The following is a 254,444-nucleotide window of genomic DNA, read 5'->3' on the forward strand; positions in this document are numbered from 1 at the left end:
CCCAGCAGAGATGGTGACATAGTGATATACACACGGGAAGGAGTCGGCCTGGGAGTCCTCAACATTGGCACTGGGTCCCATGAAGTCTCATGGCATTACGTCAAACATGGGCAAGAAAACCTCCTGATGATTATCACTTACCGCCCTCCCTCAGCTGATGAATCAGTACTTATGCTGGGTGGCAAGGGTGCAGAATGTACTTTGGGTGGGGAACTTCAACGTCCATCACTAAGAGCGGCTCAGAAGCACTGCAAATGACCAAGTTTGCTGACTCCTAAAGGACAGAGCTGCTAGACTGGGTCTGCAGCGGGTGGTGAGGGAACCAACAAGAGGGAAAAACATACTTGACCTCATCCTCACCAACCTGCCTGCTGCAGATGCATCTGTCCATGACAGTATGGGTAGGAGTGACCACTGTGCAGTCCTTGTGGTGATGAAGTCCTGTCTTCACATTGAGAATACCCTCCATCGTGTTGTGTGGCACTACCGCTGTGCTAAATTGGACAGATTTCGAACAGATCTAGCAACTCAAGACTGGGCATCCATGAGGTGCTGTGGGCCATCAGCAACAGCAGAATTGTACTTGAACAGAATCTGTAACCTCATAGCCTAGCATATCCCCCACTCTACCATTACCATCAAGTCAGCGGATCAACCCTGGTTCAAAGAAGAGTGCAGGAGGGCATGTCAGGAGCAGCACCAAACACACATAAAAATGAGGTGTCAACCTGGTGAAGTTATAACACAGGACCGCTTGCGTGCCAAACAGCATAAGCAGGAAGTGATAGACAGGGATAAATAATCCCACAACCAACAGATCAGATCTAAGCTCTGCAGCCCTGCCACATCCAATCATGAATAGTTGTGAACAATTAAACAATTCACTGGAGGAAGAGGCTCCACAAATAACCCCATCGTCAATGATGGAGGAGTCCAGCACAACAGTGCACAAGATAAGGCTGAAGCATTTGCTACAATCTTCAGCCAGAAGTGCCGAGTGGACGATCCACCTCAGCCTCCTTCGGAGGTCCCCAGCATCACAGATTCCAGTCTTCAGCCATATCGATTCACTCCACATGATACCAAGAAACGGCTGAAGGCACTGGTGTGGAAGGCTTTGGGCCCTGACGACATTCAGGCAATAGTACTGAACACTTTTGCCCCAGAACTTGCCGCACCCCTAGCCAAGCTGTTCCAGAATAGCTACAACACTGGCATCTACCCAGGAATGTGGACAATTGCCTTATTGTCCTGTACACAAAAGCAGGACAAATCCAACCCAGCCAATTACTGCCCTATCAGTCTACTCTCGATCATCAGCAATGGAAAGGGTCATCAGCAGAGCTATCAAGCAGCACTTGCTTCGCAATTACCTGCTCACTGACGCCCAGTTTGGTTTCCGCCAGGGCCACTCACCTGACCTCATTACAGCCTTGTTTCAAAAATGGACAAAAGAACTTAACTCCTGAGGGGAGGTGAGAGAGACTGCACTTGACATCAAGGCAGCATTTGACCGAATGTGGTATAAAGGAGCCCCAGCAAAACTGGACTCAATGGGAATCAGGGGAAAACTCAATATGCCCTCTCTGTATTTTATATAAGTGCATGTTCAGGGTGGAGGCAGCAAGCTGCACTCGCTCTAATTTATACAAGAGGATGTAAAGGAATGAGGGGGGGGAGGTCAATCTGCCCTCGCTGTATTTTATACAAGTGTATGTTCAATGTGGGGAGGGGTCAACCTGCCCTCGTATCTTATACAACTGGATGTTCAGGGTGGGGGGGTCAATCTGCCCTCGTATTTTATACAAGTGAATGTTCAATGTGGGGGGAGGGGTCAATCTGCTCTCGCTGTATTTTATACAAGTGGATGTTCACAAAAATCCACTCACTTCTTTTTGAATATACTGAGAGAATGAGCTTTTGCAGCTCTCGGGTTAGAGAATTCCAAAGATTCACAATCTTCTGAGAGATAAGTTTCTCCTAAATGGCTGCCATCTTATTCTGAGTTTGTGACCCCATGTCCAAGATTCCCCAACAAGGGAAAAGATTTTCTCAGCATTGACCCTGTCAAATCCCTTAAGAATTTTATATGTTTCAATTAGATCTTCTCTCATTCTTCTAAACTCCAGGGAATTTAGGCCGAATCTAATCAATCTCCCCTCATAGGACAATCCTTCATCCCAGGAACCAGTTCAGTTAATCTTTGTTGCCCTCCCTCGAGTGCAAGTCTTGTCTTTCCTTCGGTATAAGAAGGCCAAAGCTGCAGACAGTACTCCAGGTTGTCCCTGTATAATTGCAACAAGACATCTTCACTCTTATACTCCAATTCCTTCGTAACAAAAGTGAACATACCATTTTCCTTCCTAATTGCTTGCTGTACTTGCATGCTAACTTTCTTTGATTCTTGCACAAGAACACCCAGGTCCCTGTGAATGCAAACAATTCCCAGTCTCTTACAATTCCAAAAATATTCCGCTTTTTTATTTTTCCAACCAAAGTGGATCACACTTTGCCTCGTTGTATTCCATCTGCCATGTTCTTGCCTAGTCACCCAACTTTTCTGTATCCCTTTGCAGCCTCATTGCATCCTCCTGATCACTTACTTCCTTGCCTAATTTTATATTGTCATTAAACTTGGGTATGTCATACTCTCACTCTGCGAATAGAGGGACCTGATAGCATGCAGAAACGGCACTGGCATCTCATATTCCCGCTGCACCTCCCACAAAGTATCCAGAGGAATGAGGCCGTATGCCTTCTCCAATTATTTGGAACAGAGCAGACCAGATTAGCAAATTCCCACAAACCCTCAAATATCCATGAGAGGGCAGAGAGCTGGTCCACTCTTCCACAGCCAGGGAGAATCCACATTGTTCCTCCTGAATCTGAGGTTTGACAAACAGACCAAGTCTCCTCTCCAGCGCTCTGGCACAGGCTTTCCCGGGGTGGCTGAGGAGTGTGATCCCCTGATAGTTGGAACACACCTTCTGGTCCCCTTAAAGATGGGGACCACCACCCCAGATTGTCAATTCAGCAGTACTGTCCCTGCCTTCCACCAACATTTTCCTTTTTTTTTCATAATTCATGGAAATGTCCTCATCACATCACATTTTAATTACAGGAACTATCTTTTCCCTTTGTAAATCCATTTTTGGATGAGACTCACATAACCATTGACAAATGTGCATTTTTAAAATATATACATGACTGAATTTCCAATATAATTGTACATTTAAACCTCAGTCACATAGTAAGATGTATTCTGAAGCAATACTAATACTTTGGGGTTTCCAACATCGACATTTATTCAAATGTGTCTCATCAACCTATTTGAATTAAGATCATACAACAGTGTTCTGAATGAGCATTTTGAAAATGTTCACAATTACAGAGTATGTCTGGATGGAGTTCATTTTGATCAAATATATTTAATATTTCATGGAGATGACTTTGTCACAGACATATTAATTATAGGAAGCATTTTTCCCTCTGAAATCTAGTTGAAGAAAATATTTCAAATATGTGCTCAAATCTGTGTCACACAATAACCTCATTAATAATCATCGTGCTCCCAGCAAACAGCAAAGGAACAAACCGTGCACCATGAAAGCCGTCTTTTTTTTTTACCCACTTTGTACAATTAAAGAGAGAGCCTCATTAGCAGAACTCCTTTTAAAAATCTCAGGTCATTGTGATTCATGCCTAAGGGCTTTGGTTTTGCTTTGTCTGTTTTGGTTCTTGATGGTGAGCTCCTTAACACGACTTGGAATGCAGGTTATAAACAAAAAGCATTACGAATGTTCACAAGAATGATTCCCGGGATGAAGAACTGCAGCTATGAGAATAGATTGGAGAGATTGGGACTGTTTTCCTTTGAGGTTGAAAGGAGACTTGATGGAGGTATTCAAGATCCTGAGGGGTATGGACAGTGTCAATAGTGAGAAACTGTTCCCACTCAAGAGAAGATCAAGAACTAGAGAGCACAGATTCAAAATAATGGGCAGAAGGAGTAAACGTGATGTGAGAAAAACCGTTTTCACCCAGAGGGTGGCTGGAGTCTGGAACAAACCTGGAGGCAGGTTCAATCGAGGATTTCAAATGGGAATTGGATTGCTACCTGTAAAGAGAGAATGTGCAAGGATATGGACAAGGTGGAATGTTCTTTTAGAGAGCCAGTGCAGGCTCGATAGGCTGAATGGCCTCCTTCTGCACTGTAAAGAGAATGTGATACTGTGAATATCTACAGGATGCCATTCATGCCTACCTTTTGTAGTTGAGTGTAACTCACTTGTAAATTCATCAGGAATCATCAGATCAACCCATTCAAGGGCAGATGTTGTATCCCTGTAGACCTTTATAATGAATGTTTTCTATTTCACCATTGCTCCCAACTTTTTGGTGGGCAGTTTAGCTGCAGCTTTTAGATGCTGCTACATTACAGTGAGATTTTGGGCACGAGCTTCAAGAAGTGGTTAACTTTAACAGTGTCATGGTACATCATAGAGCGACTGAGATTGAGGGGCGACTTGATAGAAGTTTACAAAATTATGAGTGGTATGGACAGAGTAGATAGTCAGAAGCTTTTTCCCAGGTTGGAAGAGTCAATTACTAGGGGACATAGATTTAAGGTGAGAGGAGAAAACTTTAGAGATGTGCGGGGCAAGTTTTTTATATAGAGGGTAGTGAGTGTCTGGAATTCGCTGCCGGAGGAGGCGGTGGAAGCAGGTACGATAGTGGTGTTTAAGAGGCAGCTTGACAAATACATGAATAGGATGGGAATAGAGGGATACGGACCTGGAAGTGCAAAATGTTTTAGTTTGACAGGCAATATGATTGGCGCAGGCTTGGAGGGCCCGAAGGGCCTGTTCCTGTGCTATACTTTTCTTTGTTCTTTGTTCTTATCACCAAACAGGCTGTTTGATGATGTCCTTGCTGCTTCTGTATTTCAATGCCACAATTTAATTTAACAAAGCAGTTTGAGGCTACAGCTGTTCAGCCATTAAACTTGTTTAGCTGCTGCCCTGCCTAGCTCCTGTCTAGCTAGTTTGTTAAGTAGACAACTTATCTGAAATGTTAGTGTGTATTTGAATTAAATGTTTGTTGGACCTCAAAGTGCTGGCTGCATAAGACAGGTGGATGTTCAGTGTTACGTTGATTTATGTTCTCTGTTACCACCTCAAAAAACTCCTGCAAGTTGGTTAAATGTGATTTTCCCTTGAAGAATCCATGCTGGCATTGCTTAATTATCTTGCATTTGTCTAAGTGATTATTGATTTTATCCCATACTATAGTTTCTAGAAGTTTCCTTAACACTCAGGTCAAACTGAGTGGCTTGTAATTGCCAGCTTTATCCTTGTAACCCTTTTTAAACAAGGGTGTGACACTTGCAAATCTCCAGTTCTCTGGTACCTCTCCTGTGTCTAAGGAAGACTGGAAGATTATCACTAGTGCCTTTGCAATTTCCACTCTCACTTCCCTCAGTACCCATGGATGCATCTCACCCAGCCCTGGTACTTTATCAATTTTAAGTAAAGAAAGCCTTTAAAATTAAAACAAAATACCACGGATGCTGGAAATCTGAAATAACAAAAAATTTGCATCATTTTCTGTTTTTATTTCTAAATAGCCATTTTTATCGGCCCTACCATTTCCTTTACCAGCCTTTTATTATTTACATGCTTGGAGAGGACCTTGGGATTCTTTTTTATGTTAGCTGCCAGCCTCTTTTCATGCTCTCTCCTTGCTTTTCTTATTTGTTTCTTCACTTCCCCTCTGGACCTTCTATATTTAGCCTGATTCTCCATTGTGTTTTCGATCTGATATCTGTCATACGCAGACTTCTACCTTTCCATCTTTAGCTCTATCCCTCTCATCATCCAGGGTGCTCTGGATTTATTTGTCTTATCTTTCTCCTTCAAGGGAATACACCTTGACACTGCCTATGATACATTTTCTTTGAAGGTGGCTCATTGTTCAGCCACCGTCCTTTCTGCCAACATTTGATTCAAACTCATTCGACTTAGATGCATTTTCATCCCATCGAAGTTGGCTTTCCCCCAGTTAATTTTCTCTGCTCTGGATTTTTCCCTATTCTTTTCCATGATTAACCTAAACCTTATGATACAATGGTCACTGTCCCCGAGAGGCTCTCCCACTGATATTTGATCCACTTGGGCCAACTCATTCAAAGAACAAAGAACAAAGAACAAAGAAAAGTACAGCACAGGAACAGGCCCTTCAGCCCTCCAAGCCTGCGCTGATCATATTGCCCGTCAACTAAAACATTTTGCACTTCCGGGGTCCGGATCCCTCTATTCCCATCCTATTCATGAATTTGTCAAGCTGCCTCTTAAACACCACTATCGTACCTGCTTCCACCACCTCCTCTGGCAGCGAATTTCAGACACTCACTACCCTCTGCATAAAAAACTTGCCCTGTGCATCTCCTCTAATAGTTTTCTCCTCTCACCTTAAATCTATGTTCCCCGAGTAATTGATTCTTCCACCCTGGGAAAAATCTTCTGAGTATCTACTCTGTCCATGCCACTCATAATTTTGTAAACTTCTATCAAGTTGCCCCTCAATCTCTGTCACTCTAGTGAGAACAATCCAAGTTTCTCCAACTTCTCCTCATAGCTAATAACCTCTAGACCAGGCAGCATCCTGGTAAACCTCCTCTGTACCCTCTCCAATGCCTCCATATCCTTCTGGTTAAGTGGCGACCAGAACTGCACGCAATATTCCAAGTGTGGCCTAACCAAGGTTCTATACAGCTGTGGCATGAGCTTTTATACTCAATACCCCTGCCAATGAAGGCAAGTATGCCATATGCCTTCCTGACTACCTTATCCACCTGCGTTGCCACTTTCAGTGACCTGTGGACCTGTACACCCAGATCCCTCTGCCCGCCAATGCACTTAAGGGTTTTGCCATTTGCTGTATAATTCCTGCCTGTATTAGACCTTCCAAAATGCATTATCTCGCATTTGTCAGGATTAAACTCCATCTGCCATTTCTCCGCCCAAGTATCCAACCGATCTATATCCCGTTGTATCCTTTGACATTCCTTTTCACTATCTGCAACTCCTCCAACCTTAGTGTCATCTGCCACCTTACTAATTAGCCCAGTTACATTTTCCTCCAAATCATTTATGTATACTACAACATTCCCCAGAACCAGGTCCAAAAGTGCATGTCCTCTCGTTGGGCTGGAAACATACTGCTGCAGAAAATTATCTTGAACACATTTCAGGAACTTTCACCCCTCTTGTCCCTTTGCACTATTCCTATCCCAGTCTATATTTGGATAATTGAAGTTCCCCATTATGATTACATTATGTTATCAATGGGCAATCAGCCCATTGAGTCTGCTGGGTGTAAAAGTTATTGACCTGATCCCGCTTTTCAGTTCTTGGCCCATCATCTTTAGGTTATGACAGTTAACTGCATATTCAGGTACTTGTTAAAGGCAATGAGCATTTCTACCACCCTTTAAGGCAGTGAGTTCTAGACCCCAACCACCCTCTGGATAAAAGCATTTCTGCTCAACTTCCCTCTGACCCTTGTACCAATTGCTTTAAATCTCTGCCTCCTGGATATTGACATCTTGGCTAAGGGAAATATACCATTCAACTCGGCCCCCTCGTGATTTTAGACACCCAACTTAAATCTCTCTTAGCCCCCTCTGTTCCAAAGAAAACTATTGATCACTGTTTTATATACGTATATATTATGTATACATACGCACAAATATAATAGCTACAAGGAAAGAATGGAGAGGCTCGGTTTGTTTTCTATACTAGGCAGTCATTACTTTGCTGTGACAGGGAAACCGCAAAGAAAATGGATGCCAATTGTGGTCAGAAAGCACTGTTACAGAAGGAAGAGAATCTTCACTGCCAATGCCATAAAACCTCCCTTAGTACCAATTGGTGGCAGCTAACCTACATTGCCACAAAGCAACATCAGGTTTATGGCATTGTCATAGATCGTGATTCTTCGTACATCCTCAAAGCTAAGAGTGGCCTTACTTTGAAAACCCAAAGTTTTGTGTTTTCCTATTTTTCTCCTCTTCAAGTTTTTGTGGTCCGACTTATCATTTTCCTGTCCCCCCCCCAATAATGTCCAGTTTATTATTTGTGTCTACTTTTTCCGCTTTATACTGTCCTCCACTGGTAGATGTATTTTATCCATGAGTGCTTTCATTAAGGAAGACATGTGTATTCCAGTTGCTAGTCCTTAATGCATTTCTTCCACTGTCAATGATATAAAGGTTGAATTGGAATTTTCAGCTTTTGGATATCCCGTCTTTTCAAAGAATAGTTCAGGCAGAAATATGCCTTCCATATTCGAAAAGAGTTGCACAAGGGAAAGGATTACTTTTTCTAAGAGTCCATTTTAGAGTTGGGTCTGTGCTGGGTTCCCTATTATTCATCATTTATATAAACGACAGAGATGACTATGTGGCGGGTGGGGGGGGGGGGGGGGGGGTGGGGGGGGGGGGGGGGTGGGGGGGGGGGGTAGGATTAGTAAGTTTGCAGATGACACAAAGGTGGTTAACAGTGAGGTTAAGTGTCTTGGGCTACAGGAAGATATAGATGGGATGGTCAAATGGGCAGATAAGTGGCAGATAGAATTTAACACTGAAAAGTGTGAGGTGATACACTTTGGAAGGAGTCATTTGACAAGGAAGTATTCATTGAACGGCATGGCACTAGGAAATTCTGAGGAATAAAGGGACCTTGGCATGTGTGTCCATAGATCTCTGAAGGCAGAGGGGCATGTTAGTGGGTGGTGAAAAAGGCATTTGGGACACTTGCCTTTAATCAATCGAAGAACAGGTTACAAAAGTAGGAAGGTCATATTGGAATTGTATAGAACCTTAGTGAGGCCACAGCTGAAATACTGTGTGCAGTTCTGGTTGCCACATTGTAGGGAGGATGTGATTGCACTGGAGGGGTTGCAGAGGAGATTCACCAGGATGTTAGAAGCAAAATACTGTGGCTGCTGGAAATCTGAAACAAGAAGAAAAATAGCTGGAAAAACTCAGCAGGTCTGACAGCATCTGTGGAGAGGAATACAGATAACGTTTCAAGTCTGTATGACTCTGATGAAGAATATACGGACTCAAAATGTTAACTGTATTCCTCTCCACAGATGCTGTCAGGCTTGCTGAGTTTTTCCCAGCTATTTTTGTTTTTGTTTCACCAGGATGTTGCCTGGGATGAAACATTTAAGTTATGAAGAGAGGTTGGATAGACTTGGATTGTTTTCATTAGAACAGAGAAGACTGAGGTCTGACCTGATCGAGGTGTACAAGATTATGAGGGGCATGGACAGGGAGCAGCTGTACCCCTTAGTTGAAGGGTCAGTCACAAGGGGACACAAGTTCAAGGTGAGGGGCAGGAGGTTTAGGGGAAATGTGAGGAAAAACCTTTTTACCCAGAGGGTAGTGACGGGTCTGGAATGCACTGTCTGGGAGGTTGGTGGAGGCAGGTTGCCTCACATCCTTTAAAAAGTACCGGTGATATATTTCCAAGTCAGTGTGGTTTGTGGCTTGTAGGGGAACTATCAGATGGTGATGTTCCTGTGTGTCTGCTGCTCTTGTCCTCCTCTGTGGCAGAGGTCATGGGTTTGGGAGGTGCTGTCGAAGGAGCCTTGCTGAGTTCCTGCTGTGCATCTTGTAGATGGTACACACTGCTGCAATGTGGTGGAGGGAGTGAAAGTTTGTGGATGGGGTGCCAATCAAGCGGGCTGTTTTGTCCTGGATGGAGTTGTGCTTCTTGAGTTGTTGGAGCTGCACTCATCCAGGCAAGCGGAGAGTGCTCCATCACAGTCCTGACTTGTGCCCTGTAGGTGGTGGATAGGCTTTTGGCGATTCAGGAGGTGAGTTACTCTCCGCAGAACCCCAGCCTCTGACCTGCTGTGGGTGAGCTGCCTCTTGCCCAAGTTGCACAGAGAATGTTAGCATGCTGCTTGACCCTGGAGGAATTCATAAGGATGGGAGAGGCCCTATAGTCCATTAAAGTCCATCCCTTCAGTATCCTGACTCTCCCATTGTTACTCAATCCTTTAGCAATTTAACTCACCCGTTATGTTGTCCAGTTTAGTTTGGACTGTCCCTATCCCTGTCCCATTACCCTGCCGCCTCATTTAACATTCTTGGGGAAGAAACCTTTCTTCATCTGTTTCTCTCTGAGTTCAAGTTCTGTACCATGGTTGTAATTTCATGGTTTAATTTGATATGTGATTCTGGATTGAGCTTGTTCAATATTTTTGACCCTGAGAGTTCTGTTTCTTCCTCCCTGCCTTCCTACACTGGAGAGCTGAAACATCTCCAACATACCCCCTTCACAGCTGGAATCTGTCTTGTTGCTTTTCTCCGCACCCTCCTCATAGTGTGTATAGGGATTTGATGAGATCGTTACCACAATCTTGGACGTGATCCTGTGTCGATCAGGTTCAGCAATCCTAATACACTGTTTTTTTGGCAATATAGCCCAGCATTGCTTTTGCTCTTAGTTCAGTTGTCATGCAGCCTTGACTATAACTAATTTCTGCAGCAACCCTTGTGTGGAATGAGACCTTTCTAAATTGCTTGTGTTGAGGAGCAATGCTGAAGTGGATCAATTATCACCCTCATTCCTTTTTGAAATTTCCCTCTGTAAATTTAATTCCAATTTTGTATATACGTGTTTATATTTCAAGAAGTGTGCAACACATTGTTTTTCGGTGTTGAATTTTGTCTACCTAATCCTGTCAAATGTTGCTCTCTTTTATCTTTATTACTTTCTGCTCACCACCATTAGCAAATGGAAGACCATTGCTTGCATGATATACTTGCCTGTCACTGAAAGGGAGACCAATGCTGAGCCTCTTCCTCTTTAATTCTGAGGCTCATTCTTGATTCCAGCTGCTGTTTTGACAGATTAGCTATCAACACCGATGGAGTCAGATCCATTTGACATCCTACTCTGCTTCTGCTCCTTTTTCTTGTGTTCAACCCCATTCTGCTAGATGTGACAGTGACTGTGGTAAATTATTCCCCATCATCCTTCTCATCCTGTCTGTAGCCTTTGCAGACAATTGATCATATCCCATTCCTCCGGTATCCAGCTGGGTGGGACTACCATCGCCTGCTTTCATTCCTATTTATCCAGTTGTCTTAATAAAATCTTCTGCAGTCAGTTCTCTTCCTGCTCCCACACAGTTACCTTTGGAGTCTCCTAAGGATCTATCCTTGGTTCCTCTCTATTTCTCACCTGCTGCTGCCTTTTCACAACATCATCAGAAACAGACCATCAAATTCCACATGTACACTGATGACCCCCCAGGTCCACCTCACCATCACCTTTGTCAACCCATCCACCGTCTCCAGAATTGTCAGACCACTTATCCAGTACTGGCTGAGCAGAAACTTTCTTCAGTCAAACAGTTCAATGCCATTGTCTTTGCTTCCTACCCCCTCCCAGCATCCCCACAACTCCTGCTGCTACAAACTCCATTCACTAAGCTCCAGTTCTACCCCCTCACACCATCACCAGCCCCCCCAACCCCCACCCCACTGCCCCCCTTGCACAGCACTCGATTTTTTTTCATTATCTTTCCTATGTCTTGTGGTGTCAAGCCCCTAATTTCTGTGATTCCATCCATAATTCATGATGCCTTTGTATCTCTTTCTCCTCCTTTAGATGCTTCTTAAGTCCTACAGCTTGAATCAAGTTTTTGGTCATCTGCCCTAACATCTTAAGTGGCTCTGTGTCATATTGTGTTGGGTTTTGCTCCTGTGAAGTGCCTTCGAACATCTTGCTACGTTTAGGATGCAATAGAAGCTGTTGCCATCACAAGTCTAGTCTCTTTACACATGTAGTTGTGTTGGGACTGCCAAAATCTCCATCATTCAGAAAGCGTTTGCTGTTAATACAGCACCTCATCATGGCCAATTTTTGACTTTTCAGTTGCAGTCAAGTCAATGCACCATCGGAAAGACCATATTGATCAGTCAGCACTCCTGCAATATTGCACTCAAATATCTGCCTGGGTTAGCTAGAGAGACTTGAAAACATCACCTCCTGCTGAAGCAGTAAGTCCATGGATAGCTGAGTCGAACTAGCACTGCAAGTACTTTTCTCTTTCCCAGTTACTAACATCAGTATCTTAGTTGAAATTTCCTCCATAATTCAGACATAGCCTTTGTCCTTTTTTTAAAAAAGGGACACAAAGATTTAACCCTAACTTTTTTTTTATTCATCCATGGGACGTGGGCATCATTGACAAGGCCAGCACTTGTGGGCCATCCCTAATTGCCCTTGAACTGAGTGGCTTATTGGCCATTTCAGAAGGCAGTTAAGAGTTGTGAGTTTGGAGTCACGTGTAGGCCAGACGGGGTAAGGGTGGCAGATTTCCGTCCCTAAAGGACTTCTATGAACCAGTTGGGTTTTAATAACAATTGATGATGGTTTCATGGTCATTATCATTGAGATTAGCTTTATATTTTGGAATTTATTGATTGAATTTAAAGTCCACCAGCCGCAATGGTGACATTTGAACCCATGTACCCATGGCATTAGTCAGGGCCTCTGGATTACTAGTCAAGTGACATTACCATAACGCCAACATTACCCCAGGGCAGGTGGATCACTTTTGACCTGCCCTGGCTTTGACTGAAATAATCACATAAAATAAGGAGACCAGCAAGATTTCATGAAAGAATGAAAGGACCTGTGATGTGTGTAATGAAAGTAATGCTGATGTTGGGTTGTTTGTCTCTTTTATGCCTTTGTGACTTGGCTATTCCAACGATAGCCTCAATGGTCCGTTCTCCGTCTGAAGGTATGGTCGCTAAATTTGCTGATGACGCAAAGACAGGTAGGAAAGTAAGTTGTGAAAAAGACATAAGAAGGCTACAAAGGGTCATAAATAGGTTAAATGAGTGGGCAAAGATCTGGCAAATGGAGTATAATGTGGGGAAATGTGAAATTGTCCATTTTGGCAAGGAGAATAAAAAAGCATATTATCTGAAGGGTGAGAGACTACAGAGCTCTGAGATTCAGAGGGATCTGGGTGTCCTAGTGCATGAATCGCAAAAGGTTAGTATGCAGGTACAGCAAGTAATTAGGAAAGCTAAATGTTATCATTTATTGCTAGGGGAATTGAATATAAAAGTACGGATGTTATGCTTCAGTTGTATAGGGCACTGGAATATTGTGTACAGTACTTGTCTCCTTATTTAAGGAAGGATGTAATGCATGAGAAGCAGTTCAGAGAAGGTTTATTAGATGAATACCAGGAATGGGTGGGTTGTTTTATGAGGAAAGGTTGGACAGGCTAGGCTTGTATCCACTGGAATTTGGAAGAGTAAGAGGTGACTATTGAAACTTTAAGATCTTGAAGGGTCTTGACAGGGTGGATGTGGACAGGATGTTTCCTCTTGTGAGAGAATCTAGAACTAGGGGTCGCTGTTTAAAAATAAGAGTTAACCACTTAAAGCAGATGAGGAGTATTTTTTTCTCTTGGACGATTATGAACCTTTGGAATGACTTCCTCAAAAGGCAGTGGAAGCAACGTCTTTGAAAATTTTTAAAGCAGAGGGTGATAGATTCTTGATTAACAAGGGGTGAAAGGTTATCAGGGAGGAGGGTGGTTCTTATCAGATCAGCCTTAATCATGTTGAATGACAGAGCAGGCTCGAGGGGCGAAGTGGCCTTCTCCTAATTTGTATGTTTGTACGTAATTAAAATTCATTGAATTAAAAAACCTTGAAATGCCAAAGTAACAGTGACCAGGAAACTATCATTGATTTTCATAAAAACTCATCTGGTTTCCTAATGGCCTTTAGGGGAGGAAATCTGCCATCCTTACCTGGCCTGGCCTACATGTGACTCCAGACCCAAAGCAACTGCCCTCTGAAGTGGCTCAGCAAGCCACTCAGCTCAAGAGAAATTAGGGATTGGCAACAAATGCTGGCCTTTCCATCGATGCCCACATCCCATAAAAGAATAAAGAAAGAAGCCATATGTCGGACTAAGGAGATGGAGGATGTGTACTAACTCAATCAGTCTGTGTCAGAAATATGCAGTCACATTCTAATAGCGCTATTGAGTTAAGATTGTCTCTTCAAGATTCTATCTGAGGCATCCTGTCTTGAAAAAAATGTCTTGATAAGATTATTGTATCAGTTAGAAACCTTATTGATGAGTTTTAATTGTAGAACATCAGTAAATTGCAAGAAATTAGGTCAGTCACGAAGATACGATGAGTTGAAACTTTTCAAGCTTGTAAATTGTAGAATGTAATTGTCTGAAAGAAGATTAGGATTTTTCATGGTTATGAAGTTCGGGAAAGAGTAGGAGACAAGTGTCTTGATTTCATTAAAGTATCTGGAAGGAGCAAAGATGAAGACCATGTATGAAGCTCAGGATCAGTTCACAGGGTTGCTAGTGAGAGTAGTGTTGGCAGACACAGAAAGGGCTTGATGAAGACAGATTCATTTTTTTCTTTTTGCATGGGAATCACCGGCAAGGCCAGCATTTGTTGCCCATTCCTAATTGCCCTTGAATTGAGTGACTTGCTAAGCCATTTCAGAGGGCAGTTAAGACACAGCCACATTGCTGTGAGTCTAGAGTCACATGTAGGTCAGATCAGGAGATCTATCCTAATGTCCCCAAAGGACATTAAGTGAACCAGTTGGGTTCTTACAATAATCATTTCATGGTCACTATTACTGAAGCTAGTTTTATATTCCAGGTTTTATTAACTGAATTTAAATTCCAGTAGTTGTTATGGGATTTGAACCCATGTCTCCAGGGCATTAGTCTGGGCCTTTAGCTTAATAGTTCAGTGACATTACCAGTACACCATAGTCTCCCCATAGAATGTGAGTAGATTGGAGTGGAAATTCTTTAAATTCAATGTATTGCATGAGGCTAAACAATGGACTGTTTATTTTTTCTGCAAGTTGGTAGAGTTCTCGCCTCTCTGAGTCACAATGTTATGGGTTCAAGTCTCACCCTCGGGCTTCGGCAAAAACATCAAAACTGATATTGCAGTGCAATACTGAGGGAGTGCTGCACTGTGGGAGTTGCTGTCCTTCAGATGAGACATTAAACTGAGGCTCCTCTATCTATGTGGGTGGATGTATAAAAATCCCATGGCACCATTTCGAAGAAAAGTGGAGGAATTATCTCCGGTATCCTGGCCAATATTTATCCCTTAATCAACATCACAAAATCATTTAATCTGGTCATTATCGTATTGCTGTTCGTGGAGTCTGCTGTACACAAATTGGCTGCCATATTTCTTACATCACAACAATGACTACACTTCAAAAAATACTTCATTGGCTGTAAGGCACTTTGAGATGTTGTGAAAAATGTGATATAAATGCAAGCCTTTGTTTTCTTTTCTTCTGTCTCTTTTCTTCCTTTATTTCCTTCGTTTTGCTTTTCTTTATTTCTTTTTTCTCTCTTTTCCTCTCTCCTTCCCCTCATACCTCCAAGCATGCTGATCTGGGATGGACATTCAAGTAAACAGAAAATACAAAGGGAAGGGGATTGTTGGGTACCAATCCGTTGAGATATGTTCCCCCTCTTTGATGCAATGTGCGGTGAAGGATTGTCAAATGAAATACAGGTGCAAAGCAGTTGCAGTATTGGTAGGTTTGGGAATTGAGTTTGATTCATTCGGGGGATGTGAGCATCACTGGCAAGGCCAACATTTGTTGTTCACCCGACTACCTGTGAAACAGACACCTCGTGCCTGTAGGCCATTAGGTAATTGTGCAGTAGGTTGTTTTTAAGTGGTATCAACCAGATTAGTTCACACTTTGGGCATCCCCTGGTTCTTTTATCCAGTTAGTGGTGACGTACTTTAAATTTTAAGAGTTACTTAAAAGTGCCTTTGCGCAACCAAGATCTTTTGTTATCATTTGGGCTCAGTGGGCCAATCTTGGGGCCGAGATTAGTTGAGAATCCTGTAGGAAGGTTGTTTTGTTACAAGACTCTGGCTCTCTGGGATGGAAACAAAATCTGACACCGTTTACCCTCCTCCTATTTGTGCACCTTTATGATGTTGATGATGTGATTGCCATTGGTGGTGTCCACAGTTTGGTCCAAAGTGCAGAACATGCTATCTTCTCAATCAAAAACTCGCCATGCAGCTGGTGGGCACCTTTTCCAGCAAATATAAAGAAAGAAATGAGAGAAAATTTAAGAGAAAGGTGTTAGATTTAGAATGAATCGTCTGTGTGCTTTTTAATTCCAGATGTGCTGCGTTTTCAAAAGACAGTTGTTTATGCACAAAATAAAGTTTCACATTATGTTGAGATACAAAACAAAACCTGTTGTGTTAAAGTTGCTGTTGTTGTTTCTCAGGTCCTTGATGAGAAAAGATTTAACACATCATGGTTTATAACTAGCTGCTAATCTTTTACATCAGTGAGATACTTATGGTAGCAGTCAGTTCAAGGGTATTCCATATGAAATGCTTTTATAAGCCTCTGGTGTATGTGACTATTCGAGCTTTATAAGCTGTTCTCTTTTGAAGCATCATCATTTGGGCATCCATACATTCACAACAAGCTCCACAAATGATACTTCAATATGACATCTTCTGTTAGCATTTTCCAGTGTGGTTTTGTATTACCTTTTCAATTGCCGTCCTGTCCTTCTGCCTACATGCTATCTCTCCCCAGGCCAATTACACTTATTTTAATCAGGTTATGACAAGTTATTTTGAAGTAATTTTCTCCTCCTCACTTTCCTCTGTCCCCTACACCTTTCATCACTGACAGAACAGGTGGTTCAACAGCTCTTGCCTCCCCTTTGATTTTTCACCTACCTTTAAGGGAAATCTCCTGTTGTCGATGTAACTGGACAACCTGGTATCAAGAGCATCAAGTACACAGCGTGAAGCTACCAGTACATGTTGCGGTGCACTGGGACTTCAGCTTGTCAAAGTGCTAGGATATCAGTATGTTCTTGAGGCACCACTAGGAAATGTGGGAGATTGCAGCCTGGCTGTACAAACCCCACATTTTATTTTATTTGTGGAGTGGAAGAACATTCATTTTGTACCCTTGCTTGCAGAAGAGGATCATGCTGACCAGCTCCTCTCCAACAGCATAGTTAGAATTAGCAACTGGACACATGGAGAAGGTGCTGAGATTGCTCCACAGCCAAGCTCACCCCTGACCATGACTTTACACAACATGTAACCGCAAAGAAAGGCCAGTGAGAATTTAAAACTGAGTGGAGTGGATGAATGAGTACATAGTCAGTAGGTTATACAGGCCGATCATAAATAATAATAATAAGTCTGGATGTCTATATTGTTTTGTAACTGATTTCATTTTGAAATCAGCACTTGGAGTCAGAAAGGACCAATAGCTGTGATCATCAGTGCTGGAGTAGGAGATGTTTAATATTGTGTAATGGAGAAAAGGATTCCGCACAAGTTTAAATCAATCACACCCCTTAGTTCGATTCAGGTTGTTTCTCTCTAGTTAATGACAAATGTTTGTGACTTATAGTTATCTATTTGTCTCAGCAAATTTTTAAATCAGAATATCTAAAAGGCCTTCAAAGTCGATGTGAATCTAAGATGGATGTGACCCTTTTGAGATAGATGTGGCATTATTGAGCTTGATGTTTTGTTATATGTTGTATTTTTTTGAATGGCTTATAATAGGGCTGTAATAAAGGTTTGCTTTGGAGATTTTGGAGAACAGAATCAAAATGTTGTGCTTCTTTGTGACAAGCGTGAGATTGATTTAGGCAGAATTGTGCTTTAGTCAATAATGAAGGGTCAGAGATATTTAAATAGATGTTCAAGTACAGGTGTTTTTTGTGAAAATTCAATGCAGAAATAGAGTCTTTATTGCATCTACGCTACACAGTCATCAGGCTAATCTCGAATGTGCAAAGTAATACTTTTTGCCCAAGACCTTCCACAGGCAAAGGACCAGAGCCAATTTATGCTGGACAAAAACTCAATGACAATGACTGGCACATACGGTGAGTGGTTCTTTCCTATAATACTAACAACAGGGGTGAGGGTGGCCTTGGCAACCAGGCCTTGCATTGCCTGTTTTCATCTGAAGCACGATGATAAGGCAGTGAGACCACCATAAAATGCAGTTTGGCTGAAATGAATTAACAGTAGCTGGAAGCAAGTAAAATAACCTTCTGTTAAATTTCCAGGGACTGAAGCTTGATATAAATAGAGCTCTTTTGCAGATTGGATATATTAGAAATTCAGCAATATTTTAAAATGTGGTCAATGAGAGTAATTTTATCTTGGGGGAATTGGTGTGCTGCCACATTAAGGTAAAAATGGCTTTCTAACTTCTGGTGTAAATGCCAATCTGAATCCCTTGAACAGAAATGCCCAGCTGCAGGAAACCTTTCTCAAGGCTTTCTTGTGTCTGGAATTCATCTCTTTTGTCTGGGTTTGAAGCAAAGCTGTAATGTAATCTGGAACTGAGTGGTCCTGAGAAAACCCAAAGCAAGCATATGTTACCACTGTGTACACATGAACACCTGAGCATGGAACAGGAATAGGCGAGTAGGCCACTCGGTCCTTCAAGCCTGCTCCGCCATTTAATAAGATCATGGCTGACCTGATTGTAACCGCCCACCTACCCCGATAACCTTTCACCCCTTGTTGATCAATAATCTATCTAGCTCTGCCTTAAAAATATCCAGAGACCCTGCCTTTAGAGGAAGAATTCCAAAGACTCAGAGAAAATTTCCCTTCACTTCTTGTCTTCAATAAGTGACCAATTATTTTTAAACAGTGACCCCTAGTTCTAGATTCCCCCACAAGAGGAAACATCCTCTCTACATTCACCTGTCGAGACCCCTCAGGATCTTAAAGGTTTCAATCAATTCACCTCTTACTCTTCTAAACTCCACTGGATGTAAGCCTAACCTGTCCAACCTTTCTGTCCATTCCTGGTATTAGCCTAGTAAGTCTTCTCTGAATTGCTTCTAATGCATTTACATCTTTCTTTAAATAAGGAGACCAGTACTGTACACGATACTCCGGATGTGGTCTCACCAATACCTTGTACAACTGAAGCATAACTTCCCTACTTTTGTAATCATTTCCCCTCACAATAAATGTTAAAGAGTCATACAGACTCGAAACGTTAACTGTATTCCTCTCCGCAGATGCTGTCAGACCTGCTGAGTTTTTCCAGGTATTCTTATTTTTGTTTTTGTTTTGGAAACGATAACATTTTATTAGTTTTCCTAATTTCTTGCTGTACCAGTATACTAACCTTTTGTGACACCCAGGTCCCTCAGCACCTCAGAGCTCTGCAAATTCTCACCATTTAGGTAATAAGCTTCCTTTTTATTCTTCCTGCCAAAATGGACTATTTCACATTTGCTCACATTGTACTCCATTATCCAGATCTTTACCCACCCACTTAACCTATCTATGTCATTTTGTAGCCTCCTTATGCCTTCACAACTTCCTTTCCTACCTATCTTTGGGTCATCAGCAAATTTAGTAACCATTTCTTCTGTCCCCTAGTCCAAGTCATTGACATGAATTGTAAAAAGTTGAGGCCCCAGCACTGATCCCTGTGGCATACCACTCGTCACATCCTGCCAACTAGAAAAAGATCCATTTTTGCCTACCCTCTGTTTCTCCATTTCAGATTTCCAGCATCCGCAGTATTTTGCTTTTATCTCTGTTTCCTGTTAGCTAGCCAATCTTCTTTCCATGCCAACATGTTCCCCCTTACACCATGAGCTTTTATTTTCCACAATAACCTTTGATCTGGCACTTTATCAAACGCCTTCTGGAAATCTAAGTACAGTACATCCATGTGACTCCTTCAGAGAGCTCCAGTAAATGAATTAAACATGATTTCCCTTTTACAAAACAATATTGACTCTGCCTGATTGTATTGGATTTTTCTAAGTGCTCTGCTGTGACATCTTTAACAATAGCTTCTAACATTTTCCCTATAACAGATGTTACTCACTGGCCTATAGATTCCTGCTTTCTGCCTCTCTCCCTTTTTGAATAAAGGAGTTATATTTGCTATTTTCCAGTCTAATGCAACCTTTCCCAAGTCTAGGAAATTTTGGAAAGTTAAAGCCAATGCATCTACTGTTTCACTAGCCACTTCTTTCAAGACCTGGGGATTTATCAGCCTGCAGCTTCAACAACTTGCTAGTACCACTTCTCTGGTGATTGCAATTTTCTTGAGTCCCTCCCTCCCTTCCATTTCCTGATTTATAGCTACTTCTGGGATGTTATTTTTATCCTCCATAGCGAAAACCGACAAGTGCCACTTGATAGCACCATTGACCCTCCAACACCTTGCTGATTGAGAGTAGGGGTGGTAATTGGCTGGATTGGAGTCATCCTGATTTTTGTGGATAGGACATAGCTGGGATGTTTCCCATATTCAGGTCAATGCCTGTGCTGTAGCTGGAACAACTTGGCTGGAGGTGCAGGCTGTTCTGGAGCACAAGCCTTCAGCACCACGACTGGGATGTTATCAGGAGACATAGCCTTTGCAATATCCACTGTGCTCAGCTGTTTCTTATCACATGGTGTGAATTTAATTGGCTAAAAACTGGCATCTGTGATGCTGGGAACTTGAGGAGGAGGCCAAGATAAATCATCCACTCGACACTTCTGGCCACAAATGCTTCAGCCTTGTGTTTTGCACTGATGTGCTGGGTTCCCCCATCATTGCAAGTGAGGATGTTTGTGGTGCCTCGTCCTCCTGTTAATTGTTTAATTGCCCATCAACATTCCCAACTGGATGTAGCAGGACTGCAGAGCTTTGATTTGATTGGTTGCTTATTGGATGACTGACTCTGCCTTTGCCACGCTTCTTCTGCTGTTTGGCATCTTTATAGGTTGTAGCTTTACCAGGTTGGTACCTCATTTTTAGGTATGCCCGAGGTTGCTCCTGACAGTGCAGAGGGAGCTTTACTCTGTTTCTCATCCCATGCTGTACCTGTCCTGGGAGTGTTTGATGGGGGCAGTGTAGAGGGAACTTTACTCTACATTTAACCCCATGCTGTACCTGTCCTGGGAGTGTTTGATCAGGACAGTGTAGAAAAAAAGGCTGAGAGAAGACTTGATGAAGGTATTCAAGATCCTGAGGTGTATGGACAGGGTCGATAGATTTTCCGTTCCCATTAAAGAGAACATCAAGAGCTAGAGGGCACGGATTCCGAATAATTGGAAAATGAGTAAAAGATGATGTGAGGAAAATGTTTTTCACCCAGAGGGTGTTTGGAGCCTGGAAGGAACTTCATGAAAGGGTAGTGCAGGCAGGGTCAATCAAGGTATTCAAAATGAAATTGAGGCTGGAGGATGTTACAGACAGATGGAGGGTTGTAGGGGCAGGAGGAGATTACAGATATAGTGAGAGTGGTAGGGGCTGGATGGAATTACAGAGATAGGAAGGGCTATAGAGACTGATGGAGATTACAGAGATAGGGAGTGTTGTGGAGCCGGAGGTGGATAGAGAGGGAGGGAGGGTTTTAGGGACAGGAGGAGGTTACAGCGATAGTGAGGGGTGTAGGTGCTGGAGGCATTTACATAGATAAGGGAGGGCTGTAGGGGCTGGAGGAGGTTATTGTGATAGGGAGTGTTGTAGGGGCTGGAGAAGGTTACAGAGATAGGGTTGTCGGCGCTGATGTAGGTTACAGAGATAAGGAGGGTTGTAGGGGCTCGAGGTGGTTACACAGAAAGGGAGAGCTGTAGGGCCTGAAAAGGGTTACAGACCTAGGGAGCTTTGTAGGGGCTGGAGTATTTTACAGAGATAGGGAGGATTGTAGGGCCTGGAGGAGGAAATGGAGAAGGGGAGGGTTGTAGGGGCTGGAGCAGGTTATGGAGATAAGGAAGGTTGTAGGGGCTTGAGGTGGTTACACAGAAAGGGAGAGCTGGAGGGCCTGAAAAGGGTTACAGACTTATGGAGCTTTGTAGGGGCTGGAGTGTTTTACAGAGATAGGGAGGGTTGTAGGGGCAGGCAGAGGTTTCTGAGATGGGGAAGGTTATTGGGGATGGAGGATGTTACAAAGATAGGGAGTGTTGTCAGGGCTGGATGAGGTTATACAGATAGCGATTGTTGTGGGGCTGGAGGAGGATAGAGAGAGAGGGAGGGTTGTAGGGGCTAGAGGAGGTTATGAAGATAGCGAGTGTTGTAGGAACTGGAAGAGGTTACAGAGAAAGGGCGCATCGTAGGGACTGAAGTAGGTTACAAAGATAGGGAGGGCTGTAAGGGCTGGTGGAAATTAGAGAGACAGAGGACAGAGAGGGTTTCAGGGGCTGGAGGAGGTTATGGAGGTAGGGAGGGTTATAGTGGCTAGAGGAGGGTACAGGCATAGGGACATTTGTTGGGACTGGAGGAAGTTACAGAGATAGGGAAGTTTTAGGAGCTGGAGGAGATTACAGATATAGGGAGAATGGTAGGTGCTGGAGGCGGCTATGGACATAGGAAGGGGCTGGAGAAGCTTACAGATTAGGATCGTCATAGGGACTGAAGGATGTTGCAGAGTTAGGGAGGGCTGTAGGGGCTGCAGTAAGTTAAAGAGATAGGGACTATTGTAAGAGCTGGAGGAGGTTACAGAGATGGGGGGGTTGTAGCAGTTCGAGGAGGATACAGAGATAGAGAGGGTTGTAGGGGCTGGAGGAGTTTATGGAGATAGGGAACATAGTAGTGGCTGGAGAAGGTTATGGAGATAAGGAGGTTTGTAGCAATTGGAGGAGGTTCCAGACTTAGGGAGTTTTGTGGGGCTGGGAGGCGTAACAGAGATAGGGAGGGTTGAAAGGGCTAGAAGAGGTTATTGAAAAAGGGAGGATTGTAGGGACCGAAGGAGGTTACAGAGATAGGAAGTGGTGTAGGGGCTGGAGGCTTTTACATAGATATGGAGGGTTGTAAGGGCTGGAAGTTGATCGAGAGGTAAGGAGTAATGCAGGGACTGGAGGAGGTTATGGAGATAGGGATCTTTGAAGCAGCTGGGGGAGATTAATTAGATATGAGGGTTGTAGGAGCTGGAAAAGGTTACAGAGTTAGGGCATGTTGTAGAGTCTGGAGGAGCTTACGGACATTGGATGCTTTGTAGAGACTGGATAATTTTACAGAGATAGGGAATGTTGTAGGGACTTGAGAAGGTTACCGAGATGAGGAAGGTTGTTAAGGCTGGTGGAGTTTATGGAGGTGGGGAGGTTTGTTGGGGCTGGAGGAGGTTACAGAGTTAGGGAGCATTGTAGGGGCTAGAGGAGTTTGCAGAGATAGGGAGTGTTGTAGGGGCTGTATGAGGTTACAGAGATGGCGAGGGTTAACATTAGGATTAAGGTTAGGGTTACAGCTGGTGGTAGAGTTAGATATAGGATGAGAGCTAAATCTGCATTCATGTTAGAGTTAGGGATAGGGTTAGGGTGAGAGTAAGTTTGAGGGTAAGGATTATGGTAAGGGTTAGGGTTCGTGATTTGGCTATGGTTAGAGTTCATGTTAGGGATAGAATTATGGTTATGTTTACTGTTAGAGTTAGGGTTAGAGATAGGGTTAGGGTTAAGGATCGGATTAGGGTTAAGGATCAGGTTAGGGTTGGAACTAGTGTTATGTTGAGGGTTAAGGTTAGGGTTAGCGTTAGAGCTATGTTTAGGGTTAGCGTTAGTCCTGCATTTGTGGCAGCATTAGGCCTAAGGCTAGGACTTGGGCTAAGGTTAGGACCGGGCTACATCTGGAGCTGAGGCTAGGATTTTGTGTCTGGAACTGCACTTTTACTGAGCTCTCAGAGGGAGTTTTTTTGTTTGTATTTTTGGGTTTGCTGTCAGGGTTAGGGTTATGGTTACAATTCGGGCTAAGATTAGGGTTAGGGTTAATGTTAGGGCTATGGTTAAGCTAAGGGTTATGGTTTGGGCTAGGACTAGGGTTAGTGTTAGGGTTAGGGCTAAGACTAGGGTTAGGGCTAGTGTTAGGGTTAGTTTTAGGGTTAGGGTTAACTTTAGGGTTAGGGTTAGGGCTAAGACTAGGGTTAGGGTTATTGTTAGGGTTAGGGCTAAGGTTATGGTTAGGGTTAGGGCTAAGACTAGGGTTAGGGTTATTGTTAGGGTAAGAGCTAAGGTTAGGGTTAGGGCTAAGAGTAAGGTCAGGGTTAGGGTTATGTTTAGGGTTAGGATTAAGCTTATGGCTACACTTCAGGCTAGGACTAGTGTTAGGGTTAGGGCTAAGACTAGGGTCAGTGTTTAGAGTTAAGGTTAGGATTTGTGATAGAGGTTAATGCTTAGGGTTCAGGGTTTAAGGGTTACAGGTTTGGATTTGATTTATCACAGAATCACAGTGCAGAAGAAGCCCTTCGGCCCATCGAGTCGGCACCGACACGTAAGAAACACCTGACCTACCTACCTAATTCCATTTACCAGCACTTGGCCCATAGCGTTGAATGTTATGATGTGCCAAGTGCTCATCCAGGTACTTCTTAAAGGATTTCAGGCAACCAGCCTCCACCACCCTCCCAGGCAGTGCATTCCAGTCCGTCTCCACCCTCTGGGTAAAAAAGTTTTTTCTCATATCCCCCCTAAACCTCCTGCCCCTCACCTTGAACTTATGCCCCCTTGTGACTGACCCTTCAACTAAGGGGAACAGCTGCTCCCTATTTACCCTGTCCATGCCCCTCATAATCTTGTACACCTTGACCAGGTCACCCCTCAGTCTTCTCTGCTCCAACGAAAACAACCCAAGTCTATCCAACCTCTCTTCATAACTTTAAATGTTTCATCCCAGGCAACATCCTCCTCTGCACCCCCTCTAGTGCAATCACATCCTTCCTATAATGTGGCGACCAGAACTGCACACAGTACTCCAGCTGTGGCCTCACCAAGGTTCTGTATAACTCCAACATGACCTCCCTACTTTTGTAATCTATGCCTCGACACGTCAAGGTCCCTTTGTTCCTCAGAACTTCCTAGTGCCATGCCGTTCATTGAATACTTCCTTGTCAAATTATTCCTTCCAAAGTGTATCACCTCGCACTTTTCAGGATTAAATTCCATCTGCCACTTATCTGCCCATTTGACCATCCCGTCTATATCTTCCTGTAGCCCAAGGCACTCAACCTCACTGTTAATCACCCGGCCAATCTTTGTGTCATCCGCAAAATTACTAATCCTACCCCCCCCCACCCCCACAGTCATCTATGTTGTTTATATAAATGACAAATAATAGGGGACTGATGTGGTACGCCACTGGACCCTGGCTTCCAGTCACTAAAGCATCCTTCTGTCATCACCCTCTGCCTCCTACAACTAAGCCAATTTTGAATCCACCTTATCAAATTACCCTGTATCCCATGTGCCTTTGCCTTCTTTATAAGTCTCCCATGTGGGACCTTGTCAAAGGCTTTGTTGAAATCCATATAAACCACATCAAGTACACTACCTTATCTACACACCTGGTCACCTCCTCAAAATATTCAATCAAATTTGTTAGGCTTTAGATTTAGAATTAGTGTTAGGGTTTAGGGTTAGAGTTGCTTTTTGAGTTTTGGATTAGGGTTCCGATTATGGTTATGGTTATGGTTAAGGTTTAAGGTTAGCATTAGGGTAGGGTTGGGTTTGGGCTGGGGGTTAGGGCCACGACAAGGATTAGGGTCAGGGCTAGGTTAGAGTTATGGTTAGGATTGTAGGCAGACTTGTCCTACAGGCGTGGCTTATGCATTGTGGGCATGACTTAAGCCTTGTGGATGGGCCTTAAGGCTTATAGTCTTTCATGGGACATGGGCAACTTTGGCTAGGCCAGCATTTATTGCCCATCCCCAATTGCCCATGTGAAGGTGATCCTTATTGAATTGCTGCAGTCCATGTGGTCTCAGTACATCCACAGTGCTGTTAACGAAGGACATTTTTTATCTTCATTTATGGGATATGGATGTCGCTGGCTAGGCCAGCATTTATTGCCTATCCCTAATTGTCCTTGAAGAGGTGCTGGTGAGCTGCCTTCTTGAACTGCTGCAGTCCATGTGCTATAGGTACACCCACAGTGTTGTTAGGGAGGGAGTTCCAGGATTTTGACCCAGTGACAGTGAAGGAACTGTGATGCATTTCCAAGTCAGGATGGTGAGTGACTTGGTGGGGAACCTCCCATCTATCTGCTGCCCTTGTCTTTCTAGATGTTGGCGGTTGTGGTTTTGGAAGGTGCTACCTAAGGGGCCTTGGTGAATTCCTGTAGTGTATCTTGTGGATGGTGCACACTGCTGCCACTGTGCATCAGTGGTGGTGAGAATAAATGTTTGTTGAAGAGGTATCAATCAAGTGGGCTGCTTTGTCCTGAATGATGTCAAGCTTCTTGAGTGTTGTTGAGTGTTGAGTGCAACTTGCACTAATCCAGGCAAGTGGAGAGTATTCCAAAACACTCCTGACTTGTGACTTGCAGATGATGCATTATCTCATCTCTTGAGTTCAGCTCTTTTGTCCATATTTGGACTGGAGCACTTGAGTCTTGTGGGCGGGTCTTGGGCGAAACTCAGCTCTTGTGAATGAGTCTTAAATCTTGCAGGTATGGCTAAAGATTTATTGACGTGGCTTATGGTTTGTGGGTGGGCTTATGTTTGGGTTATGCTCAGAGTTTGTGTTTGGTCTAGGACTTGGCCTAGAGGTGGAGGTAGGGTTAGGGTTAGTATTGGGTCAACTATAGATTTAGGATTATGGTTAATGTTCAGGTTACAGTAGGGTTAGGGCTAGAGTTGGGGTTAGGGTTAGCACTAAGACCAGGGCTAGGGCTATGATTAGGGTTAGTGCTGCACTGAAGTTAGGGTTGGGTTAGGGCTAAGGTTAGGGTTAGGGCTAAAGTTAGGGTTACATTTAGGGTTATGATTAGGGTTAGGATTAGTGTCTGTGTAGGGTTTAGGGTTAGGATTCGTGTCAGTGTAAGGGTTAGGGTTATTAAAAGTAGTGAAAAAAATGTGCGCTCCTGCCAAAAATAATGTGCCTCTCGTGCTGCTAGGCTGTGATATTAAGATTGGGATTAGTTTTAGGGTTAAGGTTAGGTGTTAGGATTTAGCGGTAGTGTTAGGGAGTGATTTAAGGACTTTTGTTGTGATTTTAATTTTTTAAAATTCATTCACAGGATGTGGGCTTTGCTGGCTGGGCCAGCATTTATTGCCCATCCCTAGTTGCCTTTGAGAAGATGGTGGTGAGCTGCCTTCTTGAACCACTGCAGTCCATGTGGCGTAGATACATCCGCAGTGCTGTTAGGAAGGGAGTTCCAGGATTTTGACCCAGCGACAGTGAAGGAACGGCGATGTGTTTCCAAGTCAGGATGGTGAGTATCTTGGAGAGGAAACTCCAGGTAGCGGTGTTCCCATCAGTCTGCTGCCCTTGTCCTTCTAGGTGATAGTGGTTGTCTAAGGAGCCTTGGTGAATTCCTGTAATGCATTTTGTAGATGGTACACACTGCTGTTACTGAGCGTCTGTAGTGGAGGGAATGAATGTTTGTGCCAATCAAGCAGGCTGCTTTGTCCTGGGCGGTGTCCAGCTTCTTCAGTGTTGTGGGAGCTCCACTCATCCAGGCAAGTGGGGAGTATTCCATCACACTCCTGACTTGTGCCTTGTAGGTGGTGGACAGCCTTTGGGGAATCAGGAGGTGAGTTACTCGCCGCACGATTCCTGACCTCTGACCTGCTCTTGTAGCAACAGTATTTATATGGCTAGTCCAGTTCTGTTTCTGGTCAATGGTAACCCCCAGGATGTTGATAGTGGGGGATTCAGTGAGGGTAATGCCATTGAACATCGAGGAGCAATGGTTGGATTCTCTCTTGTTGGAGATGGTCATTGCCTGACACTTGTTACTTGCCACTTGTCAGCCCAAGCCTGGATATTGTCCAAGTCTTGCTTGCATGTGGACTTGGACTGCTTCAGTATTTGAGGAGTTGTGAATGATGCTGACATTTTGCAATCATCAGCGAACATCCCCAATTCTGACCTTATGATGGGAGGAAGGTCATTGATGAAGCAGCTGAAGATGTTTGGGCCAAGGACATTATCCTGTGGAACTCCTGCAGTGATGTCCTGGAGCTGAGATGACTGACTTCCAACAACCATAGCCATCTTCCTTTGCGGTAGGTATGACTCAAACGAGCAGAGAGTTTTCCCTCTGATTCCCATTGACTCCAGTTTTGCTAGGGCTCCTTGATGCCACACTTGGTCAAATGTGGCCTTGATGTCAAGGGCAGTCACTGTCACCTCATCTCAGGCGTTCAGCTCTTTGTCCATGTTTGAACCAAGGCTGTAATGAGGTCAGGAGCTGAGTGGCCCTGGCAGAACCCAAACTGGGCATCAGTGAGCAGGTTATTGCCAAGCAAGTGCCACTTGAAAGCACTGTTGATGACCCCTTCCATTACTTTATTGATGATGAAGAGTAGACAGATGGGGGGTACTTAGCCGGGTTGGACCTGTCCCGCTTTTTGTGTACAGGACATACCTAGGCAATTTTCCACATTGTCGGGTAGATGGCAGTGTTGTAGCTGGACTGGAACAGCTTGGCTAGGGACACAGCAAGTTCTGGATATGCTACTGTTATTAACATTTATTTGAGTCATTTGTGAAATGTTTTGATTTTCTGACAAAATATCCATAGCATTTTTTGTGATATACCATTATTTTTATGAAGGTTGAATAATTTTTGAGTCATTTGTGAAAAGACTTGATTTTTGGTGAAAGGTACTGATTTCAGTGAGTTGAGCATTTTTGTGATGTACTACTGTTCTTATGAAAGTTCAATAATTTTTGAGTCATTTGTGAAAGATTTTGATTTTCTGGCAGCAATACTTATTTCAGTGAGTTAAGGATTTTTTGTGATATATCACTGCTTTTATGAATATTTGTTTGAATCATATAGAAAACGTTCGATTTTCTAGATAAAAATGTCCTTATTTCCACGAGTTACGCATGTTTTGTGATGTACTATTATTTTTAAGGAGGTCCAATAATTTTTGAGTTATTTGTAAAATGTATTTTTTTTTGGGAAAGAACAGTGCCTATTTCAGTTAGTTAAACATTTATTTATGTACTACTGTTTTTAAGGAGGTCAATATTTTTGTGCCATTTCTGAAAAGTTTTGATTTCCTTCCAAAAAGTGCTAATTTCATTGTACAAAAAGAACAAGTAAATATCTGAACACCTGCCAGACCACTCCCTTTGGATTATTCAAATACACATAATGGCACTAGCAGTCAGGAGAGAAAATCCAGCAACTAACCTGTAAGTAGTTCACAATCCCTTTAAATAGCAATGGTTGGGAGTGGGGTGGCATTATCCTCAATGTCGTTCAACATCATGTTCACCTGAAAAAGCTAAGAGGGGGTGTAGGATGGAGCTACGAGGAGAGATTGGATAGGTTGGGGTTATTTTCCATAGAACAAAGAAGGCTGAGAGGTGACTTGATTGAGGTGTACAAAATTATGAGGGGAATAGATAGAGTGGACAGGGTAAAATTGTTTCCCTTGGTGCAGAACTCTAGAACCAGGGGACATAGATTCAAGATAAGTGGCAGAAGGTATAGGGGGGACATGAGGAAGAAGTTTTTTATGCAGAGGGTAGTGGGAATCTGGAATTCGCTGCCCAAGTTGGTGGTAGAGGCAGAAACTTTAAACCCTTTTAAAAAGTCACTGGATCTGCACCTAAAGTGCTGTAAGCTGCAGGGCTATGGGCCGGGTGCAGGAAGATGGGATTAAAAGGGCACCTGGGTGTCCTTGGGCTAGCATGGACAAGATGGGCCGAATGGCCTCCTTCTGTGCTGTAACTTTTCTATGGTTCTAAGGTTCTATGGAGTGTGGTGTTCCAAAATAGCAGTGCTGTCATAAAATCAGTATTGCACACTGTCAGAACCCACTGTTCTAGTCATAAGGGTTGCCCAGGTGCATATGCCTTTACCAAGATGGCACCCAGCACAGTTTCCAGTGGAAATGTGTGCCCACACCTTAGAAGACATTTTCAAGCATTAGAAGGCAGCATAGTGCCTAAAATATGGGTGCCATAGAGCTCACTTTCTCCCCAGTCTGTTCAGCACAATCTTGTAGTTTGAATCCATTATATTTTCAGTCTCTCCTACCCTTTGTTAATTCCATTCCCTCAATATATACACGTGTCTAAATATCAAACTAACAACTTGCCATACTTGATCTTTGTTCTTTCACACCAAGATAAAAGATGTACTTAAGCAATCAAATTCAGAAGAATGGTTCTCTCTGTAATCATTCCCTCTTTCAGTTGTTGGACTTACCTGTTTCTATTCGATGCTATCATTGGAATTGCTATGAAGTCTTTAGCTTTTATTTCACTGCTAACTGCAGTGACATGTCTGCCAATCCAACTGAAAGAGAAACGTCAGAAAATGAATAAACTGCTGTTGATTTCTTTTGATGGATTTCGTTGGGATTATGATCAGGATGTAGAGACACACATTTGGACTATTTAACAATAAAGGGAGTGAAGGCAAAATACATTAACCCACCATTTGTAACGATGACATCGCCTTCCCATTTCACAACAGGTGAGGCATCAAAGCAAAGTAAATCTTTTACATGAAAACATAATGATTAGATTGAACTGTGCCACTTGCTTACTACTGAATTTAGTGTTATATATATGAATATTGTCGTAAGATGTTTTGAAAAATAATATTTTTTCAGGATGATAATAGAAGTAACAGAAGGCAATTGAAAAGGTTGGTTCAAAAGGCAAAGATTAGCAGCCAACAGTAATTGAATCCTAAAACATGTTATAAATTTCTTGCAGACAATAAAAAACCCCCCTGAAAACAGTGTATGAAACATGCTCTCCACACTCTCGGCAGCGCATTTTAGATCCTACCACAAACTGCATGAAAGAGATTTCCTCGTGTCGACATTGCTTCTTTTTCCAATTACCTTAAATCTGTGCCCCCTTATTCTTGATCTTTCCACCAACATCTATCAAATCTCCTCTCAACCTTCTCTTCTCCAAGGAAAACAAATTAAATTCTCCAATCTATCTATGTAACTGAAGTTCCTCATCCCTGGGACCATTCTTGTGAATATTTTCTGCACTTTCTTTCATGCCTTCACATCTTTTTCTTGTGTGTCGCCCAGCACGGGACACAATCTTGTACTTGAGGCTGAACCAGTGCTTTATACAAGGTTAACATAACTTCCTTGATTTTATACTCTATGCCCATATTAATAAAGCTAAGAATGCTGCACGCCTTATTAATCACTCTCTCAACCTGCCCTGCCACCTTTGATGATTTATGCACATATACACCCAGGTCTCTCTGCTCCTGCACCCCCTTTAGAATTGTACCCTTTTATATATTGTCTCTCTGTGCTCTTCTGACAAAATGAATCATTTCACACTTCTCTGCATTAAATTTCATTGGCCAATTCTCCGCTCATTCCACTAAATTGTCTACGTCCTTCTGAAGTTCTATACTATGCTCTCCACAGTTCATAATGCTTCCAAGTTTCATATCATTCACAAATTTTGAAATTTTCCATGGCTTTGGCCAGGATTTTGGAATTGCAGGGTTTCCCGGCCCACCATTGGAATAGTCAGTGGAGAGTGCTTCGCTGCCAGTTCTAGCTGTCCCTCACTTGGGAAGAAGTCTCACCTCAGTGAGCTGCCAGTCAATCTGATTGGCCAGCAGCTTCTCTAGTACCAGGAGTGCCAGAGTACCAGTGGCTAGAGCAGCCCTCAGAGTCTAAGTCCTGGAGTCCAGGACCAGGTAAGTGTGGGGATCTCAAGGTAGAGAGGGAAAGTGAGACCCAGGGCAGTGGGCAGATGCAGTGGGTGCAGATGGGGGTGTTGGTGGAAAGGTCAGGGGGAATGGAGCACCTATGGGAGCAGACCTTTTTGGGGTGTCCCCAATATTGGTGGCCATTGATGTAGGTGACCCTCCTCCCTGGCCGAGGCCTGAACAGAGTCAATTTCTATGTTTCCCCTATGCTGTTGAACTCCTCCCTCCAGCCTAAAAATTGAGACTGGGCATGAAACGGTTCTTAAGATGGCATTAATTGGCCACCTAAGGGCCTGAATTGAGGTAAGAGGAGGTGGGCTGGGCTATGTCTCAACTGGCCCACCGTAAAATGGTTAAGAGGTCAGGGCAGGCCTGTGGGAAGGCCATCCAAGGAATTTCACAAACCCACTGCAACCTGCAAAATTGCTGGTGAGGGAATGTAAAATTTTGTCCTTTGAGTTCATCATCCAGGGAACTTTTGATTTGTTTACCTGCTTTTCCACTTCATGGAAATATAGCTTGTCTATGTCCAAACTATCTCTTCTCTACAGGCAACCCATAGTTCAGATACTGTTTTGCCTGCCAACTTTTGATCTGGGTTAGATCCACTCTCACTCCATTGAATTTGGCTTCCCCCCAGTCAATTATTCTTTCTCTGGATTGCTCCTTGTCCTCTTCTATAGCTAATCTAAACCTTATGATATAATGATTGCTCCCCATAAAGTTCCACTGCTGGGTACTTGATCAATTTGTTCCACCTCATTACCAAGAATGAGGGGCAAGGTTTTCCATATGGCACAGGAATAATTGAAGGGGGAATGCATCCCCGCCAATACTGGCTGCCCCACAGCCATGCAATGCTCCGAACAGGAGTTGGCTGATCTGATTTGCAGTAGTCCAATCAGCACCAGGATCGAGCTGTGGCTGGTACTGGGACTACAGGCAGTCCCCGAAGAAGAGGGGTGAATGGAGGCTGGACTGAAGATAAGTCCAGGATATTGGTGGGATCTACCTGGCAGGCCCTAGTAAGGTGCTGAAGGGGTTGGGAGACCAAGAGGATACATGGAAGGGCATAACCTTGTGGCAGTGCCTCAAATGGACACAGGGGATCCCCAAGATTGGTCCCTCCCTTGATTGAAACCAGCCTACAGTCTAATAGCTGCCAGGCTACCCACCTGACATGTGAATAAAATACCAACAGGGCTGGGTTGAGGTACTTGAATGGCCATTAATTGGCTACTCTAGGGTCTCAAGAGCAAGCGGTTTGTCCAATGCCTCCACCGTGCAATCTCCCCCCTCCCCCCAACCCTGTAAAATGGGAGACAGATCAGGGTAGGTGGGTAGACGGCAGGCAAGCCACATGCTGCATTTTACGAGCCACCATCTTAATTGGGCTCAAGTAGCCCCTCCTTTCTTGTTGGACTGGAAACATACTGCTAAAGAAATTTTTTCTGAAATCACCCTAGGAACTATTGTACCTCTCTGCCATTTACACTATTACTATACCAGTTTATATTCAGATAATTAAAATCTACCATTATAGCTACTCTATAATTCTTGCACCTCTATGTAAGTTCCTTGCAAATTTGTTCCTTCACCCCTCTGGGGTATTCTCTCTTTCCAGAACAGCAATGCTTCATCAATACTGCCACCCCTCACCCTTTTCTTCCTTTCCTATATTTCCTGAACACCTTGTATCCAGGAATATTTAACATCCATTATGAACACTCCTGCATTTCCTTTAGCCAGGTCTGCGTTATAACCACAACATCATAGGAAACTGCACCTGTAACTCGCCAATCTGATGTACCACAAGCTGTGCATGCACAGTAACCCTAATTTGGACTTTATTCCTGTTTGGATTGAAGTGCAATCATGTACTAAAAGGGCCATAATTTTTGGCTTGTCGAGCAAGCGCCTGACCTGAACAAACAAAAAATGATGTGCTTCACGTTGGGTGAGCGTCCAATGCTATCGCGCATCCTCGCGATATTTCGGTCAGCGGGCATGTGGGGGTATTAGCAGCGCACCCGCCAACAATTAAAAGGCCTATTGAGGCCATTAAAATAATAATTAAGTTCAATTTTTCGCTTTTTCCTCCAACCTTATGGTTGATGGGCAGGCGAAAAGGCCAAACAGCCTTTGGATTTTTTAGGAAATCTCATCCACAGGCGGGATGAGGTTTCCAACAGCAAATAAAAATGTTTAAATTTCATTCATAACATGTCATGTGAGTGGGGACATGTTTTTTAACATTTTAAAATTCTTTAGTTTAAATCTTAAGCTCCCTGAGGCAGATCTGTGCCTCAGGGAGGTTTTCCGGTGTGTACTTGCATGCATGCACAAGTTCCCCACTCCCCCTCCCCCTACTCCCCTCCGCACCGCCATCCACCCCCCACCCCCACCACAGGCATGGACAGGCCTTAACTGGCCCACCAACGTGCAATCATGGTGGTGGCCCAACTGCAGGTGGTGATCAGCTTTCCGACCACTCCCGCTTGCCCCCGGTGAGCCCACCATAAAGGGGCAAAATCCTGGCCAAGAGCTTACCTGCCTTGACGTAGTCATGTGACCTCTGCCATGAGGCACTGACTGGGAGCAGCCATGTTGCATTCAGAACTAATAAAGACAGAGTACAAGAAGCACTGTGCTCATTGAGCTTGGTAACATGGTATCAGTAGAGTTGAAATTGAGTTGAAACCTACCTACTAAAATAGGAACAAAGAAACATTCAGAGTTGCTGAAAGCTGCTACAAAAAACACTGAAGAGGAAAAGCAAACAAAATAACCAGGCTGTAGTTGAATCATTGGATGAGTCACAATGGCTATGAATTTTCCTCTCCCAGCTCTTGTCAAAATGAAAGGTGATATGTAGTAGAACTGGCAGTTTTACCACTAGCAACAGCAAAACTATGATACTGTGAAATTTAATTCACAAGCTGGAGCAAATACGAGTAGCAACACTTTTAACATGACTGGGGAGAGACTGATACAAACTGTATTCCATCCTAAATCTCTCCGAAAAATGGGAAAAAACAGACCGCAGAATTATTGAAAGCCTTGAAGGCATGCTTTGAATCCGAAGTGATTGTAATTCAGTTCCAGGGAGCAGAGTCGGAGGGCGGAGTTCCAGAGCGTTAAGTATAAAAACCTTACCTCGGGGATTCGCGGCCTAGATCCAGGGAGCAGAGTTGGAGGGTGGAGTTCCAGAGCGGTGAGTATAAAAACCTTACCTCAGGGATTCAAGGCCTAGTTCCAGGGAGCAGAGTCGGAGGGCAGACATCGTGTCCTAAAAAAAATTAAAAGTGGCGTCATGGTAAATGTGACCTGATTGGCTGGTAGGGAATCTACACTGAATTTGAAACTAAAACATTATTAAACTAATTAAACCAAATAAATTAACCACTTAATTAATAAGTAGAGGGTATCTAGACCAGAAGCAGGGGATTACTGTTCTTAGAATTTAGCATTTATAGTAGAAATCTAGCCCTAGGGAATGTATAGTTAATAAGGTGTCAATAAGCAGTTCTTAGATTTAAATTAATTTATTAAATAGTTCTAGAAATGGCAGTTGCTGGGTTGAAGTGCTTCACCTGTGGGATGTGGGATGATGCTTCAAGTGTCCCGGACAACTACATCTGCAGGAAGTGTACCCAACTGCAGTTCCTCACAGACCGCATGGATCGGTTGGAGCAGCAGTTGGATGCACTTAGGAGCAGCAGTTGGATGCACTTAGGAGCATTCAGGAGGCGGAGTTTTGCAGACATGGTCACACCCAAGGTACAGACAGAGAGATAGGCGACCGCTAGAAGGGGCAGGCAGTCAGTGCAGAAATCCCCTGTGGCTGTCCCCGTCTCTAACAGGTATACCGTTTTGGATACTGCTGGGGGGAATGGCCCATCAGGGGAAAACAACAGCAGTAGCCAGAGCAGTGGCACGACAGCTGTCTCTGTTGTTCAGCGGTGCGGTTGGCGGGGGGGACATGGTGGTGAAAGCACAGAAGAGCAATTGTCATAGGGGAATCTATAGTTAGGGGCAAAGATAGGCGCTTCTGTGGTTGTGAAAGAGACACCAGGATGGTATGTTGCCTCCCTGGTGCCAGGGTCCAGGATGTCTCTGATCAGGTATGGGACATTCTGAAGGGGAAGGGAGAACAACTAGAGGTCATGGTACACATTGGTACTAATGACATAGGCAGGAAGAGTGATGAGGTCCTGCAGCGGGAGTTCAGGGAATTAGGCAGGAAGTTAAAAAACAGGACCTCTAAGATTGTAAGCTCAGGATTACGCCCTGTGCCAGTGAGGCTAGAAATAGGAAGATGGTGCAGCCAAACATGTGGCTGAACAGATGGTGTAGAGGGAGGGTTTCCGATATCTGGATCATTGGGGTCTCTTCTGGGGCAGGTGGGACCTGTCCAAGAAGGACGGGTTGCATCTAAACTGGAGGGGCACCAATATCCTGGCTGCGAGGTTTGCTAGTGTCACTCAGGAGGGTTTAAACTAGTATGGCAGGAGGGTGGGAACCAGAGCAATAGGTCAGCAGGTGAAATAAATGACTGGGAACCAGTGAATATGGCCAGTAGGACTAAGAGGAAGAGCAGGCAGGGAGAAATTACTGAACACAGTGGGACTGGGGGTCTGAAATGCATTTGTTTCAATGTGAGAAGTATAACAGGCAAGGCAGATGAGCTTAGAGCTTGGATTAGTACTTGGGACTATGATGGTATTGCTATTACAGAGACTTGGTTGAAGGATGGACACGATTGGCAGATAAACATTCCAGGATTTAGATGTTTCAGGCAGGATAGAGAGGGATGTAGAAGAGGTGGGGGAGTTGCACTGCTGGTTAAGGAGAATATCACAGCAGCGTGATAGGAGGACATCTCAGAGGGCTCATGCAGCGAGGCAATATGGGTAGAGCTCCGGAATTGGAAGGGTGCAGTCACAATGTTGGGGGTTTCCTATAGGCCTCCCAACTGCCAGCAGGAGATTGCGGAACAGTTATGTAGGCAGATTTTGGAAAGATGTAAAAGCAATAGGGTTGTTGTGGAGGGTGATTTTAACTTTCCCTATATTGACTGGGAATCAATTAGTGCTAGGGGTTTGGATGGTGCAAGATTTGTAAGGTGCATCCAGGAGGGCTTCCTGAGACAATATGTAGATAGTCCAACTAGGGAAGGGGCAATACTGGACCTGGTATTAGGGAATGAACCCGGCCAGGTGGTCGAAGTTTCAGTAGGGGAGCATTTCGGGAAAAGTGACCATAATTCAGTAAGTTTCAAGGTATTGGTGGATAAAGATAATAGGAGTCCTCAGGTTAAGGTGCTTAATTGGGAGAAGGCTAATTATAACAATATTAGGCAGGAACTGAGGAATCTAGACTGGAGATGGATGTTTGAGGGTAAATCAACAACTGACAAATGGGGGGCTTTCAACATCAGTTGATAAGAATTCAGGACTGGCATGTTCCTGCTAGGATGAAGGATAAGTATGGCAAGTTTCAGGAACCTTGGATAACAAAGGATATTGTGAGATTATCAAAAAGAAAAGGGAAGCATTCATAAGGGCTAGAAGGCTAGGAACAGATGAAGCCCATGGAGAATATAAAGCAAGTAAGAGGAAACTTAAGCAAGAAGTCAGGAGCATTAAAAGGGCTCATGAAAAGTCATTGGCAACCAGGATTAAGGAAAATCCCAAGGCCTTTTATACATATGTAAAAAGCAAGAGGGTAACCAAGGAAAGGGTAGGCCCACTCAGGGACAGAGGTGGGAATCTGTGTGTGGAGTCAGAAGAAATAGGAGAGATACTAAATCAGTACTTCTCATTAGTATTCACCAAAGAGAAGGACTTAGCAGTCAATTTGTCTAGGAAAGAGTGTGTAGATAGCCTGGATCATGTTGAGATCAAAAAAGCGGAGGTGTTAGGCATCTGGAAGAATATTAAGGAGGATAGGTCCCCAGAGCCAGATGGGATCTACCCCAGAGTACTGAGGGAGGCAAGGGAGGAGATTGCTGGGGCCTTGACAGAAATCTTTGTATCCTCACTGGCTACGGGTGAGGTCCCAGAGGACTGGAGAATGGCCAATGTTGTTCCATTGTTTAAGAAGGGTAGCAGGGATAATCCAGGAAATGACAGGCTAGTGAGCCTTACGTCAGTGGTAGGGAAATTATTGGAGAAGATTCTTCATGACAGGATTTACTACCATTTGGAAGCAAATGGGCATATTAGTGAGAGGCAGCATGGTTTTGTGAAGGAGAGGTCATGTCTCACTAACTTGATTGAGTTTTCAAGGAAGTGACAAAGATGATCGATGATGGAAGGGCAGTGGATATTATATACATGGATTTCGGTAAGGCCTTTGACAAGGTCCCTCATGGCAGACTGCTACAGAAGGTAAAGTCGCACAGGATCAGAGGTGAGCTGGCAAGATGGGTACAGAATTGGCTTGGTCATAGAAGACAGAGGGTAGCAGTGAAAGGGTGCTTTTCTGAATGGAGAGCTGTGACTACTGGTGTTCCACAGGGATCAGTGCTTGGACCTTTGCTGTTTGTGGTATATGTAAATACCACAAAAAAGTTGGAGGAAAATGTAATTGGGCTAATTAGTAAGTTTGCAGATGACACTAAGGTTGGAGGAGTTGCAGATAATGAAGAGGATTGTCAAAGGATACAATGAGATATAGATCGGTTGGAGACTTGGGCGGAGAAATGGCAGATGGAGTTTTATCCAGACAAATGCAAGGTAATGCATTTTGGAAGGTCTAATACAGGTAGGAATTATACAATAAATGGCAGAACCCTTATGTGCATCGACGGGCATAAAGATCTGGATGTACAGGTCCACAGGTCACTGAAAGTGGCAACGCAGGTGGATAAGATAGTCAGGAAGGCAGACGGCATGCTTGCCTTCATCGGCAGAGGTGTTAAGTATAAAAGCTGGGAAGTCATGCTGCAGCTGTATAAGAACTTTGGTTAGGCCACACTTGGAATATTGCGTGCAATTCTGGTCGCCACATTACCAGAAGGATATGGAGGCATTGGAGAGGGCACAGAGGAGGTTTACCAGGATGCTGCCTGGTCTGGAGGTTATTAGCTATGAGGAGAGGTTGGAGAAACTCGGATTGTTCTCACTAGAGCAACGGAGATTGAGCGGCGACTTGATAGAAGTTTACAAAATTGAGTGGCATGGACAGAGTAGATAGTCAGAAGCTTTTACCCAGGATGGAAGAGTCAATTACTAGGGGATGTAGATTTAAGGTGAGAGGAGAAAACTTTAGAGGAGATATGCGGGGCAAGTTTTTTATGCAAAGGGTAGTGAGTGTCTGGAATTCGCTTCCAGAGGAGGTGGTGGAAGCAGGTACGATAGTGGTGTTTAAGAGGCAGCTTGACAAATACATGAATAGCCTGGGAATAGAGGGATATGGACCCCAGAAGTGCAAAGTGTTTTAGTTTGACAGGCAGTATGATTGGTGCAGGATTGGAGAGCTGAAGGGCCTGTTCCTGTGCTGTTGTTTTCTTTGTTCTAAACCCTTGACTGCTCTCTCCATCCTCTGACTACCCCCCACACCCTGACTACATCTCAACCCCCCACAATATTCTCCCCAACACCCTGACTACACACCCAGACCCCGAACTGCCTCCCCACCCCATGACTACCACCAACCCCGTCAACCCCTCCTAAACCCTCTGTCTGCCCTCTCCATCATTGACTACACCCCCACCTACCCCCACCCCTGACTACTTTCTCTATTCCCTGATTACCACCTACTCCCCTGACTACCCTCCCTACCCCTGGCTACAACACCACTTACCCATACTAACCTCCCAGCCCCAGACAACCCTTCCCATTCCCGACTACCACCCACACCCCAACTACCCTCCCAATCCCCAGCTATACTCCCCACTCCTACTCACCAACTATTCCCCCAGCACCCCAACTGTCATCTCCATTTCCCCCCAACTACCCCACACCACAACTACACTGACCCACTGTCACTGGGTGAAAATCCTGGGGCTTCCTCCCTAACAGCACTGTGGGTGTACCTACACCACATGGTCTGCAGCGGTTCAAGAAGGCAGCTCACCACCACCTTTTAAGGGCAATTAAGGCTGGGCAATAAATGTTCACCTAGGCAGCAACGCCCACATCCTGTGAAGGAATTCAAAAATACCCCCACCCCCCACCGACTAATCCCACCCTCTAACTACCCCCATGACTACCCTCCCCATCCCACCCCAACTACCCCCAACCCCCCGAACTATCGTCACCAACCCACATTGGCCACACTCCCTAACCACCCGACACACCCTGATCCTCCCTACCCCCATCCTACCCCCCAATCCCTGACTACCTTCCCCACCATGCGCTCTGGCCACATGACCAACCCTCACTGAGCACTCCCCTGACTACCTGATTCCCCCCAACCACCCAATCCCCCACCTCTGACCACTCGACACCGCACCAATGCCTTGTACCCCCTCCCCCGCACCACCCACATTCCAATTCTACTCACTTACCTTCCCCACTTATTTCTCTCTGGCTCTCAAAGTGACCAGATCTTTAAACCTACCTGCATTACAAGCAGATAGTGCTGTAAAATAAGGGCATGTCTTCCTTATCTTTAATTCTCCTGCACTTGAATGAAGGTGCTGTTCTGCACCTTTTTCATCCAGCCCGAGTCAGAAGGCGGGTGAGAACGGTATGGCTGCATTTCAGGGTAAGTAACTAGGAGCAGAGCGGCAATCCAATTTGATTGCTACTCCACAGAAGTTGCATCCGTAGCTCTTTACATGCCATTTCTGTAACTCCCCTTTTACAACTGCAGATTCTACCCAACTCCTACTCTTACATCTCCAAGGCACAGTCCTGGGCGATTTAATCTCCCTCAGTATTCTCAGCCCTTAGGGAAGGTGGCTCAGAGAGATGCAGACTTTCTTCTGCATGTGGTAGGACATCACCCTCTGCAGAATAGGACTGCAATTTAGCAGCATTGCTGTCAGCATTTCTGGGAAGCTGAGTGTAGGTTGCAGGCTGACTGAATTTAAAGGACAACAAAGACCTTTCAATGAAAGACTGATCCAAGAGAGGAGACTGAAGCGAATTGACCTTTGGACCCTCTGGGACTAGGAGAGAAGAACTCAGGACACTCAGAGGAATGTCCTTCTCCCTCAAAGCACACAGGGAAAGAGCTACAGAAGAGGAATAATCTTCAACTCCAGGGAAGACTGTGACAGCTGTGTCATCCACTGTTGTATCTCAAAGGCTGAAAAGGCATTGACGATCTGAGATTTCAATGAACTTACACGATGAAGGCAAAAATGACCAACTTCCTGTAAGAGTGCCAGGAAAAAAAGGAGAGGTGATTTCCCCATGATATTTCAGGAGGACTGTCTATGTTCTGTAGGCTGTGGTAAGAGAGACACACTTCTCTCTGTGTGAGGCTGCTCTACTCTGGGCAAAAGGAAGAATTGACGAGACTATGGAGACAAGATAGCTTCATCCTCTGTAATAAAAGAAGTTTCTTGTAGACAATTAACTCGGGGACAAGATTTCTGTACAGGATTCTACAGCTTCAGAAGTGCTAAAGATTCTGCTGCAGCTTCTGTGCTGACCTCCAGCTCTGGAGGGAAGAAGACTTTCAGCTGGGACTGAAGTATGGGTGTCAGTTGATTTTCACCCTGGAAGGTATGAGCTCTTCAGCAGTGTGATCCTCTGTGGATTCTGACCTGGACTCAGGCAAGGCATTCTGTGTGGAAGACTCTTCATGGGCAACAGAAGTTAGACTCAGCAATACATTGGTGGATTCAGTGGAACTAAGATCTGAATGCTGCTTAGCCACTAAATATCCAGCTGATTCTTCTGAAAAAAACAACAGACTTCATAAGGTGGATCCATTAACTGGAAAGGTGAATTAGGATCTCAACTTCCATGAGATTGCTCAGTGTTGCAAGAGTTTCTTCCTCATTACTCTCTAGGAGGAGCCAATCCAGTCTTCATGGGATGGTCACTGGTTGCTGCAGTGCCATACTGGAAGCATTCTGCACCCCGTGCTGGACGGTCTTGTCCATGCTAGGTTTTCACGCCATAACATTCATCTCAAAATAGCTGCCGAATGGAATTTTCCATCTTTTCACCTAGTTTGGTGGGCTTTCTAATGGGTGGGCTAATGCCATGGGTCTACCCAGTCAATGGAATCACATGAAGCCTTGGAGCCGTGACCAATCATAGCCTGATTAAATGTTCAAAGCTAGGCTTGCCTCGCATACTGGACTGCTTGATGCAAAGTAAAATCATCTTTGGTCTGCAGGAAGTTTTAGAGTTTCTCATCCCTGACACCACAACTGTGCAACCACAGATTAGCTTATCCTTCAGCTTCCCATATCTGCAAGAACTAGCTAGGCAATATAGGCTGGTTAGGAATAATTCAATTGATTCGCCAGGTTGTTGCGACTGCTGGTTACATTGTGCTCGTTTGATTGCTAAGTTTTGCTTCAGGCTATAATAGGTGTCAAAGGTTTTAATAATGGAACCAAAATCTGCGGTGGACTCCTACACACCATGCCTTCAGAGAATGTCATCTGCTACTGGGCCCACTGCATAAAGAAAGGAAGTAACTTGAAGCTTTTGCTCTTTATCATGAAGGCCTGATGCTGCTCAATACTGGAGACATGGCATTTCCATAACTCCCATTGCCGGCCTCTCTGCCGGCCCTTAAGGCAGTCAAATCAGTGGGAAAAGGGCAGGGACTGCTCACCAGGTATGGTCATCATTACCTCTTTCCAGTGTGCTTCCTCCTTCCGCCAATTTTTACAAACTGCTATCAAGGTGTTCTTCACTCTGTTGTTCCTTCGATGACACCAATATGTCTTTTACATCAATGTCTCCACTGCTGCCACCACATTCTGAGATTGGGTCCTTCTACCTTGGACTCTAGACGTGGGACTTGGTTCTTAGACAGACTATAGACAAACTCTGGTATTAGTACTACATCTAAACAGGTTACAGGGTAGGCACATTGCTCCTACGTATGATTCCATCCTCCCTCTCTTGAGAGTGTAATACATGACTGACTTGATGTCAGTGCTACATCATCATCTACTTCATTTATATACGTCATGACCTCATTACAGCCTTGGTTCAAACATGGACAAAAAAGCTGAACTCCCAAGGTGAGAGTGACTGCCCTTGACATCAAGGCAGCATTTGACCGAGTGTGGCATCAAGGAGCCCTAGCAAAACTGGAGTCAATGGGTATCGGGGGAAAACTCTCTGCTGGTTGGAGTCATACCTAGCAAAGGAAGATGGCTGTGGTTCTTAGAGGTCAGTTATCTTAGTTCCAGGACACCACGCAGGAGTTCCTCAGGGTAGCGTCCTAGGCCCAACCATCTTCAGCTGCTTAATCAATGACCATCCTTCCATCATAAGATCGGGAGTGGGGATGTTCGTGGATGATTGCACAATGTTTAGCACAATTCATGACTCCTCAGATACTGAAGCAGTCCAAATGCAGCAAGACCTGGACAATATCCAGGCTTGGGCTGACAAGTGGCAAGTAACATTCACGCCACACAAGTGTCAGGCAATGACCATCCCTAACAAGAGAGAATTCAACCATCACCCCTTTATGTTCAATGGCATTAATATCACTGAATCCCCGACTACAAACATCCTGGGGGTTACCATTGACCAGAAGCTGAACTGGACTAGCCATATGGGTTACACTGGGCTACAAGCGCAGGTCAGAGGCTTGGAATTCCTGACTCCCCAAAGCCTGTCCACCATCTATAAGGCACAAGTCAAGAGTGTGATGGAATACTCTCCACTTTCCTGGATGAGTGCAATTCCAACAACTCTCAAGAAGCTTGACACCATCCAGGACAAAGCAGCCTGTTTGATTGGCACCACATCCAGCAAACATTCACTCCCTCCACCACTGACACACAGTGGCAGCAGTGTGTACCATCTACAAGGTGCACTGCAGGAATTCACCAAGGCTCCTTCGACAGCACCTTCCAAACCCATGACCACTATCATTTAGAAGGACAAGGGCAGCAGATAGATGGGAACACCACCACCTGGAAGTTGTCCTCCAAGTCATTCGCCGCCCTGACTTGGAAATATATCGCCATTCCTTCACTGTCACTGGGTCAAAATCTTGGAACTCCCTTCCTAACAGCACTGTGGGTGTACCTACACCACACGGACTGCAGGTTCAAGAAGGCAACTCACCACCACCTTCTCAAGGGCAGCTAGGGATGGGCAATGGGCAATAAATGCTGACCCAGCCCACATCCCATGAATGAATAAAAATATACATTAGCGTATTCCATCTGTTAAACTTTTTTAATAAATCCATTACCACTATTCCACCCTCACTTACCTTACTCCAGGGATATAGTGATGAAGGCCCAAGTGTATGATCAGCAGCAACCATCACTCCTCATGGCAGTACTGGTAATAGAGAGTTACCGGCCTCTGACTTTTTTTTATTCCTATCATGGGACTTGGGCATCACTGGTTCGGCCAGCATTTATTGTCCAACCCTAATTGTCCTAGTTCACAGGGCACTTAAGAGTCAACCACATTGCTGTGAGTCTGGAGTCACGTGTAGGCCAGACCAGGTAAGGACAGCAGATTTCCTTACCTAAAAGGCATTAGTGAACCAGATGGGTCTTTACAACAGTCGACAATGGTCATCGTTAGGCTCATCATTGAATTTAAATTCCACCATCTGTAGTGGTGAGATTCAAACCCAGGTCCGCAGAGCATTACCCTGGGTCTATGGATTATCAGTCCAGTGGCAATTCCACTCCAACACTGCCTCCCTGGCTGCTCTCGTGGGTGGGATTTTCTGGGGGAAATGCAGCAATTAAATGTCCCCCCATGGGGCCGGGAGCCCTGGTGGAAGGGTTGTTGTTGCAAATTAGGGACTTAATTACCCAGGGCTTCCAGAGATCAGATTGCTATGGGTGAGGGGTGGGGGTGGGGGGATTCCACCTATCTTGGTGGTGACACTGGACTCCCCGCTGCCCTCATTAAATTCTGCCCCATGTGTTTAGAAATACCTCCTACTTTTACTCCTTAAGAGTCTGGCTCTGATTTTTTGATGACTTCTATAGTTTCCCTCCCTCTACCCTATCTGTTCCCCTTAAGCTCTTGAACATTTTAATCAAAACACCCTTAACCTTCTAAATTCTGGAAAATATGACCTTAGTTTGTGTAATCTATCCTCATAATTTAATGTTTGGAGCATTTTGGGGAGGTGGTGGGTAGTGGTATTGTTACTGGGCTGGTAATCCAAATGCTCTGGGGAACCTGGGTTCAAATCCCACCATGGCAGATGGTAGAATTTGAACTCAATAAAGGTTTAACGATGACTGTGAAACAATTGCTGATTGTCATAAAAAAACATCTAGTTCGCTAATGCCCTTAAGGGAAGGGAATCTGCTGTCCTTTACCTGGTCTGTGACTCCAGACCCACAGCAATGTGGCTGACTCTTAAATGTCCTCTGAACAAGGGCTAATATGGATAGGTAATAAATATTGGACAAATAAAAATTCCCCTAGTGTCTGGGTCTTTCCCCAGATGTCCTAGTCTATATTCTTCTTGCCATGTGGTCTAAACCAGAGCTTTATCGTGCTGAAGCAAAATATCTTGTATTCTAGACCTTTAGGCATAAAGGCCAGCATTCCATTAACTCTGTTGATGATTTTCTGCATATGTTTGTGCCATTTTAATGATCTATGTGCTTGGATCCCTAAGTCACTTTGGGGAACAGATAGGGTAGAGGGAGGGAAACTATTCCCACTAATGGGTAATATAGAAGTCATCAAAAAATCAGAGCCAGACTCTTAAGGAGTAAAAGTAGGAGGTATTTCTACACACACGGGGCAGAATTTAATGAGGGCAGCGGGGAGTCCAATGTCACCACCAAGATAGATAAATTTGGACCACCACTGTTTCTAGCTTTTCACTACATAGAAAGTATCCTGCTGTAATCTTTGTAGGTCCAAAGGGGATAACCACACACTTATTTATATTGAAAATCATTTGCCACAGTTTTGCCTATTCACTTAATCTATTAATTTTTTTGTAGTTTTATGCTTCCATCTACATTGTTTACAATGCTGTCTATCTTGGAAAATGTGTGGTTTTCTCTTCCATCATCTAAGTCATTCATAAATAGGGGGAATGATTGCAGTCACAACACAGATTGTTACAGGACACCACTAGTCACATCCTGCCAATAAGTACCTGCCCATTATCCCTACTCTCTGTCTCCAGCTGGTCAGCCAGTTTCCTAACCAGGTTTAGTGTCCCAGTGTCTGTGTTTTTCTCCAAGTGTCCAGGCTTTTCCCCAGGTTTCCCGGTGTCAACATTTTTCCCTAAGTGTGCCAGTGCCCTGGTGTTTCTCCATCTATCTTGGACAGTCTGTTTTTTTTCTCCAAGGGCGGGATTTTGAGGTAACAGGGCGGGCCCAGGAGCTGCTGGGAAATGGTCCACTGCCTGCAATTGGTCCCCGACCACAATTTTGCACTGGCGGGCCAATTAAACCCACCCAGCATGAAATGTGGCTCCACATTGGTTGGGAAGGGCCAAGTGGGGGCTGGTGCCTGTTGGCCGCCAGGTCGCCATCGGTTTAAAAACGGCCCAGCCAGCCCTGGAAAGGCTGCGATGGAAGAAGGTCTGTTCTACGTTAGCAAGAAGTGGAGTCGAGTGCGGCTGGACACACCAGGCGGGAGGGCAGGTCAGATGGGCACCCCCCCACCCCCCACCACCCCCTGGCTTTTTGGATGAGTGCCTCACTGTCCTCCTGGAGGTACACCCATGTCTCCAGGATTGCGAGCAGGAGGCCACCGCACCTCACCAAGAGGGTATGGGAAGAGGTGGCAGCCTGGGTGAGCAGCTGTGATGTGGTGCAGAGCACATGGGTGTAGTGCAGGAAGTGCTTCAATGACCTGTGGCACTCAGGAAGGGTCAATGACCTGTGGCACTTAGGAAGGGTGAGTACCGTGTTGGCATGTGTCAGTGTCCAGGAGTGTTAAGGTATGACTGTCCCCCCGTGGACCTCAAGGACACTAGAGTCTGAGTGCTAACTATCAATGATGCCAGAGCTGGCCAAGGGGGTGAGCCCTGGCTCCTTGGGCTGAGTGCCTTGTGGCTCGAGGATGTGCCCTGCGAGGTGTTCCTCAGCTGCAATGGCGCCGCAGGTAGAGAATGGATTAGTCAATGCTTCTCTGTCCTTTCAGGAGAAGACAAGCCATAACCAGGCAGAGAGGGCACGTACGGGCAGAGAACAGCCCAAACTGCTGCTGCACTCCCGGCTCGAGCAAAATGACCTTGAGCAACCGGGCCCGGAGAGGTGGGTGCCAGACAAGGATAAGAGCACAGCACACAGAAGTGAGAGTTTCGGACTGTGCAACCATTCTAGTGTAGTCTCTTCATCGATGGGAGCCTCGAACCTGCAGTCCCCAATGCTCATTGAAAGACGATGGCACCATGATGCAGATCTCCATTGTCTCCATTGAAGGGAAGGGTAAAACTCCAAGGAGTGTGACTAATGGGAAACAAAGCAGCAGGTTAGCGTGGGGATTCAACTTCACGGAAAATTATGAAAAAACTGAAAAGAAAGGACAGCCCAAGAGAGGCTATTAAAATCTCCAGAACACAAAATAAGACAGAGTGTTTGGAAAGGGCTAGGAATCCAACTTCAAGCACATCAGATAAAGGGATAACAATGAGAAAGGGGATGGGATATACAGGACTGAAGGTGTTGTATCTGAATGCACGCAGTATACGAAATAAGGTAAATGAGGTTGTGGCGCAGATTGAAATTGGCAGATATGCTGTGGTGGGCATCACGGAGACATAGCTGCAAGGGGATCAGGACTGGGAGCTAAATATCCAAGGGTATACATCCTATCGAAAAGATAGGCAGGTTGGCAGAGGGGGTGGGGTTGCTTTGTTAGTAAGAAATGAAATTAAATCGATAGCAAGAAATGACGTAGGGTCAGATGATGTAGAATCTGTGTGGGTAGAGTTGAGGAATCGCAAAGGTAAAAAAAAAACAAAATGGGAGTTATGTACAGGTCTTCGAACAGTAGTCAGGATGTGGGGCACAAGATATACCAGGAGATAGAAAAGACCTGTAAGAAAGGCAAGGTTACAGTGATCATGGAGGATTTCAATATGCAGGTAGACTGGGAAAATCAGGTCGGTAGTGGATCCCAAGAAAAGGAATTTGTGGAATGTCTATGAGATGGCTTTTTGGAGCACTAGGGCACAGGCAATTCTAGATTTAGTGATGTGTAATGAGGCAGATTTGATAAGGGAGCTTAAGGTGAAGGAACCCTTAGGAGGAAGTGACCATAATATGATAGAATTTACCCTGCAATTTGAGATGAAAAGGCTGGAATCAGATGTAACAGTATTACAGTTGAATAAAGGCGACTACAGAGGCATGAGGGAGGAGCTGGCCAGAACTGACTGGGAGATGAGCCTAGCAGGAAAAACAGTGGAACAGCAATGGCAGGAGTTCCTGGGAGTAATTTGGGAGACACAGCAAAAATTCATCCCTAGGAAGAAGAAGCATACTAAAGGGAGTACAAGGCAACCATGGCTGACAAGGGAAATCAGGGACAGCATAAAAGCTAAAGAGAAAGCATACAATGCGGCGAAGAGCAGTGGGAAACCGGGGGATTGGGAAGCCTACAAAGACCAACAGAGGACAACTAAAAAAGAAATAAGCAAGGAGAAGATTAAATATGAGAGTAAACTAGCCAGTAATATAAAAGAAGAATGCAAGAGTTTTTTTTAGATATATAAAGGGTAAGAGAGAGGCAAAAGTGGATATTGGGCCACTGGAAAACGATGCTGGAGAAGTAGTAGTGGGGAACAAAGAAATGGTGGAGGAACTGAATAGGTGCTTTGCGTCAGTCTTCATGGTGGAAGACACGAGTAACATCCCCAAAGTTCAAGAGAATCGGGGGGCAGAAGTGAGTATGGTGGCCATTACCAAGGAGGAGGTGCTAGGAAAACTGAAAGGTCTGAAGGTGGATAAATCACCTAGACCAAATGGATTACACCCCAGAGTTCTGAAGGAGATAGCGTTAGTGGTGATCTTTCACTGGAGTCAGGGAGGGTGCCAGAGGACTGGAAAATCACTAATGTAACCCCCCTGCTTAAGAAGGGAGTGAGGCAAAAGATGGGAAATTACAGGCCGATTAGCCTGACCTCGGTCGTTGGTAAAATTTTAGAGTCCATTATTAAGGATGAGATTTCAGAATACTTGGAAGTGCATGGTAAAATAGGGCAAAGTCAGCATGGTTTCATCGAGTGGAGGTCATGCCTGAAAAATCTGTTAGAATTCTTTGAGGATGTAACGAGTAGGTGAGACAAAGGAGAGCCGGTGGATGTTAACTACTTGGACTTCCAGAAGGCCTTTGACAAGGTGCCGCACAGGAGGCTGCTCAGTAAGATAAGAGCCCATGGTAGGCAAGGTACCAGCATGGATAGAAGATTGGCTGTCTGGCAGGAGGCAGAGACTGGGGATAAGGGAGTCCTTCTCAGAATGGCAGTCGGTGACTAGCGGAGTTCCGCAGGGGTCAGTGTTGGGACCACAACTTTTCACTTTATACATTAATGATCTAGATGAAGGAACTGAGGGCTAAGTTTGCAGATGATACAAAGATAGGTGGAGGGACAGGTAGTATTGAGGAGGCAGGGAGGCTGCAGAAAGATTTGGACAGGTTAGGAGAATGGGCAAAGAAGTGGCAGATGGGATACAACGTGGGGAAGTGTGAGATCATGCACTTTGGTAGGAAGAATAGAGGCATAGACTATTTTCTAAATGGAGAGAGAATTCAGAAATTTGGAATGCAAAGGGACTTAGGAGTCATAGTCCAGAATTCTCTTAAGGTTAACTTGCAGGTTGAGTTGGTAGTAAGTAAGGCAAATGCAATGTTGGCATTTATTTCAAGAGGACTAGAATATAAAAGCAGGGATGTGCTGCTGAGGCTTTATAAGGCTCTGGTCAGACCACATTTAGAATATTGTGAGCAATTTTGGGCCCCATATCTCAGAAAGGATATGCTGGCGCTGGAGAGGGTCCAGAGGAGGTTCACGAGAATGATCCAAGGAATGAAAGGCTTAACATATGAAGAATGTTTGAGGATTCTGGGTCTATACTCAATGGAGTTTAGAAGGATGAGGGGGGTTCTGATTGAAACTTACAGAATACTGAAAGGCCTGGATAGAGTGGTCGTGGGGAAGATGTTTCCATTAGTAGGAGAGACTAGAACCTGAGGGCACAGCCTCAGAGTAAAGGGAAGACCTTTTAGAACAGAGATGAGGAGAAACTTCTTTAGCCAGAGAGTGGTGAATCTATGGAATTCATTGCCACAGAAGGCTGTGGAGGCCAGGTCATTGAGTGCACTTAAGACCGAGATAGATCGGTTCTTGATTGGTAAGGGGATCAAAGGTTACAGCGAGAAGGCGGGAGAATGGGGTTGAGAAACTTATCAGCCATGATTGAATGGCGGAGCAGATTTGATGGGCCGAATGACCTAATTTCTGCTCCTATGTCTTATGGTCTTATGGTCTCACCAGGGTGCCTGGCATGCACAGTGACAGTGTGGTGACTTTAACTAATGACATGCCCTTAGATTCGCCAGCACGCACTCGCTCTGTGGACCCCGAAGGGCCACCCCTGACACGGGAGGAACACTGGGCTTCGGTTGCACCTGCGTCACACCCACTCTCTGAGCCAGGCACCAGCGCAGATACCAGCACCTCGGTGGGCATTATATCAGCAGCTAGTATCTCGATGCACATTGGTGAGGGGAATTCACACTTGCTTGAGGTGCAGGTGGAGGCAGAGAGTGCCCGGGGCGCCGGCAGTCGGAGGACTGCTGGAGACCAGGATGATGCTCAGTCGAAGGCTGATGATGGGTCCCTGGAGTCGTCCATTAGGCGGCAGATGCTGAATGTCCAGCAGGATGTGCGGGAGGATCTGGTGGAGATCCATGAGGGTTTCTGTGCTATGGTCTCTGTTGTGGAGAAAAACAAAGGCACCCGGCTGCCCCGCTGGCGCCTTGATGGCCACATGTGTGCAGTCAATGGCACCCTGGATGCGGGGGAATCCAGCAATCACTGCAAAGCCTCTGGCTGGCTTCATCTGTCCGGTAAAGAATAAAGTTCAGTACCCGCCTGAACAGAGTTTCTGTCACCAGTTTGATGCAACTGTGGACAGCTGATTGGGAGACTCCACACAGATCCTCCACTGAGCCCTGGAAAGAGCTGGAGGCATAGAAGTTGAGGGCCACTGTGGCCTTCAGAGCCCCTGGCATGGGGTGTCCACCCACACAGTCAGAGCTGATCTCAGGCTTAATCATCTGAGGCAAATGGAGGTCACTGTCTCCCTTGAGAGGCGGAGTCTCCTTTGGCATTGCATCTCAGACATATTGAGCTACATCGCCGCCTGTAAACCCTTGCAGCAGGATAGTGGCAGCTTCTGCAGCCCCTTCTGCCTTGGACTACCTGCTGGCCCTGCATCCCTTGTGCCTGCACCTTTAGTCCCACAGGTCACTCCCCTGGAAGATGCATTGGGACATCTGGCCTCCTGTCCTTTTTGCCCCTTTCTTACACCACAATCCCCATTATCAGGGTAAGGGAAGGCTGTCTGGTATCTGGAAGGGTCCACACGGGCTGAATCCTCCAGGGGCCTGGCAGATACCAAAGACTCCTGAAATGAAGCCTGGAAATACTAAGGATGAAGCCCTGAACAGAGATGAAGCTGCCAAGTACCAATAAGCAACCAGCAGCAAACTATCTCCAAAACTCCTCACTACTGACATTGGCAATGCTGCTGACCCTTTTTATCCCGCCCATAGATGAGGTTTTTGAAATTGTCGGCTGGCCGCCTGCCCGTTTTGCTCATGTGACGAGTGCAAAATTGCACAGGCAACAAAAAATTAGTGTCAACTGACTTTTTAATGGCCTTAAGTGACTCGTGCTTGTTGACCAAAATATTGCTCAAGTGCACAATGACGTCAAGACACTCACCCGACATCATCGCGCGCTATTTTGCACCCAATCAGGTTGGACACGCACCAGCCAATGGGATTTAAAATTCTGCCCGAGTGTCCCAGTGTCCCGTTTTTTCCCTAGGTTTCTCGTACAGCCTGGGAATTTCCCCAAGTTTTCCAGTGTCTGGGTTTTTCCCCGTGTCCCAATATCCAGGCTTTTCCCTAAGAAAAGGATTTTTCAGTTGGTGTGCGATGGCGCATGATGACATCAGGCGTATGTCCCAGTGTCATCACGCTGTCTCGCAATGTTTCATTCGGCGGGCGCGTACCGAAGTTGGCTGTGTGCCCGTTGAAAACTGATAGGCCTATTAGGGGCATTAATGAATTAATTAGTGTCATTGTTAACACTGCCCGTTCAACCTTAAGGTTGGCAGGCAGAAGAAAAGGCCAAATGGCCTTTATGGTTTTTAGGAAACCTCATCCATGGGCAGGATGAGGCTTCCTAAAGCTATTACTACTTAAATAAAAATTTTACATGAAAAATAAAAGCATGTCCCACCTCAAGTGATACAGTCACATGAGGGGACATGTCTCATTAAATTTTTAATTTCTGTAAATATGTTTTTACAAACCACTTCAATCTCCCTGAGGCAGCTCTGCGCCTCAGGGAGATTGAAGTGCCCTTTCATGTGCATGTGCCCACCTGAGTAAAATGCCGGTGCGGAGCAAATCGCGGGCGGAGGTTGGGTCCAGGACCACCTCTGCCTGCTACCACCGAGCATGCCCAACACGGGAAAAATTCAGGTCTAAGTGTCCCGCACAGTCTGGGATTTTCCCCAAGTTTCCCAGTGTCCAGATTTTTCCCCATGTCCTGGTGTCCAGACTTTTCCCTAAGTGTCCTGTGCAGTCTGGGATTTTCCCCAAGTTTTCCGCTTTCTGGATTTTCCCTAAATGTCCTGGTGTCCCATTTTTTTCTCTACCTGTCATGCACAGTTTTCCCCCAAGTATCTCGGTGCCTGGGTTTTTTCCTCAGTGTGCCGGTGTCCAGATTTTTGTCACGGTGTCCGGGTTTTTCCCCTGGTGTCTGGGTTTTTCCCCAAGTGTCCTGGTGTTTGGGTTTTTCCTAAGAGCAGGATTTTTCGCTCTACATGCAGGAGCGCTCCTGACAAGCTTGGGCGCTCAATGACATCAGGCAAGTGTCCCGATGTCATTGTGCTCTCACACCATATTTTGGTCGGTGGGCACATACGAGCGTTGGCAGCCACCCACCAACAATGAAGAGGCCTATTAAGGCCATTAAAGAAGCAATTGATGGTGATTTTTTTGTTGCCCGTCCAACGTTATGGTTGGAGGGCGATGAATCGGCCAGATGACCTTTGCATTCTTGAGGAAACCTCATCCAAGGGTGGGATAAGGCTACGGTGATTAATTTAAAAAAGTGTCTGGGCAGAATTCTTATCATCAATATCTTTAGGTGAGTGAATCTTATGGGTGGAGACTTTCCTCAGAATTTCATAATGTTTATTTTTGGATTTAAAATTCTTCAGCTCCCTGTCTTCAGCACTGACTGGCTGTTAATTAGCCTGTCAGAGTGAAATCGCAGTCGGGCTGATCGCAGGTGGCACCCGTTTCCCAGCCCGCCCAACGACCCGAAAATCCTGCCCTCTGTGTCCGGGTTTTTCCTCAAGTATCCCGCACAATTCGGGTTTTTACCTACATCTCCTGGGGTCCGAGTTTTCCCCAAGTGTCCCAGTGTCCTGTCTTTCAGCTGCACTATGGCTCCTCCTCTTGTGTTCCACCTAAGAATCGGTGGATGATGACACAAGATTGACAAGTGTCCACCAACCAGAAATCACACTTGGAGAGGTAGCGCCCCGCCACCCCCCCCTCACCCCACCCACCCCCAATCTTTTCATCTTTCCGTTGTAGAAGCACTGACCCAAAAATAAAACCAGTTTCAATCAAAGAGCAACCGGGACAGAAAATTAAAATTTAGTCTGGAGATGAGGTAACTTGAGAGGGTAAAATTCATTCCTTAATTGTAAATAATCTGGAAATAACTTCATTTTTTCAACTGTTATTTGACTAGAGCTGATTTCCTTCTAAATTGTGGCCCTAGTCTTAACCGTTAATCATAGGCCTCATAATTCGAATATAATTCTAATTTGTATAAAACACCAATATTACTCAGCAACATTGCTTAGAATCTGAACTTTCAACCCCTTCTTGACATGACACTATTTAATAAATGAAAAGTTGCGAGCAGTCAGGAGTGTAATGCTGCACTGTCACTCATCTGCTCTCTCCCAAAACACAATTCGCTCTTGGGCCATTCGCACCTGTCCCTTCAAACTTTGTGCTATTTCTGTAAAATAAGTTGGTGAATGAGCTGCCTGCCTATACTGTTTAACATTCGAGCTCTGCTCTCCAGGGTGCTCCTAGTGCTCTTGTAGTGTAGGGATTAACACATCCATCGCAAAGTTATCTGTTTGAAAGACAGCAAAAATATTGTCAAAACCCTTTGATTTCATGTTTGGAAAAATTAAGTAAAGCACATGTGTCAACAAATGTGAGCAAATATAATATATCGCAGTCTCGCTATATTTGCTTTTTCGCCTGTACACTGAAGATGTACACAGTGTCCTTCACTTGCTCCCATTTCCAGCCCTAATAATGCTGAAAGTCATTCTCAAAGCTGCACATTCCAGCAGATTTCTGCTGAATTTGTGAAAGACTATGAAAGGATCCTGAAGTACTACCTCGGTTAATAACAGCAAATGTAAGAAAGCAAAATACTGCAGATACTGGAGACCTGAAATAAAAACAGAAAGTGCTGCAAAACCTCAAGCGGGTCTGATAGCATCTGTGGAGAAAGAAACAGAGTTAATGTTTTGAGTTCATTATGACTTCATGTTGAAGTTCTGAAGAAGAGTCATGTTGGACTCAAAACGTTAACTCTACTTCTCTCTCCACAGATGCTGCCAGACCTAACAAGCAGCAGCATATTGCTTCATACTCTCCAGCCATGATTACAGCTTTAAAAAGTTGGTTATTGCCCATCCCTGGGGTGCAAGATACTATAACTCAGGCAAAACCTACCAATTCACCGAGCACAGGCTCAGGAAGACACGGGCAGATTGTACCCCCATCACTGAATCTCCGAACAGCATTTACAGAAAATCCAAGTTCATGAGTCACAAATAAAAGTGACACCAACATTCTAAATCTTTTCACAGCAAAATTCCTTCATTCTATTTAAATGTTGACTATTATGAATCTGAAAATGAGCACCATGGGATTTGTCAGGGAGCAAACATTTGAAGGAGGCCTTAGAGAACTCTGACTGGGAAAATTTCAATTGTCACCAAAGTGTTCCAGCAGTTATTCACAGTCTGTACAAAGGATATCTTCCAGGCTGAGCCTTTCACAGCCCAATGTTGCCAAGCACTGGAAGGACAATTGACTCATTCTGGAAAGTATCATCTATGTAGATTGCAAATAACTGCTGGAACACTATATCTTCTACAGTAGAATGATTTGGAGGCCAACAGATGTTGATTTGCCCAGGCTCCAGTCAACTACGTAATCTCAGCTGGCAGCAATGGAATTAGTTGTGGAGAGAGATGGTGTTTTGTAACTGCTATCTTAAGTTTTCGCTGTCTTAATAGGGTAGCCAACTCTGGCTGGACATATTCATGACATGTCATCACATGACTTCGTACCTTCACCTGCCCTTCCCCCAGACTTCTGTCATTGGTTACCCAACATGTGTATCACCAAGCCTTTTCAATGTGACCTAGCTTTGAAAACCTGGTCACATGTTTTGGGAGTGGCAATTCCCATCAGCCCTGGTGCATGGCAGTCACATGGAGGAACTGTTTGAAAAAAAAGTTAGTAAAATCTTTTCCAGCACTCGCCAGCCCAGAGAGACACCAGAATCAATGAGAGGGAGGGGGAGTTGACTCTCCGAATACAAACAGCGGGCAACTCCCAATGGACCGCAGGGTTTTAGTCTGCCGGGTCCTGCCCTGTGCTCCTGCGCTGATGGATGAAACTGTGGAGGATGCCTCCCTCGCACCCCACCCCACCCCCATCTCCTTCTGCCACACACTGGGTCCTGGGAATATATGAAACACAGTCAATCCTGCAGTGTGCTGGGCAGCTGTCTGAAATACAGCCAGACTTTGCTGCCCATGCAGAGTCGGGGGGAGTGCGGGTTTGGGTAATGTTTGGAGGCCGCCGGCTGCACCTGATTTCAGAAAAGAGGAGAGTTTGATCTCCAAACTTTAACTGTTTCCTTATTTCAGCGGATTTATTTTAGCACTTTAGATCTTTAATCTCACCCAATATCCATGGAAACAGGGAGGTTGCTGTATACCAAAAACACATTACACTTTTAAGGCAGAGTGAGATTTGGGTCCCCATCTCTTTAACATTCAAAATGCATAGTTGTTTATTTGTCATCTTGTTGATGTGGTTGTTCATGGCAGCTAAAATCACTGTTCTTATTATGGTGCTGATTCATTTTTTGAATCTGATTGGAGATTTTCCAACTTGTGCCTACTTTGCTCCATCACAGACTTTTTTGATTTCTCCCCTCTCTGCTTTTAAGCATGGTTAGTATAAGTCTCTTGGCCTGCTAAAAGAAGTTAGAATTTGAAAATATGTCTCCTGCAAAAATATCAAGTGAATGTGCCAGTGTCCATATAATAAGGTTTAATTTGCAACAATTAAACTTGCAATTCCTATACTTTTCTGCATACATCCTTGCAGCTCTGAACTGATTAAAGGTAAATTTGAAATTTTAGGATTAGCTAGTGTAAAAAAATGGAAAAATTTTTCACCCAGAATGTGGTTGGAGTCTGGAACAAAGGGCAGAATCTTCGGGTCGGCGAGTGGGGGCAGGCCCCACTCACCGACATGTAAAATGACATGTGGTGATGTCAGGCATGCGTCCCAACATCACCGCGTGTCATTTAGATATTCAGTTCAGTGGGCGCACACCGGAGTCGGCTGCGCGCCCACCGAACTGTCAAAGGCCTATTAAGGCCATTTAAATATCAATTAAAATACTGAACTGAGCTGTCTGTCCAACCTTAACGTTGGCGGCAGGCGAAGAGCTGAGGCGGCCTTCGCATTTTTCATGAAATCTCATCCACAAGCGGGATGAGGTTTCATGAGGGTTTTCAAAGTTTAATAACATTTTTTAATAAAACTCATTGACATGTCCCAGCTCATGTGACACTGTCACATGAGGGGACGTGTCTTAAAAAATTTTTTTGTCTTTATTAAAATTTTTAAAAATCAAACAGATCTCCCTGAGGCAGCTCTGTGCCTTGGGGAGATTTCTATGATCCTTTGCGCGCACGAGCAAAAGCCCTGAGTCAGCCTACTCCCCCCGCTCACACAGGGAGCGAATGGTGCTTCCGAGTGCGCGTCATGCTGGGCCCGCCAATGTAAAATGGTGGCGCCAAACTGATCACAGGCGGCGATCAGCTAAACGCACGCCCACACCCCCCCTCCCGCTCAACCCCTCCGACGGGGGAGAAAATTCTCCCTAAACTTCCTGAAGGGGTGGTGGAGGCAAATTCTTTTGAGGTATTCGAAAGGCAACTGGATTGCTGTCTGAAAAGAGAGAGTGTGCAGGGTTACAGGGATAAGGCAGGGGAGTGGGACTAGGTGGAATGCTCTTCCAGGGAGCCAGTGCAGATTCAATGGGCCTAATGGCCTCCGCTGTAAAGATACTGTGGTCATTATACTGAAGTTTGTTTTCTGTTAAACTTTTGTACTAAGAAACTAAAGTCATATTATAGTGTATAATAGGGGTGCTGTAAATAATTATGATATTTTTCATCCTTTTATAAATTTTTTATCCTTTATCCCCAACTCCAGCACCCCTCCCCCCAACAGGGCCATCTGTCCCTTGTATTTATGCTGTGCTTTCAGAGTGATGACCCTTGTTCTGCTATTAAAACATTTGGAATATCTCTGGGAAGTTCCCACGTAAGGGTTTGCACTGCAATTGCCAAGATGTGCACACGTCCTCTGGACAATGGCGCTGTGCTGGGAACCATCCGAAAATGCGACTTAAATCGCAAACTTTGGATGGTTCCGCCAGGGTTATACCAATAGTCACCCGGGAAAAGTTAGAAGAATTAAAACCTCTTCTAACTTCTGAGTGACTATGGTAAAGACCCAGGCCGACCCCATGGGACTCCCCCACGCCCCCGCACTCACCACTCCACACTCCCGCCCCCTCACCCAAGGGACTCATCCCATCACCCCTCGACAAACCTACCTCCTCCACCCACACCTCACCCACCCCGGCCTTGGAACCCCTCCCCCACTGTCCCCATGCCGACCTCAATCCCCACCCCCAACCTTGCACCACCCCGACCTCCGAACGCCCCTAACCTCCCCCCGACCTCAGACCCCCACCGACCTTGGCCCGCCCTTCTCTGATCTCTGGACCCCCCACGACCTCCCCCACCCCATCTCTGAACGCCCTCATCCTCCCCCAGTCCACGGACATGCCGACTTCCGGATGCACCCCCTCACCCCTTTCCCCTGACCTTGGACCCCGCAGACCTCGGGCCCTCCTCTGATCACCCCCTGACTGCAGGGCCCCCCTGACATTCCCCACCCGCCCTCAACATCCCCCACCTTCAAACGCACACCTCCCGCAGTTCTTGGACACCCCAAACCTGTGAACCCCACCCCCTCCCTCCACAGACCCAGACTTTCCCCAGGCTCGGACTTGGACCCCCCAACCTCTGGCCCCCCATGACCTCCCCCATCTCTGAATGCCCCCATCCTCCCCCAGTCCTCGGACATGCCAACTTCCGGACCCACCCCCTTAACCCCCAACCTCACACCTCCGGGCACCCCCCCAGACCCCTCCCATCCCAGACCTCTCCGCCCCAGACCCCTCTGCCCCACTTGACCTCAGACAGCCCCTCACAGAGCTCTGACCCCCTGACCTCCAGAGACTTCCAACCCCCAGATCCTATCCACTTACCTTAGACACTTACCTTTCCCTGGTTTGTCAATTTCCCTGGCTCTTTAAACTTATCTGCCTCAAGGCAGCAAGTGCTGTAAAAAAGGGGGCGTGGCTTCCTTGAATACGCTGCATCTAGATTTCTCTGGGGCCTGCGAGGATTCTTTCGATGCAGGTCCCAAGCAGCTCCAGCGAACAGAAGTATCAACGCAATTTTCAGGACCAGGTAAGTAAGCTTTTATTTCTTCTCATTTCTGCGAGCCAGCACTTTCCAATGCTCGTCAGAGGTTACTGCTCTCCACAGACGCTGCCAGACCTGCTGAGTTTTTCCAGCATTTTCTGATTTTATTTCAGATTTCCAGAATCCACAGTATTTAACTTTTACTATTATGCCATTATGTTTAAAAATGATGTAAATCATTTTATGAATAATTTTCAATGTGTCCCAGTTTTGACTTTTGAAAATCCAGTCACCCTACTGTAACGAACTCCAATACTTAGCTTTAGTTTAAACTGAAGTTGCAGTTCAGGATCTACGGTTCCTGTCAGGCTTCGGGACTTCTACACATGCGCCAGCTGGGAAAAGGTTGCGCATGAGCAGTTTGCCCATTTTCACATCTTTAGGCCAGGAACCAGCTTTGTGCTCAATCGCAGAAGGAAAGGATGTTAAACAATGCAAAACTGGAGTCAGGTGACTTGAACAGGAGCACCATTCAAGAGAAAGTGTCCCAGGAAGCAGGACTCAAGGAGGGGGACAGGGAGAAGGTCCCAAATCAGAGAGTGGGTCAGAAAAACATCCCAGATGAAAGTGGCAGGTGAGGGACAAGGGCAGAGATCAGAAACAGATCCTTTTCAGTAAAGTTGAGAGAAATGAGCAGAGAAAAAGGCCCCAGGTTAAAGAAAGAGCTGCGAAGAGCAGACTTCAATTGAAGTGGGCTTGAGAGAAGCCCTGAAGATCCAAGAAGGCAGCCGAAGGTTGGTGACTCCATGCTGCAGGCCTCATGCGCAAAGGTAACCCTTTTGGAGCAGTGGTGTTCTGCATAACATGGTCAAAGACCTGAAAGTGTGCTTGGAAGGTGAAGCTTGAGTGTACTCGAAGATCCTGGGGAAAGGAGTCTCAGAACGTGAGATTGAAACCCTGGAGGTAGATCCTTGTTGAAGCCATTTGAGTGGGAGTGATGTTTGGAGGGAATTCCAAGGTGTGTTCCTCAAACATGGATATTGGTAACCCTCATGAGAAAGGCAGAGTTTCAGTAAGACTGGTTGGCTCACGGTGTGATAAGCTTCTGGGTGGGTTGTTGAGAAATCCATAGACTCTGCTTTGGTCGCATCTGTCATTTACTTTGGAGTGTGGTGTGTCTGATCACAATTCGCCAGTTGGTTCACATGTACTGCATACTTACCCTGAATATTAGAGTATAAGATAAATATGGTAAATCATTTTGCCTTTCCTAACTTGTATGTGTTTATAAAGATATAGCTGGGGTTAGGAATAGTGAATATTTGAATCATTTTCTTGTGTTTGTATTGAGGTCTTTCCAATCTTTTGTCTGATATAATATAGTTCATTTCTCTTGCTTAATAAATATTTTATTCTTTGTGTTAAAAGTTCAACTGCAGACTCTTGTGAATTTGTTCTGTTACTTACTTCCATGGTTTCTTAAAAATAAAATATAAGTTAGGATCTATCAAGCCAGGTTTCACTCTGGGATCTGACTTGCCCAGTAGTAACATCAGCCGGGATCGTAACACTATATTTATAACTCTTCTGCTACTCTGCTGCCAGACTGTCAGCTCTGTGCTTCCTTACCTCCAGGTTCTACAATTCTTCCCTGGCCTCTATGAAATGCGGAGAACATAGTGACTGACTGTTTCTGATTCCCTGGCACTGCTTTTACCTGTTGGTCTCTCACTCAGTTTCCCCTCAGACCTGTGTTCTTTCTCAACACAATTCTATAAAATATAAGGACAGGGAGAAGGGCAGGATAAATTGTACAAATTTGAACAAGACTCAGTTTACAAATATGAACAATATACACAGTATTTGAACAGTTCATGGTCTGCTTATAAGGTATTTAGCTGGTTGAACTTGTATCTGGTTGGTGTTTGTTATTCTTTGTTCAGCAGTTCGAAGCTACATTCTTCCTTTTTCATAGGACGATGGATTCAAGATCATGGAGTTGTCCACAACATGTATTTCAATACTACGACCCTACTTAAACTACCACACAAACTCACATTATGCAAATCAGAATGGTGGGATAATGGAGTACTTCCTCTCTGGATTACAGCTCAAAACCAGGTCTGTTTAGAATCTGAAGGCACACTAATGTAGGTTTTCTTGTGTGCTTTATTTTGTTGGTGCCTCATGGTTGACCTTAATTGGAAAGTTTAGACACCTACTGTCAAGTTTTCACAAAATCACAGAACTGTTGCTGCACAGAAGGAGACCATTTGACCCATTATGTCTACGACAGCTCTCTGAAGGAGCAATTTACTTAATCCCATCTCCTCCCACCCCCAGTAATCCTGCACATATTTTTTCCTTTTCAGATAATAATCTAATGCCCTCTTGAATACCTCTATTGAATCTTCCTCTACCATCCTTTCAGGCAGTGCTTTCCAGATTCCACACTCGCTGCTGAACAAATTTCTCCTCATGTCTCCATTGCTTCTTTTGCCAATTACCTGAAATCTGTACCTTCACATTCCTGATCCTTCCACCAGTGGGAACATTTTTTCCCTATCAATTCTGTCCAGGCCCCTCATGACTTTGAATACCTCCAACAAATCTCCTCTCAGCCTTCTCTTCTCCAACAAAACAGTCCCAGCTTCTCCAGTCTATCAATATAACTGAAATTCCTCATCCCTGGAACTATTCTCATGAGGCTGGGGAGAGGGAGGTACAAGGAAATTCAGATTGTGGCATTGGGGTGGATCCCCAATGCTATCCTGCCCTCAAGTGGGAGTTTCCAGTCTTGGGCTACCACAGCAACCCACAGCCAATTAGGCCAAATAAGACCTCACATTTTCCAAATATGTCAGCATTTTCCTAGAATTGGACTGTCCCTCTTGCTGAGTCAGAGCCCAACAACTACTTGGAGGGGGCCTCCTGGCATCAGATCGAGAATCCATCAGAGCTATCTCTCAATGCCACAGTGAAGGAGATACAAAGGTGAAAGGGCCACAGCTGCAGCCACAATCAATCCGGTGATGGGTTCCCTCTCCACACCGATGGCCTGCAGATATTGGTCCTTTATTTAAAATTCTCTACAGGCACCCAAGAGCACCTCCATTTTGAGGCACTGCTGTTTCTGCCTCATCATTGCAGCTGCCAGCCATACGGTGATGTGAGCCTTCTGATTGGGCCTCTTGTGTCACTGTTGTTCCATCCTTAATTGGGCAGCAAATGTGGTGGTGGCATCTTAATTGGCTGCTTCCCATAAGGTCACCGAGGGTGGGGGACACAAGCAGGGTCAGGACTCAAAAATGATCCTGACTTTGGGATCTCGATGTCTATGGGAAAAATCAGCTTATTAACTCTGAGTATTGCTGAAAAAAAGAGACTTGCTTCCATCTTGCATTCATCAGGACAGTTCACAAGAATACCAATGGTAAAGGGAACAACAATTTACACCGCCTGAGAAGATGCACTATAAATTATTGTTCCCTTTAATGTTGGTAATTTCTTGTGATCTATCCTCATGAGTGCAAGTGAAAAGCTTCAATAGCAAGTCTCTTTTTTTCAGCAATATTCAAGTTCTGTACGACCAAATGACTACTTATTAACTCTGTTTCCCTTTCCACAGATGCACACTTTTTCGAACATTTTTATTTTTATTTCAGATTTCCAGTATCTACTGTATTTTGCAGTTCTAAGAGGTATCAGGCCTCATTTTCTCTAATATCCTTAATTAATTCACATATTTTCTCAGTATGCTGGAGGTACAACTGGTTTCCCAAACTTCTACAGATTCCACTGAAACGCTTTCATAGGTTTGGGGTCATTACCCCACAGGAGAATAATAAATAGCATTAGCTACTGACCATCTCCAACAAGACAGAATCTATCCATCGACTCTTGACATTCAATGGTATTACCATCGCTGAATCCCCCACTATCATTGACCAGAAACTGAACTGGACTAGCCATATAAATACTGTGGCTACAAGAGCAGGTCAGAGGCTAGGAATCCTGTGACAAGTAACTCAACTCCTAATTCCCCAAAGCCTGTCCACCATCTACTAGGCATAAGTCAGGAATGTATTGGAATACTCTTGCCTGGATGAGTGCAGCTCCAACAACACTCAAAAAAGCTTGACACCATCCAAGACAAAGCAGCCCGCTTGATTAACACCCCATCCACAAACATTAACTCCCTCCACCACCGATGCACAGTACCAGCAGTGTGTACCATCTGCAAGGTGCACTGCAGGAATTCACCAAGGCTCCTTAGACAGCACCTTCCAATCCCACGACCACTACCATCTAGAAGGTCAAGGGTACCCAAGAGATGGGAACACCACTACCTGGAAGTTCCCCTCCAAGCCACTCACTATCCTGATTTGGAAATATATCGCCATTCCTTCATTGTTTCTGGGTCAAAATCCTGGAACTCCCTCCCTAACAGCACAGTGGGTGTACCTACACCACATGGACTGCAGGGGTTCAAGAAGAGGCAGCTCATCCCCACCTTCTCAAGGACAATTAGGGATGGACAATAAATGCTGGTCTAGACAGTGAAGCCCACATCCCTTGAATGAATAAAAAAAATGGAATTAGTTACTGTTTATGCTCAGTCTAAATTATGTTTTGCAAGAGTCATAAATCGAGTTCTATCAACAGGTTTTGCACCAATTTAGTTTTGTTGTACCAGCCCTCTACTCAAACAGTGCTTGCAAAATTTGGGATCTGTTTCATTTCAATATTGTTTAATCCTTTTTAATTTTATGGCATATTTAGCTGTGCACCACATCATTTAGTAATTTGAACCATTAGAAGTGTGATTCCCAAGTTTTTTTGAATGTTAAGGATATTTTTATGAATAGGAATTCTTCTCACAGGGAAAAAAAGTTGCATCATTCCACTATCCAGGTGGAAATGTGACATACGGCGGACAAGCAGTGTACAGATCTCTAGGGGAATCATTTACTCACCCAAATGCTAATGAGACAGAATGGAGGATAAACATCAATATTGTAATGGAATGGTTTGAAAAGGAAGACTTTGATTTTTTAACTCTTTACTATGGAGAGCCTGATAATGTTGGGCATAAAATGGGACCAGAAACACAGCAGAGACGTGATATCATTCGACAGATTGATCGAACCATTGGTTACCTAATAAACAGTATTGAGAAGCACAACCTGAAGGATAAGCTAAATGTTATAATAACTTCAGACCATGGAATGACGACAGTAAAGAAAGCCCCTAAAGTGAATGAAATCAGGCTGTCAAAATTTATCAATTTTAAAAATATTAAGTTTCAGTTATTAGACTATGGAGGCTTTGGGATGCTTTTACCAAAGGAAGGAAAGACAGAAGAAGTCTACCAGGCACTGAAGAATGCCCATCCTCATTTAAAAGTCTGTAAAAAGGAAGAATTTCCTGAAAGATTTCATTATAGTAAAAATGATCGTATTTTGCCAATCCTTGTTTATGGAGACAAAGGATATAATGTAAATGGGGTAAGTAACAAACACATTTGTTTTTATTTTAACTCGAAAAGGGTTATGGAAAGTGTAATTCAATCAAAACTTGTGAATCTTTATTCTCTATATAAATTAAATGGTGAATGATCTGAAAGTTGGATCCTTTAGAATATGTTTATTTCTTTCATTGTCCTTCTACAAAATAATTCCAAACCCAAATGATTTCTACATATACTAATTCCATCTTCAATTTTTGCCATTTTTCTCAGTCCATTAATAGCCACGTTTTCGGGTAACAAATGTAACAGCAAAATAGCAAAGCAATGCCTATTTCTTCTTAATTTTGCACACCATTCACTGCCCCCAGCCCCACCCTTGCTATCAGCTATTTTCTTCCGCAGCTGTGACATGCCTTTCCATACAGCATTCACAGATTTAGGGAATAGATTTAGATTTATTACAGAAATCCTGCTCCACAGCAACTCGAAATAGAAGCATCCTGCAGTCTTCAGATTTGGTTTATCTTCCTCTGGAAGACCAGCCTGAGATTGGGAACTTCTGTGCAGAGAAGTGGAGTTCCTAATTTATTTCTCACAAATAGAGTCATAAAGGCATAGAGTTATTGCGGAAAAGAAAAAGGCCACTTGTCCCATCTGTCACAACTCACTGGGGATAGCACGCTGTAATGTGATGTCCCACTGCTCCCAAGCCAGGACAAATGTGAGAAAGTTGAATCGGACCACCAAATTGCCCCAATATTACCTAACTGTGTAATTTAATTGAATTTAGATTAACAGAATACGAGCAGCAGGTTTGTAAACTTAACAAGTAAATAACTGTTTATTAAACAAATTGTTTTTAATCAATGACAAAAGAAAGAAATATGAACTGCTAACTCTTAACTCATTTTACCACTTTTTAATCCTTACACAAACACAGACACACAACACACACACACACACACATATGACACACAGAACAAGGATTTTAAGGGCGAGGTAAAATTAGTTCGATAGCACCAATCCGGAGTACAGGAGTTGATTTTGCTTGAAATTTACCAAGTTCTTTTCAGACTTGTATTGCTAACATGTGGTGATCTTCCAGCACTTCCAGTTTACTAGTTGAAAACCTGATTTTAATGTCTCTACCAGTGATTTCTCCTCTTTTCTCTTGACAGGGGTTTCTCAAAAAAAATAGGATACGGAGATGCGAGGAATAGCCAGCTAACTACTATGGCAGAATTATTGGAGTTTTACCAAAAATAAACACAGGAGAGAGAGGTTTTTTAGGTCTTTCCTGTTGGCGGGTCTAGATCCTTCTCTTGGTTATTGCTATCACAAAAACCCTGGTCACCTGCCAATCAAATGCCATTGCTTGGCAGTTCTCTCTTAAACCATGTCCTTTCCGGCACCATCATCCAACCTGGCACACACTGTTCCAAGAAGTAGCAACATTGTAGATTTTCTCTTCCTGCTATAGGCAACATTTTTTTTAAATTTCAGCCAGTGTAGTTTTTTAAAGCCACAGTCCAAGAAAAATTTTAAAAACTGTTCTTTACACATTGAGTCCTGTTTCTCTGTAGAGCAATCCAGTCAGTCCCATTCCCATGCTCTATTCCCCATAGCCCTGCAAGTTTATGTCCCTCAAGTGCCCAGCTGATTTCTTTTGAAAATGTTGATTGCCTCTGCTTCCACCAGACTGGGCAGATGGTAGCATAGTGATAATGTCATTAGACTACTAATCCGAAGACCAGGCTAATGGTCTAAGAACATGGGTTCAAATCCCACCATGGCAGCGAGTGAAGTTTAAATTCAGTTATTAAATCTGGAATATAAATCTAGTCTCACAAGTGGTGACCATGGCAGTTATTGTTGAGTGTTGTAAAAACCCATCTGGTTCACTAATGTCCTTTAGGAAAGGAGCACCACCCCCTGGAAGTTACCCTCCAAGTCACTCACTATCCTGACTTGGAAATACATCACCGTTCTTTCACTGTCGCTGGGTCAGAATCCTGGAGCTCTCTCCCTAACAACACTGGGGTGTACCTACACTACATGGACTGCAGCGCTTCAAGAAAGCAGCTCACCACCATCTTCTCAAGGGCAATAAATGCTGGCCCGGTCTGTGATGCCCACATCTCATGAATGAATAAAAAAAATTCTGCCATCCTTACTTGGTCTGGCTTGAAACGTCAACTCTTTTCTTCTCCGCCGATGCTGCCTCTTCTCCACCGATGCTGCCAGACCTGCTGAGTTTTTCCAGGTAATTCTGTTTTTGTCCAGATTGACAGCAATGTGTTTGACTTTTAACTTCTCCTGAAATGTCCTGGCAAACCACTCAGTTTAAGGGTAATTAGGGATAGATAAGAAATGGTGGCCTTACAAATGATGTCCACATCCTATGAAAGAATGAAAAAAAGACTACCTTAACAAAATGTTCATTTCTTATTGAAAAAGTTGTTGCAGTTTCACTTCTATTTTTCCTTATGTCAAAATTTTCCACCACACAGATGTAACTTCCAGATTTTTACATCTAACTGTACATATGCATTCGTTTGAAGTTGCTATCTAATTTACGCATTAATGGGGTGAATTGCCATTAGTCTCATGGCTATTTTTATAGAAAATTCTGCGGCAAAAAGACAAGTTTGGGGAAGAGATTAAACATTTTGTTCATTTGTAACACACAAACAGCTATTTTTTGGGCAAAAGATACCTTCATTATCTGAGTACCAAGAGAGCCAGTGAGATATTCATCAATCAACCATTTATCATTTCAGAGAATCATAATTTACATCAATAAAGGAGATCATGGATTTGACAATGAAGAAATGGACATGAAGATGATTTTCCGAGCTTTTGGCCCTGATTTTAAGAGTTCTTACCTGTCAGAGCCTTTTGGCAGTATTCATACATATCCTTTGATGTGCAAGTTATTAGGAGTCAAGCCTGAACCTAACGATGGATCGTTGCTGTTTACTGAAGGGATGTTGATAGATTCATCTGAAAATGAATTGGATAAGCCAGGTATTTGAGTAATTCTTTCTGAATACATCTATAAGTTTCTTTGACACTTACATGCAACATGTAACATTAAGAGGAAGATACATTACTTACTTTGAATTATGTGCTGGCTAATACATTTTAAATGCATTTTCATGTCATTGAGAACAATTATGGAAATTAGTAACATTAGCCATGTTATACATTGTAAATGTTCATTCTAAACATTCATTGCAATTAGTTACTTCTCTTTCATGGCTGGAATAAACAATCAATTCATCAGAGATAAAAGCAAAAAACTGCGGATGCTGGAAATCCAAAACAAAAACAGAATTACCTGGAAAAACTCAGCAGGTCTGGCAGCATCGGCGGAGAAGAAGACTTGATGTTTCGAATCCTCATGACCCTTCCACAGAACAGCTCTGTGGAAGGGTCATGAGGACTTGAAACGTCAACTCTTTTCTTCTCCGCCGATGCTGCCAGACCTGCTGAGTTTTCCCAGGTAACTCTGTTTTTGTAATCAATTCATCAGCATGGATGTGAGCATTCTGCCTGACAGCCTTATAGAATGTATATCACTGCAAGAGATTCTCAACGTAGGGTACTAGGCCCAATCATCTTTAGCTGCTTCATCAATGATCTTCCCTCCAACATAAGATTAGATGTCGGGGTGTTGACTGATGACTGCACAGTGTTCAGTTCAATTCACACCTCCTCAGATGCTGAAGTTTTCTGTCCCTGAATGTGGAAGACCTGGACAACATAAGTGGTGAGTTGCATTTGCACAAATGCAAGGCAATGACCATCTCCAACTAAAGCGAATCAACCAATAACCCTGATGTTCCATCACTGAATATCCTAACATCAACACCCTGGGGATTACCAAAAACTTAACCGGACATACAATAAATTGAGAGGGAAGTCATGATGAAAATAAGACTGGCAAAAAGAGAATGGGAGAATTTAGTGGCAGTAAACGGAAAGGGAACACAAAAGTCTTCTACTGGCATGTAAATGGGTAGGAAGAGGCAAGTTTGGACCTATTAGGAAGAAACGTGATATATGCTTAGAAGCAGGGGATGAATGAATACTTAATAAATACTTTGTATCGGTGTTTACTAAGGAAGAGGGTCCTGACAAAATAGCTGTTGAAGCAGAGATGATAGAGATAATGGATGGAGTGAAGATTGATAGGCAGGATGTACTAGAAAGACTGATTGTGCTTAGAGTGAATAAGTCACCTGGTCTAGTAGGCTTGCATTCCAGGTGGCTAAAGGAAGTGGGGTGGAGATAGTGGAAAGGACTGACATAATCTTCAATGTTCTCAAGATATGACGGAGGTGCCAGGGAATTGGAAATCGGAGAGGTTTGAGTTAATTAAGGAGAGTCAGCACAGATTTGCAAAAAAATAGGAACGCATGTTTGACTAATCTATTTGAAGTTCTGATGAAGTAACAGAGAAGGTCAATGAAGGGAATGTAGTGGATATTGCCTATATGAATTTTAAGAAAACATTTGACAAAGTACCACATAAAAGGTTGGTTAACAAAATTGAGGGCCATGGAATAGGACCTTGGACAAAAAGGTTTTGCCATTCAAAAAGGAAATAGTGAGAGTTCAGGGCTAACATGTTTCTGTAGAGGTGAAGAGTGGGACCAACAAGCCGAGGGAACTCTGGATGACAAGGGATATAGAGGATTTGATGAGGAAATAAAACCTGAGACTTATGGCAGATACAGAGGGCTGAAGGCAGCGGAAGCCCTAGAGGAGTATAGAAAGTGTAGGGGAGTACTTAAAAAAGTAATTCAGAGAGTGAAGAGAAGGCATGAGGAAACACTGGCGGGCAAGATAAAGGAAAATCCCAAGGCATTTTATAAATATATTAAGGACAAGAGGATAATCAGGGAAAGAGTAGGGCCTATTAGGGACCAAAGTGGCAATCTGTGTGTGGAACTGGAGGACGTAGGTGAGGTGTTAAATGATTACTTTTCATCTGCGTTCACAATGGAGAAGGACGATGTAGGTCAGGGAGGAGGGGCTGTGATATACTTGAACAAATTAGCTTTGAAAAGGAGGAGGTATTAGTGGTTTTAGTGGGCTTAAAAGTGGATAAATCCCAGGCCCAGGTGAGATGTATCCCAGGCTGCTCTGTGAGGCAAGGAAGGAGATTGCAGGGGCTCTGACACCAATTTTCAAATCCTCTCTGGCCACAGGAGAGGTGCCAGAGGATGGAGGACAGCAAATTTGGTACTATTATTCAAGAAGGGTAGTAGAGATAAACCAGGTGATTGCAGGCCAGTGAATCTAACATCAGTGGTAGGAAAACTATTGGAAGAAATTGTGAGGGACAGGAGTAATCTGCACTTGGAGAGGCAGGGATTAACCAGGGATAGTCAGCATGGCTTTGTCAAGGGGAGATCATGTGTAACAAATTTGATTGAATTTTTCGAAGCGGTGACTTGTTGTGTAGATGAGGGTAGTGCAGTTGATGTAGTCTACATGGACTTCAGTAAGACTTTTGACAAGGTCCCACAGGGCAATTTGGCAAATTGGATCCAAAATTGGCTTAGTGGCAGGAGGCAGAGGGTGATGAGTGAAGATTGTTTTTGCGATTGGAAGCCTGTAACAAGTGGTATATTACAGGGATCGGTGCTGGGACACTTGCTGTTTGTAGTGTACATTAATGATTTAGTGAGGAGGAAAGCCTTAGATTACAGGGTGATATAGATGGGCTGGTAAGATAGTCAGAGCAGTGGCAAATGGAATTTAATCCTGAGAAGTGTCAGGTGGTGCATTTTGGGAGGATTAACATGGCAAGGGAATAGCCGATGGTCTGTTAGGTCCCTAGGAAGTACAGAAGATCAGAGGAACTTTGGTGTACTTGTCCATAGATCCCTGAAGGCAGCAGCACAGGTAGATAAGGTGGTTAAGAAGGCATATGGGATATTTGCCTTTATTAGCCGAAGCATAGGACATTCTTAGGAGGTTATGTTGGATAAAAGCAAAATACTGCGAAGATTGGAAATCTGAAACAAAAACAAAAATAGCTCAAAAAACTCAGCAGGTCTGACAGTATCTGCTGAGAGGAATACAGTTAATGTTTCGAGTCCGTATGACTCTTCATCAGAACTAATGGAAGATTATGTTGGAGCTGTATAAAACACTAGGGTGCAGAGGAGATTCACCATATGTTGCCTGGGCTGGAGCGTTTCAGCAATGAAGAGACTGGATGGACTAGGGTTGTTTTCCTTAGGGCAGAGAAGGCCGAGGGGGGATCTGATAGAGGTATACAAAATTATGAAGGGCATAGATTGGGTAGATAGGAAGAAACTTTTCCCTTTAGTGAAGGTGTCAATAACCAGGGGGCATAGATTTAAGGTAAGGGGCAAAAGGTTTAGAGGGGATTTGAGGAAAAGGTTTTTCACCCAGCAGGTGGTTGGAATCTGGAACTCACTGCCTGAGGCAGGAACGCTCACAACATTTAAAAAGTATTTAGATGAACACTTGAAATGCCACAGCATACAGGGCTATGGGCCAAGTGCTGGAAAATGGGATTAGAACAGATAGGTGCTTGATGGCTGGCATGGACATGATGGGCCAAAGGGCCTGTTTCTGTGCTGTATAACTTTATGACTCTGACTAAAAAAATAGGTTTAAGAACAGAAAATAGTGAGTCATGGTAACTGGTTGTTTATCAAACTGGAGGATGATGAACAGTTGTGGTTCCCAAACATGAGTGCTTGGACCACTGCTTTTTTGATGCATATAAGTATATATTGAAATACAGAGTAAGATTTCAAAATTTGCCAATGGTAACAAACTTGGAGGTGTGGAAAACAGTGAGGATGGGACCAATTAACTGCAACAGCACAAGAACACAAGACATTGATAGGCTAGCAGAATGGGCAGACAAATGGCAGATGGAATTTCATACAAAGAACTGTGAAGTGATACATTTTGGCAGAAGGTTTAGGGAGAGGCAATATAGAATTGATGGCACAAGCTAAAGAGTGTGAATGAACAGAGGAGTTTATGTGCATAAATCATTGAAGGTGACAGGACACATGGAGAGATTAGTTGGCAAAGCATTTGGGAACTTGGGCTTCATAATAAAAGTATTGAGTGCAAAAGCAGGAAAGTTATGATGAACGTTGATAACGCTCTGGTTAGGCCACAGCTGGAGTATTGCATCCAATTCTGTTCACCACACTTTTAAGAAGGATGTAAAGGTTCATGGGATGGTGCAGAGAAGGTTTACTGGTCTGGTTCGAGGGCTGAGAGATTTTATCTGCAAGGTTAGGTTGGAGAAGCTGAGGCTGTTCTCTTTGGAACAAAGATTATAGGTTTAGCTAAGGTAGCTAGAGAAAGGTTGTTCTCATTAGCTGATTGTACAAGGACTAGAGGACACAGATTTGTGGTTTTGGGTATGAGGTGGGAGATAGTGATGTAGAGGTAATGTCACAGGCCTAATAATCTAGAGGCCTAGAAAAGTTCTGTGGGGATATTAGTTCAAATCTCATCATTGCAGCTGGTGCATTTTAAATTCAAATTAGTAATTTTTTAAAAAATGGGAATTGAAAGCTAGTCTCAGTAATGGTGACCATGATTGTCATAGAAACCCATCTGGTTCACTAATGTCCTTTAGGGAAGGAAATCTGCCGTCCTTAACTGATCTGGCCTATATGTGAGTCCAGACCCACAGCAATGTGGTTGACTTTTAAATGCCCTCTGAAATGGCCTAGCAAGCCACTCAGTTCAAGGGCAGTTAGGGATGGGCAACAAAGCGGGTGTAAAATAGCATGTGATGACCTCAGGGGCACACTCGCGTGATATTTGGGTTGGTAGGCATGCGCGGGTGCTGGAGCCATGCCCACCATTAATTAACAGGCCATTTAAGGCCCTTAACGGTCCATTGACAGTGATTTTCCATCGCCCGTGCGATTTTGCGCTTGTCGCATGGTCGAAATGGGCAGGTGGCCAGCCAACATTTTCAAAAGCCTCATCCACAGGCAGGATAAGAAAGGTCAGCAGCATTGCCAGTATGAATAGTGAGGAATTTTGGAGACAGCTGCTGGTTGCTTATTGGTACTTGGTAGCCTCATCTCTGTTCGGGGCTTCATTTCAGGACCTTTGGTGTTTGCCAGGCCCCCGGAGAATTCAGACCATGTGGACCCTTCCAGGTATCAGACAGTCTTCCTTTACCCTGATAATGGGGATTGTGGTCTCCGCTGGTGGCACCTCCTCTGAGGAGGAAGGGAGGGGCAGAAGGGAAAGGAGGCCAGGTGTCCCAGTGCAGCTTCCAGGGGAGGGACCTGTGGGAGGAGAAGCGCAGACATAAGGGACACAGGGTCAGCAGGAAATCCAAAGTAGAAGGGGCCGCAGAATACGTCACTATCCCGCTACCAGAGTTTATAGGCGGCGACGCAGCTACCTCAATATGTCTGAGGTGCAATGCCGAAGGAGGCTCTGTCTCTCAAGGTAGACAGTGACTTCCTTTTGTCAGATGATTGGGCCTGAGATCAGCTCTGACTGTGTGGGTGGACACCCCATGCCGTGGCTCTGAAGGTCACAGGGGCCCTCAGCTTCAATGCCTCCGGCTCTTTCCAGGGGTCAGTGGGGGATCTGTGTGGAGTCTCCCAATTAGCTGTCCACAGTTGCATCAAGCTGATGACATAAGCTCTGTTCAGGTAGATGTTAACCTTTAATCTTTATAAGGCCAGCCAGGCTGAGTGATCCAGAGGCTTTGCAGCGATTGCTGGGTCCCCCGGCATCTCAGATGCAATCGACTACACACATGTGGCCATTAAGGTGCCAGCGGCTCAGCCGGGTGCCTTCATCAACAGGAATGTGCAGATAGTGTGTGATCACAGAATGCAGATTCTGTAAGTATGTGCAAGGTACCCAGGCAGCTCCCACGACGCCTACATCCTGAGACACCCTCAGGTGCCAAGTCTCTTCAGTGCTCCAGCCTGACTGGATAGATGGCTGCTGGGTGGTATCCAATGAAGAGGTGGCTCATGACGCCTCTCCACCACCCAAGAACAGAGGCAGAGAAATGTTACAAAACGAGCCATGCCTCCACAAGGGTGGTGGTAGAGAGGACCATAGGTCTTCTCAAGATTCGTTTCCAATGCCTGGACCATTCAGGAGATGCACTACAATACTCCCCAGAGCGAATGTCACTGATAGTGGTTGCATGCTGCGCTCTCCACAATCTGGCACTGGCAAGGGGGGACCCACTGGAGGAATAGGATCTTGACGCAGCGGCACAGGCCATAGAGGATGAGTCCAGTCATGAGTCAGAAAATGAGCACGGTGAGGAGAGTCTGAGGGCGTGGAGTCAGATCTCGGTAACCTCCAGGGAGGCAGGGCCACCAGGGACGCTTTGATTCACCGCTCCTTCAGCTAGGCTGCCAAAGGTCAGCTTCAAAAGCATGCCAGTGCTGTCATCTCCATCCTAGATGTTTGGAAGGAGCCTTTCATTTGAACACAAAGAACATTCAGTACCTCTGCAATGAAGTTCAGAGCCACCTACGTCCAGCATAACATACTGGTGTTCCCTGCACAAATGAAGTAAAAATGTGAAGCATGCTCAGGCCATGATGACAAAAGCACAACTTATCTCATTCTGACAATTCAATAATATTTACATAAACGTATCTGGCCTTCAACTCCAGACCAGTACACATAAATGAACATAAAATCACCTGTGACCTGTCCCACTTGTGCTCATGGTGCCTTTAACTTAGATTTATGGGTGCTACAGCTTGGTGCTTCCCCTCACTGGCACTGGCATTGGAGACAGCCTGCTGACTCTGCTGCCTTGTTGGCTTTGATGACCTTGGTGGTCATCCTCTGGCCTGTGGAGCCTGTGCTGGCCCCGCCTAGAAGGGAGCAGCCAGTGCCATGCCTCAGATCCCTCCAGTTGCCACAGCCTCATCGGATGCCATAATCACTGGCAGAAGGGCAGAGGAGCTGCTGCCATCATGCAGTGCACCCTGAGAGGAGCCCACAGAGATGACAGGCAGCTTGTGCACCAAGGTGAGGTCACTCTAGACCTCCCTGATCACCACTGATGGACGGGCATACTGGGTGCCTCACCCATCTCCCACAAAGACACTGACCACCTGAGGTCATTGCCGGTGTGAGGGCTTGCAGGTCTGAGTGCAATCCCAGGAACCCCTTATTCTGTCCCTGGAGCTGCCTCTCCAGGAGAGTTGCCACTCACTCAATGAAGGAGGCTGTGCGCTCGGCCATGAGGGTCAAAGCAGTGCTCCTACTCCGCATGGACTCCTCCATAACGGAGGCCACAGTATGCATACCCTCATGGATCTCTGCCAGATCCTCCCGCACATCTCGCTGGACATCCAGCATCTGCTGCCTACTGGACAACTCCAGAGGCTCATCATCAGCCTTCAACTGAGCATTGTCCTGGTCTCCAGCACTCCTCCAGCTGCCGACACCCTGGGCAGTCTGTGCCTCTGCCTGCACCTTAATGTGCACTGCAATACTAGCCACCGATCTAATGCCCAACAAGGTGCTAGTATCTGCATGGTGCCTGCTTCAGAGAGTGGGTGTGATGCAAGTGCAACTGAAGCCCAGTGGTCCTCCCGTGTCAGGGGTGGCCCTTTGGGGTCCGCAGAGCAAACGCCTGCTGGTGACCCTAAAAAGGAGAACAAGGACATGTCATTAGTTAAAGTCACCACACTGTCACTGTGCATGCCAGGCACCTTGGTGAGACCTATGGAGAGCTGCAACATGGTGCCATCGTCGTTCAATGATCAATGGGGACTCCAGGTTTGAGGCTTACATCAATGAAGAAACTACAGTAGAATGGTTGCACAATCTGAAAGTCTCACCTCTGTGCACTGCACTCTTATCTGGCACTCCCGCCTCTCCACACCTGGTTGCATGGGAAGGTGCCAGCTTTCAAGCTCCAGGGCTTCTTGGTTGAACCTGATGATCAGCAGGAGGTTGGGTGGGCCTCTGCCTGTATGTGCCCTCTCTGCTTGGTCATGGCTTGTCTTCTCCTGAAGCAACAGAGGAGCATTGATTAGTCCACGCTCTACCTGCAGCGCCATTGCAGCCTGGCCAATGCCAGCTGAGCAACACCTCACAGGGCCCACCTGAGTCATGGCCCTCGAACCGCAAGGCACTCAGTCCATGCAGCCAGCTTCACCCTCTTGGTCAGCTCTGGCAACATTAACAGTTGGCATTCAGACTACAACACCCCTGAGGTCCACGGGGATGGCCACACCTTAACACTCCTGCACACTGACCCACGACAACACGGTACTCACCCTTCCTGAGTGCAGCAGATCATTGAAGTGCTTCTGCCACTGTACCCAGGTGCGCCACAACACGACTGCTCACCAGTGGTGTCATCTCCTCCCATGCCTTTATTGTGAGATGTGGTGGCCTCCTCCTCCCATCTCTGGGGACAAGGGTGTCCATCCTGGCAGCCACCTCCTCCGATGAGGTGCAAAAGCAGGGGGCGAGTGCCTGCCCAACCTGCCCTCCTGCCTGCTGTGTCCAGACACACTCGACTCTATAATTACAGTTTGGGAATACAGAGGAGACATCCTTCCACGGCAGCCTTCCAGGGGTTGCCTGGGCTATTTTTAAACCAACCGCCAGGCACCATTGGACCCGGCTTGGCCCTTCCCGACCAGTGTGGAGCCGCGTTTCAGGCTGAGCGGGCCTTAATTGGTCCGCCAGTGTGAAACTGCAGTCGGGGGCCAATCACAGGCGGCGGACCGTTTCCTGGCCACTCCCAGGCCTGCCCACCGACCTCAAAATTCTGCCCCGTGTGTGTGGTACATCATTAGCTTGGCATGATGACACGCTATCGAATAGATGGTGTTTTGAGGTCTGAATACCGGTTTTGGGTTTGCCATGTACAGGTACAGTGACCTCACCGAAGTTGTGCAATGTGTTGATGATGTGCTGCAATGTTCTAAGGGGCCAGAGCTTCTTGAGGGACACACATGACTTGGAATGAAGAAAGGTTTGGAGAACCCAGGGGATTGCTCAGTATTTACCCTCCTTAGTGGAGTTTGTGAGGGGCTGGAGAGTTGAGGTTTGATTGTGGGGAGCTGCAGGCCCGATTTTCACCCTGACCCCAATTCGCCTCCAATGAAAATCCAGCCAGCTAGCACTGCTGGGCAGGAGGTGGGGGTGTGATGTCGTGAAATTTCCTGACTCCTGTTTCATGATACAAACAGAAAAATTGGTCCCATCAAATATTTCAATTTGCCATAAACAAACGAGTAAAGATCTGCTATCTGCTTATATGTGAAAGTGTGTGTGTAAGACAGTGGTAGCCTTTCAATGGCAGTTGTACATTTCAGCTAAAGTAATTGAAATTTGACATTACCGGTGAACACATCAAAGGAATCCAAAGCAGCAAGTTAAATTTACACTATTTCCTTTTATGTCTTGTAGAGGAGCCCAGAAGATCAGATCGTTTTTCTTCAGTCATAGGTTTGAGTGCTGTCCTCGCATTCCTGGTCTTAGTAGCTACCGTACTTGTGACTTACTATGCTATTCAAAGAAATAAAAGGTAGGAAACTTTAAAATAATTGTCTGTGATATAGTTCCCTCCTCAATACTGAAAATAAATATAATCATCCGGTCTCTAAATCGTCAGAGACCAGACGTATGACCCAAGATGAGCAGCGGGATCCTACAGTAGTCTATACGTGCTGATCTAAGTGGAATTGCCTGGGAAGTCTGAACTTCTGACCAGCAATTCCCCTGTTCCCCAGGACTCTCCACAAAAGTCTCCAACTCTGAGCTAGAGTTGGAGGCTTCAGTCAGTTTTGTGGGGCTTACCCAGGAAATGTCAGACAGAAATACCCTAGTCTAACTCTTGGGTAAATCCAGAACTGACCGTACCAATCACTCACACTGACCCCCCAACTAGCCTCCTCAACCACCCCCCTCCCCGAATAACTCCCAGCCCGATCTGACTACCCCTCCTGAAGATACAAAACCCCAACCACCCAATTACCCCCCAACTAGATCTGACTACCACCTGACTATCCCCCTGACTTGACCTGACTACCTCTCCCAACCTGATTACCCCCGACGCACCTACCCATTTATCTCACCCACCTACCCATCCAACCTATTCACTCATTGATCCACTCACCCATTCACTAACATTCCTCTATTTTCCCATTTGCTAACATTCACACTGGACATTTAGGCTTACCATAAGGCAGCTAGTGCCATAAAAATGAGACATAAAAAAGACAGGAAGAACAGAAAAGCAGAGTATTACTTAAATGGAGAACGGCTGCATAATTCTGAGCTGCAGAAGGATCTAGGGGTTCCAGTACACCTAGTCACAAAAAGTTAGTATGCAGGTACAGCAAATAATTAAGAAGGCTAATAGGTTGCTATCCTTCATTATGAAATGAATTGAACAAGAAATTAAGGATCTTATGCTTCAATTATACAGGGCATTGGTGAGATCACACCTCGAATGCTGTGTGCAGTTTGGTCTCCTTATTTAAGGAAGGATGTAAATGCATTGGAGGCAGTTCAAAAGATGTTTACCAGATTGATACCTGGAATGAGTGGGTTGTCTTATGAGGAAAGGTTAGACAGATTGGACTTGTTTCCACTGGAGTTTAGAAGAGTGAGAGATGATTTGACTGAAGTATACAAGATCCTGAAAGGCCTTCACAAGGTGGACATGGAAAGGATGTTTCCTCTTGTGGCTGTGTCCAGAACTAGGGGGCACTGTTTTAAAATATGGGTCACCCTTTTAAGACAGAGATTAGGAGAATTTCTTTCTCTGAGGGTTGAGAGACCTTGGAATTCTCTGTCTCAAGAGGTGGTGGAAGTGGGGTAATTGAATATTTTTAAGGCAGAGGTAGATTGATTCCCTAGCCTAACAAGAATTTACAGTTATTGGGATTAGGTGGGAATATGGAAATCGAAACACAAGATGATCAGCCATGATCTTATTGAATGGCAGACCAGGCTCGAGGGGCTGAAAGGTCTACTCATGTTCCTATTTCTTTTGTTCTTATATTCTAATTTATACTTTCAGGCTCCAAATTAGCAATTGTCAATTGTAGACACAAAATACACCCATAAAATCACAGATATGAGCAAAAAATTGAGAAATCAGACAAATCAACAGCAAACTGACTTGCTAACAGAGCGAAGAATTTAAAATGGGAATATAGCCAGATGGGAAATGTAATGGTATTTTTTAGCAAACTTAACATTAGACTTTGAACTTAATAATCTGTATGACCTTTGGTAGTTAACTATCGGTCAACTACCAATGTGGTTCAGAGTTGTTTAGATACTGTACATTCAATTTTTAAAAAACTGCTTCAAAAGTAGATCAAGCAAGAAATTCATTGAAACTCAGTAGCTGCTAAAAGCAGTCAATGCAGAATTATGGAAAAAACTCAACTTTCCCTTCTCCAAGCTACATGGAGCTGATCTGTGCAACAATTCTTGCAAATGCATCACAAAGTTATTTTTTACTGTATCAAAACTAGTGTGATGTAAGTTTATTCTTGCTTTATTAATGTTTAGTTACATAATATCTAACTTGTTAGATTACCAGATCTGAACAAGGAAATCCTAGCAGGCATATCAATAGAAAAGAAACTTCAGCAACATCGTTTTGAAATCCTTCTGAGAAGATTATCTCAGCCAATTTATCAGCTATAAAAATGTTTAATGAATGTTTGAAATCAACCCATTAAAGCAATCTTGAAATGCCAACAGGGGAATTTTTCTCTCTTTGTTCATATGGAGAGGTATCCACCCCCAGCATGAAAGGTGCTAAAATGTTTGCTTTAAAAAAAGATAATTCCTTTAAATATTTCTTTGTACCAATTGAAGAGATCAAACTGCATGCTAAGGTACAATCCTCATTCTGTTATTATCCTAATGCTGGATCGACAGTCAATGATGTTCAGATATTGAGAATATCTGTTGTTGCTAGTTACAGGACATAGTATTGATTCTTTTGATCACATTGGTTAGGACATAAGCCTCAAAGATTGCCTACTTGAAATGATGGAAAAATAGAAATGAAAGGGTGAAATTCAACTGTGGGGTGTGAAATTGGTAGTTACAGACTTTTTTCCTTATTCTTTTATGGGATATGGGGATTGCTGGCAAGGCCAGCATTTGTTGCCCATCCCCTAATTGCCCTTGAACTGAGTGGCTTACTAGGCCATTTCAGAGGGCAGTTAAAAATCAACAACATTGCTGTGTGCCTGGACTCACAGGTAGGCCAGACCAAGGGCAGCAGTTAGATGGGAACACCACCAGCTGGACATTCTCCACCAAGTCACTGGCAGCAGTGTGTACCATCTACAAGATGCACTGTGGGAACTCACCAAGGTTCCTTAGACAGCACCTTCCAAACACATGACCACTGCCACCTAGAAGGACAAGGGCAGCAGACACATGGGAACACCACCAACTGGAAGTTTCACTCACCATCCTGACTTGGAAATATATCACCGTTCCTTCACTGTCGTTGAGTCAAAATCCTGGAACTTCCTCCCTAACAGCACTGTGGGTGTACCTACACCACATGGACTGCAGTGGTTCAAGAAGACAGCTCACCACCACCTTCTCGAGGGCAGTTAGGGATGGGCAATAAATGCTGGCCCGTGCAGTGAAGCCCACATCCCATGAATGAATAAAAAAAAGGTAAGGACAGCAGATCTCCTTCCCTAAAGGACATTAGTGAACCAGAATGATTGTTGTAAAAACCAGTGATAGTTGTCATGGTCACCCTTACTAAGATTAGCTTTATATTCCAGGTTTTTTAATTAATTAAATTCAAATTCCACCAACTGCCGTGGTGGTCTCGCCAGAGCATTAGTTTGGGCATCTGTATTACTAGTGCAGTAACTGGAACAGAAAGGGATGTCAGACAGTAAGTTTGGCTGATTCACTGCTGTAAATTTTGTAACTGCCTTAAATTAAATTTCACCCCCGAAGTGTCTAATCTCCAAGTTTTTTTAGATTGAAATTGGGCAATACAATGGCACTAATAAAGACATTCATATGGAATTCCATTGTGTGGTATGTTAATGTGGGGGCGGGAGTGGGCTGGGTAGTGTGGGTGGGGAGTTTTGTGTGGAATGGATGAGGTGCACTCATTTGCATCTCAAAACTGAGATCTGGGTCCTAAGGTTCTGTGCACATCATGAGATCCCAATTTGGCTATTATAGTGGCTTCCTGCCTGAAACAGGCAACACTCCAAATGTTTGTCACAGGCATTTAGACAAGACAGCAGTGGTTGGAATATCAACTGGATGACAAGTGACCCGATCTGATCAACAAGCCAGCTGAGGCCCCATTTCTGGAAGGTACTGGGCTTTTTAAATTGGCCCTATGAACTCAGGAACAAATGGAGCTCCCCAAGTCTGTTCTGCCATTGTTTGGGGAGAGAATTCCAGATTTCCATTATTCTTTGAATGAAGAAATACTTCCTGATATCCCTGCTGAATGGCCCAGCTCTAATTTTAATGTTACATTTCCTTGTTTGGGACTCCACTATCAAGAGGAAATAGTATTGTTTACTATCATCTTCATCTAAAGTATGACTTGTGGAGAATGTCCCCTTTATGCTTTTGTCCATTTTCATTCTTCCTGTGTAAGAGCCACCAAAGGTGCTTTGTTTAGTAGCAGTAGGAATCTGGCCATCCCAGGAAGTGATGGACAGTGCTTGGGTTGTGTGTCACTTCTGGATTGAGCACCGTTTGTTGTGGCTGTTGAGGCTGATTCGTGAGTGGCAATCCCTTCCGCAGCTGACCCAGATGAATAGCATTGGCCCAAGGTTGACTGATGTTTTTGCCTTCCTTCTTTTCTGCCATCTGGTTGCTTCTTTTGTCCACTGGCTTTTCCACACCCTTCCTGACTGCTTGTCTCCAAGCATGATGTATTTTGTTTCATCAGAAGAAACTGACCTGATGCACAATTAAATTCACTCCATTCCTCCAGATTCTTTACCTGGTCTGGTGTATTGTTTGGTAACTTGGCCATATCCATGGTTTAACTTCCAGGTAAAAATTAAAGTAATGGTTGGGCATTAATTATACCAACAACCTATTGGAAAATGTATGTGTCTTTTTCTCAAATAACCTCTTTCAAGCGTGACATTAAACTGATAACCCTAGCTGCCATCTCAGCTGAATGTAAAAGATTCTCTGGCATTATTCAGAGAAAAGCATGGGAGTTAGTCTGGTGTCCCAGCCAAAATTTATCTTTTGACCAACATGATCATGAAAACAAATTGTTTGGTTATTTAGTCAATTGCTGCATGCAAATTGGCAGCCACATTACAACAGCTACTATACTCCACAAATATAGAATGGGCTTAAGGAATTTTGGAACATCCTGAGGTCATGAAAGATACCATATAAATGCAAGTTCTAGCTTTCTTTACATATTCAACTACTGACAAAAATACTTCATTTAAGGAAATACAAATTGTGTAAACTTGAGCTGTCTGCAGCTTAATAAAACAGAAAATGTGGCTGTATAATGAGTTCCAAATATAGGGACTTAGAAAGTGCCAGGTGAACAAAGAACAAGGTCCAACAGGATTTATCATCTTAGTGATTGCATGATGCAACAGTCGTGGAATTGTTAACTAATCATGTTAATCACTGAATCTCCATCAGTTAGTGTATAACAGACCCAAACATGAGGTGATTAAAAAAAACCCCAGTGGTGGGATAGTCAACCGAGCCACCACCTTAAACATTCACACATTCACTTCCTTGAGCATCGACACATAGTGACAGCACTGTGGACCATCTACAAGATGCACTGCAGCAACTCACCAAGGCTCCTTAGACAGCACATTCCAAGTCCATGCTCTCTATCACCAAGAAGGACAAGGACAGCACCACGTGCAAGTTCCCCTCCAAGCCACACACCATCCTGACTTGGAACTATATCACCGTTCCTTCACCGTCGCTGAGTTAAAATCCTATAATTCCCTTCCTAACAGCACTTTGGGTTCCTACAACAAATGGGGCAGAATCTTCTGGTTGGTGAGTGGGGGCAGGCCTGACATGCCGATGCATAAAATGACATACGATGAGGTCGGGTGTGCATCCTGACACCATCGTGATATTTCATTCGGTGGGCACAGGCCGGAGTTGGCTGCATGCCCGCCAAAATGTTAAGGGCCTATTACGAATATTAAGGGATTAATTAAAGTACATAACTACACTACCTGTCCAACCGTAAGGCGAAAAGCTCAAGCAGCCTTCATGTTTTTTCAGGAAACCTCATCCACGGGCGGGATGGGGTTTCCTGGAGCTTTTATAAAATAAATAAATAAATTTTCCCACCTTTATAAACATGTCCCAACTCATCTGACACTGTCACATGAGGGGACATGTTTGAATACATTTTTACATCATTTATTAAACTGTTTCATTATCCATTCAATCTCCCCAAGGCAGCTCCATGCCTCAGGGAGTTTGCTGCACTATTTCGTGCAGGCCCCAGCTCTCCCTCCTCCCCCTGACTGCAGATGTAGCGCTGAGTGCTACCGGCCGCGCATTACGCTAGGCAGGCCTTAATTGGAAAAATGCAGGCCATGGACAGCAACAGTTCAGGAAGGTGGCTCATCAACGGCCGTTAGGGATGGGCAACAAATGCTGGTTCAGCCACCATGCTTATATCCTGCGAAAGATGCAACAGAAATCACTTGCTAAGGCATTTTCAATAACACATCCCAAACCTATGACCTCTATCACCTAGGACAAGGGCAGTAGATGGATGGGAACACCACCCCTGTATACCCCCCAAGCCACACACCATCCTGACTTGGAAATATATCGCCATTCCTTCAGTGTCGCTGAGTCAAAATCCTGGAACTCCCTTCCTAACACCACTGTGGGTGTACCTAAACCACACAGACCGCAGCGGTTCAAGAAGCCAGCTCACTCCAACTTTCTTCAAAGGCAATTATGAATGGTCAATAAATGCTAGCCTTGATATAAAAGGAAATATGACAACATACTTGGACAGTTGGTTAATAGACAGGGGGGAAAAAGCAGTGAAAGTTGACAATGCTTTGATTGGAGAAGGATTGGAACTGGTGCACCCCTGGGGGTCATTTCGGTAACCACTTTTGTTCTTGATATATATATATGATTTAATCTTTGGGGTAGGGAATGCAATCTTAAAGTTTGCTCATAACACAAATGTAAGCAATTTTGCAAAGTTTGGTGGTATGTGAAGATAGGTGCAGATGCAGTTTAATGTGAATAAGCATAAAGTAATAATTTTTTGAATGAAAATAGAATTGGAGTATACACCTAACTGACAGATGCTGCGGTTTAAAAGCTAGAAATTCGGATTCTATTCCTGCACTAGAATGGGAAGGCCTGAAGAGCCGATATTGGGCGTTGGGCCTTACTTCCATGAAGCAGGAGAACAGAAGAGAGTAAGAGGCAGTTCAAAGGGTTGTTAAATATTAGCTTTGTGAGAAATGGACAGTGGTGTGGGTGGCGAAAACTAAGAGCCAAAGCAATATTGGTTGGGGAGTAACCAGGAGGATAACCACAGACTTGGGAAGGGTGTTTGGGAAACAGAACATGCTCTGAACAAGACCTGGGAGGGAGGCAACACAGCCATCCAGACTCTCACTCTTAGCTATGGTGAACAGTATCTATCCCCCTGACTATACTGTCCTCTACTACCACAACATCCCTATTTATTCCTTCTGTTTGAATGGCTTCCTTTACCATGGTCAGTTCACTCACCCATCCTGGAACCCCTGCTCTCATCCATACAAACTGCAAGAGCCATAAACCTGTTGGACAATTGCAAGGGCTGGGGTTCTTCCACTTTTACCCTCTGGGACTCCATACCTGCCTCATTCACAGTCACACCTTCCCGTCCCTGACCACTGACCAAATCAGAAGATCCTATCCTAAGGGTGTGACTGTCACCTGGTGCAAAATGTCTGGGTAAGTTCCCCTTCCCTGATGCATCGCAGTGTCTGCAGCTCAGCCGCCAAAATTCCTCAAGCTGCAGATACATACTGCAGATGTGGCTGCCTTGGATCACACCGGCATCTAGGAACACCCACATAATGCAGCCACAACACATCACCTGCCCTGACATCTTCACTGCATGTTAATTAACTACTTAATTATTTACATTCTTAATTAAATCTTTTAATTAATGTGTCTAGTCATGTATGTGCTTATATTCTTATTATTTCAATAAATACTCTAATCAAAATTCCTTAGTTTAGATAGAATAGGAAATACTCACCAGCCAAACACCTACTTGCTATCCTGTGGTTCAAACCGAAATTTTTGATTCTGAAAGCAGTAAAATGAAATTTGATGGGCAGTAAAAAGAAATTAACCTCAGGACTAGGGAGATTGGGCAGGGAAATGGGACTGACTGGATTGCTCCGCGGAAAACTGGCATGGACTTGATGGGCCGGGTGGCCTCCTTCTGTGCCACAAATGACTTGATAACTCCAAATGCATTGTGAAAGTGACAGTTCTTTGGAATGGTGTACACACATGACAGAGTCAATCTGAGTCCTGTAAATGTCTCACTTATCTCTGAACTGAAAGTTCCAAGAGATAGGAAAGAGCTGAGAAGTTTCCTTGACTTGACCCAGTCTGAGTTCTTTCATTCCTCACACATCTGAACACACAGAAAACCTACCAGAGCTAATGAGAGAAGATCTTGAGAACTAGTGGTCAAACAAGAGGAGTTTCAACAAACTCAAAGAAGTAGAATGCAAGGAGACAAGTCTGACATACTACAGCAGAGAGAAACCTGTCACTCTGCAAGTAGGTGCTTCTACAAAAATACTGGTAGCAGTCATGGTATAAGAGGGAAAACCAATAGCATTCACTTTCAAATCGCTAACCTCAGCTGAAAGTGGATCTGCCAACACAGAAAGAGAATATTTGGCAGCCGTGCATGGATATGAGAAATTCCATTCATATTTCAATGGGAGAAAATTCATAGTGGAGAGTGATCATCATCCACTAGAGTAGGTGTACAAGAAAATTCTGTGTAGAGCTTCAGCAACAGAATTACTCTTGACTGGGAAAATAGGTAAAAAAGTAAGCAGTGGCAGGCACATAGGGAGATAAACCTTAACAAAGGTAAATTCCATTGAGAAAAATTTTTCAGTCGGTGTGTGGGGGCGGGCCCGACATGCCGGCGTGTAAAATGACGCACGATGACGTCGGGCGTGCTTCACGATGTCATCGCACTGTCTCGTGATATTTCATTCAGCGGGTGTGTGCCAGAGTCGGCTGAAAACTGATAGGCCAATTGAGGCCATTAATGAATTAATTAGTGTCATTGTTGATGCTGTCCGCCCAACCTTAAGGTTGGTGGGCAGGCGAAAAGGCCAAGCGGCCTTTACGTTTTTAAAGAATCTTCATCTATGAGCGGGATGGGGTTTCCTGAAGCTTTTATGAATCAAATAAAAATGTTTTGTAAAATATAAAAATATGTCCCATCTCATGTGACACAATCACATGAGACACAATCACATGAGAGGACATGTTTAATTAATTTTTTTTTTCCCATTTATTTAATTATTTCAATAGTGATTCAATCTCCCCGAGGCAGCTCCGTACCTCAGGGAGATTGAAGCGCTCTTTCATGCACATGTGTGAAAGAGCGCTGCTTCCAACTCTCCCTCCTCCCTCTGCCCGCACAAGTAGCGCTGAACACTAAGGTTCATGTTTTACGCTGGGCAGGCCTTAATTGGCCTGCCTGCATAAAATGGAGGTGCGGCGTCAATTGCGGGCGGCGGTTGGCTCCGCGATCTCCCCTGCCTGCTCCCACTGAGCCCGCCCGCCAACTGAAAAATTCAGGCCTTGATGAGAAGGATGCACCATACATGGCTACCTGAGGAAGTTAAGGATGGATCAAATTGAAAGAAAAGATATACAATGCTGCAAAGATTAGTGATAGCCCAGAAGATTAGGAAATTTTAGAAACCAGCAAAGGGTGATTAAAAAAAAATAAAGAGGAAGAAATTAGAATATGAGAGGAAATTAGCAAGAAATATATAAACAGATAGTAAGAGCTTCTACAAGCATATGAAGAGGAAATGAATAGCTAAAGTTCGTCCCTTAGAGGATAAGACTGGGGAATTAATAATGGGAGGAAATGACAGAGACTTTGAACAAGTTATTTTATATCTGTCGTCACAGCAGAAGGCACAAAAACATCTCAAGAATAGTAGAACATTAAGGGGGAAAGGAGTGAACTTAAAATAATCATGAGTGCTAGAGAAAAAGTACTGGGAAAACTAACAGGACTAAGGGATGACCAGTGCCCTAGACCTGACTACTTGTACCTTAGGGCCTTAAAACAAGTGGCTGCAGAGATAGTGGATACATTGGTTGTAACCTTCCAAAATTCCATAAGTTTTGGAAAGATCACTGCAGCTTGGAAAATCGGAAATGTAACACTACTATTCAAAAAAGGAAAGTGGCAGAAAGCAGGAAACTATAGGCTAGTTAGCCTAGCATCTATCATTGGAAAATGCTGGACTCCATTATAAAGGAAGTAGTAGCTTTATGTGTTGGACAAATTTACTAGAGTCCTTTGAGAATGTGACAAGTAGGTGCATAAAGGCAAACCAGTAGATGTAATGTATTTGGATTTTCAAAAGACGTTCAAAAGATACCACATAAAAAATTACTGCATGGGATAAGAGCTAATGGTGTTGGGGCAATATATTAGAATGGATAGAGAATTGGCTAAATAACAGGAAACAGTCGGGATAAATGGGTCATTTTCAGGTTGGCAAATAATAACTAGCGGAGTGCCACAGGGATCAATACTGGGGCCTGAACTATTTTATTTAATTACTTATATGAAGGAACAGAGTGTATTGCAGCCACTGATGATACCAGTCAAGGTAGTAAAACAATTTGTGAGGAGGATACATAGGCCTGAATTTTTGCGCAACAAGAATTTAAGAAATAGGAACAGGAGCAGACCATACAACCCATCAGATCATATCATTCAATACGATCATGGCTGATCTTGGGCTTCAACTTCATTTTCCTGCCCGCTCCCCATATCCCTTTTTGCCTGAGACCCCAAAAATCTGCCTATCCCAGCCTTAAACGTATTCAACAATGGAGCATCCAAAACCCTGTGGTGTAGAGAATTCCAAAGATTCACAACCCTCTAAGTGAAGAAATTTCTCATCTCAGGCTTAAATGATTTGCCCCTTATCCTGACACTGTGTCCTTGTTAGTTACCCTGAACAACAGAAACCACCTTTCAGCATCTACCCTATCAATCCCTTCAGAATTTTGTAGGTTTCAATGAGATCGCCTCTCATTCTTCTAAACTCCAAAGAATATAAACTCAAATTACTCAGTCTCTCATCATTGGACAGCCTCCTCATCCCAGGAACTAATTTAGTGAACCTTCGCTGTGCCACCTCCAATGCAAGTCCTTTCTTAAATGTGGAGATCAAAACTGCACACACTACTTCAGAAGTGGTCTCACCAAAACCCTGTACAACTCCTTTAACAAGACTCCTTTCTAATCCCCTTCCAACAAAGCCCAATGTGCCATTTGTCTTCCCAATTGCTTGCTGCACCTGTATGCTAACTTTCTGCATTCCTTGAATGATTGCACCCAAGTCTCTCTGAGTATCAATACTTATACATTTCTCACCTTTTAAAACATATTCTACTTATTCATTCTTACAACCAAAGTTAATAACTTCGCAATTCCACACATTATACTCCATCTGCCATCTCGTTGCCCGTTCACCTAACTTGTCTATGTCTCTTTGCAATCTGTGTCCTCCTTACCTTTCCATTTAGTTTAGTATCATCAGCAAACTTAGATACATTACTCTCCATCTCTTCAACCAAATCATTAATAGATTGTAAATAGCTGAAGCCCCAGCACTGATCCTTGCAGTACTGCCTGCCAACTTGAAAAAGACACATTTATGCTCACTCTCTGTTTTCTATCTGTTAACTAATCCTCTATCTATGCTAATATATTACCCTCTACTCCATGAACCCTTATTCTGCCTATCAACCTTTTGTGCTGCATCTTATCAAATGCCTTTTGCAAATCCAGGTCTGTTATATCTGCCGGTCTCCAATTATCTACCCTACTAGTTAAACCTCAAGAAACTCTAACAAACTTGTCAAGCACAATTTACCTTTAGTAAAACCATGTTGACTTGTTCTAATCATACTACACATTTCTAAGTGCATTGTTTAGACTTCCTTAATAATATATTCCGGTATTTTTCCAACAACTGGTGTTAGGCTAACTGGTTTGTGGATCTCTCTCCCTCCTTTCTTGAAAAGTGGTGTAACATTTGCCAACTTCCAATCTAGTGAGACCATTCCTGAATCTAAGGAATTTTGGAAAATCATAGCTAGCACATCCAGTATCTCTGCAGCTCTATCTTTTAGGACCTTAGAGTGTAGGCCTTCAGGTCCTGGGTATTTGTCAGATTTTAGTCCTTAAATTTCTCCAATGCTTTATCTCTGTTGACATTAATTTCCCTAATGTTTTCACTCTTTTTTGCCCCTAAGTTGTCATCTATTTTTGATATGGAGCTTCTGTCTTCTACTGTGAAGAAAGACACAAAATACGTGTTCAATGCCTCTGCCATTTCCTCATTCCCCATGATATTTTCTCCTGTCTCTGCTTCTAAGGAACCAACATTTACTTTAGCTACTCTCTTGCTTATTTTTTACTTATAAAAGTTCTTACAATCTGTTTTTATATTTCTGCCTAGTTCACTCTCATATTCCCTTTTTGGGAGTCCCTTCACTGGTTTCTAAAACACTTTCAATCCTCAGGCTTGCCACTGTTTTTTGCAACATTCTAAACCTCTTCATTTAATCTAATATTTAATCCTTAGCTTCCTGAGCGAGTCCTTCTTGCTGAGTTTTTGTTCTTCAATGGGATGTATTTTTGTTTAATATTCTAAGTTGTTCCTTTAAGTGTTTCCCACTATTCAATTACCTCCATAACTTTAATCTATTTACCTAATTAACCTTAGCCAGTTCCCCGGTCATACCTATGTAATTGGCTTTGCCTAAGTTTTAAATTTTTTGTTTTGTGATTGGAATATATCACTTTCAAACTTAACATTGTATTATGGTTACTATTTCCCAGTGGAAATTTTCCTGATGTTATTAATTAACCCTGCTTCATTTCACAATACTAGATCTAAGATAGTTTTATCCCTAGTTAGTTCCATTACGTACTGCTCCAAGAAACTGTCACAAAAACATTCTACAAACTCATCTTCTAGACCATTCTTGCCAATTTGGTTGCCTCAGTCTATATGAAGATTAAAGCCCCTACAATTATTATATTTGCCTATACAGGCTCCAATAATTTGTTGTTTAATGCTCTGCCCAACGGTATAACTACTGTTAGGGGCCCTATAAATTACTCCCACCAGCGTTTTATGACTCTTGCTATTCCTAATCTCCACCCATACTGATTCTGCTTTGTAATTTTCAGAGGCAGTGAATTTGGTCCATTGCCCTGCAGGTTATGGCACTTGAAATGCATATCCAGACACCTTGTAAATGAGTTGAGGGTTCTGCTTCTACTATCCTTTCAGATATTGAGTTCCAGACCCCTACAACCCTCTGGGTGAAAAAAAATGTGTTCCTCATCTCACCTCATCCTTCTCCCAATCGCTTTAAAATCTATGGCCCCTCGCCACTGATCCCTATGTTAAAGTAAACAGCCCCTTCCCACCACTCTATCCAGGCCCTTTACAATTTTGTACATCTCAATCAAATCTCCCCTCAGCCTCCTCTGTTCCAAGGAGAACAACCCCAGCCTATCCAATCTTTCCTCATAAATGCAATTTTCCAGTCCTGGAAACATCCTTGTAAATCTCGTCTGGACCCTCTCTGGTGCGATTACATCCTTTCTGTAATGAGGTGACCAGAATACAGAACTCAGGCTCTGGCCTAACACATTTTATACAGTCCCAGCATAACCTCCTTGCTCTTCTATTCCTTGTCGCGGCTAATAAATGAACGGATTCCATATGCCTTCTTAACCACCTTATCGAACTATCCTGCTACCTTCAGGGATCTGTGGACATTCTGTGCAAGGTCTCTCACTTCCTCTACTCCTCTCAGTATCTTCCCATTTATTGTGTACTCCCTTGCCTTTTTGGCCTCCCCAGATGCATCACTTCACACTTCTCTAGGTTGAATTCCATTTGCCACTCTTTTGCCCACTTGACCATTGCTATCTTCCTGCAATCCTCCTCACTATTAACCACAAGGCCATTTTTTGTGCCATCTGCTAACTTCTTGATCCTTCTACATTTACGTCTAAATCATTAATATATACCACAAAAAGCAGGGGACCTGCAGAACCTCACTGGAAACATACTTCCAGACGCAAAAATTACTCTTTACTTCCTGCCATTGAGCCAATTTTGTATCCAGCTACATTCCATTGGATCCCATGGATTTTTTTTTTTAACCTGTCTGCCATGTGGGACCTTGTCAAAAGCCTTGCTAAAATCCATGTAGATATCAACTTCACTACCTTCATCAATCCTCCTTGTTGCTTCCTCAAAAAATTCAATCAAATTAGTCAGGCATGACCTTCCCTTAACAAACCCATGCTGCCCCAAGGCAGTGCTGCAAGGAGGTCAAGGTTGAGCATTCCTGGTCTGAGACCATCATACTCACTGTCAATTAAAACTTATCAGTGGTACTCAGATCTATGACTTACAGGGGAGTTAGGAAGGTCTATTGTGCAAAGAAAACAAGTGTTAAACATTCAGCCTTATGTTCTAAATTAATGTAATTTTAAGAGAAGCAGCCACTTTTCTTTCACAATGTGTAACCATCTTTCGTTCTGTAAGTGTGGAGTTAAGTTCTATAACCAGTATTCTGGCTATGTAGTTTTCTTGACTTTTATTTCTTATGAACATGTGATATATTATTGCTGTATCTTGTATGTGAATCTTGTTACCTTGTTAACACACCAATCATCTTTATCCTGTCGAAGGGTCATGAGGACTTGAAACGTCAACTCTTTTCTTCTCCGCCGATGCTGCCAGACCTGCTGAGTTTTTCCAGGTAATTCTGTTTTTGTTTTGGATTTCCAGCATCCGCAGTTTTTTTTGTTTTTAATCATCTTTATGCACTAATTTTATATGTATTTTATATAGACTTTATGTAATTTATGTAACTTTGTAATTTCTATAAGGCTGTGCACCACTTTGTACTCTTTTGCTATTTTTAATTAACCTGAACCAAGCACAGGCAGACACTACAAAAACATAGAATAGCAAAGCTGTTCTCTCAACCAAAACATATTGGTAGGCATCTGCCCTAATGAGAATTCTACAGGATACCTATAAAACAATTAGATATTAGGAACGATGAGTCCAAATGTTAACCATTAGAGGCAGACATCACACGCTCTCTTATCTCAAATAGGCAGACACTGAAACAACCTCAAGGCCCCTGTTATCTCGGTTAAAAAGTCATAAAATTGAATGAAATAGCAGAAAAAGCTATAATGAGATGGACAGTCCCACCAGTAATTTAAACCTTAGAGGACCAGTCAGGAGTAAACAGAAAATGACATCAATAGATGACCATCATCCTCAAGAAACTGAACACGCAGAGAGAGAGACCATGTGTTGCCTCGCACCCTTGGTTGAATCGGGAAGCAAGAACTGCATTGAGCCAGTAAAGTCGCTACCTAGCTTTGTAAAGTATTACTTTTGTTGCTTAATAAATGTTTCCTGAGTTTCATCACTAGATTGTCTCCTTTAGGTTGAAATGTTAAAGTCTTAAAAGAACAAATTCATATTGAGCAAGTGCAGACTTAGAGATTTGGAGGTTAAATACCCCCCAACAAAACTGACAGAAAGCAAATGGTCTTCATTGCAAGTGGGGTGCAGTATAAAAGTTAGGAAGTCTTGCCACAACTCTACAGGGCATTGGTTCAAACACACCTAGAGTATAGCGCACCTCATTTAAGGCAGGCTACACTGGCATGGGAGGCAACTCAGAGGAGGTTAACTAGGTTGATTCCTGGGATTAAGAAATTATGAGAAAAGGTTGAGCCTATACTCAATAGGGTTTAGAAGAATGAGAGGTGTTGAAACTTATAAGATTCTGAGGGGGCTTGACTGGGAGATGCTGAGATGTTTCCCCTCATGGGAGAATCTAGAACTAGGGGGCACATTTTCAAAATAAGGGGCCTCCCAATTAAGTTGGAAATGAGGAGGAATTATTTTGCCTGAGGGTCATTAATCTTTGGAATTCTCTTCCCCAGAGAACAGGAGAGGCTGGGTCATTGAATAGATTCAAGGTTGAGTTAGACAGATTTCTGACCTACAAAGGAGTCAAATGTAATGGGAAGCAAGCAGGGAGGTGGAGTTGAGGCCATAAAAAAGATCAGCCTTAACTGTATTGAATGGCGGATCAGGCTTGAGGAGATAAATGGCAGCTCGTACTTAGGACACTGCAGATGGAGCTCAAGGCATCCAAGGTTCAATCCAGCAGGCTGATTCAGGTAATTAGTTCAGACAGTGGATAGCTATTAGTTTATGTGCAGAATGGGCATGTAACTGGCAAAGTTATTTCAGCGTTGATAAATGTGAGGTGGTGCATTGTGATAGAAACAGTCAAGAGGCCACACACTCATTAGAAAATAAGCCTAAACCGGGTATAGGAAAAAGTGATCTAGGGTGCAAATATTCAAATCTCAAATTTTAACAAAATAGGTTAATCAGGCTATTAATAAAACAGGCAAAGCAAGTGCGGGTATCTCGGGGTTCATTTTTAGACAGATAAAATTAAGAAGCAGAAAAGTGGATAACTTATCTGTTTTTTTAATAGCTTGATTAAACTATGTTGTTAAAATTTGAGTTTTGAATATTTTGTACCCTAGATCACTTTCTCCTATACCTAGTTTTAGGCTTAGTTTCTAATGAGTGTGTGGTCTCTTGACTGTACCTATCACAATGCACCACCTCACACTTATCAATGCTGAAATAACTTTGCCAATTACATGTCCATTCTGCACATTTATTAATAGCTATCCGGTGTCTGATTACCTGAATCAGCCTGCTAGATTGAGCCTTGGATGTCCTGAGCTCCATCTCCAACGTCCTAAGTACGAGCTGCACCCATTAATATACTTCCAATATTATACCTGATAGTCAGCATTATTTGTCTTCCTTCCAGTTTTTAGCATAAACTAGAAATCAACAAACTAGCAATAGTAACTGGAACCTCTATTATTTTGTGATGTACAATGACACATTTCTTGGTACCTAGCAGCATTCAATTACTTCTCTTCCATAATTCCCTATTTATCCCCAAATAGCTTCCATTCTGTTAAGTATATACCAGTATTTCTTATAGTTCAAAATCATCCATATAAAGCCCATGCGTTGTAATCTAACCTATTCTACTATTCCCTCTTGCTTAAACCTATATTGCAACAACAATTTGTATTTATATAGTGCCTTTAATGGAATGACACATCCCAAGTTGTTTCACAGGTGCATTATAAAACAAAGTATGAGATCGAGCCACATGAGATATTAGAGATGACCAAAAGCTTGGTCAAAGAAATAGGTTTAAAGGAGTGTCTTAAAGGAGGAAAGTGAGGTAGAGTGGCAAAAACATGTAAGAAGGGAATTCCAGAGCTTGGGGCTGGATAACTGAAGGCATGAATACCAATTGTGCTGCAATTAAAATTGGGAATGCACAAGAGGCCGAACTCTAGGAGTGCGGGTATCTCGGAGGTTTGTGGGACTAGAGGAGGTTACAGAGATAGGGAGGGGTGAGGCCATGGAGGGATTTGGAAACAAGGATGAGGATTTTAACATCAATACATTGGCTCCTGGTCAAGCAGTGTAGGTCAGCGAGCACAAGGGTGACAGGGGAATGGGACTTGGTGTAAGTTAAGACATGGGCAGCAGAGTTTTGGATGATATCAAGTTCACAGATAGTAGAATGTGGGAGACCAAACAGGAGTGCAGTGGAACAACCGAGTCTAGAGGTGACAAAGACACGGATGAGGATTTTCGCAGCAGACGGGCTGAGACAGGTGCAAATTTGGGCAATGTTAAGAGGTGGAAATAGGGGATTTTAGTGATGGCACGAATATGAGTCCAGGAGTTCATCTTGGGATCAAATGTCACACCAAGTTTGCAAAGACTGGCCTAATCTCAGACTGTTGTCAGGTAGAGGGATAGAGTCAGTAGTTAGGGAACAGTGTTTGTGGTAGGAATCAAAAACAATGGCTTCAATCTTCCCAATATTTAATTGCAGCAATATCTACTCTTGCTGTACTGGATGTCAGGTAAGCAATCTGATAATTTAGCAGCAGCGGGGTTGTCGAGAGTGGTAGTGGTGATATAGAGCTGGCTGTTGTCAGTGTATATGTGGAAACTCTTCTTCATAAGCAGTCTCTCAGGATCGAGGATGACTTGCTTCTATCTAGTTCAATGGGTTCTGATTCAACTGATAAGTTCAATGTGCGATCTGCAGACTGTACCACAGGTAGGGCAGGTGGTCCTTGGAGTGCAGGCAGATGGGTTGTTTGAAAACTAACTTCTTTGGGTGATGTTGCCAAGGGGCAGCGTGTGAATGAGAGATAGGAGGCCAATTATCGATCCTTCAAAGTATCGTTAATAATACCAATAATAGTTAATTACAGATAACAAAGCCATGTTCTTACTCTTGATCTCATTAAGGATCATCTTAGTTAATTCTGAGGAATATATATAATGAAAATTGATTGTTACCTATGTGACCTCCATCAAGACTAACCATCCCTACTTGTCCCGGTCAATTGGTGACTGGAGGGCCCTAATTTGTACACCAGTGCAGTAAACCTCTCCTCCCAGTTGTCTGGTCCCTGGTTGTGGAGCCCCCCCCCCCCCCCCCCCCCCCCCCCCCCCCCCCCCCCCCCCCCCCCCCCCACCTCACAAACCACCCGGGGGAAAGGAAGACCAAGGGATTGATTAAGAAGGGGAAAATAGAGTACGAGAGTAAGCTTGCAGGGAACATAAAAACTGACTGTAAAAGTTTCTATAGGTATTTGAAGAGAAAAAGATTGGTGAAGACAAATATAGGTCCCTTACAGTCAGAAACAGGGGAATTTATAATGGAGAACAAAGAAATGGCTGACCAGCTAAATACATACTTTGGTTCTGTCTTCACAAAGGAGGACACTAATAACATACCAGAAATGTTGGGGAACACAGGGTTTAATGGGAGGAAGGAACTGAAAGAAATCAGTATTAGTAGGGAAATGGTGTTGGGGAAATTGATGGGATTGAAGGCCGATAAATCCCCGGGGCCTGATAATCTACATCCCAGAGCACTTAAGGAAGTGGCCCTAGAAATAGTGGATGCATTGGTGGTCATCTTCCGAGATTCTATAGACTCTGGAACAGTTTCTACAGATTGGAGGGTAGCTAATGTAACCCCACTATTTAAAAAGGGAGGCAGAGAGAAAACAGGGAATTATAGACCAGTCAGCCTGACGTCGGTAGTGGGGAAAATTCTAGAGTCCATTATAAAAGATTTAATAGCTCAGCATGTGGAAAACAGTGGCACAATAGGACAGAGTCAGCATGGATTTATGAAAGGGAAATCGTGCTTGACGAATCTACTGGAATTTTTTGAGGATGTAACTAGTAGAGTTGATGAGGGGGAGCCAGTGGATGTGGTTTATTTGGAATTTTAGAAGGCTTTCGACATAATCCCACATAAGAGATTAGCGTGTAAAATTAAAGCACATGGGATTGGGGGAAGTGTATTGAGATGGATAGAAAACTGATTGGCAGACAGGAAACAAAGCGTCGGAATAAATGGGTCTTTTTCCGAATGGCAGGCAGTGACTAGTGGGGTACTGCAGGGACCCCAGTTATTCACAATATATATTAATGATTTAGATGAGGAAATTAAATGTAATATCTCCAAATTTGCAGATGACACAAAGCTGGGTGGAAGGGTGAGCTGTGAGGAGGATGCAGAGATACTTCAGTGTGATTTGTACAAGCTGAGTGAGTGGGCAAATGCATGGCAGATGCAGTATAATGTGGATAAATGTGAGGTTATCCATTTTGGTAGCAAAAACAGGAAGGCAGATTATTACTTGAATGGCTATAAATTGAGAGAGGGCAATGTGCAACGAGACCTGGGTGTCCTTGTACACCAGTCACTGAAGGTAAGCATGCAGGTGCAGCAGGCGGTAAAGAAGGCAAATGGAATGTTGGCCTTTATAGCCAGAGGATTCAAGTCCAGGAACATGGAAGTCTTGCTGCAATTGTACAGGATCTTGGTGAGACCACACCTGGAACAGTGTGTGCAGTTTTGGTCTCCTTATCTGAGGAAGAATGTACTTGCTATAGAGGGAGTGCAGCGAAGGTTTACCCGATTGATTCCTGGAGTAGTGGGACTGACATATGAGGAGAGATTAAGTCAATTAGGATTATATTCGCTGGAGTTCAGAAGATTGAGAGGGAGATCTCATAGAAAGCTATAAAATTCTAACAGGACTAGACAGGGTAGATGCAGGAAGGGTGTTCCCGATGGTGGGGGAGTCCAGAACCAGGGGTCACAGCCTGAGGATATGGGGTAGACCATTTAGGACTGAGATGAGGAAAAATTTCTTCACCAGAGAGTGGTGAGCCTGTGGAATTCGTTACCACAGAAAGTAGTTGAGACCAAAACATTGTATGTTTTCAAGGAGTTAGATATAGTTCTTGGGGCGAAAGGGATCAAAGGATATGAGGAGAAAGTGGGAGCAGGCTATTGAGTTAGATGATCAGCCATGATCATAATGAATGGCGGAGCAGGCTCGAAGGGCCAAATGGCCTCCTCCTGCCCCTAGTTTCTATGTCTGCCCCCTCCGCCCAAACCCCAGTGGGTCGCTCGCCCATCCCTAGTGACACCCCTCCCCGAATCCTTTGATTTCCCCAACGATTTGGTCACTTTCCCTGAGTTGGTTACCATAGTGATCTCCCTGTCTGATGCGGATCTCAGCAGCTGTTCCTATTGCCCCTGGACGGACAGTGAGCGATCGGAGAAAATTCTCATTCACAAACTCCACCCCTGAGAAACCAGGGCTACTGGAAGTGACGCTCGCCCTGGGGTGACCCGGAAGTGAAGCCGCCTACATATATTATATATATACACACACACACACACACACACACACACCCCCTCCCCCACCAATCCTCGAGGTGAGCCGGAAGTGGGGGTCAGGATGAGCGGCGACTGTGGGGCAGCCGGAGCGGTACTCCGACGGCGGGACCGGGATCTTCTGCTCAGTTTCCAGCACTCATTCTTCACCATGAGGCGGATGGACAGCCTGCCCCTGGCGGTGAGGGAATTCCGGATCAGCTCACCAGCAGCGGGGAGCGGGTTTGCGGAGTTGGGTTGTTTGCGAGGAGCGGGTTTGCGGAGTTGGGGTGTTTGCGAGGAGCGGGTTTGCGGAGTTGGGGTGTTTGCGAGGAGCGGGTTTGCGGAGTTGGGGTGTTTGCGAGGAGCGGGTTTGCGGAGTTGGGGTGTTTGCGAGGAGAGGGTTTGCGGAGTTGGGGTGTTTGTGGAGTTGGGGTGTGTGCGAGGAGCAGTTTTGCGGAGTTGGGGCGCCACACTTTGACTGCCACTCCTGAATTTGTTTCCTTCAAATGGACAAACCTGTGTTCAGATAAACCGTTAAAGAACTTCAAAAATTTTAATTTCTAATTTTATTTGTATTTTTTAGGAGTTGGAAGAAAGATTGAAGAACAGCAAAGATTCCACTTTATTGCAACAAATTTTGCAGCAGGTACATTGTACACTGCTGTTCCATTCAAACCTGTAGCTGTGGTGTACTTGGATTTCCAAAAGGCATTTGATGCTGCATCAAAGTTTATGACACAAATTAGGAGATTTAGATGTAGAAACATAGAAACTAGGAGCAGGAGTAGGCCATTCGGCCCTTTGATCCTGCTCTGCCATTCATTATGATCATGGCTGATCATCCAACTTAAAAGCCTGCTCCTGCTTTCTCCGCAAGCCCTTAGATCCCTTTTGTCCCAAGAGCTATATCTAACTCCTTGAAAACATACAATGTTTTGGCCTCAATAACATTAATAAACATTAATTCCTCAGTTATGTAGGGGATAACGATATCATGAATAGAGCATTGGTTAACTAACAGGAAGCAAAGAGTAGGGATATATAGCTCATTTTTAGGTTTGCAGGATGTGATGAGTGGGGATCGGTGCTGGGGCCTTAACTGTATACAATTTTTATCAATGACTTGAATGAGGAGACTGAGTGTACGGTTGCTAAATTTGCTAATGAGACAAAGATAGGTCGGAAAGTAAATTTTGAGGAAGGCTTAAAATGTCTACCAAAGACTTAGGTTAAGTGAGTGGGCAAAAACTTGGTAGCATTGGCAGATGGAGTATAATGTGGAAAAATGTGAACTCATCTACTTTGGTAGGAAGAATAGAAAAGCAGCATATTATTTAAATAGAGAAAGATTGCAAAATCCTGTGGTACGGAAGGATCTGGGTGTCCTGGTACGTGAATCACAAAAAGTTAGTATGCAGGTACAGCAAATGATTAGGAAAGCTAATTGCTTCTCCTGCTTCTAAAGGTTGGATAGGCTGGACATTATCCATTGGAGTTTAGAAGAATGAGAGGTGATCTTATTGAAATGAAAATGAGGATTTTTTTCTCACAGGGTTTTTGGCCTCTGGAATTCTCTTTCGCAGAGAGCAGTGGAGGTTGGGTTGCTGAATATTTTTCAAGCTGAATTAGATGGATTCTTGATTGATTCAAGATTTCACCTGTGGGCTTATTCAGCTCTCTTAATCTACTCGTCCTCACTTTTAGAATAAATATCCATTGTAGTGCAAACCTGATACAAATAGAATCAATGGAGCCTCCAGCTCCAAATGTAGAGAAATCTAAAAGCGAAATAAGATAGTTTTTCCCGCAGAATGACACTTGGGAGTGAAAAGTAAGCTCCACACAGAACTGCCATAAACATTTTTTAATAAAAATAGAAAGCACTGGAAATATTCAGCAAATCAGGCAGCATCTGTGGAGAGAAACAAATATATTGTCTCAGGTCGATGCCTTCCTGGATGTAACCTGGATCTAGGAACAGGAGGAGGCCATTTAGCCACTCAAGACTGCTCCACCATTCAATCACATCAGTGATCAGCAAACTAACTCCAAAACTTTTTTAAACCCCTTTTAAAAATTTTATTTTTTATTTACTTATTCATTGTTTTATCCATTTTTAAAATCCCTTTTTCTAACGTTTTTCCCCAGCCACTGTCCCTCCCCCCACCCCTTCTGTCACTTGCTCCATGTTGTTCTTTCAAGAGTGCTGACTCTTGTTCCGTTATTCACACATTCTGCTTTCTTATCTTTATGCCACTATCAGCATCATCTTCAGCCCTTAACTCCACCATTAACACTCCCTTTGTCTTGTGTCTATAACATCTTTGTCAATCTCTCCTTTGTCCTCACCTATCGCTGACCTCCTATCCTGCTTTACTTGCTCCACCCACCTTAAACAATATAAATTCCATCACTTTCTACTTTTCTTTAGCTCCAAAGAAGAGTCATACAGACTTGAAACATTAACTCTGTTCTCTTGCCACAAATGTTGACAGACCTGCTGAGTTTTTCCAGCATTTTCTGTTTTTATTCCATATCTTTGTTCATCTTGTCCTATATCCCTTAGTTTTTTGTTAACCAAAGGTATTATTTAAATTCACCTTTGATGTTAACAATTGACCTAGCATCAATTACAGAATAGAGTCTTCATCTAAGTCATTAGTATAGATTATTAATAGTTGAGGCCCCAGCACTGATTCTTGTGGCACTCCGCTAGTCACAGTCTGTCAAATTGAAAATGCCCCATTTATCCCAACTCTCTGCATCCTGTCCATTAACCAATCCTCTATACATGCTAATATATCACCTCAAGTCCATGAGCCCTTACCTTTCATGTGGCACCTTATGACCTTTTGGAAATCCAGGAATGTTACAGCTGGTGGGTTCCCCATTCTATTGGTTACACCTTCAAAAAACACTAAGAAATTTGTCAAACACAATTTCTGTTTTGTAAAACCATACTATGATTTTCGAAGTGCATTGTTGAGACTTTCTTAATAGATTCCACCATTTTCCCGATGGCTGATGTCAGACTAACTGGCTATAGTTCCCTGTTTCCTCCCTCCTTTCTTAAATAGCGGTGCTACTTCTAGTCTGCTGGGACTGTTCTAGAATCTAGAGAATTTTGGGAAATCACAACCAGTGCATCTGTTATCTCTGCAGCTATCTCTTTTAGAATCCTAGGATGTAGACCATCAGGTCCAGGGGATTTGTCAGATTTTGGTCCCTTAAGTTTCTCCAGTATTTTTTCTCTTATTTTCTATTCCCATTCATGTTTTAATGATTTACCCACCTCGACTCCCAAGACTCCTTGGGCCACCATTATTTTTAGCTTTTCACCATTTAGAAAGTACCCTGTTCAATCCTTTTTTAGGAGAATTGGCGACAGAGACAGGGCTTTGAATCTGGGATCCCCAATCAAGAAACTGCACAGATGCATGCAACTGATACATGAAGATTGTTGGACACTTGAGTTGGTGTCTTTGGGCAGCAGCCTCTGTGACTGAGCAGTCCTCTTCAGGATACCCTTTGCTCACCCAATATGAGGAGGGGGCTAGCAAAAGTGCCCTAAAAATAGCTGTCCCACTTCCTCCTCCTGGAGAAGCACACCCTGTGGAATCTCCAGCTTTGTGGTCAAAGAAAGAAAACTTTGCAATGTGGAATGTTGCAACATTCATGGATAATCTTGAGTGACTGTTCAGAAAGAACTGCAATCGTATCACGTGAACTATCAAGATATCTCCGCCCTCTGAGACCCCCTTCCTGGGGAGGGGCAGCTGAAGAACAAGCAGAGGGGTACACTTGGGAAAAGACTGACAGCGACCCTTGTGTCCGTGGAGTTGGTTTTGACATCAGGAATAGGATCTTGGATGCACTGCCAGAGCTCCCCAATTGTTTAAATGGAAGACTCATGATACTTCACCTACAGTTCAGCTTTAACCAATATGCCACCATCATCAGCACTTATGTTCTGACCCTTGACTCCAATGAAAATGTTAACGAGTATTTCTACTCTGACCTTGATGAAATCCTCACTGCCAACTCAAAAGAAGAAAAGATCATCCTTCTGGGGGATTTGATGGCAGGATTGGCCATGACTCCGATGTCAGGAGTGGAACCATTGGGAAAGACACGGTGGGAAAAGCAAATGGTGTTGTATGGCTGACAGTGTGCTCAGCATGACCTCATTATTATAAACGCCCTCTTTATCCAGAAGGACAAGTATGAAGCCCACATGGGCTTCTCCTGGGTTATGTCATTGTTGGGGTGTCTGTATCACTCAATCCATGCAGGGCCTGATGTCTTTTGGACAGATTATAGACTTGTTTGATCGGTGATGAACATCTACCTAGTACCAAGACATCACAAGGCCCAAATAATCAAGAGGAAAAAGATCAATGTCTCAGCACTAAAGCAGCCCAACCTAAGAGAGGAATTCAAAGTGCAACTCACAACCAATCTGGAAAATCTGCACGCTTTTTAAAATTCATTTATGGGATATGGGTGTCGCTGGCTAGGTTGTTGCCCATCCCTAATTGCCCTTGAGATATTGGTGGTGAGCTGCTATCTTGAACCGCTGCAGTCCATGTGGTGTAGGTACACCCACAGTGCTGTTAGGGAGGGAGTTCCAGGATTTTGACCCAATGGTAGTGAAGGAACAGCGATATATTTCCAAGTCAGGATGGTGAGTGGCTTAGAGGGGAGCTTCCAGGTGGTGGTGGTGTTCCCATGTCTCTGCTGCCCTTGTCCTTCTGGATGGTAGTGGTCATGAGTTTGGAAGGTGCTGTCTAAGAATCCTTGTTGAGTTCCTGCATTGCATCTTGTACATGGTACACACTACTGCTACTGTGCAACGGTGCTGGAGGGAGTGAATGTTTGTGGGTGGGGTGCCAATCAGGTGTGCTGCTTTGTCCTGGATGATGTCAAGCTTTTTGAATTGTTGGAGCTGCACTCACCTAGAGTATTTCATCACACACCTGACTTGTGCTTTTAAATGGTGGACAGGCTTTCGGGAGTCAGGAAATGAGTTACTCACCACAGAATTCCCAGCCTCTGACCTGCTTTTGTAACTGCAGTATTTAGGTGGCTAGTCCAGTTCAGTTTCTGGTCAATGGTAATGATGTCGATAATGGGGGAATTCTGAAATGGTAATGCCATTGAACGTCAAGGGGCGATACTTAGATTCTCTCTTGTTGGAGATGGTCATTGCCTATCACTTGTTACGAATGTTACTTGCCACTTTTCAGCCCAAGTCTGGATATTGTCCAGGTCTTGCTGCATTTGGACGTGGACTGCTTCAGTATCTGGGGAGTCGTGAATGGTCCAACTCAATTCCAGTACAGTGGGAACAAATAAGGTCAGCTGTACTAGACTCCTGTGTCCAGACCATTGGATTCCAGCATCGTGGTCACCAACACTGGTTCGACAACAATTAAGCTCAAATATATGACCACATGGACAAAAATGAGCAGCCTTTATTGCCTGACAGAACAATCTAAGGTCACAACTCATGAAAGCAGCATTCCAACAGCCCAAGGTTGATGCCCAGAAACAAATCTGAAAGATAAAGGACGTGTGGGAAGTGAAAGCCCAAAAGATCCAATGATATGCTGATCATCATGATGGCAAAGCTTTTTTGAAGCCACCAGGGCCACTGACAGACCAAGATCAAATGGATAAAATCCTCTTCATTTAAAAGATGATCTCTCTCTTCAGGATGATGATGCCATACGTTAATGCTGGAAATAAGATTTTCAACAACTCCTCAACTGTGAATCCACAGTACCAGGCTATCCCCAGTACCCTGTGGTAGAATCCATCGATGGGGAAGCTGTAACAAGAAATTAAAGGGATGAAAAGCAACACAGCCTGCAGCCCCGAATGCATTCCAGCCGAGATCTTCAAAGCTTTTCGTCACATCAAGACTCCGAGTACTGATCCTATAGATTTTGGAGGAAAAGGAACTCTGCCCAATTTCAGGGATGCGACAATTGTAACTAACTTCAAGAAGAGGGAGAAATCATGCTGTGGAAACTCTAGGCATTTCCTTCTAGTTTATATCAGGGAAAATGCTGACATGTATTCTCCTGAGTCGCCGCCTACTTGTAGGTTACTCGCCGCAGAATTCCCAGCCTCTGACCTGCTCTTGCGGCCACAATATTTATATGGCTGGTCCAGTTCAGTTTCTCCTTAATGGTATCAAATGCCTTCAGCCTTTTGTATCATGCGAGGTGAATCGAATTGGCTGAAGACTGACGTCTATGACTGGCATCTCCTCAGGAAGAGGCCAATAGGAGAGATTGATCATCCGCTTGGCACTTCTGGCTGAATATGGTTGCAAATGCTTCAGCCTCGTCTTTTGTACTGATGTGGTGGGCTCCCCCAACATTGAGAATGGCGATAAAAGCAAAATACTGTGGATGCTGGAAATCTAGAACAAAAGAATACCTGGAAAAACTCAGGTCTGACAACATCTGAGGGAATGGATGTTTGTGCAGCCTCCTCTTCCAGTTAGTTGCTTAATTGTTCACTACCGTTCACAACTGGATGTGACAGGACTGCAGAGCTTAGATCCGATCTGTTGGTTGTGGGATCGCTTAACTCTAAGCAGGATAGATAAATATAGTAGATGTAATATATTTGGATTTCCAAAAGGCGTTCAATAAGGTACCACACGTAAGGCTACTTAAGATAAGAGCCCATGGTGTTGGGGGTAGTATATTAGCATTAATAGAGGATGGGTTAACTATTAGAAGACAGAGTTGGGATAAGGGAGGCGTTTTCAAGATGGCAATTTATAACTAGTGGAGTGCCTCAATTATTTACAATATATATTAATGACCTTGATGAGGGAAGTGAATGTATTATCGCCAGATTTGCGGATGATACAAAAGTAGGTGGGAAGACAAGTGGTGAGGGTGACACGAGTCTACAGAGGGATATAATCAGGTTAAGTGAGTGAGCAAAAAATTGGCAGATGGAATATAATGTGGGAAAACGTGAGGTTATGCACTTGGCAGGAAGAAGAGGAGATGAATGTTATTTAAATGGAGAAAGACTGCAGAAGGCTGTAGCACAGGGATTTGGAGTCCTTGTGCATGAATCCCATAAAGCTAATTTACAAGTTCAACAGGTATTAGGGAAGGCAAATGGAATGTTGGTCTTTATTTCAAAGGGAATGGAATATAAGAATAGGGAAGTCTTGCCAAAACTATACAAGGCACTAGTTAGACCACACCTAGAATACTGCAAACACTTTTAGCACTCATATCTAAGGAAAGACATACTGACATTGGAGGCAGTCCAGAGAAGGTTCACTAGTTTGATTCCAGGAAAGGAGGGATTTTCTTATGAGGAGAGGTTGAGTAGTTTGGGTTTTCATTGGAACTTAGAATGAGAGGCAACCTTATTGAAACCTATAAGATTCTTAGGGGCCTTGAGAGGTAGATGCTGAGAGGTTGTTTCCCCTTATGGGAGAGTCTAGAACCAGAGGGCATAATCTCAGAGTAAGGGGACGCCCATTTAAAAGAGAGATGAGGAATTTCTTCTCTGAGGCAAGTTAATCTGTGCAATTCTAGGGCAGAGGTGGACAGATTTTTAATCAGTAAGGGAATTGAGGGTTATGGGGGAAAAGGCAGAAAAGTGGAGTTGAGGATTATCCGATCAGCCATGATCTTTCATTGAATGGTGGAGCAGACTCGTTGGTCCGAGTGGCCTATTTCTGCTCCTACTTCTTATGGTCTCTGTCTATCACTTGATGCTTATGCTGTTTGGCCCGCAAGTAGTCCTGTGTTGAAGCTTCACCAGGTTGACACCTCATTTTTTTAGGTATGCCTGGTGCTGCTCCTGGCATGCCCTCCTGCACTCAGGGTTGATGCCCTCCCAGGGTTGATCCCTGGGCTTGATAATGGTAGCGTGAGGGATATGCTGGGCCAAGAGGTTACAGATTGTGGTTAAATGCAATTCTGCTGCTGCTGATGGCATTCAGGCGGCATTGTGGGCCCAGTTCTGAGCCTCTAGATATTTTCTAAATCTATCCCATTTGTGACGGTGGTAATACCACATAACACGATGGTGGGACTTTGTCTGCATGAAGACTGTGTGCAGTGGCCACTTCTGCCTGTACTGTCATGACAGATCCACCAGTAACAGGTAGATTGTTTAGGATGAGATCAAGTAGGTTTTCGCTCAACACCTACCACAGGCCCAGCCTTCCTCATAGTGAAGGTGCCCCACTGTAGCAGCGATCATAATATTGAATTTTACAATCAGTTAGATAGAGAGAAGGGTGGGTCTAAGACTAGTATTTTAAACTGAAATAACAATTATGAGGGCATGACAGCAGAGCTAAAGTGAACTCAGATATTAGGTTGAGGGATAGATCAATAGAGATGCAGTGGCGAATATTTAAGGGGATATTTTAGAATACACAGAATTCCAACAAAAGAGAAAAAAAATCCAAGAGAGCCCACCATCCGTGGTTAATTTAAAAAGTTAAAGGTAGTATCAAACTTAAAGAAAAATTATATAATTGCACAAAGGTGCGTGGCAGGTCAGAAAATTGGGCAGAATATAAAAAAACAGTAAAGAATGACTAAAAAATTAATAAGGAGGGGAAAATTAGTATGAGAGAAAGGTAGCTAGAAATATCAAGACTGATAGTAAGATTTTCTATAGATATTTAAAAAAGAAAACGGTTAACAAAGTGAGCATTGGTCCTATAGTAAGTGAATCTGGGGAATTAATGGAAAATAAGGAGATGGCACATAAATTGAACAGGTATTTTGCATCAGTCTTCACTATAGAAGATAGAAGGAACATCCCAGAAATAGCTGTAAGTTAGGGAATGGAAAGGACAGCGGAACTCAATAAAATTACAATCACTGGGGAAGTGGTACTGAGAAAATTGTTGGAGCTGAGAGCTCACAAGTCCTCAGGTCCTGATGGACTTCAACCGAGGGTCATAAAAGAGGTGGCTATTGGGATAGTTGATGCATTAGTTTTAATTTTCCAAACTTCCCTAGATTTGGGGAAGGTTCCATTCGATTGAAAAATAGCAATTGAAAAGGGAGTGGGACAGAAAGCAAGGAAACTACAGGCAAGTTAGCTTAACATCTGTTATAGGGAAAATGTTAGAAACTATTATTAAAGATGTTATAGCAGAAAAATTCAAGGTGAACCAGTGGATGTACTGTACTTAGATTTTCAGAAGACATTTGATAAGGTGCCACGTCAAAGGTTATTGCAGAAAATAAAAACTCCTGGTGTGGCGAATAATATATTGGCGTGGATAGATTGGCCAGCTAACACAGAAGAGAGTAGGCATAAATGGGTAATTTTCTTGTCGGCAAGATGTAACAAGTGGTGTGTCACAGGGACCAGTGCTGGGTTTATATGTATGACTTGGATGAAGGGACTGAAGGTACGATTGCTAAATTTGGTGATGACACAAAGGTAGTTGGGAAAGTAAGTTGTGACGAAGACATGAGGCTACAAAGGGACTTAGGTTAAGGGAATGGGCAAAGATCTGGCAAATGGAGTATAACGTTGGAAAATGTGAAATTGTCCATTGTGGCAGGAAGAATAAAAAGGAAGCATCTTATCCAAATGGTGAGAGATTGCAGAGCTCTGAGATGTAGAGGGATCTGGGTGTCCTAGTGCATGAATCACAAAAGGTTATAGCAAGTAATTGTAAAAGCTAATAGAATGTTGTAGTTTATTATGAGGGGAGTTCAATACAAAATTAGGGAGATTGTGCCTCAGTTATGCAGAGCATTGTTTTTAATTTATTGATGGGATGTGGGTGTTGCTGGCTAGGCCAACATTTATTGCCCATCCCTAATTGCCCTTGAGAAGGTGGTGGTGAGCTGCCTTCTTGAACTGCTGCAATCTGTGGTGTACACCTATAGTGTTGTTATTAGGGAGGGAGTTCTAGGATTTTGACCCAGCGACAGTGAAGGAATGGCGATATATTTCCAAGTCAGGTTAGTAAGTGGATAGGAGGGGAACTTGCAGGTGGTGGTGTTCCCATGTGTCTGCTCCTCTTCTCCATCTAGATGGTAGTGGTCATGGGTTTGGAAGGTGTTGCCTAAGGAGCCTTGGTGAGTTCCTATAGTGCATCTTGTGGATGGTGTACACTGCTGCCGCTGTGTGTCAGCGGTGGAGGGAGTAAGTGTGGATGGGGTGCTAATCAAGTGGGCTGCCTTGTCCTGAATGGTGTCAAGCTTCTTGAGTGTTGTTGGAGCTGCTTTCATCTAGGCAAGGGGAGAGCATTCCATCACACTCCTGACTTGTGTCTTGTAGATGGTGGACAGGCTTTGGGGAGACAGGAGGTGAGTTACTCGCTGCAGGTTTCTTAGCTTCAGTATTTATATGGCTAATCCAGTTTAATTTCTGGTCAATGGTAACCTCCCCCTCGGATCTGGATATGTTGGTGAGACCACATCTGGATTACTGTGTACAGTATTGGCCTCCTTATTTAAGGAAGGATGTAAATCCATTGGAAGCATTTCAGAGAAGGTTTACTGGACTAATACCTGGAATGGGTGAGTTTCTCATGAGGAATGATTGGACAGGGTTGGCTCATATCCACTGAAGTTTAGAAGAGTAAGAGGCGACTTGATTGAAACATATATGATCCTGAGAGTTCTTGACAGGGTGGATGTGGAGTGAATGTTTCTCTTGTGGGAGAGTCTAGAACTCTAGAAGGGCCACTGCTTAAAAATAAGGGATCGCCCATTTAAGACAGGGTTGAGGAGAAATTTTTTCTGAGGGCTGTGAGTCTTTGGAACCCTCTTCCTCAAAAGGTGGTGGAAGCAGAGTGAATATTTTTAAGGCAGAGCAAAATAGATTATTGATAAACAAAGGGATGAACGGTTATCAAGGGTAAGTGGGAATGTGGAGTGAGGTTGCAATCAGATCAGTTATGATCTTATTGAATGGCGGAGCAGGCTCAAGGGGCCGAGGGGCCTACTCCTGCTCCTAATATATATAAACACTGGCTTAGCCAGCGACACCCACACCTGTGAAAGAAAAAAAAGACGGACATTTGCCTGACAAGTCCCTAGATGTTAATAAGGACATGGCAGGTTCAAACAGGCTGCTTGTTCTCTTGCCATTTCCAATGCCTAGGTCGTTGTTGGGTTGTCTTTCTGGTTTCATTCCTTTTTGATTTTGTTCTGGTTTAGTCCAACTAAGTAGCTTGTTAGGCTATTTCAGAGGGCCTTTGATGTGGATCTGGAGTCACATCTAGGTCAGACCAGGTAAGGACAGCTGATAAAGACATCACCATAATGGGCTTTTATCAATTGATATTTTCATGATTACCATTACTGATACTAGCTTTTAATTGCATGCTTATTAATTGAATTCAAATTCCACCAGCTGCCATGGTGATGTCCTCAGGGCATTAGCCTGGGGCTCTGAATTACTTGCCCAGTGACATTACCACTGTGCCCCACCAAACTTCTGGCCATGGTCTTTGTTGCTAGACAAATCCAAGAAAAATATCAAGAACAATGCCAGGAACCCTTAATTGCATTCATTGACCTGACCAAAGCATTTGACTCCATAAATTATGAGGCTCTGTGGATTGTACCCCAAATATTTGGATGTCCAAGAAACTTCTTCAGAATCCTGCAATTGTTTCATGAACATATGGCTGCAACCGTCTTGAGTGGGAGATCTTGTCAAGACTCACTGGGGATAGTGCACTGTAGTATCAAGCCTCACTGCTCCCCGAGCCATGACAATTGTAAGAAGTTTAATCAGACCACCAAATTACCCCAATTGTACCTAACTGTTTAATTTAGGGTAAAAGAATATGAGCACCATGTTTGTAAACTTAACAAGTAAATAATTGTTTATTGAACAAATTGTAACCAGTAGCAAAAGAAAGAAATATGAACTGCTAACTTTTAATTCTATAGCTTAAACTCTACCCTTTCTAAAACCCTTATACACAAACATGCACACACACACACGAACATGAATTTTAAGGGTGAGATAAAAGAGTTCAATAGCACCAATCCAGAGTTCAGGATTAAATGGGTTGACTTTGATTGCTTTCTTCCAAGTTCCTTGCATAGTGTTGTGGCTGACACGAGGTGGTCTCCCAGCACTTGCAGTCTGTGGTTCTCTGGTTGAAACTTGCTTTTAATGTCTCTACTGGTGATTTTTCCCCTTTTCCTCCTGACAGGGGTTTCTCAAAAGAAAGTAGGATACAGCAGGTGAGGAATAGCTAGCTACAGTAGCAGGATTACTGGAGTCCTACAAAACACAGGAAAGAAAGGTTTCCTCTTCAGCCTAGGAGCTGATCTACTGTACTATCCTCACAGAACCTGGCCACTTGGACAGGAACCAATCAAAACACTGTCACTAGGCAGTTCCCCCCTTAAACCAGGTCTCCTTTCTAGCACCATTCTGTCCAACCTGGCACACACTTCCAGGAGATGGCAACATTGTAGATTTTCTTCTCCCTGCTGCAGTGAGCATCTCTTTTAAACTTCAGCCATGGTAGTTTTTAAAGCTACAGTCCAATCTTAAAGTTACAGTACCAAGATAAAATAAAATTATGTTCTTTATGATCTGAAATTGACATCTTCAAAATCTGAACTGGGGTCAGACAAGGCTGTTTGATAGCCCCCATACTATTTACAATCCACTCACGATGGCTATCCAACTGCCCCCTGGTGTGAGTATTAAGTATCATCTAGATAGAAAACTCTTTAACCTCAGTCACCTGTGTGCCAAAACCAAGTTGATCATTGTAGAAATACATGATCTACAGTTTGCGAATGACTGCAGTGCTGTTGTCCATCCTGCACCAGATTTGCAAGCCACTCTCAAACTCTCCAATTCCATATACAAGGGACTCAGCCTGTCCTTGAAAGTTGCAAAACAAAACTGCATCAACCCACACCTGGTCAGTCAAATATTCCACCTCACATGTTGAAGGAGAGACTCTGGAATATGTTGAACATTTCCCATACCTTGGCATCCACCTCTCAAAAGGTCACCGTTAACGAGGAGATCCAACACCGGATCAGCTGTGCCAGCTCAGCCTTCTACAAACTACGGCAGCGGGTGTTTGACAACAAAGGTCTCCACAAGTCAACAAAATCCTAGTGTGCAGAGCTGTTGTACGCTTCTGTACTGCAGTGAGACCCGGGCTGCATATCAGCAACACATAAGAGCGCTAGAGAAATTCCACCATCAATACCTCTGCTGCATCCTCCAGATTCAATGGGAGGACGATCGAGAAAACGCCAATGTTCTTCTTGAAGCCAGCTCCACAAGTTTTCAGGCAAAACTTCCCAAAATCAACTTCGATGGTCTGGACACTGTGTCCAGACAGCTGAAAACAGTGTGCCCGTCAGGTCCTGTTTCCTCAACTCTCAATGGCCATTGTTCCTTGGGAGGACGAAGAAAACGCTACAGAGATACTGAAGCTCTCCTTTAAGTCTGGCAACATTGACAATGGCTAGGGCGAGCTTGCTACTAATCATTGAGAATGTCAACAACTTGTCCAACAAGCTGCATCATGCTTTGAGTCAGAGTCTCAAGGTAGAGAAACAGCAGAGAAGGAAAGAAAAGGAAGCAAATGCTGAACTCTGGATTTCACGACCTCGAAGGACATCTTGTCTCACGTCTCCAAAGATCTCCAGATGGAGAATTGACCTGTTGCACCACCTTTGGCAGCAACTCATTAGACGTCATCCTTGAATTGAGGGACACCTCTGCCGATCTCTAATTTTATGCTTCCACTGCCTTTTCTTTGTCAATGCCAATCTTTGTGTCATCAGCAAATTTAGATATGTGGCTTTCCCATTATCTAAGTTGTTAATGAATACAGTGAATAGTTGAGGCCCCAACATAGTTCCTGGTGGGGCCCCACTAGTTGCATCCTGCAAATTGGAGTACATGTGCATTGTCCCTACTTCTGCCACTCAACCAATTTTCTAACTAGGTCGATAATTTGCCTTCAATTCTGTGACCTTCAACTTTAGCTAACAGTCTCTTATGAGGGACTTTTTGGACTTCCAGAAGACATATGGTACATAAATCCATGCTGGATCTCTCTGATCAGCTGAGAAATGTCAAGATGTTCAGTCACCCTATCCATAAATTGTAGACTTGAGTATTTTCCTGACAACAGATGTTTGGTTAACTGGTCTATAATTCCCTGGTTTCTCTCACCCCCTCTTTCTGAAACAACAGAATGACTTGCGCAATTTTCCAATTTAAGGGAACAGCCCCTGAATCAAGAGAACTTTGGAAAATTGTAGTTAGGATATCTGCAATGTTCTCACTGAGATGGAGACCACCTGTTTCTGGGGTTTGCCACACTTTAGGGCTTAGGGCTATTATTTCTTCATCATTGTTATTTTGTTAGTTTCCTTGGGATATCCAGCATGTTGACCCCTTCCTCTACTGTAAATACTGAAGAAAAGTAATTATTTGCCATGTGCACTATTTCCTTACTTTTATTAACAATATCACGTCAGTTTTCAATTATTCCTGACCTTTCTCCTTCATCATCTGATTGTAGCATTTTTGTGTTGATTTTTAAATCCCTTGCAAGGTTCTTTTCATACTCCTTTTTTTAGCTCTTATCTGTTTGGTTGCCCTTTACTGCGCTTTGTGTCTCTTCCCTATGCCAGGATCTTTGCATCTACCAGTTTTTTAGTTTTGTGTTGCTCATTAGCTATCTATGACTGTTTTTAACAGGTAGAATTCTTGCCTGTTACAGGTATAAACTGGTTGTCTGTCACAATTTCATTTTCAATACCTCCTATTGATGACCTGTTTTACCTGTTAACAGAATTACCTGGTTACTGTGGGACAGTCTCTCGCATTCTATTGAATTCAGACTTACATAATCTTACATACTGTTTAAAAGAAAGAAATGCAAAACAGCTATGTTGAATCAATTATATTATGATCACTGGTCCATAAAAATACATTTTTATAATATTCAGTTGTTAATTAAATCTGGATAATTATTATTTACTAAATTTAACATGGTTTCCTCCCTTGTTGGATCTGGACCATATTGTTGTAGAAGACCTTCCTGAAAGCACTCAAATTCACTGCCTTTTTAACATTTAGCAAGCCGTTTTATCCTAACTTGAATTAAAACTCCCCTGAAAACCATTCTGCCTTTGCTATGTTTGTTAGTCTCTGCACCAATTTGCGACATCACAGCAAGACCATGGGGCCTTTACACAGCTCCCACTTACAATACTTTTCTGTTTCAAATTCAACTTATAAGTTCTTCACTGCCCGTTGCCAGTGTCCCATGAAATAGAACCCCTCTTGTCCACATCACTCCTTCAGCCATGTGTTCACCCCCTTAATCTGCTTACTCTGTTGCAAATTTGCACACGGCTCAAGTAATAATCCTGTGATTATAACCTTGGGATCCTATCCTTTAATTTAGCTCCTAGTTCCTGGTACTCTTCCCTATATTCTTTTCCTCAACATGGATTATAATGATTGGATCCTCTCCTTCACTCTACAATATAATTTCAAGCTGGTTCAAAATGTTTCTCACTCTGGCAGCAGGCAGGCAACATACCACGTGGGTCTCCTGGTCCTGCTTACAAAGGGTTTCATTCCCTTCATTATCGAGTACTCTACAAATAAATTATGCTTCCCCTCCTCCTCATCCTCCCCACTTCTTTGGGCAGCCTCTTGTTCTAAGCTGCCATGGTCCTCATTCTTATCCTCACAGGTAACAAGTGCATTGTACCTGATGAATAGGATCAGTTTCTGTAAATCCTTTTCTCCCCTCCATTCCCTAGGCTCCCCAAAGTCTGGAGCCATCTGTCCAAATGCTATTCTTGCTCTCGTATTTGCAGGAGTGTTTCTAACCCACGCTCCAGCTCAATAACTGAACTGGAGAGATTCAAGGTGGTGATACTTGCCACAGATATGTTTGCTCAGGATAATTTTGCTCATAAATTCCCAAGTACAGCAGAGCAGACATAAACCTGCTTTGCCATAGCTCAGTCTGCATTATTTTTATTTTTATCTACTTTTAGTTTTATATTTTACTTTTTCTGCACAGTAATTCATGCAACACCTTGTATTTTTGCAGTACCTTTAACATTGTAAAGCAGACAGGCAAAATTGTTATTTGACACCAAACCACAAAAGAAATATTAAGATCAGATGATCAAAAACTTGGGTAGGTTTTAGGAATGTCTTATAGGAGGAAAGTGAGGTAGAGGGGCTGAATTTTAGAGAGAGATTTGAGTTTAGGGTGTAGCAGCTGAAGGCACAGCCACTAATGGTGTAGTGATTAAAACCTGGGTTATTCAAAAGGGCAAAATTAAATGTGCAGATAACTCGGGTTGTGAAGCTGGAGGAAATTACAGAGAAAATGAGGGGTGAGGCCATGGAGGAATTTGTAAACATGGATGAGAATTTTCAATTCATGGCATTGCTAGACCGGGAGCCAGTGTAGGTTGGTGAGCACAGGAGTGATAGGGAAACCGGACTTGATGTGAGCTAGGTCACTAAGCACTAAAGCATAGACCCAATAGGCAATGGCTTCCTTCTGTGCCATAATGAGCCTGACTGCACTGAACTCTGATTTCAAACTTTAATGCAGTTAGTGCACACTCCGTTGCCAACCATGCTGTCCGACCACTCTGGTGCATAGTATTCCAAAGAATCTCAAACTCTGAGTGAAGAAATTTCCCCTCACCTCAGCCCTATATGACAGAACCCTTGTTCTGAGACTTCTACCCTGTCAAGCCCTTGAAACATTTTATAAGTTTTAGTTAGATCACCCCTCTCATTCTTCTAAACTCAGGAAAGATCATTTTTCTTTAAGGTGAGGTTAGAGTGACTGCCCTTGACATCAAGGCAGCATTTGACCAAGTGTGGCATCATTGAGTCCTAGCAAAACGAGTCAATGGGAATCAGGATTGGAGTCATAACTAGCACAAAAGAAGCTGGTTGTGGTTGTTGGAAGTCAACCACCTCAGTTCCAGGACATCACTGCAGGAGTTCCTCAGGGTAGTGTCCGAGGCTCAACTATTTTCAGCTGCTTTGTCAATGACCTCCCTTCCATCATAAGGTCAGAAGTGGGGAAGTTCGCTGATGACTGCAGAATGTTCAACACCATTCAAGACTCCTCAGATACTGAAGCAGTCTATGTTTCAATGCAGCAAGACCTGGACAATATCCGGGCTTGGGCTGACAAGTGGCAAGTAAGATGCGTGCTGCACATTTGCCAAGCATAGACCATTTCCAACAAGAGAGAATCCAACCATCACCCCTTGATGTTCAATGGCACCAACACTGAATTCCCCCACAATCAACATCCTGGGGATTACCATTGACCAGGAAATGAACAGGACTAGCCATATAAAATACCATGGCTACAAGAGCAGGCCAGAGGCTAGGAATCCTGCGGTGAGTAACTCACCTCCTGACTTCCCCAAAGCCTGCCCACCATCTACAAGGCACAAGTCAGGAACACCACCACCTGGAAGTTCCTTCCAAGCCGCTCACCATCCTGACTTGGAAATATATCGCTGTTCCTTCACTGGAGCTGGGTCAAAATCCTGGAATCCCCTTCCTAACAGCACTGTGGGTGTACCTACACCACATGGACTGCAGTGGTTCAGGAAGGCAGTTCACCACCTGGTGAGGGCAATTAGGGATGGGCAATAATTGCTGGCCTAGCCAGTGACACCCACATTCCATGAATGAATTAAAAAAAGAGACCAACAGTATAAGGTGTGACCTCACTGAAACCCGGTACAATTGACAGCAAGACCTTCTTACTATTACCTTTCCTCACTACCCTTGGATGCATCTCATCTGGTCCTGGTACCTTATCTATTTTAAGTAAAGATAGCCTTTCTAATACCTTTTTCTCAATTGTAAATTCTTCTAGTGTACCAGTTACCTCCTCTCTTACCTTGGTTTGGGTAGCATCTTCTTCCTTTGTAAAGACAGATGCAAAGTGCTCATCTAATACCTCCGCTATTTCTCTTGCCTCCACGTGCAAGTCCCCTTTTTTTGACCGTAATTGACCATACCCTTTCTTTTACCACCCTTTTAATTTTTATATGCTTATAGATGACCTTGGGATTCCTTTTTATGTTCGCTGCCAGCCTCTTTTCATGCCCTATCTATCCATGCTTTTCTTATTAGTTTTTTCACTCCCCCTCTGATCCTTCTGTATTCTGCCTGATTCTCCATTGTATTCTCTACCTAATATCTGTCAGAACATGCATTTCTTCCTCTTCATCTTCACCTTCATTTCTCTCGTCATCCAAGGTGCTCTGGATTTATTTATCTTTCCACTTCAAGAGAATTTACCTTAACAGTGCCTACAATGCTTTTTATTTGAAAGTCCATTGTTCAGCCACTGTCTTTTCTGCCAACATTTGATTCCAACTCGCTTGACTCATGCATTTTCATCCCATGAAAGTTGGCTTTCCCCCAGTTAATTTTCCCTGCTCTGGATTGTCCCTTGTCCTTTTCTCTGACCAACCTAAATCTTATGATACAATGGTCACCGTCCTCTAAATGCTGTCCCACTGATATTTGATCCACTTGAGTAACTTATTCCCCAGAACCAGGTCTAACAGGGCCTGCCCTCTCATTGAACTAGAAACATACTGCTGCAGAAAATTATCTTGAACACATTCCAGGAACTCACGCTCCTCTTGTCTCTTTGCACTATTCCTATCCCAGTCTATATTTGAATAATTGAAGTCCCCCAGTATAGTTATTTATAATTCTTGTGCCTCTGTAATTTCTTTGTAAATTCATTTCTCTATATCTCTGCAACTAGTTGGTGGTCTATATACTAAACTGATCAATGTTGTTGCACCTTTTTCATCCCTTACCTCTAGCCAGAGCAATTCTGTCATTGACCCCTCTGGAACATCCTCTCTCTGCAGTACTGTAATGCCATCTTTAATCAATACTGCTACTCCAACCCCACCCACCCTTTTGTTCCTTTCCTGTCTCTCCGAAACACCTTGCACCAATGAATATTTAACGTCCAGTCCTGTCCTTCTTTGAGCCAGGTCTCTGTTATCGCAATATCATAATTCCATTTGTCAACCTGTGCCTGGAGTTCACCGACCTTATTAACCACACTCCATGCATCCACGTATATGCACATTAACCCTGATTTAGGCTTTTTTACTTTCCCCTTTACTCTGACCCCACCTGATGACTTACTATTACCTATTTTAATTCTGTCAAACTCTCCAAGTGTTTTATTTACCCTGATACTGTTCTCTGATATATCCTCCTTATCAGTTAGAACTTCTCTACATCCCAGTACCAGTTTTTCTCTCCACTCTGAATTTCCCCTCAGGTTCACATCCCCCTGCCAATTTAGTTTAAATTCTCCCCAACAGCACCAGCAAACCTCATCATGAGGACATTAGTACCAGTCCTGTTAAGGCATAACCCATCCTCCTTGTACAGGTCCCACCTGTCCCAGAACTGGCTCCAATGCCTCAGAAATCTAAAGTCCTCTTTCCTATTCCATTTCTCCAGCCACGTGTTGAGCTGCTCAATCTTTCTATTCCTATGCTCACTAGCACATGGCTCTGGGGGTAATCCTGAGATTACTGCTCTTGAGGTCCTGCTTTTTAATTCCCTTCCTAACTCCCTGAAATCTGCTTTCAGGACCTCATCCCTTTTCCAACTTATGTCATTGGTCCCAATGTGGACCACGACCTCTGGTTGTTCACCCTCCCCCTGCATCATGGGCTCTCTCTTCGAGCTCCTGTTGCTTTATGGGCTGGCTGTCTCCAAACTCCTGCTGCTTTATGGGCTCTCTCTCTCTGAACTCCTGCTGCTTTATGGGCTTCCCTTGTAGCAAAGTGAGAGCCAGCTACTGGAGGCTCAGGAAAGGTGGAAAATGAAAGAGTCATCTTCCCTCTTTACCAAACTCCCTCAGTCACCAAACAAGCTAACATAGCTTACTTGAAGGTTAGTACTATGTCAGATCTTGATTCTTAATCTATAGTTCAAACCTGAAAAGGACTTACTAGAACTTACCATGTGAACGTAATTGGCTACTCATTCAGTCTCTGTCTCACCCAGCGTAGTTGCCTGTCTCCTTGCGCAGCCCTTACTCAAGATCACAGGAGGCATGGTCTAAGTGCATGCTGTTCCTCTACTTGTACATGGCAGACTGCATGAGGCAACTCTGGATCTCTGTACTGGGGTGCAAGCCGGAATAGCCCTGGTTCAGGAGTACGAAAGTCAGCATAGTCTTGCAACTCCTTGTTATGGTATCGTACTCCATGAATTTCCTGGGGTTAACACATAGTAGCAGTTGGACCAAACGGAGCATCTTGAGGGAGTAGAATGAATTTCGGACCCTGTCTCCAGTACCTCCTCTGTCTCCTTTGTCATGAAGGGGAAACCTGCCTGTTAACTAGAACATGGCCGCAGTCATCTCTCATGGTTATTACTGCTGATTATAAATTTCTAATTTCAAAGACTTAAGTGTTTTCTCTAAATTTTTTAAAGAGATTACAATTTCTTGCAACATTTGCAAAGTTTACATTGGACTCTGATTTCCAATGGTTTGTTTTGTGGTTGTTTATTGATGGTGAATACTTAAAATTATTGAAGAGTTGCAATATGACCCTTGTAATTTATATATTTCTAGGTCTATTGATGAAAAATCCATTACATTTTTAAGTATAACATTTATATTTATTTGTGACAATTTGTGTTTGAACTTATGAAACATGTAACTTTTACATCTGAGCGCTGTGCTTTGCTCTGTGATGAATGCCTCCTTGACTTCATTCTGTGAGATGTGAAAGGATGTCATCGGTCACAGAAGTAGGGTATCCACTCTTTCACTAGGCCTCTCATTCTGAGCATGCTTGTGATAACTATGTGCAGAGACCGCCAGCATGCTGAGAAAGTTGAAAACTTTTCTGTTCATGTAGCTTTGCAGGTTGTGACGGGTGGCTCTCAGTTCAGCTTGAGTTCTGTGAATCATTCCCAGTATTCTTTGAAAGCTCAGCACGCTCTGCCTTTGCCTCACTGTAGGCATTCCAACTCTACTGTACCTCCAAGTCACCTGGAACAAGGCATCAATCACTTGCTGAATGCAGGTCCTCAGTGTTACTCGACTAACCTGGCACAGATCTGCTATGGCTGTCTGAAAGGAACCAGAATTGTAGAAGTAGGGCCATGGTCAATTAAAGCTGTACACAGGCTTTAAATCATCTTCAAGCAAGGCAAATAACGGTCTCTTTTGTAAATTGCACAGTCAGATTTTCTGACATCTGAAAGGCCAAAGGCTCTCTGGTAGTGGTAGGATGATGTCTACACCTATGGGGCTTAGCTTTTCAGGCCTCCTGTCCCTGGTTTTCTTCCTTCTGTTCCTCCATAATATAAAGAAGGGTAGGCCAGAAAAGTGCCAGTTGTTATTTCCAAATAAAGTGTTAAGTGGCTTTCTACAGTAATAATGATTGTAATGCCTTCAGTTCTTCCAAGATCAGTTGATCTGGTAAGAATGTCAAAGACAGGCTGTCATGGGTTGTTGTATTTCCCTCAAAATTTCATAGTCTGTTTGGCCTGTAAATGATTTGCACCCCAGCCATGTTGTCTCCTGATGAAAATATGGAGAAATTCAAGATTTATGTACCCAACACTTGGGTACATTGTTGGCCCCAGATTGCCAAATGGAGGAACAGAATATTTAAACTGGTCACATGATTCTTGAATTACATATTTTCTCAGAAAAATTATGGTATAATTAGTTTGTAAGAGCAATAACTTATCTGCATTTCTTAATTATTCTGTTAGACAGTTCTTCATCCTCTTTGCAATAAATATCCTCCTTCAGTGAAGTACAGAAGACTTTTTCTAGCTGAGCTGATTAAAAAGGTACATTTTTCCTATTTCACTCCTTTTGATGTTTGAATAATTGCTTGTGCAGGGTAATAATAATTGAATTAAAAAATAATCAAATTTCAAAGGGAGGACATGTGTTTTTAATTTTTTAAAAATTTGTTCATGAGATGCAGGTGTTGCTGGCTAGGTCAGCCTTTATTGTCCATACCTAATTACCCTTAACAAGGCGGCGATGAGCCACCGCCTTGTGGTTATGGTACTGGGATTGTAACCCCAAGATCAAGAGTTCAAATCTCACAATGGCAAACTATGAAACAATGTAACTTCATCTGAAACAGATGGAAACAGGTTTACTCAAAAGAGTATCAAGAGTTCAAATCTCACAATGGCAAACTATGAAACAATGTAACTTCATCTGAAACAGATGGAAACGGGTTTGTACTCGAAAGAGCTACATTTTGGGCTTGGCCTAAATAGCCAAGTGGTTATGGTACTGGGTTTGTAACCCCAAGATCAAGAGTTCAAATCTCACAATGGCAAACTATGAAACAATGTAACTTCATCTGAAACAGATGGAAACAGGTTTACTCAAAAGAGTATCAAGAGTTCAAATCTCACAATGGCAAAACTATCAAGAGTTCAAATCTCACAATGGCAAACTATGAAACAATGTAACTTCATCTGAAACAGATGGAAACAGGTTTACTCAAAAGAGTATCAAGAGTTCAAATCTTACAGTGGTAAACTATGAAACATGTAACTTCATCTGAAACAGATGGAAACGGGTTTGTACTCGAAAGAGTTACAAAAGTTTGAACCACAACAGTCTATGTGGTATGGGTGTCAGTGGAGTTCCCAAGCCTGGTTGTGAAAGAAGACACTGAGATTAGGGTGCTTTGGTGAAGACTGTTTATTGCTTGTCACAGGACTTACTTCTCCACTCTTAACAGCGGACACCCAGTGCTGGCTGACTCTTTATATACACATCTGAGTTAAATTAATTAATCACTACCCAACATCTGTTCACCTTGTTACCTTAAACTACTGGGTATATAAGATCCATCAACAGGACCTACTAGATACTAATAACAGGTAAACCCTCAGTACTATTGGGGAGAGTTCTAAGATTTTGACACAGTAACAGTGAAGGGACAATAATATATTTCCAAGGTAGAATGGTGTATGACTTGCAGGGTCTGCTGCCCTTGTTCTTCTAGGTGGTAAAGAATGCAGTTTTAGATGGTGCTGTTGAAGGAGGCTTGGCGCATTGATATGGTGCATCTAGTGGGTGATACATACTGGTGCCACTGAGCACCGTTGGTGGAGAGAGTGCAAATCAAGCAGCCTGCTTTGTTCTGGGTGGTATCAAGCCTCTGGAATGTTGTTGGAGCTAGACTCATCCAGGCAAGTGGGAAGTATTCCATCACGCTCCTGACTTTTTTACTCTTTCATGGGATGTTGGGGTCACTGGCAAGGCCAGCATTTGGTACCCATCCTTAATTGCCCTTGAGCTGAATGAATTGCTAGACCATTTCAGAGGACAGTTAAGAGTCAATCACATTGCTGTCGATCTGGAGTCACATGTAGGCCACACCAGATAAGGATGGCAAATTGCCTTTCCTAAATCAGGTGGGTTTTTACAACAGTCGATGATAGTTTCATGGTCACCATTTCTGAGACTAGCTTTCAATTCCAGATTTTATTAATTGAATTTAATTCCACCAGCTGTCATTCCACTCGTGCCTTGTAGATGGTGGACAGGCTTTGGGAGTCAGGAGTTGAGTTACTTGCCTCGGAATTCACAGCTTTTTATCAGCTCTGTAGCCGTAGTATTTATGTGGCTGGTCCAGTTCAGTTTCTGGCCAATGTTAACCCCCAGGATGTTGACAGTGGGAGATTTGGCAATGGTAATACCATTGAATCTCAAGGAGAAATATTTTTGGAGATGGTCATTGTGTGGCATGAGTGTTACTTGCTACTTATCTGCCCAAGCCTAGATATTGTCCAGATCTTGCTAACTGCAGAAATAGACTGCTTCAGTATTTGAGGAATGGTACTGAGAAACCATGCAATCATCATTGAACATCCCCACTTCAGATCTTATGATGGAAGGATGGTCATTGAGGAAGTGCCTGAAAGAGGAATGTCAGGGGCAGCCACAAGATATCTTTTTATGATGAAAGCAAAAAACTGCAGATGTTGGAAATCCAAAACAAAAATAAAAATACCTGGAAAAACTCAGCAGGTCTGGCAGCATCTGTGGAGAGGAACACAGTTAACATTTCGAGTCCATATGACTTTTCAACAGAACTAAGTAAAAATAGAAAAGAGGTGAAATATAAGCTGGTTTAAGAGGGGGGCTGGGTGGGACAGGTAGAGCTGGATAGAGGGCCAGTGATAGGTGGAGATAGCCAAAAGATGTCATAGACAAAAGGACAAAGAGGTGTTGAAGGTAGTGATATTATCTAAGGAATGTGCTAATTAAGGGTAGAAAGCAGGATAAGCAAAGTACAGATAGCCCTAGTGGAGCTGGGGTGGGGTGAAGGGTTCGAAATAGGCTAAAAGGTAGAGATAAAACAATGGATGGAAATACATTTAAAAATAATGGAAATAGGTGGGAATAGAAAAATCTATATAAATTATTGGAAAAAAGGGGGGGGATTGGAAAGGGGTTGGGAATGGAGGAGAGAGTTCATGATCTGAAATTGTTGAATTCAATATGCAGTCTGGAAGGCTGTAAAGTACCTAGTCAGAAGAAGAGATGCTGTTCCTCCAGTTTGCTTTGAGCTTTACTGGAACAATGCAGCAGGCCAAGGACGGACATGTGGGCATGAGAGCAGGGTGGAGTGTTGAAATGGCAAGCAACAGGGAGGTCTGGATCATGCTTGCGGACAGACCGAAGGTGTTCTGTAAAGCGGTCACCCAGTCTGCGTTTGGTCTCTCCAATGTGGAGGAAACCGCATTAGGAGCAACGAATGCAGTAGACTAAATTGTGGGAAGTGCAAGTGAAATGCTGCTTCATTTGAAAGGAGTGTTTGGGCCCTTGAACAGTGAGGAGAGGGGAAGGAAAGGGGCAGGTGTTGCACCTTCTGTGGTTGCATGGGAAGGTGCCGTGGGAGGGGGTTGAGGTGTAGGGGGTGATGGAGGAGTGGACCAGGGTGTCCTGGAGGGAACGATCCCTGTGGAATGCTGCCGGGGGGGGTGAAGGGAAGATGTGTTTGGTGGTGGCATCATGCTGGAGTTGGCGGAAATGGCGGAGGATGATCCTTTGAATGCAGAGGCTGGTGGGCTGATAGGTGAGGACAAGGGGGACCCTAACATTGTTCTGGCAGGGAGAAGAAGGTGTGAGGGTGGATGTGCAGGAGATGGGCTGGTCACGGTTGAGGGCCCTGTCAACCACTGTGGGTGGAAAACCCCAGTTAAGGAAGAATGAAGACATGTCAGAGGAACTGTTTTTGAAAGTGGCATCATCAGAACAGATGCGATGGAGGCGAAAGAACTGAGAGAATGGGATGGAGTCCTTACAGGAAGCGGGGTGTGAGGAGCTGTAGTTGAGGTAGCTATGGGAGTCGGTAGGTTTGTAATGAATATTGGAAATTGAGACAGAGAGGTCAAGGAAGGGAAGGGAAGTGTCAGAGATGGACCATGTGAAAATGATGGAGGGGTGGAAATTGGAAGCAAAATTAATAAATTTTTCCAGGTCCTGACGAGAGCATGGAGCAGCACCGAAGCAATCATTGATGTACCAGAGAAAGAGTTGTGGGAGGGGGTCGGAGTAGGACTGGAACAAGGAATGTTCCACATACCCCATAAAGAGACAGGCATAAATGGGGCCCATGCAGGTACCCATAGCCACACCTTTTATTTGGAGGAAGTGAGAGGAGTTTAAGGAGAAATTGTTCAGTCTGAGAACAGGTTCAGCCAGACGGAGGAGAATAGTGGTGGATGGGGATTGTCCGGGCCTCCGTTCGAGGAAGACGCGGAGAGCCATCAGACCATCCAGGTGGGGGATGGAGATGTAGAGTGATTGGACGTCCATGATGAAGAGGAAGCGGTTGGGGCCAGGAAACTGGAAATTGTTGATGTGATGTAGGGTGTCAGAGGAATCACCAATGTAGGTGGGAAGGGACTGGACAAGGGGAGAGAGAATGGAGTCAAGATAGCAAGAAATGAGTTCCGTGGGGCAGGAACAGGCTGACACGATCGGTCTACCGGGACAGTTCTGTTTGTAGATTTTGGGTAGGAGGCAGAAGTGGGCCATCCGAGGTTGGGAGACTATGAGGTTGGAAGCTGTGGAAGGAAGATCTCCAGAGGAGATGAAGTCAGTAACAGTCCTAGAAACAATGGCTTGTTGGTCATGGTCCAGGGGGAGGTAGGAGGAAGTGTTTGCGAGTTGACACTCAGCCTCTGCGAGGTAGAGGTCAGTGCGCCAGACAACAACAGCATCACCCTTGTCAGCAGGTTTGATGACAATGTCAGGGTTGGACCTGAGAGAACGGAGTGCAGCAAGTTCAGAGAGAGACAGGTTAGAATGGGTGAGAGGAGCAAAGAAATTGAGACGACTAATGTCACGCCGACAGTTCTCAATGAAAAGATCAAAAGAAGGTAAGAATCCAGAGGGAGGCGTCCAGGTGGAGGGAGAATATCAGAGGCGGGTAAAAGGATCCATTGAATGGGGAGAGGACTCCTGTCCAAAGAAGTGAGCCAGGAGGCGAGGCTGCAGAAGAAGAGTTCAGCATCATGCTGAGCCTGAAATTCATTGAGATGAGGGCGCAAGGGTATGAAACTAAGTCCTTTGCTGTACGTTCAGCATGGGAGAGAGGAAGGTCAGGGGTATAAAACAAAAACAGAATTACCTGGAAAAACTCAGCAGGTCTGGCAGCATCGGCGGAGAAGAAAAGAGTTGACGTTTCGAGTCCTCATGACCCTTCGACAGAACTTGCGTTCGAGTCCAAGAAAGAGTTGAAATATAAGCTGGTTTAAGGTGTGTGTGTGGGGGGCGGAGAGATAGAGAGACAAAGAGGTGGAGGGGGGGGGTGTGGTTGTAGGGACAAACAAGCAGTGATAGAAGCAGATCATCAAAAGATGTCAACGACAATAGTACAATAGAACACATAGGTGTTAAAATTAAAGTTGGTGATATTATCTAAACGAATGTGCTAATTAAGAATGGATGGTAGGGCACTCAAGGTATAGCTCTAGTGGGGTTTTTTTTTTATATAATGGAAATAGGTGGGAAAAGGAAAATCTTTATAATTTATTGGAAAAAAAAGGGAAGGGGGAAACAGAAAGGGGGTGGGGATGGGGGAGGGAGCTCAAGACCTAAAGTTGTTGAATTCAATATTCAGTCCGGAAGGCTGTAAAGTCCCTAGTCGGAAGATGAGGTGTTGTTCCTCCAGTTTGCGTTGGGCTTCACTGGAACAATGCAGCAAGCCAAGGACAGACATGTGGGCAAGAGAGCAGGGTGGAGTGTTGAAATGGCAAGCGACAGGGAGGTTTGGGTCATTCTTGCGGACAGACCGCAGGTGTTCTGCAAAGCGGTCGCCCAGTTTACGTTTGGTCTCTCCAATGTAGAGGAGACCACAATGGGAGCAACGAATGCAGTAGACTAAGTTGGGGGAAATGCAAGTGAAATGCTGCTTCACTTGAAAGGAGTGTTTGGGTCCTTGGACGGTGAGGAGAGAGGAAGTGAAGGGGCAGGTGTTGCATCTTTTGCGTGGGCATGGGGTGGTGCCATAGGAGGGGGTTGAGGAGTAGGGGGTGATGGAGGAGTGGACCAGGGTGTCCCGGAGGGAGCGATCCCTACGGAATGCCGATAAGGGGGGTGAAGGGAAGATGTGTTTGGTGGTGGCATCATGCTGGAGTTGGCGGAAATGGCGGAGGATGATCCTTTGAATGCGGAGGCTGGTGGGGTGATAAGTGAGGACAAGGGGGACCCTATCATGTTTCTGGGAGGGAGGAGAAGGCGTGAGGGCGGATGCGCGGGAGATGGGCCGGACACGGTTGAGGGCCCTGTCAACGACCGTGGGTGGAAAACCTCGGTTAAGGAAGAAGGAGGACATGTCAGAGGAACTGTTTTTGAATGTAGCATCATCAGAACAGATGCGACGGAGGCGAAAGAACTGAGAGAATGGGATGGAGTCCTTACAGGAAGCGGGGTGTGAGGAGCTGTAGTTGAGTTAGCTATGGGAGTCGTTAGGTTTGTAATGGATATTGGTGGACAGTCTATCACCAGAGATTGAGACAGAGAGGTCAAGGAAGGGAAGGGAAGTGTCAGAGATGGACCACGTGAAAATGATGGAGGGGTGGAGATTGGAAGCAAAATTAATAAATTTTTCCAAGTCCTGACGAGAGCATGAAGCGGCACCGAAGTAATCATCGATGTACCGGAGAAAGAGTTGTGGAAGGGGGCCGGAGTAGGACTGCAACAAGGAATGTTCCACATACCCCATAAAGAGACAGGCATAGCTGGGGCCCATGCGGGTACCCATAGCCACACCTTTTATTTGGAGGAAGTGAGAGGAGTTGAAGGAGAAATTGTTCAGTGTGAGAACAAGTTCAGCCAGACGGAGGAGAGTAGTGGTGGATGGGGATTGTTCGGGCCACAACGTCCACAACTCTTTCTCCAACAACAACACCTCATCTTCCGACTAGGGACTTTACAGCCTTCCGGACTGAATATTGAATTCAACAACTTTAGGTCGTAAGCTCCCTCCCCCATCCCCACCCCCTTTCTGTTTCCCCCTTCCCTTTTTTTTTCCAATAAATTATAAAGATTTTCCTTTTCCCACCTATTTCCATTACATAAAAAAAAACCCCCACTAGAGCTATACCTTGAGTGCCCTACCATCCATTCTTAATTAGCACGTTCGTTTAGATAATATCACCAACTTTAATTTTAACACCTATGTGTTCTATTGTACTATTGTCGTTGACATCTTTTGATGATCTGCTTCTATCACTGCTTGTTTGTCCCTACAACCACACCGCCCCCCCCTCCACCTCTTTGTCTCTCTATCTCTCCGCCCCCCACACACACACCTTAAACCAGCTTATATTTCAACTGTTTCTTGGACTCGAACGCAAGTTCTGTCGAAGGGTCATGAGGACTCGAAACGTCAACTCTTTTCTTCTCCGCCGATGCTGCCAGACCTGCTGAGTTTTTCCAGGTAATTCTGTTTTTGTTTTGGATTTCCAGCATCCGCAGTTTTTTTGTTTTTATCTCTGTGTTTAATTGACTGCCACTGCTCTTCAAGAAATGCCTACCTCCTTGAAGAAGTTCTGTTCCTCTCTGCGACAAGATTTCCGTATCTCTCTGTTGTCTTGCTCACCTTCCTTGCTTTCCATTTCCCTCCTAGTGTTTGACAAGGTGTTTACTAAAACCCGCTTTCACAGCCATATCTCCTTTCTCAGTGACTGTCTCCGTCTCCGACTTACCCCACGTGGATTTCAACTGAAATTCCACCCCTCATGTTTCGAACCCACCCAGGATTACAGGTATCTCCGGGACATAAAACGTTTCTCGGACTGCTGTTCCCGTCACATTCTGAAATCCACACTCAGTGCCATGCGCCGCCATATGAACACACTCGACCTCTCCCTCCAGCAGCACCGCCGTACCCTTTTTTAAAGCTGCGCGTGCCCCCAGTTTCATTTTATCCTTTGGCTCATCCGACGCCTCAACAAGAAACTTTTTCTCTTTCTCTCAAGTGCTAAGGAACGCAAGCTGCAACAACTCATTGACACCAACACCCATCTAGGACCCTCCACCCCTGCCTGTTCCTCCGTCCCCACCCTTTCTTCCAATCCCAACCCCAGCCGTGTATTCACTATACCCCCTGACCTTCCCCTCTCCGATGCTGAACGTTCAGTGCTCAGCAAAGGACTTAGTTTCATACCCTTACGCCCTCACCTCAATGATTTTCGGGCTCGGCATGATGCTGAACTCTTCTTCTGCCGTCTTCGTCTCCGGGCTCACTTCTTTGGGCAGGAGTCCTCTCCCAGTTCAACGGATCCTTTTACCCATCTCCAATATTCTCCCTCCACCTGGACCCCTCCCTCTGGATTCTTACCTTCTCTTGATCTTTTCATTGAGAACTGTCGGCGCGACATTAGTCGTCTCAATTTCTCTGCTGCTCTCACCCATTCTAACCTGTCTCTCTCTGAACTTACTGCACTCCATTATCTCAGGTCCAACCCTGACATTGTCATCAAACCCGCTGACAAGGGTGGTGCTGTTGTTGTCTGGCGCACTGACCTCTACCTCGCGGAGGCTGAGCGTCAACTCGCAGACACTTCCTCCTACCTCTCCCTGGACCATGACCCCACCACTGAACATCAAGCCATTGTTTCCAGGACTGTCACTGACCTCATCTCCTCTGGGGATCTCCCTCCCACAGCTTCCAACCTGATAGTCTCCCAACCTCGGACGGCCCGCTTCTATCTCCTACCCAAAATCCACAAACAGAACTGCCCCGGTAGACCGATCGTCTCAGCTTGTTCCTGCCCCACAGAACTCATTTCTCGTTATCTTGACTCCCTTCTCTCTCCCCTTGTCCAGTCCCTTCCCACTTACATCCGTGATTCCTCTGACACCTTACATCACATCAACAATTTCCAGTTCCCTGGCCCCAACCGCTTCCTCTTCACCATGGACGTCCAATCCCTCTATACCTCCATCCCCCACCAGGATGGTCTGAGGGCCCTTAGCTTCTTCCTCGAACAGAGGCCCGAAAAATCCCCATCCACCACTGCTCTCCTCCGTCTGGCTGAACTTGTTCTCACACTGAACAATTTCTCCTTCAACTCCTCTCACTTCCTCCAAATAAAAGGTGTGGCTATGGGTACCAGCATGGGCCCCAGCTATGCCTGTCTCTTTATGGGGTATGTGGAACATTCCTTGTTGCAGTCCTACTCCGGCCCCCTTCCACAACTCTTTCTCCGGTACATCGATGATTACTTCGGTGCCGCTTCATGCTCTCGTCAGGACTTGGAAAAATTTATTAATTTTGCTTCCAATCTCCACCCCTCCATCATTTTCACGTGGTCCATCTCTGACACTTCCCTTCCCTTCCTTGACCTCTCTGTCTCAATCTCTGGTGATAGACTGTCCACCAATATCCATTACAAACCCACCGACTCCCACAGCTATCTCGACTACAGCTCCTCACACCCCGCTTCCTGTAAGGACTCCATCCCATTCTCTCAGTTCCTTCGCCTCCGTCGCATCTGTTCCGATGATGCTACATTCAAAAACAGTTCCTCTGACATGTCCTCCTTCTTCCTTAACCGAGGTTTTCCACCCACGGTCGTTGACAGGGCCCTCAACCGTGTCCGGCCCATCTCCCGCGCATCCGCCCTCACGCCTTCTCCTCCCTCCCAGAAACATGATAGGGTCCCCCTTGTCCTCACTTATCACCCCACCAGCCTCCGCATTCAAAGGATCATCCTCCGCCATTTCCGCCAACTCCAGCATGATGCCACCACCAAACACATCTTCCCTTCACCCCCCTTATCGGCATTCCGTAGGGATCGCTCCCTCCGGGACACCCTGGTCCACTCCTCCATCACCCCCTACTCCTCAACCCCCTCCTATGGCACCACCCCATGCCCACGCAAAAGATGCAACACCTGCCCCTTCACTTCCTCTCTCCTCATCGTCCAAGGACCCAAACACTCCTTTCAAGTGAAGCAGCATTTCACTTGCATTTCCCCCAACTTAGTCTACTGCATTCGTTGCTCCCAATGTGGTCTCCTCTACATTGTAGAGACCAAACGTAAACTGGGTGACCGCTTTGCAGAACACCTGCGGTCTGTCCGCAAGAATGACCCAAACCTCCCTGTCGCTTGCCATTTCAACACTCCACCCTGCTCTCTTGCCCACGTGTCTGTCCTTGGCTTGCTGCATTGTTCCAGTGAAGCCCAACGCAAACTGGAGGAACAACACCTCATCTTCCGACTAGGGACTTTACAGCCTTCCGGACTGAATATTGAATTCAACAACTTTAGGTCTTGAGCTCCCTCCCCCATCCCCACCCCCTTTCTGTTTCCCCCTTCCCTTTTTTTTCCAATAAATTATAAAGATTTTCCTTTTCCCACCTATTTCCATTATATAAAAAAAAACCCCCACTAGAGCTATACCTTGAGTGCCCTACCATCCATTCTTAATTAGCACATTCGTTTAGATAATATCACCAACTTTAATTTTAACACCTATGTGTTCTATTGTACTATTGTCGTTGACATCTTTTGATGATCTGCTTCTATCACTGCTTGTTTGTCCCTACAACCACACCCCCCCCCTCCACCTCTTTGTCTCTCTATCTCTCCGCCCCCCACACACACACCTTAAACCAGCTTATATTTCAACTCTTTCTTGGACTCGAACGCAAGTTCTGTCGAAGGGTCATGAGGACTCGAGACGTCAACTCTTTTCTTCTCCGCCGATGCTGCCAGACCTGCTGAGTTTTTCCAGGTAATTCTGTTTTTGTTTTGGATTTCCAGCATCCGCAGTTTTTTTGTTTTTATTAAGGTCAGGGGTATGTTGCATACACGGCCGGGGCTGGGATTGGAAGATGGGATGGGGACAGAGGGACAGGCAGGGGTGGAGGGTCCTAGATGGGTGTTGGTGTTGATGAGTTGTTGGAGCTTGCGTTCCTTTGCACTTGAAAGAAAGAGACAAAGTTTCTTGTTGAGGTGTTGGATGAGACGAAGAATAAAATGAAACTGGGGGCATGCGCAGCTCAGAAATAGGGTGCGGCAGTGCTGCTGGAGGGAGAGGTCGAGTGTGTTCATATGGCGGTGCATGGCACTGAGCGTTGTGGAATACCTTCGGTCTGTCCGCAAGCATGACCCAGACCTCCCTGTCGCTTGCCATTTCAGCACTCCACCTTGCTCTCATGCCCACATGTCTGTTCTTGGCTTGCTGCATTGTTCCAGTGAAGCTCAACGCAAACTGGAGGAACAGCACCGCATCTTCCGACTAGGCACTTTACAGCCTTCCGGACTGCATATTGAGTTCAACAATTTTAGATCATGAACTCTCTCCTCCATCCCCACCACCTTTCCGATCCCCCTTTTTATTCCAATAATTTATTTCGATTTTTCTTTTCCCACCTATTTCCATTATTTTTAAATGTATTTCCATCCATTGTTTTATCTCTACCTTTTAGCCTATTTCGATCCCTTCGCTTCACCCCACCCCAGCCCCACTAGGGCTATCTGTACCTTGCTTATCCTACCCTTAATTATTTCTACCGTTAATTAGCACATTCCTTAGATAATACACCTCTTTGTCCTTTTGTCTATGACATCTTTTGGCAATCTCCAACTATCGCTGGCTCTATACAGCTCTACCTGTCCCACCTCCGCCCCCTTAAACCAGCTTATATTTCACCTCTTTTCTATTTTTACTTAGTTCTGTTGAAGAGTCATACGGACTCGAAACTTTAACTGTGTTCCTCTCCACAGATGCTGCCAGACCTGCTGAGTCTTTCCAGATATTTATATCTTTTTATGAGGTGACCATAATTCAGTTTGTGACTTTGTAACCGATCCATTATCCATTCAGCTGCCTCTGTGAACATATTTACGATGTGCGTCATGGTTGGCCGTGTCCCTCCCTCTACTACCTGCATATGGTAGATGTAGGATATTATTCACCTGATTTTTCTGCAAAAATCACATCTACTGGAATAAAGTGTTTCTTCTCACTGCAGCATGAAATGACAAGCACCGAGCCTTTAGATGATTTGTATGATGCACTTGGTGAAGTGCTAAGATCAGAAGAGTTAAAGATGTGTCACAAAAATTATTTTCTGGTAAGTGCATGATTCATTTTATTATTATGCAAAAACATTTGGCACAAAACCTAATGAAAGTAGAATCGTAAATATTCAGATCACTATAAAGTTTATAACCATGTATAAACATTACAGCACACATGACTCACATTCAGTGGTTAAAAGTTGGCAGGTTCGTTTCTCACTATCCCTTCCTGCTGTGGGATATGATAATCAACAGGTTAGTTTCCAATGGGTCCTGATTTCCTAAAGTTGGCATACAGCAGCTTTCACACTTTAAGACAGGAGGAATCTGAAACCGTAGGAACGTAAGCCGTTCAGCCTCTCTGGCCTGCTCCACCATACAGTTAGATTATAGTTGATCTGCACTCCTTTGCTCCATATCCCTTACATTTGTCTAATAAAAATCTATTATCTTAGTCTTGAAACATCCAAGTGACCCAGCAGAATAATCTTTTGGGAGACAAAGTTGCAAATTTATATCATCCTTTGTACAAGAAAGTGCTTCCGGATTTTGCCCCTGAATGGCATAGCCCTGATTTTAAGATTATTCTCCCATTCTTCTTTGATTCCTCCCATGAGAGGAAATAAGATTTTTCACATCTACGCTATCAAATCCTTTTAAAGTTTAAACACACCGATCATATGGCACCTCAATTTCCTAAACTCAAGGGAATATGAGCCATGTTTATGTAATCTATCTTCATAATTTAACCCTTTAAGTCCCAGTGTCATTATATCAAAATTTTATGCAAGTGAAGTTTTCAAAACTTCCACCACTTTATAATCCAACCCCCTTGAGATAAAGACCAGCATTCCATTAGCTTTAACTGCAAACGAACATACATATGAATTAGGAGCAGGAGTAGGCCACTCGGCCCCTTGAGCCTGTTCATCCATTCGATAAGACCATGGCTGATCTGAATGTAACTTCAACCCCAATTTCCTGCCTACCTCCAATAACCTGTCACCCCCATGTTAATCAAGAATCTATCCAGCTCTGCCTTAAAAATATTCAGACTTTACATCCACCACATTTTGAGGAAGAGAGTTCCAAAGACTCATAACCCTCTGAGAGAAAAAAATTATCCTCATCTCTGTCTTAAATAAACGACCCCTTATTTTTAATCAGTGACCCCTAGTTCTAGATTCTCCCACAAGATGAAACAACCTCTCCACATCCACCCTGTCAAGACACCTCAGGATCTTAAAGGTTTCAATTAAGTTGCCTCTTACGCTTTTAAATTTCAGTGGATACAAGCCTAACCTGTTCAGCCTTTCCTCATAAGACAATCTGCCCATTCCTGCTATTAGTCTAGTAAACCTTCTCTGAACTGCTTCTAATGCATTTACATCTTTCTTTAAAAAAGGAGACCAGTACTGTACACACTACTCCAGATGTGGTCTCACCAATGCCCTGTACAACGGAAGCATAAACTCCCTACATTTGTAATCAATTCCCCTCAATAAATTATAACATTCTGTTAGCTTTCCTAATTGCCTGCTGTACCTGCACACTAACCTTTTATGATTCATTCACTAGGACACCCAAATCCTTCTAAATCTCAGAGCTCTGCAATCTCTCACCATTTAGATAATAAGCTTATTTTTATTCGTTCTGCCAAAATGAATGATTTCACACTTGCCCACATTATACTCCGTTTGCTAGATCTTTGCCCACTCACTTAATCCATCTATGTCACTTTGTAACCCCTTACGTCCTCTTCACAATTTACTTTCCTACTTTGTGTCGTCGGCAAATTTAGCAACCATTCCTTTGGTCCCTTCATCCAGATCATTTATATAAAGTGTAAAAAGTTGAGGCCTCCAGCACTGATCCCTGTGGCACACCATTCGTCGCACCCGCCAACCAGAAAAATACCCATCTATGCCTGTTCTCTGCATCCTGTTAGCCATTCACTCTTCTATCCTTGCCTATATATTACCCCCTACACCATGAGCTTTTATTTTCAGAGGGCATTTACGGGTCATAGAGGTCTACAGCACAGATAAAGGCCCTTCGGCCCATCAAGTCTGCGCCGGTCAAACAAGTACTTAACTATTCTAATCCCATTTTCCAGCACTAGGCCTATTGCCTTGTATGCTATGGCATCACAAGTGCACATCCAAATCCTTCTTAAATGCTATGAGGGTATCTGCCTCTACCATCCTTTCAGGCAGTGAGTTCCGATTCCCACCACACTCTGGGTGAAAAAATCCTTCCTCACATCCCCTGTAAGCCTCCTGCCCCTTACCTTAAATCTGTGCCCCCGATCCCTCCACCAAGGGGAAAAGTTCCTACCTGTCTACCCTATCTATGCCCCTCATAATTTTGTACACCTCAATCATGTTCCCCCCCCAATCTCCTTTGCTCCAGGGAAAATAACCCCAGTCTATCCAATCTCTCCTCATAACTAAAACTCTCCAGCCCAGGCAACATCCTGATAAATCTCTTCTTCACTCTAGTGCAATCATATCCTATCCTATTCCAGAAATGCATGCAATACTCTAGCTGTGGCCTAACCAGCGTTTTATACAGTTCCAGCAAAATCTCCCTGCTCTTTTATTCTATGCCTCGGCTAATAAAGGCAAGTATCTCATATGCCTTCTTAACCACCTTATCTATCTGTCCCGTTATCTTAAGGGACAGGTGGAGAAGCACTCCAAGGTCCCTCGGATCCTCGGTACTTCCCAGGGTCCTACCATTCATCGTGTATTCCCATGCCTTGTTTGTCCTGCCCAAGTGCGTCACCTCACACTTATCTGAATTAAATTCCATTTGCCACTGATCCACCCAGCTGACCAGCCCATCTATATCCTTCTACAATCTAAGGCTATCCTCACTATTTACCAGTCCACTGATTTTCATGTCGTCCGTGAACTTACTGATCAACCCTCCTGCATTCAAGTCTAAATCCCTTATATATACCACAAACAGCAAGGGACCCAACACTGATCCCTGTGGAACCCCACTGGATACAGGCATCCAGTCACAAAAACACCCCTCGACCATTATCCTCTGCTTCCTGCCACTCAGCCAATTCTGGATCCAATTTGCCAAATTGCCTTGGATCCCATGGGCTCTTACCTTTGTTATCAGTCTCCCATGTGGGACCTTAACAAAAGCCTTGCTGTAGTCCAAGTAGACTACATTGCTCTCGTGCACACCTGGTCACCTCTTCAAAAAATTCAAATTGGTCAGACATGACTCCCCTTAACAAAACCATGCTGACTGTCCTTGATTAATCCCTGCCTCTCCAAATGTAGAATAATTCTGTCCCTCAGAATTGCTTCTAATAGTTTCCCCACCACTGAGGTTAGACTGACTGGCCTGTCATACCCTGGTTTATCCCTTCCACCCTTCTTCAATAATGGTACCACATTGGCTGTCCTGCAGTCCTCTGGCACCTCTCCTGTGGCCAGAGAGGTATTGAAAATTATTGCCATTGCCCCTGCTATCTCCTTCCTTGCTTCACTCAACAGCCTGGGATACATTTCATCCGGGTCTGGAGATTTAACTACTTTTAAGCCTGCCAGACCACTTAGAACCTCCTCCCTTTCTATGCTAATTTCTTCAATTATATCACAGTCCTTCTGCCTGACTTCCATATCCACATCGTCTCTCTCACTTGTGAACACCGACACAAAGTATTCATTTAGAACCCTACCTACGTCTTCCGGCTCCACACACAAGTTACCACTATGGACCTTAATGGGCCCGATTCTTTCCCTAGTTATCCTCTTACTCTTAATGTACTTGTAAAATAACTTTGGATTTTCCTTTATTTTACCTGCCAATGATTTTTCATGCCTCCTTTTTGCTCTCCTAATTTCTTTTTTAAGATCCCCCTCCTACACATTCTATACTCCTTGAGGGCTTCTGCTGTTTTGAGCTCTCGGTATCTGCCATAAGCCTCCCTTTTTCTTATCATCTAATCCTGTATATCCCTCGACATCCAGGGTTCCCTGGATTTGTTGGTCCTACCCTTTGTCTTTACTGGAATATGTTGGCCCTGTACTCTCCCTATTTCCTTCTTGAATGAGTCCCACTGTTCTGATGCAGATTTACCTATAAGTAGCTGCTCCCAGTCCACTCTGGCCAAATCATATCTGATCTTATTAAAATTGACCTTCCCCCCAATTTAGAATTCTGATTTCTGGCCCACCCTTGTCCTTTTCCATAACAATCTTGAATCTAATGGAGTTATGATCACTATCTGCAAAATGCTTTTCCACTACCTCTACCAATTGCCTGGCTTCATTCCCTAAAATTAAGTCCAGGACCTTGTATGACCTTCTACGTACTGGCTTAAGAAGCTCTCCTGGATTCATTTGAAGAATTCTGCTCCCTCTAAACCTATCATGCTATGACTAACCCAGTTAATGTTGGGGAAATTGAAATCCCCCACTATTGCACCTTTTTATTTTTACACTTCTCTGAAATTTGCCTACATATCTGCTCTTCTATTTCTCTTTGACTACCTGGGGGCTGAAAATACACTCCCAGCAATGTGATTGCTATTTCTTTGTTTTTAAGCTCTACCCATATGGCTTCATTTGAGGGCCCTTCTAAGATATCATCCCTCCTTACTGCTGCAATTGATTCCTTGATCAATATTGCGATACCCACCTCCTCTTTTACCTCTTTCCCTGTCTGGCCTGAAGACCCTATATTCTGGAATATTGAGCTGCCAATCCTGCCCCTCTCTCAACCATGACTCTGTGACAGCAATGACATCATACACATACGTGTTAGTTTGTGCCCTTAACTCATCTGCCTTATTCGTCAGACTCCAACATTAAAATACCATCCACTGCACATGGATTGGAAAATAGCAGATGTAACTCCTTTATTCAAAAAGGGAGGGAGACAGAAAGTAGGAAACTACAGGCCAGTTATCTTAACATTTGTCAGAGGGAAAAGTTAGAAGCTATTATTAAAGGTGTTATACAAGGGTACTTAGAAAAGTTTAAGACAATCAGACAGAGTCAGTATAGTTTTGTAAAAGGGAAATCATGTTTAACCAATTTGTTAGAGTTCTTTGTAGGAGTCACATGCGCAGTGGATGGTATTTATTTTAATGTTGGAGTCTGGCGAATAAGGCAGATGAGTTAAGGGCACTAGGGAATCAGCTATATCACTATAGCTATATTAGCTATATCACTAGCCACAGGAGCGGCCACATGCTGCAGCCTTGACACATCACCTATCCTGTCACCTTTAATGTGTTTTAAATAATTACTTTATTATATTAATCACTTATTTATGTTAATTCCTTATATATTTTATTAGCTTTTTACCTGCAATTTGTGTACTAATTTAAGCCTTAGGGATAGAAGGATATTAGGGATATTACCAAATACTCACTAAGCAGCTAGCTCCTTTCCCTGTAGTAGAACAAGAACCAATTTCTATGAGAAAGATAGAAAAGGGAAACAAACCCCTTCCCTCCCTCCCCACCCCTTCCCTCCCATCTCTGTGTACCCCTTCCCTCCCTGCCCCTTCTCTACTCCACTCCCTCCCTTCCCCTCACTTCCCTTCCCTGTTCCCCCCAGTTTCCCCCCATTTCTCCCTCTCTGTTCCCCCATTCCCCCCTCCCCCTCTCTTCTCCCACTTCCCCCTCCCCAATCACCTCTCTCCCTTCGCTCTTCCCCTCCCCCTTCCTCCCCTCCCCCTCCTCCATTCCCCCTTCTGCCCCCTCCCCTCCCCACCCCCTTCCTCCTCTCCCCCCTTCCCTTAACTTTCCTTCCTGCCACCCCTCTCCCCCACCATAGCCTTTGACTCCCTTGTAGATCAAAAATATATTCAGTGACCCAGCCTGTACTGCGCTCAGTGGTAGAGAATTCCAAAGATCAACAACCCAATGAGAGAAGAAATTTCTCTTCATCCCTGATTTGAATAGGAGGCCCTTTATTTTGAAATTGTGCCCCCTATTTCCAGCTTCGCCCAGAGGAGAAACATGCTTTCAGCCCCCACTCTGTCAAGCCCCTTTACAAGTCTTATGTGTTTCAATAAGATCACCTCTCATTCTTCTAAACTCCAATAAGTATAGATTCAGTCTGCTCAACCTTTCTTCATAAGACAATCCATTCATTCCAGGAATCAGCCAAGTGAACCTCCTCTGAACTGCTTCAATCTTCAAATAAGGAGACCAAAACTGTAAGCAATGCTACGTAAAGTTGTAGCAAGACTCTCCTGGTTTTGTACTCCATCCCCCTTGTAATAAAGGCCAACATTCCATTTACCTTCCTAATTACTTGTTTAGCATTCACTTGTAAAGTCAGATTTCATGCTAATCTTATTTGATTTATGTTCCCCAGATCCTTCTGTAGCACAACATTCTGCAACCTTTCTCCATTTAAATAATATTTTGCTTCACCATTCTTCCCACCAAAGTGGACAACCTCACATTTTCCCACATTATACTCCATCTACCAGATTTTTGCCTACTCATTTAACCTACCTATATCCCTCTGCAGACTCTTTGTGTCTTCCTCAGAACTTGCTTTCCTACCTATCTTTATTTCGTCAGTAAATTTGGCTAAAATATAGTTGGTCCCTTCATCTAAGTCGTGAATATAAATTGCAGATAGTTGAGATACCCAGCACTGATCCCTGTGGCACTCCATTAGTTTCAGTGTTGCCAACCTGAAAATGATCCATTTATCCCGATCCTCTGTTTCCTTTCAGTTGGACAATCCTCTATGCATGCAAATATATTAGCCCCAACACCATAATCTTGTTATCCTGTGCACAAGCCTTTTATGTGACACCTTATCAAATGCATTTTGGAAATCCAAATATGCAACATCTACTCATTCTCCTTTATTTCCCTGGCTTGTTCAATCCTCAGAAAACTCTAATAAATTTGTCAAATATAACTTGCCTTTCATAAAACCATGTTGACCCTGCTTGATTGTATTTTGATTTTCTAAATGTCCTACAAACGCTTCCTTATTAATGGAATGCAGCATTTTTGTAATGGCAGATGCTAGGCTATATGGCCTATTGTTTCCTGTTTTCTGCCTCTCTCCCTTCTTGAATAGCGATATTGAATTTTGTGATTTTCCAATCACTGGGACCCTTCAGAATCTAGGGAATTTTGGAGTTTTACAACTAATGCATCCACTATTTCTGCAGCCACTTCCTGCAGGCCATCAGGTCCAAGGGACTTGTCAGCCTTTAGTCTCATTAGTTTTCCTGGTGATAGTTATCGTGATTGTTTTAAGTTCCTCCCTCCCTTTTGCCCCTTGCTTTTCTCCTATTCCTTGGATGATAAAAAATTGTTCAAAGTCTCTTGTTTCCCATTATTAATCCCCCAGTCTCACCTTCTAAATGATCACTTTAGCTACTCTTTTCCTTTTTGTTTACTTGTAGAAGCTTTCACTGTCCATTTTCATGGTTCTGAATAGTTCACGGTCATATTCTGATTTCTCCCTCTTTCTTTATCGTCATCCTTTGCTGGTTTCTAAAATGTTTCCGAACATCTGGCTTATCACTATATTTCTCAGAATTGTATGTCTTTTCTTTCAATTTGATTCCGTCCTTAACTGTCATATTTAGTCACAGATGGTGCATCCTTCTCATGGATTATTTCTTTCCTTTGCTATTTATCTTCACCTAAGCTGATTCTACATCTTGATCTTCTGAGACAAGATCATTTCTCACTATTATACTGTTTTTTTCCTTTATTAACAGAGCTACCCCACCTCCTTTTCCTTTCTTCCTACCCTTCCTAAATGTCAATTCCCTTGACTATTTAGTTCCCAGCCTTGGCCACTTTTCAACCAAATTTATGTAATGGCTATCATATCATATCAATTTATTTCTATTCGTGTTATCATTTCATCCATATTTTTACGACTGCTGCGAGTGTTCAGATAAAGAGCTTTTAAATCTTTTTTTTACATTTTTGCTTACTCTGACCTTATTTGCTGGTGCATACTTAAGTTTGTACCCTCCATCTTCTTACAAATGCATTCAGATAAAGAGCCTTTAAATGTGTCTTTTTACTATTTTCCCTACTCTGACACTAATTGCTTGTGCATTCTTATGTTTGTACGCTCTGTCTGCCACAGACTGGTTATCATTACCTGTGTCACTACCCTGCATAATTTCCTCTCATTAACTTTCTAAATCTCCCCTCACATGAACCCTGCGCCTAACTATTTAGTTCAATGCCCTCTCTACAGCCCTAGCTGTAAGAATTGCTAGGACATTGGTCCCAGCACAGATCAATTGAGAGATGTCCCACTTATACAGCTCTCTCTTTCCCCACTACTGGTACCAGTGTCAAAATTCATTTCTCCCACACCAATCTTTGAGCCACACATTCGACTCTCTGATTGTATTGATCCTATACCAATTTGCTCATGGCTCAGATGATAATTCAGAGATTATTTATCACCTTGGTGGTTCTGCTTTTTAATTTAGACCTTAACCGTTCATGCTCCCTTAACAGAAACTCTTTCTTAGTCCTACCTATGTTGTTGGTACCAACGTGAATCATGATAACTGGATCTTTCCCTTCCCACTGCAAGTTCCTCTCCAGTCCAGGGGAGATGTCCTTAACCCTGGCACCAGGCAGCCAACACAGCCTTTGGGACTCGCACTCTTGGCTGCAGAGGACAGTACCTATTAGCCTAACTATACTGTGCTAAATTCCTTTCTATTCCCCGTCCTCCCCCTGTACCATGGTGCAGTGGTCAGTTTGTTCACTACCCTGCAGTCCCTGTTCTTGTCCACAGAGGCTACAAGAACCTTCTCCATTGCTACATTTTGGCTCATTCCTGCCTCACTGACAATCACAGCCTCCTGACCCTGACCATGGACCAAGTCTGAAGCACTTAACCTAATGGGTGTGACTGCCTCCTGGAACAAAGTGTCCAGGTAACTTAAGTATTTTAGAATACTTTGAGTACCTTGCAATGGTCTTTACTAAAGAAGAGGAAGCTGACAAAATATTGGTAGAAGTCGGGTGGTCAACTTAATGGACGGGTTGAAAATTGATGTATTAGAAAGGCTGTGTTTAGAGTGGATTAATTGCCTGGTCTGGATGGCTCCCATCCCAGGATGCTAAGGGAAGTAGTGTGGAGATAGGGGAAGGGCTTGTTATAATCTTCTAATCTTCATTAGATACAGGGGTGGTGCCAGAGGATTGGAAAGTGGCAAATCAGACATTTTTGTTCAAGAAAAGGTGTAAGGGTATTCATAATAACTACAGGACAGTTTGTTTAACATAAGTGGTGAGTAAGGTTTTAGAACAATAATCAGGGGGAAAAAAACAGGCATTTGGAGTGGTTTGGGTTAATTAAGCAGAACCAATATGGATTTGTAAAAGGCAGGTCATGCTTAACTAATCTAATTGAAGTAACAGAAGATTGGTGAAGGGAGTGCAGTGGATGTTTTCTATGTGGATTTCAAGAAAGTGTTTGATAAGGTATCACATAAAAGTCGGTTAACTAAGTTGAGACGAGAGAGCAGAATGCCCTATTTCTGAGGAATGATATTATAAAATTAGCACCTGTAGATATACACAGATGTTTATGTATAGTGAAATGTGTTTGTAGCTGTTTATAGTTGACCATTTTTTAATGTTTGCTTGTTTAAAACAAACTTCTTATAGTCCATGTTGTTTTTATTATACAAAAATGAGCAGTGGGAAAATATTTCAGTGCTTTAGTCTTTGTAAAAATTGTTATTCAGTTGTCAGGAGAGAATATTAGACTTGGTGAAAATGTGGCAATAATCTCTGAAGGAACTACTGGTCTGGTCACGTGGGAAGCTGCACAATTCTTTGCAGAATGGGCGATGGAAAACTCTGAGGTGTTTAATTGCAGGTCAGAATTGTTAGACTTTATGTATAAAACCAACACAAAGCTGGCAACAATGGGCATTGATTTTTCTGCTGTAAGAGGGAAATTAATATTTCTGTCTTGAAGTATATTTTAGCTATGTTCTCCCATATTTCAATTCTCATTTTTACCAAAGCAACAAGTGACTGCACCTCTGCCAATGCTGCTGCTCAGCAAGTTACAAGGTGGGGTATGAGCATGGCATGGAGAGACTTGCTCTGTGATTTTTTTTATATGTAATATGGCTGCTGTGATTGTGAACTCTCTCTGAGGAGTTACAGTAAATTCCTAACATAATACCACTTCATGTTGGTTCACCAATATCTTGTGTTGTAACTTTTCTATCCTTATATATTACGAAAATGTGTTTTAACTGTTGATAAGTCTACAATTGGAAAATTCAATGGGATATCGCAACATTCATGATTACATACTAAAAGGAAAATATTTATAGCTCTGTTATAAAGTAAGTAAATATTTCGTTTGGGCAATTATCAGCCATTCTGTTAATGACCCCATTTTTGTAGAAAGTAATTGTTAGCTTTCTCTGTATCAGAACTATTTTGGAGTTGGGTAGTGGAATTGGCCTCACTGGAATTACCATCTGCAAGACTTGCGCCCCCAAAGAGTACATATTCAGTGACTGTCATCCAAATGTACTTCAGCAACTCAGAAAAAATATTCTTAGTAATGGTCTCCTACTAGATTCAGAAACCTGGAACCCAAAAGACTGTGAAGTAGAGGTGGAGAATAACAAAGTATCTGAAGAAAACCAGAGACCAAAAATTACTGTTGTGGGACTAGAATGGTCAGAAGTTACCCAAGAACAAGTTGCAGAGCTTCAATCAGATATCATTATTGCATCAGGTATCAATTCCTTTTTATAAATCAGCAGTTTTCTTATTGGTACACAGCAAGACATAGAGGATATTGGATGGCTGCGAGTACAAGTCTGTGATCTAATCAATGATTCCAGATAAACAGTGACATTCATTTATGGTTATTATCTGAACCCTGAGGACTTTGAACTTAATGTGGTTGTTTTTAATTTCATTGTCAGCATTCCTGTACGGGAAAAGACAAATTGACAAATAATTGACACAAACCATTTTACCTAGCTCTTCTTGTCCCAACATCCCCTCCCCCCTTAAACCAGCTTATATTTCACCCGTTTCCTATTTTTACTTAGTTTGGTGAAGGGTCATGAGGACTCAAAACGTCAACTGTGCTCTTCTCCACCGATGCTGCCAGACCTGCTGAGGTTTTCCAGGTATTTCTGTTTTTGTTTTTGTTCAAGAAGGTGCTGTCGGCCGCCGGCTATTATGTGGCATGGATCAACACGAGGGTGAACCAGGCAGTCCGGAGCCTGGTCACCGAGGACTTGCTGCTGCAGACGGCAGGCACCAGGGCCTTGGGCTCCTTCAAGATCAACTGGCAGCACCTGGAGGGCCAGAGCCACCCGGCCGCCACCCCGACCCCCAAAGCCCGGGGCCGGCAGTGGAGAGTGGCCACCGGCCGCAAGGGGAAGATGAAGAGGAGCCCGGCCTGGGTGAAGAAGAAGAAGAAGCCGGGCAGCCAGAGGAAGGGCAGCGCCGGCCGGAGGAAAGCCTCAAAGGGAAGTGGAGTCCGGAGGCTGGGCGGCAGCCCTGGAAAGCGGCCAACGAGCTGGCGCCAGGCGCTGATCTGGCCACCGGGCAGGAAGGTGAACAAGAGGCGGGAGCTGAGGGCATCCCCAAGGGAACTGGGCACGGATCAAAAAACAGTGATGGAGGAAAAAGAAAAACATCTAGTATTGTCTCCTGGTTCCCACACCCCTGCCAAGTTGGTTTAAACCCTGAGATAAAAACAAAAAACTGCGGATGCTGGAAATCCAAAACAAAAACAGAATTACCTGGAAAAACTCAGCAGGTCTGGCAGCATCGGTGGAGAAGAAAAGAGTTGACATTTCGAGTCCTCATGACCCTTCAACAGAACTAGGTGAATCCAAGGAGAGGGGTGAAATATAAGCTGGTTTAAGGTTGGGGGATTGGGGGGGGAGATGTTGGGTTGGGGGAGAGAAGTGGAGGGGGGGGTGTGGTTGTAGGGACAAGCAAGCAGTGATAGGCGCAGATAATCAAAAGATGTCACAGACAAAAGAACAAAAGAACACAGAAGTGTTGAAGTTGGTGATATTATCTAAATGAATGTGCTAATTAAGAATGGATGGTAGGGCACTCAAGGTATAGCTCTAATGAAGGTGGGGGGGGGCATAAAAGATTTAAAAATAATGGAAATAGGTGGGAAAAGAAAAATCTATATAAATTATTGGAAAAAACAAAAGGAAGGGGAAAGAAGCAGAAAGGGGGTGGGGATGGAGGAGGGAGTTCAAGACCTAAAGTTGTTGAATTCAATATTCAGTCCGGAAGGCTGTAAAGTGCCTAGTCGGAAGATGAGGTGTTGTTCCTCCAGTTTGCGTTGGGCTTCACTGGAACAATGCAGCAAGCCAAGGACAGACATGTGGGCAAGAGAGCAGGGTGGAGTGTTAAAATGGCAAGCGACAGGGAGGTTTGGGTCATTCTTGCAGACAGACCGCAGGTGTTCTGCAAAGCGGTCGCCCAGTTTACGTTTGGTCTCTCCAATGTAAAGGAGACCGCATTGGGAGCAACGAATGCAGTAGACTAAGTTGAGGGAAATGTAAGTGAAATGCTGCTTCACTTGAAAGGAGTGTTTGGGCCCTTGGACGGTGAGGAGAGAGGAAGTGAAGGGGCAGGTGTTACATCTTTTGCGTGGGCATGGGGAGGTGCAATAGATGGGGTTGAGGAGTAGGGGGTGATGGAGGAGTGGACCAGGGTGTCCCGGAGGGAACGATCCCTACGGAATGCCGCCAGGGTGGGTGAAGGGAAGATGTGTTTGGTGGTGGCATCATGCTGGAATTGGAGGAAATGGCGGAGGATGATCCTTTGAATGCGGAGGCTGGTGGGGTGATAAGTGAGGGCAAGGGGGACTCTATCATGTTTCTGGGAGGGAGGAGAAGGCGTGAGGGCGGATGCGCGGGAGATGGGCCGGACACGGTTGAGGGGCCTGTCAACGACTGTGGGTGTAAAACCTCGGTTAAGGAAGAAGGAGGACATGTCAGAGAAACTGTTTTTGAAGGTAGCATCATCAGAACAGATGCGACGGAGGCGAAGGAACTGAGAGAATGGGATGGAGTCCTTACTGGAAGCGGGGTGTGAGGAGCTGTAGTCGAGGTAGCTGTGGGAGTCGGTAGGCTTGTAATGGATATTGGTGGACAGTCTATCAACAGAGATTGAGACAGAGAGGTCAAGGGAGGGAAGGGAAGTGTCAGAGATGGACCACGTGAAAATGATGGAGGGGTGGAGATTGGAAGCAAAATTAATAAATTTTTCCAAGTCCCGACGAGAGCATGAAGCGGCACTGAAGTAATCATCGATGTACCGGAGAAAGAGTTGTGGAAGGTGGCCGGAGTAGGACTGGAACAAGGAATGTTCCACATACCCCATAAAGAGACAGGCATAGCTGGGGCCCATGCGGGTACCCATAGCCACACCTTTTATTTGGAGGAAGTGAGAGGAGTTGAAGGAGAAATTGTTCAGTGTGAGAACAAGTTTAGCCAGACAGAGGAGAGTAGTGGTGGATGGGGATTGTTCGGGCCTCTGTTCGAGGAAGAGGCTAAGGGCCCTCAGACCATCCTGGTGGGGGATGGAGGTGTAGAGGAATTGGACGTCCATGGTGAAGAGGAAGCGGTTGGGGCCAGGGAACTGGAAATTGTTGATGTGACGTAAGGTGTCAGGGGGATCACGGATGTAGGTGGGAAGGGACTGGACAAGGGGAGAAGGGAGTCAAGATAACGAGAAATGAGTTCTGTGGGGCAGGAGCAAGCTGACACAATCGGTCTACCAGGACAGTTCTGTTTGTGGATTTTGGGTGGGAGGTAGAAGCGGGCCATCCGAGGTTGGGCGACTATCAGGTTGGAAGCTGTGGGAGGAAGATCCCCAGAGGAGATGAGGTCAGTGACAGTCCTGGAAACAATGGCTTAATGTTCAGTGCTGGGGTCATGGTCCAGGGAGAGGTAGGAGGAAGTGTCTATGAATTGAGGCTCAGCCTCCGCGAGGTAGAGGTCAGTGCGCCAGACAACAAGAGCACCACGCTGGAGACGAAGACAGAGGAAGAAGAGTTCAGCAGCGTGCTGAGCCCGAAATTCATTGAGATGAGGGCGTAAGGGTATGAAACCTCAACAAGAAACTTTTTCTCTTTCTCTCAAGTGCTAAGGAATGCAAGCTGCAACAACTCATCGACACCAACACCAAGCTAGGACCCTCCACCCCTGCCTGTCCCTCCGTCCCCACCCCATCTTCCAATCCCAGCCCTAGCCGTGTATTCACTATACCCCTTGACCTTCCCCTCTCCGCGCTGAACGTTCAGTGCTTAGCAAAGGACTTAGTTTCATACCCTTACGCCCTCATCTCAATGAATTTTGGGCTCGGCACGATGCTGAACTCTTCTTACGCCGTCTTCGTCTCCGGGCTTACTTCTTTGGGCAGCAGTACTCTCCCCGTTCAACGGATCCTTTTACCCACCTCCAATATTCTCCCTCCACCTGGACCCCTCCCTCTGGATTCTTACCTTCTCTTGATCTTTTCATTGAGAACTGTCGGCGCGACATTAGTCGTCTCAATTTCTCTGCTGCTCTCACCCATTCTAATCTCTCTCTCTCTGAACTTACTGCACTCCGTTCTCTCAGGTCCCTTCACTTCCTCTCTCCTCACCGTCCAAGGGCCCAAACACTTCTTTCAAGTGAAGCAGCATTTCACTTACATTTCCCTCAACTTAATCTACTGCATTCGTTGCTCCCAATGCGGTCTCCTTTACATTGGAGAGACCAAACGTAAACTGGGCGACTGCTTTGCAGAACACCTGCAGTCTGTCCGCAAGAATGACTCAAACCTCCCTGTCGCTTGCCATTTTAACACTCCACCCTGCTCTCTTGCCCACATGTCTGTCCTTGGCTTGCTGCATTGTTCCAGTGAAGCCCAACGCAAACTGGAGGAATAACACCTCATCTTCCGACTAGGCACTTTACAGCCTTCCGGACTGAATATTGAATTCAACAACTTTAGGTCTTGAAGTCCCTCCTCCATCCCCACCCCCTTTCTGTTTCTTCCCCCTTCCTTTGTTTTTTCCAATAATTTATATCGATTTTTCTTTTCCTACCTATTTCCATTATTTTTAAATCTTTTATGCGCCCCCACCCCCACTAGAGCTATACCTTGAGTGCCCTACCATCCATTCTTAATTAGCACATTCGTTTAGATAATATCACCAACTTCAACACCTCTGTGTTCTTTTGTCTGACATCTTTTGATTATCTGCTCCAGCACTGCTTCCTTCTCCCTACAACCACACCACCCCTCTCCACTTCTCTCCCCCCACCCAACCCCCCTCCCCCCACCTTAAACCAGCTTATATTTCACCCCTCTCCTTGGATTCACCTAGTTTTGTTGAAACGTCAACTCTTTTCTTCTCCGCCGATGCTGCCAGACCTGCTGAGTTTTTCCAGGTAATTCTGTTTTTGTTTTGGTTTAAACCCTCCCCAATAACACTAGCAAATTGGTCCCACCTCTGTTTAGGTGCAACCCATCTGGCCTGTACAGGTCCCCCAGATAATCTCCTCCAGAACTGATTCAAATGTCCTAAGAATCTAAAGCCCTCGTGCACCATCTCTCCAGCTCTATCCTCCTATTGCTTTACTCATTGCACGTGATACTGGGAGTAATCCAGACATTACTACTTTTGTGGCCCTTGTTGCTAATTTCCTACCTAACTCCCCTCCCCTTAGGGTGCTCTGAAGCCATTCAGTGACATCCTTGACTCTGGCTTCAGGGAGTTAGTATACAATCATGGATTCATGTTTGCAGCCACTGAAATGCCTGTCTATTCCCCTGAATATCAAATCTCCAATTGCTCATTCAGTAGTTTTCATGCCCCTGTGTAAAGCCTAGCCAGCCATGGTACCAAGGACTTGGTTCAGGCTGCCCTGCCCTTATGGACAGAACTGAATGCTGATTGGAGAGTGAGATGCACTCAGGGGACTCTTGCACTACCTATTTCCCATTGACTGCCTGGTTGGTTACACATTCCCCCTCTCCCTGCATACCCTTAAGCTGTGGGATGAACGTGCTGACCGCAAAGCTCTCAACCTCACAATTGCACTTCATTGATGCCAGCTGCTGCTGAAGCTGTGAAACTGGAGCAGGAGCTCCTGCAGCCATTAACACTTCCTGCACCTGTGGTTATTCAGGACACAGGAAATGTCCTGGAGTTCCCACATGGAACAGGATTTGCACTCCAGGTTTCGAAGCTACCTGTATAATTTCCTCAGTATATTAAATAATAAAACTTACTATTTAAATAATAGACTTCTTCTTCTGTTGTCACTTTAATATAGAGGTGAACTTAAATGCTTTACTTACCCCTTATTATAAAAAAATGTCATTTTTATATTTTCCAGCTCCTTAACTGACTCCCTAATTTTAGAGAAAGGGAAACAAAGCTACAATACTCTATCCAAACTAATCAACTCATGGCCTTTCTGTGATGTGTTACAATCCATTAGGGATCAATAACCTTTTGTAAAGCGCACAAAATTTGAAATCCCAGGTATTCACTAAGAGAATAAAACCACAAAGATTCCATGATTTTAAACAAACAGAAGAATTTTTACTATGCAAGATTCAACAGAGCAAACAATCAATATCAACTATCTCATACTCTTAACATCCAGAAGGCAAACATGAGTTAACAAATATGGTTGAACACACCACTTACTGAGCTGACACTGCTTCAGCTTCACCGAGCTAATGCTGCTCCCGAGCTCTTCCGGAGTCCTACCTCCTCACAGGTTTACTAAGCTCCAACTCCCAGCTGCACAGAGCTATCAACTGCTCAAGGGCTACTCTGAGCCCGAGCTGCACAGAGCTAATGACAGCATTTCAGCTGCATGGAGCTGACCCTATTCTTCTCCTGCTCTCAACTAATTGCCTCTGCTCACACTCCATGTACGGCCTTGTGGTCATGTTTTCATGCCAAAAACCCAGTCTCCTAGTCACCTTTTCTGCTCCATCTCCACAGGTCCCGTCAAAGGAAACCCCGAACCTAGCATATGCGATCCTTCCCCTGCCGCTTTCAGCAGCACTTGCATTGGAGCACCGGGCATGCCGGCAGTTGTAGTGCTTCGACCAGGACCTGACCTCCACCCCAAAAACACAGCAATAATCTAAAAATGTTGATTCCCTCACAGATTGTCACAGTTTGATTTTTTTTGTGTCACCTCTGGTTCTTTTGCCACTCACCTTAGATCTGCACCCTCTGGTTATCGACCCTCAACCTTTGGAAACAGTTTCTCTTTCATTAATCTGTCTAAACCATTAGTAATTTTAAACGCTTCTGCCACATCTCCTCTTAGCCTTCTCTATTTTAAGGAGAACAACACAAGCTTTTCAGTCCATCCATTTAACTAATCCCTGGAGCCATTCTCCTTTATTAGTCCATGCTTGTCCAAATAGCTGTAAATTTTCTACTGGATTATTGTTTCTATAAGCATCCTCGTCACAGACAAGAAGCTGACTGACTTGTAATTGCCAGCTTTATCCTTCTCCCCTTTTTTTAAACAAGAGTATAACATTTTCAAACCTCTAGTCCTCTAACACCGTCATCAGTTCTAAGGAGGATTGGGAGATTATGGCCTGTACCTCTGCAATTTCCACCCCTATTTCCCTCAGTATTCTCAGATGCATCTCATCTGGTCCTGGTGACTTATCAACTTTCAATACTGCCAGCCTTTGTAGTACACTCTCTTTTTCATTTTAACCTCATACAGTTTCTTGACAACTGTCTTCTTTACAGTAGCTTCAGCAAAGACCTCTTGCTTTGTAAACGGTGATGGCAAATATTCAATTAGCACCTCAGTCATGACTTCTGCATCCACTAACAAATTTCCATTTTGGTTCCTAATCATCTCCACCACTCCTCTGACAACCCTTTTACTATTAAAATGGTTATAGAAGACTTTTGGATTCCCTTTTATGTTTTTCATTCACTTATGGCACGTGGATGTTGCTGGCTAGGCCAGCATTTATTGCCCATCTGTAGTTGCCCTTGAGAAAGGTGGTGATGAGCTGCTTTCTTTAACCGCTGTGTAGGTACCCACAGTGCTGTTAGGGAGTTCCAGGATTTTGACGCAGCGACAGTGAAGGAACGGCAATATATTTCCAAGTCAGGATGGTGTGTCAGGCTTGGAGAGGAACTTCCAGGTGGTGGTGTTCCCATGTATCTGCTGCCCTTGACCTGCTAGATGGTAGTGGTCGTGGGTTTGGAAGGTGCTGTCTAAGGAGCCTTGGTGCGTTTCTATGTTAGTTGTCAATCTGTTCTTATATTTCCCTTTGACCATTTCATTTTCTTTTTCACTTATTTTGTAATTTTTATATTCAAATTCATTCTCCCTTGTATTATCAAACTGAGGCCCATTAAATGCCCCTTTTTGTGCCTCATCCTAATTCCTGTCATCCAGACTTTGGTTACGCTCCCTTTTCCCCTTGTGGGAATGTACCCAGACTGTATCTAAACCATCTCTTTAAAGACTGCCCATTGCTGGATTACGTTTCTGCCTATCAGTCTTGGACTCCATTTAGCTGAGCCAGATCACTCCTCAATGCACTGAAATTAGCCAGTTAAGTGTCTTTAATCTAGATTGCTCCTTGTTCTTTTCTATAACTAATCTAAGTTTTACAATTCTGTGATCAGTTTTCTGAGATGTTCTTTGACTGTGACATTCGCTTGACCTACTTCATTCCCCAGACCTATATCCAGCAATGCTTCCTTTGTAGTTTGGCAGGAAACAAACTGATCAAAAAAATTCTCCCAAACGTAATTCAGAAATTCCTCCCCTTCTCTACTCTTACCACAATTGTTCTCCCATTCAACATTAGGGTACTTGAAGTCTCCTAAAATCACTAGTAGTTCTTGCACCTTCCATTCCACTATCTCCTTCCCTCTATTTGGTGGCCTATAAAATATACCAAGTAGCGTATTGGCTTCTTTATTGTTTCTTAACTCCAGCCAAATAGATTTAGTCAATTTTCCTCCATTCTAACTTAGATATAAGCTGTTTATTTATAAATTGCTGTTAACTAGGTATAATCTACACTTGTATTTCCTGTTTGCACCTCAAAGCACACTAACCAAAATTATGCAATATTAAATATGAAGATACTTAAGAAAAATACTTATCTTAAGAATTCTCGCTTCCAGTGCCTTTGAGCTGGGTGAGAAACTGCCTTCCTCTTCTCCACCAAATTCCTACTGTCATCAAATTCTCTGCTTCTAGTCTGATTGCGATCCACCAAGTTCTGTCACAAAGCTCAGAACTCAGGGTCTTATTGTTTCATAGGACCAGTGTCTACAGCACTCCTTCTCTACTTAATTTTCTGTTACTACTTAGATTCAGTCACACTCTCCCCTTCATATACTTGTTTTCCTCTGAGGTGGACGTTACTGAGGTGAACAATCCAGATCCTCCTCCCCCTCTCATGTGTTAGTTTCTCTAACTCTCACTCCAGAATAACTTTCTGCTCAATTGTTTCAAGGTAGACATTTTCTGTAGATGCAGCAATCTCCATTAAGCGTACGTGTGTGTGTGTAAATCAAAAGGCTTGTTTGTCAGTCATGAGTAGAATGTAATTGAATTCTTAACGTTACTTTCCTTTCTTTGCTCCTTATAAACAGATGTAATTTACGATCCTGAGGTGGTCCTTTGCCTAGTTTCTGTACTGGAGAAATTTCTTATTTCTGGTGAAAAAGAAAGAAGTTCAGTTGTATATCTGGCATCTACAATACGTAACCCAGAGACATATCATCAATTCAAAATGGAGCTTGGTAGGTGCTTATTAACCATTAGAGACTATGGTGTGATATCCCTTCCAATGGTAGTGATCCAGAGAGATGCGACGTCCCTCACTCTTCCGATACCACTCAAAGCCCTTTCCAGCTTCCTGGATCGGGGGCGAGGGAGCTTCCTGAAGAATGCAGCGCAGGCTCCTGATCAGATTCCCACTGCTGAGGGTGCCAAATCCAGCTGCTGCTTGCAGCAGATCACAACCAAAAACCCACTAAGGGTCTAGGATAAGACTGGAGCCTTCATTAGGGAAATGTTGGGAACAAAACAGAGGGAACTGCCCAGCTGTTAGCATAATTTCCTGGGACCAGCCACCACCTTCCCAATGGTAGTACAGAAAGTGGCAGTAACCCAGGAAACCTCACCGCATGTATTTTCCATCATTCTTTGTTGCTTTACCTTGAGATTAGAATTCAGACTCCTATCTCCAATTTTGTGTGGCAGTGTCTAAGTAGGTCATGAACTGATGCACATTATGCTAGTGTACTCAATTTGCAACCTGAAAAATGCAGGAATATTTGTCGGCTGTGCTGGCAATCTACAAAAAATGTTTTAATGCATTTCTTGTGGAGGTGCTGCTAGTTCATTTGAAACAGATTTGTTGATAGCCTGAACAAAGTTTGCTGATCATGGGTATCAAGCCAAAAACAATCTTGCTGTCTTGTATTGTCTTCGCTGCATTTTGATTGGTTCGTTAAATTTTATTGCTGATTAGATAATTCAAGCATTGCAAGGTTTTCACAACTATCTTGCTTCCAGCTTCTCTATTTTGCAAGTGATTAAGACGAGGATTCCTTTGGTCATTTCAGTGGTTCCCCTAAATTTGTAGGATAAGAGCAGGTGGGAAGATGAAAAAGGCAGATGTGATGATAACTCATACTTTACACATGCGTGTAATTACATACTTGAGAACGGAATAGACAGATAATTTTGAACAGAAATGGAAAGTGCTTCCAATGGGAACAAAACATTCAAGTGCTCTGGGGCCTAAAGCTCTTCACCACTGGGATTTTCCTCAAGTCAGGTCTCTGGCAGAGAAATTTGATAGAGATTGACTCCAAGAATTAATCAACAGTTCCATTATCATTGTGTCATACAACTACCAGCATGTTAGAAGTCAGTGGCCTTTTTCAACTAGCAATTCCTATGTTCCTGTAAGGAACCTTGGTGCTCTGTCACTTCATGACCTACTTGACCTTTTGCAGTATTGACAGTTCACCAAACAATTTGGCACATCGAGTCCATGTTAGTTTTCTCTAGAGCAATCCAGTCAGTCCCACTTCCTTACTCTATTCCCATAGCCCAGCAGGCTTATTTCCTTCAAGTGCCCTTCCGGTCTCCTTTTGAAATCACTATCTTGGCTTCCATCACCCTCTTAGGCAGTGTTCCAGATAATTATCACTTGCTGTGCATGAAGTTCTTCCTCATATTCCACCATGCTGTCCATTACTTTCTCAATTTTTAATCCCATCAGTTAAGGAGGTAGACTGTACTGCCATTCACCAAGATTCCCAGCTGTCCTTGCCATGCTGCTAGCAGCTCACACTGCTTGTAAGTTATTCACAAAATGTTTTCCAGCTGCAGATTGCAGGAGAAATTCAAACTGTGCATGCTGTGAGATGCTTAACTCCAGCAGCATCTGGCCCATTGTTTCCATCAGTGGAAAAATGGAGAACAAGGAAACAGAGACTGAGGATTTTCACTGCACTCAAGGTCATCAGTGGTTTTTCACACAAAAGGGTGAACCACTGTGTTCCGATAGCGTGGGTTGAATGTGGCTCATGCCTAGTGATAGGATATCATATCAGATCCACAATGTAAATTGAGTTTGACACCCCTGTGTTAGAAAATATTACAATATCATAAAGAAAAATAAAGCTTTATTTTTGCGTTTGTAAGACAGCATATTAATAAAAGGCTTGTTTTTTCTTTCCAAAATAGACAGAGTTGGAATTGGACACCAGGTGATCACAGGCCCTACCAGAAAGGTGTTTCCTTACAACAGATGCACAAAAATAGAGCTTCTTAAAATACATCATGAAACTTAAGCGTTTGCCCATCATCTTTGACATTCCTGAAGAAAAATTAAACGCCATGAGAATTAAATGAGTTATGTTCATATCCCAAATGGTCAAATGTCTAATTTTTTCAAGTTTCTCTGACAATAGTGTGGAAAAATAATGTGGAGTGGCAGGTATTCTGTTCTCAGGGCACTGCTAGAGCTTTTTGTACCTATTAGGTATAGATGGCCACAACCTGGAATAACCTCTGCTTTCCCTCCTCCTGCTGCTCAAACTCCCGCCTTCCAGTAGCAAAGATTATAAGTATAAAAGCAAAATACTGTGGATGCTGGAAATCTGAGACAAAAACAAAAATTGCTGGAAAATCTCAGCAGGTCGGACAGCATCTGTGGAGAGAAAGACAGGGTTAACATTTCGAGTCTGTATGACTCTTCAGCAAAAATTATAGGGTGGCTGCGTGGGGAATTCCTGCCGTTAACCTTTTGCAATAGTGCTTTACGACATGATAGTTCAAATAAATGAAATAATTATTTTTAAATTTGACAAAGTTTAGTAATTGTTTACAAATATGCTGTAGTCCTTTTAGACCAGCCTGAGGTTTAGCAGTGACCTAAATAACCACTGATATTCCACCAGTTATTACAAAATAATATCTTACTAAAATAAGTTTTGCAGAACTTGGTGTTCACGTAATCAAATTACCAGTAAATGTAAACTGGAAACATCACTTATTTTCAAATTTACCACAAAGATGGCGTAAATTCTTGCGGAAACCAGTGAACATGGAAAAAAGTAGGATGGGGAGGGGGAATATGGAGGAGGGAAGCCAGGGAGTTGGATGGATTCAAAACCAACTGACCGTGTTTTAAAGCAAATCAAACTAATGTCAAAAGGAAGACATAAGTGATTAATTGGCGAATATTTTTCCCTTTTCTTTCTCTAAACCACGGCATTTGTTAAAATTAGGAGCCGGGAAATTAAAACTTTCAACCAGGGTTAGTATAACAGTAATTGAATTAATAAGAGTATACTCTCAAAGAGGTACTCAGTATTGGAGCAGTGCAGTCTGAACTCTGGCAATGGACTGCACAGGAGGGTACAGCAGAGTAGATATGCTGTTTTTATAGAAGATTCCATAATCAGGGGGACAGACTGACATTTTTGTACCCCTGATTGAAAGCCCTGCATGGTGTGTTGCCTGCCTGGTGCCAGGTAAATGACATCATAGTGAGGATACAAAATACTGTGCAGGGGAAGGGAGTGAACCAGTTGTTGTGCATGTTAATACCAATGACAGAGGGCTTTCTGATAATTCTAAGTTGTGCATGATCAAGAATGAACATCAAGCTGCCTGTTAGCAAAAAAGGACAGCTGATCATTTATGACATACTACTTAACAGAACTCGAAGAGTCATACGGACTCGAAACGTTAACTGTGTTCCTGTCCGCAGATGCTGTCAGACCTGCTGAGTTTTTCCAGGTATTCTTGTTTTTGTGTTGTAACAGGAAGAACTGTAGCAGAACACATTCCAACAAGAATGAAAGGTAGGGGAACCAAAAACAGGCCTCCTTGTTTGATGAGGGAGATAGACAGTATGATGAGACAAAAAGAGGTGTATTATGTATGTCAGGTGAATCCTTCAAGTGGGGATCAGGTTAAATACAATAGGTTGAGATGGGGAGGGGAAGATGAAAATAAGATTGACAGAGAGAGTATCAGAATAGAATGGCAGCCAACATAAAAGGGAACCCAAAAATCTTCTACCAGCATGTAAATAGTAAGCAGGTAGTAAGAGTGGTTTCCATTAGGAACAAAGGAGGTGATATATGTTCAGAGGCGGAGGACAAGGCTAGAATACTTGATAACTTTGTACAGTATTTTCTAAGGAAGAGGAATCTGACAAAATATTGGTAGAAGGACAGAGTAGAAGCAATGGATAGAATGAAAATTGAGAGGAAGGTGGTACTGGAAAGGCTGTTTGTGGTTAGGAAAGTCACTTGGTCCAGATGGATTGCATCCCAGGTTGCTGAAGGAATTTGGGGATGGAGATAGTGGAAGGGCTTGCTTTAATCGTCCAATCTTTACTATATTAGGGGAGGTGCCAGAAGATTGGAAAATGGTAAACATGACACGCTTATTCAACAAAGAGGCAGTCCTAGCAACTACAGGCCAATTAGTTTAACATTATAAGCGAGTAAGGTTTTAGAAACAATAACCAGGGAAAAAAATCAATAGTACTTGGAGAGGTTTGAGTTAATTAAAGAAAGCCAACATAGATTTGCAAAAGGCAGATAGTGTTTGTCTAATCGCATTGAATTTTTTGATGAAGTACAGAGAAGCTTGATCAAAGGGAATGCGGTGGATGTTGTCTGTATGGATTTTAAGAAAGCGTTTGACAAAGTATGACATGAAAGTCTGGTTAATTCAACTGAGACTCAGAATAGGAGGTTCAGTGCCCAATTGGATAAAAAAAATTGGCTTAAGGACAGAAAACAGCAAGTAATAGTAAATGGTCATTTTCATACTGGAGGATGGTAGTGGTGTTCCTCAAGAGTCAGCACTAGGGTTACTTTTTTTTGCTATATATAGATGATTTAAATCTTGGAATGCAGAGTAAAATTTCAAAATTTACCGATGTTACCAAACTTGGAGGAGTGACAAACAGTGAGATGATACCAACCAACTGCAACATAATAGAATGTGCAGACAAGTGGCAGATGGAATTTAATACAGAGAAGTGTAAGATGTTGCATTTTGGTAGAAAGGAAAGGGGGAGTCAATACAGACTTAATGGTACAGATGTAAAGTGTGTGCAGGAACAGAGGAACCTAGGGATGCATGTGCTTAGATCGTTGAAGGCGGTAGGACATTTGGAGGCATGGAGTACTAAAGCAGGAAATTTGGGCAGTGACTACAGTACTGCATCCAGTTCTGCTCAGCACATTTCAGAAGGATCAAGGGGCCTGGAGAGGTTGCAGATGAGACTCATTAGAATGGTTCGAGGGATGGGGGCTTTTATTTACAAGATTAGGTCGAAAAGCTGGTTGTTCTAAGGTTATGAGATAATGACAGGTTTGGATAAGAGAAACAATGAAAAACTGTTCCCATTAGCTGATAGTACAAGGACTAAAGGATACCTTTAAGATTTTGGGCAAGAGATGCAGGGGGAATGGGAGGAAGAACTGTTTACACAGTGAGGTGTAATGACCTGGAACTCGTTGCCCACAAGAGTGGTGGAAGCAGAAACAATCAATGATTTCAACAGGAAATTGGATGGGCGCTTGAAGGAAGTAAAGCTGCTGGACTGCGAGGATCAAGCTGGGGAGAGGGTCTGACTAGATTCCTCTGTGGAGAGCTGGCATGGAATCAATGGGCCTCTACGCTGTAAACGACTATGACATTTAAAACTTTGGATATAGTTACCAGGATTGACAAATCAATTTTTAAAAATGGTTCAAACAATGAGTCATTCCCCCTTAAAAAGCACACTTCAATCCTTATGCAGCTTCAAGAAAATTTAACCTTAAAACCCTGCTGCTTTGTAAGTGATTACATTTATACACCAACATTTGTAATCCAGAAATTAGCTGGTGTTTATTGGTCTACTGAGAGAATACCCAGCATTAATACTGTGATCAGCACTTATACTCTGGGTTTATACTGAACAGAAGATTCTGGTCCACAGCGTTCCATGATCCTGCCACATGTAGACAATAACAAACAGACTCGATGGTCAAGAATGCTCTCTCATCCCAAAACAGCAGTTCCAGATTTCAGTTACTTGCTGCCAGGAGAGGAAGTACTATTTCATCCCAATTCTCATCCCATTGAACCATCTTAGATTCCTTCAGGTTCCTTTTAAATATGCCAAGTGTATTTTTTTCATTCTGGAAGTCTGTAAAGAGAAGCTGAAGACAACACAATTTGTAAGTTAAACATAGAGTGAAAATAGCTAAAATGTAAAGCATGATTGCTTGGGCCGCTACTGACCAATTAACATCAGAATTCTAAGTCTAACCATTGCAGTAGGACTCTCTGCAAATGCTCCAAAATTCTGTTGCTTAAATTCTTAACACTAGGCACATCAGCTATCTATTAAATTTTCAAGAAAATACCAGACATCCGATTGTAAATGCATTGTAAAGCAATATGAAGTTTATACTCCGTGTGTTACTCTGTTGCAGGATATATCAACATTTGTAATTCTTGGATTCATATAGTCTTGGCGAAAGCCTCAGAGTTAGAGGCCATTCAGCCCATCACGTCTGCATCATCTCCCTGAATAAGTTATCCAATTAGTCCTACTTCTCTGTTCTTTCCTCATACTAATGTAAATTTCTCCTTTTCAGGTATAAACCTTTTTGAAAATTACTATTGAATATGCTTCCATAACTGTATCAAGCAGTGAAGTTAAGATCAAACAACTCATTCACTCTCGATCATCAGTAAAGTAATGGAATGGGTCATCAACAGTGCTATCAAGTGGTACTTGCTTAGCAATAACCTGCTCACTGACGGCCAGTTTGGGTTCCGCAAGGGCCACTCTGCTCCTGACCTCATTACAACTTTGGTTCTAACATGGACAAAAGACCTGAACTCCCAAGGTGAGGTGAGAGTGACTGCCCTTGACATCAAGGCCACATTTAACCAAGTGTGGCAGCAAAGAGCCCTAGCAAAACTGGAGTCAATGGGAATCATAGGGAAAACTCTCTGCTGGTCATACCTAGCACAAAGGAAGATGGTTGTGGTTGTTGGAGATCAGTCATCTTAGCTCCAGGACAGCACTGCAGGAGCGCATCAGCCCAGCCATCTTCAGCTGCTCCATCAATGACTTTCCTTCCACCATAAGGTCAGAAGTGGGGCTGTTCGCTGATCATAGCACAACATTCAGCAACATTCACGACTCCTCAGGGTCTGAAGCAGTCCATGTCCAAATTTAGCAAGAACTGGGCAATATCCAGGCTTGGGCTGACAAGTGGCAAGTAACATTCACGCCAAACAAGTGCCAGGCAATGAGTATCTCCAACAAGAGAGATTCTAACCATCGCCCTTTGTAGTTCAATGGCATTACCATCACTAAATCCCCCACTATCAACATCCTGTGGGTTACCACTGACCAGAAACTGAACTGGACCAGCCATATAAATACTGCGGCTGCAAGAAAAGGTCAAGAGGCTATGAATCTGCCCACCATCTACAAGGCACAAGTCAGGAGTGTGATGGAATACTCCCCATTTGCCTGGATGAGTGCAGCTCCCACATCACTCAAGAAACTTGACATTGTCCAAGACAAAGCAGCCCACTTTATTGGCACAACATCCACAAACATTCACTCCCTCCACCAATGGTGCATCTACAAAGATGCACTGTAGGAATTCACCAAGGCTCCTTAGACAGCACCTTTCAAACCCAAGACCACTACCATCTAGAAGGGCAAGGGCAGCAGATAGATGGGAACATCACCACCTGGAAGCTCCCCTCCAAGTCACTCACCATCCTGACTTGCAAATATATCGCCGTTCCTTCACTGTCACTGGGTCAAAATCCTGGAACTCTCTCCCTAACAGCACTGTGGGTGTACCTACACCACACGGACTGTAGTGGTTCAAGAAGGCAGCTCACCACCACCTTCTCAAGGGCAACTAGGGATGGGCAATAAATGCAAGCCTAGCCAGTGAAGCCCACATCCCGTGAATGAATGAATTAAAAAAAAAGGTGTTATTTTCTAATTTCCTGGCCATCCCTGTATTTTAAATGTGTCCTCTGCTTATCGGCCTTCCTGCCAAACAATTTCTCCTGTCAACCCAAACAAAACTTTTAATTTTGATCACCTCCACTAAAACTCTCTTTAACCTTCTCCACTGAACGTTCCCAATTTATCCAGTCTTTCCACAAAACTGAAGTCCCTCATCCCTGGTACCAGACAAGTAAATCCTTTCCTGATGTGTCATGCCCAGAATTAGACTCCAGCTGAGGGCTAACAAGTGATTTATAAAAGTCACCATAACTTATTTACTTTTGCGGAGGTGATGGTGTAGTGGTATTGTCACTGGACTGGTAACACAGAGACCCAGGGTAATGCTCTGGGGACCTGGGTTTGAATGGCAGATGGCGGAATTTGAATTCAATGAAGAATTGAAATTAAAAGTCTAATGGACCATGAAACCATTGCTCAATTGTCCTAAAAACCCATCTAGTTCACTAATGCCCTGGCCTACATGTGACTCCAGATCTACAGTAATACAGTTAGGGAGGGTTCAGCAGGAAGTTCAGCAGGGGGAGATGCACAGGCAAAATTAGGAGAGAGAGCAAGTGAGTCTGGAGGACATAGAAATTATAGGCCAGTTAAGGCACAAGGGAGTTTGGCAAGGTTGGATGGTATTTATTTTAATGCAAGGAGTCTGACGAATAAGGCAGGTGAGTTAAGGACACAAATTAACACATGGAAGTATGATGTCATTGCTGTCACAGAGACATGGTTGAGAGAGGGGGCAGGATTGGCAGCTCAATATTCCAGGATATGGGGTCTTCAGGTGAGACAGGGAAAGAGGTAAAAGAGGAGGGGATATTGCAATATTGATCAAGGAATCAATTACAGCAGTAAGGAAGGGTGACATTTTAGAATGCTCCTCAAATGAAGCCATGTGGGTAGAACTCAAAAACAAGAAAGGAGCAACCACATTGCTAGGAATGTACTATAGGCCCCCAAACAGTCAGAGAGAAATAAAAGAGCAGATATGTAGGCAAATTTCACAGAAGTGTAAAAATAATAGGGTAGTAATAGTGGGGGATTTCAACTTCCCCAACATTAACTGGGTTAGTCATAGTGTGATAGGTTTAGAGGGAGCGGAATTCGTAAAATGCATCGAGAACTTTTTAAGCCAGTATGTAGAAGGTCCTACAAGAGAGGGGGTGGTCCTGGACTTAATTTTAGGGAATGAAGCCAGGCAAGTGGTAGAGGTATCAGCAAAGGAGCATTTTGCAGATAGTGATCATAACTATCAGATTCAAGGTTGTTATGGAAAAGGGCAAGGATGGGCCAGAAGTCAGAGTTCTAAATTGGGGAAGGCCGATTTTAATAAGATCAGATATGATTTGGCCAGAGTAGACTGGGAGCAATTACTTTTTGGTAAATCTGTGTCAGAGCAGTGGGGCTCATTCAAGAAGGAACTAGGGAGAGTACAGGGCCAACATATTCCAGTAAAGACAAAGGATGGAACCAACAAATCCAGGAAGCCCTGGATGTCAAGGGATATACAGGAATGGATAAAGAGAAAATGGGAGGCTTATGGCAGATACCAAGGGCTCAAAACAGCAAAAGCCCTAGAGGAGTATAGAATGTGTAGGGGGATCTTAAAAAGGAAGTTAGGAGAGCAAAAGAGTGGCATGAAAAAACATTGGCAGGTAAAACAAAGGAAAATCCAAAGTTATTTTACAAGGACATTAAGAGTAAGAGGATAACTAGGGAAAGAGTAGGGCCCATTAAGGACCATAGTGGTAGTTTGTGTGTGGAGCTGGAAGACGAAGGTATGGTTCTAAATGAATACTTTGTGTCAGTGTTCACAAGTGAGAGGGATGATGTGGGTATGGAAATCAGGCAGAAAGACTGGTATAATTAAAGAAATTGGCTTAGAAAGGGAGGAGGTTCTAAGTAGATAAATCTCCAGACCCAGATGAAATGTATCCCAGGCTTTTCAGTGAGGCAAGGGAGGAGATAGCAGGGGCACTGGCAATAATTTTCAATACCTCTCTGGCCACAGGAGAGGTGCCAGAGGATTGGAGGACAGCCAATGTGGTACCAATTTTCAAGAAGGGAGGAAGGGATAAACTAGGGAACTACAGGCCAGTCAGTCTAACCTCAGTGGTGGGGAAACTATTAGAAGCAATTCGGAGGGACAGAATTAATCTACACTTGGAGAGGCAGGGATTAATCAAGGACAGTCAGCATAGTTTTGTTAAAGGGAGGTTACGTCTGACCAATTTGATTGAATTTTTCAAAGAGGTGACCAGGTGTGTAGATGAGGGCAATGCAATTGACGGCATCTACTTGGACTTCAGCAAGGCTTTTGATAAGGTCCCACATGGTAGACTGATAACGAAGGTAAGAGCACATGGGATCCAAGGCAATTTGGCAAATTGGATCCAGAATTGGCTGAGTGGCAGGACTCAGAGGCTGATGGTCGAGGGGTGCTTTTGTGATTGGATGCCACAGAGGTTCCACAGGGATCGGTGTTGGGTCCCTTGCTGCTTGTGGTATATTTCAATGACTTAGAATGTAAGAGGGTTGGTAAGTAAGTTCGCGGATGACACAAAAATTGGTGGGATGGTAAATAGTGAGGAGGATAGCCTTAGATTACAGGAAGATATAGGCGGGCTGGTCAGCTGGGATGATCAGTGGCAAATGGAATTTAATCCGGATAAGTGCAAGGTGATGCTCTTGGGCAGGACAAACAAGGGAATACACGATGAATAGTAGGACCCTGGGGAGTACCGAGGATCAGAGGGACCTTGCCGTGCATGTCCACCTGTCCCTTTAAGGAAGAACAGGTAGATAAGAAGGCATATGGGATACTTGCCTTTATTAGCTGAGGCACAGAATATAAGAGCAGGGAAGTTATGCCGGAAGTGTATAAAATGCTGGTCAGGCCACAGCTAGAGTATTGCGTGCAGTTCTGGAATCCACATTATCGGAAGGATGTGATTGCATTAGAATGAGTACTGAGGAGATTTACCAGGATGTTGCCTGGGCTGGGGAGTTTTAGTTATGAGGAGAGATTGGATAGACTGGGGTTATTTTCCCTGGAGCAGAGGAGATTGAGGGGGGACATGACTGTGGTGTAGAAAATTGTGAAGGGCATAGTTGGGTAGCCAGGAAGGAACAATCACCAGGGGGCATAGATTTAGGGTAAGGGGCAGGAGGTTTAGAGGGGATGTGAGGAAGAATTTTTTCACCCAGAGGGTGGTGGGAACCTGGAACTCACTGCTTTAAAGGGTGGTAGAGGCAGAAACCCTCATAACATTTAAGAAATATTTGGATGTGCACTTGCGTTGCCATGGCATACAAGGCTATGGGCCTAGTGCTGAAAAATGGGATTAGGTACTTATTTGAACAGCACAGACTTGATGGGCCATAGGGCCTTATTCTGTGCTGTTTTATGACTCTATGACTCGTAAATGCCCTCTGAAATGGTCTAGTAAGCCACTCAGTTGTACCAAATTGCTAAAAAGTCAGTAAAAAGGAATAAAACCAGATGGACCACCTGGCATCAACCTAGGCACCGGAAACAATGGCAATTTCAGCCCTGTTGACCCTGCAAACCCCGCCTTACTAACACCTGGGGACTAGTGCCAAAATTGGGAGAGCTGTTTCACAGACTAATCAAGCAACAGCCTGACATAGTCATACTCTCGGAATCATACCTTACAGATCATGTCCCAGACACTACCATCACCATCCCTGGGTATGTCCTGTCAACACTGGCGGGACTGACCCAGCAGAGATGGCGGCACAGTCAGGAGGGTGTTGCCCTGGGAGTCCTCAACATTGATTCCAGCCCGCATGAAGTCTCATGACATCAGGTCAAACATGGGCCAGGAAACCTCCTGTTAATTACCACATACCGCCCTCCCCCAGCTGATAAATCAGCGCTCCTGCATGTTGAACACCACTTGGAGGAAGCACTGAGAGTGGCAAGGGCATAGAATGCCCTTGGTAGCTTGGTAGCATCACCAAAAATTGAGCTGGCCAAGTCCTAAAGTGTGGCAGATGGTGATGAAACCAACAAGATGGAAAAACATACTTGAACTCATTCTCACGAAACTGTCTGCCACAGAAACATCTGTCCATGACAGTATCAGTAGGAGTGACCACTGCAAAGTCCTTGTGGAGATGAAGACCTGCCTTCACATTGAGGATACCCTCCATCGTGTTGTGTGGCACTACTACCGTGCTAAATGGGATAGATTTCAAACAGATCGAGCAACTCAAGACTTGGCACCCATGTGGCGCTGAGGGCCATCAGCTGAAGCAGAATTGTACTCAAACACAACCATTATGGTCTACCATTATGCTCTACCATTACCACCAAGCCAGGGGATCAAACCCGGTTCAATGAAAAGTGCAGGAGGGCATGCCAGGAGCAGCACCAGGCATACCAAAAAATGAGATGTGAACCTGGTGAAGCTACAGCACAGGACTACTTGTGTGCCAAACGGCATAAGCAGCAAGTGATAGACTGAGCTAGGCAATTCCACAACCAACAGATCAGGTTTAAGCTTTGCAGTCCTGTCACATCTAGTCATGAACGGCAGTGGACAATGAAACAACTCACTAGAGGAGGCTCCACCAATATCCCCACCCACCATGGTGGGGAAGCCCAGCACATCAGTGCAATAGATAAGGCTGAAGCATTCATAACAATCTTCAGCCTGAAGTGCCTAGTGGATGATCCATCTTGGCCTCCTCCGGAGGTGCTCAGCATCACAGATGCCAATCTTCAACCTATTCGATTCACTGCATGTGACATCAAGCAAGTTTTTTGCACTGGATACTGCAAAGACAATGGGCCCTGACAGTGTTCCAGCAATAGTACAGAAGACTTGTGCTCCAGACCTTGCTGCACCCCTAGCCAAGCTGTTCCAGTACAGCTAAAAACACTGGCATTTACCCAGCAAAATGGAAAATTGCCAGGGTATGTCCTGTACACAAAAAGCAGGACAAATCCAACCTGGACAATTTCTGCCTCTTCAGTCTATTGTCGATCATCAGTAAAGTGATGGAAGGGATCATCAACTGCGCTATCAAGCGGCACTTGCTTAGCAATAACCTGCTCACTGACTCTCAAGTTTGTGTTCCGCCAGAGTCACTCAGCTCCTGATCTCATTACAGTTTTGGTTCAAACATGGGCAAAAAGTGCTGAACTCCTGAAGTGAGATGAGAGTTACTGCCCTTGACATCAAAGTCGCATTTGACCGAGTGTGGTATCAAGGAGCCCTAGGAAAACTGGAGTCAATGGGAATCAGAGGGAAAACTCTCTGCTGGTTGGAGTCATATCTAGCGCAAAGGAAGACGGTTAAGGTTGTTGGTGGCCAATTATCTCAGTTTCAAGACATCACTGCAGGAGTTCCTCAGGGTAGTGTCCTCAGCCCAACCATCTTCAGCTGCTTCATCAATGACCTTCCTTCCATCATAACGCTGAATGCACAATGTTCAGCACCATTCGCGACTCATCAGTTGCTGAAGCAGCCCATGTCCAAATGCAGCAAGCCCTGGGAAGTATCGAGGCTTGGGCTTACAAGTACCAGGCAATGACCTTCTCTAACAAGAGAGAATCTAACCATCGCCCCTTGACATTCAATGGCATTACCATCGCTGAATCCCCCACTATCAACATCGTAGGGGTTACCATTGACCAGAAACTGAACTAGACTAGCCATATAAATACTGTGGCTACAAGAGTAGGTCAGAGACAAGGAATCCTGTGACGAGTAACTCAACTCCTGACTCCTCAAAGCCTGTTCACCATCTAAAAGGCATAAGTCAGGAGTGTGATGGACTCCTCTCCATTTACCTGGATGAGAGCAGCTCCAAGAACACTCAAGAAGCTTGACACCATCCAAAACAAAGCAGCCTGCTTGATTGGCACCCCATTCACAAACATTCACTTCCTCCAGCAAAGTGGCAGCAGTGGCATCTACAAGATGCAAACAGGAACTCACCAAGGCTCCTTAGACAGCACCTTCCAAACCCATGACCGCTACCATCTAGAAGGACAAGAGCAGCAAACAGATGGGAACATCAGCACCTAGAAGTTCCCCTCCAAGTCACTCACCATCCTGACTTGGAAATATTTCGCCATTCCTTCACTGTCGCTGTGTCAAAATCCTGGAACTCCCTAACAGCACTGTGAGTGTACCTATGCCACATAGACTCCAGCAGTTGAAGAAAGCAGCTCACCACCACCTTCTCAAGGGCAATTAGGGATGGGCAATGAATGCTGGCCTAGCCAGCAACACCCACATCCTGTAAGTGAATTAAAAAAAAACTTCTATACCGGTGTATAAATCCCAGGATCTCACACGCTTTAAAAACACAGCTATATCAACTTGTCCTGCAAGCTTCAAAGATTTGTATATATCAACCCCAGATCTCCGTTACTGCATCTCCTTTAGCATCATACCATTTTATTTATCCTGCCTCTCAATTTTTCCTTCCAAAATTCATCACTCCACACTTAAATTTCACCTGCCATGTGTCTGCTACTCACCCTGCTGCATTTACGAGCTGTGTGTCATCTGCAAACTCTGAAATTTGTCCAAGCCCAGGGTCAAACATCAAAAACAACAAGTGTTAATACCAACCCCTGCAGGCAGCATACTTTCCTCTAGTTTAATAAACAACCTTTCACCACCTACCATTGTCCATTTAATCCCATGGGCTTCAATTTTGCTAATTATATCTGATTTTATTAAATGTCTTTTGAAAGTTCATGTCCACATCAACTGTATTTTCCTCATTACCCCTCTCCATTATTTCTTGGACTATGATCTCCAGATGTTTCCCAACACCGATGTTAGTCTGACTGGCCTGTAGTTATCTGATTTATATCATTCCGCTTTTTTGAACGGGAGCGAAACATTTGCAATCCTCCAGTTCTCTGGCACCACTCCCATTTCTAAGGATGATTGAAAGGCCTTGACTATTTCTACTCTTACTTCTCTCAGCAATCTCAGTGCATCCTATCTAACCTCTAATTCTTGGATTCACATTTAGTCTGTAACAAGGGGAATATGGTCAATAATGAACTAGCTGTCCATCTCCACTGGCCCCTGCACCAACCTCTGATGGCTCATGTTTGACTTTTGGACTACCTCCAATGCCCACTGATACCTTGTCGTACCCAGTTAAATGCTCTGACACCTACTCACAGCTACTTGTTGAACTTGCAATCTCATGGCCTTTCTATTCCTGTGGTTTCAATCAACACTGGGTCACCTGCCAACGCAAGATGGTAGCAAAGATGGCCACTAATACGCGGCTGCACATGCGCAGAAAACCAAGGACGGATTTTGTCTTTCCAAACTTGGGTTACGTCAGGGGCTGTTTTTAATTTATAAAATACCGTTGTAAATTGATGCAGCATGATCAATGAAATGACAGAAGAACTGCAGTCATACAGATAAGAAATCAGAATATAAACAGCTCCCACAGAGTCTGGCTGTAGTATAGATTAATGCTAGTACAGCCTGTAAAACATCTCACAACATTACACACCTTATACTGCAGATTGTTTACAGTCTGTGTCAGCTCTCCAGTTGTCTGATGTAATTTTCCAACAACGAAACAAGCAAAATGGAAATGGGTAAAATACATGAAGAGTAATCTATAAATGGAAAATGCTGGACAGAAAGAACACTTACTGCAGCATTTGCGTTGAAGCTCAAGTTAATGGATCAGATGCTGAACCTTGTCTAGAACTGAAAGCTAAATCCTAGATTCCTTAATCACAGAATCACAGAATTGTTACAGTGTAGAAGGAGGCCATTCAGCCCATCGTGTCTGCACCGGCTCTCTGGGTATTGTAACTTATTGTCAATCTCCTGCTTTTTCCCCGTAGCCCTGCACATTGTTTCTATTAGATAATCATCCATTGCCCTCTTGAATGCCTCAACTGAACCTGTCTCCACCACACTTCCAGACAGTGCATTCCAAACCCTAACTACTCACTGTGTGTAAAAGTTGTCTCTCTCCTCGCATTTGCTTCTTTTGCAAAACATTTTAAAACTGTGCCCTCTGGACTTGATCCATTTACAAGCAGGAACAGTTTCTTCCTATCTACTCTGTCCAGACCCCTCATTATTTTGAAACTGCTATCAAGTCTCCTCTCAGCCTTTTCCTCTCCAAGGAAAACAGCCCAACTTCTCTAATCTTTCCTCATAACTGAAGTGTCTCATCCCTGGAATCATTCCCGTAAACCTCTTTTGCACTCTCTCCAATGCATTCACATCCTTCCTATAGTGTGGCACCCAGAACTGTACACAATACTCTAGCTGAGGTCTAACCAGTGTCTTATATAAGTTCATCATAACCTCCCTATTATGCCCCTATTAAATGAAGCCTAGAATACTGTATGCTTTAGAAACAGCTCTCTCTACCTGTCCTGCCACCTTTAATGACTTATGTACATATATACTCAGGTCTCTCTGCTCCTGCACACCTGTTGGAATAGTATCCTTTATTTTATACTGTCCCTCCATATCCTTTGTACCAAAGTGCATCACCTCACACTTCTCCATGTTGAACTTCATCTGCCACCTATCTGCCCACTCCGCCAATGTGTCAATATCCTGCTGAAGTTCTACACTGTCCTCCTCACGGTTTACAATTCTCCCAAGTTTTGTGACATCCGCAAACTTTGAAATTGTCCCCTGCACACCAAGATCTAGATCATTTATATATCAGGAAAAGCAAGGGTCCCAATACCTCTGGGGGACTCCACTACAAACCCTCCTCCAGCCCGAAAATACCCATTAACCATCACTCTGTTTCCTATCCCTCAGCCAATTTTGTATCCACGTTGCTACTGCCCCTTTTATTCCATGACCTATAACTTTCCTCACAAGTCTATTGTGTGGCACTGTATCGAACACGTTTTAGAAGTCCATATACACCACATCTACGACCTTGCCCTCATCAACCATCTGTGATCTGTTATCTCTTCAAAAACTCCAGTAAGTTAGGCAGACACGATTTTCCTTTAACAAATACATGCTGGCTCTTCCAAAACAATCAAAATTTTTCCATGTGACTATTAATTCTATCCCAAATAATTGTTTCTAGAAGCTTCCCCAACACTCAAGTTAAACTGACTGGTCTGTAATTGCAGGGCAGATCTTTATAACCTTTTTTGAACAAGGACGTAATGTTTGCAATTCCCCAGTCCTCCAGTACCTCGCCCCTCATAGTTAAGGATTCCCGCAGTAAGGGTGGTCATAACATGATCAAGGGTACTTACAAGAGTAATTACAAGGGTATGAAGACAGATAGCTAAAGTGGACTGGGAAAATAGGTTGAAAGGCATTGAGAAAGAAGGACTCTACCAGAAGGATACGCCATTAGTTGCTAACTAAGGAAGCTAAGGGTGGTATAAATTTGACAAAAAAGGCATACAAAACTGAATATCAGTGGTAGGGAAGATTTAGATTGCTGATGACTAAAAGCTGACTAAAATAAATATAAAGAGAGAGAAATTGGAGTATGAGAGAAAACTAGCAAGAAATATAAAAACAGACAATAAAAGTTTCTACAAGTATATAAAAAGGAAGAGAGTAGCTAACGTGAACATTTGTCTCTTGGAGGGCGAGACTAAGAAATTAATGATGGGAAACAAGGAAATGGCAGAGACTTTGAACAAGTATTTTATATCTGTCTTCACAGTAGAAAACACAAAAAACACCCCAGGAATAGTTGAAAATTAAGAAGCAAAAGGGAGAAACTTAAAACAATCACGAGGTAGAAAGTAACGGTAATACTAATGGGACTTAAGCTGACAAATCCCCTGGACCTCATGGCCTGCATCCTAAGATCTTAAAAGAAGTGCTGTAGAGTTAGTGGATACATTTGATTGTAATCTTCCAAAATTCCCTAGATTCTGGAAAGCTCCCAGCAGAATAGAAAACCATATATGTAAAACCACTGTTCAAGAAAAAAGGGAGACAGAAAGCTGGAAGCTATAGGCCAGTTAGCCTAACATCTGTAATTGAGAAAATGCTAAAACCCATGATTAAATAGGCAGTAGCGGGAGATTTAGAAAATCATAATACATACAGTCAGAGTCAACGTGGTTTTGTGAAAGGGAAATTGTGTTTGCCAAATTTATTAGAGTTTGAGTATGTAACAAGCAGGGTGGATAAAGGGGAACCAGTAGATGGTCTTTGGATTTCCAAAAGGCATTTGATAAGGCACCACATAAAAGAACTACATAAGATAAAGGTATATGGTGCAGCATGGACACAAGTCAGGCCAATTAATATGATACAGAGAGTTGGTATAAATGGGTCATTTTCAGGTTGGCAAACCATAGCTAGTATTGTTTTTTTTTTAATTCATTCATGGGACATGGGTGTTGCTAGCTAGGCCAGCATTTATTGCCCATCCCAAATTGCCCTCGAGAAGGAGGGTGAGCTGCCTTGTTGAACATGCAGTCCATGTGGTGTATGTACACCCACAGTGCTGTTAGGGAGGGAGTTCCAGGATTTTACCCAGCGACAGTGAAGGAAAGGCAATATATTTCCAAGTCAGGATGTTGAGTGGTTTGGAGGGGAACTTCCAAATGGTGGTGTGCCCATCTATTTGCTGCCTTTGTCCTTCCAGATGGTAGTGACCCTGGGATGGAAGGTGCTGTCTAAAGAGCCTTGATGAGTTCCTGCAGTGCATCCTGTAGATGGTGCACACTGCTGCCACTGTGTGTCAGTGTTGGAGGGGGTGAATGTTTGTGGATGGTGTGCCAATCAAGCAAGCTACTTTGTCCTGGACGGGGTCAAGCTTCTTGAGTGTTGTAGGAGCTGCACTCATCCAGGCAAGTGCAGAGTGTTCCATCCTGACTTGTGCCTTGTAGATGGTGGACAGGCTTTGGGGAGTCAGGAGGTGGGTTACTTGTCCCAAGATTCCTAGCCTCTGATCTGCTCCTGTAGCCACAGTATTTATATGGCTAGTCCAGTTCAGTTTCTGGTCAATGGTAACCCTCAGGATGTTGATAATGGGGGGTTGTGATGGTAATGCCATTGAACATCATGGGGCGATGGTTAGATCTCTTTCATTGGAGATGGTCATTGCCTGGCACTTGTGTGGCACAAATGTTACTTGCCACTTGTCAACCCAAGTCTGGGTATTGTCCAGGTTTTGCTGCATTTGGACATGGGCTGCTTCAGGGATCAGAGCTGGGGCCTCAACTATTTATGATCTATATTCATGACTTGGATGAAGGGACCAATTTAGTGTAGCCAACTTTGCTGGCGATATGAAGATAGGTAGAAAAGCAAGTTGCAGGGAGGATACAAAGAGTCTGCAAAGGAATATAGAAAGGTTAAGCGATTGGGCAAAATTCTGGCAGATGGAATATAATGTGGAAAGATGTTAGGTTGTCCACTTGGGAAGGAAGAATGTAGCAGCAGAATATTATTCAAATAATAAGACTTACTACAACTGTACAGGAATGTCCATGCCAAGAATACTGTGCTTTGGTCACCTTACTTGAGGGGGGACATACTTGCAATTGGGATAGTTCAGATTCCTGGGTTGAAGGGGTCGTCTTATGAGTTGAGTATCACAGAACTTAATGGCACAGAAGGAGGCCATTCGGCCCATCGTGTCTACACCGGCTCTCCAAATGAACATTTTGACCTAGTGCCATTGCCCTGCTATTTCATTGAAAGGATCTTCCTTAAAGATCACTAATCGTTCTGTTACAATTCTCCCTGTCAGGCTTTGGTTCCATTTACCCTGGCTAGGTCCCTTTTCATTGCATTGAAATTAACCCTCTTCCAATCTAGACATTCCACTTCATAGCATAATAAAAACAAAGTGCTGGAAAAACTCAGCAGGTCGGGCTACATTTGTGGGGAGAGAAACAGAGTTAACAATTCAGGTGGATAACCCTTCATCATCTGTTCTGTATTGTCTACTCCTAACCCTATTTCTTATATTCTTATCTGTTTGGATGTCTAAGCATAGTTGTATTGACATAGAAAATAAAAAAAATTAGGATATTTGAACGAATTTTCAGATTAACAGAATTAATTACAAATTATTGACAAGACTGGTCAATGTGAGAATAAATGACATGTAAATTAATGCAGAAATTATATATGGTTATGAAGTTTGATAGAGGGCATTTTTTTCTTTATTCTTTCATGGGATCTGAGTATCACTGGCAAGGCTAGTTGCCCATCCTTAATTGCCCTTGAACTGAGTGGCTTACTAGGCCAGCTAAGAGGGCAGTTAAAAGTTAACCATACTGCTGTAAACCAGACTAGATAAGGATGGCAGATTTCCTTCCCTGAAAGACATTAGTGAACCAGATGGATTTTTACAACAATCGACAATATTTTTATGTGGTCACCATTACAGAAACTAGCTTTACATTACAGATTTATTAACTGAATTTAAATTCCACCAGCTGCCATGTTGGGATCTGAACACATGTTCACAGAGAGAGCCTCGGCCTCTGGATTACTAGCTCAGTGACATTACCACTATGCCATCATCTTCCCTATGATGTGGATTACATAATAAATGGGATTGTACTTCAGGTATCAGAACCGGACAGAGTATGGAGTTTTAATGGATTGGTGCTAAAACCACCCAGACCATGTTACATGTTGTTAAGAAATTAAACAAAATGTTGGAATGCATGGCAAGTGAGGTCATTTTAAAATTGTATTTGGTTCTAGAAAGGCTACATCTGGAATAGTGTGTAAGCTTTGATCTCCTTATTTCAAAAAGGATATTTCATTTTTAGACGGAGTACAAGCCAAGGTAGTATAGCAATGTTATGGTGCTGCCAGGGAGAGCTTACCAAGAAGGGAGACTCTCGTTTACAATAGCTGTATGAAATGCCATCACAATTATGTTCTTGCAAGTAAAAGGATCTTTAATTGTCGTGTCTGCCTTTTGTACAGACAGTAGCTACATATTTGATCCCAGAATTTAAGGAAATTACATAAGGAAAGGTTAATTACTCTGGGTGTTGTCAGGTTAGCTGTGATAAAACAGATTGATATCATAAAAGGGAATCATAGATTAAGTGGTATTGAGAGAGAGAAAAAATCTGACATCTAGAGGCATTTTGATGCAACAAAAGATGACGAATGGGGTTTGAGCAAGTTACAGGAAGAATTTTATGTACATTATATTTAAATGTACTCCTGTAGACAATAGAACCGTGGAAGAGATTTGCATCACATGATTTTAGCAGTATACTAGTTGACAATAGTTAAGCAAGCTTAGCATTGGATACAGAAATGCAGTAGGACAGAAATGAATTTTGGTACCTTCAAGGGATAAGGGGTGTGGCCAAATGTCTGCACTGCAAGACTGGACAGTATTTCAGACAGAAAATGGTGCTGTAGTTATATGCCCAAAGTGGGTGTGCGATAGAAGCGGTATAAAAGTCAGTGTATCCTAATAACCTACAGGCTGCTTGAACTGAAGACACCAGAGATAAAGCTCAAGATGTGCAAGGTTTTGTCCAATGGATTGTCTACCTACAAGTTTGTAGACATGCATCAGTTTTATGTTTACTATGATTCATGTATCAATCAAAGGCAAGTGAGGGAATTTTTAGTAAATCTTTTAAGTTTCTGGCACTAAACTTTCAGACTTATTCATTAATGGAATACAGCAAAAGCTAAAATTTTACATGTAAAAAAAATATTGGAACAGATAGTGGAACAAAGGGATAGTTTTTAAAAGTGCAAATATCCAATATTTCTTTCAGCACAGTGTTTCTTTTACCTTCAGTTGCACAGCCAGTTCCTGGGAATTTTTAAATATTAAACCATTTTCTTCATGTTTCACAAGTTCATGCAAACTGTAAAATGTGGGGAAAAAAGTTACAGTTTACCTTAATTGTCAGAAAAGGAGGTTGATAGAGAGGGGAGAGGGAAGAAAGGATGACAGCCAATTAAAAACATTGTAAATCAATCACACCAAGGAATTAGTTCGAAGCGAGAATGGGCACCAATAATAGCAAGTGCAGAAGTCTGAACTTCCATAATATAATGAAAGATAAAAATGTCAAAATTAATTAAGAAAATATAAAAATTGAACTTAGGCAGGGAGTCTTCAGTGCTGACTGCCCTTTAGGGATATAGAGGCAATGAAGCTACTGTTCTGACAACGTGTGGTGTTCTGCTGGCTCCGAAGTTCCTGTTTAGTGGTAGAGCTAATCCTAGTGAATTGACTGGGACTGGGAAGATAATAGTTGTATAGTTAACGAAAGGGAATGCTGTTGAGCAGACACCCGCAGTCCTTATGAAATGTTAACATTTTAACAAGGCAAAAGCCCATAAGAGATGTTTCCCTGCTTCTGGAGCACAAGGCTCACGTACAATTTTATTATCTAGATGAAGGTAAAAAATGAGTCTCACAAAACAAAAATATATTGGCAGGTTTGGCCAGCCCCAATTTAAATGAGAGGAAATCAATTAACAGGGTTTGTTAAAAGTAAAAGAAAAAAATGCGAACAAACAACAATCTTTTACTTAAAAGTGCTTCCATTCAGAACCAGTAGAAGTGAAGGTTAAAGAAAGAATCAAAAAGGTAATATTTGCCTTATTACATACCACTGGAAATCAACTGCACATACAGGCAAACAGCAACCAAACATGTCTACCACCTTCATAGGCAAATCTAACCCACTGGTTGATTTGTGAAGACAAACTCCTAGATCACCAGAACCTGCAAAATTATCACAAAATATAAGTTGTGAAGAAAAAAATAAATAAATTTGTGAATTCACTGCACTGTGGACCTTGCGATTCAGTGGAAAATATTTTAGTGAAATGCATCTTTCAATCATCTTTAAGAATTTTGAACACTTAATTATTTTAGTGACAACATTGTAAGGTCCTGCAGATTGTCTGGATGTAATAAAACTCTTTGCCTTTAGAATCCAATTTTACAACTAAATATTCAAAACTCATTAAGCTCAACAATGTTCCCTGGACAGCAAATCAACACAGAAAATAAGTCAAGACACTGAGATCTACATAATATGTAAAGCATTATGAAAAATATTAATTCAAACAGATTTGGATTATGAAGTAAAATCAAGCATTGATTAAAATTATTGTGAAGGTAACACAATCAATACTGCTATTTGACTATCTGAGTAATTTTACCTAGCAGCACTGGATAATCTTCAGCTTCAAGCCACAAAGTGCAAATATGAACATATTTAAAATGCATTTTCTCAATGAGACGATTATAGAATTCCTGTTGTGGACCTTTCCCTGAAAAACAAGAAAATAACTTTAACATGAAATTCACATTCATTGAAACTGCAGGGGGATGGTGGCAGCAGGGGGTAGTGGCGATGGGGGTGGAGTGGGGATGGGGATGGAGGGATGGTGGTTGTGGGGGTGAGGGGAGGTGGGGAGTGGTGGTGGGGGGTGGGGAAGTGGGGAGGTGGTGGGGGGGTGGGGAGGGGGTGGGGAAATGGTGGTTGGGGGTGGGGGGGTGGGGAAATGGTGGTTGGAGGTGGGGTGGTGGTGAGGTGGTGGTGGTTGAGGGTGGGGTGGTGGGGGTGGTGAGGTGGGGAGGCAGGAGGCAGAGGGTGGGGTGGGTGGAAAATGAAAAGGTTGGGGATGGATGAAAAGTTTGGGGAGAAGAAATGGCAAAGCGAGCAGGAGGGAGAGGGACAAGTTTCAGTAGAGAGGATGAAGTGGGGAGGAGGAAAAGGCAGCAAAATAGAGAGCATTAGGGGAAAAGGGAAGAGACAAATTTTATACCTGTAATGGCACAAACAAGGGATGGTAAGGTTATACCATTGGTTATGAAGCTTTCATACACTGTCAAAAGAATGCAATAATATAAATTACACTCATTTCAAAAAAAATGCACAACAGTTCCATAATTTCAAAAGCAAAGAAGTACAAAGGCAATCGAAGTGTGAGTTAGCTACTTCATGAATAACTGGCTTACCACAAGACTAAGTACTAATTCAAAATCTTAACGCATAATTTGGTAAAAGCAGGTTTGTCCAATCTTTTCATGTGGGGGTAGGGGGTCTTGGTGGTGGTGGTGGTTTACTTTTCAAAACTTATCTCACTTAAGGGGCTGATGAGCAAACCTCGGAAGAATAAACTTTGGCACAGCAATAAATATGAATTTCAAAATAGAACTGAGGTATGAAAAGAACCGACTGGCTGAACAAAAGAGCAATAATAGTGGGTGTGTTGTGTCCGGCTCACTCAGGGTGTTCACTCACTCACCCTCACCCATTGAGAGACTGGATGAGAGTACATGATGGTGTGTGGGGGTCAGGGTAAATGAGAACCCTGATACTGGGAGTGAGACAGACTGACAGACACATTGCGCCTGCACACACTCAGCTCATACACTTCCTCTCCCCTCACGCGCACTCTCTCTCTCTCCCTCTCCCCTCACGCGCACTCTCTCTCTCTCCCTCTCCCCTCATGCGCACTCTCTCTCTCTCCCTCTCCCCTCATGCGCACTCTCTCTCCCTCTCCCCGCACGCACACTCTCTCTCTTCCTCTCCCCTCATGCGCTCTCTCCCTCTCCCCTCACGTGCACTCTCTCTCTCTCTCTCCCCTCACGCGCACTCTCTCTCTCCCTCTCCCCTCACGCGCACTCTCTCTCTCCCTCTCCCCTCACGTGCACTCTCTCTCTCCCTCTCCCCTCACGCGCACTCTCTCTCTCCCTCTCCCCTCATGCGCACTCTCTCTCTCTCCCTCTCCCCTCACGTGCACTCTCTCTCTCCCTCTCCCCTCGCGCGCACTCTCTCTCCCTCTCCCCTCACGCGCACTCTCTCTCCCTCTCCCCTCACGCGCACTCTCTCTCTCCCTCTCCCCTCACGCGCACTCTCTCTCTCCCTCTCCCCTCACGCGCACTCTCTCTCTCTCCCCTCACGCGCACTCTCTCTCTCTCCCTCTCCCCTCACGCGCACTCTCTCTCTCCCTCTCCCCTCACGCGCACTCTCTCTCTCCCTCTCCCCTCCGGCCTCTCTCTCTCTCCCACGCGCACTCTCTCTCTCTCCCCTCACGCGCACTCTCTCTCTCTCCCTCTCCCCTCACGCGCACTCTCTCTCTCTCCCTCTCCCCTCACGCGCACTCTCTCTCTCTCCGTCTCCCCTCACGCGCACTCTCTCTCTCCGTCTCCCCTCACGCGCACTCTCTCTCTCTCCCTCTCCCCTCACGCGCACTCTCTCTCTCTCCCTCTCCCCTCACGCGCACTCTCTCTCTCTCCCTCTCCCCTCACGTGCACTCTCTCTCTCCCTCTCCCCTCACGCGCACTCTATCTCTCCCTCTCCCCTCACGCGCACTCTCTCTCCCTCTCCCCTCACGCGCACTCTCTCTCCCTCTCCCCTCACGCGCACTCTCTCTCTCCCTCTCCCCTCACGCGCACTCTCTCTCCCTCTCCCCTCACGCGCACTCTCTCTCTCTCCCTCTCCCCTCACGTGCACTCTCTCTCTCCCTCTCCCCTCACTCGCACTCTATCTCTCCCTCTCCCCTCACGCGCACTCTCTCTCTCCCTCTCCCCTCACTCGCACTCTATCTCTCCCTCTCCCCTCACGCGCACTCTCTCTCCCTCTCCCCTCACGCGCACTCTCTCTCCCTCTCCCCTCACGCGCACTCTCTCTCCCTCTCCCCTCACGCGCACTTTCTCTTCCTCTCCCCTCGCGCGCACTTTCTCTTCCTCTCCCCTCACGCGCACTTTCTCTTCCTCTCCCCTCACGCGCAATCTCTCTCCTGCTCCCCTCATGCGCACTCTCTCTCCCTTTCCCCTCACGCGCACTCTCTCCCTTCCCCCTCACGCGCACTCTCTCTCCCTTTCCCCTCATGCGCACTCTCTCTCCCTCTCCCCTCACGCGCACTTTCTCTTCCTCTCCCCTCGCACACACTCTGTCTCCCGCTCCCCTCGAGCGCACTCTCTCTCCCTTTCCCCTCACGCGCACTCTCTCTCCCTTTCCCCTCACGCGCACTCTCTCTCCCTTTCCCCTCATGCGCACTTTCTCTTCCTCTCCCCTCGCACACACTCTGTCTCCCGCTCCCCTCGAGCGCACTCTCTCTCCCGCTCCCCTCACGCGCACTCTCTCCCGCTCCCCCGTCACACTCTCTCTCTCTCTCAACTCCCCGTCACACCCTCTCTCTCTCTCAACTCCCCGTCACACTCTCTCTCAACTCCCTGTCACACTCTCTCTCAACTTCCCGTCACACTCTCTCTCTCAACTCCCCCGTCACACACTCTCTCTCAACTCCCCGTCACACCCTCTCTCTCTCTCAACTCCCCGTCACACTCTCCCTCTCTCTCAACTCCCCGTCACACTCTCTCTCTCTCTCTCTCAACTCCCCGTCACACTCTCTCTCTCAACGCCTCGTCACACTCTCTCTCTCTCTCTCTCAACTCCCCGTCACACTCTCTCTCTCAACTCCCCGTCACGCTCTCTCTCTCTCAACTCCCCCGTCACGCTCTCTCTCTCAACTCCCCCGTCACGCTCTCTCTCTCTCAACTCCCCCGTCACGCTCTCTCTCTCTCAACTCCCCCGTCACGCTCTCTCTCTCTCAACTCCCCCGTCACGCTCTCTCTCTCTCAACTCCCCCGTCACACTCTCTCTCTCTCAACTCCCCCGTCACACTCTCTCTCTCTCTCAACTCCCCGTCAAACCCTCTCTCTCTCTCAACTCCCCGTCACTCTCTCTCTCTCAACTCCCCGTCACTCTCTCTCTCTCTCTCTCAACTCCCCGTCACGCTCTCTCTCTCTCAACTCCCCCGTCACGCTCTATCTCTCTCAACTCCCCCGTCACGCTCTCTCTCTCTCAACTCCCCCGTCACGCTCTCTCTCTCTCAACTCCCCCGTCACGCTTTCTCTCTCTCAACTCCCCCGTCACGCTCTCTCTCTCTCTCTCTCTCTCTCAACTCCCCGTCACACTCTCTCTCTCTCTCTCTCAACTCCCCGTCACACTCTCTCTCTCTCTCAACTTCCCGTCACACTCTCTCTCTCTCAACTCCCCCGTCACGCTCTCTCTCTCAACTCCCCCGTCACACTCTCTCTCTCTCTCAACTCCCCGTCACACTCTCCCTCTCTCTCAACTCCCCGTCACACTCTCTCTCTCTCTCAACTCCCCTTCACACTCTCCCTCTCTCTCAACTCCCCGTCACACTCTCTCTCTCTCAACTCCCCGTCACGCTCTCTCTCTCTCAACTCCCCCGTCACGCTCTCTCTCTCTCAACTCCCCCGTCACGCTCTCTCTCTCTCAACTCCCCCGTCACGCTCTCTCTCTCTCAACTCCCCCGTCACGCTCTCTCTCTCTCAACTCCCCCGTCACGCTCTCTCTCTCTCAACTCCCCCGTCACACTCTCTCTCTCTCAACTCCCCCGTCACACTCTCTCTCTCAACTCCCCCGTCACACTCTCTCTCTCAACTCCCCCGTCACACTCTCTCTCTCAACTCCCCCGTCACACTCTCTCTCTCTCTCTCAACTCCCCGTCACACTCTCCCTCTCTCTCAACGCTCCGTCACACTCTCTCTCTCTCTCAACTCCCCGTCACACTCTCTCTCTCTCTCTCTCAACACCTCGTCACACTCTCTCGCAACTCCCCCGTAATACACACTCTCTCTCAACTCCCCCGTCATTCTCTCTCTCCACTCCCTTGTCCACACAACTCGAAACCTCCACTCCCTTGTCCACACTCCTCGAAACCTCCACTCCTTTGTCCACACTCCTCGAAACCTCCACTCCTTTGTCCACACTCCTCGAAACCTCCACTCCTTTGTCCACACTCCTCGAAACCTCCACTCCTTTGTCCACACTCCTCGAAACCTCCACTCCTTTGTCCACACTCCTCGAAACCTCCACTCCTTTGTCCACACTCCTCGAAACCTCCACTCCCTTGTCCACACTCCTCGAAACCTCCACTCCCTTGTCCACACTCCTCCAAACCTCCACTCCCCTGTCCACACTCCTCAAAACCTCCACTCCCTTGTCCACACTCCTCAAAACCTCCACTCCCTTGTCCACACTCCTCAAAACCTCCACTCCCTTGTCCACACTCCTCAAAACCTCCACTCCCTTGTCCACACTCCTCGAAACCTCCACTCCCTTGTCCACACTCCTCGAAACCTCCACTCCCTTGTCCACACTCCTCGAAACCTCCACTCCCTTGTCCACACTCCTCGAAACCTCCACTCCCTTGTCCACACTCCTCGAAACCTCCACTCCCTTGTCCACACTCCTCGAAACCTCCACTCCCTTGTCCACACTCCTCGAAACCTCCACTCCCTTGTCCACACTCCTCGAAACCTCCACTCCCTTGTCCACACTCCTCGAAACCTCCACTCCCTTGTCCACACTCCTCGAAACCTCCACTCCCTTGTCCACACTCCTCGAAACCTCCACTCCCTTGTCCACACTCCTCGAAACCTCCACTCCCTTGTCCACACTCCTCGAAACCTCCACTCCCTTGTCCACACTCCTCGAAACCTCCACTCCCTTGTCCACACTCCTCGAAACCTCCACTCCCTTGTCCACACTCCTCGAAACCTCCACTCCCTTGTCCACACTCCTCGAAACCTCCACTCCCTTGTCCACACTCCTCGAAACCTCCACTCCCTTGTCCACACTCCTCGAAACCTCCACTCCCTTGTCCACACTCCTCGAAACCTCCACTCCCTTGTCCACACTCCTCGAAACCTCCACTCCCTTGTCCACACTCCTCGAAACCTCCACTCCCTTGTCCACACTCCTCGAAACCTCCACTCCCTTGTCCACACTCCTCGAAACCTCCACTCCCTTGTCCACACTCCTCGAAACCTCCACTCCCTTGTCCACACTCCTCGAAACCTCCACTCCCTTGTCCACACTCCTCGAAACCTCCACTCCCTTGTCCACACTCCTCGAAACCTCCACTCCCTTGTCCACACTCCTCGAAACCTCCACTCCCTTGTCCACACTCCTCGAAACCTCCACTCCCTTGTCCACACTCCTCGAAACCTCCACTCCCTTGTCCACACTCCTCGAAACCTCCACTCCCTTGTCCACACTCCTCGAAACCTCCACTCCCTTGTCCACACTCCTCGAAACCTCCACTCCCTTGTCCACACTCCTCGAAACCTCCACTCCCTTGTCCACACTCCTCGAAACCTCCACTCCCTTGTCCACACTCCTCGAAACCTCCACTCCCTTGTCCACACTCCTCGAAACCTCCACTCCCTTGTCCACACTCCTCGAAACCTCCACTCCCTTGTCCACACTCCTCGAAACCTCCACTCCCTTGTCCACACTCCTCGAAACCTCCACTCCCTTGTCCACACTCCTCGAAACCTCCACTCCCTTGTCCACACTCCTCGAAACCTCCACTCCCTTGTCCACCCTCCTCGAAACCTCCACTCCCTTGTCCGCACTCCACGAAACCTCCACTCCCTTGTCCGCACTCCACGAAACCTCCACTCCCTTGTCCGCACTCCTCGAAACCTCCACTCCCTTGTCCGCACTCCTCGAAACCTCCACTCCCTTGTCCGCACTCCTCGAAACCTCCACTCCCTTGTCCGCACTCCTCGAAACCTCCACTCCCTTGTCCGCACTCCTCGAAACCTCCACTCCCTTGTCCGCACTCCTCGAAACCTCCACTCCCTTGTCCGCACTCCTCGAAACCTCCACTCCCTTTTCCGCACTCCTCGAAACCTCCACTCCATTGTCCGCACTCCTCGAAACCTCCACTCCATTGTCCGCACTCCTCGAAACCTCCACTCCCTTGTCCGCACTCCTCGAAACCTCCACTCCCTTGTCCGCACTCCTCGAAACCTCCACTCCCTTGTCCGCACTCCTCGAAACCTCCACTCCCTTGTCCGCACTCCTCGAAACCTCCACTCCCTTGTCCGCACTCCTCGAAACCTCCACTCCCTTGTCCGCACTCCTCGAAACCTCCACTCCCTTGTCCGCACTCCTCGAAACCTCCACTCCCTTGTCCGCACTCCTCGAAACCTCCACTCCCTTGTCCGCACTCCTCGAAACCTCCACTCCCTTGTCCGCACTCCTCGAAACCTCCACTCCCTTGTCCGCACTCCTCGAAACCTCCACTCCCTTGTCCGCACTCCTCGAAACCTCCACTCCCTTGTCCGCACTCCTCGAAACCTCCACTCCCTTGTCCGCACTCCTCGAAACCTCCACTCCCTTGTCCGCACTCCTCGAAACCTCCACTCCCTTGTCCGCACTCCTCGAAACCTCCACTCTCTTGTCCGCACTCCTCGAAACCTCCACTCTCTTGTCCGCACTCCTCGAAACCTCCACTCTCTTGTCCGCACTCCTCGAAACCTCCACTCCCTTGTCCGCACTCCTCGAAACCTCCACTCCCTTGTCCGCACTCCTCGAAACCTCCACTCCCTTGTCCGCACTCCTCGAAACCTCCACTCCCTTGTCCACACTCCTCGAAACCTCCACTCCCTTGTCCACACTCCTCGAAACCTCCACTCCCTTGTCCACACTCCTCGAAACCTCCACTCCCTTGTCCACACTCCTCGAAACCTCCACTCCCTTGTCCACACTCCTCGAAACCTCCACTCCCTTGTCCACACTCCTCGAAACCTCCACTCCCTTGTCCACACTCCTCGAAACCTCCACTCCCTTGTCCACACTCCTCGAAACCTCCACTCCCTTGTCCACACTCCTCGAAACCTCCACTCCCTTGTCCACACTCCTCGAAACCTCCACTCCCTTGTCCACACTCCTCGAAACCTCCACTCCCTTGTCCACACTCCTCGAAACCTCCACTCCCTTGTCCACACTCCTCGAAACCTCCACTCCCTTGTCCACACTCCTCGAAACCTCCACTCCCTTGTCCACACTCCTCGAAACCTCCACTCCCTTGTCCACACTCCTCGAAACCTCCACTCCCTTGTCCACACTCCTCGAAACCTCCACTCCCTTGTCCACACTCCTCGAAACCTCCACTCCCTTGTCCACACTCCTCGAAACCTCCACTCCCTTGTCCACACTCCTCGAAACCTCCACTCCCTTGTCCACACTCCTCGAAACCTCCACTCCCTTGTCCACACTCCTCGAAACCTCCACTCCCTTGTCCACACTCCTCGAAACCTCCACTCCCTTGTCCACACTCCTCGAAACCTCCACTCCCTTGTCCACACTCCTCGAAACCTCCACTCCCTTGTCCACACTCCTCGAAACCTCCACTCCCTTGTCCACACTCCTCGAAACCTCCACTCCCTTGTCCACACTCCTCGAAACCTCCACTCCCTTGTCCACACTCCTCGAAACCTCCACTCCCTTGTCCACACTCCTCGAAACCTCCACTCCCTTGTCCACACTCCTCGAAACCTCCACTCCCTTGTCCACACTCCTCGAAACCTCCACTCCCTTGTCCACACTCCTCGAAACCTCCACTCCCTTGTCCACACTCCTCGAAACCTCCACTCCCTTGTCCACACTCCTCGAAACCTCCACTCCCTTGTCCACACTCCTCGAAACCTCCACTCCCTTGTCCACACTCCTCGAAACCTCCACTCCCTTGTCCACACTCCTTGAAACCTCCACTCCCTTGTCCACACTCCTTGAAACCTCCACTCCCTTATCCACACTCCTCAAAACCTCCACTCCCTTGTCCACACTCCTCGAAATCTCCACTCCCTTGTCCACACTCCTCGAAACCTCCACTCCCTTGTCCACACTCCTCAAAACCTCCACTCCCTTGTCCACACTCCTTGAAACCTCCACTCCCTTATCCACACTCCTCAAAACCTCCACTCCCTTGTCCACACTCCTCGAAATCTCCACTCCCTTGTCCACACTCCTCGAAACCTCCACTCCCTTGTCCACACTCCTTGAAACCTCCACTCCCTTGTCCACACTCCTCGAAACCTCCACTCCCTTGTCCACACTCCTCGAAACCTCCAATCCCTTGTCCACATTCCCCGGTACCTCCACTCCCCAGGCCCTGTACTTACTGCTGCTGGTGTTCGCTGCTCCTCTGATTGCAGTTTGTTTCTCTCCCACATTTGCTGCTGATAGGCAGTGAGCCTATCTGGGCATCCCAGGTGGAGACACCAGGTATATCAACTCCATGCAGAATCTTCCATTCAAACTTACCTGTTTGACCAGCATTTTGAAAACTAGCTCCGGGGGCCTAATAGAGGGGCTTCGCGGGTCGTACGTTGGATAAGTCTGGGTTAAAGGGCCTGCCATGATTCGATGCTAGCGCTCTCTCTCGCCTGAGTCAGAAAGTTATGGGTTCAAGCCCAACTCCAGAGACTTTTGCATGTAATCTAAAGCAAGGGAGATGCCACCTTTTGAATGAGATATTATATCAAGACACCAGTGAACACCTCAGGTGGATTAAAAGATCCCATCGTACTATCAGAAAAAATGCAGTGAATTACCCAGGCAAAACCTATGCTCTAAAATCAGAATCACCATGAGGTACATGTGAATTATCAGGCAAACTGTAGTCTGATACCCGACCCAAATGTTAAATTGCAAAAATGACCAAGACAGAGCCCATGGATTTCTCAGCAACGCACCCAGATATCAGTGTCCACTGTGAGTTACATAACCTCAGTAAAACTCTGTCTCCCTAATGAGGAATTGCAAGTCGTCACTCTTCCCTTTTGAAGATGCAACCTTGGAATTGCACCAAAAGTCACTCCGACTCAGACTGCCTCAATGACTGCTCACCTCTCAGGCTCCCAAGACTTTGTTCCCCTGGATTCCTGAATCTGCACTCCAGCACCAACCCCACAGGCACAACTTCAGCTCTTCAGCCGTGCCAAGCAGAGCACCATGGTTCCAAAGGGTTACCTTTGCCCTAACAGCCCGCAGCATGGAGTCACCAACCTTATGCTGCCTTTCCACTCTCTAGGGCTTCTCCTGAGCCCTCACTACTTGGAGCCTGTCATTCACAGCACTTTTACTGCTTCGAGCCTCTTCCTCAAGACTCCCCAGTGGTCTCTCTCTTTACAGGTTGTCTCCTCCTGATGGCCCCTTCTCAGGTCCTCCCTCTCTCTGGCACCTCTCCCTATTTCCCCTCCCTGTCCTTTGTCCCAGGGCTCCTCTTGTATTGGTGCCAAACTCCTGCCTCCCATGGTTGGGTTTTGATGCCATGTTTTCCCCCCCACACAGGCAACCTGGGAGTTTGTCCCTGGTGTGAAGATCTCACAACGCTGAACTACGCTCCTGCAGCCCCCTGCAGATCCGCGTATGTGTGGAAACTCCCGGGGCATGCCAGGAATTGTAGTTCCCGACCTTAGCATGGAAATGAGGTAAGTTTCTATTTCTTGACATGCCATTCTAGTAAATCTACTGTGCACATCCCTAAGGCCATGATAACAATATTCCAACCGGTTAACTGTATAAGTTAAGGATTCATTAGATTATTGAGCACATATAAAGAGATAATTATTGACGCTGGTGCTGGGTTGCAGGGTTAGGGGCTATACATTCATAATGTTTCATTTTATGAATAAATGTAAAACTGAGTAAAGATTGACTTCAGGTCCCCTCTTTCACCACATTTAACACAGCTGAAGCTGAACCAGTGCTTTAAAATAATTTAGATAACAACTACAACTAAGAAGATAAGTTATATAAAACTGCATCCTGTGACGGTACTGGTTCTCTCTGGGCAAACCAATCTTGCAGTGGATACCTCAAGCAGGTACAACCCTCCAGTTCACAGTGACTCCCTGACCCTCCCTCTCCCTGCCAATCCTCCAGTTCACAGCCTCTCCCACTCCCTGACCCTCCTAGCCTCCGGCTTTTGGCAAGTCAAAGCTGCTCTTCATGCCTCTCACTGGTCATCTCCAGAGACCTCGCTCACAACAAGGGCTTGAGAGAGGGAACCGGCGAGCAGGAGACGTGCAGAGTGGGAAGTTTGGCACAAAGAGGTATCCACAGTGAACAGGAGGGTCAGAGTGAGAGAGTCCATGAACTGGTGGGTTGGCAGCAAAAGGGGGGGTTTAGGGATTGGGAAAGTCTGCGAACCAGTGGGTCAGTAGTGAGAAGAAGGGTCAGGAAGCGACAGAGGCCACAAACTAGAGCCGGCATTGGAAGGGAGGGCCGGGGGCAGGATGTGTGGCTAGTGGGAGTTGGCAGGATCTGGTGAGTGGGATCCCACAGAGGTCTGTGCTGGGGCCTCAACTTTTTACAATTTACATAAATTACTTAGATGAAGGGAGCAAAGGCATGGGAGCTAATGTGCAGATGGCACGAAGATAGGTAGGAAAGTATGTTGTGAAGAAGTCACAAGAAGTTTGCAGACAGATAAAGATAAGCTGAGTGAGTGGCAAAAATCTGGCAGATGGAGTATAATGTGAGAAAACATGAAGTTGTTCACTTTGGCAAGAAGAATAAAAAAGCAGAGTATTACTTAAACAGAAGAACAACTACTGAATTCCAAGGTGCAGAGGGATCTAGGTGAGTGCATGAGTCACAAAAAGTTAGTGTGATGGTACAGCATGTAATTAAGAAAGCTAGTGGAATTAGTTTCCTGTCTTACTAGAAATTGAAAGTAAAAATAAGGATGTTATGCTTCAGTTATACAGGGCCTTGATTTTCAGAGACAACATCTCGAATACTGCATGCACTTTTGGTCTCCTTATTTAAGGAAGGATGTAAATACATTGGAGGTAATTCGGAGGAGGTTTATTAGATTGATACCTGGAATGAGCGAGCTGTCTTATAAGGAAAGGTTAGACAGGCTGGGCTCGTTTCCACTGGAGTTTAGAAGAGCGAGAGATGACTCGATTGAAGTATAAGATGACACAAAGATAGGTAGGAAAGAATGTTGTGAAGAAGTAATAAGGAGGTTGTAGCTGGATACAGATAGCTTGAGTGAGTGGGCAAAAGTATGGCAGATGGACTATAATTATAATGTGGGAAAATGTGAAGTTGTTCAAAGAACAAAGAAAAGTACAGCACAGGAACAGGCCCTGCGGCCCTCCAAGCCTGCGCCGATCATATTGCCTGTCAAACTAAAACATTTTGCACTTCCGGGGTCCATATCCCTCTATTCCCATCCTATTCATGTATTTGTCAAACTGCCTCTTAAACACCACTATTGTACCTGCTTCCACCACCTCCTCTGGCAGTGAATTCCAGACACTCACTACCCTCTGCGTAAAAAATTTGCCCCACACATCTTCTCTATAGTTTTCTCCCCTCACCTTAAATCTATGTCCCCTACTAATTGACTCTTCCACCCTGGGAAAAAGCTTCTGACTATCTGACTTTGTCAGGAGGAATAAAAAAGAGTATTATTTAAATGGAGAATGGCTGCAGAATTCTGAGGTGCAGAGGGATCTAGGTGTTCTAGTACATGAGTCACAAAAAGTTAGCGTGCAGGTACAGCAAGTAATTAAGAAGGCTGATGGAATGCTATCCTTTATTATGATAGGAGTTGAACATAAAAGTAAGGATATTCTACTTCGGTTGTACAAGCCACTGGTAAGGCTGCATCTTGAACACTGCGTGCAGTTTTGGTCTCCTTCTTTAAGGAAGGATGTAAATGCATTGCAGGCAGTTCAGAGGAGGTTTACTAGATAGATACCTGGGTTGTCTCATGAGGAAGGGTTAGACAGGTTGGGCTCATTTCCGCTGGAGTTTAGAAGAGTGAGGGGTGATTTGGCTGAAGTATACAAGATCCTGAACGGCCTTGACAAGGTGGACGTGGAAAGGACGTGGGAGAGTCCAGAACTGGGAGGTACTGCTTTCAAATTAGGAGTTGCCCTTTTAAGACAAGAGAATTTTTTTTCTCTCAGAGGGCTGTGCGACTTTGGAACTCTCTGCCTCAGAAGGTGGTGGAGGTGGGGTCATTGAATATTTTTAAGGCAGAGGTAGATAGATTCTTGTTAGGCAAGGGAAGCAAGGATTATCGGGGGAATGTGGAATTCAAAACACAAACAGATCAGCCATGATCTTAGTGAATGGCGGAGCAGGCTTGAGGGGCCAAATGGCCTACTTCATCCTATTTTGTATGTTTGTATGTGATTGCCACTCCATGAAAGATTCGGCCCAATATAAAATAAAGGGTATAAATCTAAACGATGTGCAGGAACAGATGGACCTGTGCAAAAATCACTGATATTGGCAGGACAAGATGAGAGAGTGATTAATAAAGCTTACAGCATCTTGGCTTTTATCATAGTGTACAAAAGCAACGATTTATGTTAAACCTATATGAAACACTGGCTTGGCCTCCGCTGGTTTATTGGGTCCAGTTCTGGGCACCACACCCTAAGATGGATATGAAATCATTACTGAAAGTGCAGAAAAGATTCATGAGAATGACGGAGGGGTGAGGAACTTCAGTTATGTAGAAAGGTTGGAAAACTGGGCTTGTTGCCCATGCAGAAGAGAAGTTTGAGAGGAGATTTGATAGTGGTATTTAAAATCACGAGGGGTCAGGACAGAGCAGACAGGGAGAAACTGTTCCCATTGGTGGAAGGATGAAGATCCAGAAGGCACAGATTTAAGGTGATTGGCAAAAGAAGTGATGGTGACATGAAGAAAAATGTTTCTACGCAGCAGGAGGTTAGGATCTGGAATGCAGTGCCTGGGAGTGTGATGGAGGCAGGTTCAATTGAGGTTTTCGAAAGGGGATTAGATTATTATTTGAAAAGGAAGAATATACCGGGCTACGGGGAGAAGATAGGAAAGTGGCACTAGGTGAATTGTTACGGCAGAGAGCCGACACAGACTCAAAGGCCTTCTTCTGTGCTGTAACCATTCTATACCGCAAAGTGAAAGCAAATGTATATTTTCATGATGGGGGAGTATCTTGGTTCTAGTGAAACAGGATGATAACATACAAACAGTATTTTAAAGTATGTATTGCTCCAGTTAGGGACATCTGCATAGCAGGGTTATGAAAAGCATGCAGATACAAAGATAACTTACCAAGATTTCAACTATTAAATGGAACGTTTCATGTGATAAGAAAATAACACTGAGGTTCGTTGTCCTTTAATTAACTTCAGCCCTCAATTGCATTATTCTTAATTGTCCTGATTAACGAATGGAAGCATGCCACATGAACTGTACCTTTTGGGCTTAAGGCATGCAGTAGTATCAGGGCGAATTAGAGCATACCCTAGGAAGACGCTGCTTGCCAGTTTAAGTTAAAGCTGCAACATCTTTTTGTATCTCCCAGTCTCGGTCATTGCTCAATCTGATAATTTATGAAGAGGTTATTAGAGATGGTACAGAGGATGTTGCCAGGACTGGAAAGTTGCAGCTATGAGGAAAGATTGGATAGGCTCTCCTTGGAACAGAGGAGGCTGAGGGGAGATTTGATTAAAATGTACAAAATTATGAGGGGCCTGGATAGGGTGGATAGGAAGAACTTATTTACTTAGCAGAGAGGTCTGTGACTAGGGGGCATAGATTTAAAGGGATTGGTAGAAAGATTAGAGAAGCAATGAGAAAAGCTTTTTCACCCAGAGGGTTGTGGGGGTTTGGAACTCAGTGACTAAAAGGGTAGTAGAGGCAGAAACCCTCAACTCATTTAAAAGGCGTCTGGATATGCACCTCAAGTGCCGTAACCTGCAGGGCTACGGACCAAATGCTGGCAAGTGGGATGAGGCTGGGTGGCTCGTTTTTCAACCGGTGCAGACACAATGGGGCAAGTGGCTTCTTTCTGTGCCACAAACTTTCTATGATTCCATAGATTTTATCTACTAATTCATGGGATGTGGACATTCCTGGAGCCACCAGCATTTATTGTCCATCCCCAATTGCCCTCTTGCATGATTCACTGCAGCCCCTGTAGTGAAGGTACTCCAAAGGTGCTGTTAGATCCGAACTTCCAGGATTTTGGTTCAACAAAATTTATATATTTCCAAGACAGGGCGGTGCGCAACTTGCAGGTTTTCCCATCCGCATGCTGCCCTTCCCCTTCCAAGAGGTAGAGGTCCAGGGTTTGCTGGTGATATTGAAGCAGTGCATCTTGTAGAGGGTACATACTGCTGCCACAGTGTGCCAGTGGTGGAGGGAATTTAAGGTGGCAGATGGGTGCCAATGTCCTAGATAGTGTTGAGCTTTTCAAAAATGTTGCTGGAGTTGCTCTCATCCAGGCAAGTTCCATCACACTTTGTTTATGGTGTAGACTTTGGGTCAGGAGGTGAGTTACTTACTGCAGAATTCCCAGCCTTTGGTCTGCCCTTGAAGCCACAGTATTCATACGGCTAGTCCAGTTAAGTTTATGGTCAATGGCAAGTCCAGGATGTTGATAATAATGATAATAATGTTTCATTGACAGTAACATCATTGAATACCAAGAAGAGATGGTTAGTTTCTCTCTTGTTGAAGGTCATCATTGCCTGGCACTTGTGTGGTGCGAATGTTCCTTGCCACTTATCAGCCCAAGCCTGAGTGTTGTCCAGCTGTTGCTGCATTTGGACATGGAATGCTTCAGTATATGAGGAGTTGCAAATGGTGCCGAACATTGTGAAATCATCAGCGAACATCCCCACTTCTGACCTCATGATGAAGGGAAGGTCATTGATGAAGCAGTTGAAGATGGTTGGGCCTAGGACACTACCCTGATGCATTCCCAGAGCGATGTCACAGGACTGAGATGATTGACTTCCAACAACCACAGCCATCTTCCTTTGTGCAAGATTGACTCCAAGCAGTTTTCCTCCTGATTCCCATTGACTTCGATTTTACTAGGTCTCTTCAATGCCACACTTGTTCAAATACTGCAATGATGTCATCTCGCCTCTGGAGTTCGATCCTTTTCCCCATATTTGTTGAATAATGAATTTTGCTTTATAAATGATATGTAACTGCAATAAGTATCTTTGTAGAATTGCTTATATGTTGAACATTTTTCACTTATTTGGTATGAGTTGATAATATTGTAGAATCTACATTACAGGGGAGCGTCACAGGACAGGATTCAAAAGCAGATTGATTAACAAAAGAAAAATCAGGGAATGGTGCCCAGGCAACAGGTAGGTGACTGTTTGATGAATACGGCAATTTCATTTTTGCAATTTAAACTGGGAAGGTGTGTCAAACTCTAATTTACAATGTTATTAAATTCAATAAACTAGATAAACCACTATAGCACTAAAATAACCAGCCATAATTTTAACAAAATAACTAAACATTGATAATAATAGCAAAACAGGTGGTGGGCCACGACTGCATCATGTGGGATTCTGGTGTCAATATCGTGACACCATACAACCTTATCTGCACCTAGTGTCTACAGCTCGTGGAACAATTCATGGCTCAGAGATGTTGAGTTCAAATCCGAGCTGGAGACACTGCCAGGCATCAGGAAAGGGAAGAGCACACTTTGCTCTGTAAAGTCTGTCACACCCTGAAGGTTAAGCGAGTACTTGGGTGAATAAGGCAAGCAACTGTGGAGCTCCTTGGCCAATCAGGTTGAAGAATTGTGAAATTAACAGCACAAGGACTGAGAAGAAGTGTAAATTAGGGGGAATGAATACAGTGTCAAATCAGAAACAGAAAGAAAAAGAAAGGCAGGGAGAGAGTTTGGTTCCAGAAATAAAAAAAGATAAACGACAAGTTATAAAATTAAAATGTCATATTTTAATTAAATCAATTAAAACCATAGAGAATTAAGCTTGTAACCTTTAATTTTCAGTCCCAGAGGAATTGGCTGGTAATAATGTTGGTAACAGGAAATCTATTGATGTTGACAAAATTGTCTTCCAAGTTCTTGGTTACATGCTAAAATTCTGCCTAATTTGACTCCCCACTCAGCTACCTGAAAATTTGCCAAATCCAATTTCTAACAGTAAGTAAATTTTCCACTATTCCTATTTTATTCATGCCCTACCCCAAAGGTTTCTCATCCCAAATTAACTTCAAAGTGGATTACCTGACAAATACCAAAAAGGAAACCCAGAATTCACAGCTAAAGAGGCCTTCAAAACCATTAATATATTGCAGATTATACCACAATGAAGACCAAAAGTTAATATTTGAAAATTAAAAATGTATTATTTTTCATATCCCTCTTTAAATAAAAATGATTTTGGACAGTTTCCCGTGGGTTTGAAATGTCTGTCAATATTTACATAGAAAGGAAATGGTTTTAAATATTAATTTTATATTCATGGTGAAGCAGTTATCCAATTAATATTTGCATATATGTATTATTCATAGAATTTTTTAACACAAGGATAAGAATATGGTGCACACTTAAACCACAAAAATTACAGATTAACTGAAACCCACCTTCCAAGGCTTTCAACAGAATGGAGAAATCTTCATCCTCTGAAAATCAAAGAGTATTTAATTAATGGCTGAAATCAGAAGTATCTAAGGTGCTGTCTCCCACTTCATCAGGAGGCACACAGCAAGTTTTAATTCATTTTACAAGAATTAACATAGGTCTTAAATTAATGATGTGAACCGATTTGAAATTTTTGCTTCAGCATTTTATGCACCAACAGTACTAAATTTGGATGACAGGGCCTTCCAAAATGTCCGATCCATTTCACACCCCTTCCCCTCCCTCCCAGAACCACAAGAGGGTTCCTCTTGTTCTCACCTTCCACCCCACCAGCCTCCCTATTCAACGGATCACCCCCTACCAGCCCCAGTGTGATGCAACCACCAATCACATCTTCCCATCCTTCACCTTTCAGCATTCCATAGGGACTGTTCCCTCCACAACACCCTAGTCCACTCCTCAGTCACCCCTCATTTTGCTATGGCACCTTTCCATGCAAGCACAGGAGATGCAACGCCTGCCTTTACGCCTTCTCCCTTCTCACTGTCTAAGGTCCCAAACGCTCCCTCTGGGTAAACAGTGATTTACTTGCACTTCTTTCAGTCTAGTATACTGTATTCACAGTTCATGATGTGGTCTCTAGCACAAATGGGTGACCGCTTTGCAAAGCACCTCCATTCAGTCTTCAGGTACAACCTTGGGCTTCCTGTCACTTGTCATTTTAATTCCCTAACTTGCTTCCACTCTGACCTTCCTGTCCAGGGTCTGTTGCAGTGATCCAGTGAAGCTCAACGCAAGCTCAAGGAACAGCATCATGTCTTTCAACTAGGCACTCAGCCTTCTGGACTCAACATTGAGTTCATTTAGATCATAGTCTCTGCCTCCACTTTGTTCAATGCTTTTTTTTATTCTCCTTTTTTGTTTTGCGGAGTTGGTCTTGTCATGTTACTCTCTTTATCCCTTCATGTTGCATTCAGGTGGTTTCTTATGTAGCCATTCACACCTCATTTGGAAACGAACTTTGTCTCTTTGCTATACCCTATTACCACTCTCTTTGTTGCATCATGAAATCTTTTATTTAATCTTCCCTGCCCTCTACCCTATCATAGAGATTCTCTTTTATTCTTCCTGCACCCGCACCCCCACACCCACTTCCACTGGCTTAAAAACGCTTACATTTCCATCTTTCTTCAGTTCTGATGACAGGTCATTGACCTGAAACATTAACTCTGTTTCTCTCCACAGATGCTGCCTGAAATGCTGACTTTTTCCAGCTTTTTTTTGTTCTTATTTTAGTACTAAATGTAGCCTCTGTGAACCACCAAGTCCATAAAATTTACAAAACAAACAAGCAAATAAAGATAAATGCAAAAAGGATTGAGTTGTTTAGACATTAAGGTCTGGACTGCCAAGACCATATTTGCTCTAGGGCCACAAACTGGACACCTAAAATCTATAATACAGCATCATTATTCTGAAGAAAAATACGTTTGATCAAATATTGCGAAGTCAAACTGAGATTTTACAGCTGAATTACATAGACGTTTAAAGCAAGGTACCAAGTTACACAAACATTTGCAAAGTTGTTTATATCATATTGAGGTAGAGTTTCCACCTCTTTGTCAATCACAAGGGTGATTTTCTTGAAGTTTCCACTCAAACTTATTGCAAATGGTCATAAAATAGTAAAGCCTGCCATGAACTAGCACAATTTAGCAGCATTTTAGAACTTGATTAAAACAGGTGGAAACGCACAAAAAAATGCATTTTTAATCAATGTCTCATTCACCTGTGAGTAGCCCCATTGCCAATAACTGAGAATGATTTTAATAAGCTACACAGAGCTACTTACTTGTTATTTTGGGATACAATGGCCTTTACCTTAGTAAATCTTTTTAAAAGTTCAAAAGATTTAGTGCCCTTGCATCTATAAGAACCATCTTAATTTTTAGAAACTCCTCAAAGGCCCACGAACTGGCACAATTAGGGGAAACTCTCAATGATGACCAAATCAATCTGGGAGCTGGCCAGTTTTTTGGGCAAAGTGATTTCTAGTGCTATGCTTTTTAAGCTAGTGCGTCATATCACAAAAAGCTTAGCAGCACTGGACATAGTTTGCATTGAAATTCTACACAAGAAATAAGTGCAGGAATACACCACATGGCCCAACAAGACTGCTTTTTTACATTCATTCATGGGATGAGGGCTTCACTGGCCTAAGCTCACATTTATTGCCCATCCCTAGTTACCTTTGAGAAGGTGGTGGTGAGCTGCCATCTTGAATCGCTGCAGTCCATGTGGTGTAGGTACACCCAAAGTGCTGTTAGGGAGGGAGTTCTAGGATTTTGATCCAGCAACAGTGAAGGAACAGCGATATATTTCCAAGTCAGAATGGTGAGTGGCTTAGAGGGGAACTTCCAGGTGGTGGCGGTCCCATGTGGCTGCTACCCTTGTCCTTCCGGATGGTAGCGGTCATGCGTTTGGAAGGTGCTGCCTAAGGAGCCTTAGTGAGTTCCTGCAGTGCATCTTGTAGATGGTACACACTGCTACCACTTTGCATTGGTGGTGGAGGAAGTGAATGTTTGTGGATGGGGTGCCAATGAAGCAGGCTCCTTTGTCCTGCATGGTGTCAAACTTCTTGTATGTTGTTGGAGCTGCACTCATCCAGGTAAGTGGAGAGGGCCCCATCACACTCCTGACTTGTGCCTTCCAGATGGCGGACAGGCTTTGGAGAGTCAGGAGATGAGTTACTCATCATTCACGATTGGATGTGCCAGGATTCCTAGCCTCTGACCTGCTCTGGTAGTCACAGTATTTATAGGCCTGGTCCAGTTCAGTTTCTGGTCAATGGTAACCCCCAGAAAGTTGATAATGAGGGATTCAGCGATGGTTATGCCATTAAATGTTAAGGGGAGATGACTAAATTCTCTCTTGTTGGAGATGGTCATTGCCTGGCACTTGTGTGGTGCAAATATTGCTTGTCAGCCCAAGCCTGGATATTGCCCTGGTCTTGCTGCATTTGGACATGGACTGCTTCAGTATCTGAGTCATCGTGAATGGTGCTGAACATTGTGCAATCATCAGCGAACATCCCCACTTCTGACCTTATGAAGGAAGGTCATTGATGAAGCAGCTTAAGATGATTGGGTGTGAGACACCACTGCAGGAGTTCTTCGGGGTAATGCCCTGGAACTGAGATGATTGACCTCCAACAACCACAACCATCTTCTTTTGTGTTAGGTACGATTCCAACCAGAAGAGAGTTATCCCCAATTCCCATTGACTCCAGTTTTGCTAAAGCTCCTTGATGCTACACTCGGTCAAATGTGGCCTTGATGTCAAGGGCAGTCACACAGCTCACCTCGGGAGCTCAGCTCTTTTGTCCATGTTTGAACCAAGGCTGTACTAAGGTCAGGAGCTGAGTGGCCCTGGTGAAACCCAAACTGGGCATCAATGAGCAGGTTTTGCTAAGTGCCGCTTGACAGCACTGTTGATGACCCATTCCATCACTTTACTGATGATCTAGAGTAGACTGATGGGGCAGTAATTGGCCGTGTTGGATCTATCCTGCTTTTTGTGTACAGGACGTACCTGGGAAATTTTCCACATTGCTGGGTAGATGCCAGTGTTGATGTACTGCAACAACTTGGCTAGGGGCCCGGCAAATTCTGGAGCACAAGTTTTCAGTACTATTGCTGGAATATTGTCAGGGCCCATTGCCTTTGCAGTATCCAGTGCCTTCAGCCATTTCTTGATATCACATGGAGTGAATAGAATTGGCTGAAGGCTGGCATCTGTGATGCTAGGGGCCATCCGGAGGAGGCCAAGATGGGTCATCCACTCAGCACTTCTAGCTGAAGATGGTTGTAAATGCTTCAGCCTTGTCTTTTGCACTGATGTGCTGGGCTGCTCCATCATTGAAGATGAGGATATTTGTGGAGCCTCCTCCAGTGAGTTGTTTAAGTATCCATCACCATTCACGATTGGATGTGGCAGGACTGCAGAGCTCAGATCTGATCTGTTAGTTGTGGAATTGCTTAGCTCTATCACTTGTTGCTTACGTTGTTTGGCACACAAGTAGTCCTGAGTTGTAGCTTCAGCAGGTTGACACCTCATTTTAAGGTATGCCTGGTGCTGCTCCTGGCATGCCCTCCTGCACTCTTCATTGAACGGGGGTTGATCCCCTGGCTTGGTAGCAATGTTAGAGTGGGGTATATGCCGGACCATGAGGTTACAGATTGTGGAGTTTTTTTAATTCATTCATGGGATGTGGGCTTCGCTACCTAGGCCTACCCAGCATTTATTGCCCATCCCTGGTTGCCCTTGAGAAGATGGTGGTGAGCTGCCTTCTTGAACTGCTGCAGTCCATGTGGTGTAGGTACACCCACAGTGCTGAGTACAATTCTGCTGCTGCTGATGGCCCACAGTGTCTAGTGGAGTGCCACACAACACGATGGAGGGTATTCTCAATGTGAAGATGGGGACAAGGACTGTGCAGTGGTCACTCCTACCAATACTGTCATGGACAGATGCATCTGCGGCAGGCAGGTTGGTGAGGAGGTGGTCAGATATGTTTTTCCCTTTTTTGGTTCCCTCAGCCGGTCTAGATCCGGGTCTAGCAGCTATAATCTTTAGAACTTGGCCAGCTCGATCTGTGGTTGTGCTACTGAGCCACTCTTGGTGATGGACATTGAAGTCCCCCATCCAGAGTACATTCTGCACTCTTCCCACCCCTCAGTGCTTCCTCCAAGTGGTGTTCAACTTGGAGGAGCACTGATTCATCAGCTGAAGTGGGGGACTTGTGTGGTAATCAGCAGGTGGTTTCCTTGCCCATATTTGACCTGATGCCATGAGTCTTCATGGGGGCCAGAGTCTACGTTGAGGGCTCCCAGGGCAACTCCCTCCCAACTGTGCCACCATATCTGCTGGGTCTGTCCTGCTGATGGGATGGTCATGGTGGTGCCTGGGACATTTTCTGTAAGGTATGATTCTGTGAGGATGACTTTGTCAGGCTGTAACTTGGCTAGTCCATGAGACAAAAACAAAAAAACTGCGGATGCTGGAAATCCAATCTGTCGAAGGGTCATGAGGACTCGAAACGTCAACTCTTTTCTTCTCCGCCGATGCTGCCAGACCTGCTGAGTTTTTCCAGGTAATTCTGTTTTTGTTTTAGTCCATGAGACAGTTCTCCCAATTTTGGTAGATGTTACTAAGGTGGACTTTGCAGGGTCGACAGGGCTGAGTTTGCCATTGTCATTTCCAGTCCCTAAGTTGATGCCCAGTGGTCTGTATGGTTTAATTCCTTTTAGACTTTGTACCAGTTCAATACAACTGAGTAACTTGGCTATTTATGGGTAAAGCACATTGCTGGGGGCCTGGGGTCACATGGAGGCCATCCAGGTAAGGATTTCCTTCTCTAAAGGTCATTAGTGAACCAGATGGGTTTTAACGACAATGGCTTCATGATCATCATTAGACTTTTAATTCCAGATTTTTATTGAATTTAAATTCCACCAGTTGCCGAGGTGGGATTTGAACCCATGTCCCCAGAGCATTACACTGGGCCTCTGGTTTACTAGTTCAGTGACAATACCACTCTGCCGCCGCCACCAACACCTTCACTATGATCATGGCTGATCTTGGGTTTCTCCATTTTCCCACCCGGTCCCCATATCCCTTAATTCCTTGAGACACCATACATCTGTCTATACCAGCCTTAAAACGTATTCAATGATGCAGCATCCACAACTCTCTGGAGTAGAGAATTTTAAAGATTAACAACCCTTTCAGCGAAGACATTTTTCCTCATCTCAGTCCTAAATGATTGGCCCCTTATCCTGAGACTGTACCCCCATGTTTTAAATGCCCCGACCAGCAGAAACAACCTCTCAGCGTTCACCATTCAATCCCCTTCAGAATCTTATATGGTCCAATGAGATCGCCCCTCATTCTTTAAATGCCAGAGAATATAAACCCAACTTCCTCAACCTCTCATCCTAGGACGACCCCCTCATCCCAGGGACCAATCTATGAACATTTGCTGTACCACCTCCAATGCAAGTTTATCAAAGAACAAAGAACAAAGAAGAGTACAGCACAGGAACAGGCCCTGCAGCCCTCCAACCCTGCGCCGATCATATTACCCGACAACTAAAACATTTTGCACTTCCAGGGTCCGGATCCCTCTATTCCCATCCTATTCATGTATTTGTTAAGCTGCCTCTTAAACACCACTATCGTATCTGCTTCCATGACCTCCTCTGGCAGCAAATTCCACACACTCACTACCCTCTGCGTAAAAAACTTGTCCCACACATCTCTTCTATAGTTTTCTCCTCTCACCTTAAATCTATGTCCCCTAGTAATTGACTCTTCCACCCTGGGAAAAAGCTTCTGACTATCTACTCATAATTTTGTAAACTTCCATCAAGTCGCCCTTCAATCTCCATCGCTCTAGTAAGAACAATCCAAGTTTCTCCAACCTCTCCTCATAGCTAATAACCTCCAGACCAGGCAGCATCCTGGTGAACCTCCTCTGCACCTTCTCCAACGCCTCCATATCCTTCTGGTAATGTGGCGACCAGAACTGCATGCAATATTCCAAGTGTGGCCTAACCAAGGTTCAATACAGCTGTAGCATGACTTCCCAGCTTTTATACTCAATACCCCTGCCAGTGAAGGCAAGCATGCCATATGCCTTCCTGACTACGTTATCCACCTGCGTTGCCACTTTCAGTGACCTGTGGACCTGTACACCCAGATCCCTCTGCCCGTCAATGCATTTAAGGGTTCTGCCATTTACTGTATAATTCCTACCAGTATTAGACCTTCCAAAGTGCATTACCTCGCATTTGTCTGGATTAAACTCCATCTGCCATTTCTCCGCCCAAGTCTCCAACCGATCTATATCCTGCTGTATCCTTTGACAATCCTCTTCACTATCTGCAACTCCTCCAACCTTAGTGTCGTTTGCAAACTTACTAATTAGCCCAGTTACATTTTCCTCCAAATCATTTATGTATCCTACAAACAGCAAAGGTACCAGCATTGATCCCTGCGGAACTCCACTAGTCACAGCTCTCCACTCAGAAAATTCTCCATTCTCCAGTCCTCTGGGACCTCACCCGTAGCTAGTGAGGATACAAAGATTTCTGTCAAGACCCCAGCAATCTCCTCCCTTTCCTCCCTCAGTACTCTGGGGTAGATCCCATCTGGCCCTGGGGCCTTATCCTCCTTAATATACTTCAAGACGCCTAACACCTCCTCTTTTTTGATCTCAACATGTTCCAGACTATCTACACACTCTTCCTTTGACAAATCGACCGCTAAGTCCTTCTCTTTGGTGAATACTGATGAGAAGTATTCATTTAGTATCTCTCCCATTTCTTCTGGCTCCACACACAGATTCCCACCTCTGTCCCTGAGTGGGCCTACCCTTTCCCTGGCTACCCTCTTGCTTTTTACATATGTATAAAAGGCCTTGGGATTTTCCTTAATCCTGGTTGCCAGTGACTTTTCATGACCCCTTTTAGCCCTCCTGACTCCTTGCTTAAGTTTCTTCCTACTTATTTATATCTTTCCTTACATACAATATTCCAGGTGAGGTCTCACCAAAAGACCTGTACAATTGTAGCAAGACTTCTTAATTCCTATTCTCCAATCCCCATGCAATGAAAGCTAACATGCCGTTTGCCTGCTGCAGCTCTGTGCTAACTTTCTGCGCTCATTGTTTGAGCACATCCAAATCTTGTTGAACATCAGCATTAACAAGTTTCACACCTTTCAAAAAATATTCTGCTTTTCTATTCTTTCGACCAAAGTGAATAACTTCACACTTCCCTACATTATACTCTATCTGCCATCTAGATGTCAACTCACTTAACCTGTCTATATTTCTTTGCAGCCTCATTGTATCCTCCCCATAGCTTACATCCCCACTCAGCTTTGTATCATCAGCAATCCTACAAAGTCTTTGTCTCTTCATCCAAGTCATTAATTATAAATAGCCGAGGCTCCAGCACTGATTCTTGCAGCACCCCACCAGTCACAGCCACCCAACTTGGAAATGCAATGACTGTGTGTGCTGATTTGAAGCTTTTAGGCAAATTGCATTAAAAGAAACAGCACAAACTTGCAGGAACTCCAGGCCCTGATGTACAACATTGTAAATGTTAGTTGCTTAGAAGATATTATACAATCATAATACCCAAGACAAGCTTCAATTGCACATATTTTCATGCAACAATTTTATGCTCACTTGGCAATATTATATAGACAAAACAAAAACAGAATTACCTGGAAAAACTCAGCAGGTCTGGCAGCATCGGCGGAGAAGAAAAGAGTTGACGTTTCGAGTCCTCATGACCCTTCGACAGAACTTGCGTTCGAGTCCGCAACGTTATATAGACACACACTTTTTTAAAACAAAAGATGGAGGAACCAAATGTTTTCAATACTATTGAAACATTTTGTAAATCAGATCTAAGGCACTTTAAGGTTGATAATTTTACTTCAAATTCTGCCTAGGTCTATTTACTGACAGCAGTTACATTATCTAGCCATTGTGTGGCAGTGCTGTCCACAAAGTTGTATGTACTGCAGTAAAATCTCAAGGGACATCATGCAATTTTGGTAATTTGAAGAATATTTGTCTCTAGGTATGACTGCTTCGTAATTTTACTCCATCTTGTTCAGCAAATGTTAGGTATTTTTCATAATGTAAGCAAAGGGCAGTCAAGGGCAGTTTTCTTCCAGGAAACGAAAACGTTAACATGTGAACTATGCATATTTTCTTGTCTCAAAAGATCCCTGCAAAGCTAATAGACATCATTTAGTGATCTTAAGATAGATTCCAAAGATACAGATATTAAAAAAATTAACAGGTTAATGTTGTTAATATCTGCACCTAGAGAAGCCATCAAAGGCTTGGCATTTTGCTTTTAAAGAATCTTACAGCACAGGATGACATTCAACCCACTAAGCCTGTGTCAGTCCTTTGAAAGAGCTATCCAATTAATTCCAATGCCCACTTTTCCACAACCTTGTAAACTTTTCCTTTTCCTCTTAATTTATTGTTGGAAAAATATATTTTATTCATAAAATATCTGGAAGAACATTACAAAACATTTCTAAATGGCCACCACAAAAAGTACAATCAGATTCAACTTTTACACATGGATCATGAGGTGCTTCAACACAATCAATGTATATTAGTCATTTCAATATGGTCATTACAGACAGTGCAATGGTATTGGAGTTATCGACATACATTATGTTGCACTCTGAGGTGCTTCAATACAATTATGAGACATTTAGTGTTCACTACATACAATCTTTGTGAGTCGTACAGCCCTACACAATTCCTAGCTCCTCGGTGCACTATGGCAGAAAGGCTCAGACCTTTCCTCATTGCGCCTTTGCGGCGGCTGCCCCAAGCTTTAGTGCGTCCCTCAGCACATAGTCCTGGACCTTGGAATGTGCCAGTCTGCAACACTCGGTTGGAGACAACTCTTTGCACTGGAAGATCAACAAGTTTCAGGCAGACCAAAGAGTGTCTTTCACTGAGTTGATGATCCTCCAGCCGCAGTCGATGTTTGTCTCGGCGTGTGTCCCTGGGAACAGCCTGTAGAACCCAGAGTCTTGTGTCACTGCTCGGGATGAACCCTGACAAAAATTACTTCATCTCTCTCCAGGCCTTCTTTGCAAAGGCACATTCCACAAGGAGGTGATCAACTGTCTCGTCCCTACCACAGCCACCTCAAGGGCAACGTGCAGAAGGGATGAGACTCCTGTCATGTAGGAAGGATCTGACGGGGAGAGCCTTTCTCACCACCAGCCAAGCTACATCCTGGTGCTGCCAAATGACTTTACAGCCTGCTCAGGGAACCATCCAACCGGATCCACCATCTCCTTTTCCCTCAGGGCCCCTAGGACGTTACGTGCCGACTACTGCCTGGTGGACTTGTGGTCAAAAGGCGTTTCGCTGCATAAATCTTTCCACGAGGTACAGGTGGTATAGCACGGTCTGACTACTTGGAGCGTTCCGCGGCAGCATGGCCAGACCCATCCTTCGCAACATTGGGGACAGGTAAAGCCTCAACGCGTAGTGACACTTGGTGTTTGCGTACTGAGGGTCTATGCACAACTTGATGTCGCCACACACAAAGGTGGCCATCAGCATGAGAGCGATGTTGGGCACGTTCTTTCCCCCTTATCTGGTGGCTTGTACATCATATCCCTGTGAACACGATCCATTTTCAACCTCCTGATAAAGCAAAAGATGGCTCGGGTGATCGCCATTGCGCAGGAAGGAGGAATGGGCCAGACCTGCGCCATGTACAGCAACAGCGAGAGTGCCTCAAGCCTGATGACCAGGTTCTTATCTGCAATAGAGAGGGAGCGTCGCTCCCACATGCCCAGTTTTCTTTCAACATAGCCACTCGGTCCTTCCAGTTGCTAACGCATGCCCCTGTCCCTCCGAACCATATCCCCAGCACCTTCAGGCCGTCTGACCTGACGGTGAAGGGGACAAAGGATCGGTCAGCCCAGTTCCCAAAGAACATGGCCTCACTCTTGCCACGATTTACCTTGGCTCCTGAAGCTAGTTCGAACTGGTCACAGATGTTGATCAGTCTGCGCACCGACAGCGGATCTGAGCAGAAGACGGCAATATCGTCCGTGTCACTACATACATTTATTATTTTTTTTTGCAAAAATATACTTTATTCATAAATCTTCAAAAACATTTCGAAACTTTTTAAATCACCATTACAAAAATACAAAGGTTCAACTTTTACAAACTGAAAACACAAGGTGTATCAGAAAAAACAATGAATATTTCAATCATTGGCAGACATACATTTTAATCTGTACAGACTGAGGGGCTCTTTACAGTTCCCAGTCCCCCAGTGCACTGTGGCAGAAAGGTCTTAGGCAGTGACCCTTCCCCATTGCGCCTACTACATACATTTATTTTCTATTCAACCATCTCTCTAGCCCTCATACTCCAACTCTCTTTTGCTATTCTTCTCTCACCAACTTTTCCTGCATCATGTTAATGTCAGCATAGCTATTGTAGAAACATGCTCTGGGAGGCTCCTTAGTCAAACAAAACAAACTTTATTTACACAAGAGCTTCTATGGCTGCTTGTATCTAGCCAGCCCCTCATACAACCATTTCCTAGGAAACTCCTCCCCTAGAATTTATTTCCCGCACTGGCTACACATTGGCTGAACAAATCACGTGACCCTCACTCGGTCGAACTGATCTTAAAGTGACAGTCATCACACTCCTTCCCCCTTAGCTCCTTTGTACATCTTTTCAGTTAACAATTGCTTTATACAATTGAACCAAGAATTTTCTGAATTCTAGAAATAATTACATATGTCATTAGCCCGGACTTCAATTGCATAATACATACAATAGACCCCATAGTTAATAGTCGAGCGGTGTAGTCTGACAGGTTCTGAGGCTTCTGCTGGATCAACATTTTCAGAATCGTACTAACGGATGCCTCCTTTGGTGCATACAATTCATTATCATTAACTTCCACAGGGGTGTTCTTAACGTTTATTACAGGTTGACCAGAATTTTCAGTGCACACAGATTCACCAATGCTTGGTGGCAACAATGACTGCAGAAGTGCTCTTCTACCCCTCAAGTGGTCAACCGGTTTCCAAATGATCCGTCCCTCTATCCTTACTTAATATGAAAGGGGTCTGGTCTCAGAAACCACCCTTCCAGGAACCCACCTAGGAATGCTACTGAAGTTTTTCACGCACACATTTTCATTAGTTGAGAACTCCCTAGCTCTACTGTGAGAATCATGACCTTTCTTCTGATTGCACTGACTTGACTCAACCCTGTCCTGCAGATTTGGAAACACATGACTTAACCTCGTTCTGAGACGACGTTTCATGAACAGTTCAGCAGGAGGAACGCCTATCATTGCGTGTGGGATGATCCGGTAACTCAGCAGAAAACGTGAGACACTTCTTGCTAAAGATCCACCCGATGCATTTTTCATATCAAATTTAAAAATTTGGATGGCTCGCTCAGCTAAGCCATTTGCTGTTGGGTGGTAGGACGCTGTCTTTATGCGCTTTATACCATTGAGAGCGGTGAAGTTTTGAAATTCGACACTCATGAACACTGCCCCATTATCGGACACGATTACTTCAGGCAAACCACGAGTTGCAAGTGCCACAGCTTTTCAATGGTCACCACAGATGTCCGTGTCTTCACCTGAAAAATTTTGATCCACTTAGTGCGTGTATCAATTACGAGGAGAAACATCGTACCCAGAAATGGTCCTACTTAATCGACATGGATACAGACCCATGGCCGGCCAGGCCATTCCCAAGGGTGTAGTGGGTCTGTGGCTGGCAGATTTTTCTGCAATTGGCACTGCTAACAGTCCCTTATCAGGTTTTCAATATCAATGTCGATTCCAGGCCACCATACATAACTCCTGGCTAGCATTTTCATTTTTGAGATACCAGGCTGGCCATTGTGTAGTTCCATTAGTAGCTGCTCCACGATTGACCACCTGCACGCCCCATAGCACAATACCATCTTGACAACTAAGTTCATATTCAAAGATGGAGTAGGGTTTTATGTCCTCTGAAACTGTCTCACTTCCCCATCCCGTAAGGATTTTATCTTGCACTCCAGTTAACAGTGGATCCTGACTGGTCCAGGTTTTGATTTGTTTCACACAGACTAGCAGCATATCCAAAAAGTTTAGGGCCAAGACAATTTCCTGAGGAATAGATATACATGTAATATACATGTTTTTTCCAATAATTTATATAGATTTTTCTTTTCCCACTTATTTCCATTATTTTTAAATGTATTTCCATCTATTGTTTTATCTCTACCTTTTAGCCCTTGTCGATTCCTTCACCCCACCCCACCCCCACTAGGGCCATCTGTACCTTACTCGTTCTGCTTTCTACCCTTAATTAGCACATTCCTTTAGATAATATCACCACCTTCAACACCTCTTTGTCCTTTTGTCTGTGACATCTTTTGGTTATCTCCACCTACCACTGGCCCTCTATCCAGCCCTTCTTGTCCACCCCCCCCCACCCCTTAAACCAGCTTATATTTCACCCCTTTTTTATTTTTTCTTTGTTCTGTTGAAGAGTCATGCGGACTCGAAACGTTAACTGTGCTCCTCTCCACATATGCTGCCAGAACTGCTGAGTTTTTCCAGGTATTTGTAATACATGAAATACTTTCGCTCAAGGGCAGGCAACTCACAGCGTCTGCACTCGCAATACGTACCCCTGGTGGTGTTTGAAGTTGTATTCATATGCGGCCAGAATCAATGCCCACTCTGAATTCTCACAGAGGTTATTGGTGAAATAGCTTTGTTCTCCTTAAAAAGGTCCAACAGTGGCCTGTGGGCTTAAACAATAAGGAAATGTCTCCCATGTAGATATCGATAGAACTTATTGACACCGAAAGCTATGTCAAAGTGTACAAGTAGGTTTGAAGACTACAGCAATTGCTTCACCTTGTTGAAAGCTGTTTCCTGAGGAGTTCCCCAAGGCTAGCGGTGGTGCTTCTTTAGTAAGGCGTGTAAGGGGGCCAGCACAGTGGGTGGATTTGGCAAAAACACCCATAATAATTGACTATTCCTAGAAACAATTTAAGTTCAGACATGTTTGTGATGGAAGACGCTTCTTTTGTGGCTCTGACTTTCTCCTCGACAGGGTGTTACCCTTGAGCATTGATCCTGTGGCCCAGGTAAGTCACCTCCCTGGCATGAAAAGGGCACTTTTCCTTCTTGAAGCAGACTCCAGCCTTCTGAAAACTTTTTAACACCTCTTCTAAATTTGCCAGATGTTCTGCCTCCGTGGCCCCAGTGATGGGTATATCATGAGGTATACCACAACCTGTGGCAGCCCCTGTAGTCGGCTCTCCATTCTGCATTGGAATATTGCACATGCTGATGAGATACCAAAAGGTAGGCGCATGTTCTGAAAAAGGGCTTTGTGGGTGTTTATCATGACATATCCTCGGGAACTGTCATCTAACTCAAGCTGTTGATAAGCATGACTCCTGTCCAGCTTGGTATATAACTGGTTTCCAGCCAGTTTTGCATGAAGATCTTCGATTCGCGAAGAGGATAGTTGTCCAGCTTTGTGGTCCGACTGATGGTTTGTTTGTAATCACCACAAATATGGATAGTCTTGTTGGGCTTCAAAACAGGGACAATGGGTGCAGCCCATTCCGAAAACTGAAGCGGCTGGATAATACCTAGTTCTTCTAGCCTCTTTAGTTCAGCATCCGCTTTCTTACACAGAGCATATGGTACTTGTCTAGCTCTGAAAAGTTGGGGAGTGGCTTCCGGATCCACGTAAATTTTGGCTTGTAAGCTCTTAATGTTGCCTAATTCATTTTGGAAAGCACAATTCTGCCAGTCCGCATGTCCTGGAAAATGTCAGCCCAGTCACGGCCCAGAAGACTTGGTCCTTCACCCAACCCTACTACGATAAAGAGCTGGGCAGACTGCTGTCCATAGCTTACAGGTACAATGGTTGTACCCCTCACCTTTACTTCTTCTCCGATGTAGTTTTCAACTTGGCTGAAGTGCTCTCTAAATTTAAAGGCTGGGCACCCCTCTCAAATGCTGCAATGTGTGCTCACCCATCACAGTGACTGATGTACCTGTATCCACTTCCATATTTAGAGGCTTCCCATATACATAAGAGTGTTATGGTGACACCTGGCTTGACTTTTTGTCCCCCCCCCCACAATATTGGCACTCAGTCTCCTTAAATTGACAAGATTCAGGACTGTGGTTACTCTCACAATGATAACATTGGACCTTAGGAATCACTGCCCGACTGCTTTCACTGTATCTTTTAGTTATGTAGCTTACTGGAACGGTTTCTCTTTCTCCAGTGGCTTCGGCCAACTTGGTGCAATGGCTGGCTGCCGGTTCCTGCCCTAATTGGTGTAGGCGCCACTTAACATGCCCTACAGTTCCAATGCATGTGCCTCAGCGCTCTCCATTGAGAGCAAAATCTCCACCACGCGTTTGAAATCAATTTCAACTTTCACTAACAACCGACGTTGTATGGCATCGTTACACAAATCACAGACTAATTAATCATACAGCATATCATTCAGGGGCGTATCAAAATCTTATAATTGTTTGAGTTTCACAATGTATGTTACGATCGATTCCCCCGGGGCTCTCACTCGTGAATTAAAACATTGCATTATGACCGAAGGCTTCTGTTGGAAATGACCCTTAAGTAGATCCACCTAACTCACTGAATGATTTGGAGTCAGGTGCGCTTGGAGCAGTAAGGCTGCAGATCAGACTGGCTTCCACAAACGCTCAGGAGGATCACCTAACATTTCCCTCATCAGTGATTTAATTCAGTTGGAAGTAGAATCCAAGGCGCTTGATGTATTGACCCCATTCCTCTGCAGAGGAGTCGAATGGGTGTATCCGGCCTAAAAGAGGCATCTCAGTGAGTAAAATAATTTCCTATTCACAGTCGTCGACTAAACACTATACTCACAGATACAGGCAGGGGACAGCGCCAGGATAGTTTTTCCTCATTTCCAAATATAGAAACACGTGCTGGGAGGCTTCTTAGCCAAACAAAACAAACTTTATTTACACAATAGCTTCTGTAGCTGCTTGTATCTAGCCAGCCTCTCATACAACCATTTCCTAGGAAACTCCTCACGTAGAATTTATTCCCCTGCGCTGGCTACACATTGGCTGAACAAATCACGTGACCCCTACTCGGTCGAACTGATCTTAAAGTGACAGCCATCACATTTATGTACATTAACAAGTGCCGAAATGAGTGCACTAAAATTGGTTATTTAAAGAAAAAAATCTGATTTACCTGTCCAGCTAGTACTGCTAAGTAGTAATGCAGGTCTTCCTTGGATACGGGTGACATTGCCAGTGCTAATATTCAGTTCTGTAAAGGCCGTCTGTTCCAAATCAGAATGCACGGATTCACTCCTAATTCCATATGAAAAATTTCAGTTTTTATACCTCCTACGATATCAAATCACACATTCATCTCAATCATGAAAATATTGTAAAACTATTTCCAAACTGCATCATTAAATAGCTTAAAAACAAAAAACTGCGGATGCTGGAAATCCAAAACAAAAACAGAATTACCTGGAAAAACTCAGCAGGTCTGGCAGCATCGGCTGAGAAGAAAAGAGTTGACGTTTCGAGTCCTCATGACCCTTCAACAGAACTAGGTGAATCCAAGGAAAGGGGTGAAATATAAGCTGGTTTAAGGTGGTGGGTGGGGGGTGGGGGTGTTGGTTGTAGGGACAAGCAAGCAGTGATAGGAGCAGATCATCAAAAGATATCACAGACAAAAGAACAAAAGAACACAAGAGGTGTTGAAGTTGGTGATATTATCTAAACGAATGTGCTAATTAAGAATGGATGGTAGAGCACTTTACAGCCTTCCGGACTGAATATTGAATTCAACAACTTTAGGCCTTGAACTCCCTCCTCCATCCCCACCCCCTTTCTGTTTCTTCCCCCTTCCTTTTGTTTTTTCCAATAAATTATATAGATATTTCTTTTCCCACCTATTTCCATTATTTTTAAATATTTTTAAATCTTTTATGCTCCCCCCACCCCACTGGAGGTATACCTTGAGCGTTCTACCATCCATTCTTAATTAGCACATTCATTTAGATAATATCACCAACTTCAACACCTCTGTGTTCTTTTGTCTGTGACATCTTTTGATTATCTGCTCCAGCACTGCTTCCTTCTCCCTACAACCACACCACCCCTCTCCACTTCCCTCCCCCCACACAACCCCCTCCCCCCACCTTAAACCAGCTTATATTTCACCCCTCTCCTTGGATTCACCTAGTTCTGTTGAAGGGTCATGAGGACTCGAAACGTCAACTCTTTTCTTCTCCACCAATGCTGCCAGACCTGCTGAGTTTTTCCAGGTAAGTTCATTAAATAGCTTTACTTCCTGCAAAATTGATTTAGAAAATGTCAGTCACATCACCGGTGGAAATTTTCTGTATTTGATTTCAACGTTTTTGAAATAAAATTTAATACAAAAAAGTTGTTTTTCCGGTTACAATATTTTAACATTTTATAGCAAAAATATAAAGCATACCTTCCTTTAAATGGGGCAAAATCATTAGCAAGCTTCTTAAACAGTTCATGTTGCAATTCTAGAGGAGTTTCTCTAAAAATGGGGGATGGACGGTCGTATAACGTAATTGCCCTGTGATAGAAAACATTTTTAATTCTAATATATTCAACATATTAAACTCATCAATAACATAAGGATAACCAGTTGCTTGCATAATCAGCTGAAAAATCATTATAAGACTGAACTATGTTTTTCCTCTAAAGAACTATAGGACATAAGGATATGCCTGTACTTAACTTGGAAATAACAAGCTAAAACGGAATCTATCCATGGAGCACAAGGAACACCAGGTAAGAATGCAAGATCAACATTCAAAAGGAGTGGAGGCAGGTTTGAGTGGAATGTATGAACAAATAATGCAAAAAAAAGGACAAATAAATACAAATAATAAGTTTGGAAGAATGAGATGTACTAGCTATTATTGAGGTGTAACCAAGGCCACAGCTTAGCTGATGCAAGCAGCTGATTGGCGAGTAGCTGGTGAGCGTTTATTTATTTGAGTCTTAAGTTTATTTGTGTTAAGTCAGTTCATAATCTAACCGAGTCATGAAAGGATGCCACAGAGCAGTGGAATGCAAATCCTGTTCCATGTAGGACTCCAGGATGCTTCTCATGTCCTGGATGACCACATGGGCAGGAAGTGTCATCAGTTGCAGCAGTTTGAACCATATGTTTCAGAGCTTGAGCAGCAGCTGGCATCATCGTACAGGATATGCAATAAGAGGAAATGCAATGAAACATGTATGCAGAACAGATTGTGATAAATTAGATTGGTCAGCAGATGCAGGTTGCTATGTTGTGCTATTTGATGTTGTGGTGATAACAAGAGCTGCGTCAAAACAAGGGTAGGGCTGGGTACTCAAAATTCCTGAACACAAGGTGTTCAGGAAAGGTAAGCAAGGTTAAAAAAAGAAAGGGGGTGGCGGTATTGATTAAGCAGAATATTACAGTGCTGGAGAGAGAGAGAGAGAGAGAGAGATGATATGCTGGAAGGGTCAAAGGCAGGCTGTATTTGGTTAAAGCTAAGGAACAATAGAAATACCATTACACTACTGGATATAATTCAAAGGCAATCTACTAGTGAGAAAGACAGAGAAGAACAAGTTTGCGAGCAAATTACAGAGAGCTGCAATACCTATTGAGTAGTTATAATGGAGGACTTTAATTATCCCAGTATAGACTGGGATAGTCTAAGTAGACAGAGGGGAAAAGTTACTGAAGCATGTTGAGGAGAATTTTCCAGATCAACGTGTTTCCGGTCTAATGAGGGAGAAGGCATTGCTGGTTCTGGATCTGGATCTGGTTCTGGGGCAGAGGTAGGCCAAGTGGATCAAGTATCAGTGTCAGAAGATGTACAGGAGAGTGACAGCTTGGGTTTATGCAGGCTATGGGAAAGTACAAGGAGCAATCCAGAGTAAGAATTAATTGGGGAGGACTAAGTTCAATGGGGTGAGAACAGATCTGGCCCAAAAAAATTGGAATCAAAATTGGTGGGCAAAACTATAACTGAACAATAGGTTGCCTTTAAAGAAAAGATAGTCTGGGTACAGTCGAGGTACATTCCCGCAAGGGTGAAGGGTAGGGCAAATAAATCCAGAGCTCCCTGGATGACAAAATGGGGAGCAAGATGAAGCTATAAAAGGTTGTGTAAGATGCCAGGTTGATAATACAAGACAGAACCAGGATAAATATAAAAAAGTTCAAACAGAAGCAGCAAAGAGAGAATGAAGAGACTGCCAGCCAACATAAAACAGATCCAAAAGTCTTCTATAGGTATATATGCCGAAGGAGGATGGTTAAAGCAGGATTATAGTTGGTTTAGAGACCAAATAGCAGATTTGTGCAAGCAGGCAGAGTGCCTGGCTGAGGTACTAAATTAGCACTTTGCATCCGTCTTTATCAAGAAAGAAGATGCTGCCCAGATTAAAGTGAATGAGGTAGTAGTTAAGATACTGGTTGAGCTAAGAATTGATGGAGAGGAGGTATGAGAAAGGTTGGCTGTACTTACATACATACAAACATACGAATTAGGAGCAGGAGTAGGCCACTCGGCCCCTTGAGCTTGTTTCGCCATTCAATGAGATCATGGCTGATCTGATTGTAACCTCAACTCCACGTTCCCACCCACCCCTGATAACTTTTCACCCCCTTGTTTATTAAGAATCTAGACACCTGCATTATTTTCCATCATAATTGCGCTGACTCACTTTCTATGAGATGAACGCTCACTTTGCTAAACTTTTTAAAAAAATCTCTAGAAACTCTTATCTTTATATTTTTTCCCCTCCTTATTAATCTTTTAATCATTCTTTGCTGTTTTTATACTCTGTTCAATCCTCTGACCTGCCACCCATCTTTGCGTAATTATATGCTTTTTCCTTAAGTTTTTTTTATTCATTCATGGGATGTGGGTGTTGCTGGTTTGGCCAGCATTTATTGACCATCCTTGTTAAGAGTCAAGCACATTGCTGTGGGTCTGGAGTCACATGTAGGGACATTAGTGAACCAATAGACAATGGTTTTGTGGTCATCATTAGACTTTTAATTCCAGGTTTTTATTGAATTGAAATTCCACGATCTGCCGTGGTGGGATTCAAACCCTGGGTCTCTGGATTACTAGTCCAGCGACAATACCACTACGCCATCACCTCCTTGTTTGATACTATCTTTAACTTTTTTAGCTAACCACTTTGGTGGGTCCTCCCCTTGAAATTTTTCTTTCTTGTTGGAATGTATTTATTCTGTGTATTCTGAAATATCCAAATGTCACTGCATCTCCATTGTCTATCCCTTAATCTATTTACCAGTTTGCTTTAGCGTTCCAATTTAACAGAACCTTCTCCAAATCTAGGGAATTTTAGAAAATTAAAATCAATGCATCAACTTTCTCACTAGCTCCTTAAGACTCTAGGATGAAGCCCATCAGGACCCAGGGACTTGTCAGCCTGCAGCTCCAACAATTTTCTCTGTACCATTTCCCTGGTGATTGTAATTTTCTTGAGTTCCTCCCTCCCGCCCTTCCAATTCCTGAAGGCATGGAGTTGGGGGGGTTAGGGTTAGGGGATAGAATAGGTATGGGTGGAGATTAGGAATAGCAAGGGTCAGAAAATGCTGGTGCAAGAAGTTTATAAGCCCCATAACAGCATATATATTGTTAGAGCATTAAACAAAAAAATATTTGTAACAAAGGCAATGTGTGGGAACTTAATTTTCATATAGACTGGACCGATCAAATTAACAAAGATGGTCTGGAAACTGAGTTTGTAGACATCATGGCAATTTTCTGGAGCCAATTTGTGGAACTAATTGGGGATTAAAGCTATTTCAGATCTAGTATTGTGCAATGAGGCACAGTTAATCAGTAATGTCATAGTAAAAGATCCACTGGGAAATTGTACTTTTTTAAAAATTCATTCTCTCTCAGATCTGGACATCACTGGCTAGGCCAGCATTTATTGTCCATCCTTAAAGGCCCTTGCCTTCTTGAACCGCTGTAGTCCATGTGGTATAGGTACACCCACAGTTCTGTTAGGGAGGAAGTTCCAGGATTTGACCTAAAGACAGTGAAGGAATGATGATATAGTTCCAAGTCAGAATGGTGTGTGGCTCTGAGGGCAACCTACTGGTGGTGGTGTTCCCATGCATCTGCCACCCATCTCCCCCTAGGTAGTAGAGGTCACAGGTTTAGAAGGTGCTGTCAAAGGATGCTTCACAAGTTGCTGCAGTGAAGTATTTATGTCGTACGCACTGCTGTCAATGTACACCAGTGGGAGGAGTGCATGTTTAAGGTGGTGGATGGGGTGCCAATCAAGCACACTTGTTCTAGGTGGTGTCAAGTTTATTGAGTGTTGTTGGAGCTGCACTCATCCAGGCAAGTGGAGAGTATTCCATCACACTCCTGACGTGTACCTTGTCGATGGTGCACAGACTTTGGGGAGTCAGGAGGTGAGTTACTCGCTGTAGAATTCTCAGCCTCTGACCTACTCTTATAGCCACAGTATTTATATGGCTGGTCCAATTCAATTTCAGATGTTGATAGTGGGGGATTCAGCGATGGCCATGCCATTCATTATCAAGGGGAGATAGTTAGTTCTCTCTTGTTGGAAATATTCATTCATTGCCTGGCACTTGTTTGGTGTGCAAGTTACTTGCTACTTATCAGCCCAAGTCTGAATATTGTCCAGGTGTTGCTGCAATTGGGCACAGACTGCTTCAGTATCTGAGAAGTCGCAAATAGTACTGAACATTGCAGAATCATCAACGAACATTCCCACTTCGGACCTTGTGGTGGAGAGACGGTCATTGATGAAGCTGCTGAAGATGTTTGGGTTTAGGACAGCAATGTCCTTAACTGAGATAACTGACCTCTAACAATCACAACCATCTTTTTTCATGCTAGGTATGACTCCAACCAGTGGAGAGTTTTGCCCATAATTTGCTTTGATTTCAATTCTGCTAGGCCCTTGACGTCAACAGCAGTCACTCTTATCTGCCCTCTCAAGTTCAGCTCTTTTGTCCATGTTTGGACCAACATTGTAATGAGGTGTGGAAATGAGTGACCTGGCACAACCCAAACTGAGCATCAGTGAGCAAGTTATTGCTGTATAAGTGCCCCTTGATAGCACTATCGACAACAACTTCCATCACTTTTGTGGGAAAATATGAACTTGTCCATTTGGCAGGAAGAATTAAATAGCAGCATATTACGTATATGGGGAGAGATTTCAGAACAGAAGAATCTGGGTGTCCTGATACACGAATCACGAAAGTTAATATGCAGTTACAGCAAGTGACTAGAAGGCAAATGGAAAGTTAGTGTTTATTGCAAGGGGAATGGAATACTAAAGTAGGGATGTTTTACTCCAGTTCTATAGGGAATTGGTGATCTAGAGTACTGTGTCTCCTTACTTAAGAAAGGACATAATCATATTGACATATGGTGAAACATTGGTGCAATAAAATGTCACTAGATTAATAATCCAGAACCAGGCTAATGTTTCAGGGACATGGATTTGCAAGCCATTCAGTTGTACCAAATGGCCACAGAAAAGTCAAAAAGCAATGAAACTAGACTGACCACCAGGCATTGACCTGGACACCGGAAACAACAATGACGCAGCCAGCTTTGTCAACTCTGCAATGTCCTCCTTCCTAACATCTGCTGTTTGGTTTTGTGCCAATGAATAAGTCTGGAATTAAAAGCTACTCTCAATAATGATGACCATGAAAGCATGGTTAATTGTTGTAAAAACCCAACTGGTTCACTAATGCCCCTAGGGCAGGAAATCTGCAATCCTTACCTGGTCTGGCCTACGTGTGACTCCACACGCACAAAAATGTGGTTTTTTAAATTCAATCACGGGATGTGGGCTCCGCTGGCTGGGCCAGCATTTATTGCCCATCCCTAGTCACCCTTGAGAAGGTGGTGGTGACCTGGGTCCGTGAACCACTGCAGTCCATGTAGTGTAGGTACACCCACAGTGCTGTTAGGAAGGGAGTTCCAGGATTTTGAACCAACGACAGTGAAGGAACGGCGATATATATCAGGATGACTTGGAGGGGAAGGTCCAGGTGGTCGTGTTCCCATCTATCTGCTGCCCTTGTCCTTCTAGATGGTAGTGGTCATGGTTTGGAAGGTGCTGTTGAAGGAACCTTGGTGAATTCCTGCATTGCATCTTGTAGATAGTACAAAGTGCTGCTACTGTGCGACGGTGGTGGAGGGAGTGAATGTTTGCCAATCAAGCGGGCTGCTTTGTCCTGGACGGTGTTATGTTTGATGAGTGTTGTGGTAGCTGCACTCATCCAGGCAAGTGGGGTATATTCCATCACACCCCTGACTTGTGCCTTATTGATGGTGAACAGGTTTTGGGAGACAGGAGGTGAGTGACACGTCACACAATTCCTAGCCTATGACTTGTTCTTATAGCCACAATATTTATATGGCTTTTACAATCCAGTTAGTTTCTGGTCAATGGTAACCCCCAGGATGTTGACAGTGGGGGATTCAGTGATGGTAATGCCATTGAACATCAAGGGGTGATGGTTATATTCGCTCTTGTTGGAGATGGTCATTGCCTGAAATTTGTGTGGCACAAACGTTACTTGCCTCTTGTCAGCCCAAGGCTGGATATTGTCCAGGTCCTGCTGCATTTGGACATGGACTGCTTCAGTATCTAAGGAGTCACGAATGGTGCTGAACATTGTGCAAACATCAGCAAACATCCCTACTTCTGACCTTATGTTGGAAGGGAGGTCATTGATGAACCACCTGAAGATGGTTGGGCCGAGGACACGACCCTGAGGAACTCCTGTGGTGATGTTCTAGAGCTGAGATGACTGACCTCCAACAACCACAACCGTCTTCCTTTGTACCAGGCATGACACCAACCAGCAGAGTTTTCCCCATGATTCCCATTGACTCCAGTTTTGTTAGGGCTCTTTGATGCCACACTCGGTCAAATGCGGCCTTGATATAAAGGGCAGTCACTCTCACCTCACCTGGGGAGTTCAGCTCTTGTCCATGTCTGAACTAAGGCTGTAATGAGGTCAGGAGCTGAGTGGTCCTGGCGGAACCCAAACTGGGTGTCAGTCAGCAGGTTATTGCTAAGCAACTGCCGCTTGATAGCGCAGTTGATGATCCCTTCCATTATGTTACTGATGATGGAGAGTAGACTGATGGGGCAGTAATTGGTCATGTTGGATTTGTCATGATTTTTGTGCACAGGACACACCTGGGCAATTTTCCACATAGCCGGGTAGATGTCAGTGTTGTAGCTGTACTGGAACAGCTTGGCTAGGGGTGCGGCAAGTTCTGGAGCACAAGTCTTCAGTCCTATTGCTGGAATATTGTCAGGGCCCATAGCCTTTGCAGTATTCCCCTTATGCAAGAGACTAGAACTAGGGGACAATTTAATAATAAGTTGTCTCCAAATAATGGATTCCCTATTTAAGAAGAAGATTAGAAGAATTTTTTTCTCTCAGAGCGTCATAGGTCTGTGGAACTCTCTTCCCCAGAGAGCAGTGGAGGCAGGGTCAGTGAATATTTTTAAGGTGAGTCAGATAGACTCTTGATTGACAAGGGAGTCAAAGGGTAAACAGGGTATGAAGGAAAGTGACGTAAAATCAGATCAGTTATGATCTTTTTGAATGGCAGTGCAGGCTCGAGGGGCTGAATGGCCTACTCCTGCTCCTAATTCGTATGTCCATACCCTTGTATGATTATTGAGAGTAGACTAAAGGGACTGGGTTGGATTTGTCCTGCTTTTTGAGGGCAGGTCATACCTGGGCAATCTTCCACATTGCTGGGAAGATATAACTGTCCTGCAACAGCTTGGCTAGGTGCATGGATAGTTCTGGAGCACAAGTCTTCAGTACAAAGAACAAAGAAAGAACAAAGAAAAGTACAGCATGGGAACAGGCCCTTCAGCTCTTCATGCCTGCGCCGATCATATTGCCTGTCAAACTAAAACATTTTGCACTTCCGGGGTCCGTATCCCTCTATACCCATCCTATTCATGTATTTGTCAAGTTGCCTCTTAAACACCACTATCGTACCTGCTTCCACCACCTCCTCTGGCAGCAAATTCCAGACACTCACTACCCTCTGCGTAAAAAACTTGCCCCGCAAATCTCCTCTAAAGTTTTCTCCTTTCACCTTAAATCTATGTCCCCTAGTAATTGACTCTTCTACCCTGGGAAAAAGCTTCTATCTACTCTGTCCATGCCACTCATAATTTTGTAAACTTCTATCAAGTCACCCCTCAATCTCCGTCGCTCTGGTGAGAACAATCCGAGTTTGTCCAACCTCTTCTCAAAGCTAATAACCTCTAGACCAGGCAGCATCCTGGTAAACCTCCTCTGCACCCTCTCCAATGCCTCCATATCCTTCTGGTAATGTGATGACCAGAATGGCACGCAATATTCCAAGTGTGGCCTAACCAAGGTTCTATAAAGCTGCAGCATGACTTCCCAGCTTTTATACTCAATACCCCTGCCAATGAAGGCAAGCATGCCAGATGCCTTCCTGACTACCTTATCCACCTGCATTGCCACTTTCAGTGACCTGTGGACCTGTACACCCAGATCCCTCTGCCTGTCAATGCACTTAAGAGTTCTGCCATTTACTGTATAATTCCTGCCTGTATTAGACCTTCCAAAATGCATTACCTCGCATTTGTCCGGATTAAACTCCATCTGCCATTTCTCTGCCCAAGCCTCCAACTGATCTATATCCTGCTGTATCATTTGACAATCCTCTTCACTATCTGCAACTCCTCCAACCTTAATGTCATCTGCAAACTTACTAGCCCAGTTACATTTTTCTCCAAATCATTTACGTATTCTACAAACAGCAAAGGTCCCAGCACTGATCCCTGTGGAACACCACTAGTCACAGCAGTACTATTGCTGGAACATTGTCAGGGACCAGTGCCTTCAGCCATTTCTTGATAATCACATGGAGTGAACTGAATTGGCGGAAGACTGCATCTGTGATGCTGGAGACCTCAGTGGTGGTCCAGGTGTATCATCCACTCAGCACTTCTGGCTGAAGATGGTTGCAAATGCTTCAGCCTTGTCTTTTGTACTTATGTGTTGGGCTCCTCTATCACTGAGAATGGGAGCATTTGTGCAGCATCCTCCCCGTTAGTTGTTTAATTATCCATCACAAATTACAACAGGCTGTAGCAGGACTGCAGAGCTTTGTTCTGATCTGTTGGATGTGGGGTCACTTAGCTATATGTTTCACATGCTGCTTCCATTGTTTGGCATGCAAGGAGACCTGTGATGAAGTTTCACCGGGTTGACACATTTTTAGGTGTGCCTGGTGTTACTCTCGGCATACTCTCCTGCGCTCTTCGTTAAACGAGGGTTGATCTCTCGGCTTGATGGTAATGGTAGAGTGAGAGATATGCCAGGCTATGAAGTTACGGATTGAGTACAATTCTGCTGCTGTTGATAGCCTACAGCACCTCATGGATGCCCAGTTTTGAGTTGCTAGATCTTTTATAATCTCTCACATTTAGCATGATGGTAGTGTCACACAAACCAATGAAGGGCATCCTCAATGAGGAGGGGACTTTGTCTCCGCAAAGACTGTGCGTGGTCATTCCTACCAATACTGTCATGGACAGATACATATGCGACAGGTAGATTGCAGAGAATAAGGTCAAGTAGATTCTTCCAACATGTTGGTTCCCTCACCACCTGCCGCAGAACCAATCTAGCAGCTGTTTCCTTTAGGGCTTGGCCAACTCGATTATTGATACTACCGAACCACACTCGGTGATGGCCATTGAAATCCTCCACCCAGAGTACGGTGTGCCCTTGCCATCCTCAGTGCTCAACATGAAGGAATACTGATTGATCAGCTGAAGTGGGGTGGGGGTGGGTGGTGTGGTAGTGGTAACCAGCAGGAGGTTTCCTTGCCCATGTTTGGCCTGATACCATAGGACTTCATGCGTTCCAGAATCAATGTTAAGGACTCCCAGGAGAACTCCACCCCAACTGTATACCTCTGTGCCGCCACCTCTGGTGGGTCTATCCTGCTGATGGTATCCAGGTTATACCCAGGGATAGCGATGGTGATGTCTGGGACATTGTAAAGTATGATTTGATGACTATGACTATTTCAGGCTTCACAACTCCCGTTATTTTGGAACAAAGCCAAACAACAGTTGTTAGGAAGGTGGATTTTGCAGAGTTGACAAAGCTGGATGCGCCATTGTTGTTTACGGTGTCCAAATTGATGTCCAATTGTCAGTCTGGTTTCATTCCTTTTTGACTTTTCTATGGTGGTTTGGTAAAACCGAGTGGCTTGCTAAGCCATTTCAAAGGGTACAAGAGTCAACCATATGGCTACGGATCTGGAGTCACAAGTAGACCACACCGGGTAAGGGCATCTGATTTCTTTCCATAACGGACATTAGTGAACCTGATGGTTTTTTTTATGACACACAACGATATTTCCATTACTTGGGCTAGCATTTTTGTAATTACAGATTTATTAGTTGATTTGAATTTAAATTCCACCAGCTGCCTTGGTGGAATTTGAGCCAGTATCCCCAGCATTAGCCTGGGTCTCTGGATTACCAGCTCAGTGACAACAGTGATGATAACATAATTGAATTCCACATCAAGTTTGAAAACAACATACTCCAATCATAAATGAGAATCTTAAACGTAAGCAAAACCAATTCCATGGGTATGAGTGCAGAGCTATTTGGGTAATCAGACTAAAAGATACAGTGGTATATAAAAAGTGGGAAACATTTAAAGAAACAATTCAAATTGTTCAACAAAAATACTTTCCATTAAAAAATAAAACGCAGTGAGAAAGTTCCATCTGTGGTTAATTTTAGGTTAAAATAAGAGGCGTTCAATGTTGCAAAGGATAATAGTAAGTCTAAGGATTTACAGTGTTTTAGAAACCAGGAAAGGGCTACCAAAAAATTATTAAAAAGGGGAAAAAAATAGAACATGAGAGTAAACTAGCCAGGAATATAAAAAGATTGTAAGAGCTTTTACAAGTACGTAAAATGGAAGAGAGTAACTAAACATTAGACCCTTAGAAGCAGAGACACGAGAAATTATCATGTGGAATGAGGAAATGGCGAAGACATTGAACAAATATTTTGTGTCTGTCTTCATAGTAGAAGACACAAGTTTCATATTGGAAATAGAGGGTAAACTAGGGGTAAATACAGTAAGAGTGAGGAAAATAAGGTAATTAATATCGGAGATAAAGTTTTGGAGAAACTCAAGGAGGCTAAACGCTGACAAACCCAAAGACCTGATGGCCTACATCCTAGGGTTCTAAATGAGATAGCTACAGAGATAGTGGATGTCCTGGCTATGGTTGACCTAAAATTCCCTAGGTTCTAGACGGCCCCAGCAGATTGGAAGTTAGCAAATGTAACACTGCTATTCAAAAAAGGAGCGACAGAAAAAAATGTCAGTCATCAGTCATCAGGAAAGTGCTGAACCGATTAAGTAAGTCTTAATAATGCATTTAGAGAAACATACTTATAAGTCAACACGGTTTTACGAAAGGAAAATCCTGTTTTACAAATTTATTAGAGATTTTTGAGGATGTAACTAATAGGGTAGATATAGAAAAAACAGCAGCTGTAGCATACCTGGATTTCCAAAAGGCATTCGATAAGGTGCCACACAAAAGGTTAAGACACAAGATAAGGGGACATGGAGTTTGGGGCGATATAATAGCACGGACAGAGGATTGGTTAACTGGTTAACTGACAGGAAGCAGAGAGTAGGGATAAATGGAGCATTTTCAAGTTGGCTGACTGTGACTAGTGGAATGCTGTAAGGACTGATTTCTGGCTGGGGCCTCAATTATTTACAATCTATATGAATGACTTAGGCAAAAAGACAGAGTAACGTATTTAGGTTTGCTGATGATACAAAGCTAGTAGGCATGCAAGCTGTGAAGAGGACACAAAGAAGCTGCAAAGAGACATGGAGAGTTTAAGTGAGCGGACAACAAGGTGGTATATGGACAATAATATGGGAAAATGTTATTCACTTTGCTCCTAAGAATAGAATAGAAAAGCAAAATATTTTTTAAAAGGCATGAAACCAGTAAATGGTGACGTTCAGAGACACTTGGGTGTACTTGTGCAAGGAGCACAAAATGTAGCATGCAGCTACAGCAGTCTTTATTGCAAAGGGATTAGAGAACAAGAATAAATAAGTCGTGCTACAATTCTACCAGGCTTTGGTTAGATCACTCCTGGAATACTGTGTGCAACTTTGGTGTCCATATTTATGGAAGGATATACTTGCATTGGAGGTGGTACAGCGAAGATCACTAGATTGGCCCCTGGGATGAGAAGGTTTCTCATTGAAACATTAAGAGGGACCTGACAGAGTAGATACTGAGATATTGTTTCCCCTAACTGGGGCATCTGGAAAAAGGGGACACAGTTTCAGAATGAGGGAGGCAATCATTTAGAATCATAGAATTGTGGCCTAAGTAATGTTTTATATAGTTCCAGCATAACCTCCTCATTCTTATATTCTATACCTCGGCCAATGAATGAAAGAATTCCATATGTCTTCTCAACCACCTTAGCGACCTGTCCTGCTACCTTCAGGGATCTGTGGACATTCACTCCAAGGTCTCTCACTTCCTCCACTCCTCTTAGTATTCTCCCATTTATTGTGTATGCCTTTGCCTTGTCTGACCTCCTACATGTATCATTTCGCACTTCTCTGAGTTGAATTCCATTTGCCACTTTTCTGCCTACCTGACCAGTCCATTGATATCTTCCTGCAGTCAACAGCAATCCTCCTCACTGTCTATCCTGTGACCAATTTTTGTGTTGTCTGCAAACTTCTTGATTGTTCCCCCTACATTTAAGTCCAAATCATTAATATATACCACAAAAATCAGAGGACCTAGTACTGAGCCCTGCGGAACCCCACTGGAAACAGCCTTCCAGTTACAAAAACATCCATCAACAATTACCCTTTGTTTCCTGTCACTGAACCAATTTTGCATCCATCTTGCTACATTACCCTGGATCCCATGGGCTTTTATTTTTTTTAAACCAGTCTGTCATATGGGACCTTGTCAAAAGCCTTGCTAAAATTTAGGATCATGAAGAGAAATTTCTCCTGATCGAAGGCCTTTTGAAAATCTAGATAATTTACATCTACCGCAATACTATTGTCTACTGTCTCTGTTAGCTCCTCAAATAAATCAGTAAGATTAGTCAAACAAGAATTTCCCTTTTGCAATCCATGCAGACTACTCATTATTATATTTTTCATTTCTAGATGCACTTCTATTCTCTCCTTTAGCAGGGATTCCATTATTTTCCTACCACCGATGTTAAGCTGAGCGGTCAATAATTCGATGTACATGTTCTATCTTCCTTCTACAATACAGGTCAATACAATACAATTAGCTATTCGCCAGTTCAAACAAAGGCACCGTTGAAGCCTGTACCTATACTTTTGAGTACCGCATCCAGTTCTGATCATATTATTATAAAAATTATAGAGGCTGGAGAGATTGCAAAAGATTTACAAAGATGACGCCAGAAATACGAGTATATGCATATCAGGAAAGAAAGAATAGGCTCATTTCTTTTCTCTTGAAAAAAAAGGCTGAGGGGTGATCTAATGGAGAAATTTAAAATTATGTAAGGTTTTGAGTGGGTAAAGAGAATGTTTCCTCTTCTGAGGAAGAGCATAACTAGAGGTTATCAATCAAAAGAAATCCAATAGGGCATCGAGAAGAAACTTCCTGACTAAAAGAGAGGTGAGAATGTGGAACTTGATACCATAGGGACTGATTGAAGCCAATAGTATAGATGCATTTAAGGGGAAGCTAGACAAGCATATGAGGGAAGAGAGAACAGAGTTACAATGGTAGATTTGGTAAAAAAAGATGGAAGGAAATTCATGTGGAGCATAAATACTGGACGGGTTGGGTCAAATTGCCTGTTTCTCTACCATATATCCAATGTAATCCTACATAACGAATGATACAGAAAGGACGTTGCATTGGATTAAGACATATTAGATAGATTCTTTCAACATTGTAATGTTTCATTGTTCAGTTATAGAGGAATTTGTAAGCCAAATGAAAACACATTTACCCTCTTCCCACAAAGCATAAAAATCTTAATTATCAATTAAGAGAACTGAAATAAATAGAGATCTTTATTTGAAACTGCCAATTGTGGTGTGTTTAAATTTGCAATCGACTTCTCCACATGAAAGAAAATAAAGAGGATAAGAAAAATTCCTAACAATTTCTACAGTATTTATTTGCTTCATGCATGCTTTTTATAAATTAATAATTCTAAATCAAGTGTTACGTATAAATCCAATGTCTACCATGATTTTCTTTTCATCACTATGTTAGTGTTACAATTGTTGCTTCTTCATACTATATACTTTGCCTCAAGTAGGATGATGCACCAGACAGCTTTCCATAAGCATCAGTATAATACCTACAAAACTTCCAATTTATTTAACATAACCATAGAGAACGACCTATCCCAAATGTACTTCAAGGTGACTAAGTAATAGATTCCAAATGACACTCCCCAGCTAAAAAAGCTAAAGTTGGGTTTACTCTCAAAACAAAATAGGGCAGAGTATGCGTTAGACATTCTGTTCGTTAGGCTAGGGTTGCCATCTATAATGGTAAAATATGTTAAATCTAATGTATGTGGTATAACAAATCAATATTTATACTCACTTGATATTCCAGTTCACTCTCAAATCTTCTTTCATAGCTTCAGTGACACATAGATTTGAATCAGAGAGTTTTCCAAAAAATTGTTCATACCTATTTTTTTAAAAATTCAATTAATAGAAGATATTAAATCATAAATTGTGCAGCTGTAATTAATGCATTCTTCTTTCCAAATAGCTTGGAAGTATTGAGAAGGCATCCATTATCAAGATGAAAGTCTTACCTCTGAGAATAGTTGGAACTGAGGAGAATTAAAGTAATTCCCAGAGAACTACGGCATACTTTTGGGTGGTCCCAACAGAAGTAAATAACTCTAAGATAACAAAGTATAAGAAAATTCTTGGGGGAAGGAAGTAAAACTGAGTGCATAACATATGTAGTTATTTACCATATTGTTAAGCTAATTGCGATTGTTCTGTTCAATTCTTTCACATACAATAAAGTTTATTTTTGCTTAAAAACCATTAAATCTTGTGGTGTTCGGATTGTTCTTTAAATATTATCAGCTCCTAACAGGATCGTAACAATACAGAAAATATTTTTTAAATCAATAATTTTCCATTTTATTTTTATACATCAGAAAGTAGTCAGTTTGTGGGAGACATTAGGTGAAATAAAAATTTCTCAGGCAGTCTCCTCTGATGGAAAATTGCATTATAAAAATATCACATCTACTTAAAACACCATTGATATCGATACAAAGGTATCGTCGTTGTTAAAAACTGTTACAGCTTCCCTATCACACAATGAATGACACCATTTGTATGGTTAAAAATACTATCTTCAGTCAAGATTTGGCCACTAGGAGACACTGAAGCACTATTTGCCCTAAGCAAAGGAGCTCATTTCGATCCTAATTTTGTGGTAAGGTCTTGAATGTTTTTTTTACATTTTTATAAAACATAGAATTATAGACAATAATAATACAGCACAAAATACTATATCAATGTTATTGTAATCCCTCATCCCTGGAACCATTCTAAGTAGATAGGGAGAAGTTGTTCCCCACTCCTAAAAGGATCAAGAATGAGAGGGCACAGATCTAAAATGATTTGCAAAAGGATCAAATGTGACATGAGAAAAACTTTTTCACACAATGAGTGGTTCAGGTCTGGAATGCATTGCCTGAAAGTGTGGTGGAGACAGGTTCAATCAAGGCATTCAACAGGGCATTAGATGATTATTTGAATAGAAACAATGTGCAGGGGTACAGGGAAAAGGCAGGACAATGGAACTAGGTCATAATGCTCATTTGGAGAGCCGGTGCTGACATGATGGGCTGAATGGCCTCCTTCTGGGCTGTTAAAATTCTGTGATTTTGTTAAGTTCTGTAAATCTCTTCTGTACCCTCTCCAAAGCTTCCACATCCTTCCTAAAACGTGATGTCTAGAATTGGACACAATGCTCCAGCTGGGGCCAAACCAGTGTTTGATATAGGTTTTATAATTGTTACGGACAGAAGAAAGAAAAACTGAACTTCTTTATCCTCTCACTGCCTGTCTGTAAGTAGAGGTTTTTTTTTAAATTATTTCTAAAATAGGCTGTGGCGTACCACCCCCAAACCCTCAGTTTATGGAATCCAATTTAATAATAACGGACAGCAAGCTCACATTATGATTAACTCAGAAGGTTAGTTTATTCACAATCAAACCCGGGAGGTGGTGGGGGAGGGGTGGGGAAGAGTGGGATCCTTGCAAACTCACACACAGTATGGGAGGGGGGGATAGAAGAGGAAGCTTCACAGCAATAAAAAAAAACAAATGAACATTAGTTCACATGATTTCCAAAGTTGCAAGAAGTCAAAATCCAGAGGGTGTTTTTTTCATGGCAGAGTTACATCCAGATGAGTTCCTGGTTGGAGACAGCACCACGAAAAATCCTTGAAATGAAGGACATTGCAACACAATAGGCTTTCTGTTTAGACTGCTTGGCAGGCATTGATCAGAGGCTTGTAAAATTAAACAGACATCAAGGAGTTGAAAGATGGTGGTGGCATTTGGTTAGCTGGGCTGGAGTTCTTTCCAGCTGGTGTTAAAACAGCAGATTGAGGGTTTCTCAGCTCTCAAAGGAATATAGAGATATAAAAATGGTTACTCAAGTCATGTGACCTTCTTTCCCCACAATGAAGTAAAGAGGTAACCATTCATTCTCTCGTTCACACTGGAATGTCAAACGCACAGCAGGTGTAACGTCAGTTCCCTGTTGTACTTGAGGTTTAAACTTGGGATAGGGTACCAGCAATGACACTGTCCTTTCCTGCAACGTGGGTAATGTTTAGGTGACCTGGTTACATTCAAAATCTGCCTTTATTGGGGAAAGACTATTCAGGTATTAAAGTTCTGAATTTTTTATCTTTGGGGTTAGGCATAAGCAAAGATACTGATTTCAGAACTTAGTGCCTCTTCAAATCCTAATTTCATATTGCTAAAGGGTCTTGGGTTTTTACATGGCGGCTAGGACCCAGGTTGTTAGTACCAGTCAAGCTGTTCTTGGCTATTCTGTGTTTCTCACTATTTAAATGCAAATCCTTTTGACTGTCAGGCTGAGCTGCTCTTGTCAAGCTTAACTCTTCACTGTCCACCTTTGTAACCTGTGAATTTATTTGCTCAAATCCAGGCACTTTTACCAATCCGATTTCCAAGAAATTGGTGGCTATAATTTGATCTTTGCCTCCTGTTGGAATTCCAGTTTAGCATACAGCTTGGGTGCGAGCACACCTGAGGAGCTGAAAGGCTTTATTAGTTGGAGCTGCAACATGTAGTTAATCTCCCCCTGAACCTGGGCCAGCTTTTCCGGACCCAGGTGAGAGGGATGTTGCATAATAGGAGGAGTCTCTCCCACATTGACATCAGGTGGATCTACAGTGGTGCAGCCTGGCTTGTCTCTACAGCTGCTTTTAAATGCAGTGGATAGCTCTGTCAGATCTCATCACTGTTCTGCATTTAGATGGGTGAATATGGAGTCCAATATCAGTAGAATTTCTGTGTTTGTTAGCCGGATAGTAGGGTGTTCAATGTGAGTCTCATCCATGTCTCCCCGCAATTTAATCTTGCTGTTCCTCTTGTCCTCTTTTGTTTTGGGAATGGGTCTTCCCAAAAGCTGTTCCATGAGCTCTGGAACACTACAGCTCTCAGGTGGATGTTCAGCTCCAGCTGTACTCCCCTATTGGCTCTTCGATTAAGTGGAGCATCACCCTCATTCTTTCTTGGTCCATCTAGGAACTTCCCTCGGCGCCATTTAATTCTGCCATGAGGTTATCTGCTAAACTAATCATTGGCTCATTAGTTCGTTTCTTGGTTTGGGTGTGAGATTCTATGATGATGAAAGGAGGATTCTTTTATTCTTGTAACTCCAGTTGGTAGTTTCCAAAACAAAGGGTCAATCTGTGGTCATGTGACTTGTATCAGCCATTTTGTGATTCAACAGAAGTCCATTTTAAAATAACAAAAAAGAATGACGTTTTGATACTTGATACAGTTTGATTGCTTTTCATGTCATATTGACATAATATATAAATATACATACACACTATATTATGTATGGGATGGCAAAGTGATAAAGCTACTGGACTGGCAAGCTAGAGGCATTTCTGCAGTCTATAGCTTTCTTTCTCACTATCAGCCACAAGGGTCATTTTTTGTATCGTTACAGGCAGGAGAAGGAGGCAAAACTCTTATTTTCTCATCATATGTCCATAAGCAGAGGTGCTTTAATTTTTGAAATAGGCTGCGGCGCGTGTTTCCCCAAACCCTCTGTTTGTGAGGTCAATTTTTAAAATGACTCATAGCAAACTCTGAGGTTAAATCAGAAGTATAGTTTATTCACATATTCAAACCCGGGGAATGGTCGCAATCACACACACACGAAAATAGGAAAGAGCAGTTTTTTCAACTATGACTATAACTTAAAAGAGAAAGCATCACAGATGTGGAATCAGATGATTTCCAGAATCTAGTGAGGGATCCTTCACAGAGGAGCTATAATACAGCTGGCTGAAGCAGGATTTTGCAGAATTCCTTTAAAGTTGAAGGTAATGCAGCAAGATGAGGTTGGTATACAGAGACTTGGTCATCTCAACAGGTGATGGCAGAAATCTTCTAGGGGAAAGGCACAGAGGACGCTCAGACGATGCTGGCTGATGGTCAGCCTGAGTTCCTGCTTTGACGTTTGCAGGCTGGAGTTTAAACAGCAGACAGAGTCGTGAGTCTGGAAATGTAATATTAAAACTTTCCAGAGGCCAGAAGAGCTTAGGTCATGTGATGTTGCCCATTACTGAGTCAGTTGCAGGCTAACAAGCAGCCTCTATGCCTCTGGTCAAAATCCATTGTTCACCTTAGGAGATAAATGGTGACTTTTAGCACCTCTGCAGGTAAAACAAGTTTTGAAGGCTTCCCCTTTTGTTATGGTCCAGGCTGGGGCGACAGATCAGCTGCTGGTCCCTGGTTTTGTTGATTGTAATGTGTCCTCACAATGAGAAGTATGAGATTCCATAAGGATGAGCTTTTGTGCTGTAACTACTGTTGAAAATTTCCAGAAACTGTAGGCAACTTGTGAATCATGTGACCCATAACACATCTTTTGGTTCAGCAATGTCCACTTACTAAATAGGCAAAAAAGGTAAGGTTTGATCTAAACTGTTTATGATCTCTTTCATGTCTTAGGGGCAAGACAGGTATCTTCTGCAAAATTTTTAATCATGCTCCATATGCTCAAGTCTAAATCATTGATATGTACTATGAAAGGAAAGTACTAAGCCCTGCAGAACCTGACTCAAGTCAGCCTTCCAGTCACAAGAGCACTCACATATCTTTTGCTTTCTACCACTGAGCCAATTTAAGATCCAACTTGACACTTTCCCTTGGATCCCATGGGATTTTAATTTTCAGACCAACTGCCATGTGGGACCTTGTCAAAAGCCTTACTAAAATCCATGTAGACTAGATCAAATGTACTACCCTCATCAAACCTCCTCAAAAAATTAAATTAGTCAGTCATGAGTTCCCCTAAATATTGAATGGGGCTGACTGTCCTTGATTAATCCATGCCTTTTAAATAATGATTTATCCTTCCCCTCAGAATGTTTTCAACAATTTGCCCATCACTAAGATTAGGCTCACTGGCTTGTAATTACTTGCTCTACCTTGCCTTCATTTTTAAGCGACGGTAGAATGTTAGCTTTCCTCTAGCACACCTGTAGCGAGAGGACTGGATAATATGCCGATAGAAGATCTTTGGATTTCTTTTTATGTCAGCCTCCAATCTATTCTTGTACTCTTTTTGCCTCTCTTATTTCACAGAATCAGAATCATGGAATCTTAACGTCACAGGAGGAGGCCATTCTGCACCAGCTCTCTAATTGGGCATTATGACCTAGTGCCATTGCCCTGCTTTTTCCTCATACCCCTGCACATTGTTTCTATTCAGATAATCATCTAATGTCCTCTTGGATGCCTCGATTGATCCTTGATTAAAATTTCCATTTTAACATCTGCTTTATTTTATATGAAGCTTTGTTCTTCCTTGCATTATCAAGCTGACATCTGTCATATGGCCCCTTTTTCTGCTTTGACCTATTCAAACTCCTTTGTCAACCAGGGAGCTCTGGTTTTGGTTACACTCCTTTTCGCCCTTGTGGGAATGTTCCTAGACTGCACCCCAACCATTTCCTCTTTAAAGACTGAATTACATTTCTGCCCATCAGCCTTTGACTCCAATTTATCTGGGCATTAATTTAACAAAATTTGTTTTCCTCCAGTTAAGAATTTTTGTTCTGGATTGCTCCCGGTCCTTCGCAACTAACCCAAACCCAAGATTCACCCCCCTCCCCGCATTATTGCCCTATGGTGACATTTTCCACTTGTCCCATTCCAATCCCTCAGACAAAATCCACCAACGCATCCTTCCTCATTGGGCAGAAAACAAGAAAATTTGTGTGAAGCACAATTCAGAAATTCCTCCCCATCTCTGCCCCTAACACAATCACTGCCCCATTCAATATTTAGGTAGTTGACTCTCTCATTAACACTACTCCATAGCTCTCGCACCGCTTAGTACAAATCTGCTCCTCTATCTCCTTCACATTATTTGGCAAGCTCTAAACTAAACTAAGTAGTAAAATAAGATAAAAACAAAAAAACTGCGGATGCTGGAAATCCAAAACAAAAACATAATTACCTGGAAAAACTCAGCAGGTCTGGCAGCATCGGCGGAGAAGAAAAGAGTTGACGTTTCGAGTCCTCATGACCCTTCCACAGAACTTGAGTTCGAGTCCAAGAAAGAGTTGAAATATAAGCTGGTTTAAGGTGTGTGTGTGGGGGGCGGAGAGATAGAGAGACAGAGAGGTGGAGGTGGGGGGGGGGGGGGGGGGTGGTTGTAGGGACGAACAAGCAGTGATAGAAGCAGATCATCAAAAGATGTCAACGACAATAGTACAATAGAACACATAGGTGTTAAAGTTAAAGTTGGTGATATTATCTAAACGAATGTGCTAATTAAGAATGGATGGTAGGGCACTCAAGGTATAGCTCTAGTGGGGTTTTTTTTTAATTTATAATGGAAATAGGTGGGAAAAGGAAAATCTTTATAATTTATTGGAAAAAAATAGGGGGAAACAGAAAGGGGGTGGGGATGGGGGAGGGAACTCACGACCTAAAGTTGTTGAATTCAATATTCAGTCCGGAAGGCTGTAAAGTCCCTAGTCTAGTCCCTAGTCAACACCTCATCTTCCGACTAGGGACTTTACAGCCTTCCGGACTGAATATTGAATTCAACAACTTTAGGTCGTGAGCTCCCTCCCCCATCCCCACCCCCTTTCTGTTTCCCCCTTTTTTTTTCCAATAAATTATAAAGATTTTCCTTTTCCCACCTATTTCCATTATAAATAAAAAAAAACCCCCACTAGAGCTATACCTTGAGTGCCCTACCATCCATTCTTAATTAGCACATTCGTTTAGATAATATCACCAACTTTAACTTTAACACCTATGTGTTCTATTGTACTCTTGTCGTTGACATCTTTTGATGATCTGCTTCTATCACTGCTTGTTTGTCCCTACAACCACACCGCCCCCCCCCCCCACCTCCACCTCTCTGTCTCTCTATCTCTCCGCCCCCCACACACACACCTTAAACCAGCTTATATTTCAACTCTTTCTTGGACTCGAACTCAAGTTCTGTCGAAGGGTCATGAGGACTCGAAACGAGAACTCTTTTCTTCTCCGCCGATGCTGCCAGACCTGCTGAGTTTTTCCAGGTAATTCTGTTTTTGTTTAAGTAGTAAAATAGTTCCTTTATTGTTTCTCAACTCCAGCCAAATTGATTCCATCTTTGATCCCTCAAGGCATTTTACTTCTAGCACTGTAATACTTTCCTCCATCTAAACTCTTACTCCTTTTTATTTTCTTCCTTACTTGCCGAGTACCTTGTACCCAGGAATATTAAGCATTCAACCCTCCCCTTTAATGAGCCAGGTTTCAGTTCCCACATAGCTATTTGCACCAACTTTATTGACCACATGTCATACATTTACACACATGCACTCCAAACTTAACTTAGGCCTTTTTGTATTTTCTACAATTCCACCTAATTCTGTATAGTTTTCAAACTGTCTCTCCCAGTCAGCTGTACTCCTTTTTAATGCAGCATCTTGGTGCCCGGCCCCCTGCCAAATTAGTTTAAACTCCCCCACACGTGGCTGACTGGCTGCGAGGGTATTGCTTCTGTTCAGGTGCAACCTGGCCATCTTCAACAGGTCTCACTGCACAGAACTGGTTTCAATGTTCTAAAACTCTGAAGCTTTTGCCCCATCCTTACCCCATGCCTCTTTGCCTCAATTTGCAATTTTATCTTCTTATCCAACAAGGACGACCAGGAAATGCAGAAGATAGCAGCTGTGGAATATTTTCTTGCCGTTAAAAATAGCTAACATTTCAGGATCTCCTGTAATAAGATTTGCCACACTTATATTTCTTTATCTCATCTTACAAAAGTATTGGCAAATTCAAATCTCATCTGCATATTCATACACTGATTTGCGAATGTTAATCACAAAGTATAGGCATAGCTCAATGTGGTGATTAAAAAAGCTCTAATTCAAGAACCAAATGAAATAACAATCCCTCCTTAAGGAGGGAAGCATAGGCAGGAGGGTCGGTGGGGAGGGAAGGGGCTAGCGGAGGGTAGGGGGGAGGAGGGAAGGGGCCAGCTGGAGGGTTGGGGGGAGGGAAGGGGCCAGCTGGAGGGATGGGGGCTGGGATTGGCCAGCCGGAGGGTGGGGTTAGGATGTCATTGAGAGTGACATTGAGCAGCCTGGACAATAAAGAAATCAATGTGAATTTGGGGGGGGTGTGGGGTGGGGGGTGGAATCTCTCACTGGTTAGAATCATACCGAGCACAAAGATGGTTGGAGATAATTAATCTCAGTCACAGAATCACAGAATATCATAGTGCAGAAGAGGCCCTTCAGCTCGTCGAGTATGCACCAACACGTGAGAAACACCTGACCTACCTACCTACCTAATCCCATTTACCAGCACTTGGCCCATAGCCTTAAATGTTATGATGTGCCAAGTGCTCATCCAGGTACTTTTTAAAGGATGTCAGGCAACCCGCCTCCACCACCCTCCCAGGCAGCGCATTCCAAGCCATCAACACCCTCTAGGTAAAAATGTTTTTCCTCACATCCCCCCTAAACCTCCTGCCTCTCACCTTGAACTTGTGTCCCCTTGTGACTGACCCTTCAACTAAGGAGAACAGCTGCTCCCTATCCATGCCCCTCATAATCTTGTACACCTCGATCAGGTCGCCCCTCAGTCTTTTCTGCTCCAACAAAAACAACCCAAGTCTATCCAACCTCTCTTCAGAGCTTAAATGTTTCACCCCAGGCAACATCCTGGTGAATCTCCTCTGCACCCCTTCCAGTGCAATCATATCCTTCCTATAATGTGGCCTCACAAAGGTTCTATACAGCTCCAACATGAACTCCCTACTTTTGTAATCTATGCCTTGATTAATAAAGGCAAGTGTTCCATATGCCTTTTTCACCACCCCACTAACATGCCCTTCAGAGATCTATGGACAAACACGCCAACGTCCCTTTGTTCCTCAGAACTTCCTAGTGTCATGCCGTTCATTGAATACTTACTTGTCAAATGACTCCTCACACTTTTCAGAGTTAAATTCCAACTGCCACTTATCTGCCCATTTGACCATCCCATCTATATCTTCCTGTAGCCTAAGACACTCAACATCACTGTTAACCACCCGACCAATCTTTGTGTCATCCGCAAACTTACTAATCCTACCCCCCACAGTCATCTATGTCATTTATATAAATGACCAATAATAGGGGACCGAGCACAGATCCCTGTGGTACGCCACTGGATACTGGCTTCCAGTCACTAAAGCAGCCTTCTGGCATCACCCTCTGTCTCCTACAACTAAGACACTTTGAATGCACCTTATCAAATTATCCTGTATCCCATGTGCATTTGCCTTCTTTATAAGTCTCCCATGTGGGACCTTGATGGCCCAGGACATCACTGCAAGTGTTCCTCAAGATAGTGTCCTCAGCCCAACCATCTTCACATGCATCAATGACCTTGCCTCAGCATAAGGTCAGAAGTGGGATGTCCGTTGATGACTGCAGAGTTCAGTTCTGTTTGCAACTCCTCAGATAACGAAGCAGTCTGTACCTGCATTCAACAAGGTCCAGACAACATTCAAGCTTGGGGAAGAGACATTCGCACAATGCAAGTGCCAGGCAATGACTATCTTGAACAAAAGAGAATCCAGCCAACTTCCCTTGACATTCAATGGCATTGCCATCAATGAATCTCCCACTGTCAACAACCTGGCTGCTACCATTGATCAACAACTGAATTGGACTAGTCATATAAATACTGTAGCTACAAGAGTAGGTCAGACGCTGGGAATTCTGCAGAGAGTAACTCATGTCCTGTCTCTCCAAAGCCTGTCCACCATTGACAAGGCATAAGTCAGGAGTGTGATGGAATACTCCCCGCTTGCTTGGATGGGTGCAGCTCCCACAACACTCAAGAAGCTCAACACCATCCTGGACAAAGCAGACCACTTGACTGGCACCCCATCCATCACATTTATCATTGACTCTCTTTACCACCAATGCACAATGGCAGCAGTGTGTGCCATCTGCAGGATGCACTGCAGGAACCTTGATGAGTTGCTTCGACAACACTTTCCAAACCCACGACCTCTGCCACCTCAAAGGACAAGGTCAGATGCATGGGAACACCGCCACCTGCAAGTTCCCCTCCAAGCCACACACCATCCTGACCTAACTGTATCATCTGTTCCTTCACTGTCACTGGGTGAGAATCCTGGAACTCTCTCTAACAGCACTCCGGGGTGTACCTACACCACATGGACTGCAGAGGTTCAAAGTACCAGCTCATCACCACCTTCTCAAGGGCAATTAGGGACGGGCAACAAATGCTGGCCTAGCCAGTGACACCCACATCCCATGAAAGAATATAACAAAAAAGATAATGATGAATGGATAGGTGCTTTTGTGATCGGAAGACTTTTTCCATTTTGGTTCCACAAGGCTCAGTGCTGGGTCCCTTGCTTTTCATGGTATATATCAATGGTTTAGACATAATGTAGGGGCCATAATTAACGAATTGGCAGACGATACAAAAATTTGCTGTATAGTTGACAGTGAAGCTGTACGTGCCAGGGAGGTATCAAAGGACTAGTCAGGTGGGTAGTAAAATGGCAAGCGGAACTCAGCCCAGAGGAATACGAGGTAATGCATTTAGGGAAGGCTAACAAGGCAAGGGAATACACAATAAATGGCAGGATACTGAGAAGTGTAAAGGAACAGAGGGATTTTGGAGTGCATGTCTATAAATCCCTGTAGGTAGCAGAATACGTAAATAAGTTGGTTAGTAAGACACATGAATACTTTCTTTCATTAGCCAATGCATATGATATAAGAGCAGGGAGGATATGCTAAAATTATAGAAAACATTAGTTCTGCCCCAGCTAGAGTACTATGTACAGTTCTCATCACTCATTACAGGAAGGGTATGATCGCACTAGAAAGGGTACAGAAGAGATTTATGAGGTTGCTACCAAGAATGGAGGATTTTAGCTCTGAGGCAAGATTGGATAGGTTGGGGCTCATTATCTTTGGGATTGAGGAGGCAAAGTGGAGATATAATTGGGATGTATAAAATTAGTAGCAGTCGATAGGAAAGACTGATTTGCGTTAGCAGAGAGGTCAATAACCTGGGTGGGCATAGATCTAAAGTAATTGGCTGAAGGGTTAGAGGGGAGTTGAGAATTTGTTTCACCCAGAAAGTGGTGGGAGTCTGGAGGTCACTGCCTGAAAGAATAGTAGAGGCAGAAACATTGCATTTAAAAAAATTACCTGGATATGCACTTGAGGTGCTATAACCTACAGGGTTACAGACCAATAACTGGAAAGCGGGATTAGATTGGATAGTTTCTTTTTTGGCTGGCACAGTCATAATGGGTTAAATTATCCCCTTGTGTGCCATAAATGTTTATTGTTTCTATTATGGTATACAGAACAGCTAAAATAAGATCATTTATATCAGAATTTTAAACAGAATATGCTGCAACTTCTCCAGTCCGGAAATCTATTGCTCAGAAACACCAGCTGTCCAGAACTTCTTTGAGCACACCCACCTGTTCCCTTAGCATCAACAGAAACATGTAAGATACAGTATTTGGATAAGTAAAGCAATTTTTAATCAGTGGTTTATAATTTATCGTTTTATGTTTCAAGTAAATATTTGTAACTATGGTGTTTTCTGCTCCACACAGTTGCAGTGAGGCATTCTAACATCATTCTAGAACCCAGAAAATTTTGATTTCCACAAATGACTTGGGCCCAAGCAATCTGGACTGGAGAGGTTACAGTGGAATAGTGAACTGCATATTGAAAACCACTCTGTACATACCGTTTGGCAATCAGCACAATGGGATGATGATCTCCATGTGTCAAGCTCATAATGGTGTAACCATAATTGTGCCAGTCAATAATAAATTTACTTCCTTTTAGCAAACATACTGCCCATGTAGTTGCAATAGCAGGAAGGCCTGGTGGATTCTGTTTGTAAGTAAAACAAAGAGAATTTCTTACCATTTTATTCAAGTACACAAGTGAACAGAGCAAAGTCTATCAAAGAATACCTAAAATTTTTACCTGCAGGATCATGTATGAAGGTGCATCAATCTTTAATAGGATGTAGCATATCTGTAAAGTCTGCACAAAGATCTTGATCACATACTGGAAAATCTTTGGTCCAACTACAAATTATAAAAACAAACCTTAACAATCTGGAAATGGTGCTAACGTTAAATGTATGTAAAACGTCTGCATCTTCACACAGATAATTATTGTTTGTAGCTGACAAACTAAATGTAGATGTTTACTAATACACAATCGACTTTGAAGAATCGTTATATGAAGATAGCAACACTTACATTTCATTCCCGTCATGACCTCTGTTATGTAGACAATGTTAATCTTATCATTATTTAAAACACCTCGATGAAGTTTCGCACCTGAAAAAAATTCAAATTTTAAAAATCTAGAAATATGCATACTTTGGGCAGCTTTCCGTTTCCACGATGTGTAAAAGCAAACACAAAGTAAAGCACCGCATCATTATATTTTGGATTCTGTGTTTTGTCATTGATACAAGTGATACACAAAATACTTCATTATGTATAAAATTTCCAAATGATAAAAGTCTAATTATTTGTTTTCCTTGTTTATGTGTTTGTTCAGTAACTTGTCCTCATTCTACAAACAAATAAACATATGAAACAGGAGGAGTAGGCCATTCAGCCCATCAGGCCCACTCTGGCATTCAATAAGATCATGGCTGATCTGTTTGTTTTTGAAATGCACGTTCTCATCTACCCCTCGATAACCTTTGATTGCTTCCCTTGTCTAACAAGCATCTATCCATTTCTGCCTTAAAAATATTCAGTGACCCTGCCTCCACCGCATTCGGAGGCAGAGTTCCAAAGCTGCACAACCCTCAGAAAAAATTTCTCTATCCTAATTTTAAAACAGTGCCCTCTTGTTCTGGACAAACCCACAAGAAGAAACATCCTTTCCATAACAAAAACAGAATTACCTGGAAAAACTCAGCAGGTCTGGCAGCATCGGCGGAGAAGAAAAGAGTTGACGTTTCGAGTCCTCATGACCCTTTGACAGAACTAGGCGAATCCCAGGAAGGGGTGAAATATAAGATGGTTTAAGGTGGTGGTGGTGGTGGGAGAGAAGTGGAGGGGGGTGGTGTGGTTGTAGGCAAAAGCAGTGATAGAAGCAGATCATCAAAAGATGTCACAGACAGCAGAACAAAAGAACGCATAGGTGTCGAAGTTGGTGATATTATCTAAACGAATGTGCTAATTAAGAATGGATGGTAGGGCACTCAAGGTATAGCTCTAGTGGAGGTGGGGGGAGCATAAAAGATTTAAAAATATTTTAAAATAATGGAAATAGGTGGGAAAAAGAAAAATCTATATAATTTATTAGAAAAAAAAACAAAAGGAAGGGGGAAGAAACAGAAAGGGGGTGGGGATGGAGGGGGGAGGTCAAGACCTAAAGTTGTTGAATTCTTTCCATGTCCTTTCCATGTCCATCTTGTTAATACCATTCAGGATCTTACATTTTTTTAATGCATTCATGGGATGTGGGCTTCGCTGCATGGGCCAGCATTTATTGCCCATCCCTAATTGCCCTTGAGAAGTTGGAGGTGAGCTGCCTTCTTGAACCTCTGCAGTCCATGTGATGTAGATAGACCCACAGTGCTGTTAGGAAGGGAGTTCCAGGATTTTCACCCAGCGGCAGTGAAGGAACGGCAATATATTCCCAAGTCAGGATGGTGAGTGCCTTGGAGGGGAACTTTCAGGTGGTGGTGTCCCCATCTATCTGCTGTCCTTGTCCTTCAAGATGGTAGTGGTCATAGGTTTGCAAGGTGCTGTCAAAGAAGCCATGGTGAATTCGTCCAGTGCATCTTGTAGATGGTACACACTGCTGCTTCTGCGTCGGTGGTGGAGGGAGTAAATGTTTGTGGATGTGGTGCCAATCAAGCGGGCTGCTTTGTCCCGGATGATAACAAGCTTCTTGAGTGTTGTGGGAGCTGCACTCATCCAGGCAAGTGGGGAATAGTCTATCACATTCCTGACTTGTGCCTTGTAGCTGGTGGACAGGCTTTGGGGAGTCAGGAAGTGAGTTACTCATCGCACGATTCCTAGCCTCTGACCCGCTCTTGTAGCCACAGTATTTACATGGCTACTCCAGTTCAGTTTCTGGTCAATGGTAACTCCCATGATGTTGATAGTGGGGGATTCAGTGATGGTAATGCCATCGAACATCAAGGGACGATGATTGGATTCTGTCATGTTGGAGATGGTCATTGCTTGGCACGTGTGGCCTAAATCTTACTTGTCACTTCTCAGCCCAAGCCTCAATATTGTCCAAGTCTTGCTGCATTTGGACATGGACTGCTTCGGTATTGGAGGAGTCGTGAATGGTGCTGAACATTGCGCAATCAGCGAACATCCCCACTTCTGATCTTATGATGGAAGGGAGGTCATTGATGAAGCACCTGAAGATGGTTAGGCCAAGAACACTATCCTGTGGAACTCCTGCAGTGATGTTCTGGAGCTGAAATGACCGACCTCCAACAAACACAACCATCTTCCTTTGTGCTAAGTATGACTCCAACCAAGAGAGTTTTCCCCCTGATTCCCATTGACTTCAGTTTTGCTAGGACTCCTTGATGCCACACTCAGTCAAATGATGCCTTGATGTAAAGGGTAGTCACTCTCATCTCACCTCTAGAGTTCTGCTCTTTTGTCCATGTTTGAACTAAGGCTGTAATGAGGTCAGGAGCTGAGTGGCCCTGGTGGAACCCAAACTAGGTGTCAGTGAGCAGGATACTGCTAAGCAACTGCCACCTGATAGCACTGATGATGACCCCTTCCATTACTTTACTGATGATGGAGAGTAGACTGATGGGTCAGTAATTGGCCAGGTTGGATTTGTCATGCTTTTTGTGTACAGGACATACCTGGGCAATTTTGCACATAGCCAGGTAGCCATCAGTGTTGTCGCTGTACTGGAACAACTTGGCTAGGGGTGCGGCAAGTTGTGGAACAGGAGTCTTCAGCACTACTGCCAGAATATTTTCAGAGCCCATAGCCTTTACAGTATGCAGTGCCTTCAGCCGTTTGATATCACGTGGAGTGAATCAAATTGGCTAAAGACTGGCACCCGTGATGCTGGGGAACTCCGAAGGAGTCCGAAATGGATCATCCACTCAGCATTTCTGGCTGACGATTGTAGCAAATGCTTCAGCCTTATATTTTGCACTGATATGCTGGGCTCCTCCATCATTGTTGGGGAGCTTCCTCCTCCAATGAGTTGTTTAATTGTCCACCACCATTCACAACTGGATGTGTCAGCACTGCAGAGTTTAGATCTGATCCATTGGTTGTGGGATCGCTTAGCTCTGTCTTTCACTTACTGCTTATGCTGTTCGGCACGCAAGTAGTCCTGTTTTATAGCTTCACCAGGTTGACACCTCATTTTTAGGTATGACTGGTGCTGCTGCTGGCATGCGCTCCTGCACTCTTCATTGAACCATGGTTGTCCATTGGCTTGATGGTAATGGTGGAGTGGGAGATATGCAGAGTCATGAAGTTTTAGATTGTGCTCGAGTACAATCCTGCTGCTGCTGATGGCCCATAGTGTTTCATGGATGCCCAGTCTTGAGATGCTAGATCTGTTCGAAATCTATCTCATTTAGTACGGTGATAGTGCCACACAACATGATGAAGGGTATCCTCAATGTGAAGGTGGGGCTTCAGCTCTACAATGACTGTGGGATGGTCACTCCTACCGATGTGTCACGGACAGATGCATCTATGGCAGGCAGGTTGGTGAGGATCAGGTCAAGTGTTTTTCCCTCTTGTTGGTTCCCCCACCACTGCCACAGATCCAGTCTAGCAGCTATGTCATTTAGCTATGTCGGCCAGCTTGGTCAGTAGTGGTGCTACTGAGCCACTCTTGGAGATGGACATTGAATTCCCCGCATCCAAGTACATTCTGCGCCCTTGCCACCCTTCAATCAAGTGACCCCTCACCCTGCTAAACTCCAGTGGAAACAGGCCTAGTCTATCTAAACTTTGCTTATAAGACAACCTTCAATCCTTCCATCTATAATGATGGACAAATCTACTTGTGATGGGATCACTTTTGCTAAAGAGATAGCTAAAGAGACTAATCCTTGAGGCAGGTTCTATAACAAGTGCAGCAATGTGAGGTGTCGTTGTTTTCCATGTTGGCACCTGCTGTCAAACCAATGTACCAACTGATCGTCAGTGTGGTGCATAAGTGATGTCGCCATTTGCCTTCATCATTTGTTATGTCTCTGAGATGTGAAAATTGATATTTAGGACCTTCATGTCATGCTTGCAGCTGCAGTATTAGTACCCTACACAATGTATCAATGAATCGGGTGAAAGCAGTTAAACTAAAGTCAAGACTGCTGTTAATATTAGCTTTGCCAGTTCAAAAAAAAATCATGGTTTCACTTCACTATAACAGATTACTGTACATCTACAAATCATTTTACATAAACCTAAACAGCCTTTCTGCAAATATTTCACAATTGATTCATACACAGATGTTATAATGTTTTAAAATGTACAATAATAGTCTTGACTTACAGTAAAATGTTCATATCCTGAGACTAACTATTCATGGCTTTGTAATTAACTGGGAGACATTTATTCAGAGCCGATGATGTTGTGATGTTGATTTCACAGGGAGCTAGAACACATTCTCCATCATGAACTCACCGGGATATCCAAGCAGAGTCACCCTGAAGCCGTTCCTGGCCAGGGACAGTGTGTGGTTCACCATCCGCGGACTGCGGCCCACATCCCCGAGCACCAGCACACACACCCGGCGGCCGGCCTCGGGCCCAACCAGAGCACCGGGCCCGGCACGAGCCCGGGCCGCCAAAAGCGCACAAGCCACCGCCGCCACCCCGCAGAGCGCCGGCAGGAAGCCGCAGTCAAAGATCGGTAAGAGCAAGAGAATAAGCACCAGGATAACCCATAGAGCAGCCATGGTAACCGTCAGCATATAGAGGGGGCGGAGCTAGCGAGCGGGACGGGACTAGCGGGAGGAGCGGGGTTAGCAGGAGGGGGGGGGGAGGGAGGGGGGGGGTACTAGTGGGGGAAGAGGAGGGGAGGGGGAGGAGCTGGAGAGATAGGAGAGGAGCTGGAGAGGGAGGGGCTGATGAGAAGAGAGTGGCAGGTGAGAAGGGGCAGGGCTGGAGAGAGAGAGGCAGAGGCAGAGGCAAAGGCGGAGGGGAGGGGAGAGAGAGTGTGTGAGGGGATGGGGGAGAGAGCGAGAGGGGAGGGTCGGGGGAGAGAGCGAGAGGGGAGGGTCGGGGGAGAGAGCGAGAGGGGAGGGTCGGGGGAGAGAGCGAGAGGGGAGGGTCGGGGGAGAGCGCGAGAGGGGAGGGTCGGGGGAGAGCGCGAGAGGGGAGGGTCGGGGGAGAGCGCGAGAGGGGAGGGTCGGGGGAGAGCGCGAGAGGGGAGGGTCGGGGGAGAGCGCGAGAGGGGAGGGTCGGGGGAGAGCGCGAGAGGCGAGGGTCGGGGGAGAGAGCGAGAGGTGGAGGGTCGGGGGAGAGAGCGCGAGAGGGGAACGGCTGGGGACAGAAGGAGAGAGCGGAGCTGGGAAGAGGCTTGGGGGAGGGAGTGAGAGAGAGAGAGAGGGGAGGGGGAGAGAGAGAGGGGAGGGGGAGGGGGAGGGGGGGAGAGAGGGGAAGGGGAAGGGGAGGGGGAGGGGGAGGGAGCGGCGAAGGGGAGGGGGAGGGAGCGGCGAAGGGGAGGGGGAGGGAGCGGCGAAGGGGAGGGGGGGGAGCGGCGAAGGGGAGGGGGGGGAGCGGCGAAGGGGGAGGGGGGGGAGCGGCGAAGGGGAGGGGGGGGAGCGTCGAAGGGGAGGGGGGGGAGCGGCGAAGGGGGGGGGAGCGGCGAAGGGGAGGGGGGGGGGAGCGGCGAAGGGGAGGGGGAGAGGATGGGGGAGAGAGAAAGGGGGGAGAGGAGGGGGAGAGGAGGGGGAGAGAGAAAGAGGGGAGGGGCTGGGGGGGAGAGAGTGAGAGGGGCTGGGGGGGAGAGAGGGGAGAGGGGCTGGGGGGGAGAGAGAGGAGAGGGGCTGGGGGGGGAGAGAGAGGAGAGGGGCTGGGGGGGGAGAGAGAGGAGAGGGGCTGGGGGGGGAGAGAGAGAGAGGAGAGGGGCTGGGGGGGGAGAGAGAGAGAGGAGAGGGGCTGGGGGGGGAGAGAGAGAGAGGAGAGGGGCTGGGGGGGGAGAGAGAGAGAGGAGAGGGGCTGGGGGGGGAGAGAGAGAGAGGAGAGGGGCTGGGGGGGGAGAGAGAGAGAGGAGAGGGGCTGGGGGGGGAGAGAGAGAGAGGAGAGGGGCTGGGGGGGGAGAGAGAGAGAGGAGAGGGGCTGGGGGGGGAGAGAGAGAGAGGAGAGGGGCTGGGGGGGGAGAGAGAGAGAGGAGAGGGGCTGGGGGGGAGAGAGAGAGAGGAGAGGGGCTGGGGGGGAGAGAGAGAGAGGAGAGGGGCTGGGGGGGGAGAGGGGCTGGGGGGGGAGAGGGGCTGGGGGGGGAGAGAGAGAGAGGAGAGGGGCTGGGGGGGAGAGAGGGAGAGGGGCTGGGGGGGGAGAGAGAGAGAGGAGAGGGGCTGGGGGGGGAGAGAGAGAGAGGAGAGGGGCTGGGGGGGGAGAGAGAGAGAGGAGAGGGGCTGGGGGGGGAGAGAGAGAGAGGAGAGGGGCTGGGGGGGGAGAGAGAGAGAGGAGAGGGGCTGGGGGGGGAGAGAGAGAGAGGAGAGGGGCTGGGGGGGGAGAGAGAGAGAGGAGAGGGGCTGGGGGGGGAGAGAGAGAGGAGAGGGGCTGGGGGAGAGAGGGGAGGGGCTGGGGGGGGAGAAAGAGGAGAGGGGCTGGGGGAGAGAGGGGAGGGGCTGGGGGGGGAGAGAGAGGAGAGGGGCTGGGGGGGGAGAGAGAGAGAGAGGAGAGGGGCTGGGGGGGGAGAGAGAGAGAGAGGAGAGGGGCTGGGGGGGAGAGAGAGAGAGAGGAGAGGGGCTGGGGGGGAGAGAGAGAGAGAGAGGAGAGGGGCTGGGGGGGAGAGAGAGAGAGAGAGGAGAGGGGCTGGGGGGGGAGAGAGAGAGAGGAGAGGGGCTGGGGGGGGAGAGAGAGAGAGGAGAGGGGCTGGGGGGGGAGAGAGAGAGAGGAGAGGGGCTGGGGGGGGAGAGAGAGAGAGAGGAGAGGGGCTGGGGGGGGAGAGAGAGAGAGGAGAGGGGCTGGGGGGGGAGAGAGAGAGGAGAGGGGCTGGGGGAGAGAGGGGAGGGGCTGGGGGGGGAGAGAGAGGAGAGGGGCTGGGGGGGGAGAGAGAGGAGAGGGGCTGGGGGAGAGAGGGGAGGGGCTGGGGGGGGAGAGAGAGGAGAGGTGCTGGGGTGGAGAGAGAGGAGAGGGGCTGGGGGGGGAGAGAGAGAGAGGAGAGGGGCTGGGGGAGAGAGGGGAGGGGCTGGGGGAGAGAGGGGAGGGGCTGGGGGGGGAGAGAGTGGAGAGGGGCTGGGGGGGAGAGAGAGGAGGGGGGCTGGGGGGGAGAGAGAGGAGAGGGGCTGGGGGGGAGAGAGAGGAGAGGGGCTGGGGGGGGAGAGAGAGAGAGGAGAGGGGCTGGGGGGGGAGAGAGAGACAGGAGAGGGGCTGGGGGAGAGAGGGGAGGGGCTGGGGGGGGAGAGAGAGGAGAGGGGCTGGGGGGGAGAGAGAGGAGAGGGGCTGGGGGGGAGAGAGAGAGAGGAGAGGGGCTGGGGGGGAGAGAGAGAGAGAGGAGAGGGGCGGGGGGGGAGAGAGAGAGAGGAGAGGGGCTGGGGGGGGAGAGAGAGAGAGGAGAGGGGCTGGGGGGGGAGAGAGAGAGAGGAGAGGGGCTGGGGGGGGGAGGGAGAGAGAGGAGAGGGGCTGGGGGGAGAGAGAGAGAGAGAGGAGAGGGGCTGGGGGGGGGAGAGAGAGAGAGGAGAGGGGCTGGGGGGGGAGAGAGAGAGAAGAGAGGGGCTGGGGGGGGAGAGAGAGAGAAGAGAGGGTCTGGGGGGGGAGAGAGAGAGAAGAGAGGGGCTGGGGGGGGAGAGAGAGAGAGGAGAGGGGCTGGGGGGGTAGAGAGAGAGAGGAGAGGGGCTGGGGGGGGAGAGAGAGAGAGGAGAGGGGCTGTGGGGGAGACAGAGAGAGAGGAGAGGGGCTGGGGGGGGAGAGAGAGAGAGGAGAGGGGCTGGGGGGGGAGAGAGAGAGAAGAGAGGGGCTGGGGGGGGAGAGAGAGAGAAGAGAGGGGCTGGGGGGGGAGAGAGAGAGAAGAGAGGGGCTGGGGGGGGAGAGAGAGAGAAGAGAGGGGCTGGGGGGGGAGAGAGAGAGAAGAGAGGGGCTGGGGGGGGAGAGAGAGAGAAGAGAGGGGCTGGGGGGGGGAGAGAGAGAGAAGAGAGGGGCTGGGGGGGGAGAGAGAGAAGAGAGGGGCTGGGGGGGAGAGAGAGAGAAGAGAGGGGCTGGGGGGGGGAGAGAGAGAGAAGAGAGGGGCTGGGGGGGGAGAGAGAGAGAAGAGAGGGGCTGGGGGGGGGAGAGAGAGAGAAGAGAGGGGCTGGGGGGGGAGAGAGAGAGAAGAGAGGTGCTGGGGGGGAGAGAGAGAGAAGAGAGGGGTGGGGGGGGAGAGAGAGAGAGAGAAGAGAGGGGCTGGGGGGGAGAGAGAGAGAAGAGAGGGGCTGGGGGGGGAGAGAGAGAGAAGAGAGGGGCTGGGGGGGAGAGAGAGAGAAGAGAGGGGCTGGGGGGGGAGAGAGAGAGAAGAGAGGGGCTGGGGGGAGAGAGAGAGAGAAGAGAGGGGCTGGGGGGGGAGAGGGAGAGAAGAGAGGGGCTGGGGGGGGGAGAGAGAAGAGAGGGGCTGGGGGGGGAGAGAGAGAGAAGAGAGGGGCTGGGGGGGGGGGGAGAGAGAGAGAAGAGAGGGGCTGGGGGGGGAGAGAGAGAGAAGAGAGGGGCTGGGGAGGGAGAGAGGGGAGGGGCTGGGGAGGGAGAGAGGGGAGGGGCAGGGGAGAGAGAGAGAGAGAGAGAGGGGAGGGGAGGGGCAGGGGAGAGAGAGAGAGAGAGGGGAGGGGCAGGGGAGAGAGAGAGAGGGGAGGGGCAGGGGAGAGAGAGAGAGGGGAGGGGCAGAGGAGAGAGAGAGAGGGGAGGGGCAGGGGAGAGAGAGAGAGAGAGAGGGGAGGGGCAGGGGAGAGAGAGAGAGAGAGAGAGAGAGAGGGGAGGGGCAGGGGAGAGAGAGAGAGAGAGAGGGGAGGGGCAGGGGAGAGAGAGAGAGAGAGAGAGAGAGGGGAGGGGAGGGGCAGGGGAGAGAGAGAGAGAGAGAGGGGAGGGGCAGGGGAGAGAGAGAGAGAGAGAGGGGAGGGGAGGGGCAGGGGAGAGAGAGAGAGAGAGGGGAGGGGCAGGGGCAGGGGAGAGAGAGAGAGAGAGAGGGGAGGGGCAGGGGAGAGAGAGAGGGGAGGGGCACGGAAGAGAGAGAGGGGAGGGGCAGGGGAGAGAGAGAGGGGAGGGGCAGGGGAGAGAGAGAGGGGAGGGGCAGGGGAGAGAGAGAGGGGAGGGGCAGGGGAGAGAGAGAGGGGAGGGGCAGGGGAGAGAGAAAGAGCGGAGGGGCAGGGGAGAGACAGAGGGGAGGGGAGGGGAGGGGAGGGGCTGGGGAGGGAGAGAGAGGGGAGGTGCTGGGGAGGGAGGAAGAGAGAGGGGAGGGGCTGCGGAGGGAGGGAGGGGGGAGGGGCTGCGGAGGGAGGGAGGGGGGAGGGGTTGCGTAGGGAGAGAGAGAGGGGAGGGGTTGCGTAGGGAGAGAGAGAGGGGAGGGGCTGGGGAGAGAGAGGGGTGGGGCTGGGTAGAGAGAGAGAGGGGAGGGACTGGGGAGGGAGAGAGACAGGGGAGGGAGAGAGATAGGGGAGGGAGAGAGATAGGGGAGGGAGAGAGATAGGGGAGGGAGAGAGATAGGGGAGGGAGAGAGATAGGGGAGGGAGAGAGACAGGGGAGGGAGAGAGAGGGGAGGGAGAGAGATAGGGGAGGGAGAGAGAGAGGGGAGGGACTGGGGAGAGAGAGAGAGAAGGGACTGGGGAGTGAGAGGGAGAGGGGAGGGACTAGGGAGAGAGAGAGAGGGGCAGGGGGAGAGAGAGGGAGGGGCGGGGGAGAGAGAGGGAGGGGCAGGGGAGAGAAAGGGGCAGGGGAGAGAAAGGGGCAGGGGAGAGAAAGGGGCAGGGGAGAGAGAGGGGAGGGCAGGGGAGAGAGAGGGGAGGGGCAGGGGAGAGAGAGGGGAGGGGCAGGGGAGAGAGAGGGGAGGGGCAGGGGAGAGAGAGGGGAGGGGCAGGGGAGAGAGAGGGGAGGGGCAGGGGAGAGAGAGGGGAGGGGCAGGGGAGAGAGAGGGGAGGGGCAGGGGAGAGAGAGGGGAGGGGCAGGGGAGAGAGAGGGGAGGGGCAGGGGAGAGAGAGGGGAGGGGCTAGGGGTGAGAGAGAGGGGAGGGGCTAGGGGTGAGAGAGAGAGAGGAGAGGGGCTGGGGGGAGAGAGAGAGAGGAGAGGGGCTGGGGGGGAGAGAGAGAGAGAGAGGAGAGGGGCTGGGGGGGGAGAGAGAGAGAGAGGAGAGGGGCTGGGGGGGGAGAGAGAGAGAGGAGAGGGGCTGGGGGGGAGAGAGAGTGAGGAGAGTGGCTGGGGGGGAGAGAGAGAGAGAGAGGAGAGGGGCTGGGGGGGAGAGAGAGAGAGAGGAGAGGGGCTGGGGGGGAGAGAGAGAGAGAGAGAGAGGAGAGGGGCTGGGGTGGAGAGAGAGAGAGAGGAGAGGGGCTGGGGGAGAGAGAGAGAGAGAGGAGAGGGGCTGGGGGGGAGAGAGAGAGAGAGGAGAGGGGCTGGGGGGGGGAGAGAGGAGAGGGGCTGGGGGGGGAGAGAGGAGAGGGGCTGGGGGGGGGAGAGAGGAGAGGGGCTGGGGGGGAGAGAGAGAGAGAGGAGAGAGGAGATGGGCTGGGGGGGGAGAGAGAGAGAGAGAGGAGAGGGGCTGGGGGGGTAGAGAGAGAGGAGAGGGGCTGGGGGGGAGAGAGAGAGAGAAGAGAGAGGAGATGGGCTGGGGGGGGAGAGAGAGAGAGAGAGGAGAGGGGCTGGGGGGAGAGAGAGAGAGGAGAGGGGCTGGGGGGGAGAGAGAGAGAGGAGAGGGGCTGGGGGGGGAGAGAGAGGAGAGGGGCTGGGGGGGGGAGAGAGAGGAGAGGGACTGGGGAGAGAGAGAGAGGGGAGGGACTGGGGAGGGACTTTGGGGAGAGAGAGAGGGGAGGGACTGGGGAGAGAGAGAGAGAGGGGAGGGACTGGGGAGGGAAAGAGAGAGGGGAGGGGCTGGGGGGGGAGAGAGAGAGAGGGGAGGGGCTGGGGGGGGGGAGAGAGAGAGGAGAGGGGCTGGGGGGGAGAGAGAGAGAGGAGAGGGGCCGGGGGGGAGAGAGAGAGAGAGAGGAGAGGGGCTGGGGTGGAGAGAGAGAGAGAGGAGAGGGGCTGGGGGGGAGAGAGAGAGAGAGGAGAGGGGCTGGGGGGGGGAGAGAGAGAGAGAGGAGAGGGGCTGGGGGGGGGAGAGGAGAGGGGCTGGGGGGGGAGAGAGGAGAGGGGCTGGGGGGGGGGAGAGAGAGAAGAGAGGGGCTGGGGGGGGAGAGAGAGAAGAGAGGGGCTGGGGGGGAGAGAGAGAGAAGAGAGGGGCTGGGGGGGGAGAGAGAGAGAAGAGAGGGGCTGGGGGGGGAGAGAGAGAGAAGAGAGGGGCTGGGGGGGGAGAGAGAGAGAAGAGAGGTGCTGGGGGGGGAGAGAGAGAGAAGAGAGGGGCTGGGGGGGGAGAGAGAGAGAGAGAAGAGAGGGGCTGGGGGGGAGAGAGAGAGAAGAGAGGGGCTGGGGGGGGAGAGAGAGAGAAGAGAGGGGCTGGGGGGGAGAGAGAGAGAAGAGAGGGGCTGGGGGGGGAGAGAGAGAGAAGAGAGGGGCTGGGGGGAGAGAGAGAGAGAAGAGAGGGGCTGGGGGGGGAGAGGGAGAGAAGAGAGGGGCTGGGGGGGGAGAGAGAGAAGAGAGGGGCTGGGGGGGGAGAGAGAGAGAAGAGAGGGGCTGGGGGGGGGGGAGAGAGAGAGAGAAGAGAGGGGCTGGGGGGGGAGAGAGAGAGAAGAGAGGGGCTGGGGAGGGAGAGAGGGGAGGGGCTGGGGAGGGAGAGAGGGGAGGGGCAGGGGAGAGAGAGAGAGAGAGAGAGGGGAGGGGAGGGGCAGGGGAGAGAGAGAGAGAGAGGGGAGGGGCAGGGGAGAGAGAGAGAGGGGAGGGGCAGAGGAGAGAGAGAGAGGGGAGGGGCAGGGGAGAGAGAGAGAGAGAGAGGGGAGGGGCAGGGGAGAGAGAGAGAGAGAGAGAGAGAGAGAGGGGAGGGGCAGGGGAGAGAGAGAGAGAGAGAGGGGAGGGGCAGGGGAGAGAGAGAGAGAGAGAGAGAGGGGAGGGGAGGGGCAGGGGAGAGAGAGAGAGAGAGAGGGGAGGGGCAGGGGAGAGAGAGAGAGAGAGAGGGGAGGGGAGGGGCAGGGGAGAGAGAGAGAGAGAGGGGAGGGGCAGGGGCAGGGGAGAGAGAGAGAGAGAGGGCAGGGGCAGGGGAGAGAGAGAGGGGAGGGGCAGGGGAGAGAGAGAGGGGAGGGGCAGGGGAGAGAGAGAGGGGAGGGGCAGGGGAGAGAGAGAGGGGAGGGGCAGGGGAGAGAGAGAGGGGAGGGGCAGGGGAGAGAGAGAGGGGAGGGGCAGGGGAGAGAGAAAGAGCGGAGGGGCAGGGGAGAGACAGAGGGGAGGGGAGGGGAGGGGAGGGGCTGGGGAGGGAGAGAGAGGGGAGGTGCTGGGGAGGGAGGAAGAGAGAGGGGAGGGGCTGCGGAGGGAGGGAGGGGGGAGGGGCTGCGGAGGGAGGGAGGGGGGAGGGGTTGCGTAGGGAGAGAGAGAGGGGAGGGGTTGCGTAGGGAGAGAGAGAGGGGAGGGGCTGGGGAGAGAGAGGGGTGGGGCTGGGTAGAGAGAGAGAGGGGAGGGACTGGGGAGGGAGAGAGAGAGGGGAGGGAGAGAGAGAGAGGGGAGGGAGAGAGAGAGGGGAGGGAGAGAGAGAGGGGAGGGAGAGAGAGGGGAGGGACTGGGGAGAGAGGGGAGGGAGAGAGAGAGGGGAGGGACTGGGGAGAGAGAGAGAGAAGGGACTGGGGAGTGAGAGGGAGAGGGGAGGGACTAGGGAGAGAGAGAGAGGGGCAGGGGGAGAGAGAGGGAGGGGCGGGGGAGAGAGAGGGAGGGGCAGGGAGAGAAAGGGGCAGGGGAGAGAAAGGGGCAGGGGAGAGAAAGGGGCAGGGGAGAGAGAGGGGAGGGGCAGGGGAGAGAGAGGGGAGGGTCAGGGGAGAGAGAGGGGAGGGTCAGGGGAGAGAGAGGGGAGGGTCAGGGGAGAGAGAGGGGAGGGGCAGGGGAGAGAGAGGGGAGGGGCAGGGGAGAGAGAGGGGAGGGGCAGGGGAGAGAGAGGGGAGGGGCAGGGGAGAGAGAGGGGAGGGGCTAGGGGTGAGAGAGAGGGGAGGGGCTAGGGGTGAGAGAGAGGAGAGGGGCTAGGGGGAGAGAGAGGGGAGGGGCTAGGGGGAGAGAGAGGGGAGGGGCTAGGGGGAGAGAGAGGGGAGGGGCTAGGGGGAGAGAGAGGGGAGGGGCTAGGGGGAGAGAGAGGGGAGGGGCTAGGGGGAGAGAGAGGGGAGGGGCAGGGGAGAGAGAGGGGAGGGGCTAGGGGTGAGAGAGAGGGGAGGGGCTAGGGGTGAGAGAGAGGGGAGGGGCTAGGGGTGAGAGAGAGGGGAGGAGCAGGGGAGAGAGAGGGGAGGGGCAGGGGAGAAAGAGGGGAAGGGCAGGGGAGAGAGAGAGAGAGGGGAAGGGCAGAGGAGAGAGGGGAGGGGCTAGGGGTGAGAGGGGAAGGGCAGAGGAGAGAGGGGAGGGGCTAGGGGTGAGAGGGGAGGGGCTAGGGGTGAGAGAGAGGGGAGGGGCAGGGGAGAGAGGGGAGGGGCAGGGGAGAGAGGGGAGGGGCTAGGGGTGAGAGAGAGGGGAGGGGCAGGGGAGAGAGAGGGGAGGGGCGGGGAGAGAGAGTGAGGGGAGGGGCAGGGGAGTGAGAGTGAGGGGAGGGGCAGGGGAGAGAGAGTGAGGGGAGGGGCAGGGGAGAGAGAGTGAGGGGAGGGGCAGGGGAGAGAGAGAGAGGGGAGGGGCAGGGGAGAGAGAGGGAGGGGAGGGGCGGGGCAGGGGAGAGAGAGGGAGGGGAGGGGCAGGGGAGAGAGAGGGAGGGGAGGGGAGGGGCAGGGGAGAGAGAGAGGGAGGGGAGGGGCAGGGGAGAGAGAGAGAGAGGGGAGGGGCAGGGGAGAGAGAGGGAGGGGAGGGGCAGGGGAGAGAGAGGGAGGGGAGGGGCAGGGGAGAGAGAGAGGGAGGGGAGGGGCAGGGGAGAGAGAGAGAGAGAGGGGAGGGGCAGGGGAGAGAGAGAGAGAGGGGAGGGGCAGGGGAGAGAGAGAGAGAGGGGAGGGGCAGGGGAGAGAGAGAGGGGAGGGGCAGGGGAGAGAGAAAGAGGGGAGGGGCAGGGGAGAGAGAGAGAGGGGAGGGGCAGGGGAGAGAGAAAGAGGGGAGGGGCAGGGGAGAGGGAGAGAGGGGAGGGGCAGGGGAGAGGGAGAGAGGGGAGGGGCAGGGGAGAGAGAAAGAGGGGAGGGGCAGGGGAGAGAGAGAGAGGGGAGGGGCAGGGGAGAGAGAGAGAGGGGAGGGGCAGGGGAGAGAGAAAGAGGGGAGGGGAGGGGCTGGGGAGGGAGAGAGAGGGGAGGGACTGGGGAGAGAGAGAGGGGAGGGACTGGGGAGAGAGAGAGAGGGGAGGGACTGGGGAGGGACTTTGGGGAGAGAGAGAGAGGGGAGGGACTGAGGAGAGAGAGAGAGGGGAGGGACTGGGGAGAGAGAGAGAGAGGGGAGGGACTGGGGAGGGAAAGAGAGAGGGGAGGGGCTGGGGGGGGAGAGAGAGAGAGAGGGGAGGGGCTGGGGGGGGGAGAGAGAGAGGAGAGGGGCTGGGGGGGAGAGAGAGAGAGGAGAGGGGCTGGGGGGGAGAGAGAGGAGAGGGGCTGGGGGGGAGAGAGAGAGAGGAGAGGGGCTGGGGGGGAGAGAGAGAGAGGAGAGGGGCTGGGGGGGAGAGAGAGAGAGAGAGGAGAGGGGCTGGGGGGGGAGAGAGAGAGAGAGGAGAGGGGCTGGGAGGGGAGAGAGAGAGAGGAGAGGGGCTGGGGGGGGAGAGAGAGAGAGGAGAGGGGCTGGGGGGGGAGAGAGAGAGAGGAGAGGGGCTGGGGGGGAGAGAGAGTGAGGAGAGTGGCTGGGGGGGAGAGAGAGAGAGAGAGGAGAGGGGCTGGGGGGGAGAGAGAGAGAGAGGAGAGGGGCTGGGGGGGAGAGAGAGAGAGAGAGAGAGGAGAGGGGCTGGGGTGGAGAGAGAGAGAGAGGAGAGGGGCTGGGGGAGAGAGAGAGAGAGGAGAGGGGCTGGGGGAGAGAGAGAGAGAGAGGAGAGGGGCTGGGGGGGAGAGAGAGAGAGAGGAGAGGGGCTGGGGGGGGGAGAGAGGAGAGGGCTGGGGGGGGAGAGAGGAGAGGGGCTGGGGGGGAGAGAGGAGAGGGGCTGGGGGGGAGAGAGAGAGAGAGGAGAGAGGAGATGGGCTGGGGGGGGGAGAGAGAGAGAGAGGAGAGGGGTGGGGGGGGGAGAGAGAGAGAGAGGAGAGGGGCTGGGGGGGTAGAGAGAGAGGAGAGGGGCTGGGGGGGAGAGAGAGAGAGAGGAGAGGGGCTGGGGGGGGGAGAGAGGAGAGGGGCTGGGGGGGGAGAGAGGAGAGGGGCTGGGGGGGGAGAGAGGAGAGGGGCAGGGGGGGAGAGAGAGAGAGAGGAGAGAGGAGAGGGGCTGGGGGGGGGAGAGAGAGAGAGAGGAGAGGGGCTGGGGGGGTAGAGAGAGAGGAGAGGGGCTGGGGGGGAGAGAGAGAGAGGAGAGGGGCTGGGGGGGGAGAGAGAGGAGAGGGGCTGGGGGGGGAGAGAGAGGAGAGGGACTGGGGAGAGAGAGAGAGGGGAGGGACTGGGGAGGGACTTTGGGGAGAGAGAGAGGGGAGGGACTGGGGAGAGAGAGAGAGAGGGGAGGGACTGGGGAGGGAAAGAGAGAGGGGAGGGGCTGGGGGGGGAGAGAGAGAGAGGGGAGGGGCTGGGGGGGGGGAGAGAGAGAGGAGAGGGGCTGGGGGGGAGAGAGAGAGAGGAGAGGGGCTGGGGGGGAGAGAGAGAGAGGAGAGGGGCTGGGGGGGAGAGAGAGAGAGGAGAGGGGCTGGGGGGGAGAGAGAGAGGAGAGGGGCTGGAGGGAGAGAGAGAGGAGAGGGGCTGGTGGGAGAGAGAGAGAGAGGAGAGGGGCTGGGGGGGAGAGAGAGAGAGAGAGGAGAGGGGCTGGGGGGGAGAGAGAGAGAGAGGAGAGGGGCTGGGGGGGAGAGAGAGAGAGAGGAGAGGGGCTGGGGGGGAGAGAGAGAGAGGAGAGGGGCTGGGGGGGAGAGAGAGAGAGGAGAGTGGCTGGGGGGGGAGAGAGAGAGAGAGAGGAGAGGGGCTGGGGGGGAGAGAGAGTGAGAGGAGAGGGGCTGGGGGGGAGAGAGAGAGAGAGGAGAGGGGCCGGGGGGGAGAGAGAGAGAGAGGAGAGGGGCTGGGGTGGAGAGAGAGAGAGAGGAGAGGGGCTGGGGGGGAGAGAGAGAGAGAGGAGAGGGGCTGGGGGGGAGAGAGAGAGAGAGGAGAGGGGCTGGGGGGGGGGAGAGGAGAGGGGCTGGGGGGGGAGAGAGGAGAGGGGCTGGGGGGGGAGAGAGGAGAGGGGCTGGGGGGGAGAGAGAGAGAGAGAGGAGAGAGGAGATGGGCTGGGGGGGGAGAGAGAGAGAGGAGAGGGGCTGGGGGGGGAGAGAGGAGAGGGGCTGGGGGGGAGAGAGAGAGAGAGAGGAGAGAGGAGATGGGCTGGGGGGGGAGAGAGAGAGAGGAGAGGGGCTGGGGGGGGAGAGAGAGAGGAGAGGGGCTGGGGGGGAGAGAGAGAGAGAGGAGAGAGGAGAGGGGCTGGGGGGAGAGAGAGAGAGGAGAGGGGCTGGGGGGGGAGAGAGAGGAGAGGGGCTGGGGGGGGAGAAAGAGGAGAGGGGCTGGGGGGGGAGAGAGAGGAGAGGGGCTGGGGGGGGGGAGAGAGAGGAGAGGGGCTGGTGGGGGGGAGAGAGAGAGGAGAGGGGCTGGGGGTGGGGGAGAGAGAGAGGAGAGGGGCTGGGGGGGGAGAGAGAGAGAGGAGAGGGGCTGGGGGGGAGAGAGAGAGAGAGGAGAGGGGCTGGGGGGGGGGAGAGAGAGAGAGGAGAGGGGCTGGGGGGGGGAGAGAGAGGAGAGGGGCTGGGGGGGGAGAGAGAGGAGAGGGGCTGGTGGGGGGGAGAGAGAGAGGAGAGGGGCTGGGGGTGGGGGAGAGAGAGAGGAGAGGGGCTGGGGGGGGAGAGAGAGAGAGGAGAGGGGCTGGGGGTGGAGAGAGGAGAGGGGCTGGGGGTGGAGAGAGGAGAGGGGCTGGGGGGGGAGAGAGGAGAGGGGCTGGGGGGGGAGAGAGGAGAGGGTCTGGGGGGGGAGAGAGGAGAGGGTCTGGGGGGGAGAGAGAGAGAGAGAGGAGAGGGGTTGGGGGGGAGAGAGAGAGAGGAGAGGGGCGGGGGAGGAGAGAGAGAGAGGAGAGGGGCTGGGGGGGAGAGAGAGAGGAGAGGGGCTGGGGGGGAGAGAGAGAGGAGAGGGGCTGGGGGGGAGAGAGAGAGGAGAGGGGCTGGGGGGGAGAGAGAGAGGAGAGGGGCTGGGGGGGAGAGAGAGGAGAGGGGCTGGCGGGGAGAGAGAGAGAGGAGAGGGGCTGGGGGGGAGAGAGAGAGAGAGGAGAGGGGCTGGGGGGGAGAGAGAGAGAGAGGAGAGGGGCTGGGGGGGGAGAGAGAGCAGAGGGGCTGGGGGGGGAGAGAGATGAGAGGGGCTGGGGGGGAGAGAGAGAGAGGAGAGGGGCTGGGGGCTAGAGAGAGAGGAGAGGGGCTGGGGGGGAGAGAGAGAGAGAGGGAGGGGCTGGGGGGGAGAGAGAGAGAGGAGAGGGGCTGGGGGGGGGGGAGAGAGAGAGAGGAGAGGGGCTGGGGGGGAGAGAGAGAGAGAGGAGAGGGTCTGGGGGGGAGAGAGAGAGAGAGAGGAGAGGGGTTGGGGGGGAGAGAGAGAGAGGAGAGGGGCGGGGGGAGGAGAGAGAGAGAGGAGAGGGGCTGGGGGGGAGAGAGAGAGGAGAGGGGCCTGGGGGGAGAGAGAGAGGAGAGGGGCTGGGGGGGAGAGAGAGAGGAGAGGGGCTGGGGGCTAGAGAGAGAGGAGAGGGGCTGGGGGGGAGAGAGAGAGAGAGGAGAGGGGCTGGGGGGGGGGGGGAGAGAGAGAGAGGAGAGGGGCTGGGGGGGAGGGAGAGAGAGGAGAGGGGCTGGGGGGGAGAGAGAGAGAGGAGAGGGGCTGGGGGGGAGAGAGAGAGAGGAGAGGGGCTGGGGGGGGAGAGAGAGAGAGGAGGGGGGCTGGGGGGGGAGAGAGAGAGAGGAGAGGGGCTGGGGGGGAGAGAGAGAGAGGAGAGGGGCTGGGGGGGGAGAGAGAGAGAGGAGAGGGGCTGGGGGGGGAGAGAGAGAGAGGAGGGGGGCTGGGGGGGGAGAGAGAGAGAGGAGAGGGGCTGGGGGGGAGAGAGAGAGGAGAGGGGCTGGGGGGGGAGAGAGAGAGAGGAGAGGGGCTGGTGGGGGAGAGAGAGAGGAGAGGGGCTGGTGGGGGAGAGACAGAGGAGAGGGGCTGGGGAGGGAGAGAGGGGAGGGGCAGGGGAGAGAGAGAGAGGGGAGGGGCCGGGGAGAGAGAGGGAGGAGAGGGGCTGGTGGGGGAGAGAGAGAGAGGAGAGGGGCTGGTGGGGGAGAGAGAGAGAGGAGAGGGGCTGGGGGGGAGAGAGAGAGGAGAGGGGCTGGGGAGGGAGAGAGGGGAGGGGCAGGGGAGAGAGAGAGAGGAGAGGGGCTGGGGGGGAGAGAGAGAGAGAGGAGAGGGGCTGGGGGGGAGAGAGAGAGAGAGGAGAGGGGCTGGGGGGGAGAGAGAGAGGAGAGGGGCTGGGGAGGGAGAGAGGGGAGGGGCTGGGGGGAGAGGGAGAGGGGAGGGGCTGGGGAGAGAGAGAGAGAGGGGAGGGGCAGGGGAGAGAGAGAGAGAGAGAGAGGGGAGGGGCTGGGGAGAGAGAGAGAGAGAGGGGAGGGGCAGGGGAGAGAGAGAGAGAGAGAGGGGAGGGGCAGGGGAGAGAGAAAGAGCGGAGGGGCAGGGAGAGACGGAGTGGAGGGGAGGGGAGGGGAGGGGTGGGGCTGGGGAGGGAGAGAGAGGGGAGGTGCTGGGGAGGGAGGAAGAGAGAGGGGAGGGGCTGCGGAGGGAGGGAGGGGTTGCGTAGGGAGAGAGAGAGGGGAGGGGCTGGGGAGAGAGAGGGGTGGGGCTGGGTAGAGAGAGAGAGGGGAGGGACTGGGGAGGGAGAGAGAGAGGGGAGGGACTGGGGAGGGAGAGAGAGAGAGGGGAGGGGCAGTGGGAGTGAGAGGGGAGGGGCAGTGGGAGTGAGAGGGGAGGGGCTAGGGGTGAGGGGGAGGGGCTAAGGGGAGAGAGAGAGGGGAGGGGCTAGGGGTGAGAGAGAGAGGAGGGACTAGGGGGAGAGAGAGGGGAGAGAGAGGGGAGGGGCTAGAGGGGAGAGAGAGGGGAGGGGCTAGAGGGGAGAGAGAGGGGAGGGGCTAGGGGGGAGAGAGAGGGGAGGGGCTAGGGGTGAGAGAGAGGGGAGGGGCAGGGGAGAG

The 254,444-nt window shown here is 45.5% G+C and overlaps 3 protein-coding genes across 10 annotated transcripts; 2 read left to right on the plus strand and 1 right to left on the minus strand.

Annotated features, from left to right (window-relative positions):
* The first annotated feature begins 15,576 nt into the window (after window positions 1-15,576).
* On the plus strand, window positions 15,577-67,496 carry LOC121288391 (ectonucleotide pyrophosphatase/phosphodiesterase family member 7-like). The gene is given in 7 exon segments (XM_041206944.1): window positions 15,577-15,652; window positions 17,861-18,011; window positions 30,244-30,431; window positions 30,434-30,526; window positions 60,925-61,070; window positions 63,833-64,456; window positions 67,200-67,496. Coding segments are annotated over 7 exon segments (1,533 nt in total). The 3' UTR covers window positions 67,455-67,496.
* A 30,162-nt stretch (window positions 67,497-97,658) lies between these two features.
* Window positions 97,659-153,219, plus strand: eef2kmt (eukaryotic elongation factor 2 lysine methyltransferase). Of its 2 annotated transcripts, none has more exons than XM_041205955.1 (8): window positions 97,659-97,825; window positions 98,213-98,275; window positions 119,446-119,526; window positions 131,211-131,312; window positions 141,001-141,134; window positions 141,706-142,016; window positions 150,930-151,079; window positions 153,040-153,219. In XM_041205955.1, the coding sequence occupies exons 1-8, from the start codon at window positions 97,712-97,714 to the stop codon at window positions 153,144-153,146; spliced, it is 1,062 nt and encodes a 353-aa protein (XP_041061889.1). In that variant the 5' UTR covers window positions 97,659-97,711; the 3' UTR covers window positions 153,147-153,219. The 2 variants fall into 2 exon arrangements, with proteins under 2 accessions (XP_041061889.1, XP_041061888.1); XM_041205954.1 differs by having other exon boundaries at window positions 97,660-97,828.
* On the minus strand, window positions 152,962-239,677 carry alg1 (ALG1 chitobiosyldiphosphodolichol beta-mannosyltransferase). Of its 7 annotated transcripts, none has more exons than XM_041205946.1 (15): window positions 239,381-239,677; window positions 234,983-235,063; window positions 234,702-234,805; window positions 234,457-234,605; window positions 222,714-222,803; window positions 222,494-222,583; window positions 208,222-208,332; window positions 206,956-207,077; window positions 191,079-191,117; window positions 174,631-174,690; window positions 174,022-174,132; window positions 173,464-173,578; window positions 172,634-172,709; window positions 166,394-166,438; window positions 152,962-157,028 (listed from the first exon to the last, which is right to left on the minus strand). In XM_041205946.1, the coding sequence occupies exons 1-15, from the start codon at window positions 239,667-239,669 to the stop codon at window positions 156,894-156,896; spliced, it is 1,617 nt and encodes a 538-aa protein (XP_041061880.1). In that variant the 5' UTR covers window positions 239,670-239,677; the 3' UTR covers window positions 152,962-156,893. The 7 variants fall into 7 exon arrangements, with proteins under 7 accessions (XP_041061880.1, XP_041061887.1, XP_041061884.1 ...); XM_041205953.1 differs by lacking the exon at window positions 239,381-239,677 and adding an exon at window positions 239,249-239,380; XM_041205950.1 differs by lacking the exon at window positions 222,714-222,803.
* Window positions 239,678-254,444: the final 14,767 nt, after the last annotated feature.

This window comes from Carcharodon carcharias, chromosome 15 (assembly GCF_017639515.1).
Source record: "Carcharodon carcharias isolate sCarCar2 chromosome 15, sCarCar2.pri, whole genome shotgun sequence".
NCBI classification, from domain to species: domain Eukaryota; kingdom Metazoa; phylum Chordata; class Chondrichthyes; order Lamniformes; family Lamnidae; genus Carcharodon; species Carcharodon carcharias.

Bases quoted from the DNA above. Each gene is read 5' to 3' on its own strand.
- eef2kmt (XM_041205954.1), top strand. From the start codon at position 97,712: ATGAGCGGCGACTGTGGGGCAGCCGGAGCGGTACTCCGACGGCGGGAC. The intron at 142,017-150,929 runs GTATCAATTCCT...CCTTATAAACAG, and splicing joins AGATATCATTATTGCATCAG to ATGTAATTTACGATCCTGAG. The intron at 151,080-153,039 runs GTAGGTGCTTAT...TTTCCAAAATAG, and splicing joins TCAATTCAAAATGGAGCTTG to ACAGAGTTGGAATTGGACAC.
- alg1 (XM_041205946.1), bottom strand. From the start codon at position 239,669: ATGCTGACGGTTACCATGGCTGCTCTATGGGTTATCCTGGTGCTTATT. The intron at 234,606-234,701 runs GTAAAAATTTTA...ACTTACAAACAG, and splicing joins CTTCATACATGATCCTGCAG to AATCCACCAGGCCTTCCTGC. The intron at 222,584-222,713 runs GTAAGACTTTCA...TTAAAAAAATAG, and splicing joins AGTTCCAACTATTCTCAGAG to GTATGAACAATTTTTTGGAA.